The sequence below is a fragment of the Camelus ferus genome, chromosome 34 (genome assembly GCF_009834535.1).
Source record: "Camelus ferus isolate YT-003-E chromosome 34, BCGSAC_Cfer_1.0, whole genome shotgun sequence".
Taxonomy (NCBI): domain Eukaryota; kingdom Metazoa; phylum Chordata; class Mammalia; order Artiodactyla; family Camelidae; genus Camelus; species Camelus ferus.
In genome coordinates this window covers 17,801,268-18,085,022 of record NC_045729.1, presented here as the reverse complement: position 1 = coordinate 18,085,022, position 283,755 = coordinate 17,801,268, and the positions used below count along the sequence as shown (strand labels likewise).

At 49.4% G+C, this 283,755-nt stretch overlaps 8 protein-coding genes and 1 long non-coding RNA gene across 16 annotated transcripts; 6 read left to right on the top strand and 3 right to left on the bottom strand.

The window, feature by feature from the left end:
* Positions 1–10,939: 10,939 nt before the first annotated feature.
* Positions 10,940–24,467, bottom strand: FGF6 (fibroblast growth factor 6). The gene is made up of 4 exons (XM_006175544.3): positions 23,900–24,467; positions 22,860–22,963; positions 13,482–15,218; positions 10,940–12,065 (listed from the first exon to the last, which is right to left on the bottom strand). Exons 1-3 carry the CDS (start codon positions 24,243–24,245, stop codon positions 15,042–15,044), a joined length of 627 nt encoding a protein of 208 aa, XP_006175606.2. The 5' UTR covers positions 24,246–24,467; the 3' UTR covers positions 10,940–12,065; positions 13,482–15,041.
* A 20,829-nt stretch (positions 24,468–45,296) lies between these two features.
* C34H12orf4 (chromosome 34 C12orf4 homolog) lies at positions 45,297–75,139 on the bottom strand. Of its 5 annotated transcripts, none has more exons than XM_006175543.3 (14): positions 74,998–75,138; positions 73,150–73,352; positions 71,413–71,558; positions 69,958–70,139; positions 66,606–66,705; positions 66,359–66,480; positions 63,735–63,841; positions 63,179–63,376; positions 62,216–62,344; positions 58,389–58,463; positions 54,459–54,661; positions 47,922–47,979; positions 47,024–47,091; positions 45,297–46,402 (listed from the first exon to the last, which is right to left on the bottom strand). In XM_006175543.3, exons 2-14 carry the CDS (start codon positions 73,325–73,327, stop codon positions 46,310–46,312), a joined length of 1,659 nt encoding a protein of 552 aa, XP_006175605.1. In that variant the 5' UTR covers positions 73,328–73,352; positions 74,998–75,138; the 3' UTR covers positions 45,297–46,309. The 5 variants fall into 5 exon arrangements, 4 of the variants coding, with proteins under 4 accessions (XP_006175605.1, XP_014406857.1, XP_032329079.1 ...); XM_014551371.2 differs by having other exon boundaries at positions 73,150–73,216; positions 74,998–75,073; XM_032473188.1 differs by lacking the exon at positions 63,179–63,376 and having other exon boundaries at positions 74,998–75,139.
* Positions 75,140–75,371: 232 nt separating this feature from the next.
* RAD51AP1 (RAD51 associated protein 1) lies at positions 75,372–91,141 on the top strand. The gene is made up of 9 exons (XM_006175542.3): positions 75,372–75,528; positions 76,891–76,940; positions 78,532–78,673; positions 81,167–81,276; positions 82,578–82,664; positions 83,244–83,393; positions 84,685–84,846; positions 87,609–87,755; positions 90,301–91,141. The coding sequence occupies exons 1-9, from the start codon at positions 75,512–75,514 to the stop codon at positions 90,435–90,437; spliced, it is 1,002 nt and encodes a 333-aa protein (XP_006175604.1). The 5' UTR covers positions 75,372–75,511; the 3' UTR covers positions 90,438–91,141.
* Positions 84,725–130,198, top strand: DYRK4 (dual specificity tyrosine phosphorylation regulated kinase 4). Its single transcript, XM_006175560.3, is given in 15 exon segments — positions 84,725–84,846; positions 110,586–110,666; positions 111,381–111,494; positions 112,192–112,336; positions 113,846–114,009; positions 116,497–116,633; positions 116,884–117,024; positions 118,689–118,827; positions 120,796–120,877; positions 122,435–122,556; positions 122,558–122,608; positions 124,280–124,340; positions 126,596–126,725; positions 129,124–129,299; positions 129,927–130,198. Coding segments are annotated over 15 exon segments (1,797 nt in total). The 5' UTR covers positions 84,725–84,837; the 3' UTR covers positions 130,172–130,198.
* Positions 130,199–131,893: 1,695 nt separating this feature from the next.
* AKAP3 (A-kinase anchoring protein 3) lies at positions 131,894–151,235 on the bottom strand. Its single transcript, XM_032473187.1, is given in 9 exon segments — positions 131,894–132,153; positions 132,155–132,217; positions 135,526–136,674; positions 136,676–137,095; positions 137,097–137,175; positions 137,177–137,844; positions 143,399–143,494; positions 145,810–145,914; positions 150,224–151,235. Coding segments are annotated over 7 exon segments (2,568 nt in total). The 5' UTR covers positions 145,810–145,914; positions 150,224–151,235; the 3' UTR covers positions 131,894–132,060.
* Positions 151,236–151,264: 29 nt separating this feature from the next.
* NDUFA9 (NADH:ubiquinone oxidoreductase subunit A9) lies at positions 151,265–172,339 on the top strand. Its single transcript, XM_032473191.1, has 11 exons — positions 151,265–151,413; positions 155,950–156,120; positions 156,491–156,588; positions 158,695–158,786; positions 159,871–160,012; positions 161,588–161,690; positions 163,028–163,095; positions 164,322–164,398; positions 168,599–168,694; positions 169,230–169,296; positions 171,776–172,339. Exons 1-11 carry the CDS (start codon positions 151,305–151,307, stop codon positions 171,944–171,946), a joined length of 1,194 nt encoding a protein of 397 aa, XP_032329082.1. The 5' UTR covers positions 151,265–151,304; the 3' UTR covers positions 171,947–172,339.
* A 25,218-nt stretch (positions 172,340–197,557) lies between these two features.
* On the top strand, positions 197,558–217,061 carry KCNA6 (potassium voltage-gated channel subfamily A member 6). Of its 4 annotated transcripts, none has more exons than XM_032472970.1 (2): positions 197,558–200,905; positions 216,453–217,061. In XM_032472970.1, the coding sequence occupies exon 1, from the start codon at positions 198,263–198,265 to the stop codon at positions 199,862–199,864; it is 1,602 nt and encodes a 533-aa protein (XP_032328861.1). In that variant the 5' UTR covers positions 197,558–198,262; the 3' UTR covers positions 199,865–200,905; positions 216,453–217,061. The 4 variants fall into 4 exon arrangements, with proteins under 4 accessions (XP_032328861.1, XP_032328858.1, XP_032328860.1 ...); XM_032472967.1 differs by having other exon boundaries at positions 197,558–203,029; XM_032472969.1 differs by lacking the exon at positions 216,453–217,061 and adding an exon at positions 214,715–216,446.
* Positions 217,062–265,130: 48,069 nt separating this feature from the next.
* LOC116661268 lies at positions 265,131–282,146 on the top strand. Its single transcript, XR_004317083.1, has 3 exons — positions 265,131–265,143; positions 267,478–267,482; positions 279,482–282,146. It is a non-coding gene; the product is annotated as an uncharacterized LOC116661268 (long non-coding RNA).
* On the top strand, positions 265,685–267,244 carry KCNA1 (potassium voltage-gated channel subfamily A member 1). The gene is given in 2 exon segments (XM_006175540.3): positions 265,685–266,974; positions 266,976–267,244. Coding segments are annotated over 2 exon segments (1,488 nt in total). The 5' UTR covers positions 265,685–265,699; the 3' UTR covers positions 267,189–267,244.
* Positions 282,147–283,755: the final 1,609 nt, after the last annotated feature.

Here is a 283,755-nt window from a genome sequence, read left to right as displayed (position 1 = left end):
CTTCCAAATTAAGAAATATTCACTTTTTATAAATATCTACTGAAATATTAATAAATATAATAACTATTTGCTGAAATATTACTGAAAATGACTATTTACCATTATAATTAACAGAACACCCAACTCATGAGAGCTCAAACACAGAGCAGGGCGTTTTTCTCATGCAATAAGAAAGCACGAGTGGGTGTTTGCTAGTGATGGTCCAGCCCCTCTATGTCAGGGCTGGTATTGTGGGAATTCTTCAGCCTTTCCTGGGAGGTTGCAAGACAGCTGCTCCAGTTCCAGGCATCCTATACATTTTCAAGGCAGGACTAGAAGGGAAACAGAGAAGAAGCATCTTCCCAGAGCCCTGGGTAGAGTCCTGCTCAGGGCACACTGGCCAGAAGGATGTCACATGGCCACCCCGACTGCAGAGAGGCTGAGCAAGAGACTGTCTCACCTGGAGGTGGGCATGTTGCTGACCCCAGCACAAGCGGTCTCCGTAGCCAGGCAACATCAGCGCCCGTGGTGGGTGAGCCTCGGCCGACCCCGCTCTCCTCTCCTGAGAAGCAACGATGTCTAGCTTTGCCTCGTCTCCTCTTTCTGCACCAATCTCTTTGTACAATGACCTTGATGCCTCTCATGATTACAAAAGAAGAAAATGCTCATTCTGGAGCCTTGGGGAATTCAGGAAAAAGACAGAGAGCAAAATTATAATCTCACACCCCAGAGATAATGAAAAATGTCAACATTCTGGGATATTTCCTTCCTGAAAATTCCCCACACATATGTAAACAATATGCTATTATATATTTCGTATGGTACCATGCTTTTCCACTCACTATTGTGTTTTCCCACACTGTTAAACTTTTTCAAAGTCATAATTATTTTTTATTATTTTTATCTTATTTTTTTACCTTCCCCCACCCGCCCCGATCTCCAAAGTAACACAAGCTAGTTGTGAAACATTCATGTTTATGAGCATCTGCAATATTCTCGCCTCAGGAGAAAACCACTATGAGCAGCCAGGAGTTTTATCAGAATTTATGTAACTATGCCATGTTGTTGGGTATTCAGGATGTTTCCATCACCGCAGATAACACGGTGATGGATAGCTCTGCATGTAGATTCTATTCATGTTTCGGGCTATTTCCTTTGTGTAGATTCCTAGAAGTGGGATTACTGGGCCAAAGGGTAAAAACACTTTCAGAGCTCCTCCTGCGTGTTGCCAAATTGCTTTCTGGAAGAGCTGTACCATTTATACTCTGACCAGCATTTTGTGAGCATGGCCGTCTTGCCCCAGCCTCACCAGGATTTCTGAGCCTCGTTCAGACCTTTTGCAAGAAAGCTATGGGTCTTAGCGGAAAGCGTCGCGGTCAGACGTCTGACTAACTCTAGCTAGTAGTCAGAAGTTCTGGTTTTAAGTCCTGACTCCATCATAGCGTGTGTGTGTGACCTTGAGCAAGTAACTGTGCTTCTCAGTTTGGTTAAAAAATATCATGTACTGTCATGGACACTAAATGTTAAGGAAACTGCATTGCCAGAGAAACCCTAATCTTGGCCAAGAAAAGTATGATTTTTAAAAATTCCTAAGTAATCCTCATATCTCTGAGCCCGTGGTGGCTGAAGCTGTGTGCCTTCTCCAGTGGCTCTCTCAGGCGTGGCCAGTAAAAATTCACTTTTCATACCAAGGATCTATCTCTAGCAAATACCTCCCAACACATAGCAACAATAACACTAACTGCTTTCTATGTACCGGATATTTTCCAGATGTTACCATTTTTGACCCTCATAGTTGCCCTACCAAAATGAAACACGAGTCCTGCTTTGCAGATGAGGAAACTGAAACTTCATTTGAGAAACTTAAAGCTGGTTTCTTGAACTTACTGGTTATTTCCGACGTTAGAGCCTGGTTATTTACTCCACGGAGCCGCTGACTGCTAGTACCTTTGTCTGTATTCGCTCACCCGAGTTCCGGTGGTACAGACGGCCTACCAAGGATTCCAGGGGCAAGAGGGACAAAAACGAAGTCCTCTGCAGCCACAGTGCCTGGAAGTGGTCTTGCCCACTGACAGGCAAACGAAATTCAACACACAGCAACACAAAACACTGATTCAGCTTTCCTTAAAAAAAAATGGAAGTTATAATCTCCTAACAAAGTCCACAGGTAGGTAGTTTTCAGGTAAGTTGGCAGGAGGGGTGTTTTTGGCTGGGAGAAGGGAGCCCAGAGTAATTTCTGACTCACCTTGAGCCACGTATTGTAAGTTGCTGCACATGCCAGCTCTTTTCGGGTCTGTGGATTCTCACTGGCTCCAGCCATTGTCCTTCATGACTGTGGGGCACAGGATGCTGGTCCCAATTTCCATCACCTGGTTTGCCCTCCAAAACCCAAGAAGATTCATCTCCAAGGTGCCTCCTGATTAACCTGGACTCCTCTGTCCACCCATGGACTGCATAGCCTCTCCGTGCTTATATATGTAAAAGTAATTATGAGTGAATGTGTGGAAACCCAAATACAGATAGCAAGTGAAGTTGTTACCAAAGAATCACCATAGATTTCTTTTCAGAATTACCCTGTGGCACCTGACATGGGCACTTAACCCATATCCTGTTTTCTCCAGCTGTTCCGAAAGATGTTTCTCAGAACGGTGGAGAAGGAAGGGACTGGTGATCATCCGGTCCAACCCCTCATTTTTTGAGTGAGACCCAGAGAGGGGAAATGACTTGTCTGAGTGTTCATAGCTGATCAGTGTCACAGCAAGGCGTAGAACCCAGGCCAGGACCCATTAAGAACCCCAAACATGCCCAGGATGGCAATTTATGCACTGACTCATCTAATTTCTTTCCCAGCGCTAACCATGTTGTCGGTTTGTATTGATTTGGGGCCATAACGAGTTCTGTCACCTTATTACCTGCGTAAAAATGGGCAGCACTTACTCGTTTAAAAAATTTCCAGAACTTTTAGTTAGAAGTTTTGACAAGGGAGCTGACATTTTAATATTTTAAGATTTGCCATACAAAGTCCACACTTACCCTAATTACACTTTACTGTTTTGCAGACTCTGATCATATTGTATCCCTGCCTTTTTTGTTTTTCAGGACTCGTCTTTTAAGTCTTTTAAAACTTGGGGCAAGCTCTGGCTTGACCTCAAAGAATCATGGAATTATAAAGCCAGGGAGGACCTTCAGGACTTGATACAACTGTTTTCTGGTGTTGGTTAAGTGTCCTTCCTCATAAACTTTACAAGAGAAACTTTAATTAGGGCACTTATAATGCAATTTTTGGTACAAAAATGGCTTTGGATACAGTTTTCATGAAGACAGCTCCTGCAGAGGGTGACGGGCATCTGCACGAAGTTGTCTTCTGGAAATGGTCCCTTTGCTTCTCCCCGTTTACGTCGTCTTCCTGGTGAGGCTGATGACTGTTACAGGATGGGGCTTATTTCTAAGAATTCTAATTCTATAGTAACTGTATCCCCATCTATAGCACCAAAACTAGCTGAGCACACAGAATGCGCTTCGTGAATGTTTCCTGGATGCATAGACTAAATGAGCAGATGCGGCCCAGTGGGCGGGGTGCATCCTTCTTTATGGTAAGGAGGGTGCGAAATAGGCAGAAATAACACGCTAATTCCAGAAACAGCAGCAAGGATAGCATTCCAGTAAAGAGTAGAAAAGACCTGGCTTCCGGCTGTCATCTGCCAAAGCTGGTCCAGGAAGGAGGGCAGCAATGACGATCATTTCTCAGAAAATGTGTGTGTCCAGGCACAGATGCGCTTGCCCCGGGAAACGAAACCACACAAAGGTGCAGAGGCCAAGGGTCCTGCTAGCTGGACCCCTTCCCTTACCCCAGCCTTCCCTCTTCCCAGCCCTGCTCAGCAGCCGTGCACCCTGCAGCAGGGTCCTGATTCCAAGAATCTTTGGAACTCGGGGAGGGCCTGAGTCATTAGGACAGAAGGAAAGAGAGGTGGTACCTGGTGGCCTTGACAGACACACTGTGGAGGGAACTTGGCTAGTTACAGCTTCTCCCCTTCCTTGTTAATGAAAAGAGGCAGATGCGGGGCATGCGGGAAGCTAGAAACTTCAGAAATGATGGGTGCAAACTCTTGGGAGCACTTCCAGGAAGTCTCCAAAGCGCTCTTCGGGGCGCGCGCCTGCTGGGGTGAAGAAGCTGTCAACAGAAACGAGCGCGACGGCGGCTGGCGTCGGGAGGCCGGCGAACAGAGCTCGTGTATTCAGTTTAGTGGAGTCTGAGTGAGCTTCAGGTCCCTTTTGTCGGTGTTTAGTTAGCACGGGCTGTTCAATTTAGTGGTGATTGTTCCTGAAGTTTCCTTCTGTGCGTAGGGCATCAATTTGCCCTCCTGAAGGCGATCGCGGTCATGCTGTCATCTTAAGGCAAACAATCAAGCATAAAAATCGTGCAACAACCTGCACTGACTCCGAAGGAAGCCTCGGAGGTTGAGCCAACCCACTGCGGAGCACAGTGAGCCGCAGCCTCTGGTGCTTGGGGTGGGATTTCCTTGGATCAGTTCAGATGGGAAATGTTGAACTCCTCCCATTTATCTGCATTTAGTGAATGATGGCTGGTGCTCATTCCTTCCTCCTTCCACTGGCAGGGAGATTGGGGAAGTTAGGGGTCGCATTGAACTTGAGGCTCTGGAGAGGGGAGAGTGAAAGGGAAGGAGAGGGCCAGCGCTCTGGTTCAAAGAGGAAGTTTGAGCTCATTATGACATAATTATAGGGAATAGGGGGTGGGGAGGGCAGCGCCAGCACACCACCCGAGACGCTCACACCTGGGAACCAGATGTAGTTCTTCTGAGGTCTGAAAAGCAGTTTTGTCCCTACATAGTTAGTTAGAGGTGGCCTCAAGTAACTGAACCCTCTGGGCCCCAGGTTCATCAAAATGAGGGGATTATTCATTCTCTGGCCAGGCCTGGGGGGGGGGTTGTAAGCGATACCTGCCTGGGCTGCGCCCCCAGGTGAATGATTCAGGGATGCTTCTACATTCAGGATGCAGGAATGATTCAGGAGGAACCCAGGCATCAGCATTGTGAAAAAGCCCCGCAGGGGATTCTCCAGTGGGGAGACCCCCATCCGGGCAGACCTCGATGAGCTCTGTGGTCTCAGACAGCTGCCACTTTCAAAAGTTAGTGCTTTGGTCAATAGATAGACAGGCGAACTAGTTTGTCAGGGACTTACTTCTCAAGGCATACATGTAGAAATGGGCTGCTTTTACAGCTGAGGATGGGCAAGGATGCTCTTTTTGAAAACCCTGCAGAGCCTCAGTTTAAACTTGGGCCCTTTAGTTACATGCGTTCTTGTTTCCATAGAGAACACTCACACGAATAAGCTTCAGGTGCCTCTGAACAATGATGGGGCAGAAAAGCGTGCCTGGTTTAAGAAAGGCTTGATAATTCACAAATAAGGAAGCTCCAGAAATCATTCTCTAGTCCACCCACCACCCAATCATCTCTCCACTCAACAGCGTTTACTGAGCACCTCTAACGCCAGTCCTGTGCTGGGCCAGAGATTGTTCCAAGTGGGCACCTGGTGGGGAGACTTTACACAGCAGAGGAAGCCACGTGTCAGTGCCGGAGGGAACATTTCTCCTGCTCTGATATGGTGAGTGTTGCCCCAGTGAAGATGGCACACGGCTGCCTTCGGCAACCCCACGGGCATCTCTGCCCCTAGACTTTCCAAACAGCACCAGCTAAAGCCCAAGAAGTACCTGCTGTGTGTCAGGCTTCGTGATGCCCGTGTTCAGTTTCACATGATGCTCCCAGCAACGCTAGGAAGCAGGCTGGATTATTGTTTCCGTAAGTGAGGAGCTAGGCTTAGAGAGGCTCGTCAACTTGTCCAAGAAGCCAAGAAGTGGGAGCTGGAATGCCCACCAGGACTGCGACCCCCTAGGCGATACGTGTGTCAGTTCCCACAGCCCAACACGGCTGCCCGGTTCCTCCATTTTGCCTGCACTCAGCCCTGCCTCCCCTCCAGGATCCAGGTCAAGGTGCGCACAGCACTGCTGAGCCTCCGCTGACCACTCAGGTCCCCCAGGGCGGGTCCCTCCCCGCCCCTCACCCCTCCCCTCCCTCCCGTCTGTCTGCTGGCACTGGGTCAGACCCTGTCCTGGGCGTTGTCCCTCAGCGTTACTCAGTGTCTGTGTGGAGGACCGACTTCTCATGTCACAGGCTCATTCCCTGTGTGTATCACCGACCCCTCGAGGGGCTGGACTCCGCTTTATGCTTCCCTCCGCCATACCCAGCTCGGAGCGGGACCTGGTGAAGACCCCACACCTGCTTTATGACTGATGGCAAAGTCAGTAAATGGATTGATAAATAGTCAAGGTTCCTGCTTTCAGAGAAGGAATCAACCAAGTCCCCAGATGCGCCCTCGCTGCGGATGAACTGGGCATGTCCGCTGAGCACTTGTGCCCAGGTGGGAGCTTGCCAAGCATCCTCTCTAAGCATTTCATCTTCTTCTTCTTTTTTTTTTTTTTAAAGGGCTCATATGAGCAAAAAGTGATTTGAATCGGGCAACGCCAAACTGGACGTGGTCAGGGGCCCTCCTCACCGGTTGGTTTTAAGCGGCCCCTGCCCGTGCCTCCCCATCCTGAAAAATCAAAGGCACAGGTGTTGCAGCCCTTGTTTTCTGAAAGCTGTGGTTTCTATCACAAATGAGATCGCAGGAACTCTGAATAGACAAACGTGGACACGGAGGCCCAGAGGATGAAACAGATCAGCCCACGTCACACAGTCAGTGGTGGGGCCGGGGCTGGAACCCGGGCCTCCTTGCAGGACAGAGGCTCTTTGCTCTCTGCAGTGCGGGGCGACCGAGGGCTGTCTCCACTGGGCGTGCGTGTGGGCAGCTCACCTGGGCTCCGACTGTGGACTCTGCTGGGTTGTTGGCCTGACTTACCGTGTCTTCCTGGCCCCGGACCACAGGGAGCACTTCACTGCATGCTCCCACCTGGCCAAGGGAAGGACAAGCTGACAGATCCGCCCAGTGGGATTTCTGCATCTTCTCAGCTCTGCTGTGGCCGTCTGTGTGCTCGTGATGCCGGGGAGCGGACTTCTGTAGGGAAAACAGGAGACCAGGGGTCTAGTCCCATCCTCTGCTGTTGGTGAGATGCGTGGTGAGGGCAAGCTCCTCAATGCAACATCTCTTCTGTGCCCGGTGGTGGATCCGTGTCAGACAGGTTCTAAGGTTACTCTAGGCTCCATGCGTTTCATCCCAGTAGCAAATAATTGTCTTTCTCCCCTCATTCTTTGATTTTATTGAACGAGGTAAAGTGGAAAAGTGTGCTAGAATGTCGAGTATATATGAGAAGGTGGATCACTGAACGGCGTCCACTGGCCACGGCTTGTATGAGCATCTCTGCATCCCCAGGAGGGTTATGAGGGACATGTCCTGCCTCACTGTGCATCCAGCACGTGCTAAACTTTTCAGGTGTGTTTATTAATTTCATTCATAGGACAACCTTGTGAGGAGGGGAGTGAATCCAAGGATTGCGTTCATTTTATAGACAGAGAAATGGCGTCTAAGGCAGGTTAAGTGAGCTGTCCAAGGCTGTGGAGCCAGGAAGAGGTGTGGTGTGGTGTGTCCCTGGAGGCTCTGCCCTGGGCCCCTGAACCCCAGCCTCTCCTCGGGCAGGGATGGCTGTGACACTGCCTAGCGTCCTCCCTGGAGGCCAGACGATGCTGAGCACAGAGTAGCCCAGAGTCAGACAACAACCTGTGGTGGTTGAGCTGAACGGAAAAGATGCCTGCTGTGGGTCAACCCTCTGGCTGGAGAAGCTTCCAGAACAGGTGCCCAAGGCAGCTCCGGGGAACGTCCTGAAGAAGCTGAGAGCGGAGGCAGTGCTCTGGGCATGCGCTGTCTCGAGGGGAGACGGAGGCTCCTGGTCTCGTGGGGTCCCCCAGCCCAAGGATTCGGTGTCCTGATGATTCCTAGAACTGTTGGCCGAAAGAGAAAAGCTTACGATAAACCACAGCGTGGGACGAAAGGTGACCGGAACCACGGGGTTGGCCTGATGTTTATCTCGCGGGCCAGCCAGTCACCAGCCTTTCACCGGCGGAGTGGGGCTTTCCCCACCAGCTTCCTCTCCGGTGACTCACAGCCACTGCTCAGGGACGGGAGGAAACGAGGGCCGTGCTGGAGGGAGGCCAGAGGGGTCTTAGAACCACTGGCCTGTCTGCCGGCCGGACTGGGAACCCAGCAGCCCTCTTCCCAGGGCCCAGGGCCCGGAGATGGGTTAGCAACCCACGGTTTACGCACCTCCCTCGTTGGCCGTTTTATTCTCAGCAAACCCAACAGGGCTCACTCTGCACCCTCATTAATACCACTCCTGTCTAACTGCTTTTCCTGCCCACCCCCGCAGACTCCAGGTACCGTCCTCAGTTCGTTTATTCTTCCAGGGCGAATATTTTAGCAGCCCTAGGGCCCTTCCTCCGCAAGCCTCTCCGTCCCGTCTGCTCCGGTGAGTCCCTTTTTCCTCTATGACTTCAAATGTGTTCTGATTTAAAGCAGCATTTGCCGGGCAGGTGACTGTCCCCCTCTCAGGACTGCGAGCTCTTTCTAGGCAAGGACTGCCGTCTACTCATTCCTAAAATCAGCGTCCAGGTCCTAGCTCTCAGTTGGCATCCAGTGGATTTTAATCATCATGATTAAGGAAGTGACCACAAGGGGGCAGTACCAGCGGGGCTGACGATGGGTGGTCGGGACTCCATGTGGGAGACCCTTCAGGGCAGAGAAAACAGGTGTGAAACCAATGAAAAGAACTTAGCCAGCAGAGCAAACAACAAGGTGGGATGTGGCAGGAAAGCTGGGTGCTGCGCTGGTTCCCGGGGCAGGAGGAGGGCAGCGCTGCTCTGCGGTGGCGTCCCCGCAGCTGCGCTTTCCCACGCCCCAGCTTTGTCCTGCCCTTGAGAGGCTGAAGGGCGACCCGCAGAATCCTAGCAGCCGTGGCCTGCTGGGCGCTGAGATTACGAGTGACTAATGGGGTGATTTTTTTCACTTCCTGAGTTTTCTCCATTTTCGACCACGAACGTGTTTTGATTTGACCGTCTCAAGGCAATGAACGTAAACAGTATTCTTTGAAAATGGAATGAAGATGTTAAGATTACGGAGATAAGAACAACTTCCGGGGAAAGTTCTGGAGGGGCCCACCGGCTGCGAGGGGGTGGGTGGGGGCCGGAGGTGGGGCGCTGACCTGGGTGTCAGAAGATGAGAGATGCTCGTGGGAGGGGGCAGGGAGGGTCTCCTGGAGTTTCCTCATCTCTCTTCAGTCCTAGTCACCTGCCCCCACGCTGCTCCTTCGGCCCAGAAACGCTTACCTGACGCCCTGATGTGAAGTTGCTCACAGCCCATCTGTCCCCCCACCATCTGGTCAGCTCTGGGGAACCCACTGCCTTATCCGGCCTGGGGATGGGGACCAGGTTTGAGGGTTGGTGGGGGTGGACGCTGCTCCGAGTGCATTTCTGCCTCATCTGGGTCTCCAGTGAGAGTCCATTAAGAACTTTGGGCCAAGCGAGGTGGTGCGGTAACTGGCCACCGGCTTGTGGAACCCCAGCAGCGCCGGCATCTGGGGCTGGGTTGTTCCTTGTGGCCGGGGGCTGGCCGGGGGCTGTGCTGTGCATCGTGGGGCATTGTAGCGCCCCGGCGCCACCCGGGGACGTCCGGCCTGAGACATGCGGTCATCCTGACAGCATCCAGGAGGGAGGGCCTCAGCCAGCCCACTTCCTGGACCCCCACGGGGTCTGCTGTAACCACAGCTAGCCCTGACTTGGGGGAGTTTCCTTGAGGGGGTGAAATAGGCAGCCACCGCTGAGGGAATGGCTCTCGGCTGGGAGGACTTGGATGTCTGGCAACATCTGAAGACATTTTGATCGTCACAAATCGGGGGGCAGTGCGACCACATCAAGTGAGTGGAGGCCGGGGTGCTCAGGGGTAGAGCGCGTGCTCAGCATGCACGAGGTCCTGAGTTCAATCCCCAGTCCCTCCATTAAAAAGAAAAAGGAAAAGGAAGAAAAGAGTATATAGTATTCAGAACCCAGCATTGCTTGACTGAAGGCGCACCGTAATCTCCCCTAGAGGCTGCGTGGGGACGCAGAAGAGGGTGCGGGCTCGGGTGCGGGAAGCGCGGTGGGGGGGCTGCCGGGCTGGTGGCAGAGGCGCAGGAAAGGGGAAGGGGTCTCGTTCTGGTTGTGCCATCCTGGCTGAGAACCTTAGGATCCCTGGCCTCCTTCTTCGTCTTTTTACTTATAAAAAGGTTTGTTTTTTTTTTTTTAATTTTTATTTCATAGCGTCTCTCTTAGCTCCAGTGCTCCACAAGGCTGTCATCTTGCTAGATGAGTGCTTTGCAATATCTCCGTTGCCTGGGGCGTGTGTTACAGGCCAACTCCAGAGCTCTCCTGGGCCTCTGGGCCGGGCTCTGCTGGTGCGGCTTGGGAAGCTACACTTGAACACCCTCATGGGTGATTTTTTTAAAAAGGTTTTAAAATTTATTTACTTAAAGGATTAGGTCCCAGGGATTGAACCCAGGACCTTGTGCATGCTGAGCACACGCTCTACCCCTGAGCTATACCTTCCCCAATTAATTTTTATTTTTTTTTAATGCAAGTTTGTAAGAAGATGGGGGTCTATCTCTGCCTTGTTCACTCCCACATCCCCCAAACCTAGCCCCATGGCAGCCCGGAGCCTGGGAGCCCAAGATCGATTTCCTGATGAGTAAAGAAGTGAGTGCGTGCGACAGTCCGAGGAATGTGGATGACCGGTCTGGTCTACGGTAGCTTCGTCCTCCTTTCTGGACCAAACTCCCCTTTTGTGAAAAGATGAAGTGACCCACACGACTGCCTCCTGCCTTAATAATCCACCGCACCAGGAAGTGATGCTTTCTGCTTCCACGTCGCCCTGCCTCCTTGAGAGGAGAAGAAGAAACAAGAAAATCGACCACAACCCAGGGAAGTGTTGTCGGTTTTAATAGGAGGGGTGGAGTCCAACAGTTTAAGGAACGTATAAAAAGACCTTTTACTTTTTGCTGGAACATGATATGATTTGTGCATAGCACATACATATTAAAAAAAATAGGAGCATCAATTTTTACAAGCACAGGACTGAGCAAAGTCCAAGTTTTCCCCCCCACTAGACCCAAGCTTGAGGACAGTTGTGCACTGGGACCCAGCCTGAGGTACTTACTTGATTTATAGAAAGGGAAAGCCACGTAAGGACACAGGTGTCTGAACGCTGGACTTCCAGCAGTTCAGTGAGGTATACGAACATGGTTCTGCGCTGGCGGTCTGGGTGCTGGACCAGATCTGGGGTCTGTTCTGGGCGTGTTCGCTCCCTCCTCCTGCTCTGGGAGGAGGAAATGCCGGCTCAGAGGCAAGCACAGTGGGAAAGCTCTACCTGTCCTTCTGGCCCTGAGCCAATCACGCCTCCCTCGGGAGGCAGCAGAATGAGCTGGCCGGGTTCTTGCCGGGAGGAGGTGGGGGGCAGCTGCTAGAGAGCCACGCTGCAGGCGCAGGACCCGGAGACCTGGGGGAGGAGCACTGCGGGGGGAAGACGTAGGTGTCTTCGAGCTCGTGTGCACGTGAAAAGGGACAAAGGGGAGGGAGGGCAGAGGGGGCATTCCCGTGTCTTGGAGCCCAGCGACCGCCTGTGGTTTGCACCAGTTGCCGTGGCACAAAGTGGGCAAAGACAGTGGACGCCCAACCCCGGGAGGAAAGGGAAGCAAAGCTTGTGGCCTGTTATGTTTCCTTCCTCCCTCGGGGCTCGCCCAGAATGAGAGTGTGAAGGATCTGAGGTCCAGGACAAGAAAGGGCCGGAGCCAGCCCGGGAATAGGACGGGGCTGGGAGAGAATGTCAGGCCGGGCTATTGGCCATGTGTCTGAGGGAGAGAGGTCTGTGGCCGGGATCGGAGGACCAGAGAAAATCTCCTCTTTCTTAAGCAGACAGCAGCCCGACTTGGGCCCTGGAGTGTGCGCTGCAGGTGTGGCGGGACGTGGTGGCAGAGGGGAGGCTGTGAGGGCTGACGGCAGGGTATTCATTACAAGAAGATATGCTGCTTTGCGACGGAGGCTCCGACCTGCCTGGAAAGTGGGGAGGGAAGGGGGTTAGAAGGCAGCAAACGCAGAGCACCGTCAAGAGCAGGGCCAAGCGGGGGGTTTGCTGCTCCTCCGAGGTCCCTCTGCTGCCCTGGGGCTGGGGTGCAGATTCTACGCAGGCTCTCAGCTAACACCTTCCCAGCCGGGGGCCGTCTTCCAGGGGTGCACGTGTGCCACTCTCTTCTTCATCGTTTGCTCTTGAAGAGGGAATAAGGCAGCTTCCCCCCCGGACCCCCCCCCCCCACTTTGCAGGGAGCTGCTAGAGAAGCTTCAGGATGGAAGGGAGGCCAATTAGCGACGGAAGTCCATAAACCAGGGACATAGCTCAGGATGTGGGGGAGGGAGGGAGGACCCAAGGCGTCTCAGGACACTCTCGGCAGGAAGGTGGGGTTCACTCTTGTCCCCCTGCTTATGCGGCCTTGTCTGCAGCCTTTCAGACCTGACGGGGCTGACGGGTGGGCGTGGGGCCCAGACGGCGATCGGACGGGAGAGGGCTCCGCACACCTGCACGCGGACACAGCGGCAGGAGAGGGTCCGAGGAGGCGCTTGCCGGTCTCGCTCTGTTCCTGCCCTGAGCCCGCCTCTGTGGCGGGACTGACTTCCCCCAAGTCTGAGTCACCCAGCGGTCAGAGAGGAGGCCCTTGGGAGACTTCCCTTGGATGGGAAGGTTTTTAAAGGGTCGGGGACACACCCCTGCCTCGGAGGTGATCATCAGCGTGTGCAGCCCCTCGTCCAGCCCGGGCCCTAGTACCAGTGAGATCAGACGCCCAGCGGCTGGTAGGGACGCCAGCCGCAGACGGCGCCAAGGGAGGACTGACCATCAGGCCTTTCTGACTCGGCGTATTTCAGAGCCTCTCCTTTCCACTCCCAGCATGAAAAATGGGAGTAGACATTTAGGGACAGTCCTCGTCAGGGTTTGGACACTTTTATGAGCCTCTAAGGAGCTGCAGGAAAGACCTCGCCATCGGAGCCCTGCGAGTCTCTTTAGAAGAGCGCCCTCTGACGCCGAGGTGGTCACGACCTGGAAGAAGGGACCGGCTGCTTTGGGACCTAAGGCTTTCTTCTCCCTCCCAGATCTCGGTCCCTCTGCACCCCCAGCCCTCCTACACGCCCACCCCGTCCCACCGGGAACTGACGCGCAGCCCAGGCTCTGAGCGCGTCCGTTTCTGATGGAGCCTGTTAAAGAGGGTGCACTGGGGCGAGACCTCCCGAGAAACAGTCAGCTGCGCCCCTGCCTCCAAGCGGACCCACACTTGGACTATTCGCAACAGTGAGGATGGACCAATGTCCTCCCGCTTCTGCTTCACCAAGACCCCAGCCCCAGCCAGTTTCTGCCCAAGGCTTGACCACACCCTCTCTTATCCTGAGCCCTTACTGCCCTGCCGTCCCACCCTCGCTCACCTGGGTATGGCCCCCCCACCCCAGCCCCTTCTGCCCAGCACACGCCTTCCCGATGTTTGCCGGCAGAGGAGGCGGCCAGTAGGGTGTCCCTTGGAATCGCCAACCTCCATCTTCAGCTCAGCTCGGATCTGTCTACAGATGACATGAAGGCACTTGTCGGGGGCGAGGGCTTGTCTTGCAGGCTGGGGCCCCCGAGAGTCGCAGAGGGCGCCAGCCCGTTTTGTGACTCAGTGGTTCACGTATGCCGACAGACAGTATTCGGCTCTGCCATGGCTGTCTCTGGTTTCAGGAACATTCCAATGGTTCCGGAATCTGCGGGTTCCAGGCAGACAACATTTACGGTCTCTCGGGGAGCCTCTGCTTTAAATACTCTCAAAGGACGGGAGGCAGGAATACACAGCACAGCAAGGAGCTGCTTCAGCCTGACCGCTCAATTTCACGGGATTATCACTCCTCGCTGACTGCAGGGGGTCAGAGGGGGTAAAGGTTGGAGGTCACGGCGCCCATTCGACTGCATCCAGGCACCAGCGCGTGTGGAAGACGAGGACGGCTGGGAAGGAAGTGAGGGTATCAGGTGAGAACTTGGGTGCGTTTCCTGGACGGAGCTGGAGAGGAATTAGCATCTGTCGTCCAAAGCCTCTCCGTTTCCTCCGTGCCCTAGTTTGTACCCCTCATCCCTCGCCAGAGAGGTTGCCATTATTAGGATCCTTGTCATCCGGGGTTAAAATAAGCCCTGGTTCACTGTGAGGAAAAGTTATGGGCAGGCAGCCTGGCCCCGGCGTGGTTTTGGAGCCACGCGCAGCACTGGGTCCTCCAGGCAGAGGACTGCTCCCCGTGGGACACCCACTCCCTTCCACTGCTTCTAGCCCACGACGCTGCTCTGCTCCATCCCTCCAGGAAGGGGAGCCCTCCTCCCCAGCTCCCCTGGCAGGGCGTCTCAGTGTCCCCGGAGCCCTCACCGGCAGGATGCCAGGAGTGCCTGCTCTCTCTTTCTGGCTTGCAGCTGAATCTTACTCCCCGTCACCTTGCCCTCTCTGCACCAAGAGGGCAGCTGCTCCCTGCCCCCCATGCAACCCCTGCAGTCAGCGGCCTCTGAAGGGAAAGGTGATTGGAAAGAGGCAGCATGGGGGCCCGCATCAATCCTGCTGCTTTGACAGGTGACATTCTTGCAGGCAGATTCCTGCAGCGAGGACACTGGGAGAAAGAGACCTGCTTTTCTGAGATGCCTTTGCTCCGATGCTGTCGACCAGGATGTGTGGCTGTACCTCAACACACACGTGCCTCCTCCCTGCTTTTCCTGTCCCCAAGGTCACATTCCACAGGTGCCATCTCTATCTTCTTTCCTCAGGCGAGGTCAGAGCGTGGGATCAGTTGCCATTCTGGAATACTGGCTGCAACCCCACACTCAGGTGGGTCGCACACCATGGGGTCCGGCCGCCAAGGGGACTGACCCTGGTCTCCCCAAGCACCAGAAGAGCCCAACCCAGGAGTCACGGGGAGAGGGGACAACTGTTAACTTGTGCAAAATTCCAACAGAAAAGCTGCCTCCCTTCAGGGCCCTTATATCCTGGGAAGGAAGTGAGTGACAGTCATGACCGGGGACACCTTGCTGCCCCGCTTCACCCGTCCGTATTTGCTCAGTGCGATGTACGTGCCTCGGTACAGGGCTGACTCGTAGGCGTTGTAATTATTGGGCAGGAGGGTTTCTCTGAACTTGCATTCCTCCTGGAAGCTGGGCTGTGAGAGAAACAGACAGAGGATCAGCGATAACCAAGGCATGGCGGTCCCCTGGCCGCGAGCTGCTCCTTCCCGTCCTCAGACCACCGCCAGGAGAGCTCAGCCATCCTGGAGGCAGAGGTGGGAAGGGCCACAGGAAGCGACTTCAGGGCTGTCGTGGCCCCCCCTCCCCTCCCCTCCTTCACGATGAGGAAGCCCCGGCCCAGCGTCAGGGGTGGGCTGTCTGTGTCACGTGGGTGGAGGGGTGTCTGCGGACTTCCAGTCCCGGCACCTGCTACTAAGCACCGCGATGCTATTCCATTCAGAGAAAGAACCAGGAAAGGACGAAAGAAGCTGTTTCCTCAAGTCCACTGCCTAGTGGGGCAGGACTGAGGGCCAGGTTCCACTTAGCAGCTCCCGGGTGTGACTGTGGCACCTCCTCCCCACCAGCCTCCGGCCCCTGCTCTGCAAACCGCGTGGTGGGGGAGCAGCGGGGCGGGCGGGCGGGCGGTCAGTGGAGGGCGGAGACGGGCGGCTTTCTAAGCCCTTCCCAGCGCGTCTGTTTAACACGGTGACTCTCTCCCCACTTACGCTCTGTCATCGTCTTTCCCAGTTTAAGGACCAAGTTGGCTGCCCTGAAGGAGCCCATCCTTGGTTTTGACTGGGAGCCCAGAAGGTTCCAGTGCCCACCCCCTCCCTGGCCTCAGCAGTCACGGCTCTGCGGGGACGGGCAGGAACAGAGACGGTTACGGAACAGAGGAGCAGCGATTTTTACGGGAGAAGAACCTGGTTCCCGCTGTGACAGGCGGTGCCGTGCAGTCTGGGGCTGGTGATGAATCGCACCCTTCAGAGCGGGTCGTGTGAGGACCACCTGTTCAGAGAAGGAGGGCTGGACTTCCCGTCACACATCAGCAAGTTCTCTCCCAATAAATCACCCAAGTCCTCCTTTCCTCCGAGAAAAGCGGGCCCTTTGCCCCCCCCAGCCCACCCGGGTCCCTGCCCCGAGGGAGGTGGGAGGGCTTTCCGTGCCTCAGATGCGGGAAGCTCCATGGGAGCCGGGAGACCTGGGAGCTAGTCTTTAAAGAAACACAGAATGAAACCGAGAGAAATAGGCAGCGTATAATATCCGACTCCTTCCTGCTGAGTGAGGCCACCGGCTATAAAAAACCCGCTCAATGGCTGGGCGGCTGGGCCAGAGATGGCACCTGCCCTTCTCGAAAGGCTCGTACTATGTGCTCCTGGCCCAGCCGGCAGTGGGGTGGATGAGAGCCTCTTCCTGTTGGGAACGGACAGTGATGAGCTGGCTGCTCGGGGCTCTGACTCCCGGGCCCTTCGAGTGTCGCAGTGCCGCAGCACTGGGACAGGGCACGGTCCCCACAGGCTGTGTCTTGATGGGCACGTGATGCGGGATGAATGATTCTCCAACAGGGACCACACTGACACCCACGGACGCCCGGGAGTGAGTGGGGGGCAGCGTGGCCTGGGGAGCCCTTTGCCCGCTGCTGGGTGAATGCCTCCACCCTATGCCTCGCGGGCCCCTGGGTTCCTGTTTACAGAGCCGCCTCATGTGAAGGTCATTTGCTTGAGATGAACATGAAACTTCCACATCAACCGGCTTCTGAACACCACGCGGGGAGTTTTGCCTTCACGAGTTTTCATTTTTCTTGTTATGGCTCAGGAAATAGTTATAGAACAGTTAAAGGAAGGAACACAGACAAAGGAAGGAATGCCCTGAAGCAGGGAAAAGAAACGAATCGAAGTAGGCAAAGAGTTTACGAAGATTCACTTCTTACTGAACCGGGCAAATGATTTCCCCTCCTAAGCCTGGCTCCCTCACCTGTGAAGTGGGAGCAGTGAGAGCAATTATGCCATAGAACTGGGCTGAGCATTAATTGAAGTAATTCACAGAAAGTCCTTGGCCCAATGCCGGGCAGGGAGTGAAATAAGAAATAATTGGTATCACCGTAATTATTCTTCTCCAACTGATCCACGAATGACTTGAAATCACAGGCCCTCAAAGACGCTGGCTTAGCTGGGATCACCCTTCCTGCAGAGCTGCTGTGGGCTACGGGACAACTCAGCTGCCAAACCCTGCTTTTACTGCCCAAGTGGCAGGAGGCCGGGAGGCTGAGTGAGAGCGCGGGGCCCGGATGGCGGGGCTGCCCCAGCCCCGCACGGCTGGGGCCTCTCGGGGCTGTGGTTTCCATCCCTGTGTGCAGGGTGTCGGGGCAGCTGATGGGCAAATCTCTGGAGCAACAGCATGAAGAGAAAAGGAACTCAGGATGGATGGTAAAAGCTAAGCAGAAATAAAGCTACATGAATTCAAAGTTCAGGGCAGAGCAATGAGCGAAATACAGCCCAGAAGTAAACCCAGGCATGAGCACAAAATAAAAATGGGTCTGAAATGAATATACAAGAAAAGTGGCTTGTTAAATCACTGGGGGTAACACGGTGTTGGAAAAATGATCTTATAAATAATAATAAAAATAATAAAGTTTGATGTATGACTTTATTCCTAACACTAAAATAAATCCCCAAAGGAGTAGATTTCCATGTGAAAAAATGAACCCTGAAAGTCCAGAAAAAATTTTAAAAAAGAGAGAGAGAGCGAGATCTCTCTAAGCAGGACACAAAAAACTAGAAGCCATTTTAAAAAAACCAAAATAAATAAATTAGACTTCTGCTTGGAAAAAATTACCTCAAACAAAATAAAAAAACAAATAACTGGATACAAAATACTTACAATGCATGATATTTTGTAATACATGTTGCCATACATCACATTTTTATGACATATTCAGAATTCTTCACTCACTGAAAAATGGATGTTTGTGAACAGTTCACAGAAAAGGAAATACAAGTAGCGTCTGAATATAAGAAAATATGCCTCACAGAGAAACATAAACCATGAGGGTGAGACCACGTTGTTAATTGTCGGGGGTTGCAAGCAGGACAGGGTTTGCTAAGACACTTTCCCTGGTGAGGGCTCGGGGCTGAGAATTCTCATCTGATGCCCGTTGGTGGGTGTATTGTTATAACCACTATAAAGAGAAAATTTATGATATTTATCAGAATAAAATAATAAATACAGCTTTAACTAGTAATTCCACTTCTAGGAATTTATCTGACTGGCTCACTCCCACTCTTGTACAGAAGTGACCCACTCCGGCATCATTTAAAATAGTGAGAGACCAGAAACCACCCAAGTGTCTGTCGGGAGGGAGACCCCCACCACGGGAGACGCTGAGCCACGGAAAATTGTGAGCCCCTTTGTGCACTGACTTGAAATGGTCTCCAAGGCACACTGCTAAGTGAAGAGGCCAGATGCAAACAGTATGTGTAGTTTGCGTGATTTAAAAAAAATGATACCAGTGTGAGCACAGGCATGGGGACCCCGGTTCTTTCTGGGATTAGACCCAAGGGACGGGCAACCGCAGTCACTCTGGGGAGGGCTCTGACACAGCGGTGAGAGTAAGACTGAATTTCCACGGCATATTCTTCTGTGTCTTTTTTCCCCTTAAACCACGTCCACGTGTTACCTAGTCGTCTAAGTAGATTATTGAAGATGGGAAGGGAATTCAGGACGGAAGATGGACCAGGGAATGGAATGAGAGAATCTTCGTATCCGAGACTGATGGTCTCTCCCCTCTCTGCCCGCTGCCTTCCCCTCTAACTTTTTATGTCCCTAGAAAGCAGCCCGCCTGCCAGTTTCCGGGGGAATTCACTTCTGATCTGGACGGTGGTCAAGGGAGCAGTTTCGAGCGTGGTTTGCAAACTCTAGAGAGGTGATCAGATCTTGGGGTGGGGAGCATGGGGAAGAGCTGGGAAAGGGGGAGGAACTGCGCGACTCAGGCTAGGACCTCAGGGCATCTGCCCAGATGCTCTGGTCTAGAACGCGTCCAGTTTAAGAATCCAGGCCTCGCTAAGGTCTGGATCTCCTAAAGCACATTTCATGCGTGGTGATGGTTGTATACACACTGTGCTTCGTTCTCTGCTCATCAGATTTATTTTTAAATTTATTTTAAAAATTTTGGGGGGTGGTAATTAGGTTTATTTATTTGTTTGTTTAATGGAGGTACCGGGGAGTGAACCCAGGACCGTGTGCGTGCTAAGCATGCGCTCTACCACTGAGCTAGACCCTCCCCGCCTTCTGCTCATCAGAGTTTGATGACTCAACCCCTTCTTTTTTTTTTTTTAAATTTCTGACCTCTGTTCCTTTTCTCTAGCCTACCTCACAGTCCTAGCCTTCCCCAGAATTCTGTACAAATTTAAAGTGAGGAAAGAGAAATGGATGCAGTCTGCTGTAGAAACCTCTCCGCCCCTCCCCTGCCCGTTCCTCTCTGCGCCTCCTCCGCCCCATCCTGGGCGTTCAGGTGGCTCCCAGGCGGGTGGCAGGGGGCCAAGGCCATTTCCCCTGAGCTCTCCGCTGCGGCCCGATGCTCCAGGCCGGTGGGGCTTTCCCGCCGCCCACGTGGAGGCCCCCGCTGGTATCAAGACTTAGCCCTTCGATCCATCTCTCCGCGTGGGTCCCTGCGCTCTGCGGCTCACGGCTCAGGAATGCTGGCTCCCTGGCTCACGCCGTGTTAGTAAAAGCAGCTACTGTATATGATTGCTTGAACAAATGAAAATAATTCCACTGGATCACATTTCCCGGGGCTGCCAGGCCCCGAGCTCCAGCGTGACAATGCCTTAAATTCCATGTAGGTCTAATCAGACTTAGGAGGCACCCAGCTCTGAAGCGTCCAGCGCCCATTCTGCAGAGGGGTGGAGGCAGGGGTGCTTCGGCACGAATTACGTCCGGTGGAAACGCCCCTTGGAGCCTGGTGCGGACCAGACATCCACTCCAGCCTCTTGTCTTGCTTCCCTAGGTGGCCCGGACTGAGGGAGGTGTTTTCTTGCCTTTACAAACTTTCCTTCCAGGGCTGCCCTAGACCGCTTGTCCCTGGTACTCCTGGTTGTGAGAGTGCATGGGAGATGGAGGAGCGGGGTGTTGGCTGGATTAAAGGAGGTGGGTGGTGAGAAAACCCCAGAACCCTCCTTGTCCTAAGACGCTCTCCTCCGGCAGCCCCTGGCTGCTGTGATTTCTGTCCTTAGTGAAATAGAGAAATAACACCTCCCGGCTCTGAAGAGGCTGCTGACCCCCGTTCCTCGCACACAGCTGCACTGGCGGTTTAGACGCGTTTGAAGGTGCTTTCACTGGCTTGTGGTGCTTCTCATTCCCGTGTGGCTCTTTGTAGCGGGTGGGCTGCAGACAAAGCCCTGTGTGAGGCTGCCTGCAGGGCTCCCCAGGCTGCTCACTGCTCTGGGGCTCCATCTCCCCGTCTCCCAGCCCCTCCCAGCCCCTCCACTGGGTGCTAACACTAGGGGCCGTTTGTCCCATCCCCCCAGGAACCCGTCTCCCCTAGGGGAGAGGAGCAGCTAACTGAGTGAGGGGACACCTCTGTCCTCCCCTCTGCGGATGAAACGAATGCTGCACTTTGCACGTTGTCACTGTGCTGATGATGATAAGGATGGAGACCCAGTGATAACTGGTAAAACAAGATCACTGAAAAGCGTAACTGAATTCCTGGCAGCCTTTGTCACTACCTGCTTTTAACGGCCAAAGGAGTCTCATAGAACCAATGTCACGTGGAGATCTTTGATATTTTTTTCTTTTAAATTTTAAAAAGGTCAAGGAGATTGGAACTCACTGATTCCTGCCTCGGTCCACATCCGAGAGAGTAGAGGTCCAGGCCCACAGAGGGTCAGAGACTTTGTCCAAAGTCAGCCAGGAGCGGGAGGGCAGGCGGGCAGGCGCTGGGACACCTCGGTCCCATGCATGGAGTCCTGCAGCCACTGGCCCCGTTCCTGCCTCTCCACCCAGTGCGACTGCAGGCCTTCTGCAGGCTGCTGAGAGGGGCTCTTTGGGCTGCTCCTCTGCAGGGAGGGGGTGCTCGCTCCAGCGGAGCCTAGGGTGGCCCGAGCTGCCGCCTGTCCTCTCCATCGCCTTTGCAGACAGCGGTTCAGGGAAAAGGGTGTCTGAGAATCCCAGCCTCTCGCCCGCTTCCTCTCTCAGGGCCCTCACAGCCAGCGTAGCCCCCGAAGGGCCGTGAAGCCTGGTGGGCTCTCGGCCTGCTAGCACCTCAGAGATACCTGGGAAACTTAAGAAAACAGAAGACTAAACAGACTTGTAGGCTCGCATTCCAGCCTCACAGACTAAGCACCTCTGAGGAGGGTCCCCAGACACCTGGGCCTTTAACAAGTTACCAAGGCGATGTGGATGCGAAGGGTCCCCCTGCAAGCCTCACCTCGGGGGGGAGGGGCGCCAGAGCCTGGCGCTGGGCCTGTCTGGACAATAGAAATAGCTCCCCTGTTCTGAGCACCTGCGGCTTGCCAGGAGCTCTGTGGGTGCTTTCTGAGCACGGCCCCCATCCCCGGCATCCCTGGGAGGCGCCTTTGATCCTTACCCTCGCTTTGCAGAGGGGACCCTGGGTCTCCAAGTTCTCAGGTCAATCAGGGCTGAGTGCAGACCTGTCTCAGGCGCTACAGGTCACACCTGCCCGGACGGCCGGCAGCAGAGGTGCGCCTGGTGCGCGGCCCGGACTGAGATCCAGCGCCTGCCCGCCTGCCCTCCTGCTCCTGTCTTCGGAGGCCCCCTAATTTTAATGCATCCCTTGTCTCCACGTAAACCCACCTGGATCAAGAGGTGTTAGTGCTGAAGATGGCGGGCCGAGGCCACCCGGGCACCCCATTTGGGTACTTAACAACCCTTGTCTGTTGCCACAGCCTCCCGGACCCCAGCACCGATCCCAGATCTCCCTGCCCGCTTCCTGACCTGCAGTCTGTCCCCACGCAGAGGCAGGACAGCCCTCCACACCCTCCCCGTAAATAACTCTGCTATTCCTTGATGTTGGCTCAGAGACCTTCCTTTTTTGTCTTCTGATTTCTGTCAGAAGAACTCCCAGTGTCTTCACCTTCCTAGGGATGATTTCCCAGCCCATATTTTGGAATAAGTCAAGTCATGGGCCGAGAGACCCAGGAATGAGGTGGACCGAGAGAGCAGGGGTTTTGGTAAAAGTGCTTAGAAGTTGGAGAGCTGAACCAAAATGCTGGTGTTGGCCCCCCCGGGGGCAGCTGTGATGGGGAGAAGGAAGGGGGTGGGGACTGGCGCCAGCCAAGGGGCTGTAACAGGGAGGCTGCTTCTCTGGCCCGTGGGATCAGAGATCAGAGGACTTAACCCTTCAAGTAAAATGTCCACATACTAATGAAGTTGAGGAAAAGAGCCTTATTTCTTCTCCTTTTACTGTGCTCTGGGCCGGGGGCTGAGAGGCAGGCCACTTGTCCAGGCCTCTCCAGCTCAGGGAATCTAACCTAACCGTATGCCTGGATGGCAGCTTTCCGCTGGAATGCGGGCTTCCCTGGGACCTAAGAGCCCTCTCAGCCGGGGTTCCTGCCTAATGACAAGGCTCCGGGAGGTCGGATCAGGAAAAACACGGCCCAGAGCAAAGGCCAATGAACTGTGCAGCACACAAAGGGTGAGCGCCTCACTTGCACAGGCCCCTTCCAGGCCCCTCCCCCTCCTTCTACACAAACACTCCGTCTTTGCTCAAGATTTTGCATCATCGTCAACCACATAAGCTTCAGGCCTCACACACGCGCCGCTCCCCGGCCTGGGGGACTCACCGTCGTGTACAGCCTTCCTTTACTGTTCATGGCGACGAAGAGGGCACTTTTCACCCCAAAGAGACTCACCACGCCCCGCTCCACCGTGGAGATCTCCAGCAGGCCTGATAAAGACAGAGGGGTCGCGTTACCACAGGCTGGTGGGAATCAGAGCGGGACAGGACGCTGCAGGTGACCCTCCCGGGGCACTGAGGCCCGTCCCCCGCTCCTGGAAGGTCGGACCCTCCGTCGCCTCCTCCCTGGTCTCACTTGAGGAGATGGACTGCCTGGCTCGGCCAGTCCTGCCCACACACTGCTGAAAACCCAGTGAGTTCTGGCATCGGAGGTAGAGCTCGCCGTGGCCACTGAGGCACCTACCCAGGGTCAGCTGTGAAGCTGGGCGTTCATTGACTTAATCCTATACAGTCCTCGATGTGGGTAAAAAAAGTGAACTCTGATGAGTTTTGTTCAAACTGTATACGCCCCGTGTTTCAACAAACCGCTGCCCATCTAGCCCTGTGACACTGCAGCCACACGAGGCTGCCGGCTTGCCGGGGTCCTGCAGCCCCACCCCCTCGGGGAGAGCCCACCTAGGCTGGTTGGACGGAGGAGGCAAGGAGAAACCAGAAGGGGGGCTTCAGCTGGAAGTTCTGCAAATGACTTATCTTTCCCCCTCAAACGGGGAAGCTAAGTAAAAACCAGCTTGTGTCTGATTTGGTCCAAGCATCCTCACCCATTCTCCCCACCCCGGCTGCATGGCTCCCCAGGCTGGTGGCTCCCGGTGGTCCTGCAAGGCCACGGCTGGGCCCGTGATGCTGACATAGTTAGTGTCTCAGGGGCTCCGTGGGGTGATGGCAGAGGTCACCAGGGTGCTGGGGCCCCGCACATGCAGGGTCAGAGCCAGCCTGGGGGAGGGGGCTGGGCTGACGAGCATCCGAGGGAGAATCACTTTTTCCCCTATTCGTAAGGGGACCCCAAGCACCAGCGCAGGGCCCCTTCATCCTCCATCCCTGCTTGTGCCCCGGCCCCCGGCTTCCCAACTGGCTGCAGCTGGCACTCACTGTAGGGACTCTCCTCGTGGGTCCCGCTGATCCGGCCGTCGGGCGGCACCTGGAGGTGGAAGCCGATGCCCACGTTGCAGTAGAGCCTCCTCTGCCGCTTGAGCCCCACCAGATAGCCGCTCTCCCAGGGGACACCAGCGGTCTCCCCGGCCAGCCCCACGCGAGACCTGGACAGCAGGGCGCCCCAGCCCCTCGAGCCCAGCCGTGTGCTGTTGGCGCGGATGCCCACGGGGGAGGGCTCCACCATACCCACTAGGACGCCGAGGAGGATGAGGGCCCGCAGTGCGCCCCGCAGTCGCCCTGCTCCCCGGGACATAGTGATGAGCGGCCTCTGTCCCAGGGCCATCCACCTTGCCTCTCAGGCACGTGGTCAGAATTAATGGCCCTAAAAATACCGCCCTTCTTGTTTTTCTCTGCTCGGCATGGCGGCAGGGGCTTATTTTTGGAAGGCAGTTGAAGGCTGCTGACATGAAACCAAAGCCTGCTTTGGGCACTCGGGACTGGAGCAGAGGGACCCAGGCTGAGCCGCGGCTGGTAGGGACCATGGCTCAGGGACGCGGTCGAGCTGGCCCGCTTGCTCCGACCCGAGTTGATTATATTTGATTTGACCTATCTTTATAGTTCAGCCGCCCGGCCCTCCCCTCCAGCCATCGGCGCCCTGACGTCACCTGCCCCAGCTCACTTATCCAAGGCTGTAACATTAATCTGCTCTTGGGCCTGGCTGCCTCCCCAGACCCCCATCTCCCTCCCCACGCCCCAGGGATTCTGGGAGCCACTGTCATTCCAACTATGAGGCAGGAATGAAGTGCAGGGAGCATCTCAGAGGGAGGGAGGAGTTGGCTGGGGGCCCAGGGCAAGAGGGAGGCGAGAGGCCACCCAGGACCCAAATTGGGCAGAAGTTCTTGGCCTGGTGGTGCTGGCTTCCTTATTTAGAGGGCAAAGGGTAAAGACGGAGGAAGGCCTGGTGGCCAGCGATGACCAGGGCTTATGAGTCACCTTGGAGACGAGGTGTGGAGGGAGCTCATGGTTGAGGGCAGCAGAGGCTGGGGGTCCCTGAGAGGCTGAACCCCTTCAGCAAGAGAGAGCAGAGACGAGGTGGTATCCAAGGAGCTGGAGGGCTGCAGAAGGAGCGGGGCTGGGGTCAGTCTTCTGCTCCCATCCTGGTCACCGCGTTCACCCAGCCCAAGAGCAGTTGTGTCTGACCCTTCACAGAGCCCCCAGCCACTTTCACACGGGGGTTCACCCTTGGCCTCTGACCGACATCATTCCCATTTTACAGATGAGGAAGCTGAGGTGTAGAGGGCTTAAGCGACTTGCCAGAGTGACCTTAGCTAGTAAGGGGCAAAGCCAGAACTTACAAAGTCAGCCTGAGTCCAAAGCCTGTGCTTTAACCTCTGCACAGTTGCCTGTAATAGAGGTTAGATTCCTACAGCCTCCTTACTGCTCTTGTTAGATGCCAGGAGGACACCACAGAGTTATCTCAATAGCACAGAGTGATCCACCCATGCTCCCAGGCTGGAGGCAGCGGGCAGCCTGGGGAGATTTCCTAGAATGAAGCCCACGGCTCAGGGACTTCCCGAGACCCCAGCCCTCCCCTCTGACCCCCAGCGCCTGCCCTGGCCCGGGACCTGCCTCCAGTCTGCTGGCATCTACCTGCCTTCTGCTCCCCTGCCCAGTTCACCTGGACCGATGCTTTGGTTAGGATTTCCATCAAATCTTGCCTTTCAGTTTTGTCCTAGACATGTTCTCCCACCCCTTGAAGCCCAGCTGCCTCCTGCCATTACCTTTGGTCAGTAAAATGAGTGGGGAGTGGAGACGGGTTTGTACCTCCGCTTAGCCCTCACTGTAGGGCCCCCGGCTCCTGGGCCGCCTTCCCCTCCCCGGCACCTCCAGTGCCAAAGGCTCTGCCCGTCAGCACCGGCAGTGTCCCTCCCCCCCCCCCCAGCAAGGAAGGACTGGCACCTCGTAGGCACAGGTCGGGCCTACCATGTCGGCCTTTGTTAGAAAATTCGCTTAAGAAAAGCATCATTTAAAAAAAAAGCAGACTGCGGACTAGGAGGGCCTTGAATAACCCAAAGACAAAGCCGTCAAAAACAAGGGCCTTCACTTTGGATTTCCAGCGACTTTTCATATGCTCACACTTCCGTGCCTGCAAGAACAGCTGACACCCTCCTCTCAGTGTTGACTTTGGGATCTGGTGCGAATTAAGCTGCTGATCTGACTTAAGGAGGAGGCGGCCCAGAAGCACACTGGGACGGTAGGAAGTCAGAAATTAATGCTTGCCTTCGGCTGGATGGAGAGGTGTTCCTCAGCAGGGGTCAGAGTCTCTGCGGATTTCTTCTTGGAAGCCATCCACTTTGGGACTACTTTCGAGGAGAGAGTAAACCCTAAGGAGGTCTGTGCCAAATGTCAATAAAAATAGTGAATCACATCACCTCATCCCAGATTCTTTGTGCTGAGATTGTGGTTAGCGTCTTACGAAGCCAAGGACTTTGCATGAGAACGGAGGACACCTGAATATGAGTCTCAACTCCACTACCTGTTAGCTGTGTGACTTTGGGAAAATTGTGAACCTCTCTGAGCCTTGCTTTTCCATCTGGGAAATGAGACCCTTTGCTACATAGGGTTATCTTAGAGGTCAGCGGTAATACAGGCAAAGGGCTGAGAGCAGAGCACGATGGGCTTTTCTCAGAAACACGCTGAAAAGCGCTCACCCAGTTAAAGGAGGTTTCTCGTCTCATCTCTCATCCCAGGGAACGGGAGGGACACGTGGGCCTCCAGGTCCTGACCGCCCGCCCCCCGAGCGTGCATCCTGACGGCTGCTAACACATGCAGAAGCAGGCCGCTGGGATTCCTAAAATATTCTGAAAACCAGTAATAGCCTTGGTATTGTCCCCTGTTAAATATAAAACTTAAGTAATTCGTTCTATTAAAAAGCCTGGGTCTTATTTATATCGAGTGATGTGATGAGGCCCTGTTCTAAATGCGCCTCCCGGGCCTGTCTCCATAGCAACGCCACTGCGCTCATATGGCCATAGATTTTCCCTGGAGGCTAATTAAGTTGACACCTGCTGGGGCTTCTTGTTTTACCAGATTTGCACTTGACCTTTCTCCTGGGGCTTAGGGACCCCTATGGATGTGAAGCGATAGAGAAAAGAGTAACAGGTGGACGGGGCCTCTCCGTGGACCCCGCTTTCACACAGTTGCCCAGCAGCCTCTGGGGTTGTCAATCACTCTCTCCAGATGAGCCAAGAGCTGGTGGAGGTGAGCGGAGGGAGAAAGTGCCAGTGTCCCTCTCCTTCGGCGACAGGGCCCTCGTCCCCACGTGGGTGCACGCAGTCTGGACCCACCTCTGTCACAAGCGGCCAGGTTGCCTTCTGCTCCTCCTGGTGATTATATAGTAGCCTTCAGACACCTCCAGAGCGACCATAAGGGAAAGTGCACGAAGCTCGTGTGGACTGCTGCAAAGCAGTGTTTCCTTTCTACATTTGACTTTGAAAAAGTCACGTTTGCCTTTTTCTCTAGATAGTTTGGAACGCACAGAGAAACCCCAAGTAGGAAATGAAACAGCATTTTGTGGCTGGCGTCCTCCCACCTTCCGCCTCGGTCTCTCCGCGCCCCGTGCCTCCGCCGGGCTCGGATGGGACCGGTGCGCCCACACCTGGCGTTCGGGTTAGCGTTTGCTCAGGGGACTTGAGGGACATGAAATGAGCTTGTGCGGAGGGGAGGGACTGGGAGGAGCCCTGCCCAAGGCCGAGCATTTAGGGCCCCGGACACCTGCTACCACTGGGAAGATTCGGGAGAAAATGTGGGGACAAAGGCCCCGGGGCGGACTCCTGCGGGAGAGGCGGGCCTCCCTCGCTCACCGGCCTGCACGGGGAGCTATAGTGGGCGCTTGCCGAGTGCAAGCCCGCTTTCCCCAGGTCTCGCCCACGGAAGGGGGACCCCACTGGCAGTCTAACACACGTTCCCTTAGTTCTGGCCTCTGCCAGCTCACGTGCAACTTCAAGGCTCCATGAGTGGCCCCGAGTCATTTCTAGAAGCCCAGAGCGTGCCTCACACGTGTCGGCGAGCATCCGCGGGAACCCCCGTCCCCCAGGCTTCCACCTCCTGCCGGGGGCCCGTGGGTCCCTTTTCCCCCTGGAGCTGAGGACCTGAAGCCCTCAAGGAACCAGCGCTGCTTTCTGCTCTGTTTCAAAACAAGGAAGAGTATGTTGGTCCCTCTAGAGCCGTGCTAGTTAGACGAATGTCTGAGCAGAACGGTCTGTGCCCCGGGGGTTTACTGTTTTGGGTTTTGCTTTCAGACTCCCCGTTGGCGGGGCCCCCCATCTTTGTTGTGGCTCAGACTCATCAGGCTGGGTTCCCGTTTCCTCCAGGAGGGACGTCCTCGGGCAGCATCTCAACGCTCAGGCAGATGGATTCCTCCTGGGGCCAGCCTGCCCGTGGTCCAGATGTGTGTGAATCCCGAGGTCCGTTCAGACTAGAGACCCTGCTCCTGTCCCAGCTGCCCTCTGCTGCGGAGTGCCCGTCCTGACTGCACACTCAGCTTTGTGGCCTCGCTGTCGGAGGGTTTGCAGAATCCGCTGGGAGGTGCCCGTCCTCCCCTCCACCCCAGAAGTCACCACCTTGGGTTGAAGTGCTCGCTTCTCTACCCCTGCATTCTGAGCCCCTATCCTGCAGTGTCTCCCAGCAGAACTTCCAGTCTGCCAGCCTCCCTCCTCTCTCTCTGTCTTTCTTCTCTCTCCCCTCTCCCCCTTACCATTCTTCAGCCACACTTACAAGCCTGGAGGGTGAGCCAACTGCCAAGGAGGCAGCGCCTCGGGGCTGGCTGACCACCGTGGCCACATATCTCAGCTGAATTTGCAAAGGGGCAGAGGAGTCAGATAACTATCTGGAGCCTCGGAACATAAGGGATTCTGGCTCTGCTCAGAGTTTTGTGGTTTCTCAGATTCGCCTTTCATGATCATCATCTAATAATACGTGCTGCATGCTGAGGCGGGCGTGCGCCCTGCCAGCCACCATGCGGGCTAAGTAAACGGCTCGGCCCTTTGTGGCAGGCTCCCCAGTGAGGCATGGCAGGCCCTCGGCGTCCTGACCTCTGCCGGCCTCTCTGGCTCCATTCCCCGACTCTCCCTCTTTGGGAATTTTTTGCTGAAATGGCCAACTGCTCTCGGGCCTGCTTTGTGCTGCTTCTGTGTCTGTGCCTCTGCTCAAACGGTCCTCTCTTTCCCTGGCGAATTTACTTCCCATCTTTAGAGAAGCAGCTTAAATGTCACCTCCGGAAGCAATCCCTGACACCCTTCCACCTGTCCCTAAGCTGGACTTGGTGCCCATCTTCCCTGCCCCCATCCCCACCTCACTGATGTTTTGTTCGTGTCTCTGTCACTGCCTTTACCGGGTTTTAATAATCCGATCAGGTAATCCCTCTGATAGCGAAGGTAATGCCTCTGATTGAGGCAGCAGTGGTGCCTAATTCATCTCTGTGTGTCGGAACCTAGCCCACTGCCTGCCACATAATGTTTATGAGATGTTTGAATAAACAGCGTTTGAATGAATGGCTGTGAATCTGTGGACTTCACTAGATCAATGATTCTCAAACAAGGGCCAAGCCCTCTGCAGAGGGGCGATCAGAATGTTGATGGGGCACAGTAATTTGAAAAACCACTTTCGATATTATGATTTGCCTTTTATCATAGAAAGTCAGCTACCCCAGCGGCTCTGCTTCCAGCGCGGTGGAGAAGCTTGTACCGCACTTGCGCGCCTGTGCGACGCAGCTCAGCAAGTAGGTGGAACAACGCTTTAGATCATGGATAACAGGCAGCCCAGGCTGTGACCCTGGAGGGAAGGAAACAAGTGAGATGGACCCTGGGATCACCTTTTCTGTCTGCCTGGAGGCACTTTCCAGGTCTCAGAGCCAGAAAGGAGAACCCAGGTAGAGCCCACAGGTCACTGAGTTGAGGATTCAGAGACCAGTGTATGGGGAGGCTGAGACAGCGAGAATTTGCAGGATAGAGCGGCAAAAAGAGAGAGAATGTAGAGAAAGAGCTTCAGAAATCTGTGTAGGTTCACCCTTAAGCCTACTGCTGAGCACCAACCCACACAAGTGCAGGGTGACTCTCCACGAGACCAGGAGCAGCGCTGCCAAGGAGCTGGAGGCTGAGTGATTTCCAGCACTCACCCTGGGCTGTTTGTGCAGAGAACTAGATCTTCTCAGTAGAGAATATTCAGTAGAGACCACAGAAGAGCCACACCTCGGTCATGGGGATAAACCAGGCTGGAGCAAGGCTCTGGACTCGCTCCCTAATATTTTCAAGACTTCCAGAGGCCAAGATGCTGTAACAGGATTGGGATGTTTCAAGCAAGTACCCCTTTGCTTGAAACAACTAAAAAACTGGAAAAGATGTATCAAGCAACAGTTTGCCAGATAGTAGATGCCAGGCAACAAAGGACAGTGATTCCTGAGACACGAGAAATTGACAAGGTGAATCTTACGATTGCCCCAACGTACTGTCTTAACAGAGTTTTCAGTGAGGGCACAGGGAGGAAAAGGCGAGGGGGAGCCTGGCAAACACCTTGAACTGGGGAGGTGAAGCCGACTGAGGGGGACCAGGGCAAAGAGGGCTTTCAGGGCAGAGGACTGGAGAACATGCAGTGCTCAGAGAACTCGGAGACATGCGGGGGACAACCTCCTCGTGTGGTCAGCCGAGTGCTGACCAGTGTGTGAGGAAGCTACCTGGGGCTGGGAAAAGGGCTGCTCAAAAGGATTACAGACAGCAGTACCTGGAGTTCACACAGGACTGGGGACAGTGCCCATTCCCACCAGAGAGACAGCAAAACATAATAATTCACAGGACATTGGTTTGAGTACTTACAAGGGTCTCACCTTAACAGTGGGAGATGATTATCTTCAGACCAAATGCTGCTCTAACCCCTAACAAATATTAAAAGAAAAACTCAAAAGGATCAATCTGTCTCCAAGTAATTTAAATTCACTCCAGGAAAAAGCTCAAGAATATTCATAAAAATACAAGAACATCCAGGCCCCAGCAGGGTAAAATTCAGATGTCTGGCATGCAATGAAAAATTACCAGTCATCCAAAGGAGCAGGGTAATGAGTCATAATAAGGAGAAAAAATTAAAAAGCAGAAACTAAGCCAGAGCTGACACAGATGTTGGCATTCTCAGACACATTAAAATCATCACAGTTCTACTTCATATGTTCACACTGCTAGAAGGAAAAATGAGAAATGTTAAGTAGAGGCACAGATGATATAAAAAAGACCCAAACTGAACTTCTAGAGCTGAAAACCGCAATGCCTAAGATAAAAACCACACGGGGTAGGACCGATGGCAGATTAGACGCTGCAGAATAAAAGATTAGTGAAAGTGAAGACGTAATAGTAGAAACTGTCCCAAATGAATCACGGAGAGGGAAACATTTTTTAAATGTACAGAACATTATTCAAGCAACTTAATATATATATGTGGAATTGGAGTCTCTGATGAAGAAGAGACAAAAAAATTAAGGAAATAATGGCTAAAATTTTTCCAAATTTGAAGGAAATTATAAAGCCTTAGGTCCAAGAAGCTCAATAAACCTTAAGTACAAGGAAAAAAAACCTATAAGGCCATCATAATCAAATTACCAAAAAACGGTGACAAACCAAAAATCTTTAAAGCAGTCAAAGGAAAGACACACATTATGCACAGTGAAACAAAGGCAAGAATGACGGCAGACTTTTCTGGGTAGGAAATGTGGCAAATGAGGAGATCATGGACCAACATCTTTAAAATACTGAAAGAAAGCGCTGTCAACCTGGAATTCTACAGTCAGCAAAGTATCTTTTTTTTTTAAAAAAAGGAAAAATAACATCACTTGCAACCAACAACAGTGGAAAGAAGTGATAACTGCAGACCCACACTAAAAGGAATGTTAAAGGGAGTCCTTCTGGGAGAAGAAATGGTACAGATGGAAGTGTGGATTTATATAAAAGAATGAAGAGCTTCAGAAATGGTAAATATGTTGGTAAATATATAAGACTTTTAAACTCATTATTTAAACCTCTTTGAAAGCTAGTTGCTGGATTAAACACAAATGATAACAATATAGTGTAGATTTTATAATGTGCATAGAGTGTACATGACACAAAGTGTGTGACAGCAGGAGCAGACAGCCTGGAAGGAGAGAAGTGTTGTAAGGTCCTTGTGCTGCACATGACGTAGCAGAGTATCATTGGACGGCCAAGTGAGTCAAGTCAAAATGTGCCCCATAATCCCTAAAGCAATCAGTGAAAATATAACAAAGAGCTGCGGCTGGTGAGCTGACAAATGAGTTAAAATGGAATCCTAAAAAATGCTCAGTTAACTCCAAGGAAGGCAGAAGAAAGAATGAAAGGGCAAAGAAAACAAATAGCAACATGCTAGATTTAAACCTAACTATCAATAATCATAGGAAATGCAAATAGTTGAAGTATGTCAATTAGCAGGAAGAGATTGTCATATTGTATAAAAAAAGCATGACAATGTGTCAGCCTCAGAAAAACCAACTATAAATATCAAGATACAAATATGTTAAAGCTAAATAAAAATAAAGCTGGAATATCTTTTATTATCAGTCAAAATAGATTTTATATCAAAGAGTAGCATAAAATAGAAAGAAGTTCATTTCATAACAGAAGAGGGGCAATGAATTAAGAGGGCATAACAGTCATAAATCATTATGCACCTGACATTAGAATTTCTGAAAAGAAGCAAAACCTGGTATCACTACAGAGAAAAACGGGCAAGTCTACAATTACTGCCCAAGGTTTCAATACCGTCTCGCAACAATTCATAAAACACAGAGACCGAGAACAAGTAAGGACAGAGGAAACCTGAACTATCAGCCAACCGCACTATCAACCAGTCTGACCTCGTTGGCCTTTGTAAACCCCCCCGTCCAAAAACAGCAGGATGCCTATCCTTTTCCAGGGCACATAGTACATTTACCACGATAGATTACATGAAGGGCCAGAAAACTGCATCTTGGTGGTCAGATCAGACGATCTGCCTGTTTTTGTAAATAACAGTGTTGTTGGAACACAGCCACGCCCCCTGGTCTACACGTTGTCAGTATCTCCTTTTGAACTACAGAGCTGCCTAGCTGTGACAGACGCCACGGCTCCCAGAGCATCGCCTGCACTGCAAACGTCAGTAGGTCCCAGCCCAGCCAGTTCCGCTTTCCTGCTGTCGACAGTGGCGTTCTCGATCCACCTGCGAGACTGTGAGGTGCAGGCGGGGTTCTTCCTTTCCTTTCCTTTCTTTTTATAAGTAAGCGATTTTTAAGGCTGAATTGCTCTTTTTTATTTTTTATTTTTTGGGGGGAAGGTAATTAGGTTTCTTTCTTTTTTTCTTTTTAATGGAGGTCCCGGCATTTGAACCCAGGACCTCGTGCATGCTAAGCATGCACTCTAACCACCGAGCAATACCTCCCCCGTCTTTCTATTTCCCCCCTCCCTTCCTCCCTCCCTCCCTTCCATCCTTCCTTCTTTCCTTCCTTCTCTCCAGGAAGGATGGGTAAAATGGCAAAGATATTTTAACTTTTTACTTATGAGTCGAAAAACCATGTAAGGAGATGGGAAATTTTTGCTTTGGAAGCGTGCATGCGCGCGCACACACACACACACACAGTGAGCAGGCCGAGTAAGTCTGGCACGGAGCTGTCCTACCCATAATCACAGAGCACGTCCCAGCTCTGGCCCTTCAAGGAGGAAGAGGAACAAGGGTAATTCCAGCTATTACAGGCTCCTGGGAACCAAATGAAACACCCGCTGTAAATTGCATATAATCAGAGAGGAAGACTTCTATTTCTCCGTGGCTGTGAATGGGACTTTTCCTTCCTCTGGTCTAGGAGGGAAGGAACAGGTTTAGATCAGTCTGGGGGAGTTTCCTTTGGCTGAGGTGACCAGAACCCTCTCTAGATGCCTGTCCTATATTCAGGACCTGTGCAAACAGAGAACCTCAGGTCTCTTTTCTTATACCCAAATTTCCCTTCTCCTTGCCACACGACGTCTGTCCTTAGGACGAGGCACGTTGACTGCAACTGTGGTGGAATTTTCGGATGCTTAGAAGAGATGGTTACAGAATATAAGCCCCTGCTCATCCTGTGACATTTTTGCAATTTTATCCTTGTAGACTCTGCCCTCTGGGAGCTCACAGTGTTGTAGGGGAGACCAATGATTGATAGGAAAATGCCGAGTTACAGAGGTCTGGACCCTTGTGAAGCACAAGCAGGTGGAATCAGATACACGTCTCTTGTGCCGGGGCAGCTGGACAGTTCCCTCCAGGTTAAGCTTTTAGAGAAGACCCTTCCGGGGGTCACTGGTGATGTCCTACAGGGTGGTGACAGTGGCAGTTGGAGGCTTGTAGCCCCTGTGATACCCACTTCTGCACCAGGACTTTCCTTCAATACGTTTTTTCTCAGCCCCACCCTGGGTGGGGTACCGAGAAAGCGGACGGCTGGGTAGACCTCGTCTCCCTGAGGACATAGTCTTCTGGAATGGAGACAAGCATTGCAGGCACAGAGCAATTAGAGAACCAGACGGAAGAAAATACATTTCTGAACAGAGAACAGGGAGTCTCCAAGTGGAGGAACAGGGTTTGGAAATCAGAGGAGGTGGAGCTGAGCTCCGTGGGAGCAGGGTGGGTGGCGAGGAGCGGGCAGGGGGACAGCAGTCCCCTCCATCCCACAGACTGACCTGGTCCTCACCACCAGCCTCCCTTTCATTTTCCCTTTATCCTTTCCCCCCAGTTATCATCTGATGCTGTTTTGTATATTTTATTCTGAGTTTATCATTTATATGTATTAGTTGCTCTCTCACATCATTTTGTCATTTACTTTCAGCCACCATTTTTTCATGTCTGTAATGTTTTCTTTATGTGATCTATTTATTTCTCAATCTCTTTTTATTTCCTGCTATCTATCTATCTATCTATCTATCTATCTATCTATCTATCTGTCATCTATCAAACCATCTGTTTCTCTATCCTCATTTATCTTCATCTACCTGTTTTTATTTTCCTATCCTTTCTTCTTCATGTCTAAATGGTTATCTACCTTAAGTCTTTCATCCTTAATATATCCCCTATTTTTCTTCTTCATCCCCGCTACCCTTTTCCCACCCTTATTTCCACCCAACAGTTATCTTCCTTTATAGGGCAACACCCCCTCCTCCCACAACTATTTGTTTTCCTCTAATTAATAAATAATAACAAACACATGTATAGCCGCATTTATGTGCCAAGTGGTCTTATACCCATTTTACAGATGCTCATTCACTGAATCCTCACAACACCACTATGAGGTGGGTTTCCATCATCCCCACTTTGGGGAACCCAGGTACAGAGAGGTTTGATAACACACCCATGCTCTGCAGCAAATAAACCGCAGAGCCAGAGCCCAGTGCAGGCGCCCGGTCTCCGGCATCTGTGCTCTTAACCACTGTGATAACACGAGCTCCCACGATGGTCCCCAGTATTTCAACTTCTCCAGCGGTGACACAGGAGCCCCATCCTACCCCCGGGTTAACGCAGTGTCCATCAGTGCTGAGGCTCCTCGCTCCTCAGGACAGGGCAAAACCCCAGGAGTTTTATGCAGAATAAAATGCTTAGGAGGGAGCCCCTCTGGCCTTCGGTTCACTTAGTCAAGTTGACGCATCCACGTGCCACCCTTGGGCACAGGAGGCCTTGAGTTCTAGGACCTTGGGTCCAGCTGCCAAAAGGTATGCTGTCAGCCCCCTGAGTCCCCTGCTGCTCCAGGCCCAGCTATCACTGGTTCTTCAAAGTCTAGGGGAGTCTCCTGCCCTGTTCTCTCTGCTCTCTCAGTGTCAGCTCTCACTGCCCCAAAAGGGTCTCTTTCCCGCGCCTTCAGAATCCCAACAGAATCTCTAAACAGACGTCAGGAAGGGGGTTGTCCCCAGGCAACTTGCTTTTGGCCTCGCTCCCCCAACAGCACCGGCGAGGGAACCCAGGTCTGCACCCTCCAGGAACAAGGGAGGGGAACACAAAGCGGAAAAGGCTCGGCTTATTATCTCAGCAATACCTCGCTGTCCTGGATGGGGTCAGAAGGTCACACACAGGAGGTGGCACTACGCTCTATTCTGTCCGGGTCCCCACTCCTCGGAGCCTCTTAGCTTCTTTCTGTGTCCTGTTTCTCCTCGTGTAACTACTCCCGCTTTTGAAGCTGGAGTCGTCTGCTCGGAACACAACTGCCTCCCATGAATCTTCTGTTTAGCAAACGCTCCGAAGGATGCTGTCTGTTCTGGAATTCGATCATAGTGCCGGTTGCATGACTTTGTGAAGATAGTGAAAAGCTTATACTTTAAAAAGGTGAGTTTTATGGCATGTGAATTATGGCTCAATTTTTTTTTTTTTTTTAAAAAAGGCTTTAATCATTTCACCCTCGGAGTTAAGTGCCCCATCGTCAGGGTCTTCCACAGCATGACCCTTCATTCTCCCTCCAGTCTTATTTCCCTCACTCACGTCTCCCCTCCGCTCTCCGCACTCAGTTCTCCCCACCTCTGGTCATGTCACTCCCTCTACCCGAAATCCACTTCCCCTTCTGTTCATAAACCTCCTTCCCACACTTTGCCCAAGACCAGGTCAGGTTCTACCTCCTTGATGGAATCTTCTCTGCCCTTCGCCTTGCTAGCTTCTACTCCAGCCCCCTTTGCACAATGTGTTCCTGCTTCAGCATAAACGTCACTAGAACGACCGTTCCTTGTGTGAGCCATTCCTTCCTTCCTTCCTTTGCATCTTTGTGACTCAGCATCCCGCAGTGCCGGGTGCTGAGTAGCCGCCTTAAAAAGTGGAGGAGGAAGTGCATATATGCATTTCCCAATCTCTGAGCGGCTCACATCTGTGCCTGCCTGGTTTTCACCCCTAGGCTGTGAGGCCGGCAGGAAGGGCTCAGGCCGCTGCCTGAGGCTTAGCCGCGGTTTGGAACAGGACGCCCGGCCGGCCCTTCCGCCTCCTACCTGCCTGGCGGCTTGGCAGGGTTGCCCTTTCCCATTTTACCGGCGACGGGCTGGAACGGGAGGACACTGAACAGGCAGGGAGAGTCCCCAGGATGCCTGGTTGAACGGTGGCTGCTCCACCCTTAACCACAGATGGTTCGCTGACCACAGCCTTTGGCATCTACATCAGCCTTTGGAAAGAGACGTAGCAATTTCCCCCTTGGGGCTTATTTTTAAAATCAGTGGCTGAGAATGCCTGCCAGAAGTGGGGTCAGACAGCTCTGAGCTGCCCGCTGGGTGGGAGGGGTGCTGTCTGAGAGGAGGTACAGTGGTTGGTCCTTAATTTCGGACCACTACTTCCCCAGAGAAAGGAGCCAGGCCAGAGGGAAGGGGTGACTTACCCCAAACAGATCACAGTTTCCATGGTGATACCACCATTTACTCAGGCAGTGTGTTCCCAGTTCTAAAGTTTGAAGACTGGGCTGGACCAGCCAGAGGGCTACTGGCCTTCTGCTCACTCAATGGAGAAAATCAAAGTTGTCCTGACTTCTCACACAGGCCAAGCACTCTTCTAGACAATAGGGGTTGAAGTGTGGACTTGATATGGTTCCTGCTTACAGACAAGAGGGAGAAGATGGACAAGTAAATGTGTGAACATTCTGGCAGGTAAAGACATTACTGTGTAAGAGCGACGGCGGAGGTGGCGGGTCAGGGAGCCAAGGAGTCTTTGAGGAAGTGGCCTCCAGGCTGAGACCTGGCGATGAACTGAAGGTCTCAGGCAAAGGAGAGGAGGCATTTGAAGCAGACAGGAGGTTGTGCAGTGCTCGCGAGATGGAGGAAAATGCCACGTCCGCAGATTTGCTGGGAGTTCTGTCGTCTAAAGCGGGGGTCATCACATGATGGCTCATGGGCCAGATTCAGCCAGCCACGTGTTTTTGTCATCAAAGTTGTATTTGCACATAGTCCCACCCATTTATTTCCATATTGCCTATGGCTGCTTTTTGTGACACAACTACAGAACTGAGTCATTGCAACAGAGAACACATGGCCCTGAAAGTCTCGAATTTTTACTCTGCTGGTCTAGAGAATACGGTTCGGGGGAGAGATTGGGGACTGGCAAGAAATGAGGCTAGAGAGGTGATCGGGAGGCCGGCTATGAAAGACCCTGGAACCAGGCTAAAGAGTTCGCTCTTTAAAAGCTGCGTGGGAGCAACCGACGTGTTTTAAGCAGGAGCACAACATGGCGATGTTTGGATTTTAGATAATTAGGGTAAGATAAAGAGAGGAGAAGAGGCAAAACTGGGATGAGGGAGACCAGCAGTGGGGATGAAGTCCAGGGAAGAGGGGATGCCCTGGACCATGAAGGTACCAGCAGGATGGAGAGAAATGGGCAGACTTGCAAGAAGTAAGGAGGATTTGGTGGCTGATTAGCTCTGGGGGTATGTGAGATGATGGGCTATGAGGCAAAGAAAAAAGAAAGAGCTTAAATGATCAACTGAACTTGACATCTCAAGGAGCTGGAAAAAGAAGAACAAACAAAGCCCAAAGTTAGTAGAAGGAAGGATATAACAAATACCAGAGTAGAAATAAACAAAACAGAGACTAAAAAGATAATAGAAAAGATCAAACAAACTAAGAGCTGGTTTTTAAAAAAGAGAAACAAAATAGATAAGACTTTAGCCAGACTTACCAACCATAAAAGAAAGAGGATTGAAATAGGAATTAAAGAGGCGACATTGCCGCTAACACCACACAAACACAAAGAATCGTAAGACGCTACTATGAACAATTACATGCAAAACAAACAAACAAACAAAAACCCCCAAAAAGACGACCTAGAAGAAATCATAAATTCCTGGAAAAATTCCCTCCACCAAGACTGAATCATAAAGAAACAGAAAATTTGAACAGACCAATTACTAGTAAGGATGGAAGCAGTAATAAAAACAAAATCTCCCAACAAAGAAAAGTCCAGGACCACATGGCTTCACTGGTGAATTCTACCAAACATTTAAAGAAGCATTAGCACCAATCCTTCTCAAAGTCATCCAAAAAAAGAGGAAAAGGGAACACTTTCAAACTAATTTTATGAGGCCAACATTACCCTGATACCAAACCAGAAAAGGGCACTACAGGAAAAGAAAATTACAGACAGATAACCTTGATGAAAACAGGGGCAAAAATCCTCAACAAATTATTAGCAGACCCGAATCAACAACACATTAAAAGGATCCCACACCATGATCAAGTGGGACTAATTGCAGGGATGAAAGGATGGTCCGACATCCACAAATCAATCAACGTGATACACAATGTTAACAAAATGAAAGATAAAAATCGTATGATCATCTCAACAGATGCAAAAAAAGCAACTGACAAAACTTAACATCCATTCATGGTAAAAAAACAAAAAAACTCTCAACAAACTGTTTATAGAGGGAACATCTTTCAATGTGGTAAAGGTCACACATGACAAGCCCACAGCTAACACCATATTCAGTGGTGAAAGGCTGAAAGCTGTTTCCTCTAAGGTCAGGAGCAAGACAAAGATGCCCGCCTCTATTTGACGTCGCACTGGAAGTCCCTATTTGCAGGTAACATAGTATTACATACAGAAAACTGGAAAGACTCCACCAAAAAATTTAGAACTAATAAATGAATTCAAAGGCGCAAGGTAGAAAATCAATATACAAAAAAAAAGTTTGTAATTCTATCAGGAAGAGAAATTAAGGAAACAATCCCATTTACAATTGTATCAAAAAGAATAAAAGACCTAGGAATAAATTTAACCAAGAAGGTGAAAGATCTCTACACTGAAAACTATAAGACGATGATGCAAGAAATTGAAGATGATACATAGATGGAAAGATATGCTGTGCTCAGGGATCGACAGAATTAATATTGTTAACATGTCCACCCACGAGACAAGAGCAATGAAACCAAGACAGTGATCACTGTTGAGCAGAGAGGAGGGGATACAGTGGTAGCAAAAATGCCCCCACTTTTTCTCCCCGTCCCGGGTCCGCGCTTTTGCTGTGTGGCTTCGGTAGCTCTTCCCTTCCGCACGCGGGGACTGTGAGCTCACTCCTTGGATACGCGATGGCTTTGTGTCTTGTTTCAACCAATGGAATGTGGTGGAAGTGAAGTGTCAGTTCTGAGTCTAGACCTCAGGAGGCTTTGCACGGCTCCACACTCTCTTTTCGGACCTGCTGCCGCACGTGAGCAAGTCTGGACAGGCCTCCTGGAGTAGGGGACCCAGTGAAGGACAGTCCAGGTGTCCCAGCTGAGGTCATTCTAGTCCAGCCTTTAGCCAGTCAACCTCCATCACTCAGAAGAAGCTGACCTGAGGACTCAGAATGGGAGAAGGGCAAAAGGGACAAGGGTTCAACTGTATCTTTGATGTTTTATGTCTTAAAAGAGAGACCTTAAGCAAACAGAGCAAAGTGTTAAGATGTCGTAAATATAGGTAGTAGATAAGTGAGGATTTGTTATCTAGCTGTCCTAACTTTTCTGTATGTTTGCAGTATTTCGCCATCACAGAAAATTTAGATAGAAAAGTGGGCTACACCAGACGGGGGCCAAGGTGCTTTTAAAAAAAGACAAAGGGAGAGATGAGCACTGTCGCCCCTGCCCTCTTTCCCCGTCACCACACACACAGAGCAGACTAAGAGGACCAGGGATTCCCGATTCTCAGCCTCTTCTCTCGCCCCAGGACGTCTTCCCTGAGCTTCCCAGCGCTGAACCCTTTGCCAGCATTGAATGCTCTGCTTCAGTGCGTCAGCTCTGACAGCAAACATCTGATCTGTTCACAGACAGAGAGCCCGCAGAGATGAACTGGGGAAGCATCACAGGGCAGAGTCTGTACAGTTGTGACCGGAGGAGCCAGTTTTAAATTTCATAGGTACTTCAGGCTACTGTTACGTCCAAAATCCAGATTCGCCCGATAAAAACGTGATGGTCCTTCCTGCTCCACTCACAGGCAGGGTAGTCACCTACTCTGTGACTTCCCCCTGACACCCTAACCTGCCCTGTCCTTTGTAGCTGAACCTGTTGCTGCTACTGGCACAGGTGGCCTTGTGTGTCTGCCAGGATGTGTGCTCACCCCACCAGGGGGGATGAGGGCTTCCCAAGGATGCCCACTCGATGCCAGAGTGGGCAGGGCTCAGCGGCTGCTCTCGAGGGGCCCAGCATCCCCCTGGCCCAACGCACCGCGCTCTTCTGGTTCCGCCCGCCCAGCCCTCCACGTGCACCGTGTTCTGCACTGACTGTGGATGCTCACTGTGTGTGCGCTGGTCCTGTGAGTTGCCCTGAGTCCTCGTCCCAACTCAATTCGGGCTGCTTGAGGACACGGTGTCTTGAGTGACTGAGAATCCCTGCTATCTATTGAAAGGCAAGAAGGAAAAAAGGAGAAAGGTCAGACAGGAAGGAGGAAAGGAAGGGGGGGGCGGGAAGGGAGGGAGGAAGGAAGGAAGGATAATAGCACATATTTATAGACTGACTACCTGCCAGGTCGTGTGCGCTTTCTTAGTTAATCCTTCCAACCACCCGGTGAGGTAGAGACTATTATTAATTTTTCCGAGCTCAAAGATGAGGAAACCTGCTTCCGAGGGTTGGGTAATGCACCCCGTGTAACGAGCCATGGCAAGGAAATCAGGGCGACCGCCCTTTGAACCAGATTTGCTTAGCTCTGGGCACCGTATGCCCGTCTCTGATGCCAGACTGTGGCGCTGGGTAGGGAGTTTGGAGCACAGGCGAGCGGACGACAAGGAGCCAGGAATTCATCACAAAGGAAGAAAAGGAAGAGACGGACAGAAAGCAGAGGAGACGGAAGAGACGGGGGAGACCCACTAAGATGGACGTCATTCCGACCCTGCAACAGCACGGTTTCTGCTTAATCCCTAAACGACTCCTGAGAGGATGTCTGGGCTCCTCTGGTCACGTGTTCTGGGTCTCATTCGCCACGTGCTGAAGACAGCCACCAAGAGCTTGTTACGCCCTCCTGCCTGCGGAGAAGACACACGGAGGGTCGACTCTGGTGCTGTGCATGCACAGTTAGCAGATCCTGAGCCCCTGTTCCAGGCGGGGTCGGGGAGGGGGGCGGGGAGGTGGGGAAGTACAGGCCAGGCTCCTGCAAGCCTCGCATCACCACGTTTTCATGAGCTGATCAGTATATAGCGTTTCTCATGTCTGTTTCTGTTCAGTGACAGACTCACGTGACACAGATTGTCCATTCATTAACGTTGAACTCATGACATCACTCACACCTGGACAAAGCTCATCTGACACACGTATTTTCTCCACGAGGTGCATCACCGCTTTCCTGCACTTAGGAGCCCTAGACAGCACGTTAGCGCTACTCTCGGGGGTCATTTTAAACAGCAGAATCTCCAACAGAAAGCACAAAAATGTGAAAAATGTGGCAGTGAGTAGACTGCGACAAGGACACCGGCTTACATGATGCGAGCTGAGACCAGAAGGCAGAGGGCTGCCCGGACCCTCCCCGCTGGGGCCGTGTGTGTCGGGAGACTCCGTTTTCCCCTGACTGCGCGTGTGCACAAGTGGTGCCGAGCGTGGTGCCAGCAGCGCCCCGTTTCATCCTGAGCGTCAGTTACGACATCCGTGCAGCCCGGAGTTAACGAGATTATTGCTTTCGGAAATGACTGTATCACTTTTGGAGTTACAAATACATTTTAGCAAGGAGGGGAATTTGCACAGATAAGAGACCACGGTTAAGGAAGATGCATGATACGTAGCAGGAGGTTCAGCCAAATCTTGGGCCTGGACACGTCAGGAACCCTGCTTTTCTCTGGGAAAACAGGAAAAGAACAGAGATCTGGAGGGTATGGTGAGAAGTGTAGCTGTGCACATGGGACAGGACATCACAAGCACGTATCAGCCCTGCAGGGAACGGCGACCCAGCCATACCCAGACTTCAGCTGGGATTTTGTCCTGGTCAGCATCACAGATCACAGAAAAGACTCCCAACTCTGCTCACTTTACTCAGATAGCGCCTCAGGCCACTGCCTCTGCGCGGCTTCCAGAGGCTGAATCTCACTGAGCTCCATCCTGCGCACGGGAGAAACTCGGCAAACACTTGCTGTTTATTGAACGGGACTTTTCAGAGCAACCTGCCACGTACTTTGTCCTTACCTCTGCCATCCATCCCTGTGTAATGTACTCTCAGTAAGCATTTCTGGGTAAAGCTGTGGTTCCCAACTTGAGGTTCCTAGAACTCGAGGTCCTTAAAGGTGCCTTAAATATGTCACCGAGCTATTAAAATACATTTCACTAGGGTGAAACCTCACAGGTTAACATAAAATGGCAAGGTTTTGTTTCTGATTTGGTGAACCTGCCTGGAATTACATGGCAATAATTCTATATTATAGTACTGAATATTGCTTGCTAATACCATCCATCTCAGCTCCACAGACGTGTCTTTGATTAATGAAAAACAGATAACTGCTTAAATTGTTAAATAAAAGTTTTCAAAACATGTCGGGGAAAGATGAAGACAATGGAAAAGTTCTTTGATGATTAAAGGATAGAAAACCACGGATCTGAATGCTTCTGAACACATGGAACTTTTTTTAAAATCTTTTTTTTTAGGGAACTTTGTGTATGCAGGTGTGGTAAAACATTGTTCAACTACTTCAGAATGATGACGATTTTCACAATGCTGTGATTTCTTTTGAGCAAAGCCATCCAATTTCACCCCAACGGGAAAACTTAACAGAAGCCATCATTTTCACCCAGAAACTGAAAAAAATGGACCGAGAATCTGCTAAGTTTTGTTCGTTCTTTCAACACCGCTCAGCTGTCTGTTGAGGGCCTCCTGAAAGGGAATCTTTCTGTGCGTTCATTCGTCCTTTGTGGAACATTCTTTCTCCTGGTGAGAATTAGCCAGGACCCAGCTGGAGTGACAGAGGCCGTGTACTGTGCCGGGAAGGGCTCTGCCAACGCCCAGGCAACCTAGGTTGTGTTTCCCTGGAAATTCCTTCTCCTGCATTTCTTCCATTCCGGGCGCACTGTCACGCGGACCAACAGCTGGTACCACACCTCCCCACGGATGGCGAGGTCAGAGCCTGGCTGGGCTTTGTGTTTGAGAACAGAAATGGGGGGAGGGGAAGGAAGAGCAGTAGGACCTGGAGACCTCAGGCTCAATGCCCTGCCTGGTCTCCGAATAGTATTTTCAAAGCCTGCAGGAGCTGATCACCATCTGCCTTAGGAACACTTAACTGTTTGTACAAATAAAGAACTTCGTGCTCACTGAGACCATCCTCACCAATGTCTACGCCCCTAAAGGCTCTTGGGGTCAGCTTCTCTCGACTTCCTGGCTGTGCATCACTGCCCCCTTTGATCTACATCTGCTCCTACCCGGACCTTAGACCGAGGATGCCCCCTATATCCTTCACATCAGCACTGAGCGGCTGAAACCACTCCCATCCAAGAAGCCCCCTAGAATGCTCGGGAAATGGTCTTAATCCCAGTCCAGATACAAAACCACAGACTTCCTCATCTCCTGCTTAACTAAAATGCCTACCATTTAGTATTTTACATCATATATGTTATCAGCTGAGTGCTTGGTGTGTCTTCAAACAGTACATAACCCCAGAGCTTGATTCTTCCAGTCTCACTACTTCTGTGTGCCTCAGACTGCAGGACCGTGTGAAAATGGGTACTTGGCCCATTTATCTTGGTTTCATGGGAAACGGTATCTTTCAATTGCCCGTTTGAAAGCCACCACTTTATACCTCGCTTGAGAGAAGAGCCTGCAGGTGACAAAGGAAGGGCTGGCAGCTGCACTCGCCCGGCTTCCTGCGGATGACCCCCGACTCCTGCACTCTGGGCCCCGCTGCTGTGGGCTCTGTGCTTAGGCACAGGATTCTGTGCAGATTCTCCTCTTGTTGAGAGCCTGGCACTGACCCCACTACCCCCACCTCCACTCGACCTGTCGTGTTCCGAGCCAGACAGTCTGCACTGTCCCAGCACACCCCATCTTCCACTTCTGTCTACCTGGCTTTGCGTCAGAGTCAGTCTCAATGGTAGCACTGGTGCCTGGAAGACAATCTCTCGCTCTAAAGGGCGGAACACCTACCTTCTTCTTGGCGGAATCACCAGGCTCCTTGAGAAAGGATCTGGAAAGTGTTAGTGACTAACAGACACAGTCTGGAGTGGGTGTTCTCCTTAGGGTTGTTACTGCACAGTTGCTTCCAAGTAGAAAATCAAGACACACTCTGTGTTAGGAGAACTCTGTGTGCCAAGAGTTTCCATGCGTCACCACACAGAGGCACACTGACAGAGCTTTTGTTTCTTGGAATCAAGATGTACATCTTATGGGAAAATCACAGGTCCTCCACTTCAGTCCGCTGGCCAATTACAACATCCATCCATGGATATGATGAAACTAGTGCTTTTGTAAATGCCTTTATTCAACGCAGTCAGTACTCACGGCAAACGTGTTACAGACAGGTGATATGCAGCACCGGAGAGAGGAGTTCCACGAGGGGAGACAATGGAAAAGGTGGCGAAGCAGCAGAGGCAGAAGTGGGGACGCAGTTACCAGCAACAAGGGAACGCAGGGAGGACGACTCGGAGAGGAGAGGGCAGGAGGCAGGATGGAGAAGTAAGGATGCCCTGTCGCTGTCCGCCTGTCAGGATGCTGACGGGCACTGACACACTGCCGGGCGCTGGCGAGACCAGCTCCCCACCGGGCGAGCACAGGAGCGCCCCGTTTTCTCAGCCCAGGCAACGCTGCCGACAGACGGGCAGGGCCACAGAGGGAGGGTGAGACTGGTCAAGAGTCCAGAGTCTCTGACTTTTAACCTAAAACCTTAGAAAGGGTGCATGACAAGCAAGTTTCTGAAACAGGGGAATTTGAGACTAATCACATTTGTCTCATATGTATATTTGTGTTTCTACGAAAAGGTTATCACAGGAAACCCACACTTGCAATGCACACTTACTTCACTGCTTTTTAACTTTCTCTTGGTAAACCAGGGGAAGGAAGGTTTTATTTGTATGTTAACTAAGTCCTGCACCTGATACGATTCAAACCTTTTAGAAAAGTCAAACGCCTCCATGAGCATGTAGTGAACAAACCGCCTACATCCAGGGTCCATGTGTGACGTCTGGGAAGTTTGAATTCACTAATATTCACAGACAGGACATTTATCAGCAGGAAAAAAGAAGACATTTTGTTTAAAAAAGACTTTAAGAACAAATGTGCAAGTAAGGGACTGACGACTAGTCTGTGCAGCACATGAATTTCTGGAATGTTCAACAGGCACTTATCAGGATTTGATTCGTGGCCTGGGTTGCAGGTTTTCTTCCCGGGATCTCTGGCCTGACCGCATCCCGGCCCAGCTCTAGTTCCTGGAGGTTCTAACCACCTTCTGCCAGCACGTCAGTCTACGAGGCGCTAGTGCTTGGACGTCAGCGTAAGCGTTGATGACACGCGGAATATCTGGGGCAGCATGTTACTGAGCTGATAGAACATTTCTTCAGAAATACTCTGCAAGGGGTTAAAAAAAAAGTTTGCCCTTGTTAAATCATCACTGATTTAAAATTGTTTTTCGTGTTTAAAAATACAGAAGTGATGGACGTGGCTCTGGACGCGGAGTGCCGTATGGGAAAACTCCCTTCCAGGGCTGATTCAAGTGCTCGGCCACGGGCGGGGGGCGGAGAGCGGAGGGGGGGGTCCTCTGCTCCAGCCTCTGAGCACCTGCGCTGTTCTGTCCGGTAAGGAGAGCAGCAGAAACCCTACATAAGCCAGTGTCACCAGCGGTGACAGCAGCAGCAACTTGGCTAAACTCCACGCAGAGCACAGGCTCGCTCCCTGCTAATGCCCTTCTTCACGACTCTTCAGAGTCAACGAGACACAAACGTGGGGAAAAGGGAACAGTGAGTCAGGGCTGGCTTTGGGTTAAACAAAAGATCCCCTGAGAGGTAGATGCTGACATCTTTGACAATAAACTAAGTGCCCTCATGGCATCTAAACACTTCTCCCCTTCAAAAACAGAAAGCTGTCAGCATTCTGTTGGGCTGGACTGAGTCCAGGGCCGGGGCCCAGCGGAGTCTGTGAGCAGCAGCATCACAGAGACTGAGCCGGGGCGAGACGGATCTGGAAACACACCTGCGGCACCAGGAACTGCACGGTCCTAGAAACGCCTCCATCCCATGAAGCCATTTCCATCATGAACCCTGAAAGAGAACGACAGACTCTGCTGAACTCTGAGTCTGGTCTTCAAACCCACCGGCCCTTCACGGAAGGACACGGAGCCCGCACTGCGGGGCTGCATAGCTTGACACCTCAGGGAGATGTGTGTCCATGGGGGAGGCCCGGCCTCAGGGCCAGGTGATCGCCTGCAGTCCTCGGTCCCCAGTGGGGGAGGCCCGGCCTCAGGGCCAGGTGATCGCCCGTGGTCCTCGGTCCCCAGCGGGGGACTCCTGGCCTCATCCTGTCGATGCACCTGTGATCACGACTCAAGCCTGATTTCATCTCCACACAGTGAAGCCAAAACAGGCTGTCAAAGACTAGCGAGCTCCGTATTTGTACGAAGACACCTGCAGGGATACGCCTGTGAGCTAGTGTCGTCCTGAAGACGTACAAGGCCAGGATCCCAGGCGGAGGATAAACCCGGGGCACTGAACCTGACAGTTCGCAGCACGGGACGCTGGAGAGTCACGTTTTCAGAATAAAGGTGAACTGGGGCGGGGGGTGGGGGGAGATTAACTAACCACGTGGCTCTGTTTCTTTTTAAGAAAATGAAAGGTAAGAGAGAATAAGCTGTATAAATGTCCAAATATCCTTGCATTACAAGAGGGCTGGAGACTTGACTTTGTGATTGGAAAAAGTAAGCGAGCTTGCTGTGGAACGTTTGCGCGTTACACCGCGTAACCGAGGCACGGGTGCTGGGGCCCCTGCTCCTTCCTTCCCCTTGCTGGCTCCCCATGCGGGACTTGGGAGGAAGAAGCAGAGGGCTGCTGATGCTGCAGGAGAGAGATGCTGTTGGATACGAGGTTGGCCTCACCTTTGACACACTTAAACACAAGCTCCGCTCTCCTCAAGCACCAAGGTATAGTCATCTCCTAAACACAGAAACAAAACAAACCGTGTTTTTAACAGAACTTTGTTAAAAAAAAAAAAGTATATATATATATACATATGTAGACAGATTGTAGTTTGTCTACAGAGTTGACCATCCACTTTCAGGCAAATGCCAGCCAACTTCAGCCGGACTTCCTCTGGTTTTTAGGCACGTAACTTCTTCCAGCTGTGAAGACTATACTTACGCAATGCAAACTAATTTAATTAGCCCAGTAAGTATAATTTAAAAAATGAACATGTCCTTAAAACTTTCTACGTAATTAACTCTAAAGACAAATATAAACGATACAGGAACCCCACCAATTACTCACAATATGTTAGCACAAATAACTCTATTAAATTGCACAATATTTGAATAAGCAATGCATTAAGATGTTTTTATTGATAACATATGTTATCACAAAAGTAATAGAAATAAATAACCTGCCCCAGCCACAAACCGAGCGCGTTCTTCCCGACATTGCTTTCTAACCTTTGACTAACTGAGCACGCACGTGCCAGCACCAGACTCTAGCACACCGATGATTTCCCAGTTGTGATCAGCGCTCGCGCCATTTTCAGTTCCATTTCTTTTCACTACCGTCAAGTTATTTTCCCATGTTGCAAGCCTTTGTAATTGTAACAATACAATGTATTTATCAATTTTTTATGGTGATCCTTAATCTCTTTGCTTTTAGGATCTTCTAACACTTTTAAAAACCACTGAGGACTCTACTTAGCTTTTGTTTCTATGGCTTACATCTCTTGATACTTATTGCATTAGAAATTAAAACTGAGAAAATATAAAAATCTTCATTTAAAAACAACAAAAATAAACCCACTCCATGTTAACATTTTTTTTAATGTAAAGTTACTATATTTTCCAAAACAAAAACATTTTAGTGAGAAGAGCAGCTATAATGTCTCATGTATCTACGAATCTCGCCAACGCCGGGCTTCACGGAGACGCCTGGGTTCTCGCACCTGCCTCTGCACCCATCTGTTGTGTGATCACCCAGCCTCTGGAAGAACTCTGTGACGCTCACGTGAGAGTGGAGAAGGCACGTAACGCCTCAGTGTTACCGTGAAAGTATCTAGTCTCGCTGGTCCCCCGAAGGGGCTAGGACCTGGGAGCTATCCTAGTGCACAATTTAAAACCTGCTGTTTCACTGAGTTAATGTATCACAACTTATTTAAATGGCCCTTTACAACTAGATTTCCACTGCTTCTTTTTGTTAACAACGCCGCAGTGCACATATTCATGTATACAATGTGTGCGTGTGTCTGCATCCAGGGCGTAGAGCACTTTTCTTCCCCTTTAGCACCTGTACGATGCCTTCTGTAACACTCAGCATACAGACGCTCACATATACAAATTGAGTGAGTCGTTTTTTATATATGGAAATTTAAAAAGCGACTTCCTCTGTAGCCAGAATTAGGCTTTGAGAGGACACTACTTTTTTGAGAAGATACTTTGTCTTAAGATGGATAATTAAAGAGGGGTCCAGTTGCCGGGAGGGCTAAAAAGTGAAGCATCCTCTTTCCCCAGGTTCTGGAAGCTTATACAAGGGACGAGCAGACTTCCCTGGTGTCTAAGTCACGTTTAAAACACTTCCTAGCTTCACATTCACGAAGAGGAAGAGCACGTCCTCAACTGCACAGGCTGCTGCAAGACAGCCACGGGGCCCTCCGGGAGAACACGCGTGCCTGTGTTTTGTCTGGGGGCTTGTTTCTGCCTCATTAAAAAAATGCACAGAGAGAGCAAGGTGACTGAAAACTACCTGTCTACAGCTAAGAGGAAATGCTGGTCATTTTGCAAGTTGTCCTACCAGGCTTCTGACTGGGACTTCAGCCCACAGATCAGTCTGAGGGCAACTGATGCGAGCACTGAGTCTTCCACCCCCTGACCGCGACACACACTTGTCCTCAAACATGTCCGCCAGTAATCACAAACGCAGTTTGTAGCTGCTGGGTCATTTTTCACAGCATCTCTTCACTTGAAGGCATTTCAAGCTTGTCTTCAAGTTCTGTTCTCTGGTCCGGGTCTCACAGCTCCAGTGACGCACAAGTCTTCGTCCCTCTGTTTCCACGTCTGGTTGTTTCTGCTGGGTTCACGTACGGTGTCCTATTTACATATCGTTCACTGACGCAAAACATTTTACTGAAGGATCATATGTGGGAATGAATACTGCCACGTAACTGAGTATTGGCATCACCTCAGGATGCTACTCTGAAACACACCATTTTTTCGGAATACCATGGAAATAATCAGAATCAAAGAATTATTCCTATTTATACTATTATAATAAGGCATTGTTTTTACATATAGAAAAGCACTATCTGAAAGTAACTTGTCCCATAAGCGGTCACTTACTGACGCCTGTGACTACCGGCTTCTGCGCTGTTCCAGGCGAAGGTCAAGTCTAAGAAGCACCGCTCACGGAGGACGATGAACGGCCGCACGGAGCTTCTGAGAGCCAGCCTCCAACCCCACACACGGGACACACGGGACCCCGAGGGGCTGCAGTCAGGGCAGCAAAGGTAACGATGAAGGACTGAAGCACAGGCGAGAACGGGGTGGTGCTCACAGTCTGGCCAAAAGCAGACAGGCAAGAAGCATCAGGTCCTTTCACTGCCCGCTTCTCCAAAGCCCGTCACCTTTTATCCCTCAACAGACACGTTCTTGCTTTTGGTACATGTGTGGCTAACTGTGGCCTAAAGCGGATGCTCATAAGCCAAATTAATAATGTCACACTCTTCAGAACGCTGCGAGTCAAAGCCAAGTTTCATCGGTGCCACAGGGAACACAGCAGAACATCAGATCATGGCAGGTCCCAGGGTCTCTCTGAAGTGACAATTTAATTTCAGATGATATAAACCCGCACATTCCAGCCCTCCACTTAGTGCTGCTGAGCGGCACATGGGCCTGAAGGGCACTGCAGAGAGCTGTGGGCGTGTGCGCTCACACACACCTGGGGTGCCGTTAAATCTTCCATTTGCCTACACAGAGACTCCATCCCAAGCGTCTGGCCATTTTTTTCTCTGATTGAAACCAGCACCCAAAAAGAATGGCTTTGATGGCTTGGACAAAGTAAACTGCAGGCTTCAGAAGTCAAGAGCACAACTAAGACCCGGGACACGGCTGACCGGTGTCATCACGGGGTGCGGGCTGCAGCCTCGCAAGGAGCCCCCGCTGAGTGCACGTCCACACGGGAGCCGGGTTTACCTCGCGGTGCGTCAGGTCAGGACGGAAAGCTCTGACCGTGAGTTCTAAGTGACGGTGGAAGTTCTACATCTTAGCGTCACAGCTGTGAGAACGCACTGTGAGAGGAACCCCCTGGAGAAGTGGGAAGGACCACGTGAAACAGCTCAGACTTTGGAAGCGAAGCAGGAAACTGGGCCCTGCGGCTCCCCTCTAGAGGACGAGCGGGCACCGCGCACACGCAGTCAGCTCGCAAGCTGTGAAGCTGCATCACAACGTCAGTGCTGACGGTGAGTGCGGACGATCCCTGGGACCCGAAGTGGGGGGCCGCACCCTGGCTGCTCAGCTTCACTCTCCCCCATCAGGGCCAGGTCGAGCTGCAGTGGTGGTGAACACGTGGTCGGGGCATCCTCTTCTGTCTTCACTGCACGTCTTAGAATTTAGATAAGACTTGTTTCCTGAGTTCATGTACTCACGAGGGAAATGGCAAGACTGTTCTTTCCTCAAGCACGTGCCTTGGAGGTTCCCGAAACGCTCGTGTTAATCCGTCTCATACCCATTATCAGAGGGTGAGGCGCAGCAGCCCGGCTTCCCCGTTTCTCACAGCCAGCAACCACCCTGGGAAACTCCCTGGCTGCACGCGCGCCTGGCCTGACATCTAGCGATCCCACCCCTAAGCATCTGCCCAACAGCAGCGCCAAAGCACGTGCGCCAGAACATTCACAGGAACGGGAGAAGCAAGACGTGGGAAGTGCCCAGATGTCCCTGAGCGGCAGAACGGCTCAGCGCCTGCGGTCTCGTCCTGCCGGGGGACAGTCTGCACCAGACAGCCCACCCCAACGACCACAAACAGCAACACCGATAAGCTCCACGCACGTGACGCCGGATGCAGGGTCTGCACGACAGGAGCGCACGGACACACAGGACGAAAACACACCGAACAATTCTATGCTTTTCATGGTGAAAACAGGTGCTACCTCTGCGGAGGGAATGCAGTGTAAGTCTGGAAGGGAGCATGAGGGCGGCTCTGGGGAGCGTGTGACGTTCTATTTCATGACCTGGGGATTGATGGCGCTGGTGTTCGGCTGCTGCAGATGGGACTATGTTTACGAGATGTGAACTTTTCTTTACGTGTATGATATGCTAAAAAAAGGCTAAACATAAGCAACAACATACGTATCGACCACAATGACGGCAACAATGAAAACCCCCAAGTCCCAAACGATTGGACGCGTTCAGGGCACAAAAAAGGAGTCAGGAACTCAGGACTCGGGACCTGCAGGTTTGTCCCACATCCACCAGGCTAGATGGACTCCGTGTGGCAGTGTCTTCAGATCACAAAGATCTACAGATACAATTGGTGGCAGCAAGATGTTTTCCTTTTGCTGACACATGACTTTTTCTTTCCTTTCTTTTTTTTAAACTGAAATTCATTTCAACAGCTGTTTTTATCGACCACAGGACAGGGACAGTTTCTGACATTATCGCCGTTACCTTCCACGCCCTGCAACGTGGTAACAGAGTGCCTGGCAAGCTTGTTTGTCACAGGAAGAAAACAAGAGCTGAAATGCCCTGGACCCTTGCACGGAAGCCGGGACAAACACCACCTCTGCATCCTGTGCAGTGCTGTCTGGGTTTGCAGAATAAACTTCTTGACCTGAATGGAGGTTTAAATACAACAAAGGGGAGGATCGTGGCTCAATATACTTTGGTGAATTAAAATGGACACTCTGGAAACAAACTTAATGTTCTGCAGCTGGCTGTCCCGATTTAAAACATGTAACTTTTGTGACACTAAGGGAGAGGGCACGCTAGTAGCATCAGATGTCTGGAAGTAAATCTGAACTTAGTGACTTTTGGAAACACTGTTTTTGAGGTTGTTTCCCACCTACATATAACCATTTTTATAGACTGGTTAACCAGGCGTCCAGCTGCAGGAACATGTGGATGTGTCCTTGTGACTGGATTCATCACACGCTTTCTGTTACTCCCCGAAGACTCTTCTATGGATGGACTAGTTAGCGAAGATCACAACAGCTAAGAACTCCTGATGGAACTAAAACTTTATAAAGCTAGAGTCAGGGAAACCCCATGCTTGTCACTCTCTCCTGCTGCCGTACTTGGCAGCACTGAGTCTACAGATGTGAATGGAACAGAACATTCTGAAGTATGGTGACGCTCTCATGGGATGGAGCCCGAATTCTCTTCAGCAAAACGAGGGGCGTCTGGTGAAAGTACGAATGGTCTGGAAGTGGGAAACCAGTTAAAGCCGCCCTGCCCCACACAGACTCGGTGTGTGTGCGCTTATACTGGGGCTGCATTTAGAGGCGGCGGCTCTAAGCGGGGACTTGTCCCTCTGAAACAGCACAGCACAAAACCTTTCACGCTGCACTCCGCAATACAGCATTTGCGCACATCTATTATTCTGGTAGATGACTTTTGATAATCAATGGCCAAACTTCTTTCCTTTCACAGTCTGTACTTGCCAGTTAGCCACGGTGCTTTTTAAAAAAAAATGCCACTCTAAGCAAGCGGGCAGCACGTTGCCGACAGGGGCCCGCCGCCGCCAGGCCGGCCGCCGGCCTCCAAGGGGGCCCTGCCCCGCGCCCTTTCGTTCTGAGGCCGCTTTGTTACTCCCGTCTCTCTGAGGTCAAATTCTTACTCTCTGTGTTATTTCTGCAACTCACCCCTCTAACCAGTTTTTATGCGGGCACGGGAAGGAAGCAGGAGAGAAAGCAAACAGTCGTGGAAAGAGACTTTTCTTTTTAAATTAAAAATGTACAACAACGCGCAGGGCAGGAGAGAAGGAGTGGAGGGCGGCGCCGCGCTCCCCAGCGGCGCCCCCGAGGGGCCGCTAACGCAAGGCCGGCTCCTGCCCGTCACCTCCGGGACGACAGCTCTGCCTCCGCCTATTAGTGCAAACTCAGAGAATGCCAACTAATTTTAACGTTAGCCTAAACCTAATACAAACGCGGAAGTAGATCTAATACCACTTAAGACAATAATGGAGAAGGCAGAGGAGGGCACGCGCCTGATCCAAAGCTGGAGACCAGTCTGACTCCCCACCCTACCTGCTGAGGACGCCGCCGTAACTCTCTGGCATCAACGGTGAGGGACTATTCAGTTTTAGATCGTATGTCGCTCAGTTCTATTACACAGATAGGAGTGCAAAGGTCCCTTGGTGAAAAGAAACAGAGCTTTGAATGTGTAAAGTGGATTGTTACTATGACATGACACTGAGAGCAACGCGCCCGAAGAAGCCGCGCCCGCCCCACTCACCTCGGACATGTCGTGCACCAGCAGGAGAGGAATGCTTATGGTCGTGACGTCATGGGTGCAGCACACCTTGAGGATGTTTCGCAGCCCCATGATGGCAGGGTCCCGGGCGGTGATGTTCCCTGACTTCACGTTGTCGTCCACACAGAGGTGGAAGGCGACGTGGATCTCTGAGAGGTTGGAGTGCCGTGTGATGTAGAACTCTCCTGGGAACGACACACACAGTCATGACTTCCAAGTGCACGAGTCACACCCATCAGTGGGCTTTACAAACAACCAGGATGGGCAGCCGGTGTGCGGCGGCTGCAGAGGGGCGTCAGGGACCAAACGATCACTGCTCCTTAGTTCTCGGAAAGAAGGTGATGAAAAAGGGGGCGTCATGTGCCTACTGGTCATCTGTATGTCTTCATTGGAGAAGTGCCTGTTTAGGTCTTCTACCCATTTGTGGATTGAGTTGTTTGTTTCTTTCTTATTAAGCTGTATGAGCTGTTTATATATTCTGCTTCAATTAAACAAAATTATACTTAAAAAAAAAACTGGGGGTGGCAGGCAATTTTACGTTAGAGGTCACAACTGTTAGGAAGGGGCCGCCGAGCAGTACGTACACCAGGTGAGGACCCGGCATCATTATTTTGACATAAATGCTCAAAATGTCCTATTTAAAGGAAACCCAACGTGTAAAAGCAGGCTGCCTGATTACCCGTCCTCCCTGCGCCCTAAATCTGCTCTCTCTCAGTTAACGGGTCCCATCTCCCTGCAGTTCGCCGCACAGGACGGAAACATGGAAGCTGCCCTTAATCACTTTCTTTCTCCCCGTGCCTCCACTGCAATCCATGATGCAACCCACCGTTTTCAGTACGTCTCCAGCAAAGAGCCCAACTCCCCATGTTCACTGCCATCACCCTGCACCGTGCTACCATCGCCTCTCACCCCAGTTTCTGTGACAGCCTCTTCATCTCTCTTCTCCTGTTTTTGTCCACCTACCAACCGTTTTCATAATCTGACGCAAAAATGATTTAACTGTAAATCGGATTATATCACTCTCTTATTTACTTAAAATGGTCCAACAGGCTGCACTACACCCAGAGAAAACCCAGACTCGGTCCCCCTGCCTCACCCCCCCTGCCCCAGGCACACAGGGTGAGCTCCTCAGACACGCAGAGCTCATCTCCCACGCGGGGCTGCTGCCAGGGAGGCGTTCCCCACGGCTCCTGCATGGCTGCCTGCTTTTCGCCAATCACGTCTCACAGCAAAGGTCACCTCCTCAGAGAAGTCTTCTTTGACTGACCCATTGGATGGAGAGGACTCCCTCACCCCTCACTTAATCTCTTTCACATTGGTCTGCTTTATTTTCTTCCTGGCACTGAAATTCTTTTGTTATTTGTCTGTGAGACTGTTTTAAAGAGACCACTGTTTACACTCCACGACTACAGGGACCCGGCCTCTCTTGCTTCCCGCGCACTCTCCAGCACGCGGAGCGGCGGGACCCGGTGCACGGCAGGTACTCGGGGAACACCTGTTCAGTGAACGGGTAAACAGATGTTCTGGACTGAACGCTGGCCCAGTGTTTATCAAAACTTACAATCCAGGCTTTTTACAGTCATTCTGTTTTCTACGTGGTCACACTAGCCATCATTTCTGTTCTGTAGTTTCTGTCACTATAAATAAACAAAATATGAAGCATATAGTGCTGTGCTTCTGTGAACACGCCTGCTGCACCGGGAGCCCGGCTGTGTCCCTCGAGGGACACTCTGCTCTTCTAAGAACGGCTCTTCCGTCACTAGGCCCTGCTCTCACAAACATGCTCTCCCTCGCTTCTCAGGCATCAGCTCAGGATTTTACCTACATTTACCCTTAAACACAGAGTACACTTAAAGTACTTAATGCACTTAGGCACAGTGTTTAACCATGTCTCGCTACTAGCACACATAAGCTGTGCCCCCACTGGCAGGCCCCAAGGCAAAGGTCTTTTTTTTTCCTTTAACTTAAAAGAATTAGATAAGCAGCAAAAGAACTGAAAGCAAGGCCAGTGGCAGAGCTCCCTAAACAGACCAGACAGAGGAACAATGGGAAGAAACTGTGCGGTGGGGAGTGGCGCAGCGGCGGCTTCCCCGGCAGGCGCCAGGAGACGCACACTGCAGACTTCTCAGGAGCCCGGTGGACCGCGGGGACAGTGTCCCCCTGGGCCCGCGAGGCGCCTCACCCTCTTGAACCGCCACTGGGAACTGAGACGATGGGAGTCAGAGCATTAGACGTGGGCTGCGGTCCAGCAGCGAGGCCGATGACTTACTACACAAGTCAGGTGCTCCTAATCCCCGGGCTGGCACGGCTCTGCCTGACCTCAGGTGACTCGCCCTGGGCCTCGCTGTACCCGTTAGGAAAGTGGGGGTCATGGAGCTGGCAGCAGAAGTCAAAATAACATGCCATCGTGGAGAAAGGACCAGACTGGGTGTTAAGAAGATCTGCTCTCTAGCACTTACTGGCTGGGTGATCTTGGGCAAATCAATTCAACATACAGAACCTCTGTCCCTTGTGAATTAAATGGGAAAAGCAATGCCCGACTGCTTTCCTGACAAAGTTCTTCTGAGAACTGATGATGGAAGCTGTAAACACTTGGATAGTGATCAAGCAAACCCACTGCTTACAAGATACACAAATAAAACTTCTCCTCTGCAGCTGTAAAACTTAGGAGCATTTGTGCCTCGGCCCCTCCTCCCCGCCGGTACACCGCTGGGCTGCGCAGGGCCCCGCAGCCAGATGGGAATTCAGACGCCGTCAGCACACCGAGCTGAACCGTTAAGACCCCTTTTCTAATGCAGCCTCGCGACGCGTTCTCCTGATGTGGTGGTATAACGAGATACTGACCTACAGGCTTTTTCCGAAAAAGAAGTGAGGAGGAGAATAAACAGAGCAATAAAGAGTTAAATTTAAAACAATCAGACGTCGGTACCTCCGGAATAGATAAGATTGGCACATTTCAAGCAAGCCACAAAACACAGACGATTTAAATTATGGATCTATGAAGAAAAATACAATAAACCCTGTCTCAATGAAGGTATTTTTAGACGGAGAGGAGGCCTGTTTCCTGCTCCACAAGGTGGAGGAAGCAGCACGCCGTGACGCAATCCCGCCTCCGACGTTACCCACCGAGGCAGGACACCTGACGGTGGGAGGAAATTCGGAAGCTGATGACCACAAGCTAAGTGGTGGGGACTGACGAGGTGAGGGCCAGAGACGGGTGTGCTATTTGCTTAGATCAAGCGGAATGTGACCTACATGTAGAAAATCTGGGGAAGGAAATGTGAGGACACAACTTCGGTTATTTATGAAACTGCAAAATTTACCATTTAGTTTAAAAGACTTTAGTCTTATAAAGTGAACAAACAGGTCCTCCCTGCCATATAAACACCACCAAGGACCTTCAGAATGCTTTCAGTCTAGAAGGGGACCAGGAGACTGAATTTCTGGCTGATAAACAATACATCCACGAATAATAAAGAAAATTAAAGAAATGGAAAGCACAAAAATTTACAGGGAAATGGAAGAAAGATTCTAAATCAGACGGTCCATGTTCTTTTCACATGTTCAGCTGTTTAAATCCCCATGTGCGATTGTATAAATTTCAGAATAAAAACTACTTCCTGGTTCATTTAAGAAACTAAGAAACAATGTATAAAAGGGGAAACTTGAAATAGCAAATAACGGTAAAAATTATGCAACTGCTTGAGCGATTTTTCTTGTGTGAATCTAGAAAAACTTAGTGCTGGTAGAAGAACGAAGATTTAATTGCACAACACTGTGGCAGACAGTGTTCTCAAGTGATCCACTGACAGGTGTCTCATAGTGTACAACATAAGAACTTACGTTTCAAATCTATGCTTTCCATGTATGTGATTATACGAAAATGGCAACTTAGGATAGAATAAAACTTACCAGGTAAGATATTTAAATAGTTCCGATCGGCATTCTTAGTTTTATCATCACTTCCTCCATTTCGATTTCCAGAATCTATTCGTAAGATAACGCAACATGAAAGACACAACATATGAAAACATATTACTATCACTGCCACTCCCCAAGCAACCACAGCAACAGCAAACGCGTGCAAGGATCTCTCCATGCAGGTGGTCTGACATATGCTTTACACGGACGGGTCTCATTTAACTCTTACAAACGCCCTCCAGCACAACCTTGTAAGTCCTAGCGCGCTCATCATCTTGTGCATGAGAACAGAGGCGTAGATGGAGTTAGTTCACTTAGCGAGGCACGTGCTGGGAAGTGGTGGCACCAGCTCTAGGATTTGCACACTCAGATTCCAAATCCCATGGTTTCAACCACACTGGACTTGCCAATACCCTGTTTTTCATCTGGGAGGTTCAGGGCACTAAGTACACATAAAACACTCATTAGATAGCTGTGGTGCGGCCATCTTTATTTTTAGCATCGGAGTCACCGCTGTTGACACAACTTGTTCAGGACTACAAGCTAATGCTTAGCAGCCCAGGAAGCACTTGATATTCAGCCCATTCCTGAAATTTGTTGCTTCTCATCTGACACCACGTACAATTTCTTTCAAACAGGTATGTGAGATTCTGTTTCAGGTGGAACATTTTTTTTTCAGATATTCAATAGTTTTTCTTTCTTTCTTTCTTTTCAGAAGGCGTGATATTACTTTGAAGGACACATGGTGGTAAAATAAAATATACTGCAACTGACCACACACTGTTACAGTTGAACTCAGACTGTTTTACATACGAACACGTATTTTTAATAGAAGACAAATTTGAGTTTTATAAGAATTCTACAAGAACTCAAGAATGCAGGATGAGTATCAGCAGTCAAAGCAGCTATCTTTAAGAGGCTGTATATTTATTCCAATTAAATATAAAACTATATTGAAATGGCCTTCAGCATCAGAAGATCACTTGAAAAGTCAGAACTTCAAATGAGGAAACTGAAAACACCAAGGGAATATTATGGTTTCAAAAAAGTTCTGAATAAAAATAGCCTCACATTTTACCCGCAGACTACTTTGAATAACTGATTTATAACATCGTACCTTGTAAACGCATATATGTTATAAACAGACGGAGAGTCACAGAGAGAAGGTTCTGGGTGGCCAGAATCCAAACTCAGTGCAACAGTCTGATTCTCACAGTCATGTAATTGACAGGCTTCAAATAAACGTCTGCTCGCAGCACAGAACATGAACCAATAAATAAGGACTCTAACTTTGTTCACGTGGGATGTGAACAAACAGAATCCCTACCAAGCAAACAAGAAAGAACAGTTCATAGTTCATGTTTCAATGGTACCACCTTGTAATACTAAGAAGATGGCTACCTTTGAAAAATGTATATAAAATGTGTTCAAAAAATTAAATTGCTTTTGGCTCATGATGAACTGCAGAAATACAAAGATGCTAATATAACAAACACAGTAAGAGACAAGTGGAATGTCTTGGGAAAGACAGCACTTGCGAACCAGGATGTGAATGTGGGCACTCCCAGAAAGGGAAAAGACGGAGGAAGTGTTTTTGCAAGCTCTTCCATAACGACACGTGGGTCCTTCAAGAAAGGAGTCTTGTATAAAACTGCTTGTTTCACTGACTCACTTAAACCACAAAATAGTTGCTTGAACAAGAACAAAATACTACCACGATGTACACACACCACCCTAACCGTGTGCGGTTTAAAGCTTCCTGTCACTGCACACTTTCTCTCTCATCAGTAAACTTAGCATCCTCCTCCTCCTCCCACCCCTGGCCTGATCTCAACCTGCATGCTTTGGGTCACTACTAAGAATAATAGTAAAAGGCTTCTGAGCACACCACTGCTAGTGCGAACGAGATGGAGGAGGAAAATGAAAGAAGACCAAGAGGATGTGCTGAAATTTTCCAGAAGGGTCTTTGTTGGGATATGCTTCCACACTGACTTCCTGATACTCAGCCTGGCTCTGTTGCACGTCACACACATTGCCACAGCGAAGCCACGGCTAACTAGAGTGGAAATACAAGCTGGTGGAGTCACGATGGAGAGCAACTGCAGACACCACCAACATTACAAATGCACATGTCCTTTACCTCAGGGACTTCTCTTTATGAACCCACCCTATAGATGTGCTCACACGTGCACGACGGCATGTGTGTAAGGTCATTCATGCATTACTACTTATGACAGCAAAACTTTGGAATAGATTAGATATCTATCAATAGGAAACTGATTAATAATGGGATATCCCACAACGGACTACTGCGCAGCAGTCAAACGGCACAGGGAGGCTCCTTCTGTATTGATACAAGATGATGTCCAGGACAAATTACTCAGTGAACAAAAGCAGAATATAGAAAAGTGTGCAGAGAAAGCTGCCATTTGCGTGAAAAGGGAAAACAAATACACACACACACGTGCTCTCTCTCACACACACGTCCTGAAGGTACACGTGACACAGCACTGTCCACCTCTGGAGTGGGAAACTGGTGTGAATCTTGAAACTGTTTTATCCATTTAAGAAATGATTAAAATATAAACAAAACTTTTTTTAAGTCTACTGAATAAACACGGACACTGCGGTGAATGCTAATCAAGTCAGGTCTAGACAGCCACATTCCAGCATCAGGGGAAAAGGAGGAATCCCATTATTAGACAGGAGAAAGGAATAGAGACGCCAAGCAAAGATGCAGCGATCCCCGTCTGCTCACTACAGAACACAGAACATGAACCGAAAGTACTACAAGGGTTTCCTTTAAACACTGCGTTTGTAAAATAAACAAACAAAACAGACACCCAAAGCACCAGAAGTGGATTTAAAGACTGACCAGCAACCATTTAAAAACACACCGTATTTTATTTCTTGGGCAAGGTAATCAGATTTTTATAAGAAATAATAAAATACTGAGTATGCACTCAGGCCAGGTAAGGGCATGTACTGTAATTTTATGCCTGTGACACAGTATGAAATGTCAGAAATATAGGAAAAACACACCTTACATATACTTTAGAATGACTACTCTCATATTTAGCTCCTAACTAAACAAACCTATGGCACCAATTCAACTTATAAAGAAAGTGCTTTTTACAATTTCATTTTTCAATTAAAAAATAGCAGAATTCCTCTGTAATCTGAGTCAGAGTGTGTTCTTTCATCTTCCCTAGGTCTTCACTTAAGTCTCCCTATGCATAAACAGAAAATTTCTGGAAAAAGATGCCATGAACTTTTTCCATAGCTTAAAGTCATTTTCCAGTAAATTTCCTAGAAGGATGTTTAGATTCTGGGTAAGTATAGAGAACGCAGGACATAGTTCTAAACATAGTAACTTCTTAAAAGAACCAAAACCAATTCTTGTAACTGATGTCATGCTACGTAAATGGATCAAAGATGGAACATACAGAAAGGGTGTATTTTGGGCTATTTACTCAATGATTTCAATGCCCTTGGTAGTAATAATTGTATCCATTTTAGAGATACAGAACCTGGACAAAAGATCACCAATGTCCCCCTGAGCGCCTGCTTCGCCCAGCGTATAACTACAGGACTGAATTTTAGAAACAGTTTTTCAAGGGATCTTGAACAAAATCACACAAAAAAGGAAATTAAGAACAATTTAAGCTTCTAAAGATCTTGACTTTTCTTCTTAATTTCTTTCCCCCACCTTCCCACCTACAAAACTTTCTGTATTTTAGATGGCCCATATGCTAGGAGAGTGCTTAGGGACAGAACACATTGAAAGCAAAATTTTTAAAAATTCAGGTTGGACTGACCGTATGCGTCTTTCAGCTTGCTCCTGCGCTGGGTTCTGGCATAAAGTACCACCTGCTGGACAACCTCCAGCTGCTCTTCAATTCGGGGAAAGTGAAAGTCGGTGCATTCCTGGCAAACCGTGGCGAAATCTAAGGGACCCAACACAGTTACAAGCTTCTAAAGGTGAAGTATCACATACTTAGTACTTACAGTGATATCCAGGAGAAATAAGGATAAAATCCACAAGGACGACCGCTCACACTCAGCCTTTCAATAATTACGTCTTACTAAGTTAGGGGACGACAATTTTGTTTTGATCAGAAACTTAATGTCTCAATCACTCAAAAGAGTAAACAGTTAACGGACAATGAAATTTTAATATAATTCCAAACCTTCTTTAAACAATAGATACTTTGACCATAATCCAGTCCCTAAAAGTGCTAAAAAGTAAGAAGGTTCTTATGTTTATGATAGACTATAAACTCTATTTAAGCTTCTTTGAAAAAGTTACACATTTTAATCCATTTTACTCATTTAAAAATTTTAAATAATCATAAAAAATGAATCGTACTAAGAAGGAAGGTAGAATTTACCAAGCATATTTAAGAAATAGGTTATTTAAAAAAAAACCAAGAAAAAGGACAAATGGATGAACTAAAATTCACTGAGTCAGGATCTGCTTCTAAATTGAAAAAGACGTTTATATCTTGATTATTCTTTTTGTTCTGTCTTGAAACTAGGATCCTCTAAGAGTATTATCTACAGTAAGTTGGCATCTTAAGAAAAATTAAGTATCCCGATGCACTCTTTGCAGGTGAAGTGTGAAATGCGTCTCACACAGCCGGGCCTGGGCCTGGGTGCTGTCCAGTCCACTTGGATCTGGGGTGACTACTGCTTTTTTTCAGTTCTCCCATCATTCCTTTTTTTAGAATGGCATTAAGTGGAGCAATTTGATGAAATGGACATGCACGAGGCCGGCGCACCTCTCTTGATGCCGCTGTATGAATTGATGCGATTATCCACCAGCAGCACCAGGCCGCAGAGGGACGTGGAGTAGAGGGACAGCGCCGTCTGCAGCCGGTGCAGCTTCACGCCACTGCGGTGGTGCCTCTTGTGCCTGCAGAAGTCCAGCATGTCGGCCCTCAGCAGCCGCAGGTTATGCATGGTCTTCAGCTGGGCTCCTGCGGGAGAGGCAACAGCCCCAGAAAGATACTCAGACAGCTGCGAAAACCCAGCAGAACAGGATGCATATCTCTATGGCAAGAATCCAGACAAATCTGTGCTCCAAGTAATTTTAAATGGGCCCTGCAATTGTCTGTTTTAATAACTATTTAATCTTCCTATTTGCAAAATATAATATATGAGCTAAAACAGAAAACTTACAGCCAACAAACTACAGACTTCCTTGGAGCAGAACATAATTTTTAATAAAAAGAACCTCGTAGAGTCTACTCATATGCTAGGAATTTTCTCTGACAGCAGTAAAAAAAATTTCACAAGTTACAATACATTATGATGGCAAAAAATGAATACACTTGCCTAAGTGAATGGTGAAACTCTCTTCTAACTTTCTCTGTTCCTCATAAATCCGTCCATTTGCTTCTGCAGATTCTCTGAACTGATTTGGCTGAACTTTAATTTCCTCACTGAAATCAAGAAAAATTATCGATATGCTTTTTGTGTATGTGATTGTCAAGAACCTTTCTTAAAGGAAAGAACACTTTATAATGGAATGAGATGAACCTAGCGGCTGCAAGCAGCGCCTAATCCGTGGGGACACGGGAGCGCGCCAGCGCCCACAGGCTCTGGAACGCCCACTTGCCCTTCTGTTTCTTTGGTTATTTCTTCCAGGAAGTAATGCATGTTATTTTTTTTCAGTCATTAAAATATCAATTCATATGCTATTATTTAATATTTCTTAGTAGCCTAAGAGAATTAATAAATGACGTAACTAACATTACTTTTTCATGTTTAAAATGACATATTTAAACAAATACAGTATGTTCTATATCAGATTGAGGTCTGGCAAAACTGGAAAATAAGTGAAGTGGTATATATAAAAATTTAAAAGTCAAACAAAAGGAATAATTAAAAAATGAAGTTCATTGTGACATACTCATAGCCTTTCTCTTTTTTTTTTTTAACCATTTCCTGTATTTTCCCATCAACATTCTCCCGTGAAAGGACCTCTCTCTGCCCACTCTGCCATCGCACTCCCTGTAAAGGTCTCCATGGGGCGCTAGAGCCGTGCAACCGCTCAATGCAAATCCCATGGTTGCTGAGGATGGCGCAAGTCTGTCATCGTCATCCATTTCCCTGACTGCATTTTGGGGGTAAATCCAAACAGTCTCATTAGCATCGCTGATTGATTTCATTAGTAGATATGGCAAATTTAAACCTAAAAGTAATGTATATTAATTAAATAGAAATATGAAATTTAAAACATTTATTCAAATGTATTTAAAACTTATTTTAAATGTATTTAAGAGAATATTTTTAAATAATAAAGGTAAACATAAAATGAAGTAGTTTCATATTAACCCTAACTTTTCCCGAGCCCATCAGAGATTTAAGGTAACAAAGCAACTGAGAAACTGAACTCAGAAGTGTGACAGGGCGGGGAGAGGCGCCCGGGCAGCTTCCATCTTGGCAGAGCACAGCAGAGATGAGTTGCTGCAAGGGGGCGAGGAGAAGTCAGCTAAAGCGGGAATGAATTCCTGAAGGTCCAGGATGGGCCGGCGCGCAAGCTCAGCCAGCCCGGAGCTGCAGGCACTGCGGGCGCCGCGGGCTCTGACAGACTCTTCCCCACTGGCTTCCACCAGGCGCCTCTGATGAAACGATGCGGGCAGCGCGGGAGAAAAGTCACCCTACTCGGTGGCACAGGCAGAAATGCTAAAGGTGCCCCAAGCCCAAGGCCCAGACTCACAGGCTGAAGCTGGCCCAAGACCACAGAGACCTGCCTCCTGCCCCAACGACGAGCCTGGCACCAACTGCCAGGGAGCAGCCAGCAGCCTGGGACTCACCACTGGCCATCACAGCACGCAGATGTCCCCAGCCTGCCCATCCGCCTACCTCTCCCTTTGTATTGTGTTCAGCACTATTTTCGTTTGAAGTGAAGAATATAGCCAAATACGTCAGTGTCCAGGATGTTACTCCATTTCTAATTATAAAAAATTGTTTAAATATTTCTAAGGAGTTGTCCTGGGGAGACCACCACCACCAATGAGAGATGATGATAAGAGGTGCTGAGGACAGTTTAACGACAGTCCCCCGTCCGCCTGCCTGCACGCCCGTCCCATAAACATTTACTTATGCGCTTGTGTCCAGAGCTAGACACTTGGCAAAGATCTGGGTATGTGACAGCAGAAAACACAGACATGGTTTCTGTCTTCAAGGCAAGATGGGAGGGGGAGACTGACATTATACAAATAAAATGTTACTTCTACATGCTTCCAGCAAATGCCAGAAAACGCTGGACACAGGATTATCATAGCGTACTAAATATATTTCCAATTGAATATACTCTAGGGTCTGAAAGAAGAAAGAGCACACTCCAGAACAGCGAAGATGCGGGGAATGCAGCCAGGAAGTAACAGGCAGCGTCGGCCCCAGGGCCACACGTGGAACACGATGCAGCGAGGCCGTGAGGCGCCACACGAGTCAGGGATTACGGAGAGTCCCTCACGCCCCTTTTGCACCCTGGACATGCTTCTCTCACCGCACATGCCACTCTGTGCAGTACTGTTTCATTTACAGGTCAGTCTCTCAAGACTGTAAGCTCCACGTAGGCAGTTATCTTTTTTGTCTTTCTGCTCAGAAAGTACTTGGCATTCAAGATGCATTCAACCAATGTTCAGTATAGTTTAGAACTGCACTGCAAGGAAACCGATGTAAAGGAGCAAGAGACAGTACCCGGGGTATCCAGTCATACGCACCCACGAGACTACAAGGCTAAGTCCTAGGGCGGAGATCACCAGTTACCACCTCCCCCAAACAACCCACAGAAAGTCTGAAACAAAAGGTGCTGGATGAAGTATAAAGTTATCTGGAACTTTCATTGGTAATTTAAATATACCTACAACTAAAAGGTTCAATTTTACATTAAATACAAACTAGCACGAACAGTGACCTTTTGTCTAATGAGGACACCGTCTGATTAGTACCTGAGGGAGCTGTTGTTGGGGTTTTTTAAGTCTTGATGAAGTTTTATCACCCATTCCTGATACTCCTGCTTCTGAATGGCTGTTGATTGTTTTAATTCATTTGCCCATTTATTTTCTAAGTCCTAAAAAGAGACAGTATACCAACTAGTTAATTTCTTTCTTTTTTTTCCTTTTCTTTTTCTTTTTTTTTTTTTACAAAAATGAGTAAGTAGAAGCTGCAATGTAACAGTCACTGTACTTCACTTACTTGCTGGGACTCGAAATGCTGAGCAGCCAGGGAATTTACATCTTGATCTGTCAGGGACTTTCCCAATTCCTGCATCACCTTTTCCATTTCGACACCTTGTCTGAAACATAAATAAGCAAATGAGGTAAACTCATCAAATTGCTAAGGGACACAACCACTCCAGACTCGCGGAGCAACACCTACAGAGTGAGAAGACTATTTTCTTTTTTTAGGAATATGCCCAGGTACTGGCAATTATAGTATCTGGAAAGCACTTTGAAGCCCTGGAAATGGAGATGTGGAAACAATGATGGTAAAGCCATATAATATCAACAGTGTCATTTGTGCAGCCAAGTCTGAATCTAAATTTAGTGCGTCTTTCAATTTCCATGGCCAATACTGAAAAGGCCAGACCCTTTTTTACCTGTAGACTCCCACGAAGAAGATTCTCTGCAATTCCAGCTTAAATATATTTTCCATTTATTTGCATGAGTTAAAGTGACTTCAACTTCTGAATGGTAGCTTCTACTATAACCAGAAGCTGCCAGTGAGGTTGTAAGAGTCAAACTGGTACTAAGGCGCAAAGCTCCCTTTCTACACTTATCCAAATAAATAATGTGCAGAAATTAAAAGTGGTTTTCCCCACAGGAAGAACTAATCAATGGTGTCAGAAGCTCAGACGTTGGTTATTTACAGGGGAAAGGGGTCGGGACTGCCAGCTGGGCACGAGGGAGCTTCCGCAGTGCTGGGAATCACCTATTTCTTGGTCTGGGTGACGAGTCCACGAATGCGCTTACTTTGTGAAAGCGTATTGAGCTGTATACCTGCAGTTTATGCCTTTTCTGTATGTTATTATTTTAATAAATAAGTTCACTTAAAATTATCTTCTAACACAAATGTATTAAAAAAGCTTATTCTAAAACATATTTTAAACTTGGAGAATGAAATACAGACATGAACTAAAAGGATTTTATTTTTATTCTAGTTAAAGTAAATTGCTCTTAAAAGAGAATTTATACTTATTTATAACAACTGATTAAGATACTTATATGTATATGATAAATGAAACTCATCCATGTTACACATTCATACATTTCTATATGTACCTTCTAGTACTAAATATTCAATGCCATTTAATCACCGCTGAAATCTAATGCAGGTGACCCTACTGTTTAATAACTACTAGAGGTCAAATGAAGATCATGTTTGCAAGTAAGAATTTCATTTAAAACAGAAATAACTGCTTAGTATTTAAATACAAACTTTGATATAAATATATTAATATTTTACATTACACATGTTCCCTCTAGTGGATAAAAAGTATCATTACCATTTTTAAGTTTAAAGAAATATGTTGAATCTGGTTTGCTAAAAGAAGCAAACTTCCAGTGAGGGAAAAAAGACTAAGAAATAACAAATCTGCAAATAAAATCTCATGAACATTTATTTCACTCGAACTGTGTCAGATATGCAAGCAGCTAATGATACAGTTAATGATACAATATATACTTTAAAGGATTAAAATCAAAGGAAATTCTACTGTTTCAGATGTAATACTAACTATCCATCGGCTAGGTGTGCCTGGCAGGACCATTCTGACAATCTGCACGCTACCTCAGAGACACTTAAGAAAAAAGCTCATTATAACTCTCCTGATGATGGACTGACTGAGAGAAAGTGTCTCTGACAGATGCAAAATGGAATTCAAATGAAAGGAGCAATAAAAAACCGTGTCACTTCTGCTCATGAATTAGATAGATGAATTAAGCACCGAAATCTTGGGTGAATGTCTACCAATGAATTCCAGTTTAACATAACTTACACTGTTCACCTTTGCAATGAATACTACCTACCTTAACAATAAAATAGCTTATTTTTGTTTTTTAAGCCAACAATTTGGACATGTGAAAAATAAACTATAAGTTCTGAAAATAAATGTTTTCAAATACTGTTTGTATGTTTGGGGAGGGGGAAAGCAAAGCTCCATCAAGAGTCTGGCTAGAGGACATTTCAAAAAATGTCACAGTCACAAAATCAGTCACAAAAAATAAAGGTACTTTGGTCCTAACAACTTCCACAAGGAAATGTTAGATCAGCACCACTAGAAACAGCCCCCGTAGCGCCGCGCACGCCTGAGGCCTCACACAGGGGCTTGGGAGGTGGCGCGTGCTACGAGGCTCTGCTAGGTTGGAATGAAACATCTACAAGGAGAAGTGGGTCCTGAATCATCACCACAATTTATAGAAGTACTAGGAAGCAATCTGGAAAGTCATGCTTTAAAATAAATAACGCTAAATTTTTTTTACTTACTCTGAGGAAAAAAATGAATCATAAAAGTACTGTAAGTCATACAGAATGAATTCAAATCCAATCAAAATTTCTTGGAATAATACAAGTACTGTTTTTTTTCCGAATGTAAATGAGTTTACGAAACGAACCGAAAGAGACCAGGGACTCACTAATAACAGGGTTCAAAACAGGTTCTGAGTAGGGAGACAGCATGGTAGTGGTTAAGGGTTTTGGAACTAGCCTTCTTGGTTTCAAGTCCCAGCTTGTCCTGAGACAAGTTACTGACCTCATTTGAGCCTCAGTGTCCTCATCTGTCCCCATACAATGAGGACAATAGTAGTAGGACTGTGGTAAGGCTCAAATGAGGCGGGGCATCTGTCATGGACTGCATGTCTGTGTCCTCCCCAGGATTCCCATTTTGAAACCCTAACCCTCAAGTGATGGTATTGGAGGTGGGGCCTTGAGGAGGCAACTAGGTTCACATGAGCTCACGAGGTTGGAGCCCGCACGACGGAGTCAGCGCCTAGAGGAGGAGACGCTACAGCTCTCTGCTAGGAGGGACGCACCAGGAGCACGCACTGAGGAAAGGCCACATGAGCAACGCCAGAAAGGCACTGTCCCCAGTCAGGCAGCGGGTCCTCACCAGACACTGGGTCCTCTGGCACCTTGATCTTGGACTACCCAGCCTCCAGACTGTGAGAAATAAATTTCTGTTCTTCGAGCTATCCTGTCTGTGGTTTTTTTCTAGAGCAGCCTGAACTAAGACAGCACCCAAACCACCTTGCACAGCACCTGGAACAAAGCCAACCTTCAACAGAGGTAAGCCAGTCCTCTTATCAGAACTAAGAATAAAGCCACCGTAATTTGTTTAGGTAAAGCACTTGAGAACTCTATGAACCTATGAGGACCTCACCTTCCCAGTTGCAATTACAGATTTCAACACACTAGAAAACTAGTCTCTAACAATAAAGATTTTTTCTGTTTTTATCCTTCAATTTTATTAAAAAATGAGAACAAGTCATGCTGCAGCCTGTTATCTGACACTGTAACATTTAATTAGGATAATGCAAGGAATCTGAAATACCTCTCTCGTAGTTTTTTCAGCTCCACATCTCTTTCACCAATCAGTTCTGAGATGCTAACAAAGTAATTGTGTTCCAAGTTTAGGAGAGTCTCAGAGGCGGGGGAATGGATGAGGTCATGGTACACATCTGCAAAGTCCTCATCCCAGCTGGGCTCCTCCGGCCGTGCGTGCTCTAACGTGGTCTACGAGATGAGACAGGTTCTGAAGTCCTCATGTAGCACTTTGATTTAACAGTACTCCAAAAATACGTATATTATGATTCCATTTTTGTACATCAAAGGACAGAAAGACCCTCTATGTATGTGTGTATATAGTTTACATAGGATTACCTGAGTATGCAAAAAATAATACGGGAAGATATAAACTAAGTTGTTAACGTGGGTTACCTGGAGGCAGGGAAAAGGGGAAGGTGTTAATGTGGAGGAAGGAACAGGAAGTGACCATGATAAAAAAAAAGTGTGTTAAGATCCCATTTCTGTAAAACACACACACACTCTAAGGGATGACCAACAAAACGCTACTGGGGACGTTTCAGCAGAGTGGGATTTCTGATGACTTATATTCTCATGTACTGCAAAATGCAATAACTTCCATCTATTAATTATATAATCAGGGAAAAGCTTTTAACTATTAGAAACATACTGCTAAAAAGGCTTTGCAGGCTATGTATTTAGAAAATAAGGTTACATCTATGTTGTAACACTGATCTTGAAAGCCCGATTCATGCATAGGATTTTAAATCAAGACATATGTGTGCAATTTTCATATTTTGAGCTTTTCAAGTATTGTTTTCCTTATAAAATAAAAGCATGTTTTTAAGTATATGAAAACAGTAGCTATCAAAATGAAGGAACTGAGTAAATGCCGATAAACAGGAAAAACAGGAACAGGGGCAAAACAGAGACACCCTGGGCACACACAAAAATACAGTGGGAGGACAGATGCCTGCAAACACATCAGACTTGCACAGTGCCTTACGGGGAGGAAACTGACATGCTGAGAAGTCCCTTGTCAAAGGTCATACAATTTCATGACAAAAGTGGAAATAACATGAAAATTTCAATATTTTTTTCTATTATGGATCTCTGTAGACAGATATCTGAGAAAAAGAACAATCTAAATTCTTCCCTTTTCTTACCAATGCAAGTATCAGAAACTGCCATCTGCGACATGACTAAATGCTGGATGTGGGATGTCAGCTGCTCAGGGGAGAAAGTGGGGCTCGGTGGGAGCTGACACCCAAACCCTCAGCTCCCTCGACTGGCATTCTCTCTCTTGCCCCCAACAAACACCTCCCCTAGCTCCTTTTGCTGTGTCCGCGGGCAAGCAGTAGACAGCACCTTAAACTTACAGAGTGCTGCGTGTCAACTACATCTCAGTACAACTGAGGGAAAAGAACACCCTCATCAAAGTCCAGAATACCCTTTAAATCTACAACCTGATCTATTTCCTCACCTCAGCGTAGGCTTTGGCCCATGACCCTGCCAGCTGATGCAAGTCCACTTCACTGGACGTCACAGCCTCCAGGCAGGCTTCAGCATTTCTGTCGTGATCTCTGAGCGATTCTTCTTCTATAAACTGGCTCAGAGCTTCTTTTAAGTCTGTGAGACAGACAACAAATACCATCGTCATGGTACATGGTCAGAAACATTTCACCTGGCTAAGCATTCCAATGTGAAACTTATCAAGCCTATACCCTTAACAGAATATCTAACTAAAATAAAACCAGCTTAGAGCATCATTTAACTAATCTCACAATTATTTTTCTGTACAATTACAGGTAACTGAATGGTCAAAACTCTTAACTCCTATGTATAACCTTGATATTAATTTTAAAAATGTTAATTTCTTTTTAAAAATTTTTATTCATTTATTTTTAAAAACCTACAATGTTCTTTTTTTCAATTGAAGTATAGTTGATTTACAATACTGGGTTAATTTCACATATAAAGCAAAGTGATTCTGTTACTTTTTTTTTTTTTCAGATTATTTTCCACTATAGGTTATAATGAGACATTGAATGTAATTCCCTGTGCTATACAGTAAATCCTTGTTGCTTACCTAAAAAATGATAATTTCTTAAGACCGACTCTTCGTTTGAAACTGAGTTGGGAAAAGGACAGATTTAGAGGGTCTGAAAGTTTCTGTGCTTCAATGAGTTTTCTACATAACTTTAAAGGGTATATACTGTTACATTATTTGAATTTCAAAGAGAAATTGAGTGATTAGCATATTAAAACTGATTTATTTCAGATGATCTATAATTCCAAATTTAGAGACACTATTTAAAGACTGATTAAAGAGCCCCGGGATAGAAACCAGGACACCTGCCTGTGTTCTGATCTTGGCTCTGTCACTACGTTTTTAACATCAGACCAGAGGTTCTCAGTCTTTAGGAAGCATTAGGCTTCTCTGCGGGCTACTGACATAGACTGTTGTACACCACCCCAGAGGTTCTGATTCAGCAGAAATTGGATGGAACCCAAGAATTCACATTTCTAACAAGTTCCCAAGTGATACTGTACTTGCTGATCAGGGTACAATTTTGGAGAACCACTGCTGTAGGCAAATGATTCAACCATTTTATGTACCAGTTTCCTTCTTTGTAGAGTGAGATTGTGCTAGAAAGTTTTCAGGTTTCCTTGTAAGTTAACCTTCTATGATCCAACATATTCTCAATGAAAAATACTTTCCTCATCTGTAGACAGAACACAGACCTTTTAAAATGGTTTAATACAGATGACTTTATGGTATAATTTAGGTAAGCAAAGATTATTGAAAGATTAGTATTCCTTCTTTCATGACATCTCAGGAATTGAGGGCCAGATCATTAAAAGGGCAATACACTTAGCATAAAATTATATAATATCATAATTAGTGATAACTGAAATGAATTATGAATTCACTCAACTAAAGTTAGAGAGTAAGAAGTCTAATCTAGACTCTGTAACCAATTTTTCATCAAACTTAATTTTAATTTTTATAATAAAATGCCTAACAAACAACTACAAGGGATATAGAAAAAAAATACAAAATAAAACAAAGGCCTGGAGAGCCTTTTAATTCTTGAAAAGTTTCACATTTTGTGGTAGTTTCCAATGCTTCTCAGCGTTATGCTTTATAATACAAAACTTCTAATGACAGAGACTATAGAAAAATAATAAAGTGGTATTTTAAAAAGTCAGTCCTCACCTTTTTCTATGAAACACGGTAAATTGTGCAGCAGCATCAGACGTCCATGTAAATGACTGGCATTCTCCTGGACAGGGAATTTGAGAGGCACCCTCAGTTCTAAGCACTGACTTCCCACTTTGAATTCATATACAAATTCCCTCTCTCTGTTGCAGAATCTTTCTCTGTTTTTCTTCATCTTCTTTGGCAGGATTTCTATAGAACTAACAAAAACACCCAGCAGGTAATAAGTCCATTTTAAAAACCATGATGTTTCATTATTGCTGTACCACTTAAAAGAGAATGTTTCACCACTCAGAGATTTTTATCTGTGAGACTCTGAGCCAATTATTCTAGTCTTTCCCATGTGTATCCTTGCATTTTCATCTTTTCTTTTTTCTGAAAGAAAAAAGAGAGCCGGACTGTTCTTTTTTTTTTTTTAAATAAAAAGTTTCTTTTAAACTTCATTTAAGAAAACAATTATGCCCATAAAGCACTTAGCATTCATAGGCAGAGTTCTTAAGAACAGATAAGGAACATGGAGAGAAAGCAGAGAGGATTCTTAGGAAGAGATGTGTGGCGGGCAGATACAGTTTATGAAATACTTGGTGAATACAAAGTCAAAGAAACAGGTCGGGGAACAGTGAATTATTGAAGATCTTAGAGGTTGTGGGTGTGAGATCCGACTTGGAGGTGGAGGGAAAGGAAATGGTGTTGGAAAGATTTCCAGGTGGGAAAAAGATACATGGAAAATGTAAAGTACAGGACTGCCCACAAGGTAAACTGGACAACTATCTGGAAAGAAGAAAATCTAGTCAAAAAGAATAAAAGTCAACATCAGTTAAAGACTGTACTTATTAGTCTCCTAACTGGACTCCCTGTTGATAGGCATTGTCCCATCAACTCAGTTCTCACATTAGTCTCTACACTTAAGTCACAGTCACCTTTTTAAAGTGCGTATCTGATCGTGTTGCTTATCTGCTTAAAACCTTTCTAAGACATTCTACTGCTCTCAGGATACAATATAAACTCCTTAATGTAGTTTTCCATGTCCCTGCTTATACCTCCAAACTTTTCTTTCAGCACCTGCACCCTCTTCTCCCCAACACACAAATTCACAAATTTTATTTTCCAGCCACACCGAACTTCCTTCAATACCAAATCTCCCTTTCCACTCCCAACTTTTCGAAAGGCTTTTCCTTTGCCTAGAGCACTCCCACTGCTCTTCTTTCCTCGGCCAACAACTACTCATCCGTCATGTTTCAATTTAGACAGGCCCCAGGAAGCCTTTTAATTTGTAGGGCTGTCATATGGATTAATCAAATAATAAATACGAAGCATCTGACAAACATAAAGATGACCCATTAACGGAAGCTGGTAAAAAAAAATAATAAATAATAAGAAGCTCTACAAGAACATACAAGTAAAAATAAATAATCCTAGGCCGTTGAGTACACATGACGCAGGCAAAGGCAGTAAAGAAACATTTTGCATGGAACTGAAAACTACGGAAGCACGGGCGTATGGTCTATTCTTGTTTAGTCAATATTTTCGGTAAACAAAAACCATTAGCTCTGGTTTCAACTGGTTCAACATTTAGATTTATTGTGTCTCAACAAATGGATACTTTAGTTCCCTCTCCCCACTTGTTATTATTAGCAAGGCTGAAATCAAGGGAAGGCTCCCCTAAAATAGTGGGATGGGGGAGAACAGCTGGACCAAAAGCGTGGAGGCTCTGAGGCTTAAATGCGTCAGGGGAAGGGAGAGCTGGGCCGAGAAGCCCCGGCCGAGCGAGAGGAACAGTCCCCCGAACCCCCAGTTAGAGGGTTTCAGGGTGAAGGGGCCTCCCCGTCCCGGTTGCGGGCTCACCTCCGCGGCTCCTGGAATTCCCAGTCGACTGCACTCGGCGCGCTGTCAACCGTCAGCTGACCATCGCCCTGCTTTCACAGCCGGAAGATCCGCTTCAGCAGATTCGCCCGGTTCTTTTCCTCTTTCCTAGCACCTTGTAGAAAGTTTCTCGGTGTAAATGTACCCTATTTCAATACTACCTGAGTCGAATCATTTAAAAAGTGTAAGAAGGTGTATTTCTACTGTTATTGTGCATTTCGGAGACGGCGCAGAGATCACTGTCGTGACGAAAGTGCAGCGGCGAAGCACGAACCCGGCTCTGGCAGACCGGAAACGGAAGGGGCGGTGCCTCGGGGAGGGCGTGAACGCGCCTCTCCTCTCAGAGCGCATGCGCGTCCGCCGGGATGGCGGGTGAGGATTGGAGGGCTGGCGGCGCGGGCGGAGAGCTGCGGGCCTGGCTTTGGGCGGGAATTCAAACCGCCGCTGTCGCGGACTAGAGCCTGGGAGCTGCAGGTTTCCAGCCTCAGAGGGGACCATGGTGCGGCCTGCGAGGTGAGCGGTTCCTGTCATCCGGTGGGGGTGGTGAGGGAGGAGCAGGAGGACGCTGTAGGCTCGTCACCTGCGCGGGACTGAGGGGAAGGCCGGCGTCGAGGCGAGCGCCGGTGGGGCCGGGCCGTTGGTCCAGGGAAACGCTCCGGCCTCCAGTGAGAGCCTCCCACGGCTCAGAGGGGGCCCGGCACCCTAGCTGTCTCCTTCTCTGGGCGCCCTTGGCGGTTACTGCCGTTTCTTCCACCCGCCGTCCTTCAAATAAACCCTGGTCACAGCGCTTTGCAGCGCACCGGGCTCCCTCCTGCATGTTATTTCATTGTTCATCACCATAGTTTCTTTACGTGGAAAGTTCAGGTCTTCCCTTTATATCTATTTAAACTGCTAGGCACGAGAGCCAGTGGGCCCGAGTCACACCGCCGGTAAGTGACAGGGTAACACGCAAACCCAAGTCAGCTGGCGCCGCATCCCCTGCGTTTTCCCGTTAAGTGTACTCTTAGAGACTATTCCTCCACTAACCGCCGTCGAGAACTGTGGAGGCCTAGGGTCCGCCGTTGGTGTAGTAGAGTTCTGAGTGTTTCTTCTGTGCCGGGCCAGATGCCGGAGGTTCCATTCTAGCCAAGGGGTCAGGTTGGGGGTCTGAAAGTAAACATGGCAAGTGAGAGAGAGTGAGGAGGCGAAAAGCCCTGCTTTAAATAGGGTGGTTCGGACAGGACTCTCCCAAGAGGTAATGCAGGAGCTGAGACAGGGATGAGTGGCAAACTGGGTCACTCACATTTGGGTATTTGGCAGAAGATAAAAATGGAAACAGGAGTAGAGTTCATTTAGGACCTAGGGGAGAATGACTTTATTTTATTCACTTTAAATATCACTTTCTTCTAGCGCCCTCTAAAGTAGAGTGAAGATTCGTTTCAGATGGCGAGTGCTAAGTCACTAACTATGTTTTTAGTGTCCACTACATAAAGAACATGATTTCATATTGTGGGAGAGAAAATAAAATGGCTTTCCGTGTCAAGAAGTTTATGATCTGAGAAGACAGAATGCACTTATAAAATAAGAGAACACATAAAACAGGAACTGAAAAATTCCCGACAGCAATTAAACATAAATTGTAAACATTATATTGATTTATTCTTACTTTGTGTGTTACCTGAAGCAGTTTTTTTCCTAATCAGGTATATCAAGAGTAATTATACGTTTTTCAGCTAATGTTAAATCCTTGCTGTAAAGTGCAAATCAGGTTTTTAATTTATATATTCTTAAGAGAATCTAAACAGATTTTTATTTACTCAAGACTAATAATGGCCTTAAGGAATAGAGGTGAGGAATGGACATTCGCATAAATGAAAATTTCTGTCTTGGTCACAGGCATAAGAAGCCAGTCGATTACTCACAGTTTGAGGGCTCTGACAGTGATGGTAAGTGGAGCGTCCTATTTCTGCTTTAAAGATTTGGAAATTTATTTCCTCACAATTTATAGACTATTTATATGTATATGCATGTGTATATTAATGGCTAAAATAGTGAACATATTACCCAATTGTAGATGAGTAGGTCTGGAAAAATAATTTTCTAAGCATTTGGGATAATTATACTGATCATTACACTGACAAGGATTATTGGCATAAATGATAAACAAACAAGACCAGGTGAAATGGCTTTTTAGGCCTCAACTCCCCTAGGTCCACATTTTTTGGAGTGCGATTATGTCCTCACCCCTTCCCCCAAGAATAACATGCTGTCTTTTTAAGACCCAAGTGTGTTACAGAATATAATATGAAATCCCCATTAATTGTACAATAAAACAAGACCTTGAAGAAAGTTTAGGCTTAAGCTGTACCCTGTTGAGTTGTACATTTACTTGTCTCTGCTATTTAGAGAACTTTGGTCAAAAAGTTTGAGAAACATTGTGCTAGATTACCCTATGCTTAAAAGTAGGTTTTGTGTTTCTTTCTTAGACCACCAGAGTTCTCCATGAGTTAGATATCTAGTAAGGGTCCTCAGTGTGAAGGAATCTGTTTTTTCGCCTCGAGCACAGCCTTAAGTGCGCCTAAGACGTGGGGGAAAACAGCATAGGCTGTAACGTCTAGCTTCTTGTTACCGTAACCAGCCTGTCACTAAATACTTGTAAACTGCTGGTCGTGTTGTGGAGACTGGGGCGGAAGTGGAGGTAAGTCGCAGGTTACTGTGTTCCCACGTGGGGGAGCATAAAAGAGACAACACGTGCTAACAAACGCCAAAGTCTGTGATTAAGACTGTATGCACCTTGAAGGCAGACACATGTCAGGTGTGAGTGTGAAAGCTGTCACAGCAATTTGCTGTCGCATGTCAGCAGCAGAAGTACATCAGCTCTGAGGCTTGGGGGCAGAAAAGCCTGTGAGGACAGAAAGGACTGGAAAAGAACATCCCTTTGCCAAAAAGTGAAGTTCCCATGGGGGGCTCCTAGGAAGGCCCGTGTGGTAATGGAAGAGAAACACTGCCGTGCTGAAGTCCTGAGTGGGAACCGCCTTCTCTCCCTCCAAGTTCTGATGCTTCTGACTTTTCTTAGTGTGGTTAAAGTGCTAGAAATAGGGCATGGGCCTTTGAAAGAAGATGTTTGGCTAGGTTATGAAGTTTTCATAAAAATCATTTTCTTCCACTTTTTAATATGATAAAATTATAGAGGAAATTTTAGTAATTTTTCTACTGTTTTTAGAGGTTTTTAATCACTCCTTTGTTTTCTTTGACACTTATATACACTAGCCTAGGTTTTCAGGGAATTGGTTTTTGATAGATTAATATTTTAAAAAATAAAGGCCAGTTAAACAAAGTTGGACAGCCTGGGTGAGGATAAAGAAAGACAATATGCCAATGGTATTTTTTAAATTGTGGAGAGCAAACAATTTGCTTACTTTTAAAACTTGAACACACATCGTAATGAATCTCAACTACCAAGAAAGTAATTTTATTTTTTTCTTCCTAAGGAAAAGCAATTTCTTATTTTTTTAATTTTAATTCACACACAAATAGATGATTTTGTTCCTGCAACTGCACCGTTAAAGAAGAAATCCAGAATGACACAAAAGGAGTTAAAATTAGAAAAACCAGAACCTAAACTGAAGAATCTCCAGAAAAAAGACATCCCACTGCAGGAGAAAACCCCCCAAAAAAGGTGAGAGGTAAGACATACGGTTACTATACGACAGTAGATGTGTTAACTTGCAGGAGAGGCAGATTCAAACTCTTGGTTTCAGGTAGAGCTTGAGCAGGACTCTTGGTCTTATTTTACTTAGTGCACGTAGGAGAGCAGGGGCGCGCATTAGTCCCCTTCTGACCTGACCTTTGTAAAGTTCTCAAATACGTAGGGAAATGCCCATTTAACTATTAAGGCAGTCATAATTATCAAGCTTAGAAGGTATAACTTGCTTTTGCAAGACCTAGCACCTGTCTCTGAAATCCTTAGGTCTTACAAGACTACTTTGTCAAAAATTACATTTGTAAAGACAGTTTTATAAAACCCAGGACCACACGTCTATGTGATATGATGGATGTTCACTGAAATTTCGTGATGTATGTGAGTCGAACTGAAGGTTGTGAACCTTCGGCTTACACAGTGCTGCATGTCAGCTACGTCTCAGTAAAACTGGAAGAAAAAAATAAACTTTAAAACCAGGTATTTTTCTACAGATGAAAAATATTTTCTCTTTACCTCACTGAGATTTGTCCAGCAGCGAGCAGGCCCTGTAGACTGACCCTGGAGCTTCGTGAGTTAGTACCAGCAGAGAGGGGAAATGAGGGAAGGGGGTCCTGAGAAGCCCACACTTGTGGGACGGGGAGGAGGGGACAGAAGAGGGACACTGACAGATGGAGCAGAGGACTCATGACGCTTGACTGCTGCAAGCGTGAGGAAAGTTAACTAACATAGAGAAACTCACCCCCGTCATTCTCTTTACTTTTTTCTTCCTTGTTTTTGTTTTTGAGCCTCTTGTACTACATTTAAAATAGAGTTTAAAAAGAAACAAAAAACAGCAGACGGGAGAAAATATTTGCAAATCATATAACCTCTAAGGGACTTGTATCCAGAATATATAGAGAACTCTTATGATTCAATCATAAAAGACTAATGACCCAATTTAAAAAGGGGCAAAGGACTTGAATAGACATTTCTCTAAAGAAGGAATAGAAATGGCCCATACGCACATGAACAGGTGCTCCGCATCCTCAGCCTTCAGGGAGATACAAGTCCAGACTTCGGCGAGATGGTGATGTCACACCCACTAGGTGGCTGTAATCAAACAGGCAGACAAAGTGAGTGCTGAGGAGAAAGTGGAGGACCTGAAACCTTCATGCCTTGCTGCTGGGTGTGGAAAACTGTGCAGCCACATTGGAAAACAGAGTAGCCATTTGTCAAAACGTTAAACGGACCCAACCTAGGTATGTCCCCAAAAGGAATGTACCACACAGAAACCTGCATGTGAGTACTCACAGGAGCATTGTTTCTAATAGGCAAAAAGTGGAAGTAATCCTGATGTCTCCCAGCTGATGAACAGATAAGTAAAATGTGGTATATCCCTGTAGTGGAATATTACTCAGCAATAAAAAGGAATGAAGTACTGATATATATATTACAACATGGCCAAACCTTGAATACATCTTGGTGAGCCAAAGAAGCCAGACAAAAAAGGCCATGTATTGTGTGTTTCCATTACTATTTATATCCAGAACAGACAAGGCCACAGAAGCAGAATGATTAGTGGTTGCCAGGTGTCAGGAAGGGGAAAACAGGGAGTGACTGCTAACGGGTCTGAGGTTTCATTCCGGGGTGATGAAAATGTTCTGAAATTAGACAGTGGTGATGGTTTCAGAGCTCTGTCGGTATACTAAAACCTGCTGAATTGTATGCTTTCAATTGTATGCTTCGTATGCTTTATGCAGTGTGACTTATATCTCAGTAAAACTGTTATTTTAAAAAAATAAATCCTTCAAGGTGCCTCTTGGTATTCCCTCCTTGATGTAACCTGTTATCTGTCTTTGCTTTCTCTTCCTCTGACACACCCTAGCACTTTTGACCACCTTGAGTAGGAGACATGATAGTCTGTTTATATGGGATAATTTTAAGTATGAATTATTTTCCCACCTCCTCATTAGTTACTGACTTTTTGAGGGCACTTTTCATATCCTGTCTGCTGCAGTGCCTCATGCACAGTAAGCACTTGCTAAAATATTTGCTAGAGTCCAGTTGGGAGAAAGAGATACTAAAAAAAGAATAATTTCAATTTAATTTAAGAGCTGTAACAGCTGTCTGAGGGGGTGTGGGTGAGGCCCAGGAAGCTCTCCAAGTGGAAGTGACACTGGAGCCCAGTCTGTTCTCAGTCTAATGGGCGCCTCCCCCTGGCCAGAGCTGGTGGCGAGGAGGGGCCGCACAGTGAGGGCCCAGGAGGCGCAGGGCGCGAGCTGCTCCCGGTTCAGATCTGTTCCGCTGGGTAGAGCGCGGCCCTGTTAGATTTCAGGAGGCTTAATGTTGAAAGTCAGTTAGGATCAAGCTCACTGACCATTTTTCTGAGATTAGCAGCCCTTTGATGGCACTCGAGGGAACTCTCACAGTTGGCTGTTTAGTTGAGATTGGTAGTTGACAAGCTCATCATTATTTGTGTGTCTGTTTCAGGATGGCTTTAGATGACAAGCTGTACCAGAGGGACTTAGAGGTTGCCCTCGCTTTGTCCGTGAAGGAACTTCCGACGGGCACCACTGATGTGGAGGAGTCTCGAGATAAAAGTAACTTTGTTTAACACTCTGGATGACAAGAGGGGCACTTTGCAGAGGGCACAGTTGGGTCCAGTTGTTGATTCAGCTGGGTAAATATCATCTGCACGTAAATAGCCCTCTGCCTGGCACTCAGAGCGAACTGGAGGACGTGGACTATGACCTTGGGTGTCCAAATTTTATCTGTGTATGCAGTAAAAATTTAATTTCTTGATCAAATAAATTGACCTGTACATCCTAACAATTCACCTCCTTTCTCTCCAAATTCAACTTAGCTAAACATGATATAATGATGGTAAGTTTTGTTGTTTACAAAGGTTAAAGGTAATAATTTGGTTAGCAAGCTCAGATTCATGACTTCAACTTTCTCTGTGGATTTTTCCCCTTTGATTTTTCTGGCAACTAAGCAGCAGTTGGTAATATTGACATTCTGGAGGGGCAGAAAGCATAGTTACTGGAAAAGACATTCAAACTACTAGAATGCTTTTCCGATTAAATTGCTTTGGCCTGACTTCTTTTATGTTGGAGGACGTTTTTAGCCTGTTAGCTTGTTTAGGGGTACAGATGTTTAAGTTAGTGTTGCCTCCTGTTTGAAAATAAATGCTGTAGTGTTGACAAGGGGACTTTTTAGTAATTGGGAATCAAAGAAACTTAAAAAGAGAATTGTCATATATCTGAAATTGAGGATAAAAATCTCTCTCCTATAAGAGATTGTGGACTATATAGCAGGGTTTCCTTGGAAGTACCACTTCTCAGAGGGTAATGTACTCTGTAGCCCTGGAATTTAATAGTACCAATTATTATGACTTAAAGTCCTCTTAAAGTACTCTAGATCACTGTAAACTTATAATCATGGTTGAAGAGTCTTTATGTTAGTAAAAGTGCAGATCTGCCTACACAGAAATGATACTTAATATTTATTTACTGTTTTCTGTGTGCTGGGCACTTCAATAAGCAGTTTCCACATTCAGTCAACATTTAATCCCCCCCGGTCCTCTCATTTCATCCTCACACTGTTTTTATCTCCACATTATACGTGAGGAAATCAGGTTTTACAGAGGATAGGTGATTTTTCTATGGTCATGTGGCCAACTTAAGTGGTAGAGCTTGTATTTGAGCTTCAGCCTGATTAAGTCTCTGTGATTTCAGGGCCAAGACCCCTAACCTTGTGCTCGCCCCTCCACGTGAGATCACTGTGCTGTTTGAGTTTGATCACTTGTCTGTGGTGCCAGGCTTTTAGGTTTTAGCACTTGTGCTCCTGTTTGTCGACACTGGTTGATTAAGTGCATCCGAACCTTCTTGCTTCCATCTAGGCACTGACAGACGTGGCAACGACGAGGCAGAAACGGTGAATAAGTCCCCTCATCTCTCCAATTGCAGTGTAGCTAGTGATTATCTAGGTAAGTGTTTGATGTTAATAGTAATATTTATTTTTTTCCATCAATAATGCTATTTTTCTAATTTTTATTTAAACTCCTGAACCTGTAAGTAGAACCCCAGGGCCTTTACATTTGTGAAGGCTCTCTGCTCCTCTTCTCCTTCATTTCTTTATGTTTTAGTTTTTCTGTTTCACTGCAGACCTCCTTTCTTCCCTGAGAGGGGTCATGACCACCCAGGGCTTCTAGTTGACAGCAGTTGAGCAAGTCTGAGACCCAAACTGAGTCTTTCAATACCTATAAATATGGTTATATTCTTGTATTTGTACTGGAGTGTACAAATGACACTAAAAAGTAATAAATACATTTTGTCTAAAAAAAAAAAAAGACTCAGTTTGGGTCTTGGACTTGTGCTCAACCCAGACCGTGCTGCTGGGAGACTGATGTCTCACACCTGGCCCGGGCTGGCTGTGTGGCCTGCTCCTAGAGGCATGGCAGGGGTGAAGCCGGCCCAGTAAAAACAGCAGACCGAACAGAGGTCTGCCCTGCAGTTGTTTAGATGTCACCTGTCACAAAAAGTCTCACTGATGTTTTTATCTGAAGATCTGGATAAGATTACCGAGGAGGAGGATGCTCGAGGTGTTCGAGGGAGAAGAAGGGCAGCATCTCGAGCAGTGGTCCAGCAGAGGAGCGTTCTGTCAGAGGGCAGTGATGGCGGGGGTGCCGATGACTCCGAACCAGACTTTGCAACTGGTGAGTTATGTCCTCGCTCAAGATAGCCCTGTGGAGACGCAGCGATGAGCTCTTGGAGACATTAATGTGTGCAAGACACTGTGCGTCACAGTATGAAATGTGCAATGTGGGGAATACAGTCAGTAACTAACATCCTTGTGTAGTGACATCACAACTAGATTTATTGTGGGGGCCGTTCTGAAATTTGTGGAAGTGTTGAGTCATGGTGTTGTGTAACAGGAACTGACACAGTATCGTAGATCGGTTATACTTTAAGACAAACAAACTTGTAGAAAAAGAGATCAGGTTTGTGGTGACCAGAGGTGGGGGGAGGGAGAACTGGATGAAGGCGGTCAAAAGGTACAGACTGCCAGTTGTGAGATAAATAAGCTCTAGGGACGTCATGTACGACGTGATAAATATAATGAACAGTGCGGTTTGTTATCTATGAAAGTTGTTAAGAGAGTAAATCCTAAGATTTCTTATCGCAAGGACAAATTTTATTTTCTGTTTCTTTAATTTTGTACCTGTATGCGGTGATGGGTGTTCACTAAACTTACTGCGTTAATCACTTCATGATGCATATAAGTCAGATCATCACACTGTGCACCTTAACCTTACACGGTGCTGTGCATCAGTGCTATCTCAATAAAACTGGGAGGAAAAAAGAAAAAGGCAGAAACACAGAGTCCAGTGAGGCCTGCAGGGGAGGGAGAATGAGGTGAGGCTGAAGAGGCCCCTTGCCACTGGATCATGGAGGGTCTTAGACCCGTTCTAAGAAGTGTAGAGTTTTTTCCACAAGTGGTAGAAATTCATGAAACATTTTGAGGTAGAAATCATATGAAACCTATATTTTATTGTGATAGTTGTTTTCAGACTCATTCAAAAATTAGGGCAAGTGAGGGGCATACATCATGATACATCAATTTAAAATTAAAATGAATAAACCCGTAAGTTTATGCTGTCAGACACTACATTTTGATAGATTTTAGCATGCTGGTGACAAACAATAATAGATTTGTTTTCCACATTTATTCAACAGATACCTGGGTACTTACCATGGACACTGTGTTCTAGACGCTAGGGCCGTGGCAGTGGACAAACTGAACAGAACCCCTGTCCTCACGGAGCTAAAACTCACACGAGAGGACACAGACAATACATACTTGAGGTGTCAATCTGTAATAGTAGATACTTCAAAGTTCATAGGTTCTGAGAAGTATCCTTTATCTCCTCGTGGACTAAATGACTGTTTTTTTTCCCCAGCCTCACTTTTTAGAACAGAGGTGAAGTATGTAGTCTTGTGTTTCAGGTGAAGAGTCTGAGGATGATTCTGATTTTAGTGAGAGTGGAGATGATGAGGCCTTCACAATGAGAAAGAGTAAAGGTAAAAGAATGAAAAGGAAAGAAGCGAAGGTGAAATCTCCAGTAGAAAAGAAAGAGAAGAAACCGAAATCTGCACGTGATGCTACAGGTAAGCTTTTTCCCGCACACTTCACACTTTCTAAAGGGACTATGTTTGGTTTACTTAATGCATTTTTCTCATCTTTGCCTTTTATTCTCATTAACATTTTGCCAGTGTTCATCTCTCATTAAAATCCGTGGAGGAGGGCAGGGTGGGTCAAGGAGGCAGGGCAGACGAGTGCTGACAGCCCCCGCGTGCATCTCACAGTGAGAAAACTGAGGCTCTGGGTGGATAAATTGTTAATAAGTGAGTGGCTCCAGTTTGCACCGAGGTCTGTCCATTCAGAGCCATGTGGTTAGGGCCTTTTTGTGTCTTCAGGATGAATTCAGTTCGAAGCCAGTTTTACCGTAAAACTTGGAATTTGTGAGGACTTGAAGATGGGATACTTGGTTTTTGTATAAAAGAAGTTAGAATATTTTTGAGTTCATGTGTATGATGGATTATTGTAAAATATGACTTCCTCTAACCTGGCTTGTTTTACTTCCTGACAGATGTTTTATGTCTTAGCTGTTTGATGTGTACGCCATTTGAACCTAAATTTCCCTTACTTAGACTATTTATCAATGGGTGAGAGTTGCTCTCACCTTAAATAGCATGGTGCTAAGTACTTACTAAGAAGTAAGAATTAAGTACTGACGGAGTCATGTTCCTCCCGGCACTGTATTCTGCATGCATGAGGTTTTAATTAGTGTTTTTTTTAATTGGCAAATTCACCTGGCTTCCAGAAATTAGATTTTAAATGCAGGGATTTTAGAGATAAACCTGTGTGTTAGTTTCCTATTACTGCTGAAAAATTTATCACAAATTTAGTGTCTTAAATCAACACACATGTATTATTTGACAGTTCTGGGGTCAGAGGTTCAACGCGGTTCTCACCGGGCTAAAACCAAGCTGTTGGCAGAGCTGTGGTCCCCTGTGGAGGCTCCAGGGGACCGTCTACTGCGCTGCCTTTGCCCACTTCTGGAGGCCGCCTGCTGTCTGTGGCTGGTGGCCCGGTCCCCCGTTAGAGCTGCCGCGTCACTCTCCTTCCGCTCCTCACTGTCACCGGCAGGGACCCTTGTGAGGACGTTGGGCGCGTTGGATAATTCAGGATCATCTGTCTTAGGATCCTTAGTTGTGTCACACTGGCCAGGTCCCTTGGCTGTGTCAGGCGGCACAAGCACACGTTCTAGGAATCAGGAGACAGTTATCTTCAAGGGGCCACTACCTGGGATATGAAAACATTTTCCACATTAACGATGTGGAAGAAGCCTCACATGAATACAGTTCATATTTTCTTTAGATGTTTGCTTGTGTTTGCTCACCAAGGCACTCTGAAAACTAAAAATGAGATTCCCGTTTCCAAGTTGGGACTTACCACTCGAAGTCTTCTGTATACCCCAGAGCAAGTCGCTTTGCAAGAAAGTTTACTGTATAATATTAGAAGTAGAATTTAGTTGCTAAGGAGTGGGATTAAGGATTCGGGGAGTGAGGTGGGTGGGGTGGAGCTCAGCGGTAGAGCGTGTGCTTCGTGTGCACCAGGTCCTGGCTTCAATCCCCAGTACCTCCACTGAGGGGGAGAAAAGGGTACAACTCAATCGTTTAAAAAAAAGAGAATTTGGAAAAGAGGATTATATTTCTAGTCCCATTAGTAACCTTTGAGTGTCTCTGATCCGGCACATATTACAATAGAAAATTTAGAGAGCTGTGGTGTCCAACATGGTAGCCACCAGCCACAAGTAGCTCTATCACATTGAAGTTAATTAAAATTAAGCAGAATTTAAAGTCAGCTCCTTAGTTTTGCGAGGCGAGCCGCACACCAGCGCTCATGACTGCGTGCTCGTGTTGCCGGGGGAAGGCCTGGCCGGCGGGGCCGGGACGCGCACATCGGCGGCGCGCAGGCGCCTCGGAGCGAGCACCGCCTGGGGGCTTTTTTTCTTCCACCTCTCTTCCCTCCATTTCTCGCCCCATCGAAAACAAAACAAAACCCAAAAAACCCCAAACCTACTCCCATTCTGTGTTCATCCTCTGGGTAATTAGGTGGGTGCCCCTGATTCCCTCCCCTCCAGCACCACCTCCCCCTCCGCCCAGTCTGCAGCTTTCCCCTCAGCCTCCCCCTTAGACCAGGGGCTCATCACCTCTCCCCTGAACTGCCGTGGAGCCATCCAGGCCGTCTGCTTTTCCAGCGCCGCCAGCAGGCTGCTGCTGGACGCACAGACGTGTGCAGGGGGGACGCTCCCCGCCCCGTGCACGCCTCTGCAGACTGTCCCCTCTTCTCACAATGCCTTATACGCAGCTCTTCTCGGCCCTCTCTGTTAGTGACCAGCCAGTGACTGGGCCATACAGCCCCCGGGAGCGGGATACTCTCTCATCCTGGAGCCTAATAACCTGTCTCACTGGGACAATGGTGAGACACTACCGTGTAATGGTTACAGGTGTGGAGGCTGGAGTCAGACTGGCCTCTAGTCCCGGCTCAGACACTTACTAGCTGTCAGACTAGCCTCTCTGTTTCCTTATTGGACAGAGGGGTAGTAATTAATATGTCCGAATTGCTTCAAGGGCTCAAGGTGACGTACATGACATGCTAAGCAACCCGCGGCCTGTGAGTGCTGGTGCAAGACGGCTGCTCTCAGGCTCTCAGTATATGCTTGTTGATTAAAGAGAGCTGTTCAGATTTATGCTACAGCCTTTTTCATTTTTTATAAGATTATGTAACTTTATCATTTTCACACACACATGCTAGACTTCCTCTTCCTCTATGACACCTTCTTTATGTGTATTTTTCAAAAAAGCGACCTCAGTAGACGCTGCCCCAGCTGCTGTCAAGTCAGAATCTCGGCCCTCACCAAAAAAGGTTTCTCCTTCAGAGGCCACTAGGAAGCCATTACAAACACGCAGTCCTTCAGCTGAAAGCAGGAGGCCCAAGTGGGTCCCACCAGGTATGGCACATCTGCTGCTCAAGGGCAGGGGTCTGGAGAATTCCCACTGGTGGGTTTTTCTTCTATTTGTAAATGTTACATATGAGTACTTCCTTGTATTCCATAGTCTTCACAACCAAGGTTTTTAGCTACTACATTTATTCATCACTTATTATTCCATTATATTTGAGCATGCAAGTTGTTTATGTTTTCATTGTTATCAAGAAGGTTGCAGTAAGCACAGACATCAGTTCTTCTAGAAATCTGTGGGCACATCCCTGGTTATTTTCTTAGGATAAATTCCAGGTAGTGGATTACAGTGAAAGAGTACCAGCATTTAAGATTCCTGATACATATATATATTTGGCAACAAGTTTGTTTGCTCAAGCCACGCTGACCTCCACAGGCTGCCGGACGGCGGGTCCGTGTGTGGGAATCCCAGCATTTCGCAGGCTCCACCCCCAGCCCATCCACACTTGGCCTCTCTGTTTTCTCTTGCTCCACAGCCAAGTCTCCCTGTTCTTCACCCTTCTTGACATTCCTGAAACCCTGATCCAGGCCTGTTCCCTTCAGACCCAGACTGTCGGTGGCTTCCTGCCTAGTCCTTCTCCGCTTTCCCTCATCCACCCACATGAGCGCTCTCTGCATGAAATTGATGCATTTTCAGTTTCTTAAGCCCGGTGTGTGCATTCTGCCAGAGTCCCTCTCCAGCTTCCTCCGTCTGGGATGGCTTTCTTCATTTGTCCCCTCTCCTTTTCTGAGTCATTCCAAGTCTCCTTGGGCTTATTTCCTTCTTTTCAGGAACACTCCTTGATTGGTTCACAGTGGCCACTCCCCTAATGGTAGCTAGGTATCAGTACACAGATTTAGGCCTGAGACTGCATGCTTGCTTAATTCCTCTGGGTCTTCATTTCATCATCTGGGTCATCTTTAAAGTTTTATTGGATATAAAAATTCTAAGATTTTAAGGAGGATTTAAAATGTTTTTGGAGAAGGAAAGAAGGAGGACTAGTTATTGAAATAGTGATGCTGTGCCATTTAAAGGTTAATCCTTAGTGTATTTCTTCTGAGAATAATTCGTGATTTTTCAGCAAAAGAAATTTAAAAGAATTGATATGTTGACTACAGAAGTTTGAAGGTAGCATAATCAAAAAGGTAACAAGGACATAACGGGCTTAGGGATAAAGAGTCAATGTCATAAAACATGAAGTGCTTACAGATTCACTTGTGTGAACGGGCCGGGCAGGTGATGGCGAGCGGGGCCCCGGGGCCCCGGCGCTGCGCTCGGCCCCCTTCGCAGTCCACTTGTTCACAGGCAGGAGTATGGTCCTGGTATTTCCACAGCTGGTGTTTTTTGAAGAGAAGTCAGAAATCCAGATTTTAATGTGAAATCTCTTAGTTTTTAAAAGTTGACTTTGTGTGGACCAAACAGTATATCTGAGAGCAGGATTTAACCCTCAGGCTGCCAGCTAGTCACCTGTCTTATATGAATACGAGAGGACCAGCAAGATTCCAGTGGTATAAACATACCACTGCCCCCAAGAAATACAACTAAAATGGATGTGAAAAAAAGGCAGTCTCACTGGTAATCAAGGAGATGTGAATTAAAACAATAAAGTGTTATTTTATGCCTCTCAAGCTAGAAAATAATAAAGCTGTATCAACTAGTGCACTCTGGGCTGTGGGGTAGCAGGTCTAGTTATTTATTTTACAGTTATGATCCCTGTATAGGACAGCTGGACAGGAGCCATAAAAATAAATCTATCTTTTGACCTAGGAACTACTCTTGGGAATTTATTTTTGAAAAGAATTCAAAAGAAGAAAAAGTAATAAGTGGTCAGGTTTTTTTATAGCCATTTATAGAAAAGTGGTAAGAAACTAGAAACAACCCAAAAAGCGTGTTGTAGGAATTTGATCAATATATAGCATGTACCTGCAGTTAAGGCTGATAAATCAGATGGCTAGAAGCATGGAAGTGTTTGTAAATATTTATGTGGAGAAGGTTCACACAGGTGCACTTACTATGGCTAATCATGATCGACTACAAACACTTACGAGGATGAATTCTGAAATGTAATACTTGTCGGAAATAGTTGCTACGTTAGAGTGGTAGCATAAAGGAGACTAGCCTAAATAAATAAAAATGGTATTTGTCGTATTTAAAGTTATTTAATATTTGAAAAAATAGATTCTGTAAGGAGTACTACTTGTAAAAGTTGCAGAATTTTAAAAAATGCATCAGTTTTATGCTACTACTTTAGAGAGATAATTGTGTGCATTTTTATATCCCTTTACAACCAACGTTCTTTGCTCCCAACTTCCCTGTTCAGCTTTCACGTTTAAAGTTTTAGTGTCATTACCTTGGCCTCTGGAGATGTTTGAAAATATGCAGTATTACGTATGTTCTGCTCTTTAGCACTTACTTTTGATCTCATATATAACTTGATGGAACCTGCATAGCAGGATAATGCTGTATTTATTTATTTTTCGCCTCTTCTGTTTTATCAGCTGATCTTTGCTGTGAGGTTTCTGTCATTGTCAGTATCAGGTGATGTGTTTTTTCCAGCCGTATCCGGAAGCAGCAGTGGTGGCCGCAGCCCACTGACAGGCGTGTCTGTGAAGTCCCCAAATCAGAGTCTTCGCCTTGGCTTGTCCAGATTAGCGCGAGTTAAACCTTTGCATCCCACTGCTGCTAGTAGCTGAGCGAAGTAGCAAGGGAATGGCTGATTAAGAGTCTCAGTTTTATAAGTGTGTTTATATTTGAGGAGGGTATTGTAATATAAAGGAATCCTTCAATGTCATATAAATTATCTCTATGCCTTTGTGATTATATACTTCAGTAAGATGTTTGTTTATAAGAATTTTTACCTTGTCATGTCATTTCCCTCTGGAGCGCACATTCTCTTTCCCTTATATGTATATAGTAAGTCATTGCCATTGAGTGGCTGTCAGTTTGAGGTGGAGGATGTCCACATTACATGCTGGTCTTTCCTAGTAACACAATGCTTGTCTCTGGCTTTGTCTAGTTTATGGCAGCTGAACTTTAACTGTTCAGAGTTCATCTGGCAAAAGGAAAATTCCCATTTCTCCCAGGAGACATTTCTGAAATCTTATGTTTCATAAACTACAATGTCAGTTTTATTGCAATGATGTTTCATATTTTACCCAAAAGTTTCTATATCCTGCATTAAAACAGTTGCTATACTATAGGGTATGTCTCCTCCTTAGAAATAGATGGTTATTGTGTAGCGAACAGAATTTCGGGACATTTTATGAAGCCCTCAGTCCAAATGTTTAATAAAAGCAAGAAAGTTTTGATACGCTCTTTTACTGGATAGCAATACATCCATCAGTCTCTAATTGTCTACATTTTGTAATAAAATGAATGCTTTGCAAAAAAAAAAAAATGTTAGCCCTTTTGTTGTCAATATAGAGAGGAATCTATGGTTGCAGCAAAAGCAGTCCTAAGAGGGAAGTTCATAGCAATATAGGCCTTCCTCAGAAAAGAAGAACAATCTCAAATAAACAACCTAACCTGCCACCTAAAAGAATTAGGAAAAGCACAAACAAAACCCAAAGTCAGCAGAAGGAAAGAAAGAATAAAGATCAGAGAGGAAATAAATAGAGATTTAAAAAAAACAGTAGAAAAAAATCAGTCAAACCAAGAGCTGGTTTTGGGAAAGAATAAACAAAATGGACAAACCTCTGGCCTGGCTCACCCCGAAGAAAGGAGAGAGCATGTAAGTAAACAGAACAAGCAGCGAAAGCGGAGCGCTCACAGCCCCCAGCACAGAAACACGAAGGGCCACGAGGGAGCACTGTGAGCAGCTACATGGCAATAAGCCGGACGACGCAGAAGAAATGGACACGTTTCTAGAAACGTACAGCCCACCAAAACTGAATCCAGAAGAAATAGATCATTTGAACAGCCAATCACTAGAAGTGAAATAGAATCAGCAATGAAAAACCTCCCTACAAACAGAAGTCCAGGACCAGACAGCTTCACCGGGGGTTCTACCAAACATACAAAGAAGAGCTCATACCAGTCCTTCTCCAGCTCTTCCAAAAGATTGAAGAGGAGGGAATACTCCCAGACTCTATTCTATGAAGCCAGCATCATGCTGATACCAAAGCCAAAGACACTACCAAAAAGGAGAGCTGTAAGTCCATATTGTCGATGAACATAGATGCAAAAGTCCTCAACAAAATGGTAGCAAACAGAACCCAACAACGCATAAAAAAGGACCATACACCGTGATCAAGTTGGGTTCATCCCAGGGACACAAGGATGGTTCAACATACGCAAATCAAAATCAATCAATGTGACACATACACCACATCCACAAGAGAAAGGGCAAAAGTCACATGATCATCTCAACAGATGCAGACAATATACAGGGGACGTGCTGTTAATCGCTGTGCTAAGCCAGTGCTTCAGAGGGTGGCTGTGAGGTGCTTGGTCATCCCTGTTGATGAGACAGCATGACGAGGTGACGCAGCTCTTCGGGAAGCTTAGATCTGAATTCACTGTGAATAAAAGTGGTCATAGATATTTTACATTTGTGGCGAGAATTTCAACCAGCTCCTCATCACTTTTTAATAATTCTTTGAATCATGTTAACCATTAAAAAGTGTGTACTACTTAGCTCAGTTCTTCTCGGGTTCATGGGATCATCTGTGTTCATGAGAAAACAGGTGATTAGAATCACGATTAAAGCGAGCGAGCACCTGCCTGTCGCTGTCATGCTCGTTTCCTGTCTGGTGCGTATTTTCACACTGCCGTGCGCCCCTCGCCTACCCCCCGCCACCCCTTCTTCAGAACATCTCCCAGCTACACGGCGTTGAGGCGCTCGCTCTACCTGGTGCAGTTTAACAGGAAACACCTATCAGGAGCCCGCCCTGGGTTAAGTGCTGGTGTCACCGGTTAATCACCTGGACCAGCCTGAGGAGCCTGTTTTCTCCGTGTTGTCCACATGAATGGCTTCTACTGAAACCTACCTTCTGTCTGTCAGAACCGGCCTTGCAGAAGGCACTCCTGACCTTTCTGTTGCCAAATCCAGGGCACAGTTTTCTCGCCTGACCTTGCTGTAGACCCTGTGCACCATACCCTGCTTAGTACTGTTTATTTCCTGGGCTCCTGTGACTCCATTCTTCTGTAATTTGCCCGCATCTCCCTGCCGACTCTTCGTTATTTTGCAGCTTTCTGATCTTTGCGTCAGCTGTACCCGCTCCTCTCACCACCGTATCATGTTCTGTGGGGCCCCATTCTTTTCCCCCGCCCCTGTCTTTTTTAAGGCTTGAGTGACTGTGACTGCCGAGTCAGGGTCTTGAGCCCAGACCTTGCCCTTGACACGGCCTGTTGCCCGGTCCGTTGCTGATTTGTTGTAGGCCATCGCTGAACAACGCCTCCCCTACCCCAGCGTGTTCCCTCTTGTGTTTTCTGTTAGTAAAGAGCAGCACCTTCAATCAGCGCAGGTGCCTGGGGCACTTTCGCCCTTCACGTCCTGTCCCCAAGCCCTGTTCCGTTTCCTGCATTTCTCAAAACCTCTGTCTCCTTCCACTTGCTGTCCTCACTCTGACATATCATCACTTACCACTTCTACCCAGCATCTTGGCCTCTTGGTCACCTACTCTGGCCTCCTCTTCAAGCCATTATTACTAGACAGAGTTTTCTAAAATAAAATCTGAGCACCAACACCCCTCTTCTTAAAATCAGCACACGTGCTCCTTGTCCTGTTTAGTTCGGGAGCCATTTCTAATCAGACTGGCCCCTGCCCACGTCCTGGGCCTTGCCTGGTGCCGCCCTGTGCGCGCGTGACCCCTGCCACACCACACTGCATGCTGGTGCCGTGGCTCCCAGTCTTCAGATCCTTCCTTCTACTTGCCTTCTTTATGCTAATTCCTACTTGTCCTTGAAGACTCAGATTCAACTTGGCTGTTTCAGAGAGCTTTATTTGAACGCCTGTCTCCTCCATGGATCAGAGTGTATTCCTCCAGGCCATGCTATTGACATTCAAATATTAAATTTAGTGTTTCCACTTTTAAAACCTGGTGCAGAGTACATGCTCAAAAAGTGTCCATCTGACGAACAAATCATATCCAGAACTTTTACTACTTGCTTCTGATAACCAGAAACTTTTGAGGAGGGGGAGGGTAGGGATCATTTCATGAATCTGTTCAATCAACTCAAATCTCTCCATCCTGTGGATGCCCTTCAATTCTTGTCCCAAACCTGAAAGAACGGGGGAGGGGGTGCAAGAGAAGGGAAGCAGGAGGAAAAGGGGTATTCCTTTGGGCTGATGTGAAAGGTGGTTTGCGACCAGACCAGAGCCCAAGCCTTTCAGCTCCGGAGTCACAAAAAGGGCGGAAACCATTTCTATAGCGACGGGAGGAGGGTGTGGTCCTCCACCTGCACGCGGTTACGGGTCGGAGCCGGCAGCGCCCGCAGTCTGCGCAGGCCCGATGCAGCTCCTCCCACCGCCCACCCTCATCGGCACCAAGTAAGGGAGGGGGCGGCGCGCGCGTCCCAGCGTCCGGGCAGCAGGTGGCGGGCGCGAGACCCAGCGGGGAGAGGGTGCAGGCGAGAAGGGGTGTGGGCCGGAGGAGGGGTGGGCGGTGTCAGGGCAGAGAGACGGCAAGTACCATTTCAGATTTCTCTCTGAGCCGCTGCATCCTCACAGCGCATCAGTGTACTGTTGTGTTGGGACAATGTGTCGCTGGCTTGGGCTGAGTGCAGGTTGGGGAGAGGTGGATTTTAGGGAACTCATAAGACCTGCCGGCACTCTGCTTACGACCCTGACCCCGACGACGTGCGGCACGAGCGTTCTGCCCCCTTTCTTGATCTTCACTGCACGTCTAGTCCTCTTCGTCGTCAAAAAGTGAGTCCACCAGGATAGGCTGCTAACCAGCCTTTCCCGAGCAGCCCATGTGCCTGCCGGGCACCAAGCCACACTGTCCTCTACGTGGTACTTGCCACTCGAGGGTAATTCCCGGTATTAGCAAAGTTTTTCCTTCAAAGGGGGATGAACAGTGCAGAATTTGGGATCTTTAAAAAGTCCATAGTTAATTTGTGGCCTTTACTGTTTGAAGTGTCCATCAGTCAATTCAGGGCTCAAGTAACCTGTCTCCCCTCTGACTTTGTTTTAAATGACTGGCGGTCAACAATCTTAAGTCAGGCTTCACCGCTCAGGCTTCAGTAGAGACTTGGTAGAAGTGTGAGGCCGTTTAAATAGAAAGTTCAGGCCATGAAAGGCCCATGTAAGTGTCCTTTGTCGCCAGTCTCTTTTGAGGGATTTAATCACCTCCATGTGGTAGGTACAGAAAATCTAGGCTTTCCAAGGATTTCTCTGAACACAGACTCTGCCAGGTTGGTTCTGTGACCTAAGGCTGTTATTTCCTGCCTTCGTTTGGTCCTTGTAAAGAGGGTGATGATAAACCTGCAGGAAGTCTAATGTGCTCCGCCACTTTCCGACTGTTGTTGTCGGCACCTGGGCAGAAGTGCATCTTCCCAACGTGTGGAGGACCAGGGCCGGGAGTCAGTGGTTATAGCTGAGCCCAAGCCCAACGTGAGTGGGTTGTGACTGCTAAAAAGAGCAAATACTGGTCTAGGCTGCATTTATAGAAATTCCGTGACCCGATGAGGGATGCAGCATTCTGGCTGTCTGACATAGCACTGATCAGAACTTAATCTAGACTCTAGAAGACCACAGCCCCTCTAAGAGGTCATTAAACACTGGAAAACAGAGAGGGACAGCCACAGTCCAGGCTCAGCGTGATGCTCCATCATCAGATGAGGAGGGGTTTGAAATAGAACCACACGATGCCTGGGGATGAGCAGGTGCTGGGGAGTCAAAAAGCCACAGTTGTGAAGACGGAAGAGCTCTTGAGCGGAAGACCGGGGGTGCGTGCTTGGTTGCTCCGTAGAGGATAACAAGTGTCAGTGGAGGCTGTTTCTCCACGTCGCTTCTTCAGCCAGCATTTGTGGGGCACCAACCACACGGACATTAACAGCAGGGCGTGAAATGGGATGCCTGGGGGGAAAGCAGTGCATCCTGGTCCAGGAACATTCAAGCAGAGATGAGGGATTTCCTGGGATGCTCTCGAGGGGATTCCTACCCGGGGAGGGAAGATGGGTGAGACGGTTTCTAAAAGCTTCCAGCTCTTAGTCTGTGAGTCTGTGGACCATGAAGAGTTTCAAGAATAACTGCACTGGACCCTCCCTTCCACTTCCCCAAATCCCCACTTAAACTGGATCCCATAAACTTATGAGAGAGTTAATGTTTCTTCTTGTCATGAGTTAATAATTCTGGGAAATGTGCTCTGAATGGAGAAGATGCAAAAGTGGCTGAATGAGATCCAGAAAAAAGTGTTTCTACCAATTATCCCCTTTTCTTCTACAGGCTTTAAGTGATGGATATATCCATATTTTAGGCGAAAAGGTGCTTGTGGCAAGAGCATGGTCTGCTCTGCAGGCAGCTGGGGGACGTGGGGCTTTTTGCTGGGTGTCCTAAGATGCTAAGCTCCGCACTAGCTCATCATCCTCTCTCGGCTCCCGTCTCCCTCTGCCCTGAGCACCTGGGGACTGGCACCCAGGTGTTCCCCCTCCCGACCTCGCTGGGCACCAGAAGGGAGACGGAGGAGCAGCAGTGTCTGGGCTGTGCTCTTGGACCTGCAGGCCTCTTCTTCTCCAAGTGCTGCCTTCTTCCCGCCTGGGGCCCAGGGCCATGACCTCTGTTTTACTCCTAATGCCAGTTTACTCTCCTTCCGGCAGGACTAAAATGGATGCTAAAAAGCCAAGTGTGACATCCTTCCCGATTCTGAAAGCAAGAAAGAAACAAAATCTCACCTCTGTGAAGGTGAGGAATATCATTTGGGGAAGAGAGGTTTCGTCATGAAATCTTGGGGACCCCAGGCCCAGTGGGGTTGTCATACCCCAAGCACCTTTGATGACAGGGTGACAGGAAGGTGCAGAGGCAGGTCTGGGTGGGCTTGAGGGAAAGTCAGCTGGACAGCCAGGATGTAGTTTCTTGAACTTGAGAACTGCAAGGTCTTAATCTAACAGGCGAGGCATCTTGGGCTAGTGTCTCTTCCACAGTGTTTATTATTCTGCTTCTGTTTCTATATCTGGACCCACACTGGAAGTGTCCTAGAATGGTTTTGATAAAGTATCCAAGACCATTTCTAGAAACGGTGTCTTTCTTTTTTTTTTTCTATAACAGACATGGTGTTTTTCTTTTTACTTTTCCTCAAAAAGTAGTAAAACGCCACAGCACTGAAGGTGATACTGTGATGTGGTGACTTTGTGATTACCACTTACAAGGGCAACATCTAAATCAGGTGTAGTTTTTTTGTCTGGGCTGAATTTTTAATTTTTTTTTATGGTAGTATAGTCAGTTTATCAAGTGTATTTTTAAATCTGACACCTTCAGTTTGGATTTCATAACTTAACTCAAAAGATCATATTGTCTGGGATCTTTGTTCTGAAAACTTGGCAGCAAACCGCAGCCCAGAGCATTCAGGTTTGGCTTTCTGAACGCTGCCTGCATCCCTGATTGGGAGGGCGAGTTCAGCAGCCTGCCCAAGGCCTAGTGAAAATTCTCCTCCCCGTAAGTCATCACCACCTCCTTAAAATTAATGGCTCCTGGGTCACCTCTTCCAGGCAGTATTCCTGACTTAACCTTCTCCCCCTCAGGACTGTGAGTCATCAACTTATTCCCTAAAGCAAAGCCTGTTGTTCCCCATTCCTACCCCTGCTATGACCACATCCAGCAAAGAACATTTTGCAATTTATAGGTATAAACATTTATGAATACCTAAAACATGTCCTTTGATAAAACAAATTAATACAAGATCTTTGAAATAGTAAATCTACAGCAAAACGTGATAATATCATAAAGATAACATTTTGTTCAAATTTTAAAATATTATGCAGACAGAACAGTCTTGGTCATGGTTTTACTTTGGCAAAATAATCAAGAGTTTTGCAGCTTACTTTTTCCTTAGCCACCTTTATTGGGTACTTAGATGACACTCGTAAGAACCTTAGAGGCAAGTACTGTTATCCCCATTTTACAGATGGAGCAGGTGAGGTTCAAGTGAAGTTAACTAGCCCATGGCCATAAATCAATGAGTGGAGGACAGAATTTGAATCCTTTTTGGGTTTGTTTTTTTTTTGGCAGGGGGAGGAAGTAATTAGCTTTATCTACTTGTTTATTTTAATGAAGGTACCAGGGATCAAACCCAGGACCTCGTGCATGCTAAGCATGTGCTCCACCCCTGAGCTGTACCCTCCCCTCTTGAACCCATATTCTTACCAGTCTCTTCCATGCCTCTCCATGCCTCTTTGCTGAGTAATGTCAACTCTGTTAAGTGTTGCCTTATATAAAGTTCCTTAACACACTGAATTTATTTACATTAATTTTAAGGAAATGAAATTCTGCTGCAGTATCATTTAAAAATACTATTTAACCTTATAACTATTGTCTGTACAGCAGTGGTTAGTCTGATGGGTCCTAAGTAAATGTCTTTTCACTGTCTGTGCATTTTCCTCAAGGGAATTCTCATCCAGTTGAAGCTAGTCTATTCAACTTAGGGAAATGCAAATAAATCGAAAACTGTTCTCAGCATGTGAACTCTTGGGTTTCAGTGCATGGTTATGACATTAGTTGGAGGAGGAAAGGAGAGAATTAGAATCTCTTCACCTGAAAAAAGCCACTGAAGTTGAGAGATCTGTGGATCTCAGCCTATCAACTGCCCCAAGCAGGTGTTGAAAAATATTTTACATATTTAAGTAAATGAATAATAATTTATATTTATTTCATGATATTTAACATTGTGTTATAAAGATAATGTTTATAACAATAAATAAATATTTAAAATGTGGATCTTGATAGTGTTTCAGCTAAGGGATTTTGTAAAATGTGTTTTTTTTTAAAGAATTGTTTCCCCTGGCTTTGAGACAACGGGTGGTCTTTATCCGGTTCTTTTTAAAATGCCCCCGTTCATTTGGCTACAACGTGGTAGAACAGTAGAGCCGTCTGCTGCTGAGAGATCTCCGGGGTCCCGTGGCTTCGATGTCTCCCTTCAGTGCGAGGGTCACAGAACCCTCATAGAGCCGCTGGGTGACACAGCACCCCTCTGCCCTTAGGGAAAATGCTCTCGCGTTATGGTTTACCCTGACTGCCGGCAGGGAGTCATACCCTCGCCCTGAGTCCTCAGTTCTCTCAGCTAGTAAGCTGGAGGATGTTTGGCTCTCCTGCAACTCTATTCAAAGAGAACAGTCTGGCCTTGCAGCCACTTCGGGGACTGGAGTTGCTGGCAGAACTCCGGTGTCTCAGGGGAGGCCGTCCCAGGGGAAGAACCTGGGAGGAGCCTGAGGAAGGGAGCTCTGTTGACCCTGGATGTTTTATTACCGTTTCCCTGACAATTAGTGAGCAGGGGGAGTGGGTGTCACAAAGGATACCGAGAGCGTGCTAAAGACGCTTTGTCTACTTTGAGCACTAGGAGAGCAAGCATTGTTCTGTTATTTTGATTCTATCCTGTAAGTCATTCAGCTGGTGAATACCACCTCCTTAGACAGGTCTTCCCTCACCACCCTTTCTGTTATGTTGCATATTTGTTTACTTGTTTATTGTCTGTCTCATCCTCTAGCCACTGGCCACCATATTGACTATGAGGCTACGGGGCCCTTGACACAGGCAGGTCCAAATCGGGGTGTGCTGTCCGTGAAAAGTACACACCAGGTTTCAAAGGCTTGGTGTGAGAAAACACACAGGAAATATCTTACTGATGACTTTTTATCATTGGGTGAATTTTAGAATACATTAATTAATACTTCAGTCACATTGTAAAAATAATTTTATGTTGATTACATGTTAAAATAGTATTCTGAATATGTTGTGTTAAAGAAAATATATTGTTACAATTAATTTCACCTTTTTTTTTTTTTTCACTTTTTAAATGTGACTGCTGGGAAATTTAAAACGCCCCGCATGGCTTGTGTTACACACCTGCTGGGCAGCGCTGCTGTTGAGAAGAAGCTCCTTAACAGCACAGGTGTTCTTGGTCTGGTTCAGCGCTGAATTGCCAGAACCTTGGACAATGCCTGGCACAGATTAGCGTTTGATGTGTACTCTTGTAATAGAAATTGGGGAAGTATTTATTCATTTGTTCTCTCTGCAAATATTTACTGAGTTTCTATTCATCTCAAGAACTGTTCTAGGTGCTAGGGAAACTGGAGAAGAAAACAGGCAAAAACAAAACAAAACAAAAAACCAAACTTCTCATGTGGCTTAAAATTGGGATTCTTTGTAGAAAGTCCAGATGGTGCCGACAGCGGTGAGAATGGTGGTGACCAGCTCTCATCCTCCTCACTGAGGTGGAGCTGAGACTGAACTAGATCAGTGGTTTCCAACCTTGGTCGTATATCACTAGGGGAGATTTTAAAGATCACTGAAATCAGAATCTGCAGGGGTCACGGACAATTATTTTTAAAAGTTCTTTTCTATCGCTTGCGGACCGATACGCATTTAAATGCCAACTGCAAGACCTTCGTTAGACTGTCTCTGACAGCTTGTTGGTTGTGACCCTGGAACAGTTGTTCCTACATCCCCTAGTTATGGTGGGATTAAGCAAGAGAAGAGGACTTACGCTTGCTGGCTGGCAAATGTTGAAAGCCCAGTAAATACTGGTTGCTTTCATTTTCTTTCCTCCTCTGCATTTACCAGAAAGGGGTTTCCCATGGGAGACAGGCTTATAATGAGCCTCCCCTAGCAGAAGAGGCTATGAGGGCCACGCATTCTGTCTCCTTTCTGTAATCAGTACTCCATAGGAACAACAATCAGTCTGACCAGGTGGCGTTGCAAAGGAATTGAATCCACAATCAGTCACAAGTGTAGAGACAACAAGCAGCAGAGACTCCAGCCTCCAGTTTTGGTGTGGTACCCTATTATTTACAGAATGAACCCACCTTTTACATGCAAATGGACGGTTCAAGCTAGAAGAACTTAAAATGATCACAGAACTAAAACGTCAAAACATTTTGCGAATAGAACCACAAGCAGCCAATCTAGGATTGGTGGCTCAGTGAAAAGTAGGCCTCGCAAGCAGTCTAACACCTGTGTTTGGGTGACCTGGGGAGTGAGCGCTCACAGACTTTCCCTGTTCTCCCCTAGGGCCCCGCTCTTCCTCCCGAGATGTACATAGTAGGCACCAGGCCCTTCGTTCCGCCTTCCCATGCGTGCTCTCCATTTGAGAGAGAGGAGGCCAAAGTCCTGAGTTTACCTTCAGCTGTCGTGACAGGAGGTGGGGCCAGCGGGCGTCGGGGAGTGTCTCTGGTACCAGGATGCATCAGAGCGAGTAGACAACTCCTCCTGAAAGCTTCCTCAGACCATACAACTTAGAGTCTCTCTGCTTGACACTGGAGGTGGGATGAGGCAATGTTAGAAATACAGCCCCTGCCCCTATATGTGTTGAGCTTTTTACATTTGCTCTTTTCAACAATGTTGAGGGAGTCAACACCCCCATTTTTCAGAGGAGAAAACGGGGACCCAAGGGGATTAAACAGGTTACTAGTAAAAGTAATTAATGCTGAGAAAGGCTGAAAGCACAATTCAGATTTTATTCTGTAGTGCATTCATGCTTTTTAAAATTGGTTTTTCTTTTTTAAAATTATTTATTTATTTATGGAAGTATAGTCAGTTACAACATGTCGATTCTGGTGTACAGCTGAAATTGGTTTTTTATTATTAAATGTTTAAACATGTGTAAGGTAGAAAGAATGAAAATACAGTGAGCACCTTCATGTGTATCCAACACACACTGTAAGAAAGATGGCCCCTGTGGGGTCCGCCCTATCTTATTTCCCCCTGTTCCTTGACCCCTTGGAGGTAACCACTCCCTTGAGTTTTACATTCTTATTGTTATTTCTAATTACTGCATTTATTATTTATTATTATTTCATTGCTTTTCTTTATATGTCTCTAAACCTTCTAAACTATGTACTGTTTAATTTTGCAAGTTTTTTGTTTTTGTGGATATGAAATCATTCTGTTCAGTTTTCCTCTGCAGCTCACTTTGTATGTCAGCACTACGCTAGCATACACTGGCCAGCATCTGGCTGGCGTTCCCTCGGACTGATCAGGGTGCCGCTCTGACTGGCCAGGGCCTGTGCCTCTTAGGTATTGCGAATATCACCGCTGTTCTTGGAACCTGTTTAGGAATCAGCTTCACTGCTGTAGTCAAGGGTAGGGGCACATCATACTTCTTACTGGCTTTATAGTTGGTGGGCGTGTGTGTTTTTTCCCTTGTGTTTTTGCCATTGAAAACAGGTGCTGTGCATGTTGTGGTGCATGTCTCCTGGTGCACATGTGCAGGGGTTTCTAGAGTGTGCCCTTCGGAGGGGAATTGCTGGGTACCAGGGTATGTGAGTACCTAACTTTACCAGATGATGCCAACTGGTTTTGAAAACACTCGTACCGCTGTGCTTTGCCTCTAACAGGAGGTACACACACCAGTTGGCCCACATCCTTTTCATCACTTGATATTGTGTGGCTTTTTATTCTGCAAGCTTAGTAGACAATATTTTCCTGTATTTTAATGTACACTGTGTTGGTTATTAATGAGGTTGGCCATTTGTGTTTCCTCTTCTGTGGAGTGCCTGGTCGTGCTTGTTTTTGCATAAATATTTTTCTTTTGTGTTGTCTTTTTCCTACTGATTTGTAGAATATTTATATATTATATATAACACATATAAATAAAATATAAATAAACATAAATAATGTACACAAACATTGTATTTATTTGTAAGTAAATATGAACTATTCAAAGCACTTACTGATCCTTTGCCAGCAGTACATGCTGCCAGTACCTTCTCCTAGCTGTTGACTTGCCTTCTGTGTACTTTATTCTTAAGAGCAGTTTTAGGTTTACAGGAAAATTGAGCAGAAACTAGAGTTCCGTTATGCCCCCCTCACCCCCCATAGCTTCTCCTTTTATTAACATCTGGCATCAGTGGACAGTTGTTGCAATTGGTGGATCAGTATTGATACATTATTATTAACTAAAGTCCATAGTTTACATTAAGGTTCACTCTTCCTGTTGTACACTTACTTGGTTTTGACAAATGTGTCATGTATCCACCATTACAATCACACAGACTAGTTTCACTGACCTAATAAAAATGCACCATACTCCACTTTCTCACCACTCTTTCCCCTCCCCGAACCCCCGGTAACTGTTCTTTTTACTGTCTCTATAGTTTTGCCTTTTCCAGAATGTCATACTGTGTGTAGCCTTCTCAGACTGGCTCTTCCCCATAGTGATATGCATTTAAGCTTCCCTCCGTCTCTTTTTGTGGCTTGATAGCTCACTTTTTTAGTACTGAATAATACTCCATTGTCCACATGTACTACAGTGTATTCATTTGCCTTCTGAAAGACACCTTGGTTGCTTCCAAGTTTTGGCAATCGTGAATAAAACGCTACAAACATCCACTTGCAAGTCTTTGTCTGGACATATGGTGAAACTCCTTTGGCTGAAATCCAAGGAGCACTGTTGCTGGATTGTGTGGTAAGAATATGTTTAGTTTTGTAAGAAACCGCCAACCTGCCTTCTAAAGCGGCTGCGCCATTTTGCATCCCCAGCAGCAATGAGTAAGCGTTCCTGTGGCTCCACAGCCTCACCAGCATTTGGTGGTGTCAGTGCTCCAGATTTGGGTTATTCTAATGGATGTGTAGTGGCATCTCAGTGTTGTTTTAATTTGCATTTCCCTGATGACATAAGATGTAAAGCATCTTTTCATTTGCTTATTTGCCATCTGTGTATCATCTTTGGTGAAGGTCTTTTGTCCATTTTAAAATCACGTTGTTTGTTTTCTCATCGTTGAGTTTGAGTTCTTCGTATACGTTAGATAACAGTCCTTTATCAGATGTGTCTTGCAAATATTTTCTCCTGGTCTGTAGCGTGTCTTGACATATAATTGATATAATTTCAGGTGTATGACATAAGGATTTGATTTATGTCTATGTTGCAAAATAATTAACACAGCAAGTTTACTTGCCATCCAGCACTGTGCATAATTACAAGTTTTTCTTGTGATGAGGGCTTTTAAGATCTGCTCTCTGAGCAACTCTCAGATACATAATACAGTATGTTAACTGCAGTCATCATGTTGCACATTACATCCTCAGGTCTTATTTATCTCATAACTAGAGGTTTGTACCTTTTGATGCCCTTCACCCACTTTATCCACCCTGGCACCCCCGCCTCTGACAACTACCAATCTGTTCTCTGTATCTATGAGTCTGTGGGTTTTAAAAAAATTCCACATATAAGTGAAATCATACAGTATTTGTCTCTGTCTGACTTATCTCACTTAGCATAATGCCATCAAGGTCCGTCCATGTTGTTGCAAATGGCAGGGCTTCCTTCCCTTTTGTGGCTGAGTAGTGTGTGTATCTGTATCTGTATCGACCCATCTTTCACATTTTCTTTATCTTTATCTGTTGATGGACACTTAGGTTTTTTGCATGTCTTCACTATTGTAAATAATGCTGCAGTGAACATCAGGGTACAGATACCTTTCTGAGATAGTTGTTTTGTTTTCTTTGGATAAATACTCAGAAGTGAACTTGCTGGATTATATGGTTGTTCTATTTTTAACTTTTTTGAGGAATCTCCATCCTATTTGCCATAGTGGCTGCACCAATTTATATTCCCACGAACAATGCACAAGGGCTCCCCTTCCCCCTCAACATCCTCACCAACACTTGTTATTTGTTGTGTTTTTGATAATAGCCATTCAAACAGGTGGAGGGTGATACCTAATTGTGGCTTTGCTTTGCATCTCCCTGAGGATTAGTGATGTTGAGCATCTTTTCATGTGCCTGTTGGCCATCTGGATGTCTTCTCTGAAAAAATATCTATTCTGCTCCTCTACTCATTTTTTAATTGGGTTGCTTTTTTTTTTTCTATGTTGACTTGTTTAAGTTCTTTACATAATTTGGATATTAATCAATCCCTTACCAGATACAGGATTTGCAAATATTTTCTCCCATCCCATGGGCTGCCTTTTCATTTTGTTGATGGTTTCCTTTCCTGTGCAAAAGCTTCTTGGTTTGATGCAGTCCCACCCGTTTATTTTTGGGAGCGGCAGAGGGAGCGATGCTGTCTGTGACTTGCCGGAGGTCTGCGCAGCGACCGCAGCCTGGGACGTGAGGAGCAGGTGCCCAGCTGCGCTCTCTGACTCTGGGCGCTCTGCTGTGTGGAGTCGTGGAACTTGTTGTGTTCTGTGGAGAATCCCCAGAGCCTTCTCTCCTCTCCGCAGCACACCCTCTCCCTGCATCAGTGCTTTGGTTTTGAACTCTGGATTGTTCTGGCCTCTGGAAGGGATTGTGGAGCCTGCAAGGAGGGGCTGCGATTCGCTATCACAGAACTCTAGCTACATTCATCCCACCAACCTGGACAGGCACGGAGAGATTATTGTTGTTCTTATTTTTTGTAACGGGGAGGAGGAAGCGACAAGGAGGAGCCAGCTAAGGAAACAGGGAAAGAGTCTGTGAGGTCTGACTCAGGCAGGGTCGTCTGATGGAGGGGTGTGCCTTTCTGAAAAGGCTGATGGCCTGGGGCAGGGGACCAGGCTGAGAGCTCAGATTCTTTCTCCCTAAGCAGACAGGACATGCCAGGTTCTGTCCAAGGTCATAGGATGAGGCGGTGCATCTGGGTATTCTGCTCTAACCAGCCCCACAAAGGGACCAGAACTGTTATCCTTTGGCTCCCAGAGTGGTGGGGGGGGGCAGGAAATATGCTCCCTGTGACCCCTGGGTATACTGTGCATGTTGGGGAAGGGCGGCTGGCATGGTGAGAAAACAGAATAGGGAGGGGAGGACGGAGTTCGCCGGGGAGACGATGCTGATGCAGGAAGGACAGTTAGAGATGGCACCATCCTGTGCACCTGTTTCGTCCATTCCGATGTAGAAGTCACACATCGGTGAGGATGGGAGTGGGCTCCAGCTGGAGAGCCCTTCTTTTCTCAAACAGGCCATCTCCTTCGTCTGTTTCCCAGTGCTGGAAAGTCTTCCTTGAGTCGAGATACATTTATTTGGAACAAAGCACTTCCTTTTCTAACAATTCTGCTGGAAATTGCAATTGTATTTGAGAAGGGGCGTGGACAGGGCTTCTCCAGTGTGAATTAGTGGTTGGGAGGCTTTTCTTCCCAGAGGCAGTGCTGGGAGCGGGAAGCCCTGGTCCTCGGGGGGAGTGGGGATGGGCAGCCATCCACGAGGGTGCTCACGTCAGAGCTCAGCCATCTCGAGGGCAGCTGAGAGTCGTCTCACTCTTTTGAGGACAGGTATGAGGGCTTCCTTCTCCCTCATTTTCCCCTTCCCCCTCCCCGCCTTCCCTTTCTTCCTTTAGCAAATATTTAAGTGCCTACTGTGTGTGAGTTTCAGTAAAGTCTTACTGTCCTGCAGAAGGCCGATGTGTAACAATCTCGTACAACAAACCTTTGCAGGTCCTGTGATAAGAGCAGGTACAAAGCCTGGGGTAGCGGGAGGGTTACACGTGTGAGAGGGAACAGTCCCAGAGGCTTCCTGGGGAAAGTGGCACCTTGGCTGGGGCTTGAATGTGGGTAAATTCGCACTTGGGTGGATCACAAGTGCTTGGAGTGGAGGAAGTGGTTGAAGCGTGGGTGAGGGAGTGCATCCCAGGCAGACACAGAGCAGGAGGAAGGCTCTGAGATGTGAAACGGCGCAGTGTGTGAAAGCTGCAAGCCATTCGTAATTGCCGGAGCTGAAGGGGCAGGGTCAAGGCCATGACGAGGGATGAGGCTGGGAAGCTCTGTGTGCCAGGAGTTCCAGCCCTGGGAAGCTGCCGAGAAGACTGAAGCAACGCAGCAAGATCAGATGACTGTGTTTAGTTTCTTTTTTTTTTTTTAATTGAAGTATACAACGTTACAGGTGCACAGCAAAGTGATTCAGTCATATAATATGTACATATTCTTTTTCAGATTCTTTTCCACTTTAGGTTACTGAAGATATTGAGTATAGTTCCCTGTGCTCTACAGTAGGTGGTCTGTTTAATTTCTGGGTTCACTTAGGCAGTAGAGGATGGGTTGGGAGGATGCTTTGGGGACCCTGCAGTAAGTGCCTGGACTAGGGATACACTGAGCAGAGTCTTAAGGGGATCTTCATTCTCACAGAGTTACGCTGCTCATGGTAAGAAAACATAAGTGACAGTCTGCGAGTTTGTGAAAGCGTTCCCCAGTGCACCCCTGCAAGTGGGAGGGCTGTGCTGGCTGCAGCCAGCTTCTGTGGACGATGGAGGTTTGCAGTGCAGGCTCTTCCCTGTGGTGTCCTACAAAAGGCCACCTTCGTTAGAAGCAGCCTACGGCTGATCCTGCTGCCCCAGCAAGGGAGATGACTCTTAATGAGGGCTCCATCCCCAGCCTGAGACACTCAGCAAATCCCAGATGGGCTCTGGAGGTGGTCTGAGCCCCGTCCAGGCTCTTGTGATGATGGCGTGGATACTGACACATGGGCTGGGCACTGTGGAGACCCCAGGGTGAACCAGCCAGAGGGACCCCTCTCGAGGGCTGGCATATCGTGGAGGGCCTGATGTTTGTGGCCATTGAATCTCGTTGGGAGGAGATGAGAGTTCATAAAAAATTAGGAAGGATGCATAAACATCAATGGCATAAAGGAAAATCACTTTCAGTGGGGGGAGAGATTAATTCCAAAGGAGGGAATTGCATTAGATTGTGACTGCATAGAATCTGGCTGCACAGAACTCAGCTTCTTTAAAAAAGAGAGGTTTCTGGGCCCCAGCATAGGGAGTTTGGGGTCAGGTGCGGGAGTCTGTATTTTAAAAGCTCTTTCGGGCAAGTTGGAAAACCACTGGACCATGTGATCTGCATTTAGCACCCCGCCGGGCACGTGGATGTGCTCAGTCTGTTAATGAATGCACCTCCGAGGTCCATCCCAACCATGATTCCGTGTATCCTCCTGGTTTGGGGAGGCAGGAAGGAGGTGTTTCTGGAAGAATCCTTGAGGCCGGGCGACAAGAACCAGTAACTGAAATAGTTTGATACCTTTGCACCTATTTTGCGTGAACGCCAGGAATATGGGGGGTGGGGGGTCAGCTGGGTTTCCGCTTTCCCTCCTTCCTCCTAATCAATGTTTGAGCTGAGCTCAGCTTCTGTTTGAGAAGGGTGAGCTGGCTTTTGCAAAGCAGTGAGATGGAAATTGCCTTTTTTTTTGGCTGAGAAAACAAAAGAAAGTGAGAACTAGAGGGATTTGCCCAGAGAACAAATCAGCCAGCTCAGAAGACAGAGGCACAGGGGAGCTGCCCAGGGCGGGACCTGAGGCTCTCTGGCCAGCCTGCCCTGTCACACTGCAAGTCGGTGCAGCGCTGGCCTGCGGGTCTGTCACCCAGCGCCGGCAAGCATAGCCAGAGACCCCTGGAGCACCCCCACATCCCAGTGTGGGGGCGTCTCAGTGCCCTGCGCCTACGTGTGAGCACGGGGTTTCTGTTCAGTCTTTCCTTTCCTCTCCTCTCCTTTCCTTTTTTCTTTTCAACCTTTTGTTCAGACCCTCTTGTTTTCCATTATTGGAGTATATTTGATTTACAGTGTGTGTTAGTTTCAGGTGTACAGTGTAGTGATCCAGCTATACATTTGTACATATCCTTTTTCACATTCTTTTTCATTATAGTCCTCTGTGCTGTACAGCAGGTCCTTGTTTATCTGTTTTATATACAGTAGTGTGTATCCGCTCATCCCAGACTCCTAATCTACCCCTCCCCCTCCCCGTATTTGGAGCCGCTCAGTGCGGCGTCTGTGCTCCGAGGCTCTGGGTCCAGGTCCCTTGACACTTCCCTCTGGTCTGGCTCTCGCCCTGCTCTTGTTACTCTCTTTTTCCCTCACATTGCACTGAACCATTTAGAGGTTTCTGTCATAATATATATTTTTTATTTTTTAATAATAGTATTTATTTTTACTATTTTTATTTTTAATTGAAAGTCTTGAAATTCTATAGTGCTTTACAATTTTCAAGGGTTTCACACATGGTGGGAGGGTACAGCTCAGTGGTAGAGTGTGTGCTTAGCATGCACGAGGTCCTGGGTTCCATCCCCAGTACCTCCATTAAAATAAAAAAAAACTAAAAGTAAATAAATAAACAAACCTAATTACCCATCCTCCAAAATAAAAAAAAAAAAAGGTTTTACATGTGTGATTTTGTATAATCACATAATAACCCCTTTTACCCCCTACCCCTGTCTTGCCCCTCCACCCTCCCCTTTCCCCACTGGGAACCACTGGTTTGTTCTCTGTAGCTGTGAGTCTGCTGCTTTTTTGTTTTATTCACTAGCTTGTATATTTTAGGTTCCACGTGTAAGTGACATCATACAGTGTTTGTCTTTCTCTGTCTGACTTATTTCACTCAGCACAATGCCTTCCGAGTCCATCCACGTGGCTGCTGATGGCTGGGCAGCACTCCATTGCACACACAGCGCCTCCTCTTTACCCAGGCATCTGTCAGTGGACTTCCAGGCTGCTTCCATGCCTTGGCAGTTGCAAACAGTGCTGCTGTGAACATTGGGGTGCATGTATTTTTACGATTTAGTATTTTTGTTTTTTTCAGATATATACCCAGGAGTGGAACTGCTGGGTCGAGTGGTAGTTCCATTTTTAGTTTTTTGAGAAACCTCCAAACTGTTTTCCACAGTGGCTGCACCAATTTACCAATAATGGTATTTTTTAATTATGAAGGCGGCATGTGTTCACATAAAAAGTTTGGGAAAAATCTGGACGTTGAGGAGGCCTCAGGGAGCTGTGGTGACACAGAAAGTGGTCCTGACTAGTTCCCGGTGGCTTCCTCTGATGCCCCGGTTCCTGTTTCTATGTGGCCAGTATGCCAAGTTTTACAGAGGTGGCACCAGCTGTGTCTCAGCTTGGGACAGCTGTCATTCAGTTCCCTAAGAAAGAGCAGGAAGCAGAACCCCCGGGCTCTGCTTTGAAGAGCAGAACCTAGATTCACGCTGTGGCCTGTTTTTGCTAAACGTTAGTCCTTTCGGTCCCACCTCCATGATTTTCACCTTGTCTGCATAGCACTCATACTCTGGGGCTTTTTTAACTTAAATTTTAGTCTCATTGTGTGTCATGACAACCACCAAATCACAGGTTCGATGTGCTGGTTTATAGCTTTTCCAGTGGATGTTAGGGTAAATGCATGACTGCTGGGTAACTGTTACCTGTGGGCCGTGCATGGCTGTGGCACAGACCTCCACTGTGCGCTGCCACCCTCTGAAGGGCGCAGCTCTGCTCTCTGGTCCTTCCCTACCTGTTTCTAGAGGCGAAGTCCCCTCTGACCAGGTCACTGGCGTCCAGGCTGGGCTCCAATGGTCTAGTGGATCCTACTAAGTTACCTTCAGAGCCCCTCGTCGGGTGAAAATAGCCCCTAGGCAAGACGGTGGGCAGTTTCCTCCCTTTAGAAAGAGCAGCTCAGCTTTTGTGTCTCCCCACGGCCTCACGGCCCCACGTCCCCACGTCCCCACGTCCAGGGCGCCTAGTTAGGGTTTTATATGAAGAAAGGGTTCTGTGAATGGTTTGTGTGTGTGTAATGTGTGAAAGCCATAGGGAAAGTCAATCCAGGATGAACACTGGAGAGCTAATTTGTTTGGGTATTTATTTATTTATTCATTCAGTACTTTTTTGAGCCTCTCTTAGCTCTTGCTAGCTTTGGGGTCGGAAGAGCTGGCTGCAGATGTATCCTGTTTACTGTAACGAAGCAAAATAAACATCGGGTGCTCGAGGTGAGACCACGCCGTGCACTAGCCTGATTCTTTCACTTGATCCAGGTTGAGAGTAAGCCTTTGGTTCAAGCCCAGAAGCCACCTTCCAAGGTCAAGGACTTCAGGATGACCCGATTCTTGAGTAAGGTGGGAAGTGCTGCTTAGTGTCTTTTCTCTAGAAGAGGATGAGGGGAGGTGGGTGGCCGGGATGGCTTTTAACAGGCGTTTTCGGTCGACTCAACGTAACATGAGGGGGGCGGGCTACCCACGTCGCCACGCCCAGCTCTGCAGTGTTAAGTGATCTATTCATGGCCAGTCAGACCGCCCCTCTCCTAATCAGTCATTCAGTCAGGCATTCAGTGAAGCGGCGCAGGGAGCCAAGTGGGCCGGTCGAGCCAGCAATGAGGAGGAACGGGGCGCTTCTGCAGCAGCAGGGAAGGATGGGCTCCAGAGCAGGCAGAGCTTCCCCAGGTCAGGGTGGGAGGACGCTGGAATGAGGATAATGATGGCTACACTCATGGAGTATTCTACATCGATGGCCTTGTTTACCTCCTAAAAACCTTGTGAGGTAGGTCCCATCTTTGTCCTCATGGTAGTGCTGAGATAACTGAAGCTTAGAGAAAGAGTCAGTGTGACCGTCCAAGGTCTAGGCCATTAGGTGGTGGAGCAGGGCTTCGAACCCAGAGCCCGTCTGCTCGACCACTCCACTTCCTCTCCAAGGACTTCAAAAAGTAGATTTAGCCCCAGATTTGGCTCACGGCTCGTCATCCTTGCGGTGAGGAGGTTACGGGGAGCAATGACTCCTTGAAGACATTTTCTTGCCTGAGGCATCTGTGCCTTACCCCGAGTCTCTTTCTGTAGAACACAAACAGCAGCTTTACTTCACTCCCGTTCGTGGACCCCAAGGGGAAGAACACGGTGAACTTGCCTCACATCAGCAGTAGAGTCGCGCCACAGCAGCCCCCACTGCGTCAGGTGAGCAAGGGCAGTGGGCGTGGTCCCGAGCAGGCAGGTGACAGGCCTGCCATCAGTCCAGAGCCAGGTGCAGAAAGGCCTGGGGTGCTGGGAGAGGCCCGTCGTGTGCTGAAGGTCTGGGTTCCAGTCCTGTTCTCTCTGTTTACAATGAATCCCAACTTGAACAGTGAGTCACTGGACTTTCTCTACAAGACAGGCTCTCTGTTGGGTTGTCATGGAGACTCACCAAGAAAAGGGAAAGTGAACTGTCAGGTGTATAGATGGTTGAAGCATCCAAATTGTTGGTTTTCCTTGTACACCCCCTACTATTTTTAGCGTAAGGACCAAATTTAGAGCTGTTAAAGAGCTGTTATCTGCACCTAAGTTCAAGTATTTGAGCCCTGGGTCAGGTCACTCCATCTCGTCAGGAACCTGGCCTTCTCCAGAGCAGCAGGAAAGAACTGTTCCCGTCCTTCCCTGTGATAAGGTGCCACCAGGCTGTCTGCTGCTCCCTGCAGCGTGCTGCATCTCACAGAGAATGTGTGGGTCAGATGGAGACTTCCTTTGAGACAGAGGTTAAGAAAACCTGCTCTCTCATCAGGACCGTTTCCGTCTTGGAGAGGAAGTCTGGATGTGGCTGTCCTTGGTCAGTCAATGGCTGATGACCCCCAGAAGAGGTCTCAGCGGTCCTTTATGGTAAACCTCTTTCCCCAAACAGGAGAATCAAACTCACAGTCGGGCGTTGTCCTCTGAGCTCAAGGCTTCAGAAATGCCCTTCCCTTCAAGCATTAAAACCCAAGATGCGAAGTCAGAGGAGAAGCCATCAAAGGCACACAAGCACAGGGTGCCTCTGACAGCAGCAGGTATGTTTGTGGGGAGTGGGGGTGCAGCGGGGGGGGGGTTATGTGGTCAGGGTGTCGAGCGCTGGGCCCAGCTGGGAAGGCTGAGGTGCCCGGGGTTGGGGTGGTCAGTGAAGGCCACTAAGCCCAGAGGAACGGTCAGCCAAGGCTTCGCTACGTACTGTGACAGTGTAAGCGGGGCAGGGGAGGAGGGAGCAGACTCCCCCGTTCCATTTCCCCCCACTGGCTGGCCCCAGCCCAGGGGCAGATGTGTCCGCAGGGGTCAGCGGGAGTTGTCCCACTGCCCGGCAGCCTGAACAGGGCTCCTGTGGTTCTGTGGAGGATGGGGGCAGGGCTGGGGCGGAGAGGTGCTGAGTTCTGAGTCAGAGGCGGGGAACGTGTCTTGGAGGCTCCCACGCCCCTCCTGACAAGAAGGTCTCAGCAGAAGCACCTCAGGAGGGCCTCTGAACCGAGGCTCCCAGGTTCCAAGGGCGTGGCCAGCCAGGATGGTCTGCATCCTTGACTGCATCTCTTCAGAGACCTCCCAGCACTGGCTTGCACACCGAGGCTGCTGTGGGGAGGCAGCTCTCCCGTGGCCCGCTGGCTAGAGCCTTTGCAATGCCATGTGGTCAGACCTGAAAGCTCACACACCTTTAGACCAGTAGCCTGGCTCCTTCACGGGGTTCAGGGAGTCATAACGATTAGCGTTAAGAGTCTGCTGAGCCCCTACCCAGTGCCGATACTGGCTGATGCTCGGAGCTCCTCTCCCATAGCCTTGACCTTGGCTGTCCTTAAACAATCTCAGGAACTGCCCACGAGGAGACCATTTCAGTCCTGAGCTAGTTCTGCCTTCACAGAGCTGGTCTCTGCCTCCTGCTCTCTCTCCCTGCAGTTCTGTCTTCCGGGCAAAGAACATGCCTCTGTCAGCTTACACGTGATGCTTTTCACACGGACGGGGGACACAGGTCCTGTCCCCACACGTCCTCTTTCCTCCCGGCAGTTCCTTCTCTGACTCCCCAGCAGTTTGTCAAAAAGGCTGCGGAGGGTGATGTCCTCTCCCCCATCCTGATCTGCCCTCTCTCAGCCTCTAGCTTATCACCATCCTTCAGAGTTTGATTCCACCCCGCCCGCCCCAGACCAGGCACCGGCCCCCGACTGCGATGTGGCCAGGGTAGCGCAGAGAAGAGCTGACATGCGTGCCTTCCCAGCCTCAGACCCCCTGGCTCAGCGAAGATTTGAGCAGGACCACCTGCTGCGCTTGAGGGTCGCGCTGATGTCGCCCGCCTTCGCCCTGAAGGCGGCCTAGTTTGGGAACGCGCTCAGGATAGGCTCCTTGTGGGGCCCGACAGCACACGAACTTGGGCAGCTGCTGTTGACGCTACACTGAGGTCCAGGATGCCTGGTCCTCAGCGAGCCATCTCCCTGGGGAAAGGGCCTCCGGGCTCGCAAATGGGAAGGGACGCCGTTGTCTGCATCTGGGCACGTCCCTGTGTGGCCGCCACTTAACTGATATCTGCAGTGTTTTTCACACAGAGGCCCTAAAGTTTTTTAAGAACCAGCTGTCTTCCTATGAGCAAAGTGAAATCCTGGGCTACACGGAGCTGTGGTTCCTGGGGCTGGACGCTGAGAAACTCCACATGGCTCCTGCGAAGTTCAGCAAGACGAGTTTCGACGATGAACACGGCTACTACATGAAGGTGACGGGGGAGTCGGTCGTGGTAACTGCAGGGGTTTGGGGCTTGGGGACAAGAGTGTCTGGAAAGGGAAAAAGCAGGGGGCATTTTACAGCCCTTGGTGCTGGCGTGCCTGGGAGCAGGCGTAGAGAAAGGCTCTGGGAGGTGCTGAACCAAAGAAGTGCCACGTGTAAAACTAAGGGAACCCGTGCAGTAGTTAACAGACAAGTGCTCTGCCAGCAGAACACGGTTTCCCCCGGGAGTGTTTGAGGGGCAGGGCTGCGCCCTGGGCAGACTCCCACAGGCCCTTCTCCCGCCCAGCCCCGGACCCATGGGAGAGGCCAGACGATGCAGTGAGATGCAATCTTCCCAGCATTCCCTTTTTTTGTGTCCTCCATCCAAGCCCATATACGACCTCTCCCTGTTTTATAATAAATGTCATTTTTTCTACAGACGGCAAAAAAAAGTTGCCACTGTAGTCCCTGGTGCATAGCACTTCCTTCAGTTTCCAAAGATGGGTCCCAGTGTCTCCCCCTCCTCTTCTGACTGTATCCCTGGAGTTTCCCAGAGCGTCTCTTCCCAGCCTGAGGGTGAAATCCAGGTGGGTAGTGTCCCTGTCCAGAGGCACTCTCCGCTCCTGAGGACGCCCGGGTGTGTGGTGCCCAGCCCTCCGGGCTGCGGGCTGCGGGCTGCTGGGAGCCCCTCCTCTGGCCGTTTCCTCATCAGCTGGCTTGGGACACTTGACTGCTCTTTGATGAGTTTATAAAAGAGGGGGTTTTCTTAGTGTTCATGACTGTATTTCTCAAGCTTTTCCAAGTGCACAGGTCACCTGGGTATCTTGTTAGAAATAATGATTTTTTTTTCAGCAGATGTTGGGGGGCGGCTTGGGGGACTGAGATTTTTGCCTTTTTTAAAAGCTTCCATGTGATGCCCCTGCTACTGGTCCTTGGACCACATCTTGACCCAAAACTTCAAGGGGGAGGTGGGGAGGATTGTTACTGGGTCTTTGATTAAAAATCTCCACTCTAAACCCTACCTCCAACTGAGCCAGGTGTTCTCAACTCTGCCCGCTCCCCAGCACCGCCTTCTTAGCTCCTTCACTGGAATTCTATTCCTCAGTCTCAAACCTTCCAGAGCAGAGTTTTCAGGGGGACAGCGGGATACTGTGTGCTTCCTGCTCGGAACCCCCATCCTCCTTGCATTCAGTGCACGCACAGGAAGACGATGCACGCAGCTAATCCCCGCACGGGCAGTGCAGCTGCATCCTCACATTCATTCTGTCCGCAAGTGTTAGTTGAATGCCTGTTTACTGAGAGCCTGTCATGTACTTGAGCATCTCCTAGACTCTGGAAATACAGAGGGAGCTATCAAAACTGAGTCTGACCTGGTCCACAACCAATGTCAAAGCTGACATGTGAGTGAACAGTTACAATGCCACCAACCTGGTGACATGCAGAAGAAATGCACCAGCGCTCAGCAAACACACACGTACCTTTACACCAGCGCGCAGAGCCTGCTCCTGCCTTTTCCCCCGGCAGTTCCCATAACAGACCTTCACGAGTTGAGGAAGTTATTTCCATATATTGGGAAAGTTGTGCCAGTTCGTATTCACCTTCTTAATTCTTCCTGTCTGAATAGATCCCTGCCATGCAATCTCAAACACATGCCTGGGACCTCGACACTCACACATACCCTTCACCTCTTCCAAATTCATGAGTGTCACACTAGGAGTCAGGTTCTCAGAGCAGGAGGACCTTAGAGATCGCTTTATCAGAACCTGCAGTCAGTGATGCAGCTCAGAGGGCTGGGCGGCTTGTCTGAAGCTGCCCAGATAAAGGCTTTTTAGTTGAAAATTCCCTGTTGCCTCAACGATGCACCTACTCCTGAGTGTCCAGCACACAGAAAACCTGGGTGGTTCTGGCTCTAGGAAGATGTTTCTTTTCTTAGTCGGGAAAGATCCACGTTCTGTACCACTAAGTCCAAGATAGAATTAAATCTGAGCAAGTCAAGAGGAGGACCAGATCTGGCTGGGAAGGGGCAGAGCAGACACAAAGCTCCTCTGATGGATGGAGACCCATCAGGGTTCAGGAAGAGAACTTCCCCCAAACTGAAGCCGCTGCCCGCTGCGTTCAAGAATTGTGAAATTTGCAAACCGGACGGGACCTTGAGAGCCACTGTGTTCCACCCTCTTACCTTACAGGTTCCCACATCTGCAGAAAACAGGAGGTTGTAGCAGGACAGGAATTAGATCCCAGGTTTCCCCAAGCCACCCGTGTTCTCCGCACTTCCCGCTGTGGAGAGAGCCTGGGGAACTTGCCCTGGCCCCACACTGGGACCCAAGCAGCAGCCCCGTGAGGGTGGGACGGGGGTGGGAGCTGTACTGGTGCCCGATGCAGGTTAGAAAGTTCTCCCCAGGACTCAGCATGAGCTGGGAGTTGGTATCCGGGCCCCAGTGTCAGGGAGCCCCCATGGCCACGGCTCTGCTCCTCACCCCTGGCTTGGCTTCTGCAGGTCCTGCATGACCACATTGCCTACCGCTACGAGGTTCTGGAGATGATCGGGAAGGGGTCCTCTGGACAGGTGGCCAAGTGCTTGGATCACAGACACAATGAGTTCGTGGCCTTGAAAATCATCAGGAACAAGAAGAGGTGTGGCTGGGTAGATGGCACAGGCTGTGGAGGAGGGACCACGTGACCCGGCCCCTTCCTGAGTCCTCCTCTTCCTCTGATCGCGCTCTTCCTTTCCCTCTTTCCTTCTCCACCTGTCTGCGTCCAGGACAGGGCAGAGAGAGGGTAGGAGCATGGGGTGGTGATGGGGTCGGGGGAGGGGCTGAGAAGGTGGGACTACTGCTGCAGGCTGTGACACCAATGTCTCTGTCCCCACCCCCACCCTCCTCAGATTTCACCACCAGGCCCTGGTGGAGCTGAAGATCCTGGAAGCTCTCAGAAGGAAGGACAAAGACAACACCTACAACGTGGTGCACATGAAGGACTTCTTCTACTTCCGCAACCACCTCTGCATCACCTTTGAACTCCTGGGGTCAGCTGCTTGCTCTTTTTAATGCATTTTCTTCCAAAAAGTGGCTTAGGTGACAGAAGAGAGACGTGGAGTTCAGAACTCTAGATTTTCCTGGATGTGAGCGTTTAATGACCAGAGAGGACACACTGGCCACTCAGTTGTCTAGAAAACCCAGGAGCAAGGAGCCCGAACAAAAGCTGCCCTTCCAGCCCCTTCCCTCGGTCACGCCTGTCACCTGCCAGCGTGCCAAGGCGTGCGGCCCAGGTACTGGGTGCTGAGCCCCGTGAGACAACCAAAACAGGGCCTCTGCCCTCGAGAGCTGAACTGAAGTGCATGGAAAGGACGTTTCTCTGCTGCCACGTCCCCTGTCACTGGCTTTACAGCCTCGCGGTACAGAGGTTGGAACCCCAGGGAGCTGGGGAAAGGGCTTTGATTTGCAGTGCGTAAGGTCAGGAGCAGGTGTTTCTGGCAGGAGAGCAGAGCCTGACTTAGGCAGATTGGCACCCCTGTTTGAACACTGGAGCTGAGAGGCCGCGCCAACTTGACTGCCCTTCTCTCTGGGAAGCCCATCTGGTGCAATTTAAATAAAGCCAGGAACCCAGAGCGCACTTAGCGAAGGAGGAGGAGTCAGAGGTGAGCCCTCCGGGGCCCAGTGCTACAGCCTCGCTGAGCCGGGAGCTCGGCGCTCCCGTCTCTGGTGGTGACGTTCCAGGAGCTGGTTACATTTGAGTTAGATGGATCGTTGACCATCTCCTCACCATTTCTGATGATGACAAAGTGTGGTCCAGTTTCCCAACATGCAGAGGGACAAGCCTGGGCTGCCTTGCTTGGTCATGAATCACAGTGCAGGTTAGGATGGCCCTCAAAGCTCTGAAGGGTCAGGAGGGGCAGGTGTGTGACAGGAGAATCCAAAGGCCAGAGAAGCTGGGGAGATGCCCGGGGTCTGACAGCTGGTCTGAGGAGGCCAGAGCCAAGTCTCATGTCTCCTTGGTTCCCTCGAGGATGAATGGCTTCCAAATCCTGCCAGAGTGAAAGAAAGCCTAGAACTGGGATGTTAGGAGAAGCCCGGAAGAGACGGGTGCAGAGCTGGCTCTGGGTCCTGCCCCCCCCCCATCTCGCGGTTGCACAGAGGTCACAAGCCGGCGGCCCACGCGTGCGTGCTTCCTGTTAGGATGCTTTGCATTAGTTTCCAACATTGAGAAGTCAGCAGATTTCACATAATTTAGCAGACTTTCATGTCATGTCTTAGGTTTCTGCTGATCGAGAAAATTTAGGCTAGCACTCCACCCTGCAAGGCGATAGTTTGGTGGGACCCAGCAGCCAGGCTCGCTTTAGATGGAGTCAGGCTCCTCCATTGCCCCTCAGCCCCCATCTGCCCACTCTCTTGTCCCCAGGAATAGAGCTCGGTCCTACCTTTTAACACACACACGTGTAGCAAAGGGGTGGACGGACCTCGCCACCATGTAGGAGACACGTGTCCAAGGCGCCCGCAGAGTTGAGCTGCACCCTGGCTCCACCATGAGTTAGTGGGAAAGTTGAGTTTATAGGACACAGAAGCCCTGCATCCTGGCCCGCGTCTTGCCGTCTGCCAGAGGGAAACCAGGGGTACGGGACCGTCGGCAGGCTCACGCCCAGCCTTCCGCCTCTCGCGCGGACACCCGCCCCTTCGGGGCTCTCTTTCCCAGAATCAACCTGTACCAGCTGATGAAGAATAACAGCTTCCAAGGCTTCAGTCTGTCGGTCGTTCGGCGCTTCACCCTCTCTGTTCTGAAGTGTCTGCAGATGCTTTATGTGGAGAAGATCATCCACTGTGACCTCAAGCCTGTGAGTACAGCCTCTGTCCTCCAGGGGAGCTGGTCCCCACCCTCCTGGCCAGGGCTCCAGGGAGGACGCCAGGCAGCCCGCTTGTAGCTTGTATAAACAGAGTGGGATGCGGTGAGGACTAAGGCAGGCGTACTGGGGCAAGGATTGGAGACGCGATACCACTGAGGCAGGTGGGAACGGGGAGGCTGAGGGCTTAGGGTGTGCGGGCACAGGTGTCAGGCAGGGAGGTGATCGCCGCTGCCCTGAATCCTCACCAAGCCCACTCCGCTCTGAGCCCGTCCTCGGATGTGGCAAGTCTGACCACTTCCTCTGCGCCTGACGGATGCGCCCTTCCCACGTGTCTTAGCTCTTTCACTGCGCTGACTGCGCGTGTAGGAGTTACTTCTTTATCTGCATCCCTCACCGGACGACAAGTTGCTCCAAGGTCAGGAGCCACGTCTTCTCACCGTGCAGTCCCCAGACCTAACGTGGCGCCTGGCAGTGGTAATGGTAGCGACTGTTTGTTAAAAGACTTAGCGATTTCAAGTGTGAAGAACACAGGGCAAGCGTGGAAGGGTGTGAAGATACGGGGTCAAGGGCAGGTTCCCAAACAACCTACCCTCTCAGATACGTCAGTGGCCCTTAACTTGTCCTCATTCCTTTCTCCTTACCCCCAGTAGGGTTCACATTATTCTTTTTTTTTTTAAGAGCCATGACTCATTGGGTAAATTTGGGATATTTTTATTGTTAAAGATTGTCAAGATAGAGATGTTCTCTCGGGGCTAACTGGCAGAGCCTCACGGGGATGGTGGTACATTGATTTATTCTCCACACCCAAGTTCCTGATCCTTAGCTTTGTAGCTCCAGAGGGACCGTGGTCTTTGGGCTTAGGGGACTGACTCTCACCAAGGAACCTCACAAGATACGTGGTAGCCAAAATATGAGCTAACAGATTTCCCTGAGAAATAGATCAAGTCGACTGGAGTACGTGTGCTCAGTAGGGAAGTGTGCACACCACCGGGCGAGGATGGTGAGTGTGGATTCATGAGTCAGGGAGTTTCCTTATGGGCTTAATGGTTGGTGTCCACCAGCTGTGGGGGGCTGAGGCATCTGTCCCCTCCTAGGGCTCTTTCTGCCCATGAGATGGAAGGACCAGCCCCGTCGAGTTAAGGAGCCTTTCCATTGGGCTAGAGACACACTGGGAATTCCTACCTTTCAAAGACTTTTGCTGATCATAATCTTTCAGTTAACACAAATATTCTTCAGAAAAGGTATTATGGACTGATCTGTTTTCTTAGTTTCTGGTGCCAGCAGCTTCAGACCAGGTCTGCTGCGTCCTATTTAATAAGCAGTCAGTCTCCTGACAGTCGCAGTAGTCAGCCCATCTGACACTGAGACCCTTGGAAACACGATCAGGACGTTGACCTCCCAGCCCCGGGCGGCCCACCCCCTGCCCTGAGAGGAGAGCCCAGGGCCTCTGCCTTCTCATTCAGGACTTCACTGGAAAGCCTGGCTTCGCATTTCCCCCAAAGTCAGCGTGGACATCACAGTTCCACTCAAATCATCGCCTTCTGTTTGTTCCTCTACTGTCGTATCTGCATGTGGGTGGGGCACTTTATGGAAGCATCAGATTCAGTCAGTGAGATTTCTAAAGCCTTATGCAAGCAAGGCATAGAGCCGGTACCAAGAAGATAAAAATAAACTCACCGCCTTGAGGAGCTGCACTTGCCACGTGGGGGAACAGGCAGCATACATGCGGGAGAAATTCCACAGAGCAGCGGATGCTGGGTCCAAATGAGGGGCGCAGCCGCTGAGTGGGACGGGAGGTCAGAGGCGGGGGACCAGGGCTCTGGAGCAGATGTGAGAGCAGTCCACTGGAGGTGGCTGCACTTCCAGCAGGCCCGGACCCTGGAGGACGGCAGGCGTCTGGGTTGGGACAGTGCCTTGGGTGACGCGAGTGAACGTGACAGATGTCCGTCCTCTCTCCAGGAGAATATAGTGCTGTACCAACGGGGCCACGTCTCTGTTAAAGTTATTGACTTTGGATCAAGCTGCTACGAACACCAGAAAGGTAGGGCCCTCCCAGTCCCTCTGTCTGAATTTCCCGATTGCAATTTCTTTCCTTTACTGAAACCGAAAGTTCACACACGAGGTCACCTGGGTTCTCCTCTGGGCTCAGGACCATCGTGTTGCTAGTGTGATTTTGCACGAGCTGTTTCGCTTCTCTGAGCCCAAGTGTCTTCATCTACAAAATGAGAAGGCTGGCTCAAGTCCCATAAGGCTCCTTGCTGTAAGATGAACTAGATGTGCGTCTGGGCCACTCGTGACGTCCAGGTCCTCACCCCAGACGTACGGAGTGTAAATGTGCAGGGGGGCCCCCAGGAGTCTGAGCTTTAGAAAACACAGCTGTCCTAAAGTTTGGGGCTCACTGCGCTCGGCTCTCCAGACCGTATTGTTTTCTTCACACTAGAATCCAGAAAGCAGCCCTGCAGTGTGTGTGCGCAGCCCTCACCGAACTAGGTGGAAGAGTCTCTTTTTGTGGCTTTTATCAAGTTTGATGTCGAGGACATGGGCATTCTACACACATCTATTGTGTATCTGCTGTGTGTCAATCGCTGTCTTGGTCCTCAGACTGCTTACAGCCCAATGGAGGAGAAAAAGGATAAAAAGATAACATGATGAGGGGGATGGCAGCTCAGTGGTAGAGCGCATGCCCAGCACACACAAGGTCCTGGGTTTGATCCCAGCACCTCCATTAAAATAAATAATTAAAAAGCCCCTAATTACCTCCCAAAACAGCAACAACAACAAGACAACATGATGGGTGCAAGGGTGAGAGGGATACACAGCCTGCGCTGAGGGCGCTTGGCAGGGGGCCTTGGGGCCGGCCTGCTCGGGGGAAGGGATTCAGGAAGCTCCCGAGACTGGACGGCTGTTTCCATATATTCTCCAGAACCACTTCTGGAGACTCATGCCCTTTATCTTTCCTGTATGGAAGCCATGAGAAACCCCAGCATCTGGAAACAACTGCGATGTCTCATTTCTCTGACGGTCCCCTCGCCTGTGAGGTCTAGGCTGCCCGCAGCAGTGCCCCGCGCAGCCTCGCCTGCTGAGACCCTGTGGGGCTCCTCTCGACACTGTACATCGCACAGCGCAGCGCACACAGCGGCGCTGAACGTGCGTGATAAAGTCGTGCGTTGTGCGCGCTTCTGCTTCAGCTTTGGCGCACCCCTTCCCTTGCCAAGTCGTGGTGTCTTCAGAAGACACCTACCCCAATTCACAGGCAGTTTGAGGACTTAGCTTTCTGTTAATCTTATGTCTCCTTCTATAAAGCTTGGCTGGCGCTTTACTTCCCTAGAACAGAGCCCACGTTAGAGCTCTTTATCAGTAACGCGAGGACGGTGACCCTCCGTGGTAAGCAGGTCGCCTGTGAGAGCCTGAGGAGAGGGAGGCGTGGAGCGGGACGTACAGGTGCCGCCGGCTGTGCTTCCGTCCCCCTGCGAAGCCCGGAGGATGAAAAGGAGTGGGGGGCCCCTTCCTTACTGACACCCTCACTGCAGGGGCCGGCGGGGGCAGCGTGCAGCGGGCGGGGGCCTTTCCTGCAAGAGGCCTCTCTCTCCCCCCGCAGTCTACACCTACATCCAAAGCCGCTTCTACCGGTCCCCGGAGGTGATCCTGGGCCACCCCTACAACATGGCCGTCGACATGTGGAGCCTGGGCTGCATCATGGCGGAGCTGTTCACGGGCCAGCCCTCTGTTCCTGGGGGAGGACGAGGCGGAGCAGCTGGCCTGCATCATGGAGGTGAGGGCGCCGGGCCGCTCCGGGCCCACTGAGGGCAGTGGCCCTGCGTGCTTTTGGGGGGAGGTGGGGTAGTTTGAAATCATGCTCCCCTATGTTTGCTTCTGAGTTGGCATCTAACATTTTTATCGTAACTTTAAACGGTTGCAGAAGACGTAGTTTCCAGCATTTTGTGAATAGTGACAGTTCAAAGTGAAACTGCCATTCCACTCTTTCAGACACATTCAAAAGAATCTGGAAAGCAGAGCGACACGACAGCCTTCGAAATCGATGCGCTGTTCAGTCATTTGTCACCACCTTAGTTTTCTGCAAAGAGGGTCTCCCAGTGGAGAGGCTTTACCAAGACTCTCAGCCATATTTACTATACGTGTTATTCTCTGACTTCAAGTCATCTTGTTGTGAAGCTGAATTAGACAATACAGGCTAAAACAATCTTAAAAATTGGAAATTTCACATTTTAGAATTTTCCTGGTAAACACAGATATTTTGATTGTGAACAAAGATACATTTTCTTTCTCTCTCTCTCTCTCTCCATTTGTCCATCCATCCGTCCCAAATTTCTGTTTTCTAAATTGTCTTAAAGACAGTTGGAGAGACACATACATCCTTTAGAATCATTGAATATAAGGGGGAGGGCGCAGCTCAGGGGTAGAGCATGTGCTCAGCATGCACGAGGCCTTCAGTTCAGTCCCAGTGCCTCCATTAAAAAAACAAGATTAAAAAAGTAAAGTATAAAAAATTGTTAAATATAGAGATTCATTCATGGTTGAATGTCATAATGAAGTATCAAATGAATTTAGGTGATAGTAGCTATAAGCGGTGACTGTGCTGGGGTGAACGCTGGCCTGAGTCAGTAAACCTGGAGTCTGATCCCGACTCTTTCTCTCTGGCCGGCCCCTTCCCTGCCCCCGGTCTCTATAAAGTGAGGGAACCGGAGCCCATGGCTTCTGAGGTTGATAATGGATGATTTAGTGAAGCACAGAACCAATCCTCTTCCAGTTCCGAGGGGAATGGGGGCCTTGGGGCCTGGGGGGAGGCTCCCACAGCCCCAGGACTGATCCCACTCCCTCCTGACCCCAGGCAGTGAGGCTCGAGGGGCAGGAGGGCAGGGGCAGGCAGGGACGTGGTTGGGAACCCGGCCGCAAGGACAGGTGGCCCAGGGATGAGGGGACACCTGTGGTGTCCCTGTCTGTGCCCCCCTCTAGGTTGCATTGGGGAAAGGGGGACAAACGGGGGCTACGCTTTCCTTCTCAGGAGGTATTTTGTCACACTGTGGTCTGATGCCCAGCTGGTGGTTTCCATCTCCTTTCCCTCTCCCCCGCTCCCATGCTCTGAGCTGGCGTGTGTCATTCCTTCATTCGGGGGTGGTCGGCCTGTACCCTGGTGTATTGGCTCCGCCTGTGGGAGCCGGCTGCCGTCAAGAGCGGTCTGCGGGCTGGCGCTGATGCCGGTTTAGAACGACGTGGCCCGTATTGATGCTCAGGATGCTGAACCAGTCCTGGATTAGGAGTCGAGATGCAGGCTCTGGGACTGCTCGGCCACTGGTGTGACCACTTAATGTCCCCGGGTCCTTTTCTGTAGAAGGCAGTGTTTGGCCAATGCCCCACCCAGGTCTAACGATCTTGGTACGTGTGGCTCGGCAAGAGTGACCCCACTGCTCTGCCCCTGCTGCAGGTGCTGGGGCTGCCACCGACCCGCTTCATCCAGACCGCCTCCCGGAAACAGACGTTCTTCGGTGAGTCCCAGGCCTGCCTTCTCCCTGTTGTGGCTGGTGAGGTGTCACGGTCCTTGGAGATGCCTCCCCTGCCCTCGACCCCATTTGGTGCTCTTCCCCTGGCCCTGCCCCAAAGGGCAGGCTGTGCAGAGGGGTTTCTTTCAGAAAAGTAAAAGACGCGGAGAAGTGGTACCAGGGGACGTGATGCAGACGGGCTGGGGGGTCACATGGAGTGAGGTCTTGGCAGGAAAAGCGTGACAGGCTCCCGCTCAGAAGGCCTGTGAGCAGATCTTGGAACCCCAGAAGATGGTAACTGCACCCTCTCCCGTAAATTCTCCCCACCTCCTCCAGCAGCTCGCTGGCTCTCTCGCACTATGCACTGTGCAGGGAACTCAAAGAGCGGAGCTTCTTATGCAAGAAGGGTGGAAAACCCCATGCTTTGTTCCAGCATTAACAAAGCCTTACTCTTCCCTGCTGGAACTCTCTGAGTGCCCCAGTCACTTACCACTCCAGGCTCACTGCCACTTTGGTGTAAAATGGGTAAGCACGGCTGGCCCAGGACAAAACAGGATGGTTTTGCCGTGGGTCTGCTGGGGCTTGCTAATTATGTACAGGACAGACTGCTGCCTAATTGCTGGAATTAAGCCTCACCCACAGTCCCCAGGCTGTGCCCATCCCAGCTCTCAGACCCTGGACTTTACGGTCCTCTGCCTTTCTAGTCGAGTGGTGCCGGGCAGGACGCGGATCACGGAGGCTCGACTGAGGCACGGCTCTCAGGCCACCGTGCGCTGAAAGATGCAGTCAGTCCCGTGTCTAAAATCCCTTGGAAGAACCACAGGGAGCTAAGGGGTTCCCATGCAGGAAAAGCCAGAGGGGCCCCAGCGTCAGCCACGTGGGGAGGAGCCAGATGTGAGGGGAGGGGCTCCACAGACAGGGCTCCACGCCGCCGGGGTCGACTTCGTCGTCGGGGCAGCTCGTAGGCTCGCACTGACAGGCTGTGGAACCCCTGCCATTCCCGGCCCTCCTACCTCCTACGTTCACCCAACAGTGGCCTCAAAACTGGGCAGGCAAATCACACAGCTTCTCCCCGCACCGTGTCCCATCAGTAGGGCAATCAGGAGCACCGCCGGGGGGCGTCCCCTCGGACAGAAGGGCTCAGTCCTGCTGGTGGTCAGCGGTGCCTACTGCTCCAGCCGTGTGGGGGTTAAAGCTCACGGGCTCTTCCAGGAATTCAGTAAGAGCAGGTGTTCTGCTGGACACCCTGCACATTGCATCCACTACAAAAGTCCTTAGCAGCACTTCGTTAGGCACCTTGTAGATCCATCACGTGAGCCCCAGTGAGTTTTTGTGAGCATTCCACTGAATGTGTAAACTGTGTGTGTGTGTATACACATTTACCCGTTGGCATGCAGACTTACAAGGTGTGCGTGTACATGGTCATCTTTCTGAACAGGCTCACAAGGATCTGGATCTCCAAATGAGAGGTCTTGCCTTCAAAGCACTGTGCTAAGCATTCTTGGGCCACCTTTGCCGCTGTGTTCAGGGCTTCTTTTCAGCAATGGCAGATCATACATTTGGTGAGGGCTTTAATGGGTGGAAATGGCTGAAGAATCATTCCAAGCTGTGTTATAAGCAGCCAACCAAGTTTGATCATTCCAATCATGGACGAAATTTTGATGCGACTACATAGAAGTAATGAGATTACTTTGCTTGTGTGGCTCTGAAAGCAAATCATTCTCCTAAAACGACTTTCTTGTTATTCCTCATGGGTGTCCCAAATTCTCATGTTTTGGGGCTAGTGAGGGGGGAGGCAGGGCATAGATAACACAAGAGTGGACGAAACCTTTTGGTTCAAAGCTGAATGTTTTCGTCATTTCAGATTATTTTATTATTATCATCGTCATTATTATTATATCATTATATAATTTTAATTTTTATATTGATATGCATTATATAATCTTATATTAGTGGTAAACCATTTAAATCATTTGATTGATTTGGGGAGGTGGTGGTGGGAAGGAGGCTCAGAACATACCAAATAGTACAAAAAGCTGTTTGTAAAAGAAAATTGTATTCATTGGATGGTTTACACATGATTATTTCAAACCATCTGAGACTGCAGGTGTGTTTGCATGTATGGGAGGGGGCGGCGTAGGACAGAGCACGGGACAGCTGCAGAGACCACTCCAAGCAGCAGCATGGTTGAGTGAACGGCTGTGATGTGACCAATGAATATTTACACCTGGAACTAAACACAGAATGTTGTATCTCTAAAGATTCCAAAGGTTTCCCTAAAAATATAACCAACAACAGGGGGAAAAAAAGATACCCGGATTCCAAGGACCTCACCATGGTGCTGAAAACCTACGACACCAGCTTCCTGGACTTTCTGAGAAGGTGTTTGGTGTGAGTTTGTCAGGGTGTCTTTGCCTCTGGGATTCCTCTTAAATGCTGTGTTGGCTGGTGAAAGTCTGGGGCTGGGAGGCAGTTATGAAAACGTGATAAACGCTGACCGCAGAGCTTCAGAGCCTCTGGGATGCCTTTCCTTACGCTGGCTCATCAGACCGCTCTCCCTCATCCTGTGTGACTTCTGGGGCAGATGACTTGCTCTGAGGCTGAGGCTCAAAGAGATTAAGCGGCTTGCCCTGGATGACACCGCGGGTGGGTAGAGCTCACCGCCTCCCTGGCCTCAGACTGCCGGGCAGGGAGGGTCTAGCAAGTCCTCAGTGTCTTCTGCTTCATGAGCTGAAGCCAGCTTCTTTAGGGAGGCTGCTGGTTTCAGGGCCCCTCCTCATCCATTCTGCTAGGATTTAGAACCTAAATCCTCCTGTGTTAGGGAACTAGGGAAAGGATGATCTATAAACTATTTATTATGCACAGCTTTTTAGAATCTATGTGCATTTTTAAAATGGAAGTCCTGGAGATTGAATCCAGGACCTCGTGCATGCTAAGCATGTGCTCTACCACTGAGCTATACCCTCCCCCCATATGCACATTTCAAATATTAGAAATTACATTCTGTACTAAAGTCAACTCATAATAAAAAAAAAACAGCACAGACAGCACCTCAAAACATACCTAATTTTGAAAGTATTTAGAAAATATTAACTATTGTCACTATTTTAAAAGCGGTTATGCAAGGCTGTCTCCACTGTGTGGCAGCTACACGAGCCGCATGATACTGGGCGAGTCGTTGTCTCTCTCTGGGCCTCGGTTTTCTTTTCGGTAAAGTGGAGTATTCCTAAGTTCCCATCCAGGTATATCAGTCCTATAGTTTTTAAAACATTTGTAGAAGACCATAGCTTTAGCTTCTCTCATTCTTCCAGTGGATGGAGTAGTTTTAGCAAAATACTACCCTTCTGGCATTTGTGCATCTGCAATTGAGGTACTAGCTCAGAAGATGAACCATCAGGGATGCTGAAAGGTTTCCGATCTTGGGGAGGGGGGAGGTCATGCTACCCTTCTGAAAAATTGAGTTAGAGAAGGATCCTGGACCCCACCACTACGCCGCCCTCCCCGCCGCAGCCTCTTGCTGAGGCTCTAGAATGAATGGGCATTTACTAGTGATAGAAACTCATTACTGAAACAGGGGTGAGTCATCCCCAAACAGGTCAAAACCGAGAACAAAATCATTTTTCCTTTTAATGCTAAGGGTTGGTTGTTCACTTCTTGTGAGAGGCAGTCAAGCTGATGGGGTGTGTTGCTTTACCATTCCATGTTTGGTTAATCAGCACATCTTTGGAATGAGACACTGAAAGTTTTGAGTCAAATTTGATAGGGGTAAATGTCAAGTCCCGGGTCTAGCTTTTATAGGCCAAGTCCGGAAGTTCAGGAGAGGGGAGACATAACTTAACAGCAGTTCATTTGACAAAGAACTGGAAACTTGAGCCATAGACCTTGATGAATCCGGAATGTTAATGGCATCTCCCTGCAGTGAGGAACTATTTCCAGCATGATGGACCCCAGTTAGCTAACAGCTGAGACTGCCCGGCTAGGAAGGAAGTGATCATGTTCATATGATCAGCGGTCAGTAGTAATGTGAATGTTTTCAGCCAGTTGAAGGGCTGTGACATAAAAGATGGATTCGTTGTCTCATTCTGTATAATACTAATGAGTGTCCTAGGACTGGATCAAAGCTACTAGGGTAAAAGTCTCCGAGAAGTGAATCCTGGCTCAATAAAAATGAAGAGCTTTTAAAGAATTGGAGTTTTTCAAAAGTGGAATAGCTAGTTCTGTGAGTTAGTGCCTTGTCACTAAAATTATTCAAGAATGGCAGGATGACTCCCTGTTGGGTGTTCCATCAAATGTATTTTGCTACTGCATTAGGCGTTTGGCTGGATTAAATCCAACTTTCCTTATAACCTTACTATTCTAGCATTCCATAAAGTTCTCCGTGATGTATTTGGAGGTACAAATGCCATAGTTTGGGGATTGAAATTAAGCATCTCTTTGTTTTGATGTTCTTAGTTTACTGCACCCTAAATCCCGTGGGTTTGGATTTTCTTTAGTATTCGTTGTAAGGGAATGTCTAAGAACTGCAAGACTCAGGCCCTAAGGTGTTCCTTGGCTGTCATACACATTTTCTAAAATGGTTATTTTCAATAGCTGCCTCTAGGTACTTTTAAATTATATGTCACAGTCTCTGTTCTATGATATCTTTGAGTTATAACATCGCTTAAATGGGTTCTTAAAAATGGACCATTTTTATGATACCTTATTTAGGTTCTTTATTGGGGTCTTTGAAAATATTTCATTATTGAAAAGGGAAATAAAACCCCTAACTGGTGCCGGGCTTTGTGTGCAGCTGGGAGCCCTCTCTTCGCATGACCCCGGACCAGGCCCTCAAACATGCGTGGATTCACGAGCCGTGGAACCTCAAATCACGGCCCAGGCTCCAGACCTGGAGGAGAACCAGTCTCTGTTTCCCCTCTGAGTCCAGAAAGGATAAGATTCAAGGCCAACATCACTCGGGCAAAAAAGGTACAGCCCCTCAAATAGCCAGTCCTGTTTCCATGATCCAGGGAGCCCGGCATCTCTGGAGGTCTGCGTGTCAACCTCTCTTAGCTCTGTCGTGGGTCCTTACTCTGACCACATCACTGCCACTCTTATCATTAGGATTTTCCGTTTTTCTCCTACCTTCAACTCCCTTTCTTTTGCTTTCCTTTTCTTTCAGTGTGTCTTTCTCTGCGTGCCCTATAATTACCTTTTGAATTTTTATCGTACACATCATGGAATTATGCACATATTTCTCATATGCAACATACTGCCTCGTGGTTGTGTCCTGGGGCAGTGGAGTCACGTTGTCTGGGATTAAATCCTGGCCCTGCCACTTACCAGGTGCGGGCCCTTGGGCAATTTGCTTAACTTCTCTATGCCTCGGTTTCTGTGTGAGAATGAAAATAGTGCCTATTCTCTCTGGTTGCAGGAAGGATCAAAGGAATTAGCAAATGTAAAGTGCTTAGAATAATGCCTGGCACACAGAATGTGCTTTCCAAATGAATTGTTTCTGTATCATCACCACCAGGATTTCCCCAAAGTGACTGACAGCCTGGTGGACGGGAGGTAACTCACACTTGAACACTTGTTCTTCTGTCTTCTCTTTGGCAGATGTGATCATCAAAGTAGAGACTAAAGACACAGTTAAAAATGTCTCCACGAAACAGAATCAGAATTCAGGTAATGAGCTGGGCTCCCTCCAGCACACAGCTGAAGTTGTCCAGCTGCCTCAGCTAACAGAAGCTTCCAGAAAGACAGAGGCGGTTGTTGGGCCAGTGGAGTCTAAGACCTCCACAGGACAGCAAAACAAAAACTCCTCCCTCAAGAGCACAAGCATCTTACCACCTATTGTGTGACCGGCGCGGAGGGTGTGTCCCGTTCTTTTCCGCCAGTGATCTGTATTAGAGACAGCGCTTATATTGTACAGTACTTAACACTGTTGTTTTTAATGCATAAAGGTTTGTTTAAAAAAAAAACACCAAAACCTCTATTCACATGGCTGATTGGCATGACTCCTGTCATGAGGGGTTGGACGGGGTGTCCTGGTGCCCACACTCCCTCCCGATGTCCTCAACCAAGTAAATCAGTGGGTGCGCATGCATGGTGGTGCACGGGTGGGGCGGGGAGAGCGCTAAGTGCTCAGCGTTACAGCATCACCCTGTAGAACGCTACATAATAATTTTTTCCTTCTTGCCCAAGATAGTTCGCATATGCTACTCAGGGTTCTTGTTTGAAAATGACAGAGGCCGAGTTCAAACTAGTTTAAACAACAAACATTACGTGATTGGGGAATCAGGAGGGGTTTCAGGCACAGCAGGATCTAGGAATTCAGACGAGGTCATGGGGCTCAGAATCCCTGTCCACCTGTTAGTCTTGCTGCTTTTTATGGTTAACTTCATTCTGAAGACAAGCTCTGCCCAGAAGTTAAGATGACCACTCCTGTCCAGTCAGAAGGGGCAGTCTTCCTGCTGGCAGGACAGCCTCAGAAATGACTGGTCTTGAGCCCGTCACAGTGTCTGAGATATTGGGATCCTCAGATCGGCCAGCCTGGGTCATAAGCCCACGGTGTGGTGTGGCGGTGGTAATGCCATGACTGATGCTTCTCTGGGACCTTGTGGAGCAGGAGACAGCGAGTTTCCCAAAGGACGGAAGACAAGCAAGCTACAGGACATGTCCACCCATCCACCACCTCGAAAACCTAATCAAGTCCCTTTTTGCCCTTCTAGTCCTCACCTATGTGACTACAGTCTGTGTGTGGTTGTAATTATAGCACAGATAAATGTTTACAAGAAACTCAAGGTCAGAGCATCGTAACCATGGGCTATGTCCCTGGCTTCCTGGTTTTTATTTTAATCACTGTGTAATATTCCATGAAGGGAGACACCAGGTAATCGAAGCTGTGGGGTTGGATGGGATCGCCCAGGGAAGATGCTGGGGTGGGAACTGCAGGAGGGCAAGACAGAGTCCTAGGGAAGAGAAACACCTACGGGGCTGACAAAGCTGAGGAGAGCCCCCAGGAGCCGTAGAAAGACAGGAAAACTAGAAACAAGAGGAGGAGGAGGAAGTTTCTAGAAGGAAGGATGGAGAATACAGAATTCTACAGGAAGGTGAGGATCAGAACAGAAAATGCTCCTGAAGGGGGGTGACGAGGACACGAAGTCAGAGCAGTGTCGTAACAGACGGCTTGTCCCAGGTCCTACAGCCAGAAACGTACAGAACAGACAACAGAACTTGGATTTCCTGGACCTTTTCTGACACTGTCTTCAGCCACAGACAACACTGAGGCGGACAAGGAGCCAAGTCCTGGTGGCATAACTGGATTTGGACTGGACGTTTGAAAATACGTCCTGACTTACACGGCTATAAAGGGCTGAAATGAATTCTTGACAAACTCTGGCTTATTTTTAGGGAACAGTTCTAAAGCGGGGAAGCTGCAGGGACAGAGGGGAATCCCCAGGTACCCCTCGGGGCCCTCAGTCAGTCAGTTTTCCTTTTGCTCTCCTTCTGAGTCTGCGTTTATTCCTGTGATCGCCTCACCTGACTGTCCCATGGCCTCCCAAGGAAACCACATACCTGGAGCCCTTTAACTGTAATTTTTTATTTTATGTCCTTGCTCGCATGGACAGGAAAATCTGCAAAATCGAGGGACTAGCATCAGGTGACGTGTCTTTGATGTGAGTGGAATGAAGGTAACGTTAGGGCTCTGTGTGGGTGAGGAGGGAGGACGGGCCTGGGCCCCCGTGGGTCACAGGTTCACCATCAGCCAGTCCAGCAGCTGCAGCCGGGTGACGTTGCCCACCGCCTCGTCCAGCTGCCGCTCCTTCTCGTAGCGCAGCACCTGACTGCAGCACCTCCCCTACGCTGCGCCCTTTGTCCACCGCGGCTGCTGAGAGCTGAAGGAGCTGAGGGGGAAAGGAAGCGTGGTGGTGGTGGGGGGGCGAGCATCCCCAGAGGGTGGGAAGGGCCTGCCAAGGGGGAGCGGAGAGTCCTTGCAGCAGGAAGGACTCAAGTTAGCCGCTGAAAAGACTTCCACAGCTGTGATGCTGGCTGACCTGCTTGACAGAAGAAAGTTGGTTACGTTGTCCTTAATTTAAATGACATCCACCTGTCCGTGATACGGAAAATATAGTTTCCTCCTGAGATTAAAATCTTCATGTTTCAATGGATGTTTGTCAGTGTTGTTCTTGTCCTGTAAGGACTCCAAAGTTCTTAAGTTCACTGTAATATCATAAAACACTCTCCACCTCTGTCCCACGACTAATAAGGGCAGGAGGGAGACAGCCAACGGACAAGTGTGGGTGCTCTCCCCGCCCCATAGACGGGGAGCCCTGGAACGTCAGAGCAAAGGGGGACTCAAACATCCACTCAACCCCGTGAACATGCTGCTCAGAGAGGTGGAGAGACTTGCCAGCAGCACAGGGCTGGAAATCAGCAGAGGAATGTTCACACCCAGGTTTCTGAACCCTGTGTTTAATTCTCTTTCCAAGCACAAAATGAGAAAAGTTAGCCAAAGCAGCCATTCTAATGTGAACACAGTACATTGCCATCCATCTGGAATCCTTATGGCAACAAACTGACCAGATTTTTATTTCGTGCATTCTGTGCCTGACTCTCCGAAAAAGTCAAAGGGCAAATAAACAAGCCAAACAGCAGGAGCTTTTCCAGGGGAAATTCCATAGGAGAGACGGAAGTACATACGGATACTCTTACAACAAATGGAAAGACAGCCTCAGCAAAGAGAAGATACAAAGAAGGACCAAATGGAAATTGACAGAGCAATAGAAACGGACCACATGGAACAACGGAAGAGAGTGGTCAAACCTCTTTCAAACAGATTGAGACAATTAACAGAGCTCAGGGCCTGTGTGACAATACCAAAAGGTTTTATATGCATGTCATTAGAATCCCAGAAGGAGAGAAAAAGGGTGGTGCAGAAAACATACCTGAGGAAACAATGGATGAAAACTTCCCCAGTTTGCCAAAAGGCGTAACTGACAAAGTCAAGAAGCTCAGTGAACCTGAAATAAGATGAAGCGAAAGAAATTCACTTCAAGACCTGTAATAATGAAATTGCTGAAAACTAAAGAAAAAGAAAAAAACTACAACCAACCAGTGAAAAATGTCACATTGTAAGGGAACAACAGTTTGAATGACAGCAGATTTCTCATCAGAAACCACACAGCACAGAGGAGGTGCAACAACATTTCTTTAAGCACTAAAAGAAAAGAACTGTCAAACCAGAATTCTATGCTCAGCAAATGCTTTCTCCAGGGAGGGCAATGGGACAGGAGATCAAGATGGGGAAAAGCCCTTAATTTTCAATGTGTATCTTTTTTGGTGCCTTGGATTTTGAATTATGCACACAGTCCCTATTCAAAAACGGATACAAATGTATTTAAAGGAATTGGGCTCATGGGCATCCCAGTGTTACCAGGATCAGCCACCTGCAATCTGCACGAAAATATCTGTACACATTATCAACCTCTTTCCAAAAAAAAAAAAAAAAACCAACTCCACTCACTTTTAGGTAGTTTCTTTGATGTATACTTCATCTAACTGTTCTTAAAAATACACGGATGCTCTGTGCAAACCTACTCGTGAGCTGAAGTCTGGGTGTGTTACTGCCCATCCTTTTCACTCTTTTCCTTTAAGAAAATAGGTGACGGTCTTTATCTTTACGTTGGTAATCTAAAACCAAAATACATTATGAACGTTATGCACGATGGGGTTGACTTAAAAGATGGTGTGAGAGCAAAGCCCGTGTCACACATGGCACATGAAAGCTGTGCTTTTCAGGTTTTTCCATCAGTCTAAAGCATTTGTGATTACAAGCCTCTCTGCTAATTGCTATGTTCCAAAACAGCTGTTTTACAGAGTGGAAAAAAACGTAGAGAGACAGAACTTGCCAAGGACTCTTAGAGACGTGTCCAGAGTTGGAGCCCCGTGCTCCGTCCTCCGGCCCAGACTGGAACTTGCACACAAATCGCCTGGGGCGTTGGCTAAAGCGAAGCCTGGTTCAGCAGGTCAGTCGTGCAGCCCGAGACCCCGCACTGGTCACGAGCCCCCGGGAGACGCCAGCGCTGCTGGTCCAGAGACCACAGGGTGGCGAGCCTGTCGATGGCCCAGGTTCTCGTTTCGTTTGCGCCCAGTGCAGCCTAGGCTGGATGTTATGCAGTCCTGCGTCCTCCCAGGCGTCAGGTAGCCCAGGGAAGTCAGGTACGGGGTTGCCGATACCACTTACTGAACAGAGAAAGCCTCCTCCTCCGTCACCATCTAAGGGGATGAGGCTTTTCACAGCTAACGCCAGCCTCTCGCGCCGGCCCTTCCGCTTAGCTGGCAAACGCCAGCGCTCCGCTCTGCTCGATTAAGAGGGAATAATCAAAGCCCCGAGTGTGTGTGTGAGAGTGTGTGTGTGTGTATGAGTGAGTGAGTGAGTGAGTGAGTGTGTGTGTGTGTGTGTGTGTGTGTGTGTGTGAGATGTCTCTCTCAATAGCCCCACACGAGCAAGCAGCAGCAGCAGCTGCATACACAGAAGCTTTCCAGGCTCAGAATCTCCCTCCAGGGAGCAGCTGCCAAGGCCTACGCTGGGGGAAGAAGGGAGCCAGAAGCGCCCTCACCTTCACTGGCACTGCAGTAACAAGTGCGTCCCCCACCTTCAGCCTTACTTCGCAACTGATCCAGAGCTTAGGGGGAGGGGAAGAGGGGTGTTGCGTGTTGAATCCCTGCAAATCCCCGACCCCACCGGACCACCAGCTGAGGGAGTAATGACAGCCTGAAAAGTCCAGAAACCTAGATCCGTCACCCCTCACCCCCTCAGCCCACCTCCGGGATGTGTCCCGCTGGCTCCCCCTTCTCTGGGCAGGGCTGTCCCATCCAGAATTCAGCCTGAGCCCAGACCTTCATCTGATTCTTTCGCCAGGTCTCTTGGAGCTTCCTTACCTGTGTATTCCCATACAGGTGTGCAGAAAGAAGAGACAAATCATATATTTGTCTCCTTTTTCCCCCTTTGCTATGCCTCCTTTGGGGCAAAAATCTAATTTTACTTTATCCATCATCTCTGCCATGAGACGTGAGCTTCAAATCCTTACTGCCCGTGCCCATCCTATTCTTCTTGTGGCTAGCCTTCAGCTCGGAGAGAAAATGGAACTTAAAACCCTAATTAACCCTTCATAAATCTTTCCAAACCCCCCCCCCGACTCCACTTCCTTACCTTCTGCTGGATTCCTTCATCGTCACCAGCAAAGTATAAAATAGGGACATTGAGCTCAGAGGCGGCTACCCATTGAAGTACGGCTTGGAGCTGCTTGTTCTGAACCGTATCCATTAGGTTCTGATTGCTGACGATCACTTTGGGGGCCGCACCCCCTTCGGGGGGCTGTCCTGATACCCCTCGCAGTTCACTATGGATAGCTTGATAGGCATTCTGCAAGAAGGTCTCCGCTGTGCCCGTGCCCTTGCTGGGCAAACACTCGTATAAAGTGTCTTGGAAGGCTGACGCTGGCCTGCTGGCGTCCCCAGGCTTGTTGCCTCCCAGCTCCGCCAGCGAGGAGTCACAGGACTGGGCAATGATGAGACACAGCTTCACCACCGAATCCATCAGGTGCTCTACCATCCGACCCGTCATGTGGCCATCTAGCTGGCTGGCAACCACCTTGGTCCGCCCGGCCAAAGGACCCCGAGACTCGCCGCCCTCGCCTAGTCTGATGGGAGAAGGGGTTGCCGGCTCTTCATGCTGGGGGCTGTCTTCTTCCTTAGCTGACCTGGGGTCAGAGCTCCGGTCGCTTTTGAAAATGGTCTCCCCAAGTAAGTTCCGGATGAAGTTGAAGAAAACGCTCATTAGATCCTTCTTTTCTGCTGCTTCTTGGTCAGCCCCCAGGGGGGGACACTTCAGGCTGCACTCATCCGAAACTACGGGGGACTTGTTGGCCTGCAGGTGGGTGGTGCCAGCAGCTTCAAGGAAGCTCTGCGCATCCATGCTCCCCCCCTGGGCCAGGTGGTACTGGATCAGAAGTAAGGCGGAGACAATCAGGTCCTTGGCCCAGGAGTCTGAATCATTCATAAAATTCTCAGGTTTCTCTGGGTGATGCATCGGGGGGCTGAGGTTGCAAGGGTCGAAAGGAAATCCCAGGGGAATGTCTGGTGCAGGCTTATACTGTTTGTTGGGAGCTGCGAATGGTGCACGTTGGAAACCTGGGGATTTTCCTTCCTTCTGCTGACTTTTGTGCCACTTGGTCAGCCCCTCTTTGATGATGTGTTCGCCCAGAGTTTCGGCACAAGTCTTCTCCTTCTCTGGTTCGGGCGCAGCAGAGCATGCTTTTTCCCTCAGTTTACCTTCCGATCTCACTGATGCAAAGTTGACTGCTTCGGCTTTTAGGATCGCCCACTCCCTTCGTGGAGACGAGGGAGTAGCTCTCGGACTTGTCCTGGCTTTTCCTGACAGTCTCGGGAGGTTTCCTGGCAAATATCACCGTGTAGAGCTTACCCAGCATGGCGTCCATGATGTCTGTGGCCTTCTGGCTTCCGTGAGAGAAGATACTCCTCTTCACCGCCGAGACAAATTCTGTGTCAGTCATGAGGGTGCCCGTGACATTGTGGAGGTTCCTCATGAAGGAGTCGATGAGGTCTGAGACCACCTCCTTCGCGTGCTTGATCAGGACCTTCTTCAGTAGGATGGTGGCGATGGTGGTGTCCTTCACCTGGATCCGCAGGGTCTTCATGATGGAGACCATCATGTCCGACACCACGCTGTTAGCGTAGGTCATGATCCCTTGGCTGACAGACTGCCGTGAAGTTGTCGGGCCTCTCCTGCCCACTGAGCAGCCTCCTCTCCGCAGGCAAGGCCCACCCGCCCTCCCTGGCAGTCGCCCGCGTTGCGAGACTCAAACACCTCCTTGTAGAAGAAGGACCTGCTGGAAGGGGGCCTGTCGTCGGGGCCCCTGCCCCCCTTGGCGCTCTCCTTGCCCTTCAGACTGCTTTTGTATTTCAGGTTCGGGCCGCTCTGCAGTGACCCCGCGGCCCTGTCACCGGACCCCGGGGCCCTGTCGGACGCGGCAGCTTTGGAGCACGAGGAGACAGTCTCGTCTACCAGCTCCGATGCCACCTTACTGAGGCTTTTGTTGGGCGCGGGCTGGTCCCCCAGGTACACGGACTGATGGACACACGTGTTCTCGGCGCCGTCGATCCGCTCGTGGATCTCCTTGCGGGCCATGGCTATGACGAGATTCGTGAGGCGGTTGGCGTAGAAGGAAACTTCGTCCACCGAGCTCCCAGTACCGGCCTGGGAGCTGGGGCCGGGGTAGGGGTTCTCCCTGTGAGTCACCTCGAAATGCAGTCTCCCGGGACTGCCGCCCGTGGTGGCGGTGTCGTAATAGTCCACACAGAGGCCTTTGCTCGGGTCTCCCGAGCTGGCCGCCTCCCCCCCGACGGATGACTCTCTGGGCTTGAACCTGGCATCCTGGAAGCCTGCTGTGCTTCTTTCCAGGTCTCTGCGGAGCCAGCTGAGCACCCTGATAGGGTCAGTTGAGGCTTCCTTAAAAACAGAAAAGGATTCATCCGACTAGAACAAAGCAAAGACACAGGATATCGAGGACCACCTCACAGACCAGCTACAAAAACGGTCGCCTCTCTCAACTTTCATCTGTGCCATCGCCCCAACAAAAGCACCCGGCGTCCACCGGGCGCTCACCACGTACCAGGCGCTGCTTCAGGTGGTTTAAGACCGTTACCTCGTTTAATATTATTCTTGTGGTCAAAGTAAGATAGCTCCCTTGTTCCCCATGTTTTACAGCAGAGGAAACTGAAGACCTGAGAGACGAAGCCAGTTACTTAGCGGAGGTTACACCGCCCATCACTGGTGGAGGGGCAGTTCCGCCCCGGGCAGCCCGACCCCAGAGCCCATGGCCTTGGCCACCGCCTTGCGTGGCCTCTTACAGCATGTGCGCCTCAGATCTGACTGTCATCAGCTGCAGAGCTAGCATTTGTATGGAATCAGATTTTTTCATGTATTGGTATTAACTGCCATTTCCCATGGTTCATCTCTGTTATTTAGGTCTCTTATTACAAGGATAGTTTTCAAAAAATTAGAAAATTCAGGGACAGTTGTGGACAGTTAGCCACTCTGCCAGGCTGCCCGAGCACCATCTTGCCAAGCTCACCGGCTTCCAGTGGGCTGCCTGGCGTGACTCAGCAAGCTGCCTTGTGACTGAGGGGTTAACATCCGTGGAGCACGTGTTAGTTTTGAGTGAACGCAGGCCCTCCAGTGGGCGCTAGCTGCAATAAGCACACGTGCCTGCTCCTGTCTACGCGCTAGGATCCACGGCCTCTGCTGGGACACAGGCTAAAGGGAGGAAGTACGTGCAAGTGTCCTGTTTACCGTCAAATACAAAGGGTCACTGTGACTACTGAACTGTGTCTGCGGATGACCACGAGTAGTGCCCATCTTTAAAGGGTAATTCGGTGATTTCAGTTACCGAGCGTCATGGATTGCTGGCTACTGTCTGTTCGGTCATCACGTGCTCCCCGCGTGTGACTTCCCCCCTCTATGCCCACCCTGTGAGGTGGGCATTACTCTCACACCTTCACCGGCGGGAACACTGAGGCTCAGATGAAGCTAAATGTTCACTAGCATCTCTCAGCGGGGGCTGGTGTTCAAGTCCAGCTCAGGCTGTCAAACTGGCTCTCTGCCCCTGCGGCACACGGCCACGTTCAGACGACTTGGGAAGAAGAGAAGAGCAGCTGGGTCCTACAGGCTGGTGCAAGCTGCCAGGGACCGCAGAGCTTGACTCAGAGTCCCCCAGACGGTTCTCCTCATTTGAATAACAGCTGCCGTGAGGAAGTTCTGTGCCCTCGTAGAAAACCGCGCACGGCACACCCTTCCACTGGTTCTGGTCCTCATTCTCTCGGAGCTATGTTATAGCTCTGTAAACTGTAGGTAACCGACAGCGATGCAACGTAATTCTTGTCCAGACACATCACCTGTGACCAGGGAGGGTTCGACAGGCGTCCTCTCCCACCGTGGGGAAGGTCCGCTTTGCCCCCATTTGCACATGCACGTCAATATTTCTGATCTACATAAGTGCCTTTTTTCCTTTGACTCTCCTTTGAACTGCACCAGCTTCTTGTTGATGAGTTCAACTAAATCTTTACCATGGGTTTATTTTTATAAACACATGAGAGTCATTACTTCACCCTTCTCTGAAATGACCTTTTAACCAGTTTGGAAGTCTTTGCCGAGCTGTCCAACAGATTCATCTAACAGAGGGAGATGTCACCACGACAACAGTGTGCCAGCTGCATCTTCTCCTGGTCCCTAGAGGTGGATCCAAGGGGTAACAGGGCTTTGCAGATGTTCTATTTTTCTAGCTTTAACTTTCCTCTCTGCTAACTTAGCCTTTCATTTCCACTTTGGCTCTTCCACGGCCAATAATGATTGGTGGTAGCAATAACTGAAAATTTGGTTGATTTTTTTTTACTTTGAATGGGCCATACATTCCTGTTTCTTTATATGCCTTGTGTTTTTTTTGTTGTTGTTGTTGAAAACTGGACATTTGAATCTATTGGCTAAAAGTTTAGAATCGAGGCTCTAAGCTGTTTATCAGTGTTTGTATCATTATGTGTCTGCCGTTCAGAAAGGCATTAAGTGGAAGTAGTAATGTCTTCCTACCTCCACGTGGTAGTAATAAGTTAGACTCCAACATCTCTCAAATAAAAGAATCTCTATTCTGATCGGAAAAAGTATTCTTATAGAACCTAACTCAAATATTTTAGGAACCTAAGTTCACTGAAGTACATTTTTGGTAAGCAGGATTAATTTAATAATGTTGGCTTAATAAAAACAGCTACCGCTTTTCTGATTCATCAGGAAAATCAACATTTTACCCTTTTTTTGAAAATTATTCCGTAATACTACCTACTTTTACAGACAGGCACACGACTTGCAAGCAGGCCCGCGTGCATCCCTGGGCTGTGACACCCAGAGGAAGGTCTTACTGCAGCGCAGGCGTGGCACTTGTTCTTTCATCCATTTCAATTCTTTCCACAGAACATTAAGGAAAGAACCCAGAGCACAGCATAGCGCTCAAGTGATGGAGTCCAAAGCGTTGTGCAGCTTCGTGTGTTTTCGGTTTTTAATTGTCTATGTTTCTTGCACTAAAAAGTGTGTGTACCCTGTGTGCATTATTCCACTCGATCCAGAAGAACTTCGCAAAAGTGGCCGATGAAGCCAAGGTGACTGCCAGAAACTCTAACCGCGCTTCCTTTTCTATGCATGGAGTCGACAATCACACACCCATCCCCCCCCAAACCTTCTGCTCTCCTGCATCCTTACCTTTCCTTTCCTTATACACTAGTATCCTGAGCAGCTGGGGAAGGTGGGTCCCAGTTATTTCTGAGTCTTTCCTAATTAAGAACAGGGACATTTTTCACGGCCCTGAAGGAGAGGCTTAAGGGGTTTAACGCTCTCTCCTCAGCCGTCCTCGGACGCAGGACTTACTGCTAGGTCAACACCCCCCCCCCCGCTGTCCTGTTCCCCTTCACCTCCAGCCCAACTAAGCACACTTATAAAAATTTCCTGACCATCTCCTGCTTCGAAATGATCTGTTCTTTAAACATCTACAGCAACTATTGTCTAGAAAATTCATTTGGCAAATTATCATGAACTTCTTTTAATTAGTGTCCACTAATTATTTAGAGCTTTTAAATTCTATCTGTATTTTCACATGTTTATTTTTTTATTTTCCCAAATGAATGCTAAGGTCTATGAGGGCAGAAATTGTTTTGTTCTTAGGTCATACGTCTCAATATCAAAAAAAAATTGACCTAATCAAAAAATGGGCAGAATATCTAAATAGACATCTCTCCAAAGAAGACACACAGATGGCCAACAGGCACATGAAAAGATGCTCAGCATTGCTAATTATCAGAGAAATGCAATTCAAAACTACAATGAGGTATCATCTCACACCAGTCAGAATGGTCCATCATCAAAAAGTCTATAAACAATAAATGCTGGAGAGGGTGTAGAGAAAAAGGAACCTCCTACAGTTGGTGGGAATGTAAATTGGTGCAGCCCCTATGGAAAACACTATGGAGGTTCCTTAAAAAACTAAAAGTAGAGTTATCATATGATCCAGCAATCCCACTCCTGGGCATACATCCAGAGGAAATTGTAATTTGAAAAGATACATGCACCCCAATGTTTGTAGCAGCACTATTTACAGTAGCCAAGACATGGTAGCAACCTAAGTGTCCATCGACAGATGACTGGATCAAGAAAATGTGTTATATACATATACAATGGAATACCACTCAGCCATAAAAAAGAATAAAATAATGTCATTTTGCAGCAACATGGATGGACTCAGAGATGATCATACTAAGTGAAGTAAGTCAGAGTAAGATAAATATCATATAATATCACTTTTATGTGGAATCTAAAAAAATGATACAAATGAATTTATCTATAAAATAGATACAGACTCACAGACATAGGAAGCAAACTTACGGTTACCAAAAGGGAAAGCAGGGGAGGGATAAATTAGGAGTTTGGGATTAGCAGATACACATGACTATACATAAAATAAATAAATAAAAGGACCTACTGTATTTCACAGAGAACTAAATTCAATGTCTTGTAAGAACCTATAATGGAAAAGAATCTGAAAAAGAATATATATTATATATGTATAATTATATATATTCTTTGCTATATACTTGAAACTAACACAGTATAAATCAATTATATTTAAATTTAAAAAATATTTTGTTCTTTTTTGCATCCCCCAGAGTGCTTCTAACTTACTGAAAAATCAATACATTTTTGTTAATTTAATATCAAAACTCCACCTGCCTTTTCCTTTTCTAGATGAAAGGGCAGAGTTAAATAAAGGCTCTAGTGGAAGCAGTCTTGGTTAGCACTTACTCCATAGTAATCGGGTATTTCTATGTGTCTTAGTGTCTTACGTAGATTTGTTAGTGTTTTCTCTCTTAGGCCACGTAAAGACAGACCAAACAGATTCCGGACGAGTAGAAGATGGGTCACGGAACAGTACGCACCAGGAGGTGTTAGGATGAGGATGCCAATGGCGATTCTGTCAGACTGTGAGACCCCCAAAGGGAGAGAACCCTGTCTCATCTCTGACCCTACGGCTCAGCACAGTGTCTGTGCCAGCTAGCCGTAACTGTCTCTCAGCTCTAAGTCCACCCTTCCTTGTCATGCTCGGTGACTCTGGTGCTGGACCCTTTACGCTGACAGCGGGCACCGGCTTTGCTGACAGACACTGGAGGTACAACACCTGGTCGTACAGGAGGGAGGGGTCTCCCTTCTGGCCCACCTGCGCCCTCCAGCCAGCGTCTTCAGCACCACTGGCTGCCTGATGCTGCCCTGCGGCAGCCGCACTGCCTCCACGGACATCTGAAGGAGCCTTGGTTGGGGCAGAGGGAGCCTCTGTGAGTCCTTGGTTTCTTCCCGGTTCACTCCCTCAGCCTGGCGGTAGGAGCTTCTCTCTGCACCTGCTGCTTCTGGGACTCCTAGGGTCCTCTCTCACAGCTTTCGGTGGTCAGCCTAGTTAACTGCCTTTTACGAAGTAGTCTCTTCATATGAAATGACTGGCGAGGTTTCCATCTTCTGACTGGACCCTGACAGCCAGTGCCTGATGCTAAGCAAGCATTTAATCAGTGCTCGCTGAGTGATGAAGGCAGAATGACCACCTCACTTGGGATGAGAGTTTATAGTTCTGAGAGTTTTGAGGCACCTCACGTTTCAGAAAAGACCTTTTAAGGATTCGGGGACATTTCTGTTTGAATCTCTTTCTGTTTGAAAGTTAAAGTTTGACAGCTGTCATGCATAGTTTTTTCACTAATTGTAGCATTTCCCTCCTATTATATACCAATTATAGGATTCCACCCTCCCCAAAATCATAGATGGAAGTTTTTTTTTTTTTCCTAAAGGAGCTCATTCTTCCCCCACCCCAAGAATTCCATCTTCAAAAATCAGAGGCGGGTGGCGGTGGTGCAGAGAATAAGGCAACTCTTACCGGTGCTCCACACGGTCCTAACTCAGTACTCACTCGGAGGCTGGCCCTTACCGTTTTCCAGTCTTGGGGTTGGCTGTCTCCAGGTGAATAGACATCAACTTTGCATACTCCATTTTGGCTTTGTAACCAGTCAACCCTATCCGACATCTGCAAATAGGAAAAAAGAATGAGAAGGGGGGTCGTCAAAGGGTGAAAGGAAGGAGAAATAAGGTACATGGCCGAGGTGTGGGAAACAGCCGAAATGCCTTCTGTAGAGACCTGTCCCAGGAACTACTTTCAGACCCACTTAACTCTGGGTCTCTTATCCTCAGTCCTCAGCAGCTGGCAGGTTTCTCAGGTGTGCGCATCTCCAGCGCGGAGACCAGGGGCTGGTACGATCTAGCTGCTCAATGCAGATTCGCTCGTGAATGAACCCAAAGCAGCCACGTCCTGCTCTGCCTCCTGACCTGACAGCCCTTCCACATCTCGGATTTTCAGTTCCCGCTCCAAGCTCATGATCAAGCAGAATTAACTTACTTCTCCCTGTCTGGTCTTGCCCCACCTACTTTTTAGAGTAATGTATGCTTCACTGGTAATTCTCTTCCAGAGCACCAGCTGACTTCCCTTAGCAGGGTGCCGACTATCTTTTCCTCAGGCATAATCCCTCTGCTAACCAGCCAAGGGTCCCGGGGTGGGGTGCTCGGTCTCCACAGCTCAGCCAAGCTTCTGAATGGCAGGAGGAGAGAGCTGTGGTGGGCACCATCCAAAGGAGCTCTGCCCGCGGGGGCAGCGATGCCCTGGCTGCTGCTGACTTTTTCACTGCCCTCCAAACTCTTGGCTCTGTTCCCTAATCTCTGTTACGGCCCCACCATCTACATGGTCTTCAAGTCAGAAAGCTGACCCTCAATTTACATGTCTTCTTCCACCACAAGCCTCTCTCCAGCCACTACTTCCCTCGTCTCTCATTTGTGGTCATTTTTTTCTTGAAAGAAATGCTTACACTGGCGGCTCTCACCGCCTCACCTCACAGCTGAGCACCTCGGCCCCGATCCCACACGTTCCGTGGCCTTTGGCCCTAGTCTTGGCCACTTGCCGGGGCACTGCCTCGTACGTAATAGTTCTTGGAAACGTGGCTAATTGTCATGGTATCTGCCCACTGATAGTCTGTAAGTGTGAGAAGCTTCTTTTCATCCTCTTTTTCCATGACCGACTTCCATCACCAAGCTTCTGCAATCTTTCCCTTCTTTTATGATAAACGTTGCTTAGATCCAGACTTCCCAGTAAGCAAGGAGGAACAAGATGGCCAGTTTTCCTCCCCAGTGTCCTCCGAACATCTTTGTAAAACAGACATAAACATTCATGTGATTCCAGCAAGAACACGACTTTAAAATGCTGGTGTCATAAAGTCCAAAAGCTTATCCTAATTTTTTATAGTGAAATTGTGTTTTATGAAGAATTGCTTGAAATAAGTGGAGCATTATTAGGAGCTGACTATCTGCTAAGTTGGAAATATCTGCTTTAAAGGCCTTTAGGCTGTGGTCAGGGTAGACATCTTCCTCCCAAATAAAACCAACACAAATCAAACAGAGATCACACACATGATTTAAACTTTACTTATAAGTCAATTTATTATTTTTGTTAAACATAGTATTACGGGTAGTTATTAAAAAGAAAATGTAAGATCTTTCAAGAGCTACCTGTTCCTTGTTCCCAAAAGGATCTGTGCTGGTGGTGACGCCTCCGTCACTAACTCAGACCACTGAGCCAGGGAAACAGTTTCCTTCACTCTTCCTGACACTGTAACACAATCGACTCCTTGGGTAAGCAGTGTTTTTCCACCCTGATTAGACCTTAGAATCACCCAGAGAACTGTTTAAAAATACTGAATCTGAGACACCAACCCCAGAGAATCTTGCTTCAATGGTTTTAGAATGTAGAAACAGGCACCGAATTTTTTAAAAGATCTCTGGGTGATTCTAATGTGCATCTAGAATTGAGAATCCCTGGGCTTGGGTTTTTATAGAGAGATCCTCTCGGAGAAAGACTTGCCACCTGCAGAAAAATAATTATTTATTCTTTTCTTTAAAATTTTTCTCTGAGATTTCCTAACCTTCTTTGGTATCTTAATTTTTTTTAACCGTAACAAGGAAGCTGTCAATGTCTACAAAGTTACATCCTGTATTGTCTCTCGGCAGCCATTTTATATAAAGATTGTCACGCTTGAATCATCACCAGGAAGGAAGGCCTGGGCGTCACTATTACTTGGCCAAAGAAAGAGAAGACTTAGAAACAGGAGGTGCTGGACCATTGACAGTGCAAGTCTCTTAATCTCCAGTTTATATTTCATCTTAATGAATTACTTCTACTAGAAAATGACAAAATCAATACGATCTACTGACTTACTTATTAAGGCTACATACCACCGTTCACAAGCAAGCATGAAAATGAATTACAGGAAGGGAAGAAACCGCATAATCACTTACTCTTACTGAGGACAGGTTCTGCGAAATGAGGAAGGCTCCTGATTAACGTGTTGTCTTCGCTCTCCCTAAGTTTACCCACCCTTCCTGCCATGCAACAGAAGGAATCTGCAATGGAAACACACAAATAAAAATGACTGATTTTACAGATGGACTCTCTGGCTCTCATGACCAGATAATGACCTTGATCTGTTCCTTATTTCTCACACGGTATCCAGGGGTGACGAGCACAAAACGACGCCCGCATTTAAAGTGCAGACCTCACTCTTGGTGTGGTCTGATGGTTCCTGGGTGGCACCGAAGTTTCATCTTCTGGCCAATAATTTCTGAAATGACTACTCCTATTCTCCACTTCCCAATCATTGGCAGACAGACATATTTAGCAATGAGGACACTGAAAGTTTTTAGCCTAATCTCAAAGCTGGCTTGAATGGGAAGTCAGAAGACAAGCAGCTGGAATGGAGAATGACTGCCCTGACTTCGTGGGTCTCTGAACACTCTGTATGTGTTCCTTCGAGGACGTGTTATAAAGGGAATTCATAATTCACATTAAAAGCAGCTTCCAGATCAATTATCTTCCTCATATCACCTCCACTAAGACACTTAAATAGAAGACACGAGGGCATCTCATCTTGGCATACCCACCCAGCCCCCAGTAATGTCTCTCTAAACCCCACCCTGACTTCACGGCCCAGGTCAAAGCTCACTTCAGCCAGGACATGCTTTCTAAACCCCTAACTGAATGCAGTTGCCCCGTCAAAGTTCACATCATATTTGGTTTCACCCTTTCCATCCTATTTAGTATTTTAATTGCTCACAGATGTTTCATGGCCTTTATGAGATGCATTTTCTTACTCATCTTGGTGCCCTTCACAGCAGGTAGTATCTTAAAGTTGGTGCTTAATAATTGTCTGCTGAAACAATGAACATATGAATACTACCTACTTCTAATTCCAGATAGCTCAGTGTTTCTTTCTTAAATTGGAGACTCTGAGAACAAAAAAGAAATGGTTTGTTTGAATTTGCTAGGGTGGATGAGTCATACATGCCGGCTTTCCTGACACTTGACTCCTTTGGGGGAAACATTCACCCCCAGAGACTCAGTGAAGGTGCAAACGCTGACCCAGGTTTATCAGCAGACCTTCCTACCCAGTAACACCAACAAGCCAGCGCCTCAGACGCACTTCAGTGCTCCCTGCACGCTCCCTGGTCACGCAGGTTCAGCAAACACCTCCGCCTACACGGGCCCTGACGCTTTAATTCTACGTTCTGTATCTTCTGCGCGTCCGTCTGCAGTCACGAAGCTTGTTTTAGACTCTAAGTCCCTAAATCGTCCTGGGTAATAGTGTATATAAAGAGGTTCTGAAATACCTTTGCATGGTAAGGATATTCAGACACCTAAAGCTATACATGTGTCTCATAATGAAAATGGAAAGGCGGGAGGTGGGTCTAGAGATTAAAGGAGCCAGTGAATGGATTCATCCATTTCTTAACTTCAAAGCTGGTGAATGATCCTGGGGTCAGGGTGGAAAATAAAAGAAAAAGGACGCCTTGCGTTATCTACCACGTTTGACGAGGAAAGAACGCTAACTGTACACGGGGTGAAGATCAATGGGCTTTAGGAACAGTTTATTCAAACACTCATTTGGCAGATTAGGAAACTGAGGCCCAGGAAGGGAATATTAAAACCAGTAGACAGTCCTTGAAATATTACAGCTCTGCAGGGTAACACTCTGGAAACTACAAAATTTTTCTATGGCCATGGATCTATGGGATCCTGAGGCCAACAGAAAGACGGGCCTAAAATATTCCTTAAAAATGGCAACGTGATTATTACCTCAATGATAACTGAGTGCAAATCTTACATGCCAGCTGGGGAGGGGTGTGCGTAAACAACACAGGGGCTTGGTTACGGGCGCTGGGCCCCAGACCACAGCTCCATCTCAAGACACGTCTTCCGTCTTTGTCATGGGAAGAGCTCCTGTTTACTCAAGGTTCCTAAACTCACAGAAAAACCCAAATCACAGGCAGCATAAATGAAGCTACACACCTGATCATATGATATATACCTGATCAAGTTCTGAAGTTTACTCAGCCAATTTTTATTACTAGTTTTAAAAAGGAAGGATATATTCTGTTATCTGTTCTTTTTTTCTCACTCCCTTTCTCTAAGCGCCTAGTGTAGACAATAAATTTGGTTGTTGATAAAATCAATTTTATATGGTTTTGTTTAAATAAAAAAAGGTGTGTGTGTCTCTTTCTCTCCGTGTACCATTCACTGCGAAGCTCCTCTTTGGGTCTTCCATCTTTTCACTTTCCCCCAGAAATGACTTCTTCCTTTAGACCCCACAGTGCAGACCCTTTCTCTCCATAGCTGCATACACCCTGCCTTCTCCCAGCTCTCTGTCGACTAGCCGAGGATTCAGAAATAATATTGTGAGGCTGAAAGGAGATGAGAATCAGGACTCAGCTATTCTAGTCTGATTTTGCTATAGAACACTAGGAAAAACAAAACTACTTTTGGAACAGCCACACATGAAAAGGAAAAGCCAGCAGGTTTGCAAGCTTCCAGTCTCATCGTCAAATTGGGAAGCAGACTTAGACCCTCTCATGTCCCCGAGAGGATGGCCAAGGAGGTCTGGTCAATCCCCAGCAAAATGAAAACTCCAACAGCAAAGATGTAGGTTTGGCTGCCACTGCTACTGAGGGAGAGGTTCACTTATTTCCAAAAGGTTCTGGTGTAAAATTAAAGTTGACTGGGCAAAGAGGGAGGCTAGGTTGAACAGTAGAAGTTACCCACCACTTGTCACTGAACTCTCCCTTTTAACCACAGAGGTTTTATCCATCCAGTGGGATCCCCTACCTCTGCAGCACTGAAGAGTGAACCACAGAAGACTCCAGAATATCCTCTTAAAGTCAATGAAGACGCTGGGATGTTCTTGCTCAGCTCAAGATCTTGTTTCCTCCCCCCCGCCTTCCATGCACCTCCCCCTTGTTGGGACTGGAGAGTGACGTCAGAATCCCAGCTGGTGAGCTCACTGTCTCTATAGCAACAGTGCTGAGGCCACAGAAGTTGAGCGGTCAAAGGACAGGGGAGGGGAGCAGACACCCTCCGAGGCGCTGATGCTTAGTTTGGAAGAACTGGGTTTACCTTCTCCAGACTGACTTTCTCATTTAAGTGTCTCGTTTTGGTAGGGAAAATGGGAGGGGGAGCTTGTGCCAATGGATTCCACTCAAAACAACAAAGTACGTATCATGTGTTAACAAACCCAGATGGGTGCGGAGAGTAAGAAATCAAAGAAATGAGGGGCTACCAAGTTTTTTTATGCAAAGCCCATAGAATATCTCATTCTGTGGGATTCAGCCTGGACTCTTAATTATAAGCATCTTGCCTTTTATTAAAAAAAATGTTGAAATATTTTGCCTGAACTGAGCATCCCTGGGTTATCATCGATCTTAGACAGGTCTCAGAGAGATCGCAACACAAATCCATCCTCTCCAATTCTTGATCTGAGGAACGGCACTGAGATTAACCAGACCAAGAAGCATTCGGTTGGCAATTTCTAGGCTTAAAGAGGACTTTATTAGTAGTACATCCTCTTTGGAATGTTACCTTAGGTACTCCGAATGAATCTCTGAGCAAGGCCGTAAGATAAAGATTACAATCGTTACTGAATTCAAAAGTGACTGACTGGTTTACTACAAGCTTCCTTCAACAAGGGTATTTATCTATTGATCATCTTTTATATTATGTTTCAGTTTATCTTTAAAATAAAGAAATTAGGGTTTGCCAATCTCCTAAGACCCCTTCCAGCTCTGACCTTCCGTGACTGTGAGGTTATCAGCGGTATTTGAATAGAACTGTACACGCACACAGCACTTGGCAGCTGACCTTCACCTCCATGTCATCTGACCCTCACAACAACCTTCTGAGGTAACAGGACAGCTGTTATTTCCCCGTGAGACGGGTGGAGAAGCTTACCCCGCTCACAGCTCAGAACTGGTGGACAGGCAGTTTTAAGCCCATGTGCTTTTCAACAGTATCATGCCTCCGTGAAACCAGTGCTGAGGACCTGAGGCATGGTCTGACTTGGAGATGTAACATAACTGGCAATATTACACTGGAGTTAGGGTGTTGCTAACGATAATGGGGTCTGTCAATTTCTCAGACCCCAGAAAGTATGTCTATATTCATACTGACTCCAGAATCAAAGAGCGGAATGTAAGTGCTGGGTGAATACAGGATGTGGCCAAGAGATACGAAAGCACAGCATTATTAAACTTCTCTGATAACATTTCTTTAAGTGTTTCTTTCCTCTTCCAACTCACTTTGGTAGCTGACACTTCGCAAACGGCGGTTGGGGTGCAGTGGGAACAAGCAATCTTACAAGACTAGTGACAGGCAACCTCTACTTACTACATGTCTTTGGTCCATCCAAGCGATCCACACTCCATTCTTCCTGAGAATGCAAAGCACTGAAGAAAGGACCAAGTCTAGAAAGATTCCTCCAAACTGGTTTGTTTTCTGGTAAGCCCAAAGTAGGTGTCTCTGAACAAGTCACTGGTCTCTGTTCCTACTCAGGGGTCTTGGGAGGTTGCCCTGAAGAAAGTATTTAAAAATGCAAGTGGTTATCTAACCTTTCCGGAATTTCGGCAAGCTCTAGATACTACTTTCTGAAACAATGCAAATTGTCAAAGGGATCCACAGTCAAAAACTAAAAAACAAAAAACGTACAAACCGTCGCTCTAGAGAGAGCCACCCCGAATTTCTTCCCAGATAAATGTTCAGAGGGTACACACCCCCACTAAATTTCACATGACATTACAGGAGGCTCACAGACTTCCTGAAGCCCACTCCTGGATCGCAGTCCGAGTTAGGAATCCCTGGGTTCGTATGTCAGGTGGTGAGAGAAGGGCTTTGATAAATCACACTAATTAAAGGACAGATGGAATGATATGAGACCCCAGAGAAGTCGTCTCGGGGGTCCCCCACGAGCAGACTGGAGCTGGTGAGCACGCCAGGATAAGGGAGTAGCAAGAGCCAAGGCTCCGAGGACAGAGCGCGCTCGGCCGGACAAGTAGCACATCCTCGTTTCTATTTCTCGTCTTCCCGTTCGTCTCCGAGTCCCCGCCCCCTCCAGGGCCCCGGGCCCCGGTTTTCTCCCTGAGGACCTTCCCGAGCCCAGGGGCCACGCCTTCTCGGCCCCGGCCGACATCCTCAGGGAACCAGGAGCTGAGAGTCGGGGGGGCTGCGCCCGAGCAGCGCGCTTCCACCATTCTGCAGGCAAGCCCTCGAGTCGGTCACCGGCTCGCTCTGAACTTCAGGCTGCTCCACAGCAGGAGGTTATCTTCACGGTCCGCTGCGGACTTGGGAGTCCGACTCCAAGACTCCCTTCTTCCTATTCCCCCGCTTCCCACGCCCCACATCGGGCGCAACCTCCGACCCGCCCCTTCCTTCCCGGGTTCGCGCCTGCGCAGACGGCCCAGAACGATGACTTATGACCCTGTGTGGTAGCCGTAGTCCGCCGAGCGCCGGCGGCGGGGGATTGTGGGAGAAGATGGCGGCCGCCGCTCGCCCCCGGGTCGTCCGGGCCCTGCCAATGTCACGTAAGTGTCAGCAGGGAACGGCGGCCCCGGGTCGGGTTTCCGAGATGCGGAGCTGAGTTTCGGGAGCGGCTCCGTGCTGCAGCGGCCGCGCTGACGCCCTGCGCACCCCGGCTCTCCTGGGCCCGGAGCGGCCTCTGTCCTGTTTCTCCTCTCCTCCTTTCCCCGGCTCGCATATTAAATTGTGCCCTTGGGAAGGGGTCTTCGCTGGGAGAACGTGAGCAACACCACGAAAAGAGAAAAATGGGGGACAAGTAAAAGGTCGAGAGGGTTGTAATTGTTTGGGGTTATAAGGAATATTTGGGGGGACGGAGGAGGAAGCTGAAAGGGCTGGAGGAAAGGATAAAGTCAATCTTCGTGGACTGACTTTATGACCTTGTGCCAACCTTTAATCGGTCTCAGCTTCGGATTCTGCGTATCACAGTGGAAGTGATAATACCACAATGGCAGGGAGTTTCTGAGAAGATTAAATGAAGAAGTATTTATAAAAAACACTTTTCTAAGTCAGGAGCATCTCGGCAAATGTAGAGCGTGTTCTGTGGAGGCGTTGGGACCTGGGGAACCAAGGGTGCTCCGGGGTGGGCTGTGGGGGAGGGAGAAGAACCAGGAGACTGGTGGAAAGAAAGGGAAGAAGAATAAGGGAATATATTAGGATTTGTCTAAGTGTAGTTTATTTTCCCTTCTGTTCTGATTGGATCTGCTATGGTGCTCAAATTGAAAAAACAGGTTGCTCCTCCACTCATTAACAGAGAGGCTAAAAAAGCAGGGAAATTGGGAATGCAGTTACACTCCATCATCATTCTTTCACCCTCTTCTCCTTTACAAGCATACCCCCCCATCAGTCTCCAAAAATTGTATTTTTTCCATAGTGTATTTTAGTCATTACAGAATGTCATTTGCTCTCAAAATTAGCCACATATCAGAATCATTCTTAGAGCTTTATAAAACTTAGAAATGGGGACTCATTGCAGGGCTATTGAATCAGAATTTTTGAGACTGGATCCTTGCACCTTAAATTTTAAAAAGCTCCGCAAGTAGTTCTGATATTCAGCCTGAGGTGAGAGTCGGGGTACTTGGAGGATCCTTTTTAATTTTCCGTCTTGGATAGAGCACCTGCAGGCCACTGGGAAGGTGCTTGGTGCACATCCATTTATAATAGATGGTTTTGTAGCCACGACTTCTTTGCAAAGACATTTGCTGGTTCTTGTTAAACTGTTACATTGGTGTCACATAACGTAGGTTGTGAATGATAATAACTGCTGTTGATTGAGTACCTGCTCCCTGCTAACCACAGTTCTAGATATTTTCATACTTTTTTTCCTTTAACTCACTTTTTTTTTCTTAACTGACACCATAGCTCGTGCACTTAACCACTCTGCTTTATTGTAAAGTAAGCCTTTGAGTAAAGTCTGCAGAGGCAAGTCTAGTGTGTAACAATCAAAACACTATAAAACAGAACTGGGTGAAACATAAATGGTGAAATGTGGAGAGACTGAGTTACATAGGAAATCAGAAAAGGGAAAGACTAGATCCTTTAAAGTAAGGAGGGAGGTGTGAAAGACCAGTGGAGAATTACAGCACTTCCACTGATATTTCTTTTGAAGGGTTATTATCTGGAAAGTCAGAGAGGTTGGACGTTTTCCTGGCACTGGCAAGAACAAGGGGGTGAGAATGGAGGCGGGAAGTTCTTAGGAAGCAATGAAATGGCTGTAGATCTGGAATAGTAGGAAAGGAGGTCGAGTATGTTAGATGGGATCAAATAATGGAGGCCTTTGAGAGGCAGGCAGGGTTTAGACCAGTGGTCTTCAAAGTGGGTTTTACAGGAGGAACCAATGGTGTATAAAAAATCAGTATTAGAACTTAAAGAATAAAACAGTTTTCTGTAATAACAACAATGGCTAATACATAGTTCAAGCTATAGACCAGACAACTGTTCTGAGTGCTTTAATGTGTGTTGCACATGACATTGGTACTAATGGAATATGCATGTAATTTACAAATAAATACTATAAAAACCCTAACGCAGTGTGCAAGCACATATGTTTGGAGACTGTTGGTTTAAATATTACAGCAAGAAACCAGTGTAGGTTTTTGAGCAGAGGAATATAATGAATAAAGAATATTACTCTCCTAATGGTGTTCACAATAAATGGAAGTAAGTGGAGAGCCTGGAGCCAAAGAGAGTAATAACTTATATTTACTGAGGACGTATCATGTGCAAGGCACTGTGACAGGTACTTACCTATTACTGATTTTCATAACCCTCTAAAATGTAAGCTCCATGAGGCCAGGGACTTTGTCTTTTACTATGCTGGTCACAGTTTCTAGAATAGTGCCTGGCTCGTAATTATTGAAAAAACAAATAACCATGGGAGGTCAGTGTAACTACCTTCTGAGGAGTTTTGAAGTAATAACAGGAAAGCAGCTAGTCCTCATGGGGTGCTTCGTGTGTGCTGGGCAACGTGCTGAATGCTTTACGCACATTTACTCTCTTCCTCACAACAGTCCTTGGAGTTGTTCATACCTGGACTCCAGGAATTCTTCCCATTTCATTTACTCTGTCATTTATCCTGTGCCCTGACTTCCTTACTCATCATTCTAATCATCCCCTTTCATACATTCTCGACTCCCCAGCCCTTATCCCTTTGTCATAAAAAAATCAGTGCTGATTAAACCTAGCTTTCCACGTATTTCCTGCCTGCCCCCGAGCCGTGGAGAGCTGAGCTAAGGAAAACTCCAAACTAACTGACTGTCCTTAATTTTAAATTCACGAATACGGATCTCAGGTAGACTGTCAGCAGGACATTTTCCTAGGAAATTTGCTTTCCCTTTCTCCGTGTGGTTATTTAACATTGCCAGTCTCCTACAACTTCTGACATGAGCTTCTGCCTCGTTCTTAGCGTTACAGAGACTCAAAGGAATTGGATGGGAAGAGTCTTTTCCCACCATAAAAATCTGCTGGCTGAGCTGGGGTGACTGTGATTCCCCTGCTTTCCCTCTTACAGTGGGTGAGCTCCTCTGGCTCTGAGCTAAGGCCAGTTCCCTCACTTGGCGTTCCATCCCATCCTCCCTTACCTCGTCATTCCCACTTTTGAATCATCAAAATTAACCCTCTACGGGGTCGTTTCCACCAGCCTATAAATATAAATATCTCATGTAAAAAACCCCGTCCTGGTCCTCCTGTTCCTCTCGTCCCCTTTTTCTTTGTTCCTTTACCTCGTATCCCCTGAGAAGAATTTGCTATACTCCTCTTCTGTGCCCCCTGCCTCCCCCTCCCTCTTTTGTCTGCTGTAGTCAGCCATTAACTCTCCTGCTGCAGTGAAACTGGTCCAGGACGTTCACAGCCAACATTGTCTAGGTCCTGGGGCCTCTGCCCTCCTCCTGCTTCCCTTTTCAGCAGCGTCTGATCAAGGTCACTGCTCTCTCCATCAGTCACTTTCTTCATTTGGCTTCTTGGGCACCATTCTCTCTTGTTTTCTCTCTTACCTCCCTGGGCTGCTTGTCAGTCTCCTTTGCTGGCTCTTCGGGCTGGTCACATCACCTCTCTGAGCCTTAGCTGCCTCATCTGTAAAGTGGCATTGAAGATAGCATTAAATGAGATAGTACCTATTAAGCGCTAAGAACGATGCCAGGTGCCTTTGTAAGTTTAGCTGTTACTTATATGTTGTTTTGTTTTTATTGTGTGTCTGATCTGTGATGTTTGTTTTCAATCTCTGCTTTCAGCAACGATTTGGTAAACAAGGCTTTTCCTCCACTTCCATACTTTTGGAAAGGGGAAAACAATGGTTTTGGGTAGAGTGCCCCTGGAAAGTCATCCCTAGAAAACAGAAACAGACTTACTTTCTGAGTTACTTGCTTACCTACTTTTGATGATTTTCAGGAGTTTTGTATTAAGTCTGAACTGCACTCTTTTAAAAAAAGTAATCTCTTACCTCTGCCTCCAATCCATGTCATCAGTTTTATTTTTCATTCATCATCAGTGTCAGAGTCTGTTCCAGGGAAGTTGTTTGCTGTTCCCTGCACTGGGCTTATTCCCACCTCTGCATTGTTAGATGTAGCACATGTTCCACGTGGAAATCGATCTTTTCTGTTAATACTCTTTCAAACCTTTCCCAACACACCTTATTCAGGATTCCGTCCTCGTGATTTTCTAACCTGTTGCTCCTTTACTTTGCGTTGTCTCCGTTCCTTTCATGTTGAAGTTTATACTCTCGTCATTTATAACTTATTATTATTTTTCTTAACGTGATTTGTCTTTCTAGGTAAACTATATCCTATAGGGCAAGGAGTTTACTTTCTAATTTTTATACATTTCCTTATGTCCTATGGATTCTTTGTTGCAGTAATTTGTATTTATTGTTGCTGTTGGCACTTAAATGGTAACTTTTAACTTAAAAGTTGTATTTAAACTGTAATCTAAGTAAATGAAAATACTGTAGGAAAATAATGTTACATCTCTAGGAAGAGAAGCTATTTGTATTCACAGTCACTTGTATAGTAACATTTGCCATCTTTGTATGTTCTGGGGTTTTCTCGCAGGTCCTTCGATCACTGCGGTAGCCACATGTGTGTTTAGCGGCCCCCCTGGGCGCCGGCTCCATCATGCTGTCACACCTCATGGGAAGGGTGGCCGTTCCTCAGTCAGTGGGATCGTGGCCACTGTGTTTGGAGCCACAGGATACCTGGGCCGCTATGTCGTCAACCACCTCGGTGGGTAGAGTTCCCTGAATTTGGCAGCCTCCAGTGCCATTTATTATGGTAGCCTAATGAGAAGCCTTAAGCTGTGTTTCTTTTCATTTTAACGGTATTATGAATTGCTCTCCTCTTGGGTTTGTGTAATTTTGGCCTGCTGTACACTGTGAGCATGCCCGTATTTCCTGTATGGGCACTGATACAGGATAGGGGACCCTGAAAAGTTATGGCATCTCTAGGGCATCTCTGGGCAAAGTGTGTTTTCTGCTAAACATTCAAAATGCGATTCACGTATCATGCTAGAATTTAAATATTTACCAAATCACAGTCACATAGCATATCCACGCTGTGTTAACATTGATCCTTGCTTCAATCCATTCCTTTCTAGGACGCATGGGGTCACAGGTGGTCGTGCCCTACCGGTGTGAGCCATATGACACCATGCACCTTCGTCCCATGGGCGACCTGGGCCAGATTCTCTTTCTGGTAAGAGCTGATGTTACTGATTCTGGAGTTGACAAGTGTAACTTACTAAGTTCGGTTTTTGGAGAGAGCGGAGTATAATAAAGCCGCGGTTTCCTCCCAGAGCGCACCACGGGCATCCCCCGCTCACGGGTGTCCGTGTAAACGCCAGTCAGCAGCTGGCGGACTTTTCTGTAAGGGCCAGGTAGGAAGTGTCCGAGACTCTGCAGGCCGTGGGGGCCTTGTCGTGGTCACTTAGCGCTGCCCCGCAGCCTGGAAGCAGCCGTAGGCAATATATAAACGGATGGGAGCAGCTGTGTGCTAATACAGCTTTTATTTACAAAGGTAGAACACAGGCTAGAGTTGCCTGTGGGTCACAGTTCACCAGCCCCTGCTCTAGACCTGTGCTGCCCGGTAGCCACCAGCCACACGCGGCTGTCGGGCACTTGAAGTGAGGCTGGTCTGAACTGAGGTGTGCTGTGTCACATACACACCGCAGTTCCAAGACTTAGTGCAAAGAAAACGACATTCAGCATAGTGTTAATGAGTTTTTACATTTATTACCTATTGAAACAGTATTTTGGATATAGTGGCTTAAAGACAGTGTATTATTAAAGTGAAATTCACCTGTTTCTTTTTATTCTTTCAAACGTGGCTGAGATAAGATTCAGATTGACGTATGTGCCTCGTGTGGTGTTTCTGTGGTTCAGTGCCTCCGCGGACAGAGAGGACCGCACAGAGGGTGGTGTGTAACTTGGCTGGCTTGGCGTAGCCTTGACGTGGAATTGTCCTTCCTGAGTGTTCACTGGTGTTAGCCTAGAACCGCAGGTTCTTCCTCTGGGCAGGGGGCCTGCGGTGGGGGAGCCTTCGGGGAGTGATTGAAAAGGTGTGGGCCCTTTTGGCTGTCACCATGACCAGAGACCACAGAGGTGTATCGCATAGGGGCCGGGGTGCCGAGCGGCCTGCAGGGCGGCCCCCTTCCACGGAGGGTTCCACTGCCCCGGGGCCGCCTTCCCCACCGAGGGTTGCGCCGGGCGCCGCGCGCGGGTCTGCCCTTCCCCTGGCTGACTTCTCTGACTCTCGTCGGCCCGCTTGGGCCTGAGCTCTCCACTGACACACTGCCCTCTTCTGAAAAATGTCTGTGAACATCCTCACCATCTCCATCGTGTTCACGCGCATTATTTGCAGTCTCTTTAATTTTGACCTATTTTTAACAGCATTTTCACTTGTTTTCTACTGAAGGTTCCCCAGCTAAGTACTATATTTATATTGGAAATCTCTTGTTTCTAGCGTGTTTTTCTTTCCCAGGCTCTTACTCCCCACAAGCTGCCTGGTGCTACAGTTAGAGGGCTTGCCTTTTCCTAGTCCTTTGTGCCTTAAGTTGTTGGCCACCTTGTCTTTTTTTTTTTTTTTTTTCAGATTTTTAATTTTTTCGGGAGGGGGAGATAATTAGGTTTATTTTATTTGTTTGGTTTTAAAGGAGGCACTGGGGATTGACCCAGAGGCCTCGTGCGTGCTGAGCACGCGTTCTCTACTGCGCTGACGTGGTAGGCAGGTCGCTTCCCTCTGAGTGTTGTTTTCATGTCCTTAAAGTAGAAACGACTAGGTCCGGGATTATAGAGTGAAGAGTTACAAAGAAATAAGAAAGTAACTATGAATGTTCCCAATTTAATCTCAGCCTCTAAGAGACACTCCCCTTATCTTCAGTCTAACTGGTTGCTGCTGAAAAGGGAAAGTGGTTTTACCTCCCAGGCGATCCTTGGGCCTTTGGCTGTGTTTCCTCCAGGAAGGACTTCATCACTAGATTCCTTTACGGACTGTGGGGGCAGTGGGGAGGACAAAAATTGCTCTGCCCCAGGAAACTGTGTCTTTCCTAGTTCTGTCGTTTGATTACTTGAATAAAATGTGCTTTGACCTCTTTGTCTCCAGAAGCAGCAGAGAATCAGCAGGGCAACTGAGATTCAGGGTCATTCCTATCGTAACCAGGGGACCTGGTCCAGACGGTGCCACGTTGTGCCGCCAACAGCGGTTGGCCTGTTTGGAACCTTGCTGGTGGAGGGGGGGGCTGCAGACGCGCTTCGTGCCGGGTGCCCCCCTATGTTCTCCCGTGACCGGCTGCTGCTGTTGCAGGAGTGGGACGGGAGAGACAAGGATTCTATCCGCAGAGCCGTGGAGCACAGCAATGTGGTCATCAACCTTGTGGGGCGAGAATGGGAAACCAGGTACGTCTTGGACTCTCGTTTCCTCTTTGCAAAGCAGCCTTAGGCTTCAGTAGACATTGATTGGGCATGTAAAGGATTGTACTTGAGACATTTTCAGTTAGGTCCATCAATGAGTGTTGATTGAACAACCTTTTCGCACCCAGTGACCACGCTGCCCCCGCAGCCCCCTTCCAGCCGAGGATTTAGTTGGCAGCGAGTCTAGTAAGAGCGAGCAGTGTGACGTGCTGTGCGTGGAAAGCCGGTGTGGTGGTGTCGTCGTGTTTTTGGGGCCACCGTTGTGGCCCTGTGCTTGGGTGTGTCGGGCTGGGATGGGTTACGGAGCAGGGTTTTGCCTGTTCTCCTGACCAGCAAGCTGAACATTGCCTTTCCTCATGTGGACAGTGTCCTAGATCTGTTCACATTGTTAATCAAAGATGGCGTGAGGACCGATCTGAGCGGTTCTTTTTACTCCTTGTGAGGGTCATTTATCAACAAATGATGCTTTAATCCTGTGGTTCCACAGCCCTGTGTTCACGCCTCTTTCTGAGGTTTTAGGGAAGTTTGACTTAGATTTATTCAGCTGTGTCTGCCGCATCCCACACTTTTAAGTTCTTTGATGACTTGGAGAGTCTAATTCAACTTCATATCCCCCGTGACGACTACCACGGTGCTTTGCACAGAGCAGGCATTTAGCTTGTGATGTTGGAGTAAATTGGTGACTGAGGTATTTCTTAGTTTCCTTTTTTCCTCCGAGGGAAACGAAGGCCCGGGGTAAGAGGTGATTCCCCTTCCCACGCCCAACACTTCCCCGTCCCCACCCAGCCAGTGCAGCCAGAGGTTTTTACAGGTCCTCGGCCTTGAGGGCAGAGACCAGTATACATGCTGATCTGTAACTTGGAGTAAGCCTTAAATTATATATGGTGATGACAGTGAGCAGAGCCTGTAAAGTTTTTAAAAAACCTATTGGTTGTGACTTTGGGTTAAATAATTGCTATTTAGAAGTAATATTTGTGAATTCCAGCAATGGTGCGAAAAGCAGCTTATCACAAAAAGCTTTGAAATCCCGAGTCAGGTGTTCTGAACTGATACCTGTTTTTTCTTCCAGAAACTTTGATTTTGAGGATGTTTTTGTGAAGATTCCCCAAGCAATTGCTCAGGTGTCCAAGGAAGCTGGAGTTGAAAGGCTGATTCACGTGTCGCACCTGAACGCTGATATCAAAAGCCCTTCGAGGTATCTGAGGTCCAAGGTAAGTAGCATGGAGGTCCGGCGGCTCACAGAGCTGGCGTTTCTTGGCCCCTTTGAAATGTGAGCTAAAAGATTTCTCATTGACATTTCCAGAATTAAAGGGGACTCTAATTCTCCACATCCAGAATGTGATGTGTGTGTGTGTGGTGACGGGAATTCATCGTGACACCAATTTGTGATTTTTATGCACTGCTTTTCCCCCAGCTCTGAAGGCCGCAGGGGCGTGCAGCTTAACGGGGAGGCTCATGGGCTCCTTCCGGGCCTGGGATTGCACTGGTGGGCGGGGTAAAGGGCCGAGGGACAGGCGGTCTGCCGCACGGGTGAGGGAGTGATGGAAAGGTTGGGCCGCAGAGTCTCCTTTGAGGCAGGGGCTTAGGCGGGGCGGTGGGCAGGAAGGCAGAGCAGAGGAGCAGAGAGCACAGGCTGGAGCACAGGGGGCGTCTCTGGCCGTCTTCACTTAGGGTTCCGAAGCCGGCCACTGTGGGCAGGTTCTGGTCTGCGGCCTGGCCAAGCTGAGAGTGGCAGAAGTGGGGTGAAGGTGAGGTCACCAGAGTTGACAAGCTCAAGAAACTGAGGTCCGTGTCCCGTGGGGCACTGATGTCACCCAGAGCGGGGGCACAGGAGCGGGAAGGCTGACCCGGTTGCTGATACCTGCACTGACCGAGAGGCCCTGTCTCGGGAGGGAGCGGAGGATGACGGGGAGGGTGTTGCAGCAGTTAGATGAGGGAGAGGCTGGCCCATCCCTGGCTCCTCTGGCTGGGGGTGCCAGCTGCCACCTCCGTGCCTTAGCCGGCCCCCATGCCCTCCTTCCCCGGGCAGGCTGCTATATGTGGACTCCAGCCAGGGAACCTGGGACTGGAAGGGAAGAGGGAGGCTGGGAGAGTTCTGCTGATCTTCCTCCTTTCTTCTTCTGCAGAAGCTCCCCTAGAGTAAATGTGGGAAGACACCGGCAGGAGCTGTAAGACGCAGGGCATTTTTCTGTGTTATTTTCTTTTTAAATTCTGTGGACACTAGTCCCCCCACCTTACTGCAGGGGCACCTTCCGGGACCCCCAGTGGATGCCTGAAGCCGAGGGAGTACCAGATCCTGTATATGCTGTGTGTTCCCCAGACGTGCGCACCTGTGATAAGGTTTAGTTTACAAGTTACATAGTAAGAGATTAACAGCAACGCTAGTAAAGTAGAAGTTGTAGTGACAGACTGTAATGCAGTCGTGTGAACTTGGCCCTTCGCTCGCTCTCTCCCCCTCCCTCAAGATAACCTGTTGTTCTGTGCTCACCCATCTTGTGATGTCAGGATGCAAGGCCTGAGATTTCACGGTGCCACTCAGAACAGCACGCAGCTTAAAACTTAAGAACTGTTCATTTCTGGAATTTTTCATGGAATGGTTTTGGACTGCAGGTGGCTGAACCTGCGGGAAGTGAACCCGCGTATGCGGGGGCCGACGGTAACGGTTATGAGTTACCCTAACCTGGAGGAAGACAGGGCCTCTCAAGTTCAGGTTGGGTCCCGACAGGGGAAGGAATGGCCACTTCGTTCCCTCCTCTCAGACTCTGCTGTTTTGGTTGTTTGCTCAGGCTGTTGGGGAGAAGGAAGTGAGAGCTGCCTTTCCAGAAGCCACCATCATAAAGCCATCGGACGCCTTTGGAAGAGAGGATAGATTCCTCAATTATTTTGCAAGTAGGTCTTCTTAGTGGGTGAAGGGGGTGCTGGTTAACCAGGCTGAAGGGAAGCATGAGCTCGCAGTGTTCTCTGACTTGATAGACTGGGGTTATATTCTTTTTCTCCTCCAGTTGCCTTTTTTCTCCCCAAAGGTTACACCGGCCCAGTCACCTTGGTCCTTCTCCGGGTCTTTGTCACTCAATATCAAAAGAAGCAGCTTGGGTGCCTGGGAAGAGCCTGGCCTTGGGGCTTAGGGAAGGACTGTAACTGGGACTGACTAGGTCTGGGACTGGCAAGTCCACGAGCGCCCTTACCTGTGGAAAGACTGTCGTTTCCCCACTGAACGGTCTTGGCACCTCGTCAAAAATTACTTGAGCAGATACGCAGGGGTTTTCCTCTCAGCTTCGTGCCGTCGGCCTCTGTCTGCCTTTGTGCTGCTGTTCTGATCACTGCACACTGATTTCTGTAGCTTTGTAGGAAGTTTTGACATCAGAGAGTCTGGCACCTCCAACTCTTCTTTTTCAAGATTGTTTTGGCCACTTGGGGCCTCAAAATTCCATAGGCATTTTAGAAAGGAGTTTCCTATCTTTCTGCAAAAGCCACCGTTGGGGTCTTGATGGGGATCGCGTTAATCTGTAGATTGCTCTCGGGAGTGTTGACGTCTTAGCAGTGCTAAGTATTCCAGTCCATGAACACAGGGTGTCTTTCTGTTTTTGTGTGCGTCTTTTAAATTTTCTTTCAGCAATGCTTTGTAGTTTTCTGTGTGCAAGTCTTTAGCCAGTTTGGTTAAGTTTTTCCTAAGTATTTTATTGTCTTTTTTTTTTACCTTTATGTTTAGGCCACTTGGAATTTTGTTTTGGTTTATGGTGAGATGTGAGCCATTTCTTTCTTTTTTTGTTTTTTTCCTTCAAATAGTAGAATGTTTGTCTCAGCATCATATATTAAGTAGTACTTCTATTTTCCATGTATTTGTGGTGCTGCATTCGTCAGACACTAAATTCCCATTTTCGCTGCATCTTTTTCTGAGTTACCTGCCTTGTACTGATGACACTGATTCCTGTGCTTCTCACAACGGGTGCGGTCAGAGCCCAGTCTTGGGAGTGGCCACGCACTCCGCATTGCAGAGTAGAGGACAAGTAGCCAGGCCCTTGACCTCATGTCCTTCAGTATCTGACCCTTTTACTTTCCGTGTTTGTTGCGTGAAGAACAAATGACTGCTCCCTGTGAGACCGTCCACTCCCTCAGCCGGCTGCGCTTGTTTCATGGTTTCCGTCACACAGATTGGCAGTGCTGCCCCGGAGCTGGGTCCTGTGGCAGCTTGGACCCTCTAAGAACGGTTCTCTTTCTTCTGCCAGATATTCGCTGGTTTGGCGGCGTCCCTCTCATCGCCCTGGGCAAGAAGACAGTGAAACAGCCCGTCTATGTAAGTGCCCGGGTAAACGAGCTTTCCCTGAATTCAGGACTCAGGCGTCCGTGTTCTGGTTTTGTCCTAATCCTGTAATCCGTCCTTCCGTCTTTGCCAGCTTGCTGCCACCAGTTGCCGCTCAGGTGACCTGAGAGGTAGCCGTATTCTCTGTGTCTCCACTTAATCATTCATTTCAGAGAAGCGTACTGAGCCCTTAGTGCGCCAGGCGCGCCGCACGTCACTGGGGGACGTGCAGATGCTGACGGCGCAGGCCCAGATTGCCGTCCTCGGGCTGGTCTGGGTCAGAGGCAGGTCCGCAAAGCAGTGGTCACGCAGCAGCCTGATCAGTGCTGTGACAGGGAGAGAGTTTCACATAATTATGTCAGAGGACGCTTGCTCCAGACTTGAGGGTCAGGGAAGGCCTCCCAGAGGAATGACATCTAAGGTGAGACCCCAAAGATGACTAATAGCAAGTCGGATGCGGGGGGCTGGGGCAGAGTGCCCCACACGGTGGGGAGCAGTGTGCACAGGGCCCTGAGGTGAGGCAGCGTGTTGGATTCCACGTGGTGCTGAACCAGGGTTTCTCAGCTGGGGCTCTGTTGACGTTTTGGGCCAGATAATGCTTTGTCTTAGGGGCCTTGGTGGAACATTTAGCTGTGTTCCTGGCCTCCAGCCACCAGATGGCAGTAGCCCCCCATCCCCCCAGCTGGGACCATTAAAAATGTCTCCAGGCATTTGCCAGTATCCCCTGGGGACCAAAATCCCCGGCGACCAGTGAAAACCATGGGGACTAAAATCACGTGACGATTATTTTTAAAAGTCAGCATGGTAAAATGTTGGCAGCCCCACACCGTTCAGCCTGGCTGTGCTGGTGCAGTGACGGAGCGAGGGCAGGAGTGAGGGGTGAGGCTGGAGAGCGGGAGAGGCAGGTCAGAGAAGTCTTGGCACCACCTGACGATGAGCTGATGGAGATGTTCTGACGAGAGAAAACATTCAGGCAGTCCTCCCAGCGAGGAGGTGCTTTGAGCTCTTGAGGAGCGGGTTCTTTCAGGAGCTTTCTGAAAAGAGACGATGCCATCATTTTAATTTTGTTGTTCTTTTTGCTGTGATTGATGTAGCCTGCCTGCTTCCCTCCTTCCCTCCCTCCCTCCCTTCCCCTCTTCCTTTCTTCCTCACTTTGTCTCTTCCTCTCCCCGTCTCTCTGTTTCCCTCTTCACTCAGACGTGTGTTATAACTTCTCACAGGTTGTGGACGTGGCTAAAGGGATCATTAACGCAATTAAGGACCCGGATGCCAGAGGGAAATCTTTCGCCTTTGTCGGGTAGGTGGCTGGAGTTTGACTGTGAAGTTGTGCTGCCTGTTAAAAGAGCCATGATGGTTTACGGCAAAGTGCTTTCTAAACGCATCGCTAACCGGTTTGTGCGTTGCATTTCTCAGTCTCTGTCTTTGATGGTATTTGTTCCAGAAGCCTTATTCTCAGCCCTGAGGCCAGCACATCTAGAAGAGCTGTCCAGGGGCCACCCTGTCAGGAGTGCCTGAGCGCTTTGATTAGGTCAGAGTGGGAGGGAACCTGGCCGTCTGCTTGAGTGAATGATTCCTCTGGCTCCAGAGCCTGAGAAGTGCTGCCCTGGGCTGTTGCACACGCGTAGTCCAGGGACCCCCAGGGAGGGCTTTGTCAGACTCCAGTGGTGTTTTCAGTATGCAGAAGGATACTGCTGTGAATTCTGAAACACTTACAGGGAGTGAGCACAGTTGCAAAAATCAAACTAATTTGGATAGAGCATCGTTGCGCCCCAGAAGAGTGGAAATGGCTGGTTTAGGGTACAATTTCCTGTGCTTTGTAGGACTGACCATTTGCAGTATGTTATCCTTGTTGCAATTCGCTGTCAGGAGAAATGGGGTGCAGTTAAGCTGTGTGAATTACCTGAATTATTCAGTCATGTCGCAGCTAGGTCTCGGACCTTTTTACTGAATTAATTAAAACTAAAAAGCTAAGACTCAGTCTGCCACGTTGAAAAGTACCAAATTCACCTGCTGACTGGCCCAGAATCCTATTTGCTTCTAAAGAAAAGACGCTCCTTTCTCTAAGCCAGGAGATGTGGTGTGTCTTCCCGGCACCGTGGGGTCCTGTGTATGTACGTTTCACTGTCACTACAAATTTAGTCAATTTTTTTTTCAGTGCCAAAATCTCTGTATTGGGTTTCCACGTCAGCCGGCCGCGGTAAGGTGCCTGTCTCTCTGAGTTCAGTTTCAGCACGTCAGCGTGCAGGCGGCTGTATACTGTGGGACAGTTACTCGCAGAAAAGCGTGTTGGGCACAGGTTCCGTGGCACACCGGGCTCAGAAGACATCAGCCAGGAGGTACTCGGACCTGGACGCCAAGCGGCAGGGGAGCAGAAGTGGCTTTACCAGCCTGGCTCACTCTCAGGGGGGACGGCTCTGGGACGAGTTAGCCGTCGTCCTCTTCCCCTCTGCGCCGCTGTTCCGGACTCTGCCGGGCTGCAGGGAGTCATCCTCGTCCCGTTGGCGACGGGAGCAGTGAGATAAACGTGGCAGCTTAGGCGTTTTTCCGCATGAAACTGTAAGGCTGTACCCACGTCTCTCTCTGTCGCTTCAGCCCCAGGGGAGACTTTATTTCTCTGAGGCCGCGACAGAGACACGACCTTAGTCTTGCTCCTTGCTCTTTCATAGTTATTAACTGACGTTGCTCCGTTGTGTCAGTCGCCCACTAAATACACACACACACAACACTGACAACCAGTGAACTAGTCCAGCAGGGTCGCGGGGCACAAGGTCAATACAGAAAACTCAGTCCCCGTATATTAGCAAATGAGCAGTCTGAAAATAAAATTAAGAAAATTATTTTATTCACAGTAGCGTCAAAGAGAATAAAATATTTAGGTATAAATTTAACAAAATGTGTGAGATTTGTGTGCTGAAAGCCCTGAAACATTGCAGAGGAAGGTGAAGGAAGACCTACACAAATGGAAGGGCATTTCACGTTCTTGGATTGGAAGAGTTAATATTGTTAAAATGGCAATTTTTCCCAAATTGATCTATATATTCAACTCAATCTTGTCAAAATTCAAGCAGGCTGTTTTGCAGAAAGTGACAAATTGATTCTAAATTTAAACAGAAATTCAAGAGACCCACAATCGCCAAAAGCATTTTGACAAAGGAATAAAGTTGGAGCACTTGAGCTTCCCAACCTCAAAACTCACTCTAAAGCTAGAATTAGCGAGACAGTGAGGCACTGGAGTAAGAATAGACATAGAGGTCAGTTGAGCAGAACTGATGTTCTAGAAATCAGCCCTCATGTTTATGGACAGTTGATTTGACAGAGGCGCCATGACACTTCAATGGGGAAAGAATAGTCTTTTCGACAAATGGTCCGATCCACGTGCAGAGAGACGAATATAGATGCTTGCACCATCCATGAAAAAATTAACTCAAAACAGATCAGAGACCCCACTGTAAGAGTTAAACTGTAAAACATTTAGAAGAAACATTTAAAAATCTTCTCGACCTTGGGTTAGGCAAAGATCTTGCTGCCACGACATCAAAAGCATTCTTCAGTCAAAGGAAAAGATGGGTACGTTAGATGTCATCAAAGTTGAAAACTTTTCCATCTCAAAGACACCATTAAGAAAAGGATGAAAAGACAAGGGCATCAGCTAAAAGGCAGGCTGGGGTGGGTGAGAGTGGGGTGGGAAGATCGGGCCAGAGAAGGAGAGAGGAGGGACTCCCCAGAGGGAGGCAGGAGCGCTCCCAGGGCCGCGGGGCAGCCGCAAAGCAGAGCCGGGTCTTCTGAGTCTTCCGTTTGACATTCCTGATCAGAAGCAGAAGTGAAGCCACGTAGCCCAGGGCTGTGTTCTCTGCAGTGCTGTCTTGCTGAGGGTTCAGTCACAGAGAAGGCAGAGACTGGGACTAGCCAGAGCAGGGGTCTTGCTTTGCTAGGATAGTGGGGAGGGGAACAGGGGGACAAGGTTTTGCTGAGGAACTTTGCAAACCATGAATCTCCAGCCTTCGGTGTCCCTTTCTCTGAGAGCGGGGGCACTTGGACCCGTCTGTGAGTCACGGTTAATGGAACACAAAGTGCTTTCCAACAGCGGAGGCGCAAGTGTACCACAGACTTAGTTACCTGTGAAGCCCAGCATTGCCGGTCACCGGCAAGGTCGCCGGTGTGCTCTGTGTAGTGTGTGTTACATGCGGTGGTCCTGACACCCATCCTGCTGGAGCTCGGAGGAAGCTGCTTGAGGGCTTTGTCTGATACTTCCCCCAGCTGACTTCTGTTTGTTTGTTTCCAGTGAAAATGTCAGAATGACAAGGCTCTCACTGAATCACCTTCACTCAGCTCTCAGCAGCCGCAGGCTTTCAGAGGCAAAGGGATTAGAAATAGGTGAAATGATATAAAAAGCGTATATAAGCACTAATAAAGCTAGGTTATGCACAGAACTATTCAGATTAGTGGAATAGAACAGAACATCCAGAAACAGTCTCAAATACATGTAAGAATATATAGAGAATGTGATGAGGGTGACATTTCAAAATACGGAGGAAGGGTAGATTATTCATAAATGGTGATACGTCTTTGCCCTCTGTCAGTACAGAGGTGCGTTGCAGAATGACTGACTTTATGGATTAAAAAAAACGACTTAAAAGCATTAGGAAAAATATGTATACTTTCAACTGTATCATTAAAATATAAAAATTTCTACAAACCATTCTTCCAAGAACGGACTCCAGCAGGAAAGAGAGAAAAGAAAGAAATGTAAGTGACCAATAATACATGAAGAAAAAAACTAATCTCTAGTATTAAAGTATTGCTGGTGAAAACATTGAGGTACCTTTTTTATCTGGCAGATTGGCAAAATTTTGTTTGCTTATTTTTTATTTTAATGACTAAACTCATTTTTGGTGAGGGGGCTACTAGCATTTTCTGTAAGTTGATGTCACCTGTTTGGGAGTATTTGATAAAAGCTCCAAAATTTCAAAATAGCCTTTGAGCTAGCTCTACTTGCAGAATGTATTATAAATCCATAATTATGGGTGAGTACAAATGTTTACAGCAGGAATGGTCATGAAGCATTTTATAAAAGAAAAACTTTTATAAAATAATGCTTAGTATTTATTAAGCTTAAATATCCCAAACCTGGGAATCAGTAAAATGGTTACCGATTACCTGCAGCGCAACGTGTGCGCTGTTAAGAATGCGCTGGGGTGCGCAGCGCCACAGGGAGACGGCGGGAGTTAACAGTAAATGGAGAGGACATTACAGAATGGGGTGACCTGTGCGCAGTTACAGGTGCAGAAGCAGAGCCTGTAAGGGGGTGAGAGGACTGTACATTAAATGTAGTAACTTCCTCTTTTGGGGGGACTAGGTGATTTTCCTGTGCTAATCTGCATTTCCTACGGTGCATATGTGTTTCTTTTTTTCTAAGAAAAATACTACTTTGTTAAATTAAGAACAAAAATTTGTGGGAAGCAGGTAACCTGGAGAACCATGCATTTTCTGTTTGCAGGCCCAGTCGGTATGTCCTTTTTGACCTGGTGCAGTACATTTTCGCCGTGGCTCACAGACCCTTCCTCCCGTATCCTTTGCCACACTTTGCCTATCGGTAAGTCAAGCGATGCCTTTTGTGTCTTCTGAGAGCTGGCCCCGCGCGGCATGGGTGACGTGCCTGGCCCGGGGTCGGCGGGCGCGCGTCCGATGCAGTGAAGCCTCGGAACCTGTAACCGGGAGGGGCTCCTGATGCCTCAGTATTCCTCTAGGAAGGAGCTGGGAGAGTCTGAGGGGAGGTGTGGATGTGTGTGGGTGAGGAGAACACCGTGTGCCGGAAGGCTAAATCCGCGGGTCTTCACGTTCTCCGTTAGAAACCCCCAGGGTTCGGTTGGCAGTGTCGTGCGTCCTTAACAGAAGCATGTTTGACTGTCTGGGCTTAGAGCTGGCTGACTGTGACCGACGTCACAGTTGGATCCTTTTGCTTGTCTCGGGTGGGGCGGCTGCACTTTGTTGGCTCCTCCGATGCGCTGTCCCTCCGGCGGGACCAAGGAGAGCCAGCGGCAGCAGCGCCTGTCCCTGGGCCCTCGCAGTCTGGCTTGAATGTTGAGCAAAGAGACGCCCATCACATGTGCTGTTTATTCCTTCTCCAGATGGGTGGCACGGCTCTTTGAAACCAGTCCGTTTGAGCCCTGGACGACGAGGGACAAAGTGGAGCGGGTGAGTGTGAGCACGGGCAGCAAGCCGCACAGGTGGCGAGGGGGCGTCCGGTTTGCTTGCGGCTGGGCCGGGTCATTCTCACCTGCTTGTCTGCCAGTCCTGCTGTCACAGCTCGGCCCCTCCGGGCACAAACCTCCCCCCCCCCACAGCCTGTCCAGGGTCCTTAGCTCAGACTTTCCCACCTTTCTTTCTCCGCTGGGCAGTGTGCAGACGTGCCTCAGCAGCTCTGTGATTCTTTTCTTTAAGGCAGACGTCTTCCCTCCGCCCATGCTGTCTGGCTCCGCCCTGTTTGTCTGTGTCCCTGTTCATCAGACTCCTCAGGGGAGCTCCTGCACCTGTCGTGGCAGTTCCTTACCTCCTCCTTGCTTTAACCCGCTCCTTTCAGGCTTTTGTTTCCCTGTCTCCCCGAACACTTGCTCTGTTCCAGGTCACCTGTGACCTCCATGCCGCCAAACCCAGTGGTCAGGGCTCTGACCTCCCTCACTCCATCTGTGAGCCGCGTGGGTCAGAGGGGCCCCTACTCTCCTCTTGAAACCCTGAATTTCTGTCTGTTTTCCCGCCGTCTCCACATCCTGAAGCTTCTCCTGCTCTCACTAGGTCTCCCATCCTCTGCTCCCTGATCTCAGAAATTGGAGGTCCTCGGGCTCCGCCCTCAGCCCTGTTCTGTCCTTGCTCTTTCTCTGAACAACCCTCACTTAGTCCCGCGTCAGCTCGTGACTGCAGCTCTATGTCCAGCCCTGAATTGCACCTCCTGCCCGGCCAGCTGCGGGCCTGCGTCTGCTTAGCTGTATGACAGTCACCTGAGATGTGACGTGCCCAAAGGTGGAGCTGCACACTGCTCTCTGGGCCTCTCTCCTCTCGCTCGGTGACATCACTACTCGCTGTGTGACTCAAGGCAGAAACCTGGCAATTCCCCTTGACTTCATCTTTTCCTCCTTCATCTGGAGCGAAACAGGACCATCTGGGGCTGTCTGCAGTGATGAAGAGTTCTCTAGTCTGCAGTGTTCAGAACGTAGCTGCTCGCAGCATGTGACGGGTGAACACTTGAGACGTGGCCAGTGTGACTGCAGAAATAAGATTTGAGTTTTATTAAATTGGAATTAACTTAAACCTAAATGGCAGTCACCCCTTTGGCCAGTGGCTGCTGTGCCAGGCAGCACCGAGGCAGACCGCCAGCCAGTGTGACTGGGCCCCCCTCAAGCTGCGCCACGTCCTACCTCCCTCTGCCTGCCTTCGGTTCAGCCGTTTATTAGGAAAGCGTTCATAACAGCATTGAGAACGTTCTGCTTGTAGAAAGGTCGTGGAAATAATTGTTTCCGCTCTGCCTACTCGAGTCCAAGCGGTAGGTGTTTCTCTCCTCATTCTCTTGACCGGCTCCCCTGCCTCTCGCCCGCTCCGTGTGCTGGGCTCCAGGCTCCGGCTCCTCCCGTCCGTGTCTCCCACACCTGTCTTCCTCCCTGACCGTTTGTCCACTGCGTGGAGCAGAGTTTCTAGGGAGAATACAAATTACGATAAACACACTCTCCCGTCTCTACCTTTGAAAACCTAGTGGCCTCTTATCAACAAGAAGCAGCCAGATTGTCCCCCTGAATGTTATCTAAAAGCTAAATGTAGGGGAGATGCAAAAACAGTCCTTGGGGAACAGCTGTGCACAGGCAGACGTTCCCCTCCCATCGGATGGGCTGTGTCTGGAAAGCTGAGCCCGTTTCAGATGTCCTTCCTGCGTTCAGGAGAGACCTGGCGGGAGGGCTGGCGGGCAGCACCCGCCAGTGTATCTGACTGGCGTGCGTCTTAGGTTCGTCACCGAGAAGTGTGGGCGCAGCAGGATTCGGTCTGGAGACCGCTCGATGGCGCCCTGGGAGCAGACTTCCCCTCGGGGGGGGGGGGGCGGGGGGCGGGTGCGGGCGGGTGCTGCTCTGTATGGAGCCAGGTCCTCTTCATTTGCGCTCGGGTGAGCAGGGTCCTTGGCCTTTTGGAGCTCATTCTCCCCTCCAGACAAGGTGGGCTCGGTGTTTTAGGTCCAGAGCGAGCAGTGGTCAGCCAGGTGGAGTCTGGCTGGAGCCCACGGGGTAGCGGATCACGGCTTCATGGTCTCGATTCAGCAGTTAAAACCGAGGCCGAGAGCTGTGCTCAGAGAACGGGTGCAGGGGCGTCCCGGGGATGGGCGAGTTCTGCTCCAGCCCCGGTTCTGCAGCTGAGCCTCCAGACTCGTCCGCTCCCAGCCACACCGACTCCCGGACCCTGCGGCGGGTCCGTGCCTGCGCGCATGGACAGCGCTGGGGGGCCTGGTGCTGACACGGGGGGCCCCGGCCTTTTCCTCCACAAACGCTCCCTCTGTGGTCCACCTCTGGTGGTTCCGGGCCCTGCTGAGCCTCAGCGGCGGGCCTGGGCCAGCCTTCGTGCCCCAGTGTTTGCGAGGCTGGCGCTCCGTGTCCTTGGCCGGTGTTCAGTGCTCTCTCTGCTTCTTGTTTGTCCCAAGGTGCACACCACAGACATGACGCTGCCTCACCTGCCCGGCTTGGAGGACCTGGGCATTCAGGCCACACCCCTGGAACTCAAGGCCATCGAGGTGCTGCGGCGTCACCGCACGTACCGCTGGCTGTCTTCTGAAATGGAGGACGTGAAGCCGGCCAAGACCGTCAACGTTTAGTGGCCTCTGAGCCGCCCTTGGTTTCTGGTGTCATTTGGGTCATCCAGCTAAAGACCAGAGCATCCTGTACGTAGCGAATAAGAGCACTACGTTAAAACGTCTGACGTGAAGTTCCGTGGTGGCACTTTCTTTCCTGACTTATCAAATGAGAAATTCGGCGATTTAGGGTTTGAGCATAATTTTCTTAAATGCATATATTTAACAGTGACATATATATCATTTATTCTCTGAAACGCTGGAGGATTTGAATTTCCTTCTGTCAGGCCACTTCCTGTGAAGGTTCTGGAAGACAAGAGCCCCTCTTTAACGTCAGAATATTGTGAAGACCCCAAGTGACGTGTGATTGTCTTTACTGTGCGTTAATTGAGAAAATACACAATGTCCCATAACTTACCTGAATGTATTCACCCTTCCAGCGCTTTTACACATCTATCTTAGTGATGTCTGCACGCATTCTAAAAATCATCCACACACACACACACACACACGGTCTACAGACTACAGCGATCATTCCGGAGTCCTCTGCTCAGAGCTGAGCTCCCCGAAGGCCTTTGCCCCTGCTGGTAGGACAGCCCCTGAGTGACTCCGGGTCAGTGGGTGTAGAGGGGCCTCTGTCGTGCAGAGGGGGGGCCGAGGAGGGCTCTCTTGAGCAAGGCCAGTGCTTAGGAATTAGGACTTTCTGTAAGTTGTTAACGTTGCAGCTGAGATCGAGGCACATCGTTGGTTAGTGTTGGCAAATCCCTCAGTCACTCTGATGAACAACTCCCAGAATCTGTGGTGAGGCTGATACGCCGCCATCCTTGGTGGCCCAGGGTTGATCACGTGGTCTGCTGCCACGCAGCCCCGTGGGCCACAGGACGAGAAGGTCAGCGAAAACCCTATTTGGTTGCAGTAACCTCCGTCCTGTCCTCGCCTGGCGGGGGTGTGAGTGCAGGCACGACTTCTCTCCCAGCCTCTCCGCGTGTCCCCGAGTGGACGGAGTGTGCTGCTCTCCAGAGCGTTCTGTGTGGGCCAGCGGCCCCGGCATCCCCCGGGGGCTTGCTGGGAACGAAGGATGCCGGGCTCCATCCCTGACCCCCGGAGTCGGGATCTGCATTTTAAAAACATCCCTGGGAGATTCGTGTGCACACGGGTGTGAAGGGGGCTCAGAAATGCCACGTCTGAGGAGGGTGGTCCCTGCTCCTCGTTCAGGCGGTCGAGCCCCAGCCTGGGCCTGCTGCCTTGGAATCTCCTGGGACAGTGCTGGGTGTCAGTTAGGTCTCAATAAAACTGGAAGAGAAGATAAAATAATATGATAAATCTGAAAAAAATCTCCAGGGAAAGGGCCCAGGAGAATCTGTATTAAACACGCGGGTTTATCCGCACACACACTGGTACGTGAGGTCCGTGGTCCGGGCTCCGGAGTCCAAGCCCAGCCTCACTTGCCGTCTTCTGTTAAGGTGGCCCTTGGTTTGGCCCCGAGCCCGCCGGTAGGTGCACAGGTGGGTGGATTTGATTTGAAAACAATTGTGTGACGTGCAGGGTCCGTGGGCTCTAGTGGTGCTGTTTCTCCCCTCTTCAGTTTGTACCGTAACTCGCAATGCCACACGCCGGCTCCCGCTGAAACCCCCGTTCCCCTGGGATGGGCCGTTGCTGCTGCCCCCAGCGCCCCCTCTTACGTCTCACAGTACATTCTTCATCATCCTTATATGAGAGTCACAGCGTCATAACCGATCTGAGGTGTGATCCAAGTAGAACACTGTATCCCACGTAAACGAGAGTCACGCGGGGTGAACGGCGCGCGCTCCCTCAGGGAGGTGAGCCCGCCTCCTGAAGGCACCGGCAGGTCATCGGTCGCTCAGGCGCACGGGCGAACCGGCCTGACGTGGGGCGAGAGGCTGAGGCCGTCCCGGCCGCCGAGGGACCGGGAGCGTCGGCGCTGTCCCTGACCGCGGCGTCTGAACCAGGAGCGGCGCCTTGTAAAGTTCAGAACAAAACTGAACATGATCTTCCCCAGGTTTATATAGTAACTGCGTTCTTAGAGAACAGCGTGTATTAGCCCCATAGCAGAAACCCCTTATAAACCCGTTCAGTTTCAGGTTCAGATGGCTGTAAACCGGCTTTTAAGTCACGTGAGATGTGTTTCAGGCCTTCGTCTGCGGGTTCTGATGCTGTGGTGTGTCTGCCACTCCCGGTTCCCACCCACTGAGTGCCCGCGTCCCCCTCAACGCTCGCTATGGCCAGGCTGCCCAGACGCCCCTCGGGGGCTGTCACTCCTGCTGGGAGCAACCGCTGCGCAAGGCAGTGGCGCCTTTGGACGTCTGATGATGCAGTTGTGTCCCGGGGGCCGGGTTAGGGCAAGGTGACCTGAAACACCGTTCGAGCAGAAGTGTGGTGTTCCCCTCACTCACCTGCTGGTCATGCACCTCCTCGGTGCCCTCCTTTGGCCAAAAGGGGTGGTCACTGCAAGGCCAGTTTTGATGACGGGGGACCCTGCAGGATGGCCGTGGCTGTGTGGGTACCAGCAGTACCAGCGGTGGCCGACAGGGCAGCAAATCCTGCAGCGGGGGGGGAGGGAGCAGGGTGGGCAGGGGGCTATTCTTGCCTCCATGGCTGGTGCAGGGCTGCCCTCCGGGAGCTCTGGGACTGGCAGGTAGTGGCTCAGTGTGAAATGTTGATAACCAAGGTGGGGAACTGGCCAGACAGGGAAGGCTGCGAAGGAACCGGGAGAAGGGGCTTGTATCTGGGGCTACCACCGCAGCCCCTTGCCTGCAGGAAACCTCTGGCTTTCTCTCTGTGCCTGAGCTTTTCCAACCCCCAACCCCAGATTTGAGGACCTTTGCATCTGGGATGAACTCAGCTCCAGGGGATCAGGCTCTGGCTCTGCTGATCAGTCACATAACTGGCTCGAGCATCTTTCCGTTCAGTCTGGAGGGAGCAATAGGGGGTCTTGACTCGTGAACACTTTGCCCGAAGGACCTTTAATCACAGACAGGCTGTTTTCCATGGAAGATTCTCCTTTGGGACCCACCTCAGCCCTTAGGGTGTTGAGAAGAGCTCTGAGGAAGGTCCCCACCTGTGAGACTCACCTTTCTCCCTTCAACCCTTTGGGATCAGGGAAGATTTCTTAAAACTCTGATAAGAAACACCCTTAAAAAGTGAAGGCATCTCTTCTACTTCACCCCTACCAGTGTGAACGCACTGTAGCCAAATTCTCTTTGGCGGGGGGTGGGGGGGATCCAGATGTCCTGGGCCCTATTCAGAGCCTGGGCAGAAGCAGGTCCTCTGATACTGGTCACACTGCTCTCCGAGTGGGAACTGAAGCCAGCACCGCAGGCCCCTGGCCATCTTGAGTTTTCCTAAACACCCTGCTTATGCTCAGGGGCTTCGAAACACTAAGAGCCACCCAGGACCGGTTCTATCCAGAAGGCAAGGAAGGGCGGTTCTTAAGGGAGCAGCCAAGGGCCCTGGAGTGGGGAGGTGGCTGGAGTCAGGCTGGGCCTCTTTGGGCAAATAGACCAGCTGGCCGGTCACCAACTGAACGTGACGTAGTAGAATAAACAGGCAACTGTTCTGAGGGCCAGCTCGCCCGGCCCCAGGTTGGAGTGGTCTGGCAAGCCCGGTAGTGGAGAGGCTTCATCTCAGACGTGCTTTGAACAAGAGCACCCAGCTGAGATCTTTGCCAGGACTCTTGTCTGTCTCCGCTCCATCCTGAGACCCTCTTGGCTCTAGAGGAGATCAAAGGTTCCTGCTTTTCTTGGCCAGAGGCCTCAGAGAGGGAGATTTGTAGGAGTCTTTTCATGATGGGCTCCCGGTTACCGGAATCCGAAAAGCTGGCTGTGAACACTTATTCCAGGCCAACTGTTGGCACCGATGTTGTAACAAGGATCAACTTCTACACTCCACCCCCTTCGAGGCAAATATGGAAAAACTCCATGTGGCAGTGCTTTCCCCTGAAACAGCAGCAAGACAGGAGACAAACATCCCAAATTTAAAAGAGAAAACTTTAGAGTGAATCAGGGAATCTCTTACACTCTTACTCTAATAAGTAATACCTTCAACTCTTGTCATCACTCTCCCGATATTTGTAATCATATGTGGCCTCTAGGCTGGGGATGCAAGTCAGCTATGAAGCCACAGTTAGAATAAAAAACCAGTGTATTATAAGTACTTGCACAACTGGTTCAAGATGGCGATACAGGAGGAACTCACCTCCCATGGACACACTGAGGCTACAGCTGCACATGGAACAATTTCCTCTTAAAAAAACCTAAAGGCTAGCTGAGTGACAAACCACACCAGGCAAACAAGAAAGCCACACTGAGGCAGGCAGGGTAGGCGGGGGCACATTCTCACCATAAACCTCACCCCCGGTGCACATCTCACAGCTGGGGGGCAGGAGGTAGGGCTCGGAACCAGAACTTCTCCCTGAGGAGCGAGGGGTTCGGACCCCATGTCAGGCATCCTGGCATGTGGGACGCACATGGGAGAAATAAGCCCCCAAACATCTGGCTTTGAAAACGAACGGGGCTTGTGTCCTGACATCTACAAGACAAGCTACCTGAGCAGCAGCTCTTCAAAGGCTCCTGCACTTGCCTGTCCCTGGCTCAATCGTGCCCAGACTTAGAGTGAAGGAGGCTCGCCTTCTTACATTGAAGCGTTGGCTGGAGGGGCCAGCATCTAATTTAACGTAACATCTGGGAGACTGCTGGAACGCTCTCTGCGATGCAGACTGATGGGCAGCATCTTCCGCTCTCCCTTTGCTGTGCTCTGAGTGCCAGCATCTCCAGGAGGGAGCTTTTGTGCATGGGCAGTGCCCCAATTTTTGTGGCCACTGCCCGGGGACTCCTCCACATTGCCTGGCTCTGGTGACCCGTGGGGCTTACGCTTGTGATCCCACATGACTGTGTGTATTTGCATATGTTTAAAAGCTGATGCCTGAGGGTTGGGTTTCCAATCAGCCTGTATCTAGGTGCTAAGATCCTTCCCTTTGGGACACTGACAGTCTTGGCACACCTTCAACTACCGGGAGGTATTAAAAATATAATAAACTGCTTGGAAAAGCACAGAGATGTAAAAGACAACCAGCTGAGGCAGGGCTGAATGAAAAGTTTCATCTCTTACATGAGGTCACTCCTTTAAGACTGTGAGCGGTGTTGGTTCCATCTGCTTTATAGAAACCAACACAGAGAATCAAGCAAAGTGAAGAAATGAAGGACTACGTTTCAAATGAAAGAACAAGATAAAGCCTCAGGGGAAAAAATCCTTACTGAAATGGAGATAAGTAACTCATCCAAGTGATGGTCGTCAATATTCTCAGTGAGCTGGGGAGAAGAATGGGTGAACATGGTGAGAATTTCAACAAAAAGATGGGAAATACAAGAAAGTATCAAATGAAAGTCAGAGAGTTGAAGAATTAAAAAACTGAACCAAAAAATACACTAAAGAGGTTCAAAAGCAGACTAGATGAAGCCGAAGAAAGGTTGGTGAACTTGAAGACAAGGCAGTGGAACTCAACCAACAGGCAGACTAGATGAAGCCGAAGAAAGGTTGGTGAACTTGAAGACAAGGCAGTGGAACTCAACCAACAGGCAGACTAGATGAAGCCGAAGAAAGGTTGGTGAACTTGAAGACAAGGCAGTGGAACTCAACCAACAGAGCAGCAAAAAGGAAAAACAGTGAAAACAGCTTAAGGGACGTACGAGACAATGTCAGATGGAAACCGAAAGCAAGCTGCGGCATCTATACTTACATTGGGCAAAATAGGTTTTAAAACAAAGACGGTAACAAGGGGCAGAGAAGGGCATTACATAATGACAAAGGGGTCAGTCCAACAAGAAGGTAATACAACATTTGTGAATATTTATGCACCCAACATAGAAGCACCTAAATATATAAAGCAAGTATTTTCAGATCTAAAGGGAAAAATAGCAGTACAATAATAGCAGGGGATTTTACTACCTCACTTACATCAATTCATAAAATAAGTAAAAGAAGACGTTATAAGTGATACCACAGAAATACAGAGGTTTGCAAAAGGCTACAGTGAAAAATTATATGCTGACAAACTGAGCAGCCTAGGAGAAATGGATACATTTCTTGTTTATAGATATATAATGTATATAATAATATACATAATGTATATATAACATATAATGGAATATCATTTAGCCATAGAAGAGAATAGAATGTTGCCGTTTGCAGTAACATGGACAGACCTCAAGGGCATTACTCTTAGTGAGGTAAGTCAGACAAAGACAAATACTCCCTTATATGTAGAATCCATACACATACGATGTAAATGAGTGCATGTATATAAATATATAAATACACATAAAACTAAGGTACAGACTGGTGTTTGCCAGAGGCAGGGGGTTGGGTGTGGGTGGGAGAAATGGGTGAACTGTTTCTGTTTTATTTTAGTTTAAATAAACTGAATAATAACAAAAGGACACACAGCCAGAGAGATAGAGAGAGTTTAATTAAACCCGTGAGGCAGCAGATGGAAAAACCAAGCTAAATGAGCTCCCGTGTGGGGGGCTCCAGGCTCAGGGCTCCTCTCACCTCAAGGCTGGCTGTTTCCTTTCACTGGCTTGTGACGCGGTGTTTTTCTTTGAAGAGCTCGTGTCCCCACGGAAGGTACACCCCGTTCCCTGTCTTTCAGATGCTCATTCTTCTGACTCCTACTAGGGGCCAGAGAAGAGAAAAACGAGGCTGTGTGAATCCCTTTCTGTTGGGTCTTGCTGAGACCTGGGGCTGCCTGGCGCGTGGCTGGGAGTCGTCTGGGTTGCGCACACCGAGTCGTGCTGCTTTGCGTTTCTTGTGGTTTCCACCCATCTCGCCCTCCCTCCCCACCTTCAGTTCTAACTGTCATTCCTATTTATCTGACATTTCGTTGAATCAACTTGACTGGTGCAGAAAGGGAGGCAGGGCCACCGGGAGTCTGGACGGGGCTGGCGGGGCGGGAAGGGGTGGAGAAGGCTCCCACGCCTGCCTCAGGCTCAGAAGGCTTCCCGGTGGAGGTGGGGTGGGAGCAGGTGACTGAGGACAGGTGGCCCTTCCTGCTCCACAGCCTGACCCTGTCCCAGGGAAGTGGCCGCAAGCGAACAGAGATGCGGAACTGGGAGCAAAGAGAGTCCAAAATGAATCTGCTTGGACAGAAGGAAAGGCAGGGAGATGGGGCAAGTCTTGAGGGAGAGACAGCGTGGGCCTGCAGCCAACAGAAATGTCCTCGTGCTGCCGTCTCCCTCAGGAAGGCAGAGAGAAACAAGCGAATGAATAATACTCGGGTTTTACTTTTCACGGTAAGAATTTCCAAAACACATAAAGGCAAAAACAAACAGAAAAAAACACACATCATCTTACCACTTTGAGGTAACAGTGATAAATTTCTTATTTCCTTCTCGTCTTTTTTTCTTTGTGTCTGAATACATTTATATTTTCAATGAAATTAAGACCACACTTTATAAACATTGAGTTGTAACTCAATTTTTAAAATGTAATATATTACAAAAAATGCAGCATTTTCACTAGTTCACTATTTCTGGATATAGAAATGCTGTCTGCTGGGCGGCGGAGGTTTCCGGCGCGGGCTTAGAAGGCGGCTCTGCGGAACGACGGTGCGGGCGAGTCCCTTACAGGTGCAGGTGTGGGTGGAGCCGGGCACTCTGTGCAGGGGCTACTGCTCGAGAAGGAAGAAGGCAGATGGAGGCATGTTTAAAAAAAAAAGAAAGAGTTCTGTTCTCCCAGGTGCGGTGGGAGGGAGCCCAGGGGCTGGGGCTGGTCTGCAATGATGACATCAGCGCCTCCAGCTGAGGGCAGAGGGAAGGACCCCACCTGGGAGGACACGCTCTCTAGTTGACATTTACTGAGCTCCTACTATGCGCTAGGTATCTTTCAAATCAAATCGTTCTCACACTGCATCACTGCGTCACCGGCCCCTCTGCCATCTTTAAAGGACCCTCGTGGTGACGCTGGGCCCCTCGGGGTACTCCCGGAGCATCTATCTTAAGGTCAGTTGATCAGCAGCCTTAACTCCGTTTTGCCGTGTGATCACATCATAGTGACAGGTTCCAGGGGTCAGGATGTGGACACCTTTGCAGGGGCCAGTATTCTGCCGACTACGGTGCCAGGTGGCTTTGCTTCAGGACCCTGCTTGCTCAGCCATGCACGCCGGCACTCAGCCAGCCCTGCGGGGCTCTTACCACGTTCCACGTGCCCTGCAGGGGCTGGGAGGTCAGGGGTGCACCACGCGTGGTCTGCTAGGAGGCGAGCGTGAGCAACTGCACGCTGACCCGACAAGCCCTGTAACGTGGGTGGGCAAAGGGGGCTGTGGGGCACAGAGCAGGGGCGCCACCCCAGCCTGGAGAGAGAGAGAGGGCGCCAGGCCTGAGCTTCCAGGGGCCTGGGACTGAGGATGGGGACCACATGGAGGGAACAGCTTGTGGGCGTTCAGATGGTCTACACTGCTGGAGCCTAAGGAGCTTCCTGACGCTTGTCCTGTGCTGCCCTTCAGGAAGGGGGTCGAGGCGCGTAGGTAAAGGTGGGTGCATCACCGTGGACCTTGTGTGCAGTTAAGTTGCTGGACTTCCTGCTGTAGCCATTAGTAAGTGACTGAAGAATTTTAAACAGAGGAGCCATGGTGGGCTGACGTGCTGGCCGGGCACAGTGACTTTCCAGAGTCTTCCTTGCATACTTAGGGCTTCCTTCCTTGCAGGGGCCACACATGGTGTACCTCCCTGGGCTGACCCTGGCGCCTGCAGTTGGCTAAGGTTGTTTTGAGGCCGTCAGTGGTGACTTTGCAGAATTTCTTCCCACATTACACCCAGAATGGGGCCCTGATTATCTCTCCCTGCTCTCAGTCTCTGTCTCCCCAGAGCCATCTTCATTAAAGTCTTAATTAGGGCAGCATCAATGAACTGTAAATGCACTTGTACGAAATGATCGCTCGTCTCAGCTGGTGTCTTGCTTCTTTGAAGGTGGTGGCAGAAGCGATGGGGACGGAGCAGCCGTGGTCCAGTAGCACAAGCACCAGGCTTAGTCAGAGAACCTGCCTGTGAGTCCCAGCTCTGCCACTGAGCAGCATTGACCTTGAGGAAGTCTCATAAATTCAGCCACAGGTCAGCCCCGTTATCCACAGAGCGGGGGATGTGCCAGCCGGGATAGGCCAAGTGCTGTGACCAACTTTGAGTAGTGTCACCCTATAGAAGTTCATGTCTCATTCACTCAGCGACAATGTGGGGGTTCCTGGTCAGGAGGCTCTTCTGCATGGGCTGCCCCCCAAATTATGATTCAGGGACACAGGACCCCTCCCCAGTAAAGCTTCCTCAACCCCCTCCACGCCGCAGTCCTTGGACTCCTCCCTATTTGGCCTATTTGGGGAAAGGAGAGAGAGTGTTGAGGTTTGGGTCATTTTATGGGCCCTGCCAGGAAGTGGCCCACATCCCTTTTGCCCACTTTCCATGGGGCAGAGCCCGGTCACATGGCTGCGCCCACTTAATCACAAGGGAAGCTGGGAAATGTCGTCCAGCCGTGTGCCCAGGACAGAAAGGAAACGGTTTACCGCCCACCTGGTCAGTCCTTCCAAGTGTCCGACTGTGAGGACACAGTTGTTCCTAGAGGTAAATCACGTAAGTAGTTGCTGGCGCCGAGAGTAGCGCCTCGTACCCGCGAGGGCTGAGCGTGGGGTTTTGTGCCTGGGAAAGGGTGTCTTGGAGAATGACAAACACTCAGGAAGGAAACGTAGACTGTGGGTTGTGAGAGCCGCCCTCCTTCGTGGGTTCTTTAGAGCGTGTCAGGAAACAAGATGCAGCAAGAAGCCGCCCATTAGTAGCAGTAAAAAGTGCTTCAGAAGAAAACAGTCCATTAGCTCCTCCACCCTCAGGACAGAGCTCGGGCTGCCGTGGGGGGTTGCTTCCTGCCTCCGATAGCGTCAGAGGCCCCAGCCTTCCTCCCGGTCCTTGGCCGCTGCTTTCCCAGCCACTTGCCCCCCTACCACCACCCCATCCCCAGCTCACACCCCCCCCCACTCCCCTCCTGGGCGGGTATCACAGGAGCCGACTCAGGAGGGGTAAGGGGGGAAGGGGCAGATTAAGTCAGACAAGATAATTTGCAGGAGTAAACAAGGCAACATGGGTCATCAGAGGAGAGTGAAATGGAGCTGGCTCAGGAGAGAGGGCCAGACCCATCCCGAGGCTTGTGCGAGGGGCTGTGCGAGTCGCCGGAGCAGAGAGCAGGGAGTGCGCCCACGGAAACGTCTCGTGATGAAGGAGGACTTTGTTTGCTGCGAGCCCACCCCCCCACCATGAGGGCCCTGACGCCTCCCAGCGCTTCCCGAGGTCCCCGTCCCGCTCTCCCCCCACCTCATCACGGGACCTTAATCAGGGGTGGAAGACCTGCCCTCTCCCTTCCTGCATGTTTCAGGGCTGGTGATTTTATTAGAACAAGTATTTATTTTTTTAAGACATAAGAAGAAGATTATTTCTTCTCCCTTTCACCAGTTCAAACCCTACCTTGGAAAAACCAGCAGGAAGAGACTACTAGGCGAGTGTGCTGCTTTTAGAGCCGTCCCAGGGGACAGGTCCGTCTCCATTAAGTGTCCAGTTGTTGAGAGCTGCAGGAGGCTCGCTAATGAACTCGGATCCGAAAGCTGGGGGCTGGCTGCGAGCGGGCTCTCGTGGTGGCTTGGGAAGCAAGTCCTTCTCTGAAGATGTCCAAGGGTCGTCCAAAGAGAGCTGCGGAGCCCTGTGCGTGAGGGCCAGGGGGCAGGCTGCAGAGACTGATGGATGGGGGTCATTTGAAAGAAAGGACATGATGGATTAAAGCGAAATAATGATTACAGCTCAGGACGCGAAGCGTTGATCCAGCCACGAGCTATTCCGGGGAGGGAGGTCTGTAGGCTGCTTCTGCTCCAGAGCAAGGATGTGGACGTGAAGAGGGGCCTAGTCTGGGGGTGAGAGGGGAGGCAGGTGGTCAGCGCCTGACCCGGGAGCTGGAGGAGAGCTGGAGGAGAAAGAATTGGAGAAGTGGCCTGGCGGTGAGTGCAGAGAGCCCGGGGCTCGGGGTCTGGACCTAGACCCTCAGGGTCCGGCCCTAGACCCTCAGGGTCCTTGTTTCAGGGAGAACGGGGACGAGGACTGATGCAGAGCAGATGGGCAGAGACGCCGGGGGTAGAAGAGCTCTGTCTGCCCTTCTCTTTGACTATTTCGCTTTTCCTTGTGGTCAGTCTTCTCGGAAGGGGGTGGCCATGTGTGTTGTTAAAAACCTGGGTTTGAATTCCAGCTCCACCATTTTTCACCTGCGTGAACTTGGAGAAGTCTGTTAACCTCTCTGAGCTTCAGAGAATGGTGAGGATTAAAAGAATAATGTGTGTAAACCCCCACGGCATCCAGTTCATAGCAACCATTTGTCAAAGTTAACTGATGCTGTGAAAAATGCTTAGTTTGATCAAACAGATGACTGGAAATTCGGGGAGGCATCCCAGACGGTGTGAGAGCTGTCCTTACGCAAACTCAAACCTGAAGAACTTTTTTATGAGATTTTTCTCCTCTTGGAGTCTGAAAGACCTGGGGCCATAGTCAGAGTGCCACCGCTGATAAGCTGTGGGACCTGCAGGCAGCTGGAGTAAGGCTTTCAAGAGCAGGTCTCGTGTTAGAAATGGGGACGATACCGAGTCACTGGTCGGCTGCAGGCGTTTCCGTGGGACTCCTTCAGGCAGACTCAGGAGCACCTTGTGAGAGGCAAGAGTCGAGGCAGACGACTGGGGATCACAAGGTGGGTAGTCCCCGGAAGTGGCAGCGAGGATGATGAGGCACTGAGAGGAGGAAGTGGGGAGAGGGGCAGAGAACGTGCTAGAGAGCTCTCAGACAGCAGATAGAGATGACCGTGAGGCTGGTTGGTGGACCAGGATTATAACCAGGAAGAACCAGACTCCAGGAATGAGCGTGGAAGTAGGACTCACATGAGAAGCTCGTTTGTCCTAGGAATTTTGAGCTACATGGGCTGAAGGCTGTAGGGGCTGAAAGTGTAAAATAATGATAATGCTAATAGCCTTTATTGAGTTAGTTATTATTTATTGATTTGACAAATCTTGAGTGCCCGCTGTGCAGCAGGCAGTGTTTAGGTGCCGGGGGTGGACGCATCCGTGAACAAAATCAGAGGGGAATTCCTGCCCTCGTGGAGCTGACGGCCTAAGCAGGAAAATAGATACAGTTTAAAATATATATATATATGCCTGCTGGGGCAACTGCATACCCGCACATCACAGCCTGTATGAAAATTGATTAAAAACAGATCGAAGGCCTAGGTGTCAGAGCCAGAACTACAGAACTGCTAGAAGAAAAGTGGGTCTTTGGGACTGTGGACTTGGCAGTGGCTTCGTGTAACATCGAAAGCACAAGTCACAGAAGAAAGTAGATTAGTTTGACTTTGTCAAATAAAAATCTTCCATGGTTCAAATGATACTATCAAGAAAGTGAAAAGACAGAGAAAGACAAATATCACGTGATATCACTTATGTATGGAATCTAAAAAGTAGATAAAAATTCTGTTTACAAACCACAAACAGATTCATGGGCATAGAAAAGATAACCATGGTTACCAAAGGGGAAGGGATGGGGATAAATTAGGAGCTGAGGAGTAGCAGATACACATTACTGGATATAAAACATAAACAACAAAGACGTCCTGTCGAGCACAGGGAACTATATTCAGTTTCTTGTAATAATATACAATGGAAAGAGTCTGAAAAGAAAAAAAAAATATATGTGTGTATAGGTATAACTGAATCACTTTCTGTACACCTGAAACTAACTTTGTAAATCAGCTACACTTCAATAAAAATTTTTTAAAAAGAATAAATAGAATAAAGCCTAATTTTATGCACACACACAATGAAAGTGAAAAGACAGCCCACGATTTTTCTGTAAGACTAACACTGCTCTGAAAAATAAAGACTATCCATTGAAAAAATACTCACAGAATGGGAGAAACGATTGCTAATCAGAGACCTGATTGGGGACTTGTGTCTAGAATATATAATGAAGTCTTTAAAAATAGGCAAAGGATCTGAATAGAAGATGATATGCAAATGGCCAATAAGCACATGAAAAGATACTCAACATTGTTAACCATCAGGGACTTGCAAATCAAAACCACAGTGAGATACCACTGCACACTCCCTGGGATGGCTATAATTAAAGCAACAAAAGCAAAAATTAAAAAAAAAAAAATCCCAGAAAATACCAATTGCTGGTGAGGCTACAGAGAAACTGGAACGCTCATCTATTGCTGGTGGGAGTGTAAAATGGTGCAGGCATTTGGGAAAACAGTCTGGCGGTTCCTCCGAAAGCTAAATGTATCATTACCATATGAGCCAGCAATTCCCCTCCTAGATCGAGACCCGAAAAGAAATGAGAACATGTTCCCAAAAACCTTGTACAGAAATGCTCACGGCAGTATTGTTCATAAAAGCCAAAGGCAGTGGTGACGACACAATTTCCCATCAATGGATAAACGAAATGTGGTATGTCCTTGTGACAGAAGGCTATTTGGCCACCAAAAGGAATGAAGTCCTGACACATGCCACAGCACAGATGAACTTTGAACATACGATGCTAAGTCGAGGAAACCAGTCCTCAAAAGACCACATATTACATGATTCCATTTATGTGTAAACAAAAATACTGCAACCACATCAGTAAACAAAGAATGCTGAAACCAGGTCCTCAGCGGCTGCCGCCACCCCCCAGCGAGAACAGGCCTGCAGCCAGGCCTCTGCAGCCACTCACAGTGGTGCCCTCTGAGCGGACTCAGAATAAGGAAGGACAGGACACTACCCCTAGATAGCTGGGTGCTTGTCAAAGGAATGAATTCAGTGAGCCCGAATGTTTGCTTCCTCCCATACATAGAAAAGCACTACATTCTTTAACTTGAGATGCCTGGCTTTCTTTAGATAACAAGTAATCTTTTATTGTTCCAACTACCTGGTCTTTGTTGTAAAGCTCCTCTATATCCTAGCTTCTCCCCTGCCTCTTCGGAGCAGTCCCTCAGAGCCATCTGAGGGGCCGTCATCCTGGCTCGAGTCCTCCCGCCAAACAAAACATAACTCATAACTTTCAGGCTGCACATTTATTTCAGTTGACATATGCGAAGTGTCCGGAATAAGCGTATCAAAGAGACAGAAAGTAGGTCAGCAGTTGCTTAGGGCTGGTGGGAGATGGAGGGGGCTCTGGAGGAGGCTTTGCAGGTGATGAAAACATTCTAAAGTAGATTGTGGTGATGGTTGCCCAACTCTGCATATAGTAAAACCACTGCACGGTACACTTTAAATGGGTGAATCGTGTGGCATGTGAATTATATCTCAATAAAGTGTTACAAAAAACCGAATGCACGTTAACGTCCGGCAGCGTGAGTCCTGTGAAGAGTCAAGCAGCAGCAGCGCAGCGAGGTGGGGCGTGCGGCTCAGAGAGCGCGGCCGGGGCCCCGCAGGGACGGCACTGCAGCGGAGACGAGAGGGAAGTGAGAGCAGGCTCTGCTGATACGCGGGAAGAAGGTTCCAGAGTGAAGAGCGCATCCATGTGTGTCTGGGGACTTCTAGAAGGCCGCGTGGCTGAGGCGGGGGAAGGGGGGAGGGGTCTGTTAGGAACTGAGGCCTCAGAGGCAGGCGCACAGCCCCCGCTGGGTAGCACAGGGTCTCAGGACCGAGGCTGAGGTCAGCGTGAAGCAAGGCCACTGGAGTCTTAGAAACAAGCAAATGACATGCACAGATTCACATTTTTAAGACTCGGAATGTGGATGGGTAGTCTGCAGGATGGTTGGGGTGAGTGGAATGTGGGCAAACCAGCTCTCTGGAAAGGAAAAAAATAAGGCCCTGGTCTGTGAAGGTTGCCAGTTTCCGTGGTGTAAATGCCCCCGCTGCCACGGCACCTGTGGGCGGCAGGCTGGCAGAATTCCTGACGACTTAGCAGCCGGCCCCCGTGGGCCCCTGTGGGCTCCGGCACGTGGCAGGAGACCAGCGGGGAGGCTTCAGAGCAGTGAACTGGTGAGAAAAAGGATTCCGACTGGGGGTGAATTTTTAAAGCTTCCTCGTATCGTGAACAAGGGTAGGTGACCTTCTTGCTCGATCTCACTGAGTCCTCACGCGAGCGCAGGGCCGCCTTTAGCCCACGGAGCAGACGCCCCTTCCCCTGGAGGCGAGCAGCCAGCCGGGTGCAGGGCGGCGGCGTGGAGGGCGGGGCAAGCCTGCTGCCTCGTAGCCGCAGCCCTGTCACTCCGCTGATCGAGGTCGCTAGGACTCCCTCCTCACAGACGAGAGAACTCGGCAGCCCACGTTAGTTGAGGAACCTTCCTGAAGTGAGGGGAGATGGGATTTAAACCCAGCATACAGCCTCACGCCCAGGCTGTCAGGTACCCAGATTGCGAGGACAAGGAGGCGGAAGGAAGAGTGAGAACCGGGGAACCTAGGGCTGTCGCCTTTTATGGCAAAATTTTATCCCTGGAGTTGTGGCAACTCAGGGTAGAGAGAGATAATTACAGTTATTAAGTTTCTACTGCATGAAAAGTATCCCAAATATCTTCACATTAATCTGGGAAGAAGAGATATTTTGGCTTCATTTCTTAAGATGAGAACGTTGAAGCTCAGAGAGGTTAGGGACTGCGCCCAGGGTCACACAGCCTGTGAGTGGCATCAGGGTTGGAGGCCTGTGCTTCTTCCGTATAATCTCCAGGAGCTTGTGCTCTGCCAGTGGCCCAAGCAGTCCCGCCCTCGCAGCAGGTCTGCCCTTCCACAGACCAGAGGCTGTTTCTGGACAGGGAGTAAGCTGTCCCACTTCCTAATGTTTTAGGAATGTGACATCAGCCCCGTTGTATGGAGACCATTTTTTCATTCATTCAACAAACATCGAGTATCTGTTATCTAGCAGTCACCAAGTTAGGGCCTGGGGCTGCAACCAGAACGTCAGAGGCCTTCGCTCGGACCTCGTAAATCACTCCACACCCTCCTTTCTTTCTTCTCCCTTACAATTCGGGGCGCAAGTCAGCTGGCTCACTACCACCCTGCCCAGGGCTTTAAGGGAACCTAGGTTGCATACATGGTTTGACTTCCCCAAGTGGGAAATGGAATCTGAACACAGGGAAGGGATCAAAAATTGCAACATCCCTGTCCTCTTCCCAAAGCGTCACTTTGCCCCTTCCTCTGCCAAATCCTGAGCTGACAAAATCGGGAATACCGACGGCAGAATTTCTAGACAGTGTGGGGTCAGTCCCCCAGCTGCCCCGGCTCCTCCATCCTTGGTCTCCCCGTTTTTGACAAGAGAGCAGGAACCTATTTTGGGAGGATGCGAGGCTCTTCCCCAGCGCAGGGCCCCTTCCTGGCTTTGGGAAGGACCAGAGGATTCGATTCGGCTGGAAGTGTTTTTCATGGAAATGGAATTCAAATTGGAACCTTATGTCTGCTTTCTCTGAGCCGCAGAGCAAGGCTGGAGCCTGGCTTACATCAGCCGGACCCGGCGTCTGCAGCCCTACTGATGCTGATTAGCCAAGCTGATGGCTTCTCCCTAAATGAGGGACCTCATGCCTGTCCTTTCCCTGTAAGGACTCCCTTCTGGTGATGAGACAGAAGCTCAGAGGGTCGGCTCTGCAATCAGGAGCCTGTGACTGGGTTGAGCTCTGGTCCCTCCCGAGCTCCTTCGGACATCCCCTCACTTCCCAGGAGGTGGTCTGTCCTCGGAGCTCAGCTGGCTTAGAACCTCCACTCTGCCACTTACCCACCAGCTGAGCGACTCTCTGCAAGTTACTTGGCTTCTGTGGGGGCTGCAGCTACTGTTGCTGCGTGATTAGGTACCAGCACCTAGTGTCTCAAAGCGTCCCTCTGCTTTCATCATAGCTCACAATTCTCGGGCTCAGGAACTCAGACACGTCGCAGCGGGAATGTTCTGTATCTGCTCCGTGACATCGGGGGCCTCTGCGGGGATGATTTGAATGACTGGACTCTGGACTGGGTCTGGGTGGGAACAACACGTACCTTTCAGAAAAGAGGGCGCGGAGGAGAAGGAAGGTGAGAAGGGTGCTTGGCGAGGCTTTGACGTCTTCAGAAGAAATGAACAAAGGGTGGGGACACCAAAGAGGGCAGTGCGATGACTCCCCTTCACCCTGGTCCCTTAGCGCCCCCGCGGCCCCCAGCCTCCAGCAGTTCTGAGGTCCAGCTCCACAGAGCCAGCGGAGTGCCACAAGCCTCGTGCTCAGCCTGGCGGCCAGCATCGTGGTCTCCTGAATTGTGTCTGGGGGGGGGGGGGGGGAATGAAGTCCTCCTCACCCCAGGCCATTTCCAGGCTTCCTGAAGCACCGAGAGCACTGGGAGGAGGAATGAATCTTTTATAAAAGGCCATAAAACATGATTTGCTCCTTTGAGTGAATTAGAGGCTGTAGTTAAAAAAAGAGAGACGCTCCCATCGGCCGGCCGGCAGTGCTGCATTATTTAGCCCCAGCTGGTTCATTACATCAGGACGGCAGAAGGATCAGAACACTCAAGTCACACTCTCAGCTCCCCAGGAAGGGAAGCAGAATGTTGGAGGCTCAGCTACATCCAGCTCAGACTCGCTGAGCAAGGGACAGTGGCTCTCTGCCTGCAGTGTGCTTGGGCGGAGAGTGGCAAAAATGTTTTGGATGGGATGGGCTCCAGCTCCTGTGTATGTGCATCGAAAGGGGAAAAGGGAGTGGGTGATGCTAGGGGCGTGTCTCCTCCTTCAGTAGAACCCACTCTCCCCTCCTACATCTCCCCTTCCAAAGCAGCTCCTTCATCCTCCAAGCCCAGAAGAGAAAATAGCCTAAAACTGGACACCAGACATCCCCGTTCCAATCTCTGCATCCAACAGGCCACCCCACAAGGTCTTTGAGATGACCTTGTCTCCCCATCCTGCTTTGGGGACCTGCCCCTCTCTAACTTCTTCTCCTTTAGGCTTCTGCAAACCCCTGGCCCTGGGGGGAATACCGAAAATCCTTTCACTTCTGTTTTGATGCAAAACGATTGAAGTTCCTTTGCCTGAAGCTTCCATCATAAACCGTGTCCTTGCGCTTTACCATTCTTAACCATCAAGCCCTCTTATTTGTCTTCAGAACTAAAAGAACTTTCTACTCCATGGGGTCTGAGGTTGGCGAAATCAACCAGAGGTATAAACCCGGAAACTACAGTTTCTTCAGCTGTGTCGAAGGTTCCAGATCAGTTTCTTCCGGATCATGTTCAGAGGACTTGCACTGCGTCCGGTGCGGGAAGAGGCAGGGGAGTATTTTCTCTGCCTTTTCGGAGAGGAAAAGCTTGACAGGCCTGGCCCTTTTTGTTCTTCCATTGACGACTGGTTTTTGGTACCCCTCCCCGCTCATGCCTGTTAGGTGGGGCGCTGCCTGCAGTTCACGTGGCTTTCTGTGTCTTGTGCAGGTCTCCTTCCTTCTGCACTCAACCCCGCCCTCCTGCACGCGCGCGCGCGCGCACACACACACACACACACACACACACACTCACAGATGCATCTGCACTGGGTGTGCTTTCCCTCCGCCAGCGCCTCGAGAAGCGCGGTGTCTAGAGCAGTGAAGGCCGACCCTTTGGGAGCCTGTGGCCTCCCGTGTGTTACCTGCTTAGCCGCCGACGCTGTCTCTCCCAGGCCACACACTCTTGCATCTCCCCGCCCTGCTCGCTTCATCCTCCTGTGTCTCATTGTTATTCATCAGCTGACATGATGCGCGCCTGTGATGTGGAGGCTCTTTGTCGTGCTGAGCCCGGGGAGAAAGGCTGCACAGACGGGGTCCTCGTCCTGGTGATGACGGGGCTCTCTGGGGGACCATGCTTCTCTGTGATCTGCTGCTCCATCCCAGATGAGTTTGCTCTTTATAACCCACGAGGCAGAGCAACCCTGCTGAATTAAGAGAACTGGATTCCAATCACCGTAGCTGCAAGACTCCAGAAATGTCACTTACTCATCCTGAGGTCCTGTTCTGTCACCTGCAAAATAATGCAGCCGAGGGAGGTGATGGTCCCTGTCACTTCTTGGTTTCTATGATTTAATTTTCTCCAATTATGTTCTACGGAACACAAATCTCTCAAAATGGGAGGTTTGGTGGAAAAGAGGCTTCCATGGTTAAATCCGTTTGGGACGCATTGGGTTAAATCATGTTAAGTGATGCATCAGAACCTTTAATATTCAGGTATGTGCTGTGAACATCTCTGAGATCAAGTGTCGGATTCCCAAACTCATTCCATAGAGTGTGTGTGTGTGTGAGCGTGTAGCCATCACTATCTTTAGAAAATATTTCTTAGCACATTAATAAACCAAAGGTTCTCAACTTCATTAATCTTGAAGATTTAGCCACAGTCCATGATTCCACTGGAGATGTCAGCTGAGCACCAGAGTCAGACATAGGTTGTTGCCACCTCCATGTGTACAAGGTTAGGTCAGAAAAAGGGCAAGGAAGAGCAGCAATTCAGGCCAGTTCGGTATAAACACATGAGAAAATCTCTGCCGAACGATACGGTGGGAGCAGGGGGATGGGGGGAGAACAAAGCAACAAGAAGAGCAAAAGCAAGCGCTCTGCCGTGCACCCGAAACTAACATTGTGAATCAACTACGCTTCAAGAAAAAGCAAAATAAAATAAAAAACTTACGGGGAAGAAAAGAACAAAAGAGTTGGCCAAAATTAAGTTTTTGAAATGAATTTCATGATTCAGGTTCAATTTTTTTCTGGTAGCCACAGAAAATAGAATATTCATGACCTCTGTTGTTTGTTGTCTCCAAGCGGGAAAACAAGTGGGTGTATCTGTCAGGAGAGGCTAGGTTAAGCTGTAGTAATAAACATCCCACGTGTTCTATTGAAAGATGATTCATTTCTCAGACTGTGTCACTGGTATTCTCAGGGCCCTAGGCTGAAGGAGCAGCCCGTTTCTCAGGTGCTCTGGATCATTACAGCAGAGGAAATCTGCGGGCCAGATACGGCGCATGTCACAACGCACCAGCTGGAACTGGCCACCTGATCCTGCCACGCCACACGTGAGCCGGGAGAGACAGCATCCTACCGTGTGCTCAGAAGGCAGAGAGCTGGAAATATCCTGTAAACAGCAGCAATGACCACCGTCGCCTGCCCTCCTGATCATGACATGTTTGACTCTCACAGGCAAAATACACTCACTCTCTAAGGGAGGCCACCCAGAAGTGCCATGCAGTCCTGGTACCAAGCTCAAAGTCTAGGACCTCCAGTGGTGTGTAGTAGTCTTTGTGTCCAGAGGGACTGTTCTGGTCTTTGCATCACTTATGGGTGTGGCTCCTCCTCATTCAGAAACCTAGGGAACCAAAAAGACAAGTTATCTGTCCCTCTCCCACAACACAACAGGCAAGCGTTGATGTGGTACAGGATAACCTTAAAAAAGATTCCGTTCAGAAAAGGGAGAGATGGAAGCAGTGCGGCCATCACTGGACGTGGTGGTTCTGAATCCCACTAAGCAGAGTCAGGTCCTCATCTGGCTGTGAGGGAGGGGCTCACAGCCTTCTGTTCTCTGTCCCCTGGCTTCTCCCTCTAGAACATTCCTTTCTCACTGTCATCTTCCTTGGTCGTGTCTGAGACAGGCGTTGCCTGTTACATGCTCCTTGGGGAATAAGCAGATTTCTCTGCCTGCGTCTTGACCATAAAAATTTAGGAGCCTACAAGTTGTTTCAAGTCCTGAACAATCATGGATGGGTGAGTCCAGGTCATGGTCCTCTGGCAGCATGACTGATGGAAACCCTCTTAGGCCTCTCCTATCGGTCCAAGCAGTTTTATGTGCTGATAGCCAGTAACCACACCCATGGTTCTGCTTGAGACAAACCTAACAGTGGGTAATTCGAGCCTATTAATTTCCTCTGGGTGGTTATACACTTTTAGTTTCTCCCCCGCCCCCACAAGACACTTTGTCTGATTCAAATAGTTATTCTGGGGGGAAGCCACAACTTTAATTAGGTGTTTGCTCTAAAACACCTTATTTCTTTCAGAGTTATTAGCAGTGGGCGTGATTGCTCTCAGTTTGATTTGTTCCAGGAAGCAAGTCTGAGTGCAGTCAGCCCTTCCTGCACAGAGGTCCTCTAAGGGTCGTTCACTGCTCACTGGGGATGAAGTGCTGCCTCTGCCAACGCTGAAAATCCCCACATCTCTGAACTCTCTCTTGTCCATTTCATCTCTGCTTGGCCAAGAGTAGCCACCGTGCAAAGCTAACAATCTGTTTTTCAACTTCTTCATCGATGTGCAGGTTTTAGGTCCATTATCTGCCTTCTAAGATATCACAGGCAACCATTTTTCAAATATTTTGCCACTTTTAACATGGATTGCCCATAACAGCCTCCAGTGAGGTGTCTTCACTGCCTATCATCTGGTCCCTGAACCAATGTCACAAATTTTAGGTTTTGGCTGTAGCAGCCTCTCAAGTCTGGGTACCACTGTGGATCAGTTTGGATAGACCCTATTACGCTGTGGTGCTCAATCAGCCCCCACATATCAGAGAATTAGAACAACAAAAGATTGTTTCTCATTTACACTACATTCCTGTCGCTTGGTCTGGGGCCCTGCCCCATGTCCCCTCACCCTGGGATCCACCTCACTCTGCCAGCAGCCACTGCCATGGGTGATGCTGGCCATTGGGGCCAGGGTAAAGAAAGCTCACAAGGCTTTTGCACTGGTCATTAAATGTTTTGGTCCAGAAGTGACACACTTCTGCTTACAACACGCTGCTCTGAACTACTGGCCTGGCCCAACCACGAGTGAGCTGGAGCACACAATCCCCCACCATCCTGAAAGACAGAGAGCTGGAGACACTCGGGAACAAGCACTAATGATGCCGCAGCAGGGGAACGGAATGAAGGAGCAGGCTGCAAACTTGTAATTCTAACACATTCTCTTGGGATCCTCCCTGAACGATAAGGCATTCTTTATAGATTTCTTGGCATGGTGAGCCATTTCCTAGGGCTGTTGATTTGCATGACGCAGATGTCTAATGCATTCCTTTTTCAAGGTACAGCTTCACTCAACTGAAAGCTGTTAGATTTTTCTCTAGCGGATTCCGGAGCATCGTTAACTGCATTACCACCTGTACTTGATATCACCACCATCATCACCGCCATCATCACCATCATCATCATCACCATCATCACCCCCACCAGCACCACCATCATCACCATCATCACCGCCATCACAGCATCATCATCATCACTGCCATTGTCACCATCATCACCACCATCACCACCGTCATCATCATCACCATCATCATCATCACCATCATTGTCACCACCATCACCACCATCATCACCATCATCGTCATCATCATCACCGCCATCGTCACCATCATCACCACCATCACCACCATCATCATCATCACCACCATCATCACCATCACCAGCATAGTCATCATTAAAACCTTTGGCTAAGCAGCTAATTACAAGTGATGCTTATCTACAAGATACGTATCTGCATTTGTCTTTCCCCCTGTCACTTTGCTCCCAGGGAAAGCCCAGAGATAGGGACATGATCATGGTGCTTATGAAGACTAAATTAACAGAAGGGCACTTTAGGTCTAAGTCGGTCCCAGTTTTTGGTTTCCAGGACAACCCTTTCTCTAGGTTTCCTGTTACCTCATGGAAAACCCCTTGGTCTCCTTTGCTGGCTCCTCTTCCTCCTGAAGTTTAAACTGCAAATTGTAGAGCACTGTGAAGGACTTGGTCCTGATTATGTTTCTCTTCATTGTCCATATTATGTGTCTCTAGAAGACTTTAATGCCATGGATTTAAATATTTTTAAATATTTTGAATTCATACATCATAAATGTCCCCCTTCCTCCATCTTCCAGACCTGGATAAGCAATCTCCTCCTTGATGTCTCCATTCACATGTCTAACTTGCCTCCCTAGATCAATACATCTAAAAATGAGGTGGTCTTGATTGATCCCAACCTGTTTAGTCCCTCATCTTCCTTTTCTCAATCAGTGGCACCACCAACTCGCCTGGTTACTCACACCAAAAACCTGGCGTCCATGGTCTGTTTCTCATGTCCTATCCATCACCGATTCCTGCCGATTCTACCTCCAAAACGCCTCCCCAAGCCCCACCCCTCCCCTCTCTATCTCTACTCATCCTGCCTTTCATGTAGTCCGGGTCACATCATCTTTTTTCCCAAGTCACTCCAATCCTCCAGCCTTCTAGGCTTTTCTTTTGTTGCTTTGTGATTCACAATAGAATAAGAAAAGTCTATGTTGCCATGAAACTGGGGCTCAGTGAACACCGGGGAAGTTCACCTGTCACTGGAGGTGGCTTGCAGTCCATAGACGGGGTTGGCCCTCTTGCCTTCCTTCTTATTGGAACTGGTGCTTCTAAAGGTGTGATTTTACTCACCCTTAATTTTTGCCCGAGAGGAATGATCTAGCAGCACTGGGCTTTTCTAAAGCGAAAGAATGAGCCTCTTTCACAAAAGAACTACAAACAGAAGTCTGATTCATGAACTTGCTAATGGGTTTTCCCTCCAGGGGGACCTCCCCGCGCACAGTGAAACCTCTCCTGTACGCCTGACGTGAAGGTAACCACAGAGCATCAGCTCTGCTGGCAGCTTGGCAGTCTTAGCCCAAGCGGCACCCAGAGGGCTGTTCCCACCACCGTGTTAGGCTGGGCATCCTTCTGGCAGAAGTCAGGCTCCTTCCCATGATTCTCCGAGGTTTGTTTTGAAGAGTTGCTGCCCTAGTTGACTACCTCGTAAACAAGAATGGCCATGATGAAAACAAACATGTTACAAGAATTGACCGTCAAAGACAAAAGGAATCATGGCAGTCAATTCACAACCCAGGAAATAGTTACAGATAATTGGACAAGGGTTAAAAAAGAAGAGTATGTTCTATATTGCACTTGTAGGTTCCCTTTTCTTTTTCTTAAAGTGTTTTTTTTTTTTTGAATGGAGCAAATCACTAGTGCAAAGTTTGAACTGCTTAATTACATAGTTTGTGAATGGGAAAAATATTGACTTGGGTGACTGGGCACACTCGCTGTCTCCCTGTTCACTGGAACCTGCAAGGTGAGAGGAGGGAGTGGAAATTAATAGAACAAGCATAGAAAAGCAGCAGAAACGATTGCCCACCTTCTTGAGGCTTGATGAGGGGCAGACTAGGGAGTGAACACACAGCAAGGTGGTAGTCTGTCTCCTACCCACTCACAGCTTGGCCTCCGCCCTGCACATCCAGGAAACTTAGTGCCCTACTCCTCCTGCACCCCACTGGGAGTGAACCGCTGTGGTTTTAAAACACTCTGTGCCATACAAAGAACTCGTACACGAATCTTGTGGTTTGAGAGTACCTTTGCATATCCTTCCCATCACGGTCATCAGTGAACTCTTACCAATGACCTTATCTGCACAAGAAGCTACACAAAAACACCTGGCTGTCAGACAACTTCTTCTGTCCATAGCCACCCCCAAAGGCGGACACTGAGGCACAGGGAAGCAAATGTCAAATTTTCCCATGAAAGCAGCAGTGTGAAAAGATCAGACCAAAGCTCCCCCACCAGACTGCAACCTGTCCGATCTAGTGACCAAAGACTCTACCAGTCTCTGGCCGTAGGAAAACCATTCTTACCTCCTCCCTCCTGGAGGGTTAAGGGAGGAGTCTCTACAACAAACTTTGGTCCCTACCCAAACACTGCCAGGTGGCCTTCCTTGCAACATGACCCAGGTGCAGAGGCCAACTTCCTCATAGGACTGCGAGGAGTCAGTGAGATGGTGCAGGGGAAGCACCCAGACGGGGCCAGCACATGCTAGATGCTCAGGAAGTGCAGCTAACAGTTCCAGCACTCTTACACGCCCCCTGCCCCCTCCCCTTTTTTCCTGGACTGCGCATTAAGCAGACACTCCAGAGTTGTTTCCAGGGAGGCTGGGAGCAAGTGCATTCCAGGATGTACTTCCCTGGGCTATGGTACCTGAGACGGCAGGTTCTTTCTTCACTGGAGCTGCTGTCCCAAACCCCAGGACTTCCTTGGAAAACTTCCGATGGGACAGGCAGTGGGAGACTTCTCACCCTTTTCTGTGCTATCACTTTGCAGTCCTAGGAGAATGACAGCCTTGCCCTCCCATGTTTGCAAAGGGAGCCATGGGATTCTCTGGGGACTGACACTGGAGTACAATTTAAATTGGAAGTGCTCCAGAGAGCAAAAGATGCTTCCTTTTTTTTTAAAGTAGAGATTGAAGGAGTTGGCAAATGGGCCTTCGTAAATACAGAAGGACGAAATAGGATTTGATTTTTTCATTAAATTTCTGGGTGAGTGGAGGCACAGAGCTCGGTGCGGGGCGCGGGGGATGCGGGGGGAGCGGGGCGGGGTGTTTTCTCATTGATGAAATGCACTGCGCAGGTCAACGCCGTAAGCCCAGAAGAGCCAAAGCGAATTGCAGGGGCGGGGGGCGTGGTACTAGGGCGCCCGCGCCCGTTCAGGGGGCCGCGGCTGCGGCGGTGCGGGAGGCAGAGGCGTGCCGGGCGAGCGCGGGAAAGGCCGCGGGAGAGGCGAGCGCGCGGCGGCGGGGCGGGGGGCGCGCGGCGGCCGGGGGCGGGGAGGGGGCGGCGGGCGGGGCCTGCCACGTCACTCGCGGGAGCGCGTTGGGAAGGGAGGGCAGGGCGCAGAGCCGGCGGCGGCGGCGGCGGCGGCGGCGGCGCGAGCGCTGGGGCGGTGGGTCCGCGCACCCCGGCTCCGTGGCGGCCCCGGGGCCCTCTCGCAGGCCGGCGGCGCGGCTCCGAGGGAGGCCGTGGCGGCGGCAGCGGCGACCTTGGCCAGCGGCGCCCGCGGTGGCCGTAGGGCGGAGGCCGAGCCCCGCCAGGAGTCTTGGCCGAACCCGGGGGCGGTGCATCTGGCGCTTGGGTCCCCGCGGCGGCGGCCCGGGGTCTGGAGCTGCCGGAGGAGTGCGGCGGGAGCCGGGACGTGCCGACCCGTCCGGGGGGGCGGAGCCCTGCGGCCCCGAGCCCAGTCCGGGGCGGGGCAGGGGGCGAAGCCACGGTCTTTTCGGGCGTCCAGCGGCACACGCGCCGGGCTGCGGTTCCAGGTACCCCCAGCTCTAGCTCGCAGCAGGCGCGGATAACTGGAGGCGCGGAGCTGAACCCTCCGCGCCCAGGTCACCTCCCCAGACCTAACCCAGCGGAGACCAGGGCTTCGGGGCTCAGGGACCCCGCCCGGTCGGACCGCGAGCCGGGAGGAGCGCGAGCCCCACCCTGAAAAGAGGGCGCCCCCGAGAGCTGGGAGGCGGCGCCGCGCTCCGGGGGTCGTGTCGTGGGCGCCGTCCTGGTGGCGGGGCGCACACCACGGAGGGGACATGCGATCAGAGAAATCCCTTACGCTGGCGGCGCCGGGGGAGGTCCGGGGACCGGAGGGGGAGCAACAGGATGCGGGAGACTTCCCGGAGGCCGGCGGCGGCGGCGGCGGCGGCGGCTGCTGTAGTAGCGAGCGGCTGGTGATCAACATCTCCGGGCTGCGCTTCGAGACGCAGCTGCGCACCCTGTCCCTCTTCCCCGACACGCTTCTGGGGGACCCCGGCCGCCGCGTCCGCTTCTTCGACCCGCTGAGGAACGAGTACTTCTTCGACCGCAACCGGCCCAGCTTCGACGCCATCCTCTACTACTACCAGTCGGGGGGCCGGCTGCGGAGGCCGGTCAACGTGCCGCTGGACATCTTCCTGGAGGAGATCCGCTTCTACCAGCTGGGGGACGAGGCCCTGGCGGCGTTCCGCGAGGACGAGGGTTGCCTGCCCGAAGGCGGCGTGGACGAGAAGCCCCTGCCCTCCCAGCCCTTCCAGCGCCAGGTGTGGCTGCTCTTCGAGTACCCCGAGAGCTCGGGGCCGGCCCGGGGCATCGCCATCGTCTCGGTCCTGGTCATCCTCATCTCCATCGTCATCTTTTGCCTGGAGACGCTGCCCCAGTTCCGTGCAGACGGCCGAGGTGGAAGCAATGGTGGTGATGTGGGCCGAGTCTCCCCGGCGTCCAGGGGCAGTCAGGAGGAAGAGGAGGAGGATGACGATTCATACGTGTTTCACCCCGGCATCACCCCCGGGGGGATGGTGGCAGGGGGCTCATCCTCGCTAAGCACTCTGGGGGGCTCCTTCTTCACGGACCCCTTCTTTCTGGTGGAGACGCTGTGCATCGTCTGGTTCACCTTCGAGCTGCTGGTGCGCTTCTCCGCCTGCCCCAGCAAGCCGGCCTTCTTCCGCAACATCATGAACATCATCGACCTGGTGGCCATCTTCCCCTACTTCATCACGCTGGGCACCGAGCTGGTGCAGCAGCAGGAGCAGCAGTCGGCCAGCGGAGGCGGCGGCCAGAACGGGCAGCAGGCCATGTCCCTGGCCATCCTCAGAGTGATCCGCCTGGTCCGCGTGTTCCGCATCTTCAAGCTCTCCCGCCACTCCAAGGGGCTGCAGATCCTGGGCAAGACCTTGCAGGCCTCCATGCGGGAGCTGGGGCTGCTCATCTTCTTCCTCTTCATCGGAGTCATCCTCTTCTCCAGCGCCGTCTACTTCGCGGAGGCCGATGATGACGATTCACTCTTTCCCAGCATCCCGGATGCCTTCTGGTGGGCAGTGGTTACGATGACCACTGTAGGTTATGGGGACATGTACCCCATGACAGTGGGGGGCAAGATCGTGGGCTCGCTCTGCGCCATCGCCGGTGTCCTCACCATCGCCCTGCCCGTGCCCGTCATCGTCTCCAACTTCAACTACTTCTACCACCGGGAGACCGAGCAGGAGGAGCAGGGCCAGTATACTCATGTCACCTGTGGGCAGCCTACCCCAGACCTGAAGGCAGCTGACAATGGACTTGGCAAACCTGAATTCTCTGAGGCCACCCGGGAGCGGAGACCCAGCTACCTTCCCACTCCACATCGGGGGTATGCAGAGAAACGAATGCTCACTGAGGTTTGATAGATACAGGCAGCGCCTGCACAGAAGGAAGACACAGAGCAAAATGATCCCTTAGGGTTCCTTCTCATCCTCCACTACTTGCACCTCAGCTCCTGTTGACTTCTGACTCCCTCCCCTACATCCAGCGGTTGGCGCCAGAACCATATACCTGGACTGTCAACCTTGTTACCTGACCCCTGCAGCATCCAAGGTTTATCCATCTAAGTGACAGTTTTGAAATTCTAACGGTGCCACCCATTCATGCCCATCTTCTGTCACATGGATGAGTTTTCCATCTGACCTTCCCTCAAGACTCTGACTTTTCACTGTCTGGGACTTGTAATATCTCTAGGAACAGAAATGTCACCAGGATGGAAACCAGGCACCCCTTGGTCCTGTTTCTCCTTAGCATCCTTTGCTTTGGGGCATGCACCTGTCTTCGCTTCTGGCCACACGGTAACTAGCAGACGCTGGTGGATAGAAACAGTACCCATCCTGCCGTTTTCCTCCAGTGCCCTAGAACACCGGACCCTTGGTAGAGCTTTCAGCTGCACAGCCTCAAGTTATGTTATTCATCTCTAATCTTGGTTGGAATTAGAGAAACTACAATTAGGCTTGGCTATTTGGAGGATCTTAGAGTCAATCTCGAACCAAAGGGGTCAATGGATTCCTCCAGGTGGCATCTGGTGCAGTGGACATCAATCTTTGGTCCACACTTAGTCCTCCTCACTCTGATCCCCTGACTGTAGCTTCCAGGAGGGTTCCCTCTCAGAGCCAAATAAGTCTTCTTACGTGCACGTGCCTTCCTGGGCAAGGAGCTGGAAAAGGGGGGGCCACAGAGCCTGGAGACACAGCTGACTAGAGTCAGGCACCTGGCTTGACTGCTTATCTGAAGATTAGACGATGCCACCTTGGGGTGTGGGGTGCAGAGGAATCTTGTCACCGACAGCAAATTTCTGTCCCTCACTTCCCCCAGCCCTCCCACTCTTCTTCCTGGGAATTTGAAGTAGGATTGCAGTTGAAGGCTTTCAAAAGTGGACTCCAGCTTAAATCCACAGACAGGTAAAAGCACATATGGGATGCTAGTGTGGGTGGGTTTTTTTTCTTCCTATTTTATAGGCAATGAAATAGGTGCTTTAGAGTAAGGAAGACACATTATTCCTTTGCTGACAGCTTCCCTGTTAGAGATTTTTTGCTGAGTCAAGCAAACATGCTCCTGCTCTGGCCCTTGGAGCAGCTGTAAACTGCTCTCACTGGTGAGGTGACGGCGTGGCGGTCCCACCTGCACTAAGCCATCGTCTTCCATCATGAGCCCCTCCTTCTGTCCCACTTGCCCGCTTCCCCTCCTCTTTCGCCTCGTAACATTGTCATTCATGTGTTGCCTTGATAAACTGTGATTTACTGTTCTGAGCTCTCCTGGGTGCAGTTCAGAAACCAAAAGGACTGTTAACATGTTTTAAATTTTATAATCTCGGCTCTAAGACTCTTGGATGAGAATTTTTTTTTTTTACAAAATATTTTCTCGAAGAGCAGCTTATGAGGGACAGTCTCTTGAGGGTTTTCCTGAGAGACACTGTGGCTCGTGTGAGTGCCAGATCTAAATCTGGATTTTGCCACACTTTACAGGGTAACTTGGGTGCCATGGTTCCTCCTTGTGCCTCAGTTCCCCCCCCCCATTTAATGGGAACATTAATGTCTCCCCCCCGCACCTCATGGGGAATGTCCTGTGAACTCATCTGGGGAGCTGGGAATGATGCTATGCAAATGTGTGAACTTTAGTAATGATTTCTAGTTCATTACCTTGTTTCCCCATCTCTCGCAGGCAAGGCATCCCCCCACCCAGAGTTCCTGCCTTGCATCCAGAGCCCACAGACATGCCATTCTGGGCCCTTAGCTCTTTCCACCCCTCCTTAGCCTCTTGAACTGGGCCTCGGTCCTTCTTCTTACCCTTCAGCAAGGAGGATGCTCTTTGGACAGATTCATTGGGATCCTTCCAGAGCCAGACACCATCTTGATTGACAGCTTGGCTTCTCCAAACCTGAAATGCAGTAGGAGATGCTCATGATTCAGACATCTGCCATGTCTGAGGCCGTAAGGTGCTGGTGTTCCCAATCTCTTCAGTTACTCCTGGCTATTCAGGGGAGGAGAAGGGCCCCCCCCCCAGAGGCAGAAGGGAGGCTCGTGGCCCAGGGTAAATGTTGGAACGTGTATGCACGTGTCTCTGTATGTGTATGTGTCCTCATCCTCTTCACCATTTCCTTTTCAAGTCAGAGCATGCCTGAAAGTCAAGGGTTTATGGAGAGTGGGGCTCTCCAGGGACTCTGGTTGCCGTAGCAACCTTCCAGATGGTTCTCCCTGTCGTCTGATTTGGGCAACAAGGGAGAATGGGAGACTACATACTCCCAGCTTCTGAAGTGGGGACACCTCCCACATATGGGCTTAAGGGCCGGTAGTGCCAGGACAGGGCTGCATGACCTTCAGAAAGTGAGGGGGTGTAGGGCCCCAAAGCTTCCTCCCCAGACCTTTCCTCCCGGTTTCCCTGCCCAGTCACGGAAGCTGCCTCATCTCACCCCCGAGTCTTCAGAAACTTGAATGCTAAGCAACTGCCAGTGAAACCAGTGTCCACATTATCTTTTCCAAAACGGCCTTGGAGGAGACTGGCTTCTCCAGAGGCAGCCAGGCTGAACCGCACTGAGAGTCAGACTAGTTTTAGTCCATAATGGCACCGAGGGGATCTCACGGCCTCGGAGGGAGGCTCCTCCCAGCTCTTAGAGAGACGGAGAAGTGTACTCCTTCCTCCCAGGGGACAGTCTGGCTCCTGGGAGCAAGCTCACGGGTGATTCTTCCTAAGACGTCAAAGAAAAGCTGAGAGGCTGTGCGCTGACCTGGTTTCTGGGAAGGATTCTGCCAAGCGATGCCCCTCTGACTCTCAGCCTCTCCGTGTGGACTTTGCCCCCTGAGCACTGAGAGACTCTGCGCCCAGTGTTGCCGTGACAGCTGGGGTGGCAGTCCCACAGCTGCCAGCAGCGGGGCTCAGGCCATCCAACAACGTCACACCTGGCTCAGGCCAGCAGGAGCTCCCAGGGGTCTTCCTGGATCCTCCAGGCTCGGCTGAGGCGTGGGCTGTTCCTCCTGCCTGACCGTCCCCAGGAGAGATGGGGACAGCTGGCCTGGTTTGCATCTGAGGTAGGTTCTCCTGTTGGGGAATTTCCTTCTGGCGCGGTCCCTCAGGCCAAATGAGAACAGGGCTGGGGGGGGGGGCAGGAGAGCGTGCATATGGGGAGAGTGGAGGCTTTATTGCCTTTCCTCAGCGGCCACCTCGCTCTCTTTCTGTGTATCTCTTTAAATCTTAAAAAAAATTATGATGATTATTTTTAAGCTTTATTGGAGGGGAGGTAATTAGGTCTACTTATTTAGATACAAATTATTTTTTTAATGGAGGTCCTGGGGATTGAACCTGGGACCTCGTGCACGTGAAGTTTGTGCTCTGCCCCTGAGCTGTGCCCTCCACCCCCCGTGTATTCTTGACTGCATCTACTTTGCTCTCCTTTCCCGTTTCTGCGCCCTCACTGCTGCCGCCCTGCCCGAATCCCCGCCTCACCAGCCCCCTTTTCTCCGCATTTCCCCCTTTCCTTCCTCTATTCACTCTCCCTTTCTCTGCCTTTTTGCCTTCTTCCCGCATTTCTGGTTTTCTCCCACCTGCTGTTTTAACCTCTTCTTCCTTCCCTGTGTGTCCTTCCAGCGGGCTCCCTCTCTCGCCGCCTCACGGTCTGGGAGCGCCTGGGGGCCTTTCTGTGGCGGGCGCCCTCGGGGCTCTAGGACAGATGTGACCACCGAGGGCGCTTGCTCAGAAGGTTGTTCTCCGGCCGGAGCACCCCCTTTCTCCTGCCATCTCAGCGCGCCCTCCTTTCCTGCGGTTCTCACCTCTGTGGGGAGAGTCGGGGGCTTCCGCAGCGAGTGAGGTCGCTGTGGGTTTAGAAAATGTCTCTGATGGAATTTCCCAAATCTGTAAAGATAAAATAGAGAAAGAGAGAGAGGGGGAATGAAACTGATATGTTTTGGGTAAGTACTTTGCTTGTATAGCCCTGGAATATGCCCTCCTCTGGCTTCCCCAGCCTTAAGAAACTTTCGGAAAGGCTCAAGACAAAGGCCCAGTGGAAACAGTGAGGTGAACCCAGAAAGGAGGCCTCAGGAGGAAGGCACGGAGCAAAACTAGCCTGGAAATGGCCTTCACCCAGGGGTGCCTTCTGACTGCCCTTCGTTCTCTCCCGGGCTCCCGGAACATCCAGCCGCCGCTCTCGTGTGCACTGAGGCAGAGTAAAAGCACAGGGCGGAAATCTCAGTGATGTGAGGCGCAGGGGACACCGTGTGACAGGACGGGCTGAGACCTGCCGCCCCGTCCATGAGGAGGGCTGCGCGCCTCCTTGCTGGGGGCCCTGCAGGCGGGTCCCACCTGCACCAGGAAGCTTTCGGAGGCGGTGGGCGTTTCCTCAAAGTTAACCAAGAAACCTCTCTGAGTTACTATTATTTTTAATGACATGAGGCTACCAGCCGAGGAGCTTCCTGTCTTGTCTGGGAGGTGGTTTGGTTTTAGACACCTACAAGTCAAGCCTCTCTACACACGGGCCAGACTGAGGGCCAGGATGGGATGGGAGCTTTTCCCCCGCCACGTGGGGACACTTTAGAGCTTTCAAGCACTTGCTCCGTGCTACGCGCACGCACCTCCAAGAGCTGTTTGTCTGCTTTGAATTTTGACAGTGAAGCCGCTGTGGGACTGACACGCCCCTTTCTTTCTGCTCTGAAGGCGGGCGGAGCCGCCTCCAGCCCCTGCAGGGCCTGGGTAGCGCGAGCTGAGCAGCATCAGCACTGCGGAGGACGAGGGTGGTGCAGCTGCCCAGCGGGCTTACGCTTCGCTGGCAAAACGAAAGCAACCAAAAGCTCACAGACAAACCAGAAGACCCCACCTGGTCTCTGTGCTGTAAACTCGGAATTCCTCAGGAACCTGCACAGGAGGCAAGCTGGCACCCTCCCGGCCTCCTCCCCAGCCTCCTCCCTGCGGCCGTCATTGACCCTCTGAGCCATCACACTGCTGATGGGGCCCCACTTTGACGCTTCCGTAAACAGAAGAAGTGGGGGTCAGAGTCTTCCCTTAGCACGTCCTCCTGCAGGAGGCTCATCAGATGCCCGTCTCCTCTTGCTCTTACTTGCCTTTCGCTCACTCGTCCCCCCCAACACCTGCCCCTTGATGTTTTTGTCATGTGACACCTTCCAGTCCTGCTGCTCATCCTGCCTTCCCTCAACGGGCTGAGCTCTGGCTTTGGCAGTGTCTTGTCCCCTCCCTGGCATCTCTGCATATACGCCAAGACGGATTCCCAGGGAACTCTGTCCTCTAGGGACCATCTGCCTGGAGCCGCCGTGCTGGCTCTGATGGGCTGTGACTGTGCGTTATTGCCCCGGGAAGCAAAACTGGGTCTAATTCTAGCTTGTCAGGGTCACTTAGGGAAGGGAAAGAAATCCGTTCTTTAAACTGCAGGTTTGCTCTCTCCATCGCACTGGATGCTGAGCCCAGGGGCTGCCCGGCTCTCCAGGGGCAGAATAGGCCTGGGGCCCAGGGTTTTGGGGGAAGAAGAGGCTCCCAGTTGTGGGCTACTGGGAATCAGGGCAGATGGGCTCTTAGCCCTCTGGTTACTGTGTCCCCCGATGGACCACTCCTGTTCTGGGCTGCAGGTCCCTGTGGGGTTGGGGGTTGTCATTTCCTCCACCTCCCCCTGCTCTGAACTCCTGGAGAAAGGAGTTCACCCCGCCTCTCTGTCCTGACTGGGTCCTCATCCCCTTGGAGCCCTAACGAGGGGGTGGAAACCTACTGGTGACCACTTTGGAAAGGTTATCCAAACAGGACAGTGACTGCTCGATCCCAGAACAGAAGGGAAAAAGGGGCGTACACTGTAGTAAACTCCATCAGTGCTGGTCTCACCTTGGCCATTGCCTAAACTACTGGGGACCCCGCCCTGGTGGGGTTTATGACGATTTTTTTTTTAACATGATGCTTGCCTCATCATGGTTACTATGAAGTAGCTTTTTTTTGAGTCTGTCAGGGACCCAGCAGACACTCTTTGCCTGACGGTAAAAAACATCTTGGAACCTTAAGTGACCTCCGTCCCACGGTGCAGGGCGAGCAGACAGACCCCGGCGCTCTGGCGAGTAAGCCGGCGGCGGGGTGAGGGGGCTGCAGCGCGCAGTCTGCCGCCGCTGCTATTTTTGACGTGCTTGCTTCCTCCCAGGGCCTGACAACCGCTGTCTCCAGGAGACAGACAAACCCGCTCTTGGCAGCAGAGACATTCTGCTTCGGAAAAGAACCGAGGAAGACAGCCCTGCAGCTGGGAGGGGCCGGGCCACGCCTCCCCCTCCTCCAGGATCTAAGACTGGGGCGCCACCCGCCCTGGGGCATCCACCCTCCCCCGTGGGAGTCGTCCTAACAAGGATGAGAAGGGCACCGTTCATTTTAAACAGCATCTAAAACACGCCCAGGGCCTTCAGACTTGGCGTGTGTGACAGAGGTTAGGAGCCCAGACGCTGGGCCAGACAGTCTGGGTTCAAGTCCCATCTCTGCCACTTACCTGCTGGGTGGCATCAAGCAAATTCTGAAACCCTTCTGTGCCTCAATTTCCTCCTTTGTAAATTGGATGCATAATCACAGTGACAATCTCTCAGAGCTTTTTGAGGGTTAGCGGAGTTCATATACATGCGATGTTTATGTACTATGTAACGTTGTGTAGCAAGATGCGTGCGGTGTGACACGCAGCCACATGGAGGCGCTGTACAGAGGTTGGGGTGATTACTATGGGTAGGCTAGACGTTGTTTTCCTCTTTGGGAGGTAAGACAGTGGAGGCTCAGAGGGCAGGTTCAAGGGCGCACAGCTGCCGTGTGTTGCGGTCCGTCACCCTCAGGGAAGACGTAACGAGCAGAACACAGCGAGGGTCTGATTGGTACTAAGCCAGAAGGAGAATGAATTCATGGTTCCTAAATGTGTCCATAGGCTTTTATTTCTGTGCCGGCTTGTCCTTTGATGGAAACAGAAGGCATCCTGTGCTCTTCTCGCTCGGCTTGGAAGGCACAGCGCTGCCTGTGCGTCTTTCTGCAGAGCCCTCCTCTCTCCGCCATGGTCCTCCTCCCCTCACGTGTTAGCATCCTCAGGGGCTGGCACTTGCTAGAGCCTTCCTCACATGCTTCCTGGCGTCCTCCTCCCTGGGGCCAACGCAGGGTCTCGCAGTAAACCCTCAGGACCAATCCCATAACCGGACCCGGCTCAGCGTCTTCCTGCACTGTTCTAGTGGCTTCCAAATCCCACTTCCCTCAGCGCCCCCTGTGTTCCCCAGCCACCTCCATGTCCCCTTGCCCTTTCCCCTCTGTAGGTGGGGTGCCCTGTGGCATCCCTTCAGCATGTTCTTGCTTCCCCTCCTCCTTTCAGGCAGAGGAGACAGGGGACCCTGGGTGGGAAGAAGCGGGCTCGCCGACCCCTGGGGTCTCCATTTCCTTCCGCTGTGACTGAAGCCCCTCGGGGGTCCCGACTCGGGCCAGAAGGCTGTGCGCACGCTCAGCTCACTCCCACAGCCACTGCCGCTCCCCCCGGGGGACCTGGCCCAGGGAGGGGCCCCAGGACTGCCCTCCCCGTTCTGAATTCAGAGCTTCCAGGCTTCCTTGCTTCTGGAGTCAGAGAATTTGGGTCTGAATCACCGTCTGTCAGCTGTACCTCCTTTAAACCTCTCCAAGCTTCACTTTTGCCATCTGCAAAATGAGGATGTGAATTCCACTCGCCCCACTTGGTGGCTGTCAGGCTCGAACAGAGCTGCAAGTTTAAGTGTTTACAGGCAGTACCCTCTACCAGACATCCAAGGGGGCCTCAGTGACACTGACCAGTGGAAGCACCTGTGCCCTCAAAGAAAGGGGGGGGGGCCCAGCCCACTGCAGTTTTGTTCTCTGAAACCCACATTTAAATGAAATATGACATAAAAATAGACTCAGGATGGCAGGCTTTTAAACCAGAAGGCTCTTTGCCTAAAGGATTCATGGCAGAATCTCTTTAAATAAATTGCACTGAAGACATGGTTTAATACAAGGCAATCTGAAAGGGTCTTGTAAGAATAACATGGCTAAACTGGTGATCTGTTTTTCAACGGTTAGTTTCCGACCAAAGTAGAACGAGGGCTCTCACTGAAGCCTTCCTGGGAGCACCAGGGTATCGGGAAGGGCAGCGTCCGGGGTCATGGATGGACAGAGGTGAGAGCCCGAAGGGGTGTAAGTGTCCCTGTTCGTGAAGGAGGGGACTGATGGGGACCAAAGGGGTGGGTGACCTCCTGTCACACAGCCCATTGGGGCAGAGCTGAGCCCAGGACTCACATTCTCTGACTCCAACACAAGGCTGTTTTCCCACGGGAAGTGGAAGCCTAAGGATTTTCTCAACATTTTAAAAAACCAATTTTATTCATCTCCTCCCAACCCCACACCTCGGTGGAGCTGTCCCTCGGAAATGGAATTAAGTGCTTTTGAGTTTCACCCCTTGCCCCTGGCTTTCCAGGGGACAGAGGCAGCAGGCTTAGCTACAGAAACCCTTCGTCAGACAAGCAGCTCCTGGACGTTGACGGGAGGACCCCTAAGTGTTAGGTAATTGGCACTGGGCGAGAGGCTTGCGTTCGGGCTCCGACCTGGGCACAGACCCCGGGCATCTCATCTCACTGAGTCAGAGTTTCTTTAATTTTTTAGGGCTTTACCTTGTTTTTGTTCTGGACCACGGGAAACTCACGGAGGAGGAAAGCAGGGGCTGTCTGGAGGTCTATATTTTGTAGAGGAAGGAGGGCATGCAGATGGTTAGCCTCTTACCGGCAGTGCCGACCTCGGGCGCCCTGGGAAACGGAAGTCCGCTTCTGGACTCTTTTCTGCATTTTGTTGCCCTGGGGGAGAAAGAGAAGTTACTGTTGGGGCACAGATCACTTAGGCATCACAGGACGAGGGGCAGAAGGAAGGAAGTTCCCAGAGGCCATGGCAGCTGGGCCAGAAATCAGACAGGTGCTCGCCAGCTACTTTAAGGCAATTTGGCATTGCTGGGAAGAGGGCAGAGTCTGGCGTGCTGGCGGGAGAAGCTGCGGCTCGTGCAGGGCTGCTGTCCTCCTTCCGGGGATGGGCATGCTTGCTAGGGGGAGCTCACACCTGTGCACGCGGGGAGCCCGGTCCTCACTGCCCCCAGCCTTCCTGGTAGTCACCCACTGCTCAGCTCGTAGTGTGTTGGGTTTTGTTCGATTTTATTTTATTTTACTTTACTATTTCATTTCATTTCATTTCATTTCATTTCATTTCATTTCATTTCATTTCATTTCATTTTTGTCTGCCCAGGTCCTCACTCCCCCCAGCCTTCCTGGCTACTCATCTGGAAGCGTGTTGGTTTTTGTTTAATTTAATTTTTTTTTTTTTACTTTATTTTATTTTACTATCTCTTATTTTACTTTACTTTCGCTTCTTGCATTGTATCCTGTCGTACTGTTTTCTGCATCTGCACTCCTGGGGCACACGGTTTTCCGTAAGTGTGGAATTCCAAACAGCCATCACAGAGCATCTAAGCTGAGGCTTCAGAGGTTGCTCCTGACGAGAGGTCCTAAGTCTGTGACGTGTGCGCCACGTATGATGCCAAGTTAAGAAATACTGGATATGATGGTTACATCTCAATAAAGCTGGAAAGAATAATAATAATAAAAAGACAAGAATAGCGGAAGATTTCACATGGCGACCTGGATTTTTGTTTTCTTTTGAAAAGCAACACGTCTGGTCTCCTTGGCCCCACACTTCGGTTTCCCAGCGTCAGCCTGCCCTTCGGAAGGGCCAGGCGCTCTTGCCTTGTGTCCGCAGAGGCTGCGTGTCCTCTCATTTTGCACGACGCCCACAGTGTTGATTTTCTTGTAGGGGGGAGAAATTTCCCTACGTGTGCATTTCTGTCACAGTTTGGAAAAACCAAAGACTGAGCAGGTGCCTCGTGTAGGGCAGGCGCCTCCCAGTCTCCTTCACCTGGCGCCTGTGGTCACTCTCGGAAGCCTTCCTGGGTGATCGCGCTCACCCGAGTCACGCTGGACTGTCCCACGGGTGCAGGAGGCGTGGCTGTCAGGTAGTGAGAGGGGAAGAGAGGGCAGGGAGGAGACGGTCACAACTGCAGACGAGAGAGCAGGGACCGCACAGCGTCAACAGCTCGCTGCGCCGCGTCACGGGCTCTGTGCGGCTGCGCGGGCGGGCAAACGTGCGAAGCAATTAAGAATTTTCGTCTAAAATGATAAAAATGACAAAAAGGCAACCTGTGGTGTTCGGATAGTTTCGATTTGAGGGTGATCTCGTACGTCTGTGAAGCCAGGTAACTAGACCTCACGCGAGCCTGCTGGCCGGGACCGGGAGAGAGTGGAGGGCGGGCGCTCCTAAGTGGGGCCGTGTGGCGTTCCCGGGCCGTCGCTGGCCCCGCGGCACATGCTCTGCGCTTGTCAGCTGTCGGCGGGACATCACGACCCCATGGTCAGCCCCAGATCCTTTTTGCCTCTTTTTCTAGATTCTTCCCGGAGAGTTTCAGCTCTTCGGGGGACTCTCCTGTCTGTGAGGTTTATTGGCCAAAAGTTAAATGATCGTAAAGTTGGGTACATGTCCAACATGATTGCCTTGGGAGACAGATAAGACTGTCCTCTTTTCACTGCTTTTCTTGTAATTTTATTACAATATTCAGGACTAGATTTCAAGTGGGGAGCTGACGAGCAACTTGTCGGCTCAGAATCCTTCGGATCCCAGGAGAGAAGCAGACTTCATGCTGGTCATCCCTCATGGGGCAGCTTTCATTTCTGAAAACCCAAATTTAGAAGGATTCTATAACCCTCTCCCTTCCCCTCCCCCCAAAACATTCACTCTTCCCAGGAGTGTGGAAAAAATGAAATCAGCTCGGATTAAAGGAAATCCACCTCGGACCTCCCGTCTTAACGCTGGTCTGCCTCACTTTTTCCAATAGACGCACTTCTAAAAAGTGCTAGTTTTGACCTGAGTGTGTGTGTGTGAAAATAATAGACTCACTTCCCAGCAGAGGTGTTTTCAATAGAAGAGGGCTTGTTTCACACTAAAAAAAAAGAACCCACAGTATAGCTAATGAGTGTATCTAGTCTGTGGGGAAATGAACGTCACCTGGTTTGTGGCAAGCTTCCTGCAATCCTAATTCCTTCCCCCAGTGGAGGGAAAGGGGATGCCAGGCCATTAGAGAGGGTGGTGATCGCTGATCAGATTTGGGAAAGAAAGAGCCTTTTTATTTGTTGGCGGGAGTACAGGATATTTTTCAAAATGAGGGTTCAAAAGTGGGAACTCAAAGAAACTTTTACCGATTTCTCTCTTTCTTACTGCATTTGGACTGTCTGGGGGATGCAGCTGGAAGTGCGTTTTCCACGTGTATCACCGTGTCAGGTGGAGCAGGATGGGAGAGGGGGACGTGGCTCTGAGCCCCTTGTTTCTCTGTGAACCAGGTTGGAAGGGGTGATGTCAGCCAAGCCGGGGTCAGTACCCAGCGCCACCACCCTCTGGCCATGCAGCTGTGTGGCCTTGGGAACAATGGGGCCCTCTCTGAGCCTTGGTTCTCTTCTCTGTAAAGTCGGATGATACAGCATCCCTCAGGGGGGCTGGCGGAATTTAACGAGGTAACGCTAACCAGGTGCGTCACACGGCCCGGTGTGTAGCGAGCGTCCAGTAAGAGGGCGTCATTATTTCCGTGGTCTCTTTGTTCTTCGCCCCTTCCGTGGGGTGCTGAGACATCAGCCAGCCTCTGAAAATTGGCCGACCTTTGGGAAAGTTGAAACCACTCAAAGCTTTCATAAATCGGTCTTTTGGGAGATACATACACAATGGTATCTCTCTCATTTTGTAGGTTTAGATTTCCTGACCTCATACTGACCACAATTCAGCTATTCACTCATCAGACACTTGGCTGCAGCCGAGGCGACTCACTGAAAGGGGCTTAATGCCCTTTTAGCCTTGAAGACTTGTTTCATGCTCAAAAAGCCAGTGAGAGAGAATCTCTAAGGATTCTGACAAGTTCCTTTAAAAAGAGCACATGCAATGAGGCGACTTACCCACTCAGTCTCTGGGAGCAGTGAAGACTTCCAGCTCACATAGGAATTAACTGGGCACTTGAGTAAATGAGTGTGGAAAGAACCTATGGTTCAGCCCCTTCCTTGCCCGGCTCCTGGGCTGCCCTTGAGTGAGGGACTGAGCCGTTAGGCGCCTGCACAGGACCCCCAGGTAGATACCTCCTTGAGTGTCCAGCAGCTCACAAACGTGCCTTTCGTGGTGTGTTTGGGGTCCACCTTCTTTGGAATTACAACAGAAGCCGGTGGAAACTGTGACTCGATTTACAGAGAACGTTATTTCTTTACACACAACATTTCAGGAATGTGTTTAGTTTGCAAGGCAGTCAGCTTCATGATGAACACGTAGAGAATGAGACACAGTGACGTGGAGTAACTGAGCAGGGGGAGAGACTTCCAGAAGTCAGCCTGCGTTAGGGTGAGTTCCTAATTATCCCGGGCCTGTCCTGAAGCACTGCCGGAGAGAATCCATAACCGGGACCCCTGCACGGGCACGTGCTGGAGCTTCACAGCTTCTGTTGTTGGGAGGTTCTTCTCCTGCCTCTGTCACGCCCGCCCTGCAGTACACTTCCTTCTTCCTGCTTTTGCCTTCTACTGAGATGGATACTCAACTGACCGTGGTACCTAGAACAGCTCCTTCTGCCAGAGTCCCTCCGTGTGGTCTGCAGAGCACTGGCCTCACGTGCCATTCCCGTGGGCAAAGACTCCCTGGGCATTGTTTGTTTCAGAAACACCGCCTCTTGGAGACACACGAGGCATGTGCACGCAAGGTTAAAGGCTCTGAGAAGTCCCGCAGCATGTAAACCTCCTTCATTTCCTAAAGCAGTGGCATTCAAATTATTATTTTTTTAACGGAAGCTCCACCACTTTTGGGGGTAATTTCTATGCATGTCCCACAAAAACTGTAATCCAAGGTACACATTTTGAGCAACTCAAAGAGATCTGAAACTCCTTGTGATGGATTTGGGTCCACGAAACCTAAGACCGTGAAGGTTTTCTCAAATGGGGACGACTGGGGAGCTTTTTAATCAACCTGCTTAAAGGTTTCCGCATTCCTCTTGAGGGTGTGCAGTGACTCGTAGAGTCAGTGGTTTGATAAGGCTCTGTCTGAATGACGTGAAAGAAGACGTCTTCGCTGTTGACCTTCAGAGTCTCCTTCAGCAGAAGTCTTTGAGAAGAACAGCTGCAAGAGTTGTTCTTGTTTGTTAGTCTTGGGGTCCCTGTTCTGCTCTGCCTGTGAATGTCCACACTTCAGATACTCTTTGCTGGACGGCTGACTGACTTAACGGTGTTGCCTGCTGGTGCTGACCGCATGACTTTCATGTGTGCTGTTAACCAGACCAAAGATTAGGACATGGATTTCTATTTACAAGTTCTTTTTCCACTAAATTGGGCCGCTTAATGAAAACAGTCAAGAATAACCTTTACTAGCGATCACGTTTATAAAATCTTATTCGCCATCTGCGCAAGACACAGACGTTCACAGGGAGCTATAAGTAACCAGGGTTTTCAGTCTTCTCTCCCATGTTCTTAAATACTATTTTTTTTTTAACATTTTTTATTGATTTATAATCATTTTACAATGTTGTGTCAAATTCCAGTGTTCAGCACAATTTTTCAGTCATTCATGGACATATACACACTCATTGTCACATTTTTTTCTCTGTGAGTTATCATAACATTTTGTGTATATTTCCCTGTGCTATACAGTGTAATCTTGTTTATCTATTCTACAATTTTGAAATCCCAGTCTATCCCTTCCCACCCTCCACCCCCCTGGTAACCACAAGTCTGTATTCTCTGTCTGTGAGTCTATTTCTGTCCTGTATTTACACTTTGTTTTTGTTTGTTTGTTTTTGTTTTTGTTTTTTAGATTCCACATATAAGCGATCTCATATGGTATTTTTCTTTCTCTTTCTGGCTTACTTCACTTAGAATGACATTCTCCAGGAGCATCCATGCCTAAATGTCCATCAACAGGTGACTGGATAAAGAAGATGTGGTATATTTATACAATGGAATAGTACTCAGCCATAAAAACTGACAACATAATGCCATTTGCAGCAACATGGATGCTCCTTAAATACTGTTTTCATGTTTGACACCCCCTTGCCGTCTCCCAAAGTATTTCAGGCGCTGGCCCCTTCCAGCTGGACCTGGCTCCTGCTGTGCTGGGGTTTAAGTCCTCCGGGGAGCTCCTTCTGCTGCATGTTCTGGGTCACCGAGGGCTCTTACCTCTGACCCATCTCTCTCACCCCTGGAGAGGTCTGATGCTCCTGTCTGCTCCTCCACCAGCCGGTCCAGGACTCCGTTCTTTCTGCCAGGCTCTCCCTTCTGTGCTCAGAGGCAAAACGAGAGAGGCTGTAACTTCTCTCTCTTTTATTTATATATAAACACAGTCAGTTCGCAGTGTTGTGTCAATTTCTGGTGTGCAGCACAGTGCTTCAGTCATATGGGAACACACATATATTTGTTTTCGTGTTCTTTTTCACCGTAAGTTGCTACAAGATAGTGAATACAGTTCCCTGTGGTGTACACTATAAACTTGTTGTTCATCTATTTTGTATATATTAGTTAGTATCTGCACATCTCAAACTCCCGATTTATTTCTTCTTACTCCCTTCTCCCCCTGGTAACCGTAAGTTTGTTTTCTACGTCTGTGAGTCTGTTTTGTAGATAAGTTTGTTTGTCCCTCTCTCTCTGTTTTTCTTTTTCCTTTTTCAGATTCCACATGTAAGTGACATCACGTGGGATTTGTCTTTCCTTCTGGCTGACTTCCCTCCGAGGGACATTCTCTTGACTTGCCGTTGCCTTTGTATCTGCCCCTCTTCTGGACGGCTTGGCCTGCGAGGAGGAGGTTCTGGTGTCTGGTTGTTTCTTTCCTCTTTAAACCCACCACGAGTCAGAACAAGGCGACTGTGGGGAAGACGGGGAGCATGTAACCCTGGGCACCTGTCAGTGACGTGCTGTGGGACCCTGCGTGGCCGTCTCCCTGGCCCTTGGCGTGTATTAGTTTCTGGTATCATTCTCTGTCCCGGTGACTTCAACTCTGCAGTGAGGTGGCTGGATTAGGCAATTTTTGAGCTTTTGCTTGAAAATTCTGTGATTCCTCAAGCCTATTCGTTAAATGTGCAGCTGCTTCCCTGGATAACTTGGCAAACTTTATTGCCTGGCTCCTAACGCCAGAACGATCTTTTAAAAAGAGAGTTGGAGTTAGCTAAAATTTCAGCTTTATATAGAATCGTTGCATCTCAGAGGTCATCTGCTGCAGCCTCTTACTTGGCAGACAAAGATCAGAGCAGAATGTGACACTTAAAAATACGCCGTGTGAGTTACAGCAGCTTTTTGAAAGTGATGTCATCCTTTTTCTGTGAGACCGAGCATGAGAAATCTCTTCCCTGCACTTTTCCCTTACTTTCCCTCCCTCCTGCCTTCCCTCCTGCCTCCCTTCCTTCCTGTTTTCCTTAGGTGAGGTCTATCTTAGTTATTAAGTGATCCCAGATCTTTTTTATTTCAAAGTAGCAAAATAAACATTCCTTGGTGTTGGCAGTGTCAGCGCCTTGGCATTACAATTGGAAAAACACTGGACACGAAAAGGCGCTTCTATATTAAGGAGAAGTGAGAGATGCAGACCAGCAGGGATGCTGACCAGGATCCGCTGGGTCTGTGGCTCCCCACTTACAGGGGGAGCCTGCAGAAAAGACAAAGGAAGGGAGAGTTCCCGCTTCTGCAAAAGGGCAGGGACCCCAAGGCAGGCGTTGGACCGTATGCTGGGCTGGTCCTGTTGTGCCGGGCTGTGGCCCTGGATAGAAAGGTCTGTCCGGCTCAGCCCGGGGCACTGGGGCTGCACGTCTGGACCACGGTCCCCTCGGACCCAGTTTCCAGTCCTGCACGGCTGCACCAGATCCTGGTGCTTCTTGGGATCTGTTCATCACCCTCATCTCAGTTAGCCTCCCTTCCCACTGCCGGTGCAACCTCATGAAGCAGCAGAACCCTGGACGGGGGTAGAGAAAGCCTGGGTGGGCTCCAAGTGTGCTCTCTGACCTTGGAGCCAACAGCTTGAAACAAACATTTTATTTTCTGAGTTTAAAAGCTGTATCTGCTCATTATGGAAAATTAGTACCATTCAGAAAAGCATAAGGAAGAAAATGAGGAGTCCCCACAGTCCCGCAGCCAGAGGCACCAGTGCTGGTGCTTCGTGGGGTCCTCCTTCCGGAGACGCTCTGGCTCTGCGCCTGCGTCTCTGCTGAGGCCGCGCTGCAGTTCCCTGGGAGACCTTCACAGTCGGCCTCTAAGGTTCTCATGCACTTATCACATAACCATCACGTAGATGCACCTTCATTTTGGTAACCTACCCCACTTGCTGGACATTCAGGTTTTCTAACTTTTTGCTCTTCTAAGTGATGCTACAGTGAATGTTTCTCATACAGACATGTGTTCACACTTACGACTCTCTCCTTAGGTCGTATTCCTGCAAGAGTCAAGTCGCATGAAGAAATTGAGCACATTACTTGCTAAACAGCAACAGAAACAACAATAATTAGCATCAGTAGACACTTGCCCAGCATAGCGTGTGCAGAAGAGAACGTCGCGTGTGCTGACTCCTTGACGCCCCCGGCACCCCTGCGAGCATCTCCACTCCACAGGAGCTGCTGGTCCAGGGTCGCGCGACCAGTAAGTGGGGTGGGGGGCGGGACTGCACCCCAGGCAGTCTGGCTCCAGCATTCTCACCCTTACCTGCTGCGCAGTGCTGCCCTGGTGAAATGAGAGAGCGAAGAGGACCAATCCCCGGGCGCCGTTCAGCCGGGACATCATCTGTGCCATTCAGCGCTGCGCGGGCGATGCTCGCGGGCAGCACGATCGCCTGGTGTGAGCTCCTGGCCCCTGAATGCTCTTCATCCCCACCTGTGTGTGTTCAGCGGGGTCTGTGTGTGTGAGCGTGTGCGCTTATATGATCTTAGGAATGGAACAGAGCCAGCAGGGAGCGGGTGAGGCAGGGCAGCCTGGACGATCTGTTGACAAAACAATAAAACGTGGCTCCTCTGTGCTGTTCGCTGTGGCTGTAAACCCATCACGGTGTCCTTTTCATCTTAAGGTTCTCAGGCTCTTCGGCTGGGAAATCTGTCTCTTTGTGATTGAGCTGTCACCCCAGTGGAGCAGGCATGGGATGAGATGTGCCGTCTAGGGCACCCCTGTCACAGAAGCACACAACTGTATGTATCGTCCGAGGAGGACATGTGCCCTCCCGGGGGCTCTGCCCGTGCTGCGCAGGGCAGCCTGGTCCCCGCAGGTGCGACCCTTCACCCTGCAGGGCAGCAGGGAATCGACAGGCTCGTCACTGGAACAGTGACGCGTCCGGGCTGCTTTACTGAGTGTTCAGTGCAGAGGTGCCAGGCCTCCTAGAAGCGCAGATTGAGGAGCTCTGTCTGGGAGGAGCGAGGGTCCGCTCCTCTAAGACCTGTGCAGCACGTGCTTATCTTCAGGAAGCCTGGGGAGGGCTTGGGCGGTGGGTCTCAACCTCCCCAGGGCTTCGGAGTCACCTGGGAAGCTTTGGAAGACCTACCACTTCCTGCCGCCCGCTGCTGTCTTAACCCCTCCCTGCTCCACCCCAATGTGAGTAATTGATCTGGGGCGGTGTCCAGGTGCAGCAATTTTTTTTTCCCCAAAGCTTCTCAAGAGACTGCAGCGGGCAGCCAGAGTTGGGGGCCTCTAGTCTAAGAAGTTCTGGCGATGGTGACTGTGGCCTTTGCACTTAAGTGCCCTTCCCTCCCTCCACTTCACAAAGAAAGCTCACAATTGAGCATCACAGCAGTCCACTCAGGTCAGCGGAGAGGGCACTTTTATGATTTTCCTTGGCCCAGAGAGGCTGACTGAGCTGCCCAAGGTGGCGCAGCCTCTCCCTGAGTCACAGCAGCTGCTTCCTGCCCAGGCCAGCCCTGCCAGACCCTTTGGGAGAGAGCAGCCTCCCCTCCCCCGGGCTCTTCCGGGCTGGAATCACCCTCGCCTTCGCCTGCAGCAGCTGCCTCCCTGGTGCCGGGGCTCTTTCTTCTCATTCTCCCCCAGCAGCCACTCTTCCTCCTCAGAGCCTCCTGGTGAAATGTGCCATCACATCTTTTCCACAAGCTCTGCCCCACCTAACAGTCAGGTAACGGCGCTGGAGGACGCGGTCACCCGACCCTCAGCCCCAGATCCAGCCCTTCACCTCGGATGCTCTGCATTAGCGCCTGGCAGGAGTGAGCAGAGCCACCTCCAGCAGCAGCTGCCTGGGGCTAAGTGCCCTTCTCCCCAGCTGTCACCTCCCATCTGAATTTGTCTCCTCTCCCCTGCACCCCCTCGCCTCCCACCCCACCCCCAGAATAGCCTTAAGACCCACCTGAGTCCTTCCTGGGAGCCCCTGCAGTGATGAGTCCCTTTCTGGGACACCTGGAATGGATGCGTGCTTGACAAGGTCGCCAGGGGAGAGAAACACCCAGGCAGGTGGCTGCACACGCCCCGCCACCGTCCTCCGTTCACCAGTCGTGGGCTCAACTCTCTCCTGTCTCTGCCAAAGACTTCTGTTTCTCTTTACTCTTCCTCTCCTTGTTTGAAGCTTTCCCCTCACATGGGCTGTGTCCTGGACGGGCTCCCAGCGACTGCAGACTCTCTGTGTCAGAATCCTGCAGCCTCGGTCCTGGGATGCTGGGAGGTGGGGCGGGGCAGGGAGGAGGCGGGGTTTCAGCTCACCGGCACTGCAGGGAGCAGAGCACCCCCGGGAGGAGGGGCAGGTGTGGGTCCCCACTTCCCTTCACCTGCTCAGCAGCCCTGGGACCAGGGGACGCCACCAGCCAGCAGACGCCCGCACAAGTGCCCCTCCCCAGCCTGCCCACCATGTCTGGTGAATCGAGTTGGTGGGTTGGTGTGGTGGGTCAGTCAACATCCTTGAAGACTTCTAATTCCCCAAGACCAGCTTTTAGGAAAGGCCTGTGCTCTGTGAGCAAGGCCGGTGCCCAACTCTGCCCCTTCCTCCTAGACAGCAACTCAGTGCGACTTCTCCTGCCAGGTGAGAGGATTTGGAAGGAGGGAAGAGGCGGATGGAGTTGACGGGGTCTCCTTTCCCAAAGCAGAGGAAGCAAAGGTGTAGTCTCCCAGGGCCCGGCACGGCTGGCCTGGTGAATCTTTACCATTCTGGTTGGATGTCATCAGACAGGATGGCTATTTGTGGGTCCAGGAGCCCATCCCTGTGCCCCCTTACCTGTCAGGTCACCTGAAAGACTGAGCCTCTCGCGGCCAAGTCGTGCTACCAGATGCTGTCCCCCTGACTCAGTGGGTTGGAGGAGGCTGAGCTGAGTCTCCTTCCTAGACACCGCCAGCTGGGACAGAAGGTCCCAGCTCAGTCTGGGCGAGTCTCTGTGGAAGAGATGGAAAACCTCCCAACCAGGGGAGCTGGAAGGGGTCTGACCCTCCATCCAGCTTCCCTTTCTCATTTTATAGATGAAAAATAAATTGAGCCCCAGAGGTATCACCTGACTGGCTCGAGGCCGCAGGGCTGTAGCGGCTACGTTATAGCAGAGCTGGGTCTGGCGTCCAGAGTGTCAGCCTGGGTCCCCTCTCGGCTAAGATGCGGTGCCTCTACCACTCACCTCCTGCGAAACGGCGCACAGCTCAGGTGACGAAGAGGTCCCAGTAGCCGGCGCCGCGTGGGGCTGCGTGGGGAGGGCGCAGGCCTCAGCGTCACACTGAGCAGTTCACGTCCTGCCGCTCTAGCTCTGGGCCCTGGGCGTCCTTCCTACTCTCTCGGGGCCTGTGTTCCTCAGTCATAGTGCGAGGGTCACTGCACTTATTTTGCAGAATTACCGTGAGGGTTTTCTAATGATGATAAGAGATGCTTGGCACATAATCAGGGCTCAGTAAAGGAGAGAAGGCTCCTCAGACAAAATAAACAATGGTTGCTTTCTCCCCCGTGCTCTAGCTCTGAAGCTGGTTTGCTCTGGGAATTATTCAGTGGCTTTGTGTTTGCTGTGGGGAGCCTGAGGTCCTCAGAAAGTCCTCTGAATAAGTCTCAGGGGAGGGGACAGCTCGGCGGCAGAGCCCAGGCCTAGCAAACACGAGGTCCTGGCTTCAATCCCCAGCACCTCCATTAAAGACAAATAAATAAAAACAAATAAAAACCCAATTACCTCCCCCCCCCCAAAAAAAACACATAATTCTCAACTTTTAGGTTGTGCAATTTTTTAGTTAACGGTTTGCAACACGTGAAAATAAAAAGCAGTCTAATTTTTGGTCAGTTTATTATTGTTTTAAAATCCCCTGTGCAAACTCCTTTATTGCCTGTGGGGGAGGAGGGCAGGCCTCCCTCTGCACACTGCCCCTGATGCGCCACCGACCAAAGGCTCCTAGAGGACCTGGGTGGAAGAGGTTTGGGTGCCATGCAGAGCACCTGCAGGGAGCCGTCGGGCCGCTGGGCTGCGGGCAGGCTCTGCAGGTCAGAGGTGGATTTGAAAAGAGCCTTTGTATTTGGGGTGCTGCCGCAGCAGGCGACAGACTGTCTTCCTCCAAGAGCTGCTTGGAAGTGGAAAAAGCCCAATGTGCTCAGAGATGGGGTGGGGGTGGTTGTCACCGTCCTGCTGGCTCCAGGGGCAAGGGGCTCACAAACCCCACCCCTCTGGCCACACTGGCTCCCCTAGACCCTCTCCAGGAGCCAGAGAAGCCCTCCCTCAGGCTGCTGGGAGCAGGTAGAAAGGAACAGCATCTCTTTGGTGCCTGGAACTTCCTGCATAACATACTCAGGGCTGCCAGGAAATCATCAAGGGGTGATGTTTGATGAGTTGAGTTATTCAGAAGGAAAAGCTTTGCCTGCCAGCCTCCACCCCTCCAGGCTTCGGGAGGTGCCCACGTCCCGCCTTGGCTGCCCTGGGGAGCTGCAGCATTGCTCCGCCCACACACCGGAGGCTGCAAGGGCTGCTGGGGGCGTGTCGGTGGAGAGCAGAGCCTAAGGGTGGCCAGAGCGCTTCGCTTGACCTCAGATTGCGTTGCAGCCGAAATGAAAGGTGATTCAATGGTCCAGGGAATTCGTTCGCCTCTGAAAAGTGGGCGACTTTGTTTTCTCTGTTTACTATTGGCTTGCCTGACTTTGGACAGTCTTGCCTCAGTGTCTTGGGCAGGGTGTCAGGTTGCTGTGAGAAATAACAAACCAGGTGAATTGCACATAGACTGTCAGTTCACAGGTAAATGTGCATAAGTCATTTTTTAATTTTTTTGAAGTGATTTCCTGGAAACTCGGTGCTTCCTGGGTCTCAGATCTGCATGTGTACACGGTTCTCACCCAGTTTATCCGGTGGCAGACAGCGTCCGTGTAAAGCGGAACACTTGCAGCTTTCCAGCCGATCTCGCCAATGGAGTCAACTTTGATGAACGCTTTGGAAGCTGCGCGGTGCTGATTGGCATCTGACACGGCTCAACAGGGCTCCAAACTTGCTTTCAGATCTCGATCGTTGCTTGGAAATTAAAGAAGATGGTAGTCCTGAGGGGATTTCTTTCACTCACTTTAAACAAGGCTCTGTTTGTGCATTTTTCCTAGACTTGGCTTCAATCAGAGCTGTTTGTGGGAAATAAGGCTTTCTGGAGGGGGAGGCTATTTTAGCTCAGCTGGTAGTGAACCCAAGCCCAGTAAAAGAATTCTGTCTGTGGTGTGAGACCAGGATTCAGAATTCTAGTCTAAACCAGAAGGTAGTTGGGTACAGCGGCAGGATGTGGGGCTGGTGTCTTGTGATCCTGGTCCTGTCTGCCTAGCTGTGTGATTTGGGGTAATTACTTAACCTCATGGAGCCCCAGATTTCTCAGCTGCAAAATAGAGAAAGTAATGTCTGTCTCAAAGGATTGGTGGGCTCATTCGTGAGGTAATGTATTTAAGACATCTTGAACACAGCGAGTGCTGAATAACATGCAGTTATTATTTTAATTGGGCTACGAAACTTCGGTGTTGGTGGTTCTGTAATTAGTTGGGTCCAGTTAGCTTCTTTTGGTTACAAGGGGCTAAAACTCTGGCTCAAACCAACTTAATCAAAAAGTGGAAATCTATTAACTCATAAAATTTCATCTAAAACTAGACTTCAGTTGGCAGATACTATAGAGCTGGCCAGAGTGTGGGAGTTCACAGGGGTTGAAGGACTCCTTAGTGAGGTCACCAAATTTAGCAAACACAAGCACAGGATGGCCAGATAATTTAATAAACAGCTGTAACTGCTGAATTTTTTGCAATTTATTGAAAAAAAAAACCCGAATATGAGACATTTAGGCTGTCCTGAGAAGGCCGACGCAGAGAGCAAGACAAAGTCATTAAATATGAGCCATATCTTACATGCGCAGGACGCCTGGCAACCCTCCTCTTTAGGGTATTTCCAGTCATAAAACTCTACCATACCTATAATTAGTGTTTTCAGCTAGAGCTATTAGACTCAATTAACTTCATTCTCATATCAGTTAAATTAACCAGAGCCTTTGCTGGAAAATTCAAGATAAGTCTAAGGTCCATCGTATGTTACTTGAAAATAATAAAAGTCTTTTTAAAAATTGTGGGCTTCAGGTACAGTATGATCTAAGAGGTAATTTTTTTTTCATCTCAATGCAGTTCTGCTGTCCATGCTGGCTTCAGATGGTGGTAAGTTGGCTGGTAGCTCCAGGCATGTATTTCCCCCAGATTCTGGTCCAATAAACACAGACTGTTCTATTGACCTGACAAAATCCACAATCTGATTTTCACTGGTCAGAATTCCACCTCATCCTCTTATCTGGGCAAATTATTAGGTGCAAGGAATGGGATGCTCTGACTGGAGATATGTGGGTCATATGCACACCCTTGGAGCCAACGTTGGAGTCAGCTTTACCCAACGCACGCAGGCTGTATATGGAGCGTGAAGAGTGTTTCTCCAGAGGAGAGTTGGTGTTCAGTAAGGAAGAGAAGGGACAATACGGATGTTGGGTAGCCAAAAACGTAACAGCCTCCTTCCCCAAGCAGACAAGCAAAACAGCAAATATCTCCCACAGCCGGGCTCTTCCGGGCCTCTTTCAGCAAGAGAGCGGCGTCAGAGCCGAGGTGAGTCGGCGCCGAGAGAGGCCGACGCGCACGGCCCCGGACCACACGTGGGCTTGCGGCATCGGGTTTTGAGATTATAGAATTATCAGAGTGCTTTTGCCTAATCTTTTCCCCGAAAGTTATAATAGCTATATTGCTTTATTCTAACTATTAAGATAATGCAGTTGGCCCTTGAACAACTGGGTTTGAACTGCATGGGTCTGCTTTGATGCAGATTTTTTCAGTAAATACACACTGCAGCGCCCAGTCCACAGCCTGCTGAATCCGAGGATACGGAGGGCTGACCGCGAAGTTACACTGCATTTTCAACTGCGTGGAGGGTTGGCGCCCAGATCCCTGCATTGCTGAGTTCAGCTGTATATGCATAAAGGTGTATAGAGAGAAGGAAAGGTCACCAATAATCCCACGACCCAGAGATAGTTCCTGCCATCTTGGTGTAATTGTTCCAGATAACGTGTATGTGTGTGTGTTTTATACATATGAAATACTTAGTTAAAAATAAAATCAAGCATAAAATTACTTTATTAACTTTTAAATTCAAGGATATATTTTGGAAATCTTTTCAAATTAAAAAATATATTTTATTTATTTATTTATTTATTTATTTATTTATTTATTTATTTATTTATTTAATGGAGACACTGGGGGTTGAACCCAGGACCTTGTGCATGCTGAGCAGGCACTCTACTGCTGAGCTGTACCCTCCCGCTAAAATACGTATTTTAGAAATTACAGTATTTTTTAGAAATCACCAGCTCTGTGTGAGCTCTGAATATTCTGGTTGGGGAGGGTGGCTGATACCTTGATGGGCCTTAAATGCTATCTTGTGTAATTTGCATTTTGTCGCTGACTCTGTAAGGTGGGTGTTACATGTCCACATACTCTTACAGACAAAGGGCGAGCCCTGAGCCTTGAGAGTGCCCCTCAGGCTCCCTGCGGGTGTCTGGAGCGGAAAGCAGCCCTCACCTGGCTGCACGCCGCCTTGCCACGTCTCTGGGAACGCACAGGGTTTGGTGACATGCCCAGAGGGGCAGAAACTTTTACCAAGCTCAAGTTTCCAAGGAATGCCAAATTCCACATCACTCCCAGAAATGGCAGATTGGTTGGGAAAGAGCTGTTGAGCCTCCCTCCGAATACAGTGACAAGAGCAGCGAGTGTAGACGTGAGATTAAGATGTTCATGTATAGACATGAGATTGGGACGGTCGGTGGTTCACACAGGGTCCAGCAAGAGGCAGGATCATCCAGATCTTGGTCCCAGTCTACCCTGCCCATGTGACATGACCCAAGCTCCGGGGGGGTGCATGATTTGAAAAGCCAAGTCACCCTGTGAGGCTCCCGAGGAAACCCAGCAGGTCCTGCCTCTCCCCTCGCTGTGAGTCTGAGGCCTCGGGGCAATGGCTTTCGACTATTTTAATGGTTTATTTCTGGTACTTTATTTTGCCTTCCTTGGTCAATGCTTACTTTGCAACTCCTTGATTTCTTTTTCCATTTAACAAATATTTATAAGGCTCCTAATGTGCGCTGGTCACTGAGCACAGGAATATTAGGGAGCAAATCATGGGTACACGCCGTGACCACAATTCCCTCACAGAGCGCTCAGAGAATAAGCGAGCATTTAAATAAAATGTCACTGTAAGTGTCTTGTTACATAGAGGCAGTGCTCTGTAGAGAGATGGCCATTAATAACATGGAGAAGGATGAGCGTGGGGTGACGTGGGCCATGTTGGGGAAGAAATGCAGTGTTAAGTAAGGGGGTGGGGCAAGGGGATGACTGGGCATGTGAGCAAAGCCCTGAAGGGTGGGAGGGAGAACCTGGTGGATGTGTGGGGACAGGGCATTCCAAACCAAGGGAACAGCAAGTGCAAAGGCCCTGAGGTGGGAGGACATAGGTGTAACTGAGGAACAGCACAGCTGCTGGAGCAAAGAGAGGGAGTGGCGGTGATGGGGGTGAGATGGCATCGCTAGGTGGGGGAACACAACGTGGAGGACCCCGTGCGCTGCTCTGAGGACACCGACTTCTGCTCTGAGTGATGGGACAGCACTTCTTGTCTTTACAGGAACCCGTATGCCCACTTCCTTTGCCTCCAACATAATTTTTTGGTTAATTTTTGTTAAATTATCATCACTATCAAATATTATTTTCTGCATTGCCAAGCGGTATACAGTGGTAATGTTCATGTACCTTCTTGTAAACGTTTGGTTAATAATAGCCTCATTTGCTTCACCTGCTTAATTGTCCACATCCTATTGACAGTGCGTTCCTACGCGTCAATGTCTGTGGACGTTTTCACTTGGGATTTTTTGGTTTCTCTGGGACAGAACTCTCCAATTGCCTGCCTGGTACTATCCTGGGAGCAGAGCAGGGGATCTGTCAGACTCTCCCCCATGACTCACTCAGCAAGCAGACACAACAGAGTGATTCAGTTATATATATATATATATATAATATTATATACATATGTTCTTTTTCAGATTCTTTTCCAACATGTGTTATTATATGGTATTGAGTATAGTTCCCTGTGCTGTACAGTAGGACCTTGTGGTTCATCTATTTTATGTACGGTAGTATCTATCCACTAACCCCAAACTCCTAATTCGTCACTCCCTGCTTTCCTCTTTGGTAACCACAATTTGTTTTCTATGTCTATGAGTTTGTTTTTATTTTGTAAGTAGGTTCATTTGTATCATTTTTTTAAGATGCCACATACGAGTGATATCGCAGGATATTTGTCTTGCTCTGTCTGACTTACTTCACTTAGTATGATCGTCTCTAGGTCCATTCCGTGTTGCTGCAAATGGCATTCATGGCTGAGTACTATTCCGTTGTACATGTATCTTCTTTATCCAGTCATCTGTCGATGGACACTTAGGTTGTTTCCATGTCTTGGCTGCTGTAAATGGTGCTGCTATGAACACGTAAGAATGCATGTATCTTTTCAAATTAGGTAAAACTCCCCTTTTGACCGAGTGTTTGGCTTCGTGGGGCTGGGAGGAAGCCTGGAGGAGCGCGTCTGACGTGACCTGGCCTGCTCTGGAGGGGCTTGTGGGAGTTACAGAGACATGCATGGACATCACATCTGGGGGACGAGCAGGGCCCTGGCTTTCTCGGCCCAGGGCACAGTGGAGGCAGACGTCGAACAGAGAACTTTGGGCCCTAAATCTCATATACTTTCCAATAGAAAACAGCAACATATAATTTCATGTGGGACGGTCTGTAAGGGCAGCAGGAATCAGGGGAGAGAGAGGCCAATGGTGTTGGGGTGGCCGGGCAGCTCACGAGGCTCTGGCGGTCGGCTGGGCCTGGAGGGCTGTGGGAGGCAGAGGCAGGAATGCTCTGGTGGGGGGTTAAGGAGAGAGCCGGGCAGTGGCAAGAATCTTCCATGGAGGGAGGGAGGGCACGCCTGATGGATGGTCAAGCCAGGGCCTGGGACCCAGCTGGACAGTACGGGCGTCAGAGATGGGAGCCCAGCCAGTAAACTGAAGCTTCACTTTCCTGGCTCTGGAAGCTGAGTGGACTTGATTCTTGGGGACTAAGGGGCCATTAAAGGTGGAGTCTTACTGACCGCAGTGGTCAAAGCAACTTCTGCAGGAGCCGCTTCGGGGGCCCAGCAGTTGCTGGTGGGTCTCAGGGATCCTGCTGGGCCCGTGAAGTGGGAGGGGCTGGTTTGGGTAAACCAGGAGGCCCAGGGGTGGGGCCGGGTCGGGGGCCACCATGCAGACTCCAGAGACACCGGGAAAGAGGCCGAGGTCCTTCCCAGGGTTCTCAAGGCCACTCCGTGTGCAGCTCAGCCCCCGTCACTAACTCACCTCCTTTCCCTCTGATTCGTCCATGGCAAGGAAGAGGCTGGCCCAGAGGACCAAGCCAGGAGACCTATACCTCCATTTCTGATGGCGGCTGGATGGAGAGGGCCCGGACCCTCAACTCCTCCAGAAGACGAGACCCCTCCTTGGGCGATCTGGCCTGACACCTCCCCTCCGGTGGCCTCCCACAAGACACGACCAGACTGGAAAACCTGAGACTGGACCCACTGGCATTTAAAGATGGGGCCCAGGATGTAGGGGTGAGGCTGAGGCAGGGCAATGAAAGCAGGTGGTGGGACAAAAGAGACCAGGTGTGGAGAGGCCAGGGGTCGAGGGATGCGGGAAAGTGCATGGCTGTGCCGGGGGCCGAACCCAGGAAAGGGTGGCTGTGGAGGACTAACAAAGAAACCCATGTGAAGTCTCGGAGGCTACGTGTTTCCCTGCATGAAAACAACAGCTAAGTTAAGCAGACACGTCAAGTAGCCGTGACAAAGGCAGGCAGGCATCCAGGGTGCCAGAGCACCTGGCCAGCGTCCCCGGTGCCACCCAGCTCATCAGAAAAGGTGCTGAATACCTCTGCGGTGACCCTACCTTGGACAGGGGACGTTCTCCAAGGAGGCAAGATGTGTTGCGCACAGTCAAGGAGTGATTGGTCTGCCTCTTATGTAGATCTGCCCGTAGGCAGGTGTCTAGACCAGATGATGGTGGCTCCCCAGGGCCCAGGCGATGCCAGGGCAGGGTCTCCCAGGACAGCGGCGGCTTCTTTCTAGTGTGTAAGCCACCCCACTCCCGGCCTGTCCCCAGGGGAAGGAGCGAGGCTCCTCTTCTGGGAAGCCCCTCCTCCTCGCCCCCCTCCCCCTCCCTCCTCCTGCATCTCTCCAGGGGTCTCTGGAGGGGACGTCCCCACAGGCAGCCCCTCATCCAAGTCTCTTTTCCTCTCAGTGACAGGACGCACAAGGCTGATTTTCTTGTCTAAAATTTACTTCCCTAAGTAAGTGTTGCTGCTGTTGCCATCTGCTCAGACGCCCAGACCCTCCCAAATGTGTTCCGAGGGCTGAGTGGGGCTGCGTCACTAAACTGCAGAAGCTCCAGCAGCAGCAGGGACCATTGTCTCAGCCACATGCCCACCTGACGTCTAGCAAAGCATCGGACACGGGCCTGTTGCTCTCAGAGTGTCCGGTGAATGAGTGAGTGACAGCGTGGGTGAGTGAAGGGTTGGCTTTGGTGAGGACACACCGTTAACACATGTACACACGAATCATCAAACTCACACGTGGCTCCCTACGAGGGAGGGTGGTTGCCCAGCAGCCCTTGCATCTCATAGACACACATGCACACACACACACTTTTCTCTCCCTGGCTTCTTGTCGTAACCAAGGAGGCCCCATAACTCTAGCAGCTCCTGTGATGGTCTGTCCCAAGCTGTGTCTGTGATTTGTCTGTTCCTTTATTCAACAAGTGTTCATTGAGTGCCTGCTATGGGCCGGGACAAAAAATAAAACCAAGAACCTGTGCTCTTGTGAAGTTAGGTTCTGCTGGGGGAGGCAGGCAACAGAAAGAATACATGATGAAAATATACTGTATGCTCGATGAGTATAAATTCAACAGAGAAACATCAAGAAAGGGGGCCATGAAATATGGCAGGGGTGGTGAGGGGTGTGGAGACTGGATTAAAGTAGGGATACAGGGGAAGGCTGACCAAAAGGTAATGTTTGAGTGATGAGCAGAGAGTGTCAAGGAGTGAGAGAAACGTTCTAGGTGGAGGGACAGCGAGTGCAAAGGCCCTGGGGTCAGAGACTTGTTGGCATGTTCTTGGAGCAGCAAGGAGGCCAGAGTGGCTGGAGGGCAGTGAGTGAGCAGGAAGTGAGGCGGAGGGTGGGGTGGGGTGGGGCGGGGTGGGACATTAGAGGCACTGGAAAGACTTTGCTTGTGCTTCTGGGGAAGGAAGAAACAGCAGTGGGAGGCTGAGAACACCCCTATCCCAGCTCCTGAAGGGGCCGCAGGGACCTGTCCAGAGTGGGCGGAGGAACAGCGGGAGTCCTGATGTCTAAGCTGCCCTCGGACTGTCCCTGCTCTCTGCCGTCGGTCTGCCTTTGGGAGGTGCTGTTCTGGACAGGGAGACTCTTGTCTTTATTTTGAGCTGAGGTGGCAGAGAGCTGGCTTACCAGGCCACCCGTGGGTGCCGGAGGCTGGTGCAGGAGGGCTCTGCTCCCTGAGCTCAGCGGCACTGACTGACGGCGGGGAACCCGCTGCCTGACACTGCAGGATGGAAGCAGCTTTGGGCTGAGAGTCTGGAGACCGGGACCCAGTCCCTGCCCTGCCACAAACTCGTGTGCGCACGTGGAGACACCGCACGTCTTATTTCTGAGCCTCCGTTTTGACTGAGAAACGCAGCTTGGGGCCAGATGATCTCTTCCCCTGCGTGATTCTGCGATTTTCAGCTGCGTCACTGGGATAACTGAGGGCAAACGGACTTCCAGGTACAGGGCGGAAGGCGAGAGCCTTGTCCTCTCGCGGCGGGAGGTCCGTGCTGACTCAGCCCTCGTTGCGCAGCTGCACCCGCGGGCCGGCAGTGCAGTCACCGGGTGACTCGGGCTGCTGTCACTCTGGCATCTGCGCGAGAGCGGCTCGTTGGTGGCTCACCTGGGACACAGGTTGTCGTGCTGATTAAATGAGTTCCTACGCACGTGGAGCCTGGCTGCGGTCCGCATGTGGTGTTACCCGGCAGCCCTGCCAAGCGTGTGCCGGGCCGGGCCGCGGGCGTCCGTTCCTGCGGAGGAGGCGCGGAATCCCTCGGGCCTGCTTTCTCAGGGCTCCGAGCACAAGCCCACGGCCCCGGGGCCTGGAATCCTGGGCCGTGGGGACCGCAAAGGAGCGGCCTTCCTCTCTCAGCTCAACCTCAGGGCCCGAGGCTGGCCAGGTGGCGGGGCAGGGCGGGGGAGGTGAGGCCGAGGCGCGCCCTCCGCCCAGCGCTTGGTGACTGGCAGGCCCCCTCCCAGGGCAGGAGGGCCCGAGCGAAGCTGAGAGTCACCGCGTTTCCGAGCAGCTCAGGGGTGGGAGGCCAGCGGGTTGCCCTGCATGCTGCCTGCTCCCCGCTAACATGCAGGGGGAAGTCAGCCTGAGCGCGAGGAAGGCTCGTCCACGGTGGGCTGCGAGCAGCTGGAGGAGATGCCCTGGGTTCGGGGGAGGTCGGCGCTCCGGGCCCTCTGGCTCGTTGCTGACTCTCGTCCCTGCAGCCACGGCCTCTCGTGCTGGAGGTGGCAAAACCAAAACAGAACAAAACGACTTTCTCCAAAAACCGTGCCTATTAGTCGAGACGACGTAGGTGTGAGAATCTGGGCCACACCCATCAGCCTCCTCCAGTGAAGGCTCTGAGCCACCTGCCATTGCAGACATCTCCACTAGAGGGAGCGACCACCGCTCCTGTTTCTCCCACAGGTGGGATGGGAAACCCCGGGGCTGCCGGGGAGCCCAGCCGCCTCCTGGGTGGAAGCTGTTCTCTGTCATTCCGCTGGGTCCCTGCATGTCCAGCCCAGTGCGCTGTGTGAGTCTGTTCAGGGCTGAGGGTCTGCACCTCTTCCCCTGGGGCTGCCAGGGGTCTCTATCCAGCAGTCCTGATGTAGCTGGACATTCAGTGAATTGGAGGATGACTGGCCCCTTGTCCACCAGCACAGGAGCACAAGCAGGTGCTGCCCAGAGGTCCAGGGCAGACCTGGGGGGAAGTCGAGGCTTCAGAGGTTCCTGGATCCCTGACCTGGGAGGTCCAGCGGGCAACTCGTGCAGCCCCTGCCTGTGGGGTATCCCTGACCTCTTGGAAGACACAACACAGGAGAGGGAAGCAGCGGGAAGCCGCCCTGGGAACTGCACTCAGAGGCCTGGCATCCCGGGGACTCGTGCCCAAGCTGCTGTCAGTGGTGGGGAGTTATCCACAGGGGTCAGGGGATGACGTGGCCGAGAAATCAGGTGTCTTTTGGAAAAATGATTCCCCAGTTCAAATACCACTCAGTCACAGAGCTTTTCTGGAATCCCACGAGGCTGGCTAGGAGTCAGGTGGAATTATCCTGACTTCCTACCTGCTGTCGGGCTTGGGGCTCGGGTGGGACAGATGGATAAGTGAGCTTGTGCATAACCCTTCATCCTCCAGGACAAGCCTCCTCCTCCCGGCCTCGGGCTCCTGCGTTGTCAAGCCAGGAGTTCATATTCCGATGATCTCCAAGGAACAGGAACAGGAGCAGTGGGGTGTTCAGTCTGCCCCGCTGCATGTGTGGCTCCTTTGTCACCCACTGCCCTGCTTTCTGCAGTGTGAAGCGTGTTAAGTCCTCTCCCTTCCCCACGCAAGCATCGTTTGGTAGCACCCGTGAAAATGCAATTAGACTGACCCCTCAGAACCGGTCAGCGTGTCAGCGTGGTTCTGGGCCCTCTGTGCTGAAGGGCCAGCAGCAATCGATGCATTTCGCAGCAACAGGCTGGACAAGCTCAAAGTCGGGGCTAAGGTTTACGTTTTCTGTGTCAGCAGTCGCTCGCCTGCTGCCTGGTTTCTTTTTTGGTCCTGCTTACTCCTGACCGGCTGGGGCCAGCTCATCAGGGCTCCGTGACGTCGCCTCACATGCCGGTGACAGAGTCCTCATCACCCTTGGTTTCCAAGCACTGCTGAGTCCCTCAGAGATGCCTCGGTGACTAAGACTTCATTGCAAACTGGGTTTGGAGGGAAAAGGAAGTGGGTGGCCATGGGAGGGGACAGCCGGGTTTCCTCAGAGAGGAGGACGAGGAATTCCTGCCGGTCAACACGTTATTCCAGTCAGTACATTACTGGCGGGGGTAGGGGAGGAGTGTCTTCAGGTTTCTTTCAGTGCCTTGATGGTCGAGAAGGGCTCTGCACCTTAATGGGAGCAGCCTCCGGGGGCATGCATGGTCCAGGCCAGGACTCCACACCCTTCATCTGGAGACCTTGTTAAAATGCAGATTCCTGGGCTCCACCCCCTGGCGTCGCTGATTCAGTAGGGCTGAGAAAGGACCCGAGAATGTGCATTTCTATCAAGCTCCAGGTAAAACCGGCTGCAGGTCAGCAAACCAGGCTGTGAGTGGCACTGCCCTGGGACACAGTGACGCGCCATGTACACCCAGGGCAGCCAGCCCTGCGCAGGTGCGCACTGGGACTGTCGAGTCAGAGGGAACAGTCACTGCAGTGGCCGCGTGCAAGCTAAATCTCCAAGGGAACAGGACGGTCCCCTCTCCCACTGTTACTAATGAGCTGCCGTTGTACCTGAACTCTGGGCTAATTCCCACGTCTGTGGGAAGCATCCCAGGGCGGTGCGCTGCGCTTCTGGCCACTAGGGGGGGCCGGGACGATTTCCTCCCAGGCCTGAGGGGCTGAGAAGAGGAAAAGTACTGGGGAGACTTGAGCAGAGCCTTTCAGAAAACACTGCAACCCTCCGTGCATGCAGGTACACCATCCAGACCCAGGGCTTGGTGGGGAGGGGACACTGTTGGCTTTTCAAGTTCTTTGGTTTTCCTCCCTTTGTTCTGAAGTGCATTCTCTTCAACCCCGTTGTGCAGAAGGTAAATGTGGCCTGAGATGAAGTGAAGCTCACTCTGCCTTTGCTGCAGACGGAGCAGGAGGAGGCGAGAGAGAGCTTGTGCAAGGTGACCCGCGGAGCGCTGGGCTGGCTGCACCAGACTGTTTCCTGCCCAGGTGTGTTGGGAGGACGCTGGCCAGCCCCGAGGTCTCTGCCAGCCCCCAGTGTCATGATGCCGATCGGGCTGTGCTCCCGGGGGGTGGGACGGCGAAGAAGTTCTTTAGGGAGAAAAAGAGTGAGTTAGGTGGTTCTCGGGCTGAGAAGGCAAAATGACCGAGAGGTATTTTAGCTGCCCTGCACTTGCAAAGACGTGTGGTCCGGGAGCTGTTGTGTGTCCCGTTTTGTGCCCCAGGAGCCGATCTCACCTGGGCTTGTCCATCTGAGCACCACGGCAGGCAGCAAAGCCGACACAGTGCGCGGGAACTCGCCAGCACCCCCTCCTTCCCCTGCATCCCCCGCATCCCCGAGCATCCCTGCCTCTTCCTTCCTCTCTGAGCCTCTTCTCTCCACAGACGGGATGAGCTCTGGAAATAGCCCAGCTCCACAGATTCTTTGGAAAGGATTTGCATTTCACCCACCAAGACGCCCCTTTTTCTCTTTCTTGGCATGAAAACACCTAGTAGTTTTGGAGAAAAGATACGGGCCAGGTAACAGTGGGACACTGGGGGAGCCTTAGTGGGCTGGATGTGTATTTCTAGCCCTAATTCATTTGCTGTGTCTGCGTGTGTGAGTGCGCCCTTGCTGTGCATGTGGGGGCGGAACCTCTACAGGGAGTTACAGTAACACAACTTCAGTTGTGACAGATCAGTTTGGGGATGTGGTGCATATTTCCTGGATGCACCCAAACCTCTCCTACGGGGCCCCCCTCTCCCTCGGTGGTGTTCTGCTTAGCTTCCTTTATTCTCTCATACCTGTGACCAGCACATGCAGGTCACTGGTTCAGATGGGGCCCCTGTTACAACTAAACGGGCGGTGGCGGGGGCAGCAAACTTTCTCCTCGGGCTGCAGCCTGAGATTGTCTCCAGGTCACTGATAGCTTTTTCTCACAAGCGGATGAATAGACGCCTTCTTTTACAGACAGAAACAGAAAAGGGTGTGTGCGCGTGTGTTTGGACCACAAGCTCCCCCCTCAGACGCACCCCTCACAGCATCTTTCGTGAGCAGAGCCGCGTCCCCACACTCCTCTCCTTCTTAGACAGCTCCCTTTACTGCCAGCGGCCCAGCGCATCTTAAACAAAAGATCGTGGGGTTCCCCTTCCCCTGCATTGATGTCCTGGATATAAATCCTGACCTTCCTGGTGACAGTTTCCCAAAGGGCTTCTTTATCCCTTGTTGACCGCAAAGGCAGCGGCTTCTTCAAGACAGAGCATCTGCATTACCCCCTCTCATAGCTGTTTGGATGGCAGGGACTGTCAGCATCAGAGCCTAGCGTGACCTACAACTGCCCCTGAACTCGCATCTCTGGGGACACTGCAGAGCCTGCCCCCACATCCCCTCTGCCACCTGCCTGGCTCCATGGCCATCTCCAGCCTCTGCAGCTCCTTGCTGCAGCCTCCAGCATGCCTGGCTCCTGGGACCAGAATGGGTCCGATGGCCCACAGGCAGGGAGCAGAGAGCAGCATTCGCTGTGGACTGAGATTCTGATCCCTGTCCTCAAGGGACCCCTTCCCCCTCCGCTGCCTCTCAGCTGTCCCCCGAGCTGGAACTGACCCAGAACATCAGAGGCAGGAAAGTCACTGCTTCAGTTGAATTTTGCTGCAGTTTCCTTTTTTTTTCCCTTCCCTAGATGCTGAGAGCTATTTTTAGCTACAGAGTTTTTTTGCAGGGGATCCACAGTTTATTTTTAAAGCCCTGACAGGAGGCCGAACCATCCAGTGTCCCCCAAAGGGACTTTGGGTTAGGTGGGAGAGGACAGCGCAGTGGGTGAAGATGAGAGGGTGGTCCTGAGAGGCCTCGGGGGGGCTGGCAGAGGCTGGGCTGCAGGCAGGGGAGCCCACACAGGCCACCCTGGTCCTCCCTCGGGTCGCCTAGCTTCGGGGCCCGGGAAGCTGGCTTGCATCCCCGCAGCTGTGATGACATTGATTCAAATGTGGCCATTGGTTTAGTTTCCTGTGTTTCCTCTCCTTTGCCCGAGTTTTGCATCTCTCCCCGCCTCCCCTCCCGTGGCCCCACCTTGTAGAGGTGAGATAGGTTGTGGAAGGTTCTGGACAATGGGTTTGGCAGGAGTCTGGCCTGGGTGAGGAGAGGGGCCGGAGGTGCCACAGACGGTGGCCGGGGGTGGAGAAGGCAGCCGGGCAGGGACCCAGTGGCCCAAGGGAGGAAGAGAAGAAGGGTGACCCGGGGACTCGGGGCAGGGCTGCTTCTAGGAAAACTCAGGTTCCGTTCAGAGCATCCTGCACAGAGGTGTCTGTGGGGCGGAGGTGCTGTGGCATCTGGCAGACCCTGCCTTCCCATTCCTGTTTCTGGTACTCAGCCTTCCATACTGAGGCTTGCGGGACGGATGGAGCAGGTGGGGAGAGGAGCCGGGGTGGAAAATTCCAGACAGGGCTGGCGAAGACGCTCCCACTGAACCAAAGCCTCCTCATCCCGGTCCTCATGTGGGGAGGACAGAGGGCGGCCTCACGGAGTGCCCGAGCCTCCCATGCCCCTCCTTTCTCACTCCTCATGCATCTGAGTCCACAGGGCTGCCCTGGACACAACCAGGGTGCTTGGTGTCCCCAGCCCATCCCTCACCCCTGCCCCCTTCCCCATCTCCAGCTGCACCAGGAGGTGATGGGGGAGGGAGGTGATGGGGGAGGGCGCTGGGAAGGAGGGAGCCTTTCATTCCACCTCGTGAGGAGACAATCGCAGGCCTGCTGGCCAAGTGCAGGCTGGGGTGCTGTGGGCCCCTGGGGACAGGCAGGCTCCCGGTTGGGGCTACTCTCCGTGGGCCCTGTCAGCACCATGGACAGTCCAGGTCGGCCTGGCCTCCCGCCTCCCTCGGCAGGAGGGGAGGGCGCCGAGCTCTGAGTGCCCCCAGAGACACCCCCACGCTCGGTAGCCTTCCCGCCATGACCTGCCTGGGAGTCAGGCCAGGGTCCCAGTGCCCTCCTGCTGTTACGTCAGACTCCACCTGAGCCCCGGGACCCCTCTTTCAGGACCCTCATCTCCATCACTCTGACTCCATCAGTGGGGCTTCCCTGCCCCTCCATTTAAAATCGCCATCCCCCTCCCCCAGGCACCCTTGGTCCCCTCCTTGCTGAAATTTTAGTTTCTCACCATCTGACATATGTATCTTACCATCCTAGTTTATTATCTGCCTCCTAAGTTCCTTTAGGACAGAGATTTCCTTTCTTCTGTTCACAACAGATCCCTCGGTGCCTAGACTAGTACTGGCATATTTTAAGCACTGAATATATATTTGTCGAATGAATTAATTAAAAAAAAAAAGCAAAATGTGCCATGATAGGCCTCGCTGGGGAGGCTTCCCTCTAGCCTTTCCCTCTGACCTCCCAGCAGAGCATTCAGGGTGGAGACATGGCCAAAACAGGGACACCTCCCCTCCCAACACACACACGGAGGAGATCAGTTTCAGCCCCAGAACAGCAAGCAATTCGGAACCTCAGCAGGAAGGGGCTGAAGAGAGCATCAGGCCTAAGGCCCACATGTGTGCAGAAGAGGGAACTGAAGCCCAGAGAGGTGCAGTAACCTGCCCAGAGTCACACAGCCCTTGAGTGACAGAGAGGAGGACCTAGACTTCCCGCTCCTGGGTTGGAATTCCGGAGTGCCACTGGCCACTCACCCCTCTCTGCCTCAAAATGTGGGAAAAGCTTTGTATTCCTTCCCAAGCCAAGGAGCAAGTGCCTGCCCAACCCCGTGGAGTAGGATTTCCATCAGACTCGGGGTGGGCAGATCAGCAAACCAGTGCACCCAGGCCCTGGGCCAGCTGGAGGGCTCCGGGTGGAAAAGTCTGCCTGTGAAGATGTCTGACCTGGACCACGAGCAGCAAAGAAACCGCATCAGCAGAGAGAGAGATGCTGTATGTCCAGGAGGTGATGTGTCCCCTCGTTCCCAGTGGAGCCAAAGTCCTCACCAAGGGCTGTTTCTGTAGGGGGTGGGGGGTGGGGGGTGGGGACTGCAGTCTCCATGACTTCATCACACTTGGAATGGCCTGTGTGGACGTCACTGGGCTGTTCGTTGGGGCAGCCGTGTTAAGACCAGGCGATAAAGCACCCTCGTTCCAGGGACAGCGGTCCGCCAGCCGGCTCATCAGTAACACTGGCTCCCACCTGCGCCGAGCACCCGGAGCCCTGGAGAAGCAGGGGCGTCCCGGGCTCGGGGCTCTGCATCCCCCCCAACCCCAGGAGCCGGGACCATGATAACCTCTGCGGCTCTGCAGTGATGTCATGACAACCACGTAACTAGGAGACGAGGAGACTAGGCAACAGGACAGGAATATTAACCAGTAGAAGTGAGTGTGTGTGCACGTGTGTGTGTGTGTGTGTGTGTGTGCGCATTCTAGGTTTGCACGTACGACTTGAACCAGGCAGGTTAACCCGTTAAGTCATCATGTGATGTACATGATGCTGTACAACGTGCAAAGGGCTCCTCATGTCCCGTGATGCTGGATTTCTTCACAATATGCCTGTGAGGCCAGCAGGGCAAGGACTTGTGGTCTGTGTTCACAGCCAAGGAAGAAGGTCCAGAGAAGTTAGTCCCAGGCCGCGAGTCCCCACAGGCGAGTGGCAGAGCCAGAACCAGCACTGCCCACTCCCTGGCCAGGTGCAATGGTCAGGGCTGGCTGCCGGGTGGCCTCTGTGAGCCCAGTTTAGAGGGAGGGAAGAAGCCGGCCAGCCTGGCCAGGGCCGGCCTCAGGGGACAGAATAGCCTCGTCACTGCAGGGGGCCAGTCCAGTGGGGCCGGTCCCCGCAATCCCTCTGCTCAATGCCCGCTCCCCAGGGGCTCTCCTGGCCTGGCCCTGCCCCTGGTCAGCTCCTCCCCCACCAGCAGGTACACACTGGGGGAGTGGTGGTGACAGCGGTACTGAGGGGAGGATGAAGGCGGGAAGGACTGGGGAAGGTCCACAACCAGGAGACGGGTTGGAAGGAGGAGGCAGGAAGGCTCCAAGGCCAGTGTTGGTGTCTCGGGCTCTGTGGACAAAGAATGTCCCCTGCCACATCAGTAAACTAAGGATGTTGCAGCCATCAAGCCATCAGCTGCTGCTGCTGCCCCAACTCTGCACCCTGCGGGGCCTCAGGATGGAGAAGAGCAGGGCACTGGGCCGGGGCAGCTAAGGTGCCCGTCACAGGGGTGACTTCCACGGGATTTGGTAACTTGCACCTCCCATGCCTAGAGAAGCACTAAACTCATTAACTCGAGATGCCTGGTTTTCTTTAATTAACAATCATCTTTTGATGTTCTGATTAGCTTTTGTTTCATTTTTTGTTTTTCTGCAAAAACAAATATATATCCTGGCTCCGCCCTTCCCTCTTGGGAGCCGTCCCTCAGAGTGACCTGAGACGCTGCCTCCTGGGCTTGGCATCCTCAGAAAGTCCGCCGAATAAGACATAATCCTCACCTTTCAGGCTGTGCGTTGTTTCCAGGTGACAGCTCCAAGTGAGTCCCGGAGGGCCAGCAGGAGGGCGGAAAACCAGGCCACCACCCAGCCCCAGTCCCCTTACCCGTGCCCCCCTTTCGGCCGCGTGCTGAAGGGTGGCCCCCAAAGACCTAGGTCCGCTTCCTGACCCCGGAACTGTGACTGTGACCTTATTTGGAAAAAACGTGTTTGCAGGTGTAATTCAGGTAAGGATCTCGAGCTGCAGTCACCCTGGATTATCTGGGGGGGCCCTAAGCCAGTTCAGTGACAATACTCTTAAGATACACGGAGGAGAGACAGGAGGGGAGACAGCCACGTGGAGCCCGAGGCAGAGATCAGACCCCCAGAGGCTGAAACAGGCAAGGAAGGCACTTCCCCAGAGTGGAGGGAGCACGGCCGTGCTGACGCGTGAGTTCAGGTTTCCGGTCCCCAGCGCCGGGAGGGGATGAATTCCCGTTGTTTAGCGCCGAGTCTGCAGTAATTTTTGCAGCATCTCGCAGAGGCTAGTATGGCCCTGGGCATCCTTCTCTCTCACCCCTCCCCGTCCAGGCCTCTGCTCTGGCTTCCCCCGGTGTCAGAGGTGAGGGGGCGGCCCATGCAGCCAGAGGCTTGGGGGTGTGTGTCAAACAACTGACCTTCTAGGGAGAAAAAGCCCAGTTTGAAGCGTTTGCAAATTTTCTTGGCATCAATATCCACCGCTGTGGCCGACTATCAATGGGGTTCCTGACAACTTAACAACTGGTCCGCAAGCCAGCAGGACCGGGGTCCATACCTCTGCATGCAACCCCACGCCGTCCCCTGGCCTGTATCCACACAGACACTGGGGGAGCTGCCAGCGTTGGTAAGAGAGGCTAAGTGCGTTGCCCAGGCCACGGCTGACCCACCTGGACACTCAGAGACTGAACGAGGGATGGAAGCTGGCATCTTGGCTCCCAGGCCGCCTGCTCGTACAGGCTCTGTTTAACAGGACTCAGTCTGATCTCTGCCTGCATCCCCTTCAGAGGAGGTTTGTGGTCAGTGGTAGCAAAGTTTCCCTCCGGCTTCAAAGTCTCATGGGTCACATCCTCCCACCAGAAGTAGAAAAATAATGCCAGGGAGTATTTTTAACAGTGAGTACAAAGTCCCCACAGAGATGGGTGAATTTGGAGGACTCAAATCCAGTGCGTCTGCAAGACGACCATGTGGAACTTTTCAGTTCCCAGAGTGCCTGCATTGTCCTGACATTCACTTGCTTACCCTTTCATTCATTCACTGGGAGCCCAGGCATGGGGACTGTGGGCAACAGAAGAAAGGTGTCACCGGTTAGGTACTGACAATAAATCAAAGGCAGGATCAGACGGTAGACCGCAAGCCCTGGTTGGCAAGGTGAAAGTTAAAAGTCAGCAGTGAATGGGGTTCAGGGTGGGCCGCCCCAAAACATGCTTCTGTAGCGTACACATTATTTTGAATAAAATCTATTTAAGCAGCAGCAGGTGCGAGAAGAACACTTTGACCCTCCTTGGTCCCCCTGGAAGCAAGAAATTAGCCTCCCGTGTGAAGAAGGAGGGTAGAGAGCATCCTTAACCACCAGAGACAGGAAGTCCGGGGCCAAGGAGGCGGGGACCCAGACCTTCTTAGTCCTTCCCTGATTTGCTACCCAAGCCCAACCGCCTTTGTTTCATCAGTTCTTCACAAACTTGTGGTCACCTCATCTGAAAGGTCGAGAAGCTCCCTGCACTGGTCACGGCAGGGGGTCTCATATTTTATGGGACAGGTTTTCTTCCCCTACACAATTGCTGGAGTCTTGAGAAGCAGCTGGTGAGACGCGAGGGACCAGGAGGTGGGAGGAGATGCTCAGGACCTGTGAGCAGAGAAGCTGCCTGCAGAAGACCTGCCCTTGAGGCCAGAGGCTGCCCCAGCTGTTGGGTTCTTACCCAGGTCTTGTGGGGACAAGAGGCAATGCCAGGGAGGGGATTTCTGTCAGGTGGACTAGGGAGGGGACAGGAAGTAACACATAGGGCACATGTGAGGTGTTCACGTGAGTCCTAGTGGCAAGGAGAGCACCTTGTAAGATAAGTGGTATTGTTTTATTATTTCTTGGAAACAATGGAAGCCCAGAGAGGTTAATACCTTGCCTGTGGTCACACAGCTGGTAAGACACAGAGCAAAGGAGGATGAGAGGGTAGCAGCTGAACATACATTCAGAAAAATTGGCAGGTGGTTGGAATTTACAGGAGTGGAATCAGCTGGGCTTCTCCCTGCATTTGGGGGCCCTGTGGCTGCGGCCGGGCTCCGTGGCGGGGGACAGGGCTGGCGGAAGGAGACAGATGCTTCTGTTCTCCCAGGCCCCTGGAAGCAAGGTGTTCACTGCCCCGTCCACGCGTTCCCCCCAGAGGAGGCTGCGTGTTTACACAAGGGCACATTTCTGGCATGCTGAGGAGGACCCAAGTGTAAACGGAGCTCACATCCCCAGCCCGGCAGATGCCTGGGAGCGAGACGTGCCCTGACGCTGACGGAGAACAGCGGCTTCTTGTTTACCCAGCTCGCCATCTGGACGGCTGAGCCAGGGCCAAGGAAATCGCTGGAACTAAGCGCTCAGAGGCTTCTTGTGAACTGGGCCTCTGCAGGGCGGCTCCGGGGAGGTTTATTTATATTTTGCTCATCCAAGTGACTCAGGCCCCCAAACCGGAGACTTTCAGGATCTGAGCCGCAGGTATTTACAAGGCTCTGCGGGTTTCTTAGGGCCTCTGAGTCGGCTGGCATTTCGCAGGATGTTAGGTCTGAGGCTGGGGAGCTTCAGGACGCAGGTCAGCACAGACCTCTCATTTCTCCATTCCTCCGGCCTGTCCAATAGGAATTTTCTAACACTGCTACCAAACTCTGCTTAGAGAAGCTCACAGATGTGAAGGGAAAGGCTCTCCTACTATTTCTTCAACCCACAGGTAGAATGGCCACCCGTCTTGGTTTGCCCGGGACAGCTGTGTCTGCGCTGTGAACCAGCTTTAGAACCAGGCTCTTCCTGGGGCGAGTGTGGCCATTACGCCCCAGCCATCCATGGACTCCCTGGGTGGACGGGAGGCTGCAGAACTCAGGCTGTCCACTCCAACTCCAAATGCAGACCAGGGGGCCCCAACTCGCTCCCATGAGCATCCAAACTCCCCTTAAGGACTTCTTTCCATCTGGGCATTTGGACACGTGTGCCACTCGGACGCATTAACATTCCAGAGCTCAAGGCGGCGAAAGACCTTGGTGGAGGAGAACGAACCGGGAGAGAACGGCCTGACGTAATGGAAAGAATACTGAAAGTTAACGGCAGACCAAGGTTGAAAATAAAGGGGTGGAGACACACATTCCAAGCAGATGATGGCCAAGAGAACACCTGTGGCTGTGCTACAGGTAGACAAAGATGACCCGAGAGAAAGATAGTTTTGGAAAGGCCCTTCTTTAACTACTAGATGAGCAATTCCTGAGGAATACAAAATAATTCTGAGCTGAATTACACCTGGCAATTCACATTCAAACTATATAATGCAACCATTGCCAGAATTACAAGAAGGGACTGGCAAACACATTTAGAATGGGAGATTCAACGTGTCTTAAAAACAAACAGATCAAGCAGGTAAAATAATAGCAGATGAAAGATTTGAACAAAACGGTTGACAACCTTTGCTCAGTGTACGTGTTTAGAATCTTCACCCTGAATTAGAATTCAGTCTTTTCAATCAAACACGAAACAATGGCCAGCTGACTATTATTTCCATTTTCATTTACACTTACTGACTTTCAACTTATTTCTTGCCTTATCTTAAGCGATGCAGTCGATGAACTTTATTAAGTTTGAGATGATAGTTATCATGTTTCTTTTTAAGACACATTTATTAAATACGTAAGCAGTGCACATTCTTTATAAGTCTGTGTATCCTCAGAATCTCCTTGTAAACCAGCAGTGATGTGTATTAGCAATAAAGAATGCTGAAATTAATGAAGTAAAAGTCTAACTCAGAAGTTAATAGTGGTGGAGCTGAGAAAACAACCTGAAAGAACTCCCCCTCTGAGGTCTTCTACTCAGCATCCACATGAAAATCGGGTCAGCTGTAAGCAAAAGTGACAGCGCTCTGCTGGGGAGTGGAGCAGCCCGAACTGTAGGAAAAGCAGGCAGGGGAAAGCGTGACGCAGCGGGCTGCTCTGGGGCAGTGCTGTGAAAGAATGGAGGGGACGGAGTCACGGGAAGGAGGACGTGGGCGCCCCAGGCAGGCAGTAGTGACAGGGGTGGACGTGAGTGTCCTGTGTCACACAGGTGGAAAGTAGTGGTCGCTGCAGCATCCTCGTGGCCCAGGCCAGTGCCTGGCATAGGGAAGTACTCAGTGCACGGAAACTGAAGAAAAGACGGGAAGGAGGGAAAAGGGAGGGAAGTCTGGGGCGGGAAACTGGCGTCTAGATTAGTGAGGAAGCACAGTGACTGGCAGCCCAGTGCTGGAGACGTCCCAGGTTGTCACTGCAGCTTTGTTGCATTGAGGGGTTGTCACTCTCTGGCCGAGAGGGTGGCATGGGCTCCATTCGGCGCTGCACATGGGACAGTCATCCGGGGCCATTATCATTTATCCGTCTCATCTTGGTCTCCTAGTATGATTGTTGGTGGTAAATGTTGCCTGGATTTGGTCAGATAAGAGACTCAGAGGGAGATCCTAATAGGAGTCTACTCTGCCTGCCTCTGAGCCGCTCTCCCGGACCATTTTCTTGAAGATCCTGATGGCTTTGGGCATAAGAACTCTGTGTTCATTTTGGGGTCAGAAGGAAAACACGGAACTGAGGGCAAGGGACAAGGGTTCTTTTTCCAGCTGCCAGCACCGAGGCCATAGCCTTGGACAAGTCACATGGTCCCCGTGTCTCTCAGCCTTAGTTTCCCAACGGTCACAGGGATGATGGTACCCACCTCGCCTCACAGACTGTGAGAGGCTCAAATGAGAGAGGGTGCTGGAAGTGCTTCCGAAGTCGGAAGGGACGTGTGATGCTGGAAGACAAGGTGGATATTTCTCTGTTTTAGAGTAGAATTGGAAACCCCAGCCTCCAAGTCCTGCATCATTTAAAGAATCATTGTCGAATGAAGGTAATTGGGATTTTGTCTTGTGACCCGAGGAGTAAACCACGGCCCCATGGGGGAGGGGGAGGGCCTGAACACACTCAGGAAATGTATGACCCCACGGAAAACGCCCACAAACCCTCAAGGGCCCATCCGCGAAAGCACTGCCTGGGAGCCCCCCAGTGGGACCGCTGGGCCAGCCCTCCAAGCTGGCCTCATCTACCTGTTTAGTTTTTTTCTGTTTGTTCCTTAAAAAAATCACCAAGACTCAGATAACTCAGCCTTTTATCTTTTTGCTTCAATCAACTGGAGTCTGATACACATTTTTTCCCAGAAACTCTTTTGTAGCTTTTTAAAAAATTGGAGTGTAGTGGATTTACAATGTTGTGTTAGTTTCTGGTGTACAGGGCAGTGATTCATTTATAAATATCTACGTGTTCCTTTCCATGCTCATCTTCACTAGGCCACTACAAGGCGCTGACTATAGGGCCCTGGGCTGGACAGCAGGTCCTTGCTGTTTATCTACTTTATGTACAGTAGTGTTTACAAATCCCAAACTTCTTATTTATCCCTCCCCTTCCCCTCTAGTAACCGCTTGTTTTCTGTCTGTGAGTCTGTCTCTGTTTTGTAAATATGTTCATTTAAAAAATTAAATAAATAAAAAATAAAAAAGGACACAAATGAACTTATTTACAAAACTGACGCACATTTCACCTAAAGAGTCCAGATAGCGACCAACAGCAAACAAATTCCAGGGGTGATTGCTCTTTGCTTCTCTCTCCTCCCTCACACCAGCTTCCCAATAAAACGCAACCCATAAAATCGCTCATCTGCACCAGCTTTTCCATTAATAATCAGTGATATTATTATCCTGCCTCCCCGAGGGGCTCCCCATCCCTCAGGGGCACTCTGGCCGGGAGTCTGGCAGCAGGCACTGCAGTCTGGGAAATTCTCACTCGGCTCTTATTTCTGAGCTCTTGGAAGCAGCGTGCTCAGATGGCTGACGGCATCAGAATGGGAAATACCTGCCCCGGATGGGGCCAGCCAGACCATCTCGGCTGGTTTGATTGTTGCCACCTCCAGGAATCAGGTGCCTGGAAAAAACCATGCTGACAGGATCAGACTGAGGAAGCTGTGATGCCATCTGGGGTCAGGAAGGGACGTTTGTCCAAGTGCCAAGTGGGGGCTGAGGCAGCCTGGCACTGGGCTGGCATGGAGGCTGGGATAACCCAGGAGGTGCTGGGGGGGGCCACGCCCAGAATGTCATCAGGGAGAAGTGGGCACTCTGCTGAAGACAAGGAAGATACTGAGGCTTGACTCTTCTGCACTGGACATTTTAGAAGATGCTTTATTTTGGAAATGTTCAAGCACACACCAAAGTAGAGAATGCCAGTACCATGAATTCCCGTGTACCCCTCCCTCAGCTTTAACAGTCACCAATTCAAGCCAATTCTTGTTTATTCACATGTCTATTCTCTTGCCCCGACCCCCAGCTTCCCTGGGTTTTACTGACGTGAATCCTAGATGTCATGTCACTGCATCTATAATTACTTCAGTATGTTTCTCAATTAAAAGAGAACTACTTAAAAACATAATTATATTATAATTATTATACTTAAAAATTCACAGTCCTCTACTATACCAATGACTACCCAGTATTCAAATTCCCCCAATTTTTCCCTAATAGCCCTGAATGTTTTGATCAATCTGAGATAGAGACAAAGAAAATGATTTTCAAAAGAGGGAATAAGAGAAAGAAGAGAAAAATAGGGAAAGAAAGAGGGGGGAAAAGAGTCAACGCACACTCACTGCACCTCCGTGGCACACCAGGCTGTGTGTTGGGCTCTGGGGCACTGTAACCTCGTTTGAGGAGATGAGGAAATCAGAGGGCAGAGAGGTTAAGCCACCGGCCCAAAGCCAGTCCACTGGTAAGCCCTGAAGACGTGATTCCAACACAGACTGGCTCTGAAGCCTGCCTCTTTCTTCTATACTGAATTGCACCTTAAATAACTAGATTATCCACTAGGAAATCTTGGAAAGAAGGAAAATAAAGTCGGTAGAGGGGAGTCAAGTTCTCCTGTCACCACAAGTCTTAAAGGGTCTTTGCTTCGGAGGCAGACGTTTTTGGATTTGGACCCCGACTTTGCAGTTGAGTGCTGAGAAGTTAATTTCCCGAATCTTGCTTTCTTCATCAGGAGAATGAGACGGGGCAGGGGTTAAAAGGCTCCCTTCAAACACTTAGTTGTTGGTGTTACTGTCATTACATCTGAGGAGTGGGTACGGGGCAGAGGAGGCCAGGTGTGGTTCACATCTACCCCCTTCTCCAGCAGACCGCTGTACTCTAGGCTCTGATCAGGACGAAGGCTTAGGATCAAAGAGGGCAGTTCTGGTTCTGAGGAAGGCAGTGACAGGGGTCAGTGCCGGAGGCAGAGGTGGGGAGATGGAGAGGAAGAGGGGACCACGGCAGCATCCGTCCCTTCCTAAACACAGCAGCAAAGGTGGAAAATGAAGATGAACGTGTTATGGGAGTGGGAGAGTGGGGAAGCCAATGTGAGTGGAACGGTTGGTGGGGCTGAGCAGAGATGTGGGGAATAAGGTTGGATGGACGGATGGAGACTCCAAAAAGGAGAGAAAACCAAGAGATATTCTTCTTTAAGACAAAGACCCACCTAGAGCGTATCCAGGAGCATTATTCTGACTGCAGTATGCCGGGCAGGTTGGGCAAGAGAGGCCTGGGAGGCAGCGACACTTAGCAGAGGTGAGCACCGCAAGGAAGGCCTCAAGGTCTTGGAGCAAATGCAGACGTTAAGGGTTCCTGCAAAGTCTCTCAAGCCCCAAGATTTTTGAAGACTATTTATAACACTGAAAAATTCTAACATGCTGGTAGTAAAGTCTACTGGTCTCCAGAGAAAAGATATGTTCCAGGTGTCCAGAAACCCTTTAACCAGCCACGGCCCTTTTGCAGAGAGAACCCACTGATCACGGCCAAAACCCTTCCCGCCCTCTGCTGCAGACCAAGCTGTGATGGATGAAGAGGATACGGCCAAAAGGACATGCCAACAAAAATGTGCAGAAGAGACACTATGTTATCCTCATAAAGTAAACTCGGAGGCCCGCGGAGCTCAGAGACTCTCGGGTTGCAGGCTGACTTTGGCTACTTGTTCAAGTGGACTCTTATTTAAAGGCTCTGTAGGATGCCATTTGGTGCGGCGGCCTGAGTGACAGTGACGTTTGAGCTGAGGACAGTGTCGGGGGTTCCTCCGTTACCCAAAGCTATTAAAAACAATCTCATGGCCTCTGAGGAAGATTTCCTTTTGACTCAAATTGAGGCTCAGCCATTGATTTCCAAAGACTTAGATAGCTAGATGTGTTGGGCTGGAACGGATCTCCGAGGGCACCTTGCCCGTTCCCGTTCTTTCCGGGGGAGAACGCCGGCTTTATGAGAGATAAAGAGGGAATCACAGAATCACGGAAAACCTTAAATACCGTCTGTGAGGGCGCGTCCGCCAAATGTTTGTATTTCCTGGCTTCACGGTGCTCGCTTCCAGGAACGTCTTCCATCTACCTTGCCTGCATCCCATTGTTGTAATTTAAGTCAATGCCTTAGATTTGCAATAAGCACTTTACAAACATTTAGTCAGGGCACCAGGAGAGAACTGTGGTGTGACACGGCCTGTTTGCTGGGACCTGGTGATTCACTCGCAGCACTAAATGACGGCTTAAGGCCATGGCAGCTTTGGTTCTGGTCTGCAGTCCCTGTCAGACCTTAAAGTAGGAGGTGAATACATGTCTACTTTCCTTTCTCCCTTCCTTCCTTCCTTCATTTCTTCTTTCCTCTCTCCTCTTCCACTGACACCCATTAACCACATGGATATTACAAAGCCACATTCAAAACGTCTTCCCTCCTCCGTTGAGAGATGTACTCTCCACTGATTCTTCTATCCATAGATACCTTCTCTATAGAATTGACTTCCAGGAGCAATAACCTTTCTGAAGGGACATGCAAGAAGTTATTTATTCCGTTTTGTAGGCAGTAGTGCGAAAAGGGTGATTAATTCCAATTCCGATGGCATGTTAGGTTATTTGAACCAATGCTTCCATTGAATACAATTAAAAATTTGGCTACAATATTAAATAAAAGTGTTCTTGTGGGCTAAGGTTGCTGACAAGGCAATAATTAACACCAGGGAAGAAACTGAAGGAAAAGTGAGGAACAGAGGGATTAACAGAGCTCCCAAAGTTTCTTTGAGAGTGTTCTTGATCCCAGCAAATCTGGGCTTCAGTTTCGGCAGACATGAAGGGTGAAGGGGAAGGAAGTCAGGAACCTAGTCCCAGTTCAGGTGTGAAACACAGTAGGAAAGCTTCCCTCTGTGAAGCTAGGACCTAGAGGGGTACAGCGGCAGCACAAGAGGAAGAGAAGGAAGCCTGGCCACAGGTCCAAGCCCCGGCGGAGGCTTCACAGATGCTGAAGGGGAAGAGGACCAAAGGGATTGTAGGTATGAGATCCCTTGTATTAAAATACAATGAGTTCTCCCACCCCACATGCATTAGGGTGGCTACTATAAAAGCAAAACAAACTGCAACCAAAACAGAAGAAAGCACTGGTGAGAACGTGGAGAGATTAAAACCCTCGTGCATTGTCTGTGGGAATGTAATATGATGCAGTCACGATGGCAAATAGTAGGTGTTGTATTAAAAAATCGAAAATAGAATTACCTTAGGATCCAGTAATTCCACTTCTGGGTATATCCCCCCAAAGAATGGAAAGCAGGATGTCGAAGAGATATTTGAATGCCTATGTTCATAGCAGCATTATTTACAATAACCAAAAAGTGAAAGCAATCCAAGGGTTCATCACAGATGAATAGATTAACAAAATGTGGTTTACGCCTAATGGAATTTTATGCAGCCTTTAAAAGGAAGGAGATGCTGGCACCTGCTGCACCATGGATGAACCCGGAGGACATGATGCTAAGTGAAGTAAGCCAGACACCAAAAGGCAAATAGTGTATGACTCCACTCGTATGAAGTGCCAAGAGGAGTCAGGTTCATAGAGACAGAAGTAAAGTGGCCGCCAGGGGCTGGGTAGAGGGAACAGTGAGGGGTTACTGGTTAATGGGGTCAAAGCTTCAGCTCTGTGATGGAAGAGTTCTGGAGACAGATGCTGGTAATGGTTGTACACCAACGTGAGTGTGCTCAATGCCACTGAGCCGCACACTTAAAAACAATTAAATGGTAAATTTTGTTATCTGTATTTCATCAGAAATTTAAAAATTTAAAGTTTGGATGATAGCCAGGGCTGGAGTGTATTTGGAACACCACCCTTAGACTCCACTCGTGGGAGTGTAAATTGATGCAGTAACTTTGGGGAAATAATTTGGCGTCATCTTGTTAAACCCAAGAGCTGATGCCCCATCTCCCTCCCTAGCTAGACCTTAAAGGTCCTCGCGTAGAGTGCACACTAGGGCTTCCAGCGCTGTTTATAAGGGCACCACAAACAGAAGGGAAATAACCTACCTGTGCGTAAACGGTGGAATGGCTGCATTCATCGTTATATATTCATGAAATGAAATACTGCACAGCAGTGAAACATGATTGAATTCCAGGAACATAATGTCGACTAAAAAAAGTCAGTGACAAAACAACACATATTCTCTAAGGAGATCCTATTATGCAAAGTCAAAAGCCCATATAATTATATAATACGCTGTGCAAGAATAGAAAACGAACGCAGTAAAGCTATGCTGAAAAGCAAGGGACTGAAACAGAAAACTCAAAGTTGGGAAGAGCATTTACCTCTGGGCAGGCGATAGGGGGCAGGGGGCAGGGGGCAGTGGGCAGGCGGCAGTGGGTAGGGGCAGGAGGCCGAGAATAAGGTGAGACAGAGGCCCTGGGGGTTTCAAAGGAAGTGTTACATTTTATTCATTAAATGTAACGGTGGATACAGTGATTGTTTACTAAATGTATTTACACCTTACCTTTGATAAATATTAATTAGTCTCTTTTCAGTATTTAATAAAGACAGGTTTTTCAACACCAGCCCACATTAGGAGGGCATCAACTCCAGCCCGAGTGGATGTCTGCATCACCCACCTCTATGCGCATGTACGTGCAAACACAGAGACACAGTCTTCCCTTCTCAAAGAGGACTTACAGATCCCTCCCAAAGGATCTATTTAAGAGGGAACTTGAAAGTACAAAGAGGAGCAGGTGAGGATCCTGTGGTGAAGTGTCCTGAGAAGGTGTGGGGACAGGGGACCCAAAGCCCAGGGAAGGGACGGCTCAGGTGTGGCTGGATGCACCTGCTTGCTGGGTGTCGGTAGAGCATGGGGGTTTCCCCATGTTCTTCTCTGTGAAGTGAAAGGCGAAGGTGTCCTCGGAGAGTGAAGGGTAGGACAGGAGGTCATGTCAGGAACGATTAAAAATGTGGAAGCAAGAAAAGGGTCATTGGGGAAGAGCATGGGAGGCAGAGCCTGGAAAGGATAGAGGGCTTTGTACAACGGAGCGTTCTCAGGCCCCCACCCCTGCCAGCTTTGCTGAGATGTAATTGACATATAACACTGTGTACGTTTAAGATGTACAACATAATTTGGTATATGTATGTATTGAGAAATAATGACCACAGTAAGGTTAGCTACCACACCCATCACCTCACAGTTCCTGGCCTGGTGAGAACTTTAGGGGTTTGTTCTCTTAGCAACTTCAAGTATGCAATACAGTATTGTTAACGAGAGTCACCGTGCTGTACAGTACATCCCCGGAACTTACTCATCTTACAACTGGAAGTGTGTGCCCTCCACCAACATCTCCCTGTTTGACCCTTGCCCCCCTGCCCCCCACCTCCTGGTAATCATTTCTCTACTCTCTGTCTCTGTTCCTATGAGTTTTTATTTTTCAGATTCCACGTATAAGTAAGGTCATATGGTTAGTTAGTCTTTGCCTGACTTATTTCACTTAACATAATGCTCTCAAGGTTTATCTATGCTGTTGCAAATGGCAGGATTTTTTTTAATGGCTGAATAATATTCTATTATATATACGTATAATTTCATATTTTCTTTATCCATTCATCCACTGATGGACACTTAGATTGCCTCTATGTCTTGGCTATTGTGAATAATGTTGCAATAAACATGGGAGTACATATATCTCTTCAAGACAGTGATTTCATTTTCTTTGGATATATACCCAGAAGTGGGGTTGCTGGATCATGGTGGTTCTATTCTTAATTTTTTTGAGGAACCTCCATACTGTTTCCCATAGTGGCTGCACCAATTTACATTCTCACCAGTGTGGGGTGATATTGTGATTCTGATTTGCATTCCCCTGATGATTAGTGATGTTGAGCACCTTTTCGTGAAAATGTTGACCATTTGTAAGTCTTCTTTGCAAAAATGTCTCTTCAGGTCCTTTGCCCAATTTTAAATTGGATTATTTATCTACTTTTTGCTGGTGAATTGTATGAGTTCCTTGTATATATTTTTTGTTTGTTTCTGTTTTTGATTGAAGTATAGTTTGTTTACAATGTTGTTATATGTTTTAAATATTAACCCCTTATTAGATATATGATTTGCAAATGTTTTCTCCCATTCTATAGGTTGCCTTTTAATTTTCTCGATTGTTTCTTTCACTGTGCAGAAGCTTTTTGGTTTGATGTAGTTCCATGTGTTTTTGTGGGGTTTTTTTTTTTTTTTTTTTTTGCTTTTGTTTCTTGTGCTTTTGGTGCCACGTCCAAAATAAATCATCGCTAAGACTGATGTCAAGGAGATTTTCCCTATGTTTTCTCCTAGGAGTTTTATGGTTACGTTTACACCTTCAGTGCATTCCACTTGAATTTTTGTAAGCGGTGTGTAAGATAGTACTCCAGCTTCACTCCTCTGCATGTGGTGACCCGGTTTTCCCAGCGCCATTTATTACAGAGACTATCTTTTCCCCACCGAGCGCTCTCGGCTCCCTCGTCAAATACTAGTTGACTGTATGTGTGCGGGTTTATTTCCGGGCTCTTCATTCTGTTGCGTTGGTCTCTGTCTGTTTCTGTGCCGGTGCAAATCCTCTTTGGGTGACTATAGCTTTGCAATATAGTTTGAAATCACAAAGTGCGAAGCCTCCACTTTGTGCTTCTTTCTCCAGGTTGCTTTGGCTATTTTGGCTCTTTTATGGCTCCATACAAATTTTAGGATTTTTTTCCTCTTTCTGTAAAACAACGCCACTGGAACTTGATAGGGTTTGCCATGAATCTGTACATGGCTTTGGGCAGGGCTGAACAATTTAGGAATATAAATTATTCCAATCTAGGAAGACACTACGTCTTTCCACTTATTTCTGTCTTCTTCGGTTTCTTTCATCAACATCTTGGAGTTTTCAGTGTTCAGATCTCTCACCGCTTTGGCTAAATGTCTTCCTCAGTATTTTATTGTTTCTGACGGCATCGTGCAAGGGGTGATTGTCTTTATTCTCTTTTAGGTAGTTTGCTGTTAGTGTATTGAAATGCAGCTGATTTTTCTATGTTGATTTTGTATCCTGCAACTGTACTGGATTTATTCATTAGTTCTCACAGGGTTGCTTTTTTTTTTTTTTTTTTTTTGGTAAAATCTTTAGGGCTTCTATATATAAGATCATGTCACCTGCAGAGACCATTTCACTTCTTCCTTTCTGATTTGGACCCCTTTTATTTCTTTTTCTTGCCTAATTGCTCTGGCTAGGACTTCCAGGATTATGTTGAGTGGGAGTGGTGAGAGTGGATGCAGGTGGTCAGTCTTAACTTTCTGCTAGTCCCTGGTCTCTGAGACATTTCTGACATCTGAGATCTGAAAGCGCCATGGGTCAAAGTCCACAGCGAGGGCTGGAGACTGACCTCTAAGGATGCTGTCATTGGCCAGAGGGAGAGTGTTGGCGAGGGTATCTTTGAGAACTGGGTCAATCAAATGGGTCATTGCTCTGAGTTGAATGAGTAGCTGAATGCTGCTCTAAGGGTCAGGCAGGATGGAGGCTTAACAGCTCAGAAAGAACAAACACATATGACTCAATTAGTTAATTACTGAAATAGAGTTACATAATCTATCACACTGCCAGAAGATTTCTTCCTTAGAACAATAGATAAGGCTGCTCCCAACAGTGCTGAGAAGATGCTAAGATTTTGGAGAAATGCAGAATCACGTGAACATCACAGCGTGTTCAGTTCTTTGCAAAATTATTGAGTCCAATACATAAGGTTCTTTGCAGTGGCTTTGAAAATGAGATTCAATTGTCCAAGCAAAAGTATTTAATTCTGTTATGCTGCAGTCTATAAAATATTTACACTGCTATCCTACATACACACAGCGCTGACATCCAGCTGCATCTCTCTCTGATGCACTTTAAATAAGAGATTTGGACTGCTGACAATGCCATCCACGCCAATTGTTAGAGGAAAGAATCACAGAATCATTGCAGCTTACAAAGCCCCCAGGACATCAAACAGTCAGTCCTTTTATCTTCTGGAATGAGAGAATCCAAACTGGCCTGAAGAAAGAGGCGTGTCTCCTAGACCTGAAAAATCCCGGAAGAGGGGAATGACCAATCTTTCTTAATTTTCACATGCTTCCCTCAAAAATCAGAAAGTTCCAAATAACCCATTCTCCTCCTACTGTAATTAGTGTTCTTCTCAGAATGTGGTATTTAAAGAGAAAATTCCCAAAGGCCGTGACAACGGACGCTGCGCTGCCGATGTCCGAAAGTGAGGTAGCAGCAAGTTTGGGCAGCCCGACGTGCGGGGAGGCCAGCGGGCTGGGAGGCGGTGCTCAGCGTCTGCCGCCTTGCCCCACCGCGGCCCGCGTGCCCACTCGGACACGGAGGAGTCAAGACCCTATCAGTTCTTCCTGTTCGGTGCCTTCAGCACATTAGGGTAATAAATGCTTGCTCCCTGGACTTGAGGATTAAAAACTTCAGCATAAGGAAGAGCTTTGAAAAGTATAGAGTATGGTCCAAAAATGAAGATCTAAAACAATTCATTACCATGCGTTGGATGATAACTACCGTGATGAACCCACCTTCCTTCACTACGTCACTGAAAATTGGCCACAAATTGGCTCTCACGTTTCCTTCTGAGATAGATGCACCCCAATGTTCATAGCACTATTTACAATAGTCCAGACATGGAAGTAACCTAAATGTCCATCGACAAATGAGTGGATAAAGAAAAAGTGGTGTGTAGACACACACACATACACACACGATGGAATTCGACTCAGCCATAAAAAAAACGAAATAATGCCATTTGCAACAACATGGATGGCCCTAGAGATGATCATACTAAGTGAAGTAAACCAGAAAGAGAAAGAAAAATATCAAAAAATATCACTTACATATGCAATGTAAAAAAATGATACAAAAGAATTTATTTACAAAACAGAGAATCACAAACGTGGAAAACAAACTATGGTTACCAAAAAGGAAAGGGGGGAGGGATAAATTAGGAGTTGTGGATTAACAGACATACATTATTGTATATAAAATTGATAAACAACAAGGATCTACTGTATAGCACAGGGAACTATATTCAGTTTCTTGTAGTAATATGTAACGGGAAAGAATCAGAAAAAAATATATATGTATGTCTATGTGCAACTGAATCACTTTGCTGTACATCTGAAACTAACATTGTAAATCAACTACACTTCAATAAAAAACAAAATTTAAAAAAATGCAACCCCAAAGTGTAAAATAAATTGTGAAGGAAAATGAAGGCAGGACACACATGCACGTGCGCATACACATACACATACACACACACACACACACACACACACAGGCTCTAAGTTTGCCTGAAGACAGTGAGGTAAATGGAGCAGACTTATGAATTACAGTAACTGTGAGATGAAAACAGTCCATGTTTAAGAGACGCAGAGCTTGCTCTGACCCTGAGATCACGGCACCTCCTAGGGACCCTCATAAAAGACACTGTGTCCGTTGGTGGATGGTGTCCTTCACAACTGTTTTTTTTTTAATTGAAGTACAGTCGTTACAATGTGTCAGTTTCTGGTGTCCAGCACAATGTCCTTGTCAGGCATATACATACATATATTTGTTCCCATATTTTTTCATGAAAGGTTATTACAGGATATTGAATAGAGTTCCCTGTGCTCTACAGAAGACTTTTTTTTTAAAATCTATTTTTATATATAGGGGTTAACATTTGCAAATCTCAGACTCCCAAATTCATCCCTTCCCACCTTTCCCCCGGTAACCATAGGATTGTTTACTCCCTTCACAAAGTTTATTTCTTATTTTTTTTTATTTTTAAACATTTTTTACTGAGTTACAGTCGTTTTACAATGTTGTGTTCACAAAGTTTTGATACCAGTGATTGCAAGCCAACAGCATGAAAGCAATTTTATAAGGAGCCCAAACCAGGCTGCCCCGGTACGCGAGCTCCCCGAGGGGCTGGGCTGCCCTGAGGCTGAAGTCCTGAGGCGGCGTTGCTGGTTAGAACTTTCTGTGATGGTAGAAATGCTCTCTCTCTCCGCCATCCGATGTGGTCACCACCAGTCACACCTGGCTGTTAGCACTTAATATGCGGCCAGTGGACTGAGGGAGCTGAAGTTTACCTCTCATCCTAACTCACTGAAGAGTAAACCGTGACACGCGGCTAGTGGCTATCGTGTCGGACAGCACAGCTCCAGAAAAATATCTGTATTGCATGTCTTTCCAACAGTCTTTCACTAATACTATTTCTTATGATGAGACGTGGTACGTTACAAGGTTAAGGGAGTATTGAGAGCAGGGGAGCTGACCTCAGAAAGTGTTTCTGGGTGGGCTGCAAAATGGAGAAAATCCGGCAGCAGAGGCCTCAAAGCTCTACGCCGCTGGGCAGAGGTGCTCTTAATATAGAATGTTTTGAGATGTAAACACTCCCAGTGCATGTATTTTTGGTTGGAAATTATAACCTGTGTTCTGCTCTAATCTATTTGTACCTTGTAGACAGACACATCCTTTTGACAGCTTTTTATTTTTTTTTAAGCCAACACTGCCAATCCCTTTTTTATTCAACTTCTGAGCTACTGCAACTCTTTGGAGAAAAATCACGCATTTCTTCAAATTCCTGGTTTCTGACCTCACCTGGGCCTTGCCGCTTCCTTGTGGTCCTTCTTTAACGGCCCTTTCCATCCTTCATTCTCCCCATTCTTATCTCTGGTGGAGAGGGGGCCTTTCCCAAAATAACACACCGAGAGGTGGTCAGCGTGAGCCAGAGGCGGCGGCTTTCCTCTGGGTCACTGCTGCGCTGCTGGAATAGGCATAAGCGAGGGTCTCTCCAGTGTTCTCTAGAGGAAAGGCAGCGTGGAGCTGGGACCCGGGAAGGAGGGCAGAGGAGCAGACCAAGAAGAAAAGGGATGACCAGGGGAGGAAGGACTTCTGAGTTTCCGTCTGAGGCGGCATCTGCCTGGACTGGAAGGTGATTTAATGGGTAGCAGATAAGAAATATGTCACCCCAGTCATTGGATTCTGATTGTCTTTACAACTGACTGTGAGCAAGACTGAGTCTCTATGGTAATAGACGACATACTTTCTAGATGTGGGACAAAACAGCCAAGTTCCATATGTTTTCCCAATCCACTGTCTCGTCTGGTCTTCCTTGGGTCTGTCTTTGACCTTTCATAGTCTCCTCTCCTGTGCCCATCAGTGGGTGACATCTGGTACTTCACTGAGAAAGTAAAGACCTAGTTTAGGTCTTTAGTGGAATCTCCCTCGGTTTCCTGAAATCATTTTCCCAGCGTATCTCCACTCGTCCTCTCCTCTTTCCATCCTACCATAGTGAAGAAAAGGTCCTTTATTCTTCTTTAAGACAGGTTATTCTAGCTGTACTCTGCTACCCTCTAGTCATGATTCCTAGGGGTCTAGCTCCATGAATTGTCCCATTTCTGTATCTTCAACCTTGTTCTTCCTTATATATTTTCTATTTATCATCTTGAGCATTGCAGCATATTCAAATCTCTCCAACATTAAAAAAAAAAGTACCTCTGACCTCACTAGCCCCTTTAACTTCAACCTCAATCTCCCTCCTGCTCTCCAGTTCCAAGATCCTTCAGAGATGCCTGCTTGCCCCCCTTTGCTTGTTCACTCCATGTACCCCTGACCGCCTCTTCCCTGAACGTGCTGTTCTCAAGAGGACCGACGACTGCTGGTCTCTACACCTCACCTTCCTGCTTATCTCAACCAACCGTCCTGAAGCGCATTTTTCTCGGTGCCTTCCTCTCCAAGATGCCCAAGCCCCAAACCTGGGAACCATTCTTAACTCTGTCACCTCCTTTCTGGACATTTGTGATTGCCTCCCTAGCATGCAGTCCTCTCTTATTCTTTTTATCAATACTCTGAAATTTCTCACCATATCATCTGGGTGAGACAGACCGCACCCCACCTCCAGGGAGGGGCTCTGATTTTGTTAATCCAGTCAGCACATCTCATCTTCCTGACTGCAGTGATTGGCTCAAAGATGGGTAATTAACACAAGTCAGGCCAACTTAGGGTCACTAAGACTCAATTCCAAAACTCTCATTTAAGCCACCAGGGAATTAGACCATATTTCCTACCAAACATGAGGTACAGAGCATCTGGAGTTTCTGACAGCCATCTTGGGAACCCCCCAAAGGGGCCTGCTTTATAACAGAGTTAGCATCGAGGAACAGAAACAGAGAAGGAAAAAATAGGTCCTGGTCATAAACCTTGAATGCTGGATAAAACCTTTCCTGAAGCTCCATTTATATCCTCAAAATGCTCAGTTTTCTTAGCCAGCAAATTCCACCCCACTTTATGCCCTTTTGTTTGTTTGTTTAAGCCATTTGGGGTCAAATTTCTACTTCAATAATCAGAAAGAGTTCTAACTGACACAAGCCACTACATCTAAATCATTTCTCGAAATATTATCCAGGAAATTTTGCAAGTCCATTTAAAATCCTTAATGAGAAATACTTTAATGTGATTTAACGAGCGAGCTCAACTCAAACGAACTTAACAGCGAGAAAATGCATTGAATTTCATAACAGGAATTTCCACGGTAGGCGGAAGCATCCTGGCTGTTTGATTCAGCAGGTCACTGATGTCACCAGGATCCAGGCTCTCTTCCCCTTTAGGCTGTGACATCTTCGGCGTTGGCTTAAGGATTCAGGCTGGTAACAGCATGGATACAGCGATGACTCATCAGACAGGACATCTAGAAGAGGAAGAGAAAAATCTCTACGGCTCTTTCTTACCACCGAGGAAGCGTTTCCCTGAAGCCCTCCGGAAGTCCTCCCCTCTCATCTCCTGGGTTAGGGTTGGGCCACAGGCTGGTTCCTGATGAGATACCATGGAGCAGTGGGCTTCCTTCTCTCAGCCCCACTGAGGGTCCTCTTAAGAGGACAAACAAGAGGGTTAGAAGCTCAGGAGGAAACCAGCGGGGCCCACTGCAGTGACCAGCAGTGGGGTCTGCTTACTGGGTATCACAGTGCCTCATGGTCTGGCTCGTGATGACTTCTCTGGCTTTATTTTATTGTCACTCACCTCCTTATACTCAATCCTCCAGGTCTACTGACCTCAGCTTTGTTTTCCTGAGCCTACTATCAACCCCCTTGCACACCTAGAGCCTTGCAGTGCCGCACGCTGCTGACTTTGCTCTGGAAGGCACTCCGAGGTCCACACCCTCTGCTCACCCTTTAGGACCTCATGTAACTGACTACCTTGTTGTTCCTCCTGGGAGTTCTTCCCTGTCTCCCAAGGTTGGGTTAGGGGCCTCTCCTTTATACCTAATGTACCTCTGCCTGTCCCATTAAATCATTTTCACATTGTATTGTAATTACCTGTTCACATCCTTGTTTCCACAGCTAGAACAAGACCTCACTGAGGGCCAGGATTCTGCCTTGGTCTCTGATGTGTTATTACATAATGACCGATGCAGTCCATGACAGGGACTCAGTCACTATTTTTTTTCATGAATTCCTAAATGTTGTAGTTCTCTTCCCCAAGTTGTGAACCTGCCCAGATAGTCTTAGTGAGATAGGAAATTTCTTTGCCCCTTCATTCCTCCTTTCAAGGACAGCTCAGAGCAGTTTAAGAAAACTTCACACGTTAAGTACTTAAAAAATACCAACATTTCTAAACCCCTTCTGTCGGCTCAATGTGCATCAATATTATTTATTTGAGAAAAAGGGACTTTTAAAAGAAATTCAATCTTGGTGTAATTTACACACAATAAAACGCAGCCATTCTAAGTGTACAGTTCCATGAGTTTTGACAATACATGGTGTAGCCACCGCCAGAATCAAGATATATCCCATTTCCATCACCTAGACCTTCCCTCATGCTCTTCTGTGGTCAGTCTCTCTTCTCTGGTGCTAGGAAACCACTGATCCATGTTTGCTCGTGCTAGAATTTCATATAAATAGAATCACAAAGAATGTGGCTTTTTTATTTTTGGTGAAGCGCCCATTCAAATCTTTTGCCCGTTTTATATTCTGTTGTCTGTATTACTAGTAAGCAGTAAGTGCTACCGGTAAGTCTGAATGAGTCCTCTGCCAGATGCGCTGCGAGCATTTTCCCCCCAGTCTTCAGTTCTTAGCCTCAGCCTCACCGGCCTCCAGCCTGTGTCTCTTCAGCTCAGTGATTTCCAGGCTCAGCTTGGGTTCCCGCTCCCTGCAAAGCTTCCGGAAAGGACCTGCCAGCAAAAGCCAGCCCATCCTAAGAGCTCACCTCACTGGTCCCCCTTTTATGAGAGATCTCAGTTCTGCCCTGCCTCTTGCCCAGGGCTGCCTCATGTAGCTTATCCAGCCCTCTAGCTGTTCATGGTGGGAGAAGAGCCCGGCACGAGTTACTCTGCTGTGGCTGAGTCCTGAAGTTGGCCGTAAGGGTTTGATGGCAGGCATTGCATTTGTTCATTTCTCTGATTCTTGGTGATTCTGCTTTGTCCTTGGTGAATGTTTCTTAAACATCTGTCTAATGCAATGGTTCCTGACCTTCGGGATCCCTTTTCTTGAAGCTGGCATTTCACTGATGTTAACTCTATGCCAGGCACTGATCAGTTCTCAACTTGTCTGTTACCCTCACAGCAGCCTGTGGTATAGATATTACATTTTACAAACAAGGAGATGCAGATGTGAAATGATGAAGTGACTTGTCCAAAACCAGAGTGATTGAATTAGAACTCATCTGTGATTTAAAAAATCTAGACTTTTAACTGTTCCAGTGTAAGCTCTCGTTAAGATTTTGGGAAAAAAAAAAAAAAACAAAACACTTATAGACCAGGTGCTCAGAAACAAGATTATTAACATGTCCTAAAAATGCATAAACAATTTCAGAGGTTCACGGACCCCTGGGGCCCGTCTACGGTTAAGCCGGATCACAAACCCCGACAAGAGGACCCTTGGCTGTTGTAGCCATCGGTACCACTCACCGTCACCCCAGCCCTTGGTGAACTTCTGCAGTTTCCTCCCTGCCTCCCTGTGGCTCTACATTACCTTTCACAATGACACCTCACACCTGCTGAGACCACCTGCTTGTGACCCTGCCCTCGGCAGGATCTGAGGAGAGTCCCACCTGGGTATGTTCTCACCTGGTAAGACCAGCTCTTCTCTTGCCACATCTTGCCTTCCCACTACAGAACACTTAATAAACCAAGGCTCAGGAAGCTGTATTTAGAACTAGTTTCACATTTGCACATAAATAATCATCAGAACTAATTCTATCATGACTCACTTCCAAGTTTATCTTAAACTATCAGAGTCCGATCGCTTGAAATGCACGGCCCCTCACCCAGAGTGAGTCCGTGGTTTTGCCAGGGCGACCCGGCTACAGGCCCTAACCATCTCACCCTCCTATTCTGGGTGGTTATTTCACATTGTTTCCTCCTACCTCCAAGACCTCCTTCCTGTGCTCACTTCCAGCAGATAAGTTTGCTTGCCTTTTTACTGAGAAAATTGCTTCTGATTGCCTAAGTGAATATCCACCAACTCCCACAGCCGCATCTACTAATCACTTGTGTCTGACCTCTGCTCTCTCTCCCATTTCGATGGACTCACCGTCCTTTTCCAAGGTCAGCCTCTTCGCCTGGATATTAGAGCCCCTTCTCCCTGTGCCTTCCCAAGAACATTCCTCTGATGTTTCTCTTTCTACTGCATCAACACTTTTTCCCTTTCGACTGAATCATTTCCATTAGCACACAAACATATTGCAATAGCTTTCATTTTAAAAAAAAGTCTTGTCACTCTTCAACCTTCCTCCAGCTACTATTCCATTTACCCCCATTTGTCTCCCAAACCTCAAGAGTTAGTTTTTGCCTACTGTCATCATCTTCTTTCTCAATCTCTTTTCAACGCAGATTTTCTAAACCCAGTAGTTAATTCTAATTTCCTCAATTTACTCATTCTATTAGTAGTGTTCAACAAAATTAATCTCTCCTTCTCAAAACACTGTATCCGTTTGCTGTACCCGACCGTCTCCTGGTTTGCCTACCTCTCCAGTCACTCTTTCTTGGTCTCCCTTGCTGGCACTTCCTTCTTTTATTGCCCTCTAAGAATTAGGGTATCCTCAAACTCACGGTCTGAACATTGCCTCTTCTCTTTCTGCCTTCACGTCCAAGTGCTCTAATCCAGGACTCTGGCTTAAACTACCACCTACCCCAGTGGTTCCCCCAATGGGGGTGATTTGGGATATTTGGCAATGTCGGGAGATATTTTTGGCTGTTATAACTGGGAGCAGGTGCTCCTGGCAGCTCGCAGGAGGTAGAAGCCAGGGATGCTGCTGGGCACCCAAAGATGCACCCAATAACAAACAAAAATGCCCTCTGCTACCAAGAAGCATTCAGAGCGAGTGCTGAGGACGAGAAACCCTGATCTACCTAGACCTCTTCTCTGAACTCTAGGCTTACTCGTATGCCCAACTTCCTACTCAGCATCTTCACTGTGTGTTTAACAGAGCGCTCCAACTTAACATGTCTCAAACTGAAGTTTGGACTCCCTCCACCTCAGCTTAGCTTCTCTGGGAAACAGACCTGAGACAGGACTTATGCTTTAATGGAAGGCATGATTCCCAGGGCAGTGAGAGTAAGGGAAACGGGAGGAGAGGGTGCAAATACAAGGTGGCGAGTTTCCCAGCTGGCCACTAGTTCTTGAGCCACAAAGAGATGCAGCCCTGTCACTGAATCATGTGGTTGCCTGTCCTTGAAAACAGTAAAGGGAGAAGGAATTGACCTCCAGGTTCCATCCTATGCCATATCTCCTACAGGGCAACTCCCACTGAGTCAATGCCTCCATGTGGCTGTGTTGGTCACCTGGACCCTTTTGCCATCTTGAGGAATCCAGGTTCCATCACTGCAGTGTGGTCAACCTCAGGGGGCAGAACTCTGCTCTCCACACAGAGCTGGCTGTTCCGGCAGCAGCTGAAGCAGGGCAAATGGCCACAGGGCAGGAAGAATGGCGAGGCAGAGCGATTCTGAGGAAAGGTCACCATGGCCCAATGCAGCGATAACGAGGACACACAAAGTCACAGACTTTGTGTGGCTCTTGTTCTGGTGGGGCGGCAGCTCTCCAATCCACTCCTCTCTGAAATGACATCACCATCCACCTACTCACTAAGGCTACAAACCTAGGAGACATTCTTGACATGTTTCTTTCCCTTCCATCCCGCATCCAGCCATCTCCGTTTTCAAAATGTTACCCTATCACCATCTTCTTTGCTTAAGCCATCTTTGCTTATGCTATTTAATAATTTACCTCGCGCTTTGTTTCGAGTAGCCAGAATAACCTTTAAAAATGGCAAATCATACTATGTTACTGCCTGGATCCATGGCTTCCAGTATCTTCCCACTGCCCTCAGAATAAAACAAAATATTCTTCCAGTGGCTTAAGAGACCCTGCAGGTGATCTGGTCCCTGCTTACTCTTCTGGCCTTCTTTCTCCAGCACTCTTCCTTGGCCACTTCTTTCCAGCCTTCTTTTGTTTTCCAAATATGCTGAGCTCGTCCTTGCCCTGGAACTTCTGCATTTGCTTCCCATCTGTCCTTCTGATCCCCCAGTTCCTTGATCTCTCTCTTCTTGAATTTCTTTGTTCAGATGTTACCTCTGCAGAGAGGTCCTTTCTATCCGTGTAAACCTGTATTTGTCACTGTCTGCCTCTTAAAAAAAATTTTTTTTAACCTAACGTTATGATGTATGGTTTATTTGTTGATTATCTGTCTCTCCCACAAGAATGTAAGCTCCGGGAGGTCTGGGACTTCATGTCTGAGTTATGGCTGTGTCTCCAGTGCTAGAACTTGTCTGACACACAGCTGGAGCTGAGAAAATATTTGTTGTATAAATAAATACCTTCAGACCCTCACCAACGGCGGACTTGCCGCAAGGATGATGAGTTCCTAGATCAACAATGTCCTTCCAGTTCCTCGCAGCTCCAGTCCTGCTATTAAGATATCTGCCGGAGATGTTGAAAACCCCAATCTTATTATGTCCCCTAATAAAACTCTGAATTTACGAACCTGGGATCCCATCCAGTCTGTAAATCTCTTCAAGTAAGGCAACATCCAGATGCTGAATCAGGACAAGTGCATCCACATGAGACTGGGGAGATGATGGTCTTGGAAATGTGTAAAAGAAGGAAGGGGGCTACAGGCAGAGGGAGGCCCAGGAGCCAGGCAGGAGGCCCAGGATGGATAGAACCTGGTCAAAAATGTTCATGGGGTCTAGTAGTAGGGTGATCTCCCATCAGGCTGTGACAGTGCCAGCAGCCATTGCAGCAGAAGCAGCGACAAAAACAAGGGACTTCGTATTTCAGCTCAGAGCCTCCCGTTTTCTTTTCTTTCTTTTTTCTTTTTTAAATATAGCAATAGGGTGGAGAGGTAAAGCACCACGGGGCTACTGGGACGCAGGAATATGCGTGTGGAAGGCGAGGAAAGGGCAGCGTTTACTACGGGAAGGAGGAGTTTAAGAGAACTCATTGTTCGTAAAAGAAAAGCTGGGATGTGGCTCTGCAGGAGCGGAGGGAACAAATATTTATTTTTTTCTGAGAGGAATGCTGGAGTCTATCTGGAGGAGGGACTTAACTAGTCCCTTCCCCGGGCCTGCTGCACCGCCTGGGCAACCCCGAGAGGCCCCCGCTCTCCACTAGCCACAATAGAGCGGGGAGGATGCAATCTTTGGCTTTGATTAAAGAGGTGGGTGGCGTAGGCGGGAGGCACCGCGGTCGCTGCGGCGCGAAGGGGTGGTCCCAGTGCAGCCGGGAAGCCAATCGGCGGCGACTCCGGGATCTGGCAGCCTCCTTGGAGACTCGGCAGCAGTTGAAGCACCAGAGCTGCTGGCTGCCTTCTCTGGCGCTGCCGGCGCCAAGGCGCAGCGCCTCTGGGGGCGCAGCGGGAGCCGCACTCTGAGCGCACCGCGCACGCCCCCGGCCCTTGACGCCCAGCGCCTCCGTGCGGACCCTTTCCCCGAGAAGTTGCAATTCCTTGCAAGTCGCCCTGTGAAGGCACTAGGCCGGGAAGAGAGGCTTCGGGAGGAGGGACGTGGGTGGGAGGTGGGCAGGAGACTTGCTTCTCAGATTCGCCCCAATTAGCACCAAGTTGGCAGACAAGCCCACAAACCCACGGAACCTTTGGTTTCCCACAAGTCACATTCTCAGTATTTCAAAATAATCTGAGGGCAAGAAAGCTTCAACTCCCATCGTAGGTCAAAAAGGGACACACTCAGCACCACCGCCTTGCAGTAGATGACAGAGAACAAACCCGGGCGATGCTCAGCTGCAGAGCCCAACCCCGAGTCTGCATCGCCCCGGGGCCGGCGGGGAGAAGCCGGGCCGGCCCTGCAGAGAGCCCCCTGCGGGAGGGGCCGGCCAGCGCGCCGAGAAGCGGGTTGCTGTGGGACTGCACAAACGCAAGCCCGTCCGAGGAGTTGTGCCAGCAACATCACCGCCTGCATTGCGTCGGACCTGACCATTTCCAATGCGAAATTCCCGGGGAAGGTCGTGGCCGGGGGCCGGGCGTGTGCGGGGCTGTGGACCGTAAGGGAAGTAGAACTGGGGGGTCAGCTTTTCTGGCAGAAGGAAACCTGTGCCGGCAAGGGTGGGAACTGAATGACAGCCCCCCTCTGCCAAGCCACCCCCTCCTGTTTTCCATCTACCTCCTCGCTCCCGCCCTCCCCCGCCCTCCCCATCCCACGCCTGGGTGGGCCAATCGCTGCTCCGCATTCCGGGCGCTCTCTCAGGTTTCTGCTGATCTTGCAGCGCCCAGAAATGGACCGAGCGGACCCGCGCCGCACGCACCCTGCCCCACTCGGAGCTCCCATCGGCTCCCGGCGTGCGGCGTAGCCTCGGCGAGGTCCGCGCCGGGGTGCGGGAAGCGGAGGCGACCCGCGAGCCATGTAGATCCAGGCTCTTGCTCTCTCGCCTCCTTCGGGATCGAATCAAGGGCTCCCACGGTGTTGGGAGGGGGCGAGAGCGCTGCTTACCGTCATTTGCTTCAGAGCTCGGGAGAGGGTGGCATTTTGCCTCTCCACCCCGCAGCCTCCGGAACTCCCCGCACCCGAGAGAGGACTGCGTCTCCAGGTTGCTGGCCACGGGTGAGAATGGGGGTGGGCAACGGACATTTCGGCCGTAGCTGCCCAGTAAAGCGACCGACCGACTGAAGGGGCACAGGACGAGGGGCGAGGGCCGCACGTTTGCCCCGGCGCCCCTCGGATGCTGCGGCGGCCGCGGCTCCCGCCGGGCTACGGCAAAGGCGACCTGCCGCATTCCCAGTCGGGCTCTCCGCCGACTCAGCACCGCCCCTGCGCCAAGCCGGCCGGCCAGGTAGGGTGCTCCCCAGTTCGGGGCTGCAGAAGCGGGGCTTGGGGCGGCGGGTGGGGGAAGCCAGGGGTGCGGGGATGCTGCCTGGACCTGGAGCTCCCCCAGCGTCTCTCGGCGCTTTTCCGATCTCTAGTTTAACGAAGTTGTAAACAGATCGGCTGTTGGGCAATGGGGAAAGTGGGATGGACGAGCCCCAAACTCGGATTTCGGGTGTCTGCGTGTGTCTGTCTGCGTGTATGTGATAACCCTAGCCAAAGTCCCGTGCTTCCTAAAAAAGCTAGAGGTCTGTGCTCTTCCGTGTCTGTGGGTCCGTCCCATGTGAACGCCTCTGATCTACCCCCGTATCACTTTCTATTTCTCTGCAGCGTCCATCGATTGCCCCGGTGGGAGCTTAGAAGGCGGCAGGCGAAGAGGGCTAGGAGGGGGGAGAACCAAGGAGAAGCAGAGGGGGTGGCAGGCGAGGGGATCTGCTGAGCTGGCTCTACAACGGGTCCTAGGAGGGCTCGCGGAGGGGAGGGGAGGCCAGGGTGACCCCGGAGCGATGGCCGGGTCCGCTAGAACAGCGCTGAGTTAAGGCCACCTCGGAGCAGGAAGAAACATCAACCCTCCCCCACACCCCCGACCCGGCGAAAAGCTGCACCCGGGGCTGCAGGCGAGGGGGATTCCAAACTGAGGAACAGGCGGGGCGGAAGGGGCAGTACTGAGGAGCCAAGTGGTGGATCTCTCCACCTGCCGGCTTGAAAGCCCCGCCCCCTGGGAGCGGGGTGACGCGCGGGTCCCCCCCACCCCGCCTCCCTCGCTCCTCCCCAACCCGGGTCCGCCCCCGGTCTCCCGCCGCCGCCCCCCGCTTCCATCATGACGGTGATGCCGGGAGACAACGTGGACGAGGCTTCGGCCGCCCCGGGCCACCCCCAGGACGGCAGCTACCCGCGGCCGGCCGAGCACGACGACCACGAGTGCTGCGAACGCGTGGTCATCAACATCTCGGGGCTGCGCTTCGAGACGCAGCTCAAGACGCTGGCGCAGTTCCCCAACACCCTGCTGGGCAACCCTAAGAAACGCATGCGCTACTTCGACCCGCTGAGGAACGAGTACTTCTTCGACCGCAACCGGCCCAGCTTCGACGCCATCCTCTACTACTACCAGTCGGGGGGCCGGCTGCGGAGGCCGGTCAACGTGCCGCTGGACATGTTCTCCGAGGAGATCAAGTTTTACGAGCTCGGCGAGGAGGCCATGGACAAGTTCCGGGAGGACGAGGGCTTCATCAAGGAAGAGGAGCGCCCCCTGCCCGAGAAGGAATACCAGCGCCAGGTGTGGCTGCTCTTCGAGTACCCGGAGAGCTCGGGGCCGGCTCGGGTCATCGCCATCGTCTCCGTCATGGTCATCCTCATCTCCATCGTCATCTTTTGCCTGGAGACGCTGCCCGAGCTGAAGGATGACAAGGACTTCATGGGCACCGTCCACCGCATCGACAACACCACGCTTGTCTACAGTGCCAACATCTTCACAGACCCCTTCTTCATCGTGGAGACCCTCTGCATCATCTGGTTCTCCTTCGAGCTGCTGGTGCGCTTCTTCGCCTGCCCCAGCAAGACAGACTTCTTTAAGAACATCATGAACTTCATCGACATCGTGGCCATCATCCCCTACTTCATCACCCTGGGCACTGAGATAGCCCAGCAGGAGGGGAACCAGAAGGGCGAGCAGGCCACCTCGCTGGCCATCCTCAGGGTTATCCGGCTGGTAAGGGTTTTTAGAATCTTCAAACTCTCCCGCCACTCAAAGGGCCTCCAGATCCTGGGTCAGACCCTCAAAGCTAGCATGAGGGAGCTAGGGCTGCTTATCTTTTTCCTCTTCATCGGGGTCATACTGTTCTCCAGTGCAGTTTACTTTGCCGAGGCGGAAGAAGCTGAGTCGCACTTTTCCAGTATCCCCGACGCTTTCTGGTGGGCGGTGGTGTCCATGACCACCGTGGGATACGGTGACATGTACCCTGTGACAATTGGAGGCAAGATCGTGGGCTCCTTGTGTGCCATCGCTGGTGTGCTGACAATTGCCCTGCCCGTACCTGTCATTGTGTCCAATTTCAACTATTTCTACCACCGGGAGACGGAGGGGGAGGAGCAAGCCTCAGCTGCTCCACGTCAGTGCGCCTAATTTAGCCTCTGACAGTGACCTCAGTCGGCGCAGCTCCTCCACTATCAGCAAGTCTGAGTACATGGAGATTGAAGAGGACATGAACAATAGCATAGCCCATTTTAGACAGGCCAGCATCCGAACTGGCAACTGCACCCTAGCTAACCAAAACTGCGTTAACAAGAGCAAGCTACTGACTGATGTTTAAAACAGCCAAGCCAACACACTAAAAAGCCCCCCCACTTAGCAGCTTGAAAGACTTAAGACACCAAACAGAACCAAACCCCGAGTGACCCAGGTCACTCTTTGTAGATACTTCACTAAGTAGTCTTTGAATGCTCTATTTAACTGTCAATGCGTTGTGGCATTGCTGTTTGGGGGTGGCGAGCTTTCAGGAGCCATGAAAAAAAGAAACTATTTTCATTTGATTAAAAAAAAAAGGGAAAAGAAAGTGTATTTTCTAAAACTGGTTTAAAATAACTCAGTCCATGAACTAGTCTAGGTAAAATAAGATTCATATGCTTCCCCATTTTTAATCCCTGTTGGCTTTTTCAATTTTTTTTTTCCTTTTAACTAAGAATCAGATGATCACTTAGGAATACAATTAAAATTTGCATGGGACTCCAAGATGAAATCTTTGCAGACTGCACAGCACACTGAAGGCCGTGCATCAGGGGTGTTCTGTGTAGCATGATATATGCCCACTGAAACAGGCAGCGGACAGATGTTTTTATTCTGATCAACAGAACTGCGTATTCCAAGGTGAAAAAAAAAATTACTCGAGACTGGTTCACAAAGCACCTTATAAATCTGATACTGGTCCTGGTCTGTAGAGATTTTCCCTCTGCCCCATTCCCTTCTGATTCAAACTCTTCTCCAAGAAAAAAGATAACTGAATGAAAGTCACTGGTTCATCTGCAGTGCTGCTAAGATTCTCGACTGCAGAAGCACCCAGTGGGTCTTTTCTCCCCAGTCCTGCACCCTGACCCCTGGCCTCAGAGCTGGATGCAAAACCTTAGCCTCCTTATTGCAAGAGAGCACAGGTGGAACCAAGTGTGCGCATGTTTGAATCTGACCATATTTATTTTGTAATCGCATGCCAAGAACGTGAACTCAGACAATAGGGGATAAGCTTACTTTGGAATTGACTCTTCTAAAAATAGATCCTTCTTCATTTGCATTCACCAAAAGTGCACTCCTTCATTTATTAACTACTTTATTAGTAAATAAAGTACTGTATTTAAGTCCATATGTTAGTCCGATGGGAACAGTAACTTTTTGGAGCTCAAAGCATGTTCTCTTATCCAGCATTATGGCCTCTTTGATTAAGATGTACCTTGAATTAATTAGTGCATGATTAATTTAATTAAAACATTAAAAATTAATAAAAATTACAAGTTTGCGGGACAAAGGGCCCAAAAGAAATAATGGGGGGTGGGGGTGGGGGGCACTCAGTCAATTTTCCTGCCTTTGCTCAGGGAAGTGTCAGGTGTCTGTGCAGATGTAGGCAGAGAGGGGACCAATACGCCCATCCCTTAAAGGGAAGCTCTGTGGAAGACTAAGATATATAGCAACACGTAAGAACTAAGCATTCTTTTCTAGCTGAAGATAAACACAAGCAAAACAAACAAACAAACAAACAAACAAAGGTGCATACTGCATGTGATCTGGTGCATTCTTAAGATGTAAATGAAAGTGTTTATCCATCGTATGCATCCAAAGCAGAGCTGATTTCTTTTTGCAGTCCTGATCTGAAGTCCTAAGACTTCACCTCCCTTGCCCCCACCTTGAGGCTCCCTGAAGAAACTCAACCAATTGATTTAATAGTTGCTTTAGTGCCTTTATCCTGTACCCACAGCGAACTGCAGAAAGTGCCTCCATTAACCAAGCTGAGAAGTTATGTAACAAAAGGGAGGAAGGGTTGGGGCACAGATCTTTGGCTTTTCCTTTTTCCACCCTCGCTGTCTCCCTGCACGCCATGGGGACCCCGCACCGTCCGGCACCCGGGACGGGAGACATCCGAGAGGGGCCTGCCTCTCTCATCCACTGGACTCAGTCCCTTCGGCAGCGTGACTGACGTGGGATGGACACTGGGGCCTGAGACCCATCTTCGAATTGGATGAGAACTGTGAACTGGTTTTCCCTTCTTCTCCACCAGAAGCCAATATAAACTCTTGGGGAGTTTGTTTCCTCTTGAGGGTTGCTCTGGACAAGCCAGGTTTCCTCGGGGCCAGCCTGGCGGTCCCTGCACATCTCTGCGCTCCTCCTCTGTCTGCCACAGCACTTTGGCCACCCTCTGCCACCCGATCTTTGCAGGCATCATTGTGGATGTGAGAATGCTCCATTCAGAGCAACCTTCCCTAGACCTTGTCTCCTGGCCCCTCCTTCGAGTATTTCCTACGATGCTCCTGGGATGGTCCACCTGGTAGCCACTTCGCAGGTTGAACATCTAACTTCTGTCGCCCCTGGCACCCAGGCCAGAGAACGGTGGGGACCCTGTGCCTAGCTGAGAGAAAGCCACATCACACCGGCCTCTGGAGGCCAGCAGCCGTCCACCTCCAGGGAGGCACTCACAGCCTTTTGAAGGACCCAAAGTGGGGATCCTCATTCTGCATTTAGCACGCGGCTGCCTGCTGCCCAGCGCCTTTCATCCCTGCCCTGCTGCTTCTGGAAATCTTCCCCGTGACTTCCCTCCCTCCCCAATCCTACCTTAGAACTAGCAGTGAGGCAATAAAGCACCAAGCTGGAGTCACACCCAGGCTGACTGACTCAGTGGAAAGAAAGAACTTGAACGTGTTCTTTTCCTGTGCGGCTTCTCTGAATCTGGAAGAAGGACAGGACACATGCCGTGGAAGATGGGGCGAAGGACAGCACAGCATCTGACCTCCCTGCAGTGTTTCCTTCTGGTTTCGACCTCGACTCATCCTGGCTGTTTCTGTCCCACCTGCTTATAAAACGGGGAAAAAGTGTCAACCTCCCCCACAGCTCCAGAGAGTATCTTGATCTTTTATTTAGACTTTGAGGTCGAGGACACACAGAACTTGAAAGGCTGCACTCTGTCAACAGCAATAATCCGCTCAGTACTGTGGGATGGTGGGTCAGAGGATGAGAACAGGGCCCCAGGACTGAGAAGACTGGCTTGGGCCCCCGGGGCCCGCTCTCGCAGCGCCTCGCTGCCCCGGGCGGGCCCTTCCGCATGTGTCACCGGCAGGAGTGCTGCATGCTGCCGGCCTGCCGCCTGGGTCGGGGAGGAGCTGTTGTTACGAGTCTGGGTGGTTTGGGGAAAATGAATGCTGCTTATCCATCTGTAGCTCTTTGAAACCAAGTGAGGAAGACTGGAGCACAGGGACGGTCTGTGTAGCACAGGCACGCGCCGGCTGGCAGAGCTCTCACCCCTTTGCACAGGAATGTGCTGAAATGGTTTTGTAGACCTGAAGGTGCGCTTAACAAAACTGCCTACTATGGAGTGGCTCTCCTTGGATTTCCTTCCTTATGTTTATGTGATCAGGCTTTGTACCTTTTCGTCCCCTTCCTAGGTCTTGAGCGTTCACGGCTCATGTCTTGAACACTGGTTTTCTCCAGCAGGGGAAGACTTCTGACGCGCCGAGAGCCATAGCCCTGCCCTTCCGGTGTACTGAGGCCCTAGTTCAATAGGGCGGCAGCGGAGGGGCTGGGTCACACCAGGGCTGCTAGCCTTCCCAGAATCTCGGAAGTGGTTAACTCACCTCGAGGGATCTGAATCAGAGAGACCAAAGACATTAATTTCCTCTGTCCTCAGATTCAAAGAAGACAGATTGTAGCCAGGAGAGGATTTTGTGTTGGCGTTGCCTCCTCCCCATCTGCGCGCAGCCCTCCCTCCCCGCCCCCTTGAGAGCTGAGTTCTGATGATCAGTGAAAATGGTTCATTGTGTCAGTGAGTTGGCCCAGCAAGATCCAGCACACCAAGAGCAGACCCTTCTCCTGGAGTGTGGCCGAGGGACAGTCACATTTCCAAAGTGAGACTGTCCGGTCAGCTTAGATTTCACTGTGGAGTCTTGACTCACTTGAGAATAAATAAAAATGGTAAAGTGAGGAATAGATGTCTTTAAGTAAGAAAGAGTTTGGTTTAGTCCACCGAGGGCCTTCTTCGTGTTGTGTGTGGTTACAGATTTTTCAAATGAGTGAACATCTGACAACCCAGTAGAAATCGTTTCCCAATCCTCCCATTTACTAGGAGACCTCAAAACACATGCGTTTCAAACATTGAATTCCTTGTTCCATAGATGGGACTGAACCGAAGGAGAGGGCAAGTGCCCCCTTTCTCCCAGGAATGGCTCTCTCCTGGAGAGGTGAGAGTCAGTGCATGGGAACCATCCGCAGCATGAAATTGTTAGCATATAAACTGCTAAACAGCCATTTTATCTTCCCGCTTTTTTGAGAAAGGATGGAATCTTTCAATGTTTATGTTTGTTTTAAGAAGACCAACAAACACACCTTTTTAAACCAGACACAACCCAAGTTAATCGCCATCTCAGGAGGTGGCCTCTCGTCCACCGTGCGATGCATTCGCGCTCGCATTTATCCCGTGGGATTTCAGGGTAAACTCGAACATGTCCAGCATGACTCAGGTAGACCTTAGAAGAACGTGCACTACTTATTTTTGTAAAGACTCGAAGAGGAGCCGAGTTGTTAACCAAAACCGGTCCGTTGCCTTGGGTCACTGTGCAAACTCATTCAGGGTATAGATGTAAGGCTCGGAAATCTTGGGAACAAACGCCAATCTCTTTGCTCAGGCAAAATGACCATGGGCTTTCTTGAGAAGCCCAGGTGCATGTACGGGGTGAAGCTCTGCTGTCCTCAGGACCATTAGCTTTCAGGACATTAGCCCGAGTTGCAGTGACTTTCATTTAGGGGCTAATGAGGGGTTTACTTTTTATGACACGAGACTTCGAAGAGGAGAGAAAAGTTTTGTACCACAACCAGGGAGGAAGAAGAAATGGTGTAAGGAAATAAAGCAAAATGAAACACAAAGCCCTCGTGAAATATCCCAGGTCCGAGTTCCCTCCTTTCCAAAAGCTCCAGACACACCTTTCTTCTCTTCCGTGCGCTGTTCACTCAGCGGCTGTAAGTAGGAAGGACGGGCTTTATGTGACATACCTCTGCTATTAAAGAGCACGTTTCACCACGGTTAAAGATACCAACTGAGTAGTCTTCAAGTGCACCATCAGGACAACAAACCATTTAAGCTGAAACAGCGCTATTTCATGTGTTGAGTTGGCCAGTTGCTTACGCCTTGAGTTAAGGACGTGTCCCATTGGCACCTGCTGTGCATTCTCCCTGCCCTAACTGTTGACTAGGTCGGGTAGAGGACGTTGAATGTTACGAATCGAGAGCCTGATTGAAGTGCATAGTTTCCATCTATGCAATTTTACTTGCTTCTGTCACTTTATGATCTGTTCATATTCGGCATCAATTAAAGATAATTTTTAAGGATCTTATCAAGGAACATCTTGACTGGTTATTTGTCTCTTGTTTAAAACAGTGTTTCAGAAACCCTTTCTGGGGGTGGGGTGTCTCTTTAAATAACATGGTGAATCCAAGATATAATTGAAGCAACCTCACTTTCTTTGAAACTCATGGACTCTTTCTTCAGTGCAACACCGCGGTTGAATTTTAACAATACCTTTGCAGTTTGGTCTCAGGTAGGCTCCCAAGTAGAGGGGGTCGGAATTTGACCAGTGGGGATCAAACTTGGAAAAGGGGAAAAGAAATGAGGCCCAAGGGAGTAAAGCAATTGATTATATTTGCTTAAATTGTTTTTGATTTGAAACTGTATTCTTCGTTTGCCGACCAAGCTTTACAGGAAGGATAGTGGTGTGTGTGTGTGTGTGTGTGTGTAATAGCGCCGTGGTCTGGCATCCAGTAGCTTGACAGTTACTCTGTGGTGTTAGAAGTGATTTTGTTATGTCAGAGCGCAGTGATCCCAAACTGTGCTTCACAGACGCTTTCCCCGCATAGTTCTATGTGTGGTTAATATTTCTTTCTTCCTATTTATTTTAAAAATGATGCATTGATACACTTTTTTTCATTCTTCCTGAGATTTAGAGATTCTCTCTCCTTCCTTGTGACTATCACGTTTTACACAAGCTCTTTGACGCTAAAGAAAACAAGGTTCCATGCTCGGTGGCAGGTGTCTGTCCCATGCCAAACGCTTTGGGGGGGCTGGTACGCCGTCCTGGAATTGGATTGCACTGTGAGAGGTTCAAATGGTAAGAGTCGGAGACAAATCTTGCTTTTGCTGTGGAAGTTCCCACTGAAAGCAGATGATGCTGCCCACCATTTTTCTGTTGTGGCTGGAAAACAGGCAAGGCTGAGCTCTGGCCGAGAAGGGTCCGAAAGAGCTAGAACCACATCAGTGCGGTGGGCCCACGAGCCAGGGCACTCACAGCCCCGAGGGTGCTTCTCAGAGCTCTTCTTGGAGCAGAGGCAGGCAGAGCCAGGTAGCGGCAGGGGCAGGGCGACCCCGGAGTGTATTGTTGACAGAGCTTCAGAATGAAGCCAGGCTGGTTTTAAGGGGGGCCAGGCAGAGGAGTCAAGAACAGAGGTCTGACGTAACGCGACGCGAGCTCCTCTGCCTCTGGGTCGGGAAGCTGGCTGAAGCTTCCTGCCATCAGTCTAGACTTGCGGAGCCCACCAGGCCTGAGGGTGGGGGGAAGGCGAGCCCTGAGGCTGGGCAGAGTGTGCCCCATGGCAAAGTCCTGTGTGGGTAAGACAGCGTGGTCATGCCTCAGGACTGGAAAGCAGCCCTTTGAACCAGCTTAAAACCAGATAATCAAAAAATTCTACTAAATTAATTGAATCCAATATACCTTAGATTAAAAATTTTTTTTAATTAATTTTTTTGGGAGGGAGATAATTGATTTATTTACTTTTATTTATTTTTAGTGGAGGTACCGGGGATTGGACCCAGGACCTCGTGCATGCTAAGCATGCGCTCTGCCACTGAGCTATGCTCTCCCCACTACCACTGATTTTTAAGATGCACCCTTGTTTGACACATTTGTAAGAAAGAGAGAACTTTGACAATTATGACTGGCCTTTACATTGATTCATCCTGGTTTTAGAGATGTAAGAACGTAAACAGAACAAAACAAAAGGAATCAACATCAAATCACTATGTTGCACACTTGAAACTAATTTAATACTGTAAGTCAACTCTACTTCCATAAATTTTTTTAAAAAAGGAAAGAATCTTCAAATTGATGAACTACAGGGGTTCTAATGCGTGTTCCCCTTTGTTTCCTGGTGTGACAATAAGTCTGAATTCTAAACCCATTACGGAGGGCAGTTTCTTGAACCCTGGCTAGAACCTTTAGGTCTTCTTTGAATTACCTTCTTATGCGACAGTGTTTTCGCTCAGCTCTGGCCTTGACTTAGGCTTTGGGCTGATACCTTTTGGAGCTCCCTGTCTTTATGTTGTTGGGCGTCCAGAGATCATTTACCTTAGAGGGCCTTAGATCGCGTTCTGTCTGAATGGTTATTAGCTGGGGGTGTGCTGGAAGGTGGAGCGTCATATGGCAAAGAAAGACTCGTGAGCTGTGCTGAGGGCTGTGGGCTCTTTGAGGCTTTAAGTTGCTCATATATAAAAAGGAAATGCAAATACCGCGTAGGGTTGTGTGGATTAAATGAGATAAGTTAGCACGGTCCGTAAATTCGAGCATGTTCCATGAATGTGAGATATTAAGAGAGATGTTACTATACGAATTATAATGGTGAGCGGAGGAGCAGGGGGAGGAGATGGACTTTACAGGAAGACTCCGGGGGATCAGAGGCTTGATTCAAAGATTAACTGTACGATGTGGAACTTGAAAGCTTGGGGCAGAGATGTTTCCGGGAGGAAACTTCAGTACATCCCGCGTATTTGCCAGGTAGGCAGTGGCCCCACAGAACGCGAAGCCACTGTTTCTAGTTTTGTTTTTCCCTTGCCCTGCTTTTAATACTGTTTTACCTCTTCAGACTCCAAATATCAAGGGTGAACTGTCGTGCAAAAAGCTGAGGAAAAAGAAGGTATCTTTAATAATTTTCATCTCTTCTCTTTGCCTCATTTCCCCCTTGTGCAAAATATTGTGTCATTTGAATTTTTTTTCTTGCCACCTGTGAATATTGAAAAATAAAGCAAGATGTTGTTTCCAAAATTTTCTCCTATGCTTGTCTGAGAGACATTATATAAATATAAAAACCTATTCTTAACTTCCCTTGCTAGAAATAAATCACCCTCACGAGCATGTGTGAGTCAATACAGCCTTTTTCTGGACTAGCACCTATGCTACAAAGATGCTCATGAAAATTTATAAGTTATAGTATCTCTCCAGGGGTCCAGCCCTTCTTTCATAAAACTGCATCAAGGAGCTGTGATTTCGATAGCAGCAAGACTGTCATCTGGTTTTCTTAAGGAATTTCATTGTAATTAAGTAAGGAGTTGAGTATCTGAGAATCTTTGGTTCAGGAAACATTTTCTAGACATGAAACTTCAAGTGTGAGATTGAGTTCTCTAATTGCTTATGTTTTTTTTTTTAAATAGATTTGACATGATCTGTTCACGTTTGCTCGTTTGCTGTAATAGCGTTTCAAGTGCTGAGCATTAAATGCATTTTAGGGACATTTCTAGAGAAACTAATTCTAGTTGAAATGTATTTTTTCAGAATTGAAATCAGAGGACAATGAATGACCAGGCGATTAAGCTTAAGCTTAAGCTTGGGATAATTTAAGTTTTGAGCACAGGGCCAAATCCAACTTTTATTAAAAATGCATATTCCTCAACTCTTGAGTTAAGGGTGTTTGGAAATCCAAGACACTTTATCTCTACAGTGATTTTCTTTTTCATTCAATACAATATAATTATTTCAGTATTTCAGAAAAGGAGTAATTTGGTTTTAAGTGAATTTCCAAGAGAATCTCTCTGGGACTGAGATTTCCCCCACGAAGTGTTTCCTCTTCATTAACAGCCAAAACAGAAGTTTCGGAGAATGGTTGTATGTAAGTCAGTCCTACAAGAAGGGACGCCCAGCTCAGTTTTTGAAAAATCACAGGAGATCAGCTTATTTTTATTTTATTTTATTTTATTTAAAAAAAAAATTTTTTTTTGAGATCAGCTTATTTTTAAGAGACATTTCCAGTTAAGGTGGAATGGTTTTCTTTTAAGTTTCTGGAGGATGAAGATCCCATTTGTTGGGATTTTTAAAACAATGCCTATCTCTAATGGATAAAGGGGAGTCCTCTTAATGCCATTTCATCGCAATGTAGATAATTCAGAAAACAGAATAATGTAACTTTATAACATACATGTTGATTAGTGTGTGGGAAGAAAAATGGTTGCCCACTGCAGGAATTTCCAAGCAGTGCCTCAAAGTGGTGTTTCAAGGCAGGGATGCCCACTGGATGGGTGAGAGGAGGTTGTTCAGCACGAGGAAGCCGAATACTTGACTTTAATTATAATTCTCCGGAGTCTGCAGGGAGAGTATGATGGGTAACATGAGAACTGTGGTGTTTCATCTGCCTGAAGGTGGGAAGTTTGGCATAGGATGGCCTTCCAGTCTGCAGCTTTAATGGATGACCAGGAAATGGGTCGACATTGAAGAGATTTAAGAGCTTGGCTCATCTGCTGTACAATAAGCCATGTCCTAGTCACTCATTAATTACCCTTGCTTATTATGGTGACTGAAATAATGGCTTATCAGTTAATGTGATGGACTATTATGCTGTTTAATACAAGCTATATAAATAGTCTTCTAGGTCATTTTAATGAGCTCAACGGTCAGCCAAGTTGTGGTGGAAATGGTGCCAGACTCTGCGCTAAATTATCCAGGAAGTTTGCTGGTGCTCAGTAAGGTAGACCCTTATTATCACAGTTTATTTAAACCGAGTCTTACAGAGAGAAGTGGGATTCATTAGATGATTCTAAGGTATGATCTTGGGAAGCCCCAGGACTCTAGAGTCCAAAACTTAAGAACACCATTTCCGTAGGTCCCAGACCTACATAGTGACCTAAAGGGAAAATTATTTAAGATGATTTTTATAAGGCAAATTCTTGTAATGTGAACGAAAGTAACCATGTTTCACTTAAATGCATTTCCTTTGTATCCGATGATTTTATTTTAGGTGCAAGCTCCGCCATTCACATACATTTTACAGTAACCCTGCGGGTGGAAATTCTGAACCGCTCAGCCTGTTACAGCAATTCCCAGCCTCTGACTGGGCTGACGTTGAACCTTGTTGTGTCGGATTCAGTTCCCCAATTTAGTTCACATAGTAGTTGAGATTCTTAAAAAACAAACAAACAAACAAAACTTGTTCTTGGTGCTGTTTCTTTGGGGGAAGAATCTTTTTTGTGGTTCCCTTTGACAGGGATTGTAATTTTAGTCAAAATAGTTCATTGATAATTGAGTTCCCTCCCTAGACCTGAAGCCTGGACACTTCCGGAAAACAGATTTTTTTGGTCTGTTCTGCTTGAGACTGGATTACCACATTTTCCGTATATACCTTTGTTTCCCTCAATGGTCAGATGTTGGCAGTTAATTTTACTGGAAAATTGTTGCTCATAGTCTTTGACTGTCTGGGGTTTGATGTGGTACAGCACCATCTTTTGGGTGGATGGCTGTAGACATTTGAGTATTTCTCGAGAGCCATAAAAGTCTTTTTACTGGCATTTCAGTGTATGTACCTTTCAAGATTCAAAGTGGGAAAGGGGACTGGACACTTAACTTGAAGATGGAGAACTAGGACTCTGTAAATATAAGTGCTTCTGGGAAGACCTACAGAATCAGGAATTATATGCCAGGTGTGTTTTATCCCTTGCTTATGCTACTGAAAGCCCACACATTATTTATTTGGGGGTCCTGATGTCTGTGTCACCAGGAAAATGCCTGCCAGCCCCAGCTCATGCTTATGCGTGTGCACACACCTGTACACACATGAACACACATGTACATGCATGTCTCCGCAGTCTGACCTCTACCCTTCTACCTGTCCGTGAACCCGCAGGTGTCACCTGGGCTACGGGACAGGTAGGTCTCAGCCCAGATAGGGTAACACTTTCAGTTGATTCTAAACATTTGTCACCACTCCTTTTAGTTAAAGAAAAAAAAATCATAAAAATAGCATGATAAAGTTTTCTATTTTGCAATTAAAGAACTACCATTTAAATGAAAGAAAAGAAAAGAAAACAAAAAACAGCAAAATCTGGGGGTCCCAGGACATTTTCCTCTGGGCTGTGGGTGCTCACCCCACGGACAGCGGTGAGGGAGGCTCTGGTTCTCTCCCGCCTGGCTCACGCTCCATCACCCCCAGGACAGCGCAGGTGCACCCAGAGTGGATAGTATGCCTGGTGGATCCCTGCCGGGGCCAGCGGTGTGGTCATCTCCAAACACTGTCCCTGGTCTCTTCTTACCTGGGCCATTTCCTGCTGTGCTGTCAAATTCAAAAAGTGTGTATTTTCTGTCGTATGATCCGCTGAGGAAGTGGCATTTCCCAGGGGAACACCAGGCCGGAAGCTCCAAGTTGTTGCCTTGGCTTTGCAGAGTCTGGGTTTGTGGGCCCCATGGCGTGTCTCTAAGGCTTCGTGAGCAGATGTATAAACACAGGTGAGAACCAGAGGACCTGTCTCAGGGATGCTGTTTTGGCTGACTCGAAAATGAAAATTTTGATGCCTCTTGAAGAAGGGTGTTTTACCGCCACAAAGGCTGGCAACACTCCTCAAATTTGAAAGATGGAGGATTGTTTTAAATGGATGACAACGTATGTGATTTAATAATGTACTAACGCCATCCAGTTTCAGTGTTTTTTCAGTTCAAGCCTCAGTGAGCTTGGACCCTCTAGCTTTATTTTAACTCTAAACAGAAATTGCACTTCTGTTTGTTTCATGTGCAAAACCCACATAATTGAATGGTGTCTTAGTTAAAGGGGAAGTGTAATGTGTCCTTTTCTATCTTTTACAAGGTGTAGGGAAATTTCACGCACATTGTTTTATTTGACCCTTGAGACAGCTTCTTGAGGTGGAGGCTAAGGTGGAGACATTTGTCTCCTGTTGCAGGTTGCATCCCCTGGGGAACAAGGCCTGAGGTGGAGAAGATCGGCAGGAAGATTGTCGGGGAGTGCTCCCGAGGGGAGAAGAGAAAGCAGGGGCGAGCAGGGGAGAAGTCGGGCTGCAACACAGTCACAAGAGAGGCTTGGCCATCCTTGCGGGAGCTCTGAGTCTGGGATGACCCTTCAGAGTCATCCTGCGGTGGGACCAGGTCTTTAGACGTTCTCATTGGTCCGTCTTTGGATGAGGCTGCCTTGGGAAGGAACGTGACCTTGGCTGAGGTGACGCTCTTCACCAGAGGCAGCTTCCGAGGAGGACTGATGATGAGAGCTCTCCTAGCAGCTGGGGAACTGAGTCCTCCAGGCAGGAAGGGGGCTTGGGTGATGCATCAGAGCACCCACCACCAGGGCTAGGGGTGAGGGAAGGCACTGGGAGGGAGGAAGAGGAACATGCAGAAGACCATCAGTTTCCAATAATCAAGAGTTGACTGCAGTTTGTAGATTGACTTGTTAAATGGACAGAGTGCTCGGAGGCCCCTGGAGATGCTCCTCTCTAATGCGTGCTAGAAGCATCTTCCTGACTGGCCAGAGCTCTCCTGTATGGATCGAGTTCAATTATTAATCAGGAGTGATGGGGGATGCTGGCTAACACTGCCTAATGGCACGGGCCGGGTGACTGTGCTCTCTGTAATGTGTGCTCAGAGCACAGGCTCGGATGGTATCGACGTGGCCAGCTCCTTGCTTCGCCTGGACACCTCTGTGGTGTAGTGCTTTGAGGTCCCAGTGAAATGCACCAAACCGCTTGTGTGACTTAATGCATCTGGATAACATTAGCACTTCCTCTTAATGTGCCACAGGGATGATAAAGATGTGCCTGGAAGGGAGCCGATGGGAAGGGGGCTTTTAAAAGGAGACTCTCAGACCCTGTGGCACTATCCCCCTGCCCCTAAGTGTTTTTGTGGCCGATTTAGAACGGCTCGGCATGGAGATCGTGCACCTGCATCCTCGTTAAGAGAGGCAGCTTTGCATTTGGACCAGAAATGACAGGATTATTTAGATTTTTCAGCAGAAAACAGATCTGGGTCGGGGGGATTCATTGTTTGGATAGCTTTGCACTTGGAGCTGAGAAAAAAATCCTCTAGGCTATGTGATTTATGGTAATCCTTCTGACTCTGGGTCTCGGACCTGCTCACAGGAAATCTGCATTTGCTAAAAGCTTGTTGCACCAGAAACAGACCTGGTCCAAAGTGGATTTGAAACTATAGGGAGAACAAGTTTGATTCTCTAAACTTCTGTCACCTTGTCATATTGAGTCACACTTGTGCTGGAAATCTAGATTTCATATTTTGCATCCCAAACTTAGTGTTTTAATATTTGAAGTTTAGAATAAAATGCCCTCTCCTTTGGGCTTAGGCAGTAGGTCACATAACCCTGTGGATCCCCGTAGTTTATAACCTACCCATTTAAGGAGTAAGGCTGGATTAGCCACATTCAAGGCGGGCCAGTTTCAGAGGTGCCGAAGACCTATGATAGTTAGACGTTGCCACCATCGTCGGGGCCATGCTGTTACCTGAAACCTGCAGGTCTCTGCACAAAAGTAGTGGGAAAATACAGAGGGTTGTTACCTCATACCTCCATGCTGCAAATAGTGTCTTTGTGTGTCTGTGTGTTCCTTTGCATTGCCTTTGCTTTTTAACTTACCTTTCATTCTTCTTTAATTAAAAATTTCTAGCCACCAGGGAAAAAAATAGCTAAATATGACCCTGTTTCAGATCAGACTCTTCTGGAAAAGTGGCCTATGGGGAAAAGCTGAGTTGGAACAGAAAAGTCCTTCTCTTTCTGGCACTAGAAGCATCATGACTGTCATCTGATCCTTCTAGAAAAATGAGCAAGTCTCCCCAAATGGAGCCCCTTCTCTCAAGGATAACAAAATCGGAAGGGCTGTAGACAACTGAGATCACTAACATCTCGGTGTCTTCTGGTGAAGGAAAGAGTTATTTCTTTGGTGTGTATGTACTGAGTAGGCATACGGCACTCCAGGGGTAGACTGAATTTTTGCAAATAAAAATATTTGCTCCGACTTAAGACTCTGCTCATCCAGAAAGATATTTGTGAGGGTGGGAGTCTAAGTTACCCGCCCTCCCGGTGAATTCCCACGCGACTAATGCCGTAGACACGGGAGGGGGCTTGAGAGGCACTGGCCGTGGCCATTTTCCTTCACGCAAAGCGTACAGAGCATGGTCAGGAGCAAACCTTGCCCCAGGCTTCAGCTGTGCCAAGCCCTGCTGATCTGAGCCGGCTGCCTTGAACAGGAGAGCTTCTAATTAGATAGAGTTTGTGTGCATCCACACTTAAGGATGGAACAATTGGGAGTCTATTACATACATGATTGCTTATATATTTTATTTGTCTCAGGACACACAAAAACGAGACTCTTGAACACAAAGTACCAAGTGAGAACGTTACAGAAGTTCTAGGTTTGCATTGGCTGGAATTCAGTTACATTTAGCTGGGATCTCAAGTGCAAATAGTATGAGACATGGAAATCCGTATCGACCAAGGCAGTTTCGTGAGCATATACTCCAGTCCAGAGCTGTAATAGCCAAAAAAAAAAAAAAAAGTCTAGACAACATCTGAGCTCTGGAATAGTTTTAGTTACTATGGAATGAAAGTTTCTTGGGTGCCAGTTACTCAAGAGAGAAGAGGAGGAAGTCCAGCCTCACCGTGGAGTTTTCTGTCGGGTCTTTGCAGCCACAAGAAAGTGGCAGCTCCGTGGGCTTCCTGGCTGCATCTTGGGCACTGTTTCCATGACGGTGTTCTTGTCACAGAAGTGGAATCAGAGAGGTGCTGGCTTGGAAGGAAAGAAGGGTCTTGTTTTGTTTGGGTTTGATCTTTTACTCAGAAGCTAAATCTGGGCTCAGAAACCATTTACTGTGTCGCTGTGTTAATGCAGCCGTCATTCCCATAGGTGGCCCTTTTTTTTTGTTGTTTTTTGGTGGAATGTTAAGACACAAGCCTTCGTTTCCATTGCAGCACAGAGATCTTTATATCCAGAGAAACCGAACTGGTTATTTGGACCTTGCCCGTAAGCTGCCTTGGCTACACGTCACGGCACCGCAGACCCAGAGCTGGCCTGAACCTTTCCGGTCATCTTCTTTCACCTTTTCCATGTTTGACTCACCTCCACAGCCTCCTTGCCAGGTCCCCATCCTTTCAGTGTTGTGGTCCTGAAAGAGCTTGGCAGTTACCAGTTTGCAAATCCAGCTCTTTACCGTTATCTCAGTGCATCATGAACTTGATTCTGCTGCAGAGGAGGGCAGAGCAGTGGGTGTCCCACTGTCCAGGGGCAGAGAGCTGGGTGGGAGAAGGGACAGAAGCCAGGAATCCTGATTCTCTGCCCAGGATGTGGTCACGCGGTCTCATACGGCTGTGAGGATCAGTGATCTGACGCGAACTTAGGAAGATGATGTAAATACCAGTGAATAGGTGGCATTCAGGTGCCCTTCCTAAGGCGTCCTGTCAGGACAGAGAGACTATACAGCATGATGTTAGGAACACTCAGTGAAGCTGAATCCAAAATGCATTCGTTTTTCCGAACAGAGCTGTTTATAATTTACACATATTCATTAAAAAGAAAAAGGTTTGTTGAGGTCTTCCTGGTACAAGATATACACGATTGTGTGTTTCAACCGGGCTGCATCTCATAATGTTAAATGTTTGAAATGATGTTTTGGCACATCCAGTGTTATCTGATCGGCCCAAGCACGCTGACGTGAAGGAAAGAAGCTAGGCTTCCTAGCTGGGAATTTTAGCAAACATACAAGAGTGGTCTGCTTTTTTAGATGCTTGATAACATTATTCTCTGCTTTGAAAATATGAATACTTCCCTAGTACATGAAACCCAAATTCCATAGCACAGTAACGGAGGACCTTAAAATCCAACCCAGCGAATCTCCCGTGCAAGGAATGCACCTCCTCTCGTCCCTTTGAAGTAGCGGGAACTCAGGGAAGTTTCATTCCTGATCTGCTTTGTGCATCGCGCAGTGGGACCTCACAGGACCGCTCGGCATTTCTAGAAAGTGTATTAAACGTGCCTTTATTTCGGAGTCATCACGCCTTTGCGCGACCGTCCAGTGCGTGACATTGCCCCACTCTCCCACGTTTATTTTTAATAGACAAGTATTCAAAGACCCAGCTCAGACATCTGCGACCGCTCTCCCCACCACGACACTATGAGAACTGTATTGGAACTAATTCTTATTTTCACGTGTCACTCCTATTACACCGAGCTCCTCAGGGAGCAGGATGCATGTTTGGTACTGAGTCAGAGCTCAGTCAATACTGAATGAATGAGGAAAGAGAGTATTTTGCTATGTTGGGTGCTGTCTCAGGACTCAGGAAAATTTTGCAAGCAGGTAGGATTCTTAAGTGCTTCAATATATTATTTATGAACAGCTTTCTTCAAGGAGCTCCGTGTTCCAAAGTCTTCAGCTCTGCTTCATCCTTCCAGATTTACCATTTGACTCTCTGAGAACAGGGTGACGAGTTCCCCATCTGCCATTCCTGTGGGCAGGAAACAGGCTTCTCTCCTCCGCACGGCCCGCAAGGTCTTCCTCATGAATTTTCCCCCTGGAGCCATGAAATTAGCCATTCCGCCAGGGCCTTGCAACCGCGCTCCTTTAAGCAGCCCTGGGAGAGCGAAGGAGACAGGAGTCCTT

Coding starts and splice junctions, on each gene's coding strand:
- FGF6 (XM_006175544.3), bottom strand. CDS start 24,245: ATGGCCCTGGGACAGAGGCCGCTCATCACTATGTCCCGGGGAGCAGGG. Junction 22,964..23,899: donor CCACGAGGAGAGTCCCTACA/GTGAGTGCCAGC, acceptor TGTCTTTATCAG/GCCTGCTGGAGATCTCCACG. Junction 15,219..22,859: donor AAGGAAGGCTGTACACGACG/GTGAGTCCCCCA, acceptor TTTCTCTCACAG/CCCAGCTTCCAGGAGGAATG.
- NDUFA9 (XM_032473191.1), top strand. CDS start 151,305: ATGACCCTGTGTGGTAGCCGTAGTCCGCCGAGCGCCGGCGGCGGGGGA. Junction 151,414..155,949: donor CCGGGCCCTGCCAATGTCAC/GTAAGTGTCAGC, acceptor GTTTTCTCGCAG/GTCCTTCGATCACTGCGGTA. Junction 161,691..163,027: donor ATTCCTCAATTATTTTGCAA/GTAGGTCTTCTT, acceptor TTCTTCTGCCAG/ATATTCGCTGGTTTGGCGGC.
- C34H12orf4 (XM_006175543.3), bottom strand. CDS start 73,327: ATGAAGAAAAACAGAGAAAGATTCTGCAACAGAGAGAGGGAATTTGTA. Junction 62,345..63,178: donor ATACAGCGGCATCAAGAGAG/GTGCGCCGGCCT, acceptor TGGGTCCCTTAG/ATTTCGCCACGGTTTGCCAG. Junction 47,980..54,458: donor TGGTGCACGACATGTCCGAG/GTGAGTGGGGCG, acceptor TTCTGTGTTTAG/GAGATGACTATACCTTGGTG.
- KCNA6 (XM_032472970.1), top strand. CDS start 198,263: ATGCGATCAGAGAAATCCCTTACGCTGGCGGCGCCGGGGGAGGTCCGG.
- RAD51AP1 (XM_006175542.3), top strand. Junction 76,941..78,531: donor TGAGGGCTCTGACAGTGATG/GTAAGTGGAGCG, acceptor ACACACAAATAG/ATGATTTTGTTCCTGCAACT. Junction 81,277..82,577: donor GGAGGAGTCTCGAGATAAAA/GTAACTTTGTTT, acceptor GCTTCCATCTAG/GCACTGACAGACGTGGCAAC.